Source organism: Sabethes cyaneus, chromosome 3 (genome assembly GCF_943734655.1).
Source record: "Sabethes cyaneus chromosome 3, idSabCyanKW18_F2, whole genome shotgun sequence".
Taxonomy (NCBI): Eukaryota; Metazoa; Arthropoda; class Insecta; order Diptera; family Culicidae; genus Sabethes; species Sabethes cyaneus.
Genome location: NC_071355.1, coordinates 25,851,875 through 26,071,816, shown reverse-complemented (window position 1 = coordinate 26,071,816; position 219,942 = coordinate 25,851,875). Strand labels below are relative to the sequence as shown.

The 219,942-nt window shown below is 40.9% G+C and overlaps 4 protein-coding genes and 1 long non-coding RNA gene across 11 annotated transcripts; 3 read left to right on the top strand and 2 right to left on the bottom strand.

Annotated features, from left to right (window-relative positions):
• The first annotated feature begins 29,562 nt into the window (after positions 1-29,562).
• LOC128742935 (uncharacterized) lies at positions 29,563-30,454 on the top strand. Its single transcript, XR_008412276.1, has 2 exons — positions 29,563-30,182; positions 30,265-30,454. It is a non-coding gene; the product is annotated as an uncharacterized LOC128742935 (long non-coding RNA).
• A 14,551-nt stretch (positions 30,455-45,005) lies between these two features.
• LOC128743828 (chymotrypsin inhibitor Ani s 6-like) lies at positions 45,006-45,442 on the bottom strand. Its single transcript, XM_053840507.1, has 2 exons — positions 45,291-45,442; positions 45,006-45,222 (listed from the first exon to the last, which is right to left on the bottom strand). The coding sequence occupies exons 1-2, from the start codon at positions 45,409-45,411 to the stop codon at positions 45,047-45,049; spliced, it is 297 nt and encodes a 98-aa protein (XP_053696482.1). The 5' UTR covers positions 45,412-45,442; the 3' UTR covers positions 45,006-45,046.
• Positions 45,443-51,338: 5,896 nt separating this feature from the next.
• On the top strand, positions 51,339-184,557 carry LOC128744287 (phospholipid-transporting ATPase ID). Of its 7 annotated transcripts, none has more exons than XM_053841153.1 (22): positions 51,339-51,558; positions 118,677-119,610; positions 161,284-161,342; positions 161,412-161,624; positions 161,696-162,232; positions 168,529-168,612; positions 168,671-168,805; positions 168,865-169,113; positions 169,621-170,202; positions 170,814-170,980; positions 171,045-171,168; positions 171,228-171,401; positions 171,465-171,741; positions 171,804-171,956; positions 172,023-172,206; positions 177,195-177,484; positions 177,543-177,766; positions 177,821-178,046; positions 178,104-178,207; positions 178,268-178,516; positions 178,583-178,702; positions 178,863-184,557. In XM_053841153.1, the coding sequence occupies exons 2-22, from the start codon at positions 119,568-119,570 to the stop codon at positions 179,265-179,267; spliced, it is 4,599 nt and encodes a 1,532-aa protein (XP_053697128.1). In that variant the 5' UTR covers positions 51,339-51,558; positions 118,677-119,567; the 3' UTR covers positions 179,268-184,557. The 7 variants fall into 7 exon arrangements, with proteins under 7 accessions (XP_053697128.1, XP_053697127.1, XP_053697125.1 ...); XM_053841152.1 differs by lacking the exon at positions 51,339-51,558 and adding an exon at positions 85,440-85,941; XM_053841150.1 differs by lacking the exons at positions 51,339-51,558; positions 118,677-119,610 and adding exons at positions 137,292-137,806; positions 159,606-159,937.
• LOC128739404 (mutS protein homolog 5-like) lies at positions 61,830-64,238 on the top strand. Its single transcript, XM_053834888.1, has 2 exons — positions 61,830-63,985; positions 64,049-64,238. The coding sequence occupies exons 1-2, from the start codon at positions 61,830-61,832 to the stop codon at positions 64,236-64,238; spliced, it is 2,346 nt and encodes a 781-aa protein (XP_053690863.1).
• A 7,431-nt stretch (positions 184,558-191,988) lies between the features above and the next one.
• Positions 191,989-212,299, bottom strand: LOC128741138 (septin-1). The gene is made up of 4 exons (XM_053836738.1): positions 211,773-212,299; positions 193,947-194,398; positions 193,517-193,882; positions 191,989-193,456 (listed from the first exon to the last, which is right to left on the bottom strand). The coding sequence occupies exons 1-4, from the start codon at positions 211,794-211,796 to the stop codon at positions 193,222-193,224; spliced, it is 1,077 nt and encodes a 358-aa protein (XP_053692713.1). The 5' UTR covers positions 211,797-212,299; the 3' UTR covers positions 191,989-193,221.
• Positions 212,300-219,942: the final 7,643 nt, after the last annotated feature.

The window sequence follows — 219,942 nt, the reverse complement described above, 5'->3', positions numbered from 1 at the left end:
ATTAATATCGCGCAGATATCCGTTCCCGGTATTCCCGATCTGCCCAGGCGGATTGAAATTTTATTCCACACGAAAAGTGATCACCGCACAGCATGAAGCTGCTTCAACGCCAGGGCAAGAAAACTTTATCCTCAATCCACTTTAATCCTCTTTTGAGGTTCGCTTCAAATCCAAAACTATTTTCAATAAGTTAAAAGCTTTGATTAACTCCACCCCTGCCAGCAACGGCGCCAAAGCAATGCACTGTGACTGCTCGGAGAAACTTTTCGCATTTACAGACGCATGGAATCACATTTTCTCCGATTCGTCTCCAACAACGTCGAACCCCCTTTGCCGAACACTTTCACAGCAAAAGTTTTCCTCCCGAATCATAAAGCATTTCTCAACTTTAACCAAACGTACGACAAAAGTCACGCTGCTCCTCCCACTCGCAGCACCGCAATGTACAACATCAGACTGGAATGTTGTCCGATCGGTGGTATAGTAGGTAGGTACCTATGCCCGGCCAGAGAACTTATGAGCACAGCAGAAACCGTACAAACTTTTCAATCGCACGAGTTCCACGAAAAGACTCGCGTGAAACCACAGGAATCGGAATAATAGGTTCGGTGCTCTTTGGTGCGCTCTATTGTAGAGCGTCATGATTTGGCAAATGGCAGCGCAAGTTTCCGGCAGCAAAATGGGATCGTTTTAGATATACGGTTTGTGACAGTGTGAAAAGGTTATTGCTTTGATTCTGGAAAAATCGGAACATGTTAATGTGACACCCGGAGAAGAAAAGGACTGAAAAAAGCAAACCGTTGTGAAATGGTAAAAGAAAATTGTGAAAAATCATTTACCGGATATTTCACTACAGAAGAATAATCAGCATCTGGTTGAGCTACTGATTAACTGCATTATTTGCCTAAATCAATCGAAGAGAAGGCCTTCTGAAGGCATTCTCCTTTAGAATTCCAGTGAAGTAATGATTTATATTAGTAGCGATATAACTTCCTCTAGTTATAATTTTGATGGGCACATTCGCGTTTCTAGGCGGTTTTCACAGAATGTACCGTAACTTTCCATAAACCTCCAAAATTGGCGCGTAGCCGGATAAATTTCCAAATTAATTGATGGTGGATCGTACAGGGTTATAAATACGTCTCTTCCACTGACAAAGTTTGCGGCATTATCAGGACGATTCTCACAAGATATCCCTCGATGGTCAATAAATCTACAAAATACGGAAACAAACCCAGTAGTCAATACATCATAACAAATCTTTAAATACTTTACTTTCGAGGAAAATCACACAAATATACAATTCTAGAATGAATTATGTTCAGTCCAATGGATTTGTGCTCAGGGTTGCGGCTAGGAAAGCTATCGTGCCATTTAAAAAATCGTTAATGAGGTTATCTGGCGCTTCGCAGGTGTTGAGGATATTATTCTGAGCTTCGCAAGCAACTTTGATGTTGTTACTAGAAATTTTGGAGGAACGACCGCAATCTCATTAGACTAAAAATGGAGAAATAAGAATTCACATTAATTTTTTTTCAAATTTCTGGTCAGCATCCTCTTCCCCGCTGGGTAATGGGCAAGTATGGTTGACTGTATGCTTGAACACCTGACGCCAATTTCGACGTAACTAGATTATTTGTAAGACTCTTGGCGAAAGCAGGCAGCTGGGTGAGATAATGTTTCCTATATCATTCTCAATGGCGCAGAAACATTTTTTGAGTTTTCTGGAAAAAGCACCGAAGTAAAAATGGAAATTTCACTGTACTCCTTTATTAGCAGTTTTGGACTTAAAAGCCATCGTAGGCGTATAATAAAACCCAAATTGTTGCACGGCAGCGGTCTCGAGAGCAGTACTGCGGTGAATTGTACTAGCAGTATGACATAGTGTTGAACACTTTCGCGATTTTGAGCGATTTTTACCAAAACACTCTGCGGCTTCCCATTGACCTCCAAAATTTAGTGCGGATAGCAGGTAGATGCATTTCCACAATATTTCTCGAAACGTTTACCTAAATTCCTGCCGTGTTAGGAACAATCGGAGATGCTGTTTGATAGCGAAGCTTTCCTGATAACAACGCAAATAACTAAGTCTCAATCTGACTCTGAGTGTAAGTCTGACCTTAACTCCACCCATGAGATTTTGCACAATCTCAAAATCAATAAGTTTTGCATATTTACCCATACTTTCTCCATTTCTTGAACAGTTTGGACTACTTTAGGATGTTTATTTGGCCGCTGATGGTACCGGTCGTTATGTACTTTCTTACCTACTTTAGCAGCCGAGAACCGGGGTGACCCTTACCGTATCAAGAATTCCTCTCCATAGTACTCGGTCCTGGGCTACTCGTCGCCAATTCGTTGCGCGTTTCGACACACGCAAGTCGGCTTCAACCTGGTCGAGCCATCTAGCACGTTGGGCCCTTCTATTCCTGGTGCCGGTGGAGTTCTTGAAAAGCACGGATTTCCCTGCGCAGTCGCCCAGTATCCTTGCGACGTGGCCGGCCCACCGTAGTCTCCCAACTTTCGCCAGGTGTACGATGGGAATCTCTCCAAGCAGTGCCTGTAGCTTGTGATTCATACGTCTCCGCCACTCTCCGTTTTATGTTTGTTCTCCGACAAAAATAGTCCGCAACACCTTTCGTTCAAATATGGCTAGTGCACGTATGTCCTCCGTAAGCAAAGTTACTGTCTCAAGTCCGTGGAGGACAATCGGTCTGATTAGCGTTTTGTACATCGTCAGCTTTGTGCGGCGGCGCTTGCTGCCAGATCGAAGTATCAGGCGGAGGGAAAAGTAGGTTCGATTTCCAGCTTTAATACGTCGTTGGATCTCCTTACTCGTATTATTGTCGGCGGTGACCAGAGATCCCAGATATACGAACTGATCAACCACTTCCAGTTCATCACCAACAATAGTCACTGTCCGTGGGAGGCAAATGTTTCTCTCCCTGGAGCCTCATCGTACCATATATTTGGTTTTCGACGCATTGATTTGTAACCCAATCCTCTTAGCCTCCTACTTTAGTCGTAGATTCCCTCCGTCGTTCCAATGGAACGGGGATTGAAACGGGGATTAGAACGGGAATTGGAACGGGGAACGGGGATTGGAACGGGGATTGGAACGGGGATTGGAACGGGAATAAGAAAGGGAATTGGAACGGGGAACGGGGATTGGAACGGGGATTGGAACGGGGATTGGAACGGGGATTGGAACGGGGATTAGAACGGGGATTGAAACGGGGATTGAAACGGGGAACGGGGATTGAAACGGGGACTGGAACGGGGATTGGAACGGGGATTGAAACAAGGATTGAAACGGGGATTGAAACGGGGAACGGGGATTGGAATGGGGATTGGAACGGGGATTGGAAGGGATTGGAACGGGGATTGGAACGGGGATTGGAACGGGGATTGGAACGGGGATTGAAACGGGGATTGGAACGGGGATTGGAACGGGGATTGGAACGGGGAACGGGGATTGGAACGGGGATTGGAACGGGGATTGGAACGGGGATTGAAACGGGGATTGGAACGGGGATTGGAACGGGGATTGGAACGGGGATTGGAACGGGGATTGGAACGGGGAACGGGGATTGGAACGGGGATTGGAACGGGAATTGGAACGGGGATTGAAACGGGGATTGGAACGGGGATTGGAACGGGGATTAGAACGGGAATTGGAACGGGGATTGGAACGGGGATTGGAACGTGGATTGAAACGGGGATTGGAACGGGGATTGGAACGAGGATTGGAACGGGGATTGGAAAGAGGATTGGAACGGGGATCGAAACGGGGATTGGAACGGGGATTGGAACGGAGATTGAAACGGGGATTGGAACGGGGATTGGAACGGGGATTGGAACGGGGATTGAAACGGGGATTGGAACGGGGATTGAAACGGGGATTGGAACGGGGATTGGAACGGGGATTGGAACGGGGATTGGAACGAGGATTGAAACGGGGATTGGAACGGGAATTGGAACGGGGATTGGAACGGGGATTGGAACGGGGATTGAAACGGGGATTGGAACGGGGATTGAAACGGGGATTGGAAAGGGGATTGGAACGGGGATTGGAACGGGGATTGGAACGGGGATTGGAAAGGGGATTGGAACGGGGATTGGAACGGGGATTGGAACGGGGATTGGAACGGGGATTGGAACGGGGATTGAAACGGGGATTGAAACGGGGATTGAAACGGGGATTGGAACGGGGATTGGAACGGGGATTGGAACGGAGATTGAAACGGGGATTGGAACGGGGATTGGAACGGGGATTGGAACGGGGATTGGAACGGGGATTAGAACGGGAATTGGAACGGGGATTGAAACGGGGATTGGAACGGGGATTGGAACGGGGATTAGAACGGGAATTGGAACGGGGATTGAAACGGGGATTGGAAAGGGGATTGGAACGGGGATTGGAACGGGGATTTGAACGGGGATTGAAACGGGGATTGGAACGGGGATTGAAACGGGGATTGGAACGGGGATTGGAACGGGGATTGGAACGGGGATTGAAACGGGGATTGGAACGGGGATTGGAACGGGGATTGGAACGGGGATTGGAACGAGGATTGAAACGGGGATTGGAACGGGAATTGGAACGGGGATTGGAACGGGGATTGGAACGGGGATTGAAACGGGGATTGGAACGGGGATTGAAACGGGGATTGGAAAGGGGATTGGAACGGGGATTGGAACGGGGATTGGAACGGGGATTGGAAAGAGGATTGGAACGGGGATTGGAACGGAGATTGAAACGGGGATTGAAACGGGGATTGGAACGGGGATTGGAACGGGGATTGGAACGGGGATTGGAACGGGGATTGGAACGAGGATTGGAACGGGGATTGAAACGGGGATTGGAACGGGGATTGGAACGGGGATTGGAACGGGGATTGGAACGGAGATTGAAACGGGGATTGGAACGGGGATTGAAACGGGGATTGGAACGGGGATTGGAACGGGGATTGGAACGGGGATTAGAACGGGAATTGGAACGGGGATTGAAACGGGGATTGGAACGGGGATTGAAACGGGGATTGGAACGGGGATTGGAACGGGGATTGGAACGGGGATTGGAACGGGGATTGGAACGGGGATTGGAACGGGGATTGAAACGGGGATTGGAACGGGGATTGGAACGGGGATTGGAACGGGGATTGGAACGGAGATTGAAACGGGGATTGGAACGGGGATTGGAACGGGGATTGGAACGGGGATTGGAACGGGGATTAGAACGGGAATTGGAACGGGGATTGAAACGGGGATTGGAACGGGGATTGGAACGGGGATTAGAACGGGAATTGGAACGGGGATTGAAACGGGGATTGGAACGGGGATTGGAACGGGGATTGGAACGGATATTAGAACGGGAATTGGAACGGGGATTGGAACGGGGATTGGAACGGAGATTGAAACGGGGATTGGAACGGGGATTGGAACTGGGATTGGAACGGGGATTGGAACGGGGATTGGAACGGGGATTGGAACGGGGATTGGAACGGGGATTGAAACGGGGATTGGAACGGGGATTGAAACGGGGATTGGAACGGGGATTGGAACGGGGATTGGAACGGGGATTGAAACGGGGATTGGAACGGGAATTGGAACGGGGATTGGAACGGGGATTGGAACGGGGATTAGAACGGGAATTGGAACGGGGATTGAAACGGGGATTGGAACAGGGATTGGAACGGGGATTAGAACGGGAATTGGAACGGGGATTGAAACGGGGATTGGAACGGGGATTGGAACGGGGATTGGAACGGATATTAGAACGGGAATTGGAACGGGGATTGGAACGGGGATTGGAACGGAGATTGAAACGGGGATTGGAACGGGGATTGGAACGGGGATTGGAACGGGGATTGGAACGGGGATTGGAACGGGGATTGGAACGGGGATTGAAACGGGGATTGGAACGGGGATTGGAACGGGGATTGGAACGGGGATTGGAACGGGGATTGGAACGGGGATTGAAACGGGGATTGAAACGGGGAACGGGGATTGAAACGGGGATTGGAACGGGGATTGGAACGGGGATTGGAACGGGGATTGGAACGGGGATTGGAACGGGGATTGGAACGGGGATTGAAACGGGGATTGAAACGGGGAACGGGGATTGAAACGGGGATTGGAACGGGGATTGGAACGGGGATTGGAACGGGGATTGAAACGGGGATTGGAACGGGGATTGTAACCGGGATTGAAACGGGGATTGGAACGGGGATTGAAACGGGGATTGGAACGGGGATTGGAACGGGGATTGAAACGTGGATTGGAACGGGGATTGAAACGGGGATTGAAACGGGGATTGGAACGGGGATTGAAACGGGGATTGGAACGGGGATTGGAACGGGGATTGGAACGGATATTAGAACGGGAATTGGAACGGGGATTGGAACGGGGATTGGAACGGGGATTGGAACGGGGATTGGAACGGGGATTGGAACGGGGATTGAAACGGGGATTGGAACGGGGATTGAAACGGGGATTGGAACGGAGATTGGAACGGGGATTGGAACGGGGATTGGAACGGGGATTGGAACGGGGATTGGAACGGGGATTGGAACGGGGATTGAAACGGGGAACGGGGATTGAAACGGGGATTGGAACGGGGATTGGAACGGGGATTGGAACGGGGATTGGAACGGGAATTGGAACGGGGATTGGAACGGGGATTGGAACGGGGATTGGAACGGGGATTGAAACGGGGATTGGAACGGGGATTGAAACGGGAATTGGAACGGGGATTGAAACGGGGATTGGAACGGGGATTAGAACGGGAATTGGAACGGGGATTGAAACGGGGATTGGAACGGGGATTGGAACGGGGATTGGAACGGGGATTGAAACGGGGATTGGAACGGGGATTGAAACGGGGATTGGAACGGGGATTGGAACGGGGATTGGAACGGGGATTGGAACGGGGATTGAAACGGGGATTGGAACGGGGATTGAAACGGGAATTGGAACGGGGATTGAAACGGGGATTGGAACGGGGATTAGAACGGGAATTGGAACGGGGATTGAAACGGGGATTGGAACGGGGATTGGAACGGGGATTGGAACGGGGATTGAAACGGGGATTGGAACGGGGATTGGAACGGGGATTGGAACGGGGATTGGAACGGAGATTGAAACGGGGATTGGAACGGGGATTGGAACTGGGATTGGAACGGGGATTGAAACGGGGATTGGAACGGGGATTGAAACGGGGATTAGAACGGGGATTGGAACGGGGATTGGAACGGGGATTGGAACGGGGATTGGAACGGGGATTAGAACGGGAATTGGAACGGGGATTGAAACGGGGATTGGAACGGGGATTGGAACGGGGATTGGAACGGGGATTGAAACGGGGATTGGAACGGGGATTGGAACGGGGATTGGAACGGGGATTGGAACGGAGATTGAAACGGGGATTGGAACGGGGATTGGAACTGGGATTGGAACGGGGATTGAAACGGGGATTGGAACGGGGATTGAAACGGGGATTGGAACGGGGATTGGAACGGGGATTGGAACGGGGATTGAAACGGGGATTGGAACGGGGATTGGAACGGGGATTGGAACGGGGATTGGAACGGGGATTGAAACGGGGATTGAAACGGGGAACGGGGATTGAAACGGGGATTGGAACGGGGATTGGAACGGGGATTGGAACGGGGATTGGAACGGGGATTGGAACGGGGATTAGAACGGGAATTGGAACGGGGATTGAAACGGGGATTGGAACGGGGATTGGAACGGGGATTAGAACGGGGATTGGAACGGGGATTGGAACGGGGATTGGAACGGGGATTGGAACGGGGATTGGAAAGAGGAATGGAAGGGGGATTGGAACGTGGATTGAAACGGGGATTGGAACGGGGATTGGAACGAGGATTGGAACGGGGATTGGAAAGAGGATTGGAACGGGGATTGAAACGGGGATTGGAACGGGGATTGGAACGGAGATTGAAACGGGGATTGGAACGAGGATTGGAACGGGGATTGGAACGGGGATTGAAACGGGGATTGGAACGGGGATTGAAACGGGGATTGGAACGGGGATTGGAACGGGGATTGGAACGGGGATTGGAACGGGGATTGAAACGGGGATTGGAACGGGGATTGGAACGGGGATTGGAACGGGGATTGGAACGGAGATTGAAACGGGGATTGGAACGGGGATTGGAACGGGGATTGGAACGGGGATTGGAACGGGGATTAGAACGGGAATTGGAACGGGGATTGAAACGGGGATTGGAACGGGGATTGGAACGGGGATTATAACGGGAATTGGAACGGGGATTGAAACGGGGATTGGAACGGGGATTGGAACGGGGATTGGAACGGGGATTAGAACGGGAATTGGAACGTGGATTGAAACGGGGATTGGAACGGGGATTGGAACGAGGATTGGAACGGGGATTGGAAAAAGGATTGGAACGGGGATTGAAACGGGGATTGGAACGGGGATTGGAACGGAGATTGAAACGGGGATTGGAACGGGGATTGGAACGGGGATTGGAACGGGGATTGAAACGGGGATTGGAACGGGGATTGAAACGGGGATTGGAACGGGGATTGGAACGGGGATTGGAACGGGGATTGGAACGGGGATTGAAACGGGGATTGGAACGGGGATTGGAACGGGGATTGGAACGGGGATTGGAACGGAGATTGAAACGGGGATTGGAACGGGGATTGGAACGGGGATTGGAACGGGGATTGAAACGGGGATTGGAACGGGGATTGAAACGGGGATTGGAACGGGGATTGAAACGGGGATTGGAACGGGGATTGGAACGGGGATTGGAACGGGGATTGAAACGGGGATTGGAACGGGAATTGGAACGGGGATTGGAACGGGGATTGGAACGTGGATTGGAACGGGGATTGAAACGGGGATTGAAACGGGGATTGGAACGGGGATTGGAACGGGGATTGGAACGGGGATTGGAACGGGGATTGGAACGGGGATTGGAACGGGGTTTGGAACGGGGATTGAAACGGGGATTGGAACGGGGATTGAAACGGGGATTGGAACGGGGATTGAAACGGGGATTGGAACGGGGATTGAAACGGGGATTGGAACGGGGATTGAAACGGGGATTGGAACGGGGATTGGAACGGGGATTGGAACGGGGATTGAAACGGGGATTGGAACGGGAATTGGAACGGGGATTGGAACGGGGATTGGAACGTGGATTGGAACGGGGATTGGAACGGGGATTGGAACGGGGATTGGAACGGGGATTGGAACGGGGATTGGAACGGGGATTGGAACGGGGATTGGAACGGGGATTGGAACGGGGTTTGGAACGGGGATTGAAACGGGGATTGGAACGGGGATTGGAAAGAGGATTGGAACGGGGATTGGAACGGGGATTGAAACGGGGTTTGGAACGGGGATTGAAACGGGGATTGGAACGGGGATTGGAAAGAGGATTGGAACGGGGATTGGAACGGGGATTGAAACGGGGATTGAAACGGGGATTGGAACGGGGATTGGAACGGGGATTGGAACGGGGATTGGAACGGGGATTGGAACGGGGATTGAAACGGGGATTGGAACGGGGATTGGAACGGGGATTGGAACGGGGATTGGAACGGGGATTGGAACGGGGATTGAAACGGGGATTGGAACGGGGATTGGAACGGGGATTGGAACGGGGATTGAAACGGGGATTGGAACGGGGATTGGAACGGGGATTGGAACGGGGAACGGGGAACGGGGATTGAAACGGGGTACGGGGATTGGAACGGGGAACGGGGATTGAAACGGGGATTGGAAAGGGGATTGGAACGGGGATTGGAACGGGGATTGGAACGGGGATTAGAACGGGGATTGGAACGGGGATTGGAACGGGGATTAGAACGAGAATTGGAACGGGGCTTGAAACGGGGATTGGAACGGGGATTAGAACGGGGATTGGAACGGGGATTAGAACGGGGATTGGAACGGGGATTGGAAGGGAGATTGAAACGGGGATTGGAACGGGGATTGGAACGGGGATTGGAACGGGGATTAGAACGGGAATTGGAACGGGGATTGAAACGGGGATTGGAACGGGGATTAGAACGGGGATTGGAACGGGGATTAGAACGGGGATTGGAACGGGGATTGAAACGGGGATTGAAACGGGGATTGGAACGGGGATTGGAACGGGGATTGGAACGGGGAACGGGGATTGAAACGGGGATTGGAACGGGGATTGGAACGGGGATTGGAACGGGGATTGGAACGGGGATTAGAACGGGGATTGGAACGGGGATTGAAACGGGGATTGAAACGGGGAACGGGGAACGGGGATTGGAACGGGGATTGGAACGGGGATTGGAACGGGGATTAGAACGGGGATTGGAACGGGGATTGGAACGGGGATTGGAACGGGGAACGGGGAACGGGGATTGAAACGGGGTACGGGGATTGGAACGGGGAACGGGGATTGAAACGGGGATTGGAAAGGGGATTGGAACGGGGATTAGAACGGGAATTGGAACGGGGATTGGAACGGGGATTGGAACGGGGATTGGAACGTGGATTGAAACGGGGATTGGAACGGGGATTGGAACGAGGATTGGAACGGGGATTGGAAAGAGGATTGGAACGGGGATTGAAACGGGGATTGGAACGGGGATTGGAACGGAGATTGAAACGGGGATTGGAACGGGGATTGGAACGGGGATTGGAACGGGGATTGAAACGGGGATTGGAACGGGGATTGAAACGGGGATTGGAACGGGGATTGGAACGGGGATTGGAACGGGGATTGAAACGGGGATTGGAACGGGGATTGGAACGGGGATTGGAACGAGGATTGAAACGGGGATTGGAACGGGAATTGGAACGGGGATTGGAACGGGGATTGGAACGGGGATTGGAACGGGGATTGGAACGGGGATTGGAAAGAGGATTGAAACGGGGATTGGAACGGGGATTGAAACGGGGATTGGAACGGGGATTGGAACGGGGATTGGAACGGGGATTGAAACGGGGATTGGAACGGGGATTGGAACGGGGATTGGAACGAGGATTGAAACGGGGATTGGAACGGGAATTGGAACGGGGATTGGAACGGGGATTGGAACGGGGATTGGAACGGGGATTGGAACGGGGATTGGAACGGGGTTTGGAACGGGGATTGAAACGGGGATTGGAACGGGGATTGGAAAGAGGATTGGAACGGGGATTGGAACGGGGATTGAAACGGGGATTGAAACGGGGATTGGAACGGGGATTGGAACGGGGATTGGAACGGGGATTGGAACGGGGATTGGAACGGGGATTGAAACGGGGATTGAAACGGGGATTGAAACGGGGATTGGAACGGGGATTGGAACGGGGATTGGAACGGAGATTGAAACGGGGATTGGAACGGGGATTGGAACGGGGATTGGAACGGGGATTGGAACGGGGATTAGAACGGGAATTGGAACGGGGCTTGAAACGGGGATTGGAACGGGGATTGGAACGGGGATTGGAACGGGGATTAGAACGGGGATTGGAACGGGGATTGAAACGGGGATTGAAACGGGGATTGGAACGGGGATTGGAACGGGGATTGGAACGGGGAACGGGGAACGGGGATTGAAACGGGGTACGGGGATTGGAACGGGGAACGGGGATTGAAACGGGGATTGGAAAGGGGATTGGAACGGGGATTGGAACGGGGATTGGAACGGGGATTAGAACGGGGATTGGAACGGGGATTGGAACGGGGATTAGAACGAGAATTGGAACGGGGCTTGAAACGGGGATTGGAACGGGGATTAGAACGGGGATTGGAACGGGGATTAGAACGGGGATTGGAACGGGGATTGGAAGGGAGATTGAAACGGGGATTGGAACGGGGATTGGAACGGGGATTGGAACGGGGATTAGAACGGGAATTGGAACGGGGATTGAAACGGGGATTGGAACGGGGATTAGAACGGGGATTGGAACGGGGATTAGAACGGGGATTGGAACGGGGATTGAAACGGGGATTGAAACGGGGATTGGAACGGGGATTGGAACGGGGATTGGAACGGGGAACGGGGATTGAAACGGGGATTGGAACGGGGATTGGAACGGGGATTGGAACGGGGATTGGAACGGGGATTAGAACGGGGATTGGAACGGGGATTGAAACGGGGATTGAAACGGGGAACGGGGAACGGGGATTGGAACGGGGATTGGAACGGGGATTGGAACGGGGATTAGAACGGGGATTGGAACGGGGATTGGAACGGGGATTGGAACGGGGATTAGAACGGGAATTGGAACGGGGATTGAAACGGGGATTGGAACGGGGATTAGAACGGGGATTGGAACGGGGATTAGAACGGGGATTGGAACGGGGATTGAAACGGGGATTGGAACGGGGATTGGAACGGGGATTGGAACGGGGAACGGGGATTGAAACGGGGATTGGAACGGGGATTGGAACGGGGATTGGAACGGGGATTGGAACGGGGATTAGAACGGGGATTGGAACGGGGATTGAAACGGGGATTGAAACGGGGAACGGGGAACGGGGATTGGAACGGGGATTGGAACGGGGATTGGAACGGGGATTAGAACGGGGATTGGAACGGGGATTGGAACGGGGATTGGAACACACGGCCTTGCTAATTAGTAAGCCTAATATAAGTTATTTTAATTATTTTTTTTTCGTTTTAGCTTATGAAGCATCTCTTGCTATATAGTAAATACTTTGGCCAAAACGAGTTTTAATGCTGCACATGGATACCAGAATGAAAAAAATTAAATTAATAATTAGAAGCACTTATCAAAGGACGGACTACTGTTGAGATTGTTCTATTTTTGCCCATATATACCACATTTCATCTTAATATCATATTTTTAAAAGTATTATTATTGATATCATAAACGTGGAAGGCTGGATGATGGAGTGGATTGCCAACCTGAATCCTTAAAATCTGAATATGGCACTTCTCAATTCAAAACAAACAAATCATCACGTGGGTTAAAGCTGGTGCAGCGAAATTGATTATTACATGGAAGGATCCTAATGCTGGAAGGCGTCTCTTATAATCCCGGAATGCGCACAAGTGCTCTGCTTGTGGGTCCGCCCAATCCCTTTTGGCCCTTCTGTAACAGCATTAGTGTGAAATTCATTTGATAATCAAATTTGGATCTACCGTAATTCTACCCACATACATTGGCAAGTCCTTGAAATGATGGTGGCTTTCCCCTACCACTACACTACCACTAGCACGACAAAAGCCTGCCTACAAAATTTCTTTTACTGCCGCCAATGTTTGAATCAGAGAGAGCGAAGGACTACAGGCAACCGACAACCATAAGACTTTGCAAGCTCAACGATCCAAATTACTATTGAAAACTGCTCTCCGAAATTCACAATTGCGCGATTGTCCCGTCTCTGCATAGGAAAATTTTGTTGTCAATATTATGTTTGCAACGAACAAGGCACGAAACTAAGCGAAGCCGAACACTCGTACAAAAACTACGTCAGTACCAACAACCAGAGCTCAAATTAGTGATTTGCCCTGGTCGTGATTAGAATGCATTCGGATTAAGAAGCCCGGGCATCGCGAAACAGCGCCAAATTTTTGTCGATTTTCATGAAGCTGATATGTTGTTATGACAATCAAAAGCGTTGCTAAATCTCACTACACTCAATAGTTTGTTTCACTAAACCTGAAAGTTTAAATCAGGTAACTCTAATGAAGCACTTCTACAAGGTTAAAATAGTCATTATTAATATTAATAATATTTCAATATTGTTAAAATCCTGTTCAAGTTTTGTTGAAGGTTTCACTCAAAGTTATCTTAGTTTGATTATATTCATTTCAATTTATTTTAGTCTTTATTTCGGGTTCCAAATTTTATTGCGTTCATACCGAAAATCTAAAAGGCCTGTTTTAAACAATTACCTCCAAACTGTGGTAAAACAAAAAGCTTCTGTCGATACATCAGTGTATGAAACTCATTTACCAAATAACGAACTCCGCCAGTCAGTATTTTTTAGTTTAGCAACGACACCCACATTTAACCCTCGAAAGCTACATATGCTCCAAAATAATCTCATATCGAGACACACAGCATGAGGTCAATGATTCCTCCCAAAACAGTGCCGATAACACTTAAAAGCAAAAAATATAACCTTAGATCCACGACAAAATCATCGGCGACCACGACTGTACAGTGCATCGAAAGCAATTCCCTCTACCCTTCTCAGGTACATAATCCACTTAATGCTCCGAAATAACAATAAAATTGAAATTGATGGTTGAACGCATTTCGACCTCGATTGCAACCACATCGCTGGCTGTGCTGTGTGCACCAGCTCCGATCAAGCTGCACAAGCTTGTCCCAGACAGGGCAACGTCATACCGCCATAGGGAACGACCCAAAGGACGTCTTCCAATGTACGCTATTAGCACGCGAGATTTTCGCATAGCCTAACGGTCATGAAAAGTTGCATAACAATGTAGTTTCGACTAAAAATCATTCTAACAGTTGCTTCAGATTCGAGTATCTGGCACTTTAGCCCAGCGGCATAAAACCCACCGTACGATGGTGACGGTGAGCCTTCGACGATATTCGGTTTCGGAGAGATTTACTGTAAAATGGTCCGAAAACAAATTACCGCACCGACGACGCATAAAACGATAATGAAAATGGAGCACTCGTTAGAGCTCTGCACCAAGCTTTTTCTTGCGAAACGCAAACAACAACCTACCCCCAAAAAAAACCAGGACCGACAAACGGAAGAAACGACAGACGGGTTGGGGGAAATTCGATTTGCAGTTAGCGTCTGCGACCGAATTAAACTGCCCGAAACAACCAACTGCTCCTTCACGTTCAGGGCGAAGCTGGGCGGCCACCGACCGAGCGACCGACCAACCGACCGTTATCGTTGTGAAGAGCTTTTCGTGAAAGACCTACCGAGGATCGAGAACAGGCTTGTTTTGGCCAGATAAGCTGATAAGAGAGGCAAATTTTACAAATTGCAAACATTTCCGTAGGTGGCCTCAGGTGTCTGTCGGAGGCATAAAGTTTTTGGCAAGGCCGAGGACCGCCGGCGGCGGTCGCATGCGGGGTCAGGATTGAATGACGAAGCCGCGTGTATTGTATTTCGATAATAACTGAAATTTATCTCGATGCTATTTGGGCACCTTCGAACGGCCTTCGGCTACCGGAACGGTACGGAATGTATTTGAATTAATTTTAGGAGGCAATATTCCGCAATCCAAAATTTTCACTGACATAAATTGTTAGTATAGATCAACTAAAGAATGCTTGAAAAGAGAAGGATTTAATCAAAAGCATCAGGCGAAACCTTTGTTTTCAATCACGTGGTAAAACTCATAAAGAACTCTAGTTACTAATTGTTTAATATCGTTAAACAAACATATTGTTGAAACGAAATTCCGTCAACATTAGCTTCATAAACTTTCCCTCTCAATTTTAATATAAAGACTATGCAAAAACCGTCACGCAAATGACACACTCATTTCAGCTGTCGTTGGTACGGATGAGAAAACAAATTAGCATTTTTCCAGCTGCACAAACTTAGTTCCTTGTGAAAGAACCTGACTTTGTTGCCACTCTCGCGAAGGGCAACGCATCTCCTGTGTCAGACCATCACCATCAAACCAACAAGCGCCGCCGCCAGTCGGTGCGTTGCAGGATCCGGATCGAGTTGTCCTTGCCGGGTGTTCCCGCAGAGAACCGCATCACATCAGGGCGAGATGAGGCGGATGCTCATTATATTCAATTAAAAGAAATTTTCCAATTAAATATAATTAATTCATCAGAGTGTCATTTTAGAGCTATTATTCATAATGCTTCCATTCACTGTGGCTTTTCTTAGTCCGCAACCACAACCGTTCGACGCGCGGGTGGATAGCTTCGGTTCACTCGACACTGTTTTTCCTCGATGAAATACGGGCAGGAACGAAAGCGATGCCCTGTTCCACGATGAAAACCAACATCGGCACTCGACTGTACACAGCGCTGCACTCCCGTAACACCCCTACCATTTTTTTTAAAAAACAGGACGATGGAGCTAGAACATCAGCTTCGAAAACAATAAAGTTTGCAACTAGAAAAGCAAGTTGCAGCGCTCTCCCGGCGGTGCATTTCTTGACTCGAATTGTTCGCCACTCGTTTTGTTCGAAAATGCGAAAATAAAAACTTTTCTCTCTTCACTTAGTTTTATATACCTAATTATAATCATTCAGTGAGATTATCATTTAGTTTAAAATAAATTAAACGGCCAAATGTTTTTTTAAGTATAGCTAAACTAACGAACAGCGGATTTTCATTCTCTTCCTCCCAGTTTTAGCTCAATGGCTTGCAGGTCAAACGTCGGTCGTCGTTGGGAAATCATGAGCACTCACGCCAATAACATTATTTTAAACTGCACCGGTATTCGATAACCCAGCACGTGACGAAAATAATACTGAAGGTTGTTCCCCCCTGCTGGTGCTAACAAACGAACAAAAGATTATTATTAAAAATCGATTGCAGCACAGTTTTTTCTTTCACGCATTTGCCATTTCTCAAGGACTTTCACAAATTTTGTTAGTTTGTTGAAAACTGGTCATTTTAATATGCATGTTGTAGAAAGGATAAAGTTTCATTAGCCATTCAACGCTATTTATCGAGTCTTACCTAAGTTATATATGAATTTGGCAATTGGCATTTGGTGTTGGCAATCTTTGTAGTAAGTAAATGATATTCCTGGCTTATCCATCACTATTGAACTTCAAGTCATTCAGTTATTTAGCAGCAGTTAGCAGTGATTTATACAAATACGCACAGTAGTAGAGTAAGGAGGGGTAAAAGTGCGATGCGGGTAAAAGTGCGATTCAATGATTTATCGGTGCAGATTCCGAGTAAATTAACTACATTGGCATGGATGGGTGACTACTTTGACAGCTTGAATCTAACGTAAACTTTGGTTGCTTACGAAGCATAGTTGCTGAGTTATGTGCAGATGTTATTTTAGGGCGGTTTTGATGTAATTTTACACGGCAAATACGATATCAACAGGAGGATATTAATTGTTGAAAATTTGTAGTAGCGTTTTACATCACTCACATATCTGTTTTGAAAATACGGTGAAAAGAATTTACAAAATATTTTTCGCTATTCCGTAATTTAATCTAACCCCATCAAGCGCTTAGCGGGGTAAAAGTGCGATTCACGGACAGGGCAAAAGTGCGATTCATGGACGAGGCAAAAATGTATAGCTAATTGTATACAACTTTAGGCACTATATTACAGATACTAGAAATGGAAGATCTGCAGAAAACTGTGTGCTCTACAGATGTTAGCCGAAGGAAAACAATGTTTTTTCGCTGATGAAACAAAAAACAAACGTTTGGAAAAGTTTCGATCTGACGGAGGCTTCAATACACCAACACAAAATAGAAAAGGTGCAAATTGAAAATATTCCTTACCAAAACATACCGCAGATTGGAAATAATATGGTTTTGTTAGCTATCGCTGTGCTAATTTTGTGGATTCGAGCTTCGCACTTTTACCCCGCTAGTGGGGTAAAAGTGTGAATCGGCACTTGATCAGAAGAAAGAAGAATTTATTTTGCAAAACACTATTACCGCAGATGATTTATAGTTGAATGTAAAGACATTGAGTTACTGCATCACTATAAAATATATTATGTTGTTGTCCTTCTTTATATCTCACGAAAATTGATGCCAACTTCAAACATCGCACTTATGCCCCGCCCTACTCTATAGCTGAATTATTTTCTTAGATTAATATTAACAAAATTATAAGAACAAATTTTAAAAGTTTCGCATTTCATACATACTAGGGATTTTGAATTAGGAGTAAATAATTAGTAATTTGCGATAGTATTTGGTTATGAAATGGGGAAGGCAAATGAGGAGCGTCCAATATAGCTCTAGCCATTCCAAGCCCCTACCTAGCGTCTCCACGTGGCCATACCTGGTAATGCTCTATTGAGTAGCCAAGCTAGGAGGTGCGATGCTGGGTGGTTCCCGGCTGCCTGACTTCAAAACCGAGGTTTTGGACAGACGGCGGAGCCACACGGCCTACCTAATAGGTAAGCCTAATAAATTATTTTAATTATTTTTTCGTTTTAGCTTATGAAGCTTATCTACAGCTATATAGTAAAAACTTATGCCTAAACGAGTTTTAATACTGCACATGGATACCAAAATGAAAAATTAAATTAACTATTAGAAGCACTTATGGAACCCCAAAGGACGCTACTCTATTCCATACGAAGGACTGCTGGTGAGATTGTTCTATTTTTACCTATATACCACATTTCATCTTAATATCATATTATTAACAGTATTATTATTGAAATCATAAATGTGGAAGGCTGGATGATGGAGTGGATTGCCAACCTGAATCCTTAAGGTCTGAAGCAAATATGGCACTTTTCAATTCAAAACAAACAAATCATCACGTGGGTTAAAGTTGGTACAGCGAAATTGATTATTACATGGAAGGATCCTAATGCTGGAAGGCGACTCTTATAATCCCGGAATGCGCACAAGTGTCTCTGCTTGTGGGTCCGCCCAATCCCTTTTGGACCTTCTATAACAGCATTAGTGTGAAATTCATTAGATAATCAAATTTGGATCTACTGTAATTCTACCCACATACATTGGCAAGTCCTTGAAATGATGGTGATTTTCCCCTACTACTACTACTACTACTACTAGTAATTTGCTATAGTACTTCTATCAGTTACTCTCAAACGATTAGCGAGAAGGGAACCATTTACGGCTGTTTCCTTAAGTTAGGAGCGGCGCATAATAGCGTCTAACCTGAAAGGGCCGGCGTATTTCGAAATGGCAGCTACATCTGAGTTGACAGGTCCGTGATGAGAGTGTGTATTGCAGCCTTGGTAAGGCCGAAACTAATACGAGGTTTGCTCAAAAAGTATCGTGAATTTCATATGTTTCACAGGAATTATCTATTTATTCTTGAATATCTATTTTGTCCCCTTCAAAATAAACCTCATCAGACATTATACACTTGTGCTAACGTTTTATCCAATCCTCGAAGCATTTTGAAAAATTATTTTTTGTGATTTTGTTCAGCTCCTCCTTCGATGCTGTCTTTATCTCCTTCGTGGTTATCCTTTAATCGTGGCGTAGCGTCGTCCTTTCAAGGGTCTCTTCAGTTTCGGGAACAAGAAAAAGTCACAGGGGGCTAGGTCTGGGGAATACAGTGGATGACTAAGAGGCATTATTGAAGTGTTGTTTTTGGCCAAAGATTCGCGCACAAGTAATGATGCATGATCAAGGGCATTAACATGGTGCAAAAGCTCTTCATTGCTCACATCTTCTCGACCCTCCGAGAACATTTTGTTCCACCGATAAACATTGCTTCTATCCAAAGTAGCTTCGCCGTATGCAACATTCAACATTCGGAATACGTCCGCGCACAGGCGAAATGGAAGTTAACCTAGGACTGCTCATGGAATGTCCATAGTAATGCCCCAGCAGCACCGGATCTCCAAGCAATCAACCGAGAAATCGGGTTGCTGAAGACCAACAAAGTCGCTAATGAGGACCACCATCCCACCGGTTTATAAATACGGCCAAGAAACGCTGACAGCGGCTCCATACTGGGTTATTTCCAAGATTTGCGAGGAGGAGAAACTAACGGAGAAGAATGGAAGGAGTGTTTTGTCCCATTTACAAAAAGCTGATGAGGTGATTAGCTCGACTATTTCAACTATCGCGGCATAAAGCTGGAAAACACCCGCTTACAATGTACTCTCCCAGATCCTGTTACGCCGACTGTCATCGACAGCACAGGATTTCGCAGGGAATTACCAGGCGGACTTCATAGGGCTCGCGCAACTACGGACCACATTTTTACCATCCGACAGGTCTTGTAGATATGTCAGCAGTACAACGTTGCAACGTGCGCACTCATAACATCTTTATCGATTTCAAAGCAGCATATGATAAAGTCGATACGGCTACGGCTACGGCAGATAACGCACAAATACGATTTTCCCGGATACGGGAATCTCGGGGACACTCTCGAATCTCTTCGAGAGGCGGCGAAGATGATGCCTTATCCTGCATGCTATTCAAGGGGTTCTTGAGGGGCTGATCCAACGAGCGGGCATCAAAACGAGAGGTACGTTTTTAACCAAGGGAAGCCAACTCCTAGGCTTTGCAGACGACTTTGATATTATAGTCAGAACCATTGCGACGGCGCAGGCAATCCACGTCAAACTGAAAGCGGAGTCTAGGAGGATTAGGCATAAAAAATACTGCAGACGACATTTGGCGGAGTACAAACTGAAAGTGGAGAGTGGCGGAGGTAATATGAATCACGAGCTACATGCACTGCTAGGAGAGATTCCCATCGTACATCAGGTGAAAATCGATAGGCTAATCGTCGTCGTCGTCGTCTTCAGCATAGATCGAAGCTGGTTCGCGCTGTTTCAAGCAATCATCTTTATTCAACTTGAACTTGAGCCACTCGTCGCTAATTTCTCAGGCGTTTTAAAGGTCGCAAGTCGCTCCCGACTAGTAGAGCCATCTTGCAATGGATGCCTCTATTGCTGGTGCAATGTTCGTCGATCTGTCGTTCGACGTCCGAGGCACAGGATTGTCTCCTTTCATGTATTTGGCCTTCGATGCATTTATTTTTAGCCCAAATCTCCAAGGCTCTAATTTCAGTCTGGTGTAGATTCGCTCCGCTGTTGCAAAGTTCCTGCCTATGACATCAAAGTCATCTGTGAAGCCTAGGAGTTGGTTACCCTTAGTAAAAATTGTGTCTCTTGTTTCGATGCCCGCTCGTCGGATGACCACCTCAAGACCGATATTGGATAGCATGGAGTGTAAAATCAACTCTCAATCGGTTTCAATTCACGTCGTTTCTCGAAAGGACTCGAGAGTGTTCCCAAGATGCGAACAAAACACATCACTCCAATGTGGCTCTGATCAGTCGTGTCAGTTTGTCCGGAAAACCGTGTTCGTGCTTTATTTGCCATAGCTGGTCTCGATCAATAAAAATGTAATGCGTGAGCACGTCATATTCCCGACATATCTGCAAGATCCGATAACCAAAGACACTTGTAACAATGATGAAGGTTTGACTGAAGTATTAAGTTTACGTTGGCAGAATTTCAACGTAATCTGTCAAATTGCTGTCGAGATGGCATCGGAGCAAGGGTTAATCTGCCAAAAATTCGAACCTCGTCGTCACGGAAAATTCGACTGTGTCCCATAGATCATTATGGTGAAGTCTTGCAAGGAGAAACGGACGAATCAGCAGCAATCAGGTAGTAGCAAAAAACCTAAGGCAACTGACCTAGGGAAAGCCAGGACGATGTTGAGTCTGTTCATGATCCAGCAATGCGACGAGGAAGGCTATAGTTACCATCTAGTTTTTTCCAAGAAAACGATGAAACGTGCCGGCGTCACATTTTCAGAGTCCAAAAGGCATCGAACAGCAGAACACGGTGATCAAACCCCGCACCAGGAAACTATACCGAGAGTGGTTGATGAAACCGAGGTGCTCTGTGATAACCGACGAAACTTACATCAAGGATAATATAACGCGGTCACCCTGGTAGGAGATTATAATAAGAAGGAGATATTCACTGAATTCACACTTATTTTGTTTTGGTAGGTCATCGATGGGTGTTACAAGATGAGCCTGCCGCTCATCACGATGGGAATCATCAACGGCCAAAACAACTGCCTTCTGAAGCGGCTGCAGCCCTTCCCGCAGTCTAACGAAGGCGAAAGAAGATACATTGAAGGAATGATGTAAAAACCAATGGTTAGATTTGTCGTAGTTTATTACCCAAAAATTTGAAGAAAATAATATTTAGATGATCATTTTTGTGTATCTCACTTTTTTCGGGTGGTAGTACAATCTTTCAGTGACACGCACGCATCGACAAACAATCGATCGATCATCAGAGAAACAAACGCGCACATCTGATGAGAGGATTCACTTTGTCCCATAATTGACATAGGGTGTCTCCACTTAGCTATGAATAATAACGACCTGTGGGAGCATAAATTTCGCGGCAGTTCGACACTTGGTTATCTCTAGTACCTACTTTGCAGGTCGCAATAGCTAGAGACACTCAATTAAAGAGACTTACTCTCAGGTTGAGCATAAGTTGATTGATAAGGTACGGCTGAACGAGACCACGCGAAATTTCATCTTTATCGAAACCGAACGAAACCAAAAACCATCGCGAAATGTAGAAGATTTTATGTCCAGGGACCAAACGTCGATTCGAATCACAATCTCGTGGCATACAATATTTGCGCACAAATTTCCTAGGGAATGGGATTGGGATTGGGATTGGGATTGGGATTGGGATTGGGATTGGGATTGGGATTGGGATTGGGATTGGGATTGGGATTGGGATTGGGATTGGGATTGGGATTGGGATTGGGATTGGGATTGGGATTGGGATTGGGATTGGGATTGGGATTGGGATTGGGATTGGGATTGGGATTGGGATTGGGATTGGGATTGGGATTGGGATTGGGATTGGGATTGGGATTGGGATTGGGATTGGGATTGGGATTGGGATTGGGATTGGGATTGGGATTGGGATTGGGATTGGGATTGGGATTGGGATTGGGATTGGGATTGGGATTGGGATTGGGATTGGGATTGGGATTGGGATTGGGATTGGGATTGGGATTGGGATTGGGATTGGGATTGGGATTGGGATTGGGATTGGGATTGGGATTGGGATTGGGATTGGGATTGGGATTGGGATTGGGATTGGGATTGGGATTGGGATTGGGATTGGGATTGGGATTGGGATTGGGATTGGGATTGGGATTGGGATTGGGATTGGGATTGGGATTGGGATTGGGATTGGGATTGGGATTGGGATTGGGATTGGGATTGGGATTGGGATTGGGATTGGGATTGGGATTGGGATTGGGATTGGGATTGGGATTGGGATTGGGATTGGGATTGGGATTGGGATTGGGATTGGGATTGGGATTGGGATTGGGATTGGGATTGGGATTGGGATTGGGATTGGGATTGGGATTGGGATTGGGATTGGGATTGGGATTGGGATTGGGATTGGGATTGGGATTGGGATTGGGATTGGGATTGGGATTGGGATTGGGATTGGGATTGGGATTGGGATTGGGATTGGGATTGGGATTGGGATTGGGATTGGGATTGGGATTGGGATTGGGATTGGGATTGGGATTGGGATTGGGATTGGGATTGGGATTGGGATTGGGATTGGGATTGGGATTGGGATTGGGATTGGGATTGGGATTGGGATTGGGATTGGGATTGGGATTGGGATTGGGATTGGGATTGGGATTGGGATTGGGATTGGGATTGGGATTGGGATTGGGATTGGGATTGGGATTGGGATTGGGATTGGGATTGGGATTGGGATTGGGATTGGGATTGGGATTGGGATTGGGATTGGGATTGGGATTGGGATTGGGATTGGGAATGCAGTATCACGAGTTTTCACAGTCGTCGCTCTCGCTCGTCAATGCAATACGAGCTGTTTATTCCGTTTACTCACGAGGCCCGCAATCTTATCCGCGTGTACAACGGCCTAAGACGGCCTATCCGCGTGTAAAAGTAAAGAAAAGTCTGTAGTCATACATCCAAGTGTGGCGCTCGCGGGCTGTTGATAACTCATAAGTTGTTGGCTTTGTGAGTGGGTTGTGCAGAAAGACGTTACGAGGCTGTGCGCTCACAAGTGTAGTAGAATGTATGCACACATTACCAGCTGCAGCGGTTGTTTGCCGTACGCTTGCGTCCTTGAAGTGAGCTATGCTTCTCGTACTCGCTCGGGTGAAGGTGGGCATCGTGTAATTCTCGCTCAGTTTGCAACATTACTGTGAAGTATAGGACAATTACGGACAATCCCAAATCTTGAAAAGCTCTGTTGATCTTCAATAACCCGATTTCTTGTTTGGCCTCTTAGAGATCAGATACCGGGGCACTACTATCTTCCATGGGTATCCCTAAGCGAACTTCCGTTCCGGTTCCTTCTGTAACTTGGCTATTGAGGTGCTCAGCGAATAACTGCTTCCACCTGTCGTCCATCTCGCGCTCGTTTGCGATCAGGTTTGCCTCCTAATCGATACACAAGTGCAGATTCGGTATCATAGCCCTTACGAGATTGGCTAACAGCTCGAACTGGTTGCTCTAGTTCTTCACGATCACTTCGTTCTCCACAGTATCGTATTCTCACTTATTCCGCACATGGCAATGTTTCTCTTGTTCCTTGTTGGCCCGCATTTTAAAATTCGCGCTTAAGGTGCCGATTTTTAGTTATGAAGGGCCGAAAATCATCATTTTAACCTATTTTTGCATTGAAAAATTGATTAAGTTTGTACCACTGAGATTTGAAGGGAGTTTTTTTCATAATTTCAGAATTCCATAATTTCATTTGTTTTTCGTGTTTTCATGGTTTGACGGCCAGAGAGACACTCATTATACAAACCTCTTTTAGAAAACTGAAATTTTCGGTTTGATATATCCAAAATTTAGAGATGGTATATTTTTGTTCTGGAGAAATGGAGCAATGGAGACGCATGGTGTTTGTTTCCATATGCCATGGAAAAGGATATTTTCGGTAAAGGGGAATTAGAAATTGTAAGTAGAAGTATGTCTATTTCAACTCTAATATTGATAGTCCGGAACTTGTCACACTTATCTAGAAAGCTCTTCAAGCGCCTGTGTTTGTTTACTTGATGCGAGACTAATCTTTCATTTACCTATACAATGTTAATTTTATCAAATTGCAATAACCAAAGTACTCCCAAAGTGCTTCCATAAAATGGCGTTGATTTCAAGAAATTTAAATATAGGTACTGTTTTAGTTCGTAAAAAATCATATCCACAGTTAACCATACCAAGTGTCTTCAGATTAATTCATTATGAAATGAAATTAGCATCATTTGCATACGGATTATGCTGTTGAATTACACAAGATTTCCTCTGCGTAGATTTTCATTATGTATATATTCTTAATCCTTTACGTACCCCAAAACTATTATGATTCCATTTATTCACGTTTTATCTACAAACAAGATTGAAAGAACCGTCGCTAATGTTTCCCAAAGGATTGGAATTGGGATTGGGATTGGGATTGGGATTGGGATGGGGATTGGGATTGGGATTGGGATTGGGATTGGGATTGGGATTGGGATTGGGATTGGGATTGGGATTGGGATTGGGATTGGGATTGGGATTGGGATTGGGATTGGGATTGGGATTGGGATTGGGATTGGGATTGGGATTGGGATTGGGATTGGGATTGGGATTGGGATTGGGATTGGGATTGGGATTGGGATTGGGATTGGGATTGGGATTGGGATTGGGATTGGGATTGGGATTGGGATTGGGATTGGGATTGGGATTGGGATTGGGATTGGGATTGGGATTGGGATTGGGATTGGGATTGGGATTGGGATTGGGATTGGGATTGGGATTGGGATTGGGATTGGGATTGGGATTGGGATTGGGATTGGGATTGGGATTGGGATTGGGATTGGGATTGGGATTGGGATTGGGATTGGGATTGGGATTGGGATTGGGATTGGGATTGGGATTGGGATTGGGATTGGGATTGGGATTGGGATTGGGATTGGGATTGGGATTGGGATTGGGATTGGGATTGGGATTGGGATTGGGATTGGGATTGGGATTGGGATTGGGATTGGGATTGGGATTGGGATTGGGATTGGGATTGGGATTGGGATTGGGATTGGGATTGGGATTGGGATTGGGATTGGGATTGGGATTGGGATTGGGATTGGGATTGGGATTGGGATTGGGATTGGGATTGGGATTGGGATTGGGATTGGGATTGGGATTGGGATTGGGATTGGGATTGGGATTGGGATTGGGATTGGGATTGGGATTGGGATTGGGATTGGGATTGGGATTGGGATTGGGATTGGGATTGGGATTGGGATTGGGATTGGGATTGGGATTGGGATTGGGATTGGGATTGGGATTGGGATTGGGATTGGGATTGGGATTGGGATTGGGACTGGAAGTGAGAGTGGGAGTGGAATGTGGTCTGCTGGTTTGTCATTCCTGCTCAGGAATACCCAAAAATCAACGTTCAAACGTGTCATTTCAATTTCAGCGAATGTAAGCGAATGTGCGGTGGCAGAATGTGATAGTCGAGGTCCCGACATTTGCTAGGTCACATCGCGCTTGGTCACGGTTATTTATAAGTTATTTCATTAAGTTACATGTTCCGACACGAATGCACTAACGAATGTAAAGGGTCGTTAATAAAAAACAACAACAATTAAATTAAATGGACGCAATAGGGCGACATCCATTTAGTACGTCACGCAAATTTTGACCAAAATCATTCCCCCCTCCCCCCCTGGTCACATTTCGTCACACATTTGTGACCCCCCCTGAGAAAGTACGTCACGTCACGACAATCCCCCCCCCCCCATTCACAACAAAAAAATTAAATATTCATTCCACCCTTTTTATTTAAAGCTATCAAATGAATTTCAGCAAATAAAAAATGGAAAATTTTCGAGCTTATAAGTCATCGATTCGCGGATTTTGAAGATGATCTTCAATTGCTGCAATCGGATACGCTTCAGAAGTCGCTGATGTGTCGTCGATTAATGTTTCGCGCATATCCACGCCCTTTACATTCATCCACTCAAATTGGTCTGATCTAGTTGAAAGAACCAGGGCTTCCTGCTGACGTCTTGCAGCAACACGCCTTAGAAGAACTTTCCTGACGGATTTTTTTGTATCGTGTGGTCATTCAACACTACCTTAGATCTAAAATTTAAAAAGAAGAAAACTTAGACATAGTAGAATTAAATTGGATAAGTTTTCTTCTTTTTTAATTTTAGGTTTCGTATTCTACTAAGACGCTCCAAAAACTTCAGACTACCTTAGATGCGAAATTTAATCCGCAAGTGGCTTAAACTCTATCCTTCAGAGAGCTTTTGAGTGAGGGGCAGTATAAATTATACCGAAAAACTTTAAAAGCAGCCGTGGAACTTCCGTATGAGTTTTTGTTCATCGATTGAGTTCAGCACGAATATCAAGGGAAAACATTGTCATGGGTCTCTGGTAGCATCCCGTAACCCTTCAGGAGTTTGTGCGACTGCTATTTGCGGTCGCAAAGATTTTTTAGGCAGGACGGTACTCAAGCAGCTCTTCAGCGGTGTACTGCATATTCTGTAAAGCCTTAATGGAGAGTTCATACTACATAGAATAAATGAGTCCTGTTCACATATACCGTGAACGTACCATATTCTGCGCAGCTCCTAATTCTGCGCATTTTTCTTTATATATGTATTTTTCAACATTGTGCATAACTATGGCCATTGTGTTATTTTTTTATAAATCTTTGTTGAATATTACGCCATTATTCACAAAAGGGCCATAATATTTGACAGCGAAATAAATTAAAGTGAAACTGAAAGTATTTTATATGTCAGAAAACAACGTCGTTAGCGCCAACGCTAAAACTGTCCTTCTAAAAAATTAACAAAATTATGATCGAAATTCTTTGCAATGATCAAATTACCCAGCATAATTAGAAAGAATAATTAGTTTTAGTCATGTTTTAGGCAAAAAGAGTGATTGCATGCCTTGTTTTCGTTGGAAAAATGCGATGCAAAAATGCGCAGATTTAGGCACAGATTTTTTATTCATGTTCCAAATTCTGCGCAGTAATGTATCCTATGAAGAAATCGCGAAAAAATACGCAACTTCTCCCAAATGGCTGAGGTATAGAGGCATAGAAATTCAAGTAGAACCTTTAACTTGCATTGATTGGAATCCTGTGTTACGGCTCGGGGTCCGAACCTACGAACGCCAATTCATGGAACCATGTCTTCTGATTTTTTTTGACAGTCGAACTTCATTGAGCTGTCAGGGAGTGGGGAAGTGGTTTCTATATGAAAACACAATTGTTAATATTAGTCTAAAGTATAATGTTCAGTATAGAGAAAACCCGAATGAACTCGCCCTTCACGTTATCGACAATAAAATATTTAAAATAAGCCAATCCAAATGATAATAATGTTCCTGTGCCACCTGGACAGCACAAGAAGGCCAGATCATGGATTTAATCATGGTAATGGCTAATGTCGGATTTTTGATGTGCTTTCAGCGCATAAAGACATAAACTACATGGTATGAATGTTTATTGTTACTTTTTAGGTGCGCAGAATTAGGAACAAACATGCGCAGAATTAGGAACATGGGTAAGAGAGTGCGCAGAATTAGGCACCGTGGATAAGTTTACAAAACGAAAGATATACTCAATTGTTGGTCGACTTTTAATTCCCATGGTTTTTACCATATATTATAGACCGTAGCACTACATGTTGCTGCTATCAACGTTATCAATTTAACTCTAGAATACTTATAATAGCGGAGGAATCATAAAAATGTCTTAACTGCGCAGAATATGGTACGTTCACGGTATATGTTAAAAAAAAGTGTTCATTCAAAAAATTTAACTATTTGTTTTAGAATCCATCAGTACGTTAATTTTATAGAGGCCTTCAATAGTTGTATTTTAAAATGAAGGCTAAATTATAATTTCCCGAATAAATTTTCCATTTGATTTTTTTCATGTGACGTCACATAACTTCATACCCCCCCTCCCCCCTACGTCACAAATCGTCACGATTAGATCAACCCCCCCTCCCCCCTATAAGCGTGACGTATTTTATGGATGCCCCCTAGGAAAATTCATCAGTTTTTAATTCCTTCATTTTTGTTTTTCAAATGAATAAATTTATAATTGATTAACTTCTGCTAGACAAACCTAACCACTAAAGCGGTAGATTTATTCGGTGAAAAATTAAATAATTCTAGTTTCGCAACTTGGCCTAGGGTCACATCAACCCCAAGGTTAATCAAGGCAAGGTCTCATAACAAACTGAGAGAAGAGTCTCATGAAAAAAATGATTATGCATAAATATCTGTCAACATGGTAGTTGAAAGTTTAAGGTGTACAAAAATAAACAAAGGAACTATTGAAATATTGGCATGGGCAGTCTTCAGAAAACATAGATTTGATATTTTCCGACGTTTCGACACTTTGTTGGTGTCTTTTTCAAATGGGGAATATCATTTACGTCATACCATTTTCTGAAGACTGCCCTTTCCAATATTTCAATAGTTACAAGTGAATCCAGTCGACAAAAAACACAATAAACAAAGGTTTTTAATAAAAATATGGTGATTCTCGAATAAAGACAAACCAAGAAGCTGTAGAGTTAGACAAAACAACAGAAATCATTTTATGTAAATATATCACCTAAATTTACATTGTTTCAAATAACGCAGATCTATGTTAGTGTTGCGCAACAATATGCTTCCCGGGGTCTCCCTAATGGGAAGCAGAAATTGATGACCATCGGAATGCGGCACCATCAATCGCAGGATTCTAGGTACAATGAAATGGTGATGCCGGTCAGCCTTGAAGCAACCAAACAATTCATCCCGATGGACCGACATGCACGAACGTGATGGTGTTGATCACAGTGAATGCAGAATCTGTTTTGATGAATTTATGAATTTATTTGTATGATAATCAGATATGAATATTTATTTCCCTTATCTATTTAACAGTTCAGTAGCTGGCTGGGGCTTGTCCGCAGTACGGTTGGTTCACTTTCTGCAGGCTGCAACCGCCAGCCGGCCCTATATTGTTGACCATTCGAAATAAACTACAATTTCCGGTTTTGCATTATCCGTTCCATTCTGCTGTTGCGACTCCGACTCACATGGGGTTCACGTGCACGTGTGTGTCGCGTCTAAGTTGTTTGTTTGGTCAGAACCTCAAACGTCACCCTTGACTGCCATTACGCAGATCGAGCAACAGTAATTGATGACTATCCTAACAGTGCAAATTTCGCACCGATATTTGGAGACACTCGAATAAACAGAACCCAGATTTAAACAACACCCACAGTAAACAGTCGAACCCGCAATAATCTTGGCGTGTCAAGGGTTTATTTGTGATACGTTTGTTTGTTCTGGAGTCACAGCATCGCCGTCGCCGCACCGCCCGGTTAGGGTATGTGATTCCTGTGTCAGCCTCGCGTGCAATTCGCCAAAGGCGTGCTTCCTTTACCTAACGTTGAAAGCCGGAGCAATGGCAATAGCGAGCCAGGAAACAACAAATGCCAAGGAAAGATTGAAAGGATTTGAATAAGTAAGAAGATGCAAATCTGGACTGATGGACCTAAGACGAACGCTTCACTTGTTTTCTCACTTTCCTTACATTGCTTTTATAGTATAATCTGCAAAGCTGTTGTAACACCATCGTCTCGATCAAACCAGTCAGTCGGGAAAATAGTTTCAGGAAGTTATGAGCTTACCATTCATATCACGTCGCACTGAAGCAAGTGGAGCTACATGGTGTTTTGTGAGCAGATTATACAGTACCGAGGCAGCAATTTAATAAATTTGCTTTAAACTTTAAAACTATAACAGCAATTTATTATTTTATGGCAAAAGGTACTGATTAATGTAGAGCATTTCCGATAAGCCTTTCTCCAGGGTTATTCATTCAAAAACTCACCCTCTACCACCCACATAAAAACATTGGCGCAATACGTAGTCTGAAAATTTTTCAGCATAAAACATGAAACCTTCCACTGTCATATGTCACTTGTATGTTGCCCACTCCAGAAAGAGGTCAGACAAGCCTACATGGGAAGACAACGCCAGCAAAAATCTCGGGGGAAATCATTTTCTCCGCTTATGTCTCTATAATCTATTCATAAAGCGCTCCGGGAACGGGAGGTACTACCCCCCCCCCCCCCCCCACCCCGCATGATGGGTCGCCGACGATGACGATGATGATGTTGACCCCCGATGACTGCTTGATATGGCGGGCGGGGACACACACGTATGCATGACTTTTCGTGGATGAAAGGATACACATCTTCACAGCCTGCGGTCGAGCGATGGTGCTGGCTGGTTTGATAGTGTGGCAGTTCAGGTCAGGCGGGCAGGCCGGCTAGGCTGAAAAGGATTTCGCCTTATCAACTGGTTGCCTTCTGCCACTTTTTCTAATTGCGTGTGCTGTCCCGTGTGATGCGATGGTTCGTTTGACTGAGTGGTTGTGGTCAGTCGCTTTTTTTAACGTTCTCCATAAACACATCGTATGACGAAAGAAAAGTTAGGGAGGGGGAAAGATGAGAGGTGAAACGGTGTCCGGTGTGGCGGCATTCTGGTGAATAACGAATATGCCCTGGGAAATTCCAACCGGCAGTGGGACCTTTTTTCTTGACGATAGAGAAATCACCCGTGCGGAAGGGTTGGCGTTTTATTTGGGTAGACTTTGATTTACCCCAGTTTACGGTTACTGGCTTGGCAACCGGAGAGAAACAATAACATTAAAAATTCATGAGACGTTTTTTTTTCCTGCCGCAATGTCTTTTAGAAAAAAGGACGATGTGTTCATTGGGATAATGTTGAACGTGTGCATTATTATTACGAAATCAATTTGATATATGGCGAAACCAAGCTGCGCCATTAAATTCAACAATTTTTTTGATCGATGTCTCGCTTTATCGCTAACGTGAGATTTAACACTACAAAAACCGAATTATTTTCTGAATATGCGTGTGTCAACGATAAGCTTTATTAATTATTAACAAGATTACATTCATTATACCTAAGCGTCTTAGCAAAAGTTTGTATATGGGTAAAAATTCCATTCCATCATTTACTCATAGTTGATAGTTGTGGTTCGAATAAAAGGGCAAAGAAACATCCGACTTGGATTCTTCCTCTAGGTTGTACACACTGTTGACTGTTATAACTGTTATAATGTAAAATGGAAATTTAAAACTGGAACATTGGTCAGATTTTTTTATGACGAATTATGAAAATTTTCCACGCAATCGTTTAGAATTTTTTTAACAATTGATTCGCATGGAAAAAGATTGTGGTTAAATAAACTTAATTCTATTTTAAGCAGTTCAGTTGTATCGCTTATTGTTTTACCTTGTTATAAGCGACGGGCTGTGCTCATATTCAATTTCATTCTTTCCTGATTCTAGTACAGATGAAATGAACTCAGCATTGCCAACCTGAAACCAACGATTCGAGCGAATCACTTACGTTCACGTTCTTGTTGTTCTCTATATTCATTCTATCTTGACAATATTGAATGAAATCAAATGTGAATCATTCATTCATTTTGAATTGCCGCTAATACCAAATAACATTACAATAAACGTAAACATTGCTCCGAAGTTCATTAATTTCCTTTAGCCAAGTTTAGGTTGATTTTAAAAAGCAGGCAGCTTAAATAAATAAACTTTAAGATCTAAAATATCAATCAAGAGCAAGAAGATTGATAAATGAATTATTTGAAGAGTAGAAAACTAAGAAAGACAAACACTGTCAACAGTTCAGTAGTCATGTCCATGGACTGGCAGATAATAAAATACTACCTGGAGTAAAACTGTATGCGCTGAATACATGCAATAATCGCCTTCATGCAGTACTGTCAATTTTTTCGAGCACTGGCGATGGGTTGACTAGGTGGGGGATCTTCTTGTCAACTTTAAATCTTCAAGCTGTTACCACTGATGGTCGCTACTATTAAGCTTAACTTCTCGTTTTTTACATTCAAATTTGAGGCGCTAGAACTTTTAATTAGCCCGAACGCATTTAGAACACCATGCTGCTTTTTAAGCAGTCCTCAATTTTTCTTGTTTGTTCCAAATTATCACTCAAGGTTGTGACCATAACATCAAATGACGCAAACACTCACATGTCTACTATAATATGCTATGTTAAAATTGACTACTTGACTTTTAGAAATGCTGTACCTAATCAGTGCTCAAAGTATCGAGGTGGCGATTCGCTTCAGTAGCTGAAGAAATCGCCAGTTTTTTTGAAAACAATTTTCTACTCATCATATTCCTCGTCGAAAACACAGTAAATTGTGTTTACTGTGTTTTAGACTTTTAAGTGTTTCAAGATTTTCTCATCAAAAAAATCTAAAAATATGAACAGAACACTGCATTTTAACCACATTAATGTTCAACTGATTAAAATAGGTGACCCCGAATTTATCCGTTCCCTACCCTATTAGATCCTACCTCTAATCGCTGAAACTTAATCGAAGGTTCACCAAATTCAAAATATTCTTCAACGCGGGGGCCTACACTTTTCAATACATGCAGATGCAATCGATTCATTGGAGTTGGTCAGCAGGATTGTACAGCATTTCGCTGAGTACCATTTCACGAGAAAAAAAATAATTTGATGGAAAACTATTAGTAGTACCTAGTAGTAGTAGTTTGTGGGTTGCCTCCAGCATTAGGATCCTTCCATGAGTAAGAATGGAGAACTGACATATTTGCTTCAAACTTTAACGATTCTGGTTGGCAATCTACTCCATCATCCAGCCATCCTATGATATTGATAATTAATAATACTTACTTGCTTGCTCAATTAGCTCCACACCGTACTTTCCTCTGCTGTACGAAGAAGTCGTCTCCATTCCACTCGGTCCATGACCGCAATTCGCCAGCCACGTAGTTTGCGTAGGGTCCGCAGGTCGCCTTCCACTTGATCGATCCATCTTGCTCGCTGCGCGCCCCGCTGTCTCGTTCCAGTCGGATCATTATTGAGAACTTTTTTAACCGGGCTGTCGTCCGACATCCTCACGACGAGCGCAGCCAACCTTTTAAAATATGAACACTGATCCAGTTTTAAATTTAAATGACAAATGACGTGCCCAGCCCATCACAGGCGACCGATTTTTGCGGTGTGAGCGATGGCTGGTTCCCTATGCAGCTGACGCAATTCATGGTTCGTTCGCCTCCTCCAGATGGTGCGCAACACCTTCCGTTCGAAAACACTAAGGGCGCGTTGGTCCTCCACGAGCATATTTTACTTATTGATGACCTTCCTATTGATGATCTATTGATGAGTGATGACCTTCTAACTCTCAATAATCCATTACGGGGCTCAAAATTAAAAATAAATTTGACATTAAAAAATAACACTATCTCTAGCGAATAATCATATTTATACACCAAAATTTGAATATCATCGAGTTACAACCGCTGTGCTGACCACTAACCTTTAGCTGCTAAATGATCAAAGATTTACTTAAAAATCTATAAAAATCGATTGAGATTTGTAGTAAATATAGTTTAGAGTGTACTTGATTTTCAACAATCAGCTAAATATGGTACTAATCCATAGCCATTCCGCCATACCATACCAAACAGAATACGATGAAAATCAATTTTTCGAAACTACTGTTGAATGAAAAATGTGGCAAGCTGTCACGCAAACTTAAGGTTCAAAAAATTCTCCGAAAAGCTGGATTAGGAATGATTAGGATTAGGTACTCTGAAATTTTGGAATCTAGTTATTTGGTCTGTCTACATTCTTACAAAAATAATATTCCATGAAAAAATTCAACTCCATTTTGGGTGTTTTGTCCCATTTTTTCCACTGTGGGCCGTTAAGGACTACCGGTCTAATCAGCGTCTTGTAGATTGTTAACTTCGTGCGGTGGCGAAGTTTGTTCGATCGCAGCGTCCTACGGAGTCGAAAGTAGGCACGATTTCCTGCCATAATGCGTCTTTGTATTTCTCTGCTGGTATCGTGGTCTGCGGTAACCAGTGAGCCCAGATACACGAACTCTTCTACCGCCTCAATTTCATCGCCGTCTAAATGAATCTGGGGAGGGAGGTCAGCATTCACTTCTCTAGAACCTCTTCCTTTCATGTATTTTGTTTTCGATACATTAATGACAAGTCCAATCCGTTTGGCTTCAGCTTTCAGTCCGATGTACGTTTCCGCCATTCTCTCAAAGGTACGTGTATGTCAACGTCGTCAGCGAAACCAAGAAGGTGGACCGACTTCGACGGACGGACGTGGATATCGTGTCACTCGTGTCTATCCCGTGTCTATTATTAATACTATTATTAATTAATAATAATAGTATTAATAATAATACTTTTATTAATATGATATTAAGATGAAATGTGCATGGGCAAAAATAGAACAACCTCACCAACTGTCCTTCGAATAGAATAAAGTTGCGTCCGTTAAGTTTCCATAAGTGCTTACTATAATTAATTTATTTTTTCTTCTAGTATCCATGTACAGCATTGATTAAACTCGTTGTGGCTAAAGTTTTCACTATATATGCTTCATAAGCAGCAATGAAAAAAGTAATTAAAATAACTTATATTAGACTTACCTATTATCAAGGCCTTGTGACTCCGCCGTCTGCTTAAAACCGCTGTTTTGAGATCAGGCAGCCGGGAACCACCCAGCATTGTACATCCTAGCTTGGCTACTCAATAGAGCGTTACCGCGTATGGCCACGAGGAGGCGCTAGGTAGGGGCTTGGGATGGCTAGAGCTATATGTTGGACGCTCCTCATTTGCTTTCCTCATTTCATACCCTATTTGGTGGAAAACTATTAGTACGCAGAAAATACCTTTTTTCGGAAACTAAATTTTCGCACTGAACCATCTAATCAAGCCCGTGGCATTCGATCTGCTCACAAAGAAAGTGTGACCCGCGGTCGCTCGTTCGAACCCAATTAAAGGAAAGTACTAGAGATCAATAGCACTAAGCATACAAATAAAACTGGATAGCAACTTTACCAAAACACGGGTTTTAAAGAAAATAAATGACAAAGACACGAGATTAGCAGTTGAAATGTTTCGCATAAAAGTTGGATGAAATGAGAGAAAAGAGAAAAAATCGATAAATTTACAAAGAGAAAGTGGAAATTGTAATGACACATGCAACGGTCTAATGATCAAACCAAGACAACTGAACGACAGGAAGAAAAAATGATAGCCTAGTTAGATAGATGACTAGGTAGAGAATATACGTGTTACTATAAGTTTGAGCCAACCGAAGAGAATTGTCCAATGTAAATTAAATTGTCCAATAAATGTTATATGTTTTAGGCCTAGTCAATGTCCACGTCAAACACGACATGTTTCAACATGGCATGACTAAAACCCCAAACATAACATGTTTCTCTCAATTTTCTCGAAATAATCAACGAATACAAAATACTAGTTGTAACCTGCGTGCGTCGCCTCGCGTCTAATTGAGAGTGAATCGGTGGTACGCTATGTAACGCTAATGCTATGTAACTGAAAGAGATGCAACTACGTTACTTTTGCATGGCTTGAATGTACCTAATCTGGTATACTCAATTGATATGAATCTTTGCTTAATGTGGGTGATTCTGACCACGGAAACATGGTACCTTAACGGGGGCCTGGATTTGGTTGCAGACATGGCTCTTATATATCGAATCCGTGCCGAATTCAGGAGCCGTCTTCACGTTTGTCGATCTTGGGCTACCGTTCTCCGGTCGCCCCTAATACCGGCGCTCTAACATCGTCAACAGCACTCATCCAACGGGTACGGGGTCTGCTTCGAAATCGTCGTCCTCTGTCGGGTTAAATCGCTTCACGATATCCGCAGCTTTGCATACTTAATATATTTCATGATTAATGTGCCTGCGCCACCAGAAGCCTTGGGACGACGGAGGCTAGAAGGATTCGGTTACAACTCAATGCGTCGAAAACCAAATATATTGAAGGAAGAAGCTCCATAGAAAGCAACGTTTGCCTCCTACGGAAGCCATCCCAAGCAACAATGTGAGTTTTATTATACTCTTATGGCGGTTTTATTGACTAATTTTGGTCTTAAATGCCATCATAAGAGTGCAATAAAACCCAAATTTTTACTTGGGATACGTGCACTTGCCGTATTTGAACGAAAGTTGGCGGAGTTCAAATGGATGGCGGAAAGTGGTGAGGCGTATAAATCATGAGTTGCAGGCACTACTAGGAGAGATTCGCATCGTACACCTTGCGAAAGTTGGGGGATTATGGTGGGTGGACCACATCGCAAGGATACCGGACGACTGTGAATTGAAACCCGTTCTCTTCAAGAACCTCACCGGCACTAAGAATATAGGTGCCTATCGCGCCAGATGGCTTTACCAGGTTGAGATCGTCTAGAGTGTGGCGAGACACTTAAAGAATGGCGCCGAGTAGCTCAGGACCGAGGAGGAATTCTTGATACGGCAAGAGGCACCCCGGCTCTCGGTTGGTAGAAGGAAGAAAAAAGACACGTAAGCCACACTCCTTTGTTTAATATGCCGCCAAGGATTGGCCGCAGCATCTTACGCCCAATAACGCTAAGAGCTCGTCGGTTGCTCTTTCAAAAACCACGCTTCGTGGCCGTGAAGTACCACCGGGTAATTAGCGTCTTGTACGGAGTTGCAGGTTACGGGACCTCAGGTGGCTACGTAATCCGTAGAAGGCCCTGTTGGCAGCTGCTATCCGCCGTTTTACTTCATGGCTCATATTGCATGCGTGTGTATGCAACGACAGCTAATTTCATTTAACTGAATCGTACGCCGCCTTGAAGCCTATAAACAAATGGGAAGTCTGCCACTTTGAATTTCCAGAAATTATCGAGAATTAATCGCAAGGGTAACATCTGGTCCGTTGTGGAGCGTCCCTCTCGAAACCAGTGCGAAGTATTCGCCAACAAAGGTTTCCTGCAACGTCCTTAGTCTGAGAAACAGGATGCGGGAGAGAATTTTTGCTGCATTCGAGTCGGTGGTGCTTTTTGTAAATAGGGCATTTGAGACCTTCCAACAGTCCGTAGTAGTTCCTTCTCAGTCCTTACCTTTAGTATAACCTGATGGATTGCACAATACACCCATTCGCACCTCACTTTCACTTTCCAGCTGGTATGCCGTTTTTCAGCTCTCTCGCTGCTTTTTCAAACTCGTCCAAAGTTGGTCCATCATCCTCAACCGTTATCCTATTTCTGTTGACTGGTCCATCTTGTTCACCGTTCAACAGTTAATCCAAATTTTGTTCCGAACACCTAGTCACCTCCGGTGGTCTTTCGGTAATCACGTTCCCCTCCTTGTCGTTGCTCTTATCGGGAGTGGGCACAATAAATTCACAATACTAATTTTGAATTAACTGCAACTAATATAGCCGTTGGTTATCACATTCGCTAACAGAAAATGCTAACTTTGGGAAACTATCATATTGATTTTAGCCTGCTTAAAAATACACAATATCGAAAACCGACTTTTACATTGCCGAAATTCCAGTTTTATTTTTATTTGCACACAGACGGCTAGAAAATGATCAGATTAAATTTATACATAACATGCATAGGTTTGCAATTTGAGCAGAATTCTTCAACCGGGACTGCGATAAACTTCATCGTATTTTCTTTTAACAGTAAATACGGTCAATCCTTTCGCGTGCACTCTCTAATCACTATTAGCCTCCAAGTTTTATTAGAGTGAATTTCATTATCGTATTATTTTCCGAAGGCAATATTTTTTTACGAATGCCACTTACTTTAAAACCGCAAATGGCACTGCTCTGTCAGCCGACAGCCGATATGAAACTGCATTGCACAATCGTAAAAGGTTAATTTGGTTAGTGCAGAAATATAATTTCTTCCTAGTCTCGGCCGGTAACTTTTGGTGCTATAAAAGTTTCTTTTCATGAATACGATAAATTGTCGATAAAACTCTAATGATCGACATAATAAAAGTTTGTTTTCATTATGCCACTGCATCGTGTTTTATGAATGTGTCACGACTTCATTGGCCATAGCCAAATGAGTTTGTTCGTTTGTGAACGACAATTCTTCTTTGCGGGAAATGCAGACATACCTTTCATTTAATTGCATAGTCAATATAAATATAATAAAACAAGAGAAGGTCCTTTACCGCTTGCTGACCTCATACGTTCCAAATTAAATGCATCCGAAAACCTACTCGATTGCGGAATCAATTTCAAATTATTTACCGATAATGTAAATCGAACAACCTATCACCATTTTAAGTTGTTGCCATCCCATTAGGCTCTTTGAGTCCAAAGGGCACAAGAGCCGCTTGAAACTCCCATGAGTTCCATACTGTGTATACTGCAGGCAGTACAGATGCTGCCGGCCGGTTCCGTGTTGTGGACAGTTCCGAAATGAAGTCCAACGAACGGCTGATATGTATAAACCCGGGTGCGGCGGCGAACGACGCACTCGTTGCTGGATGCTAAATCACGCTAACCGGAGTTCGGTGTCCTCCCTGCAGCAGGGACCATTATCGTGTGTAGGTTGTGGCCAAACCCGAACCCGGCTGACACATTTTCAGACGCTTTCAGAGGTGTCCTGTGGTCAGTAAGGTGTGTCGGACCACCGCACCGCCCGGTAACGCACGCTTCTCGACTGGAAGTAAAGTGATTTTAATTAATTTCATTATCAGAGGATCTGATACTATCTTTCGGGTGGAATACCGAGGGTGAGCTGGGCCATCCATAACCACTTGTTTCGGGAGATGAATAGGTTTCGGATTTAGCGCAAAAACCATGCGACCGGCTAACTGCGAGCGTTCGTCGTGTTGCGCGGGTTTTGCTACGTGTGGTATTAAATTTCAAGAGAATTCAACCGTTGCCGATTGTTGTAGCTACCTATAAGAACCGTGCAATTCCCGGAGCGTTTTCGCTTTTTAATCAACGAACGTTGTTCAGTTTGCACGTGAACTGTGGGTCTCAGTAAAACAGAGCACTATCGACTGGGGTAGTAGAGTTGATCCGTATCTCAATGTGCCGATTCCTACGAGAGAAAATTTCCCTACAGATTTCAATTATTAATTTAGGTTATAAGTGTTATTACCCATTGCATAAAAGTAATGCGCAGTTTGGAAATAATCTTTGCTTCAAAGAAATAAACATCAAAATCTTAAACTAATGTCACGAGTGAACCCCTAGGCACCAATTATGTTACTACGCTCACTTGCATGGCCTTTCGATAGAATCATCCATCCATTTAGAGGTCTGCAACATCGTTCACCATTACGCAACTTGATACAAAGGCATATAGGGCTTCATCATCCTTGCCGCTCTTCTAGGCGTACTCTTGGTTTGTTGCTGAGCTTTCCCATTTGCGGGGTGCTTTGCTGCGACTATACGAATATATGTGCTCAATGATACCTTCAGCGGCAGCATAGAATCTGACAGAGATCCCATCGTGTTGCAGCACCGATGACCGGTTAGCTGGTTGCTCTCTGTCAAGTACATGCTACTGCTTATTGATGGGCTAATTGAAAGCAATCGAAGTTGAAATGTAACGACCCTCTGAAGGGAATTCTAACTGAAACATTGATTTTTGCGGTAACTCTTGACGGATTCTACGCTTGGATTGGAATTCCAATGGTCTTCACGCAGGATGGGTATCATGCAAGAACAATCAGAAAGTTCAAAACTGTAAAATCTTAATTCTGTTTGCCTACCGACGGTTTTATAAATTACATTACTTGCCATTTTTTATAAATGGGAAGCAAGCAAAAAAGATACTTAGATGAGCTTGTCATCAACCGTTCCGTTTACTCATGAACATCCAAACCACTCAAAATCTGAGTTTGTACACTTTAAGGGCATTTTGAGTAGTTTCAACCAATTTTTAGCTAACTCCAACCAATTTACAGGTAAATTCGTTTAAGAATGCACGCTTCGTGATTGGTTGGAAAAGACGCCTTCATAGTTTTAACGTGCTTTTGGAAAAACAGTGACAAAATCTCCCCGTCCCAACAGGTTAAAGATTCTTTGCGACGATTAAACCTAGATTAATTTTGATGTCTGTGCTTGGAAAGTAAGGTAGACCTAATGACAAAATCTCCTTGTCTCAATAATATTTCATAACACCGCGAATGAACGTTGACTAATTAGATGTCTGTGTTAGAGAAGTGTGCCACTAAAATTAATAAAAGTTCCTTGTCCCAACGATTCGCAAATTTTTTAAAGCAAGACGGTTAAACCTAGACCAATTTGATATCTGTGTTGGAAAAGTGCGCCACAGCTGTAGTATTCGGATATAATATAGGGGAAGTCCCCCAGTACCGGATACCTAAGGATTTTGACAAATATAAAAGAGTAGAAGAAGTAATTTCCAATAAAAATAAGGTTCCACGTACTTGCATCGGTAATGAACCATTTTAGAAGCCAAATGAGAAATCGATAAAAATCATTACTTAAAAATTGTGTCTCCCAGTACCGGACACTTGAAAGAAATCAGAAAATAATCCAATTCAGGGCATAAGGTTCTGGAAAATACATGTCAAAATGTTTAAAATCTCTTATTGCTTGCATACTTGTTGACTAAAGATGTTTGAAAAATCAAAAGTTTTTTACGCAATACACCGAAGCCATTCTGTTTTCTTCGAAAAAATTGATCATCGACCTTGATTTTTTTTCATATTTAAGAAAGCCGGTTCGGTAAAAGTGATGTTCTTTCTTCTCAACCTCTTTTTTTGCAAAATCTTGATTTCCTTAAAGGATTTGACTGAACCAAGCAAAACATTTTGCTGTCCGGTATTGAAGGACAGCTTAGTGTCCGGTACTGGGTGACGAGAATTATTGAGTATAATTTATATTTTTTAACGAATTGAATATCGTTGTAGAAAAATGAACTACGGATCTTAGAAAATATTTAATGAAAGATCTCTGGTTCGGGCTCTGGCTCTGGCTCTGGCTCTGGCTCTGGCTCTGGCTCTGGCTCTGGCTCTGGCTCTGGCTCTGGCTCTGGCTCTGGCTCTGGCTCTGGCTCTGGCTCTGGCTCTGGCTCTGGCTCTGGCTCTGGCTCTGGCTCTGGCTCTGGCTCTGGCTCTGGCTCTGGCTCTGGCTCTGGCTCTGGCTCTGGCTCTGGCTCTGGCTCTGGCTCTGGCTCTGGCTCTGGCTCTGGCTCTGGCTCTGGCTCTGGCTCTGGCTCTGGCTCTGGCTCTGGCTCTGGCTCTGGCTCTGGCTCTGGCTCTGGCTCTGGCTCTGGCTCTGGCTCTGGCTCTGGCTCTGGCTCTGGCTCTGGCTCTGGCTCTGGCTCTGGCTCTGGCTCTGGCTCTGGCTCTGGCTCTGGCTCTGGCTCTGGCTCTGGCTCTGGCTCTGGCTCTGGCTCTGGCTCTGGCTCTGGCTCTGGCTCTGGCTCTGGCTCTGGCTCTGGCTCTGGCTCTGGCTCTGGCTCTGGCTCTGGCTCTGGCTCTGGCTCTGGCTCTGGCTCTGGCTCTGGCTCTGGCTCTGGCTCTGGCTCTGGCTCTGGCTCTGGCTCTGGCTCTGGCTCTGGCTCTGGCTCTGGCTCTGGCTCTGGCTCTGGCTCTGGCTCTGGCTCTGGCTCTGGCTCTGGCTCTGGCTCTGGCTCTGGCTCTGGCTCTGGCTCTGGCTCTGGCTCTGGCTCTGGCTCTGGCTCTGGCTCTGGCTCTGGCTCTGGCTCTGGCTCTGGCTCTGGCTCTGGCTCTGGCTCTGGCTCTGGCTCTGGCTCTGGCTCTGGCTCTGGCTCTGGCTCTGGCTCTGGCTCTGGCTCTGGCTCTGGCTCTGGCTCTGGCTCTGGCTCTGGCTCTGGCTCTGGCTCTGGCTCTGGCTCTGGCTCTGGCTCTGGCTCTGGCTCTGGCTCTGGCTCTGGCTCTGGCTCTGGCTCTGGCTCTGGCTCTGGCTCTGGCTCTGGCTCTGGCTCTGGCTCTGGCTCTGGCTCTGGCTCTGGCTCTGGCTCTGGCTCTGGCTCTGGCTCTGGCTCTGGCTCTGGCTCTGGCTCTGGCTCTGGCTCTGGCTCTGGCTCTGGCTCTGGCTCTGGCTCTGGCTCTGGCTCTGGCTCTGGCTCTGGCTCTGGCTCTGGCTCTGGCTCTGGCTCTGGCTCTGGCTCTGGCTCTGGCTCTGGCTCTGGCTCTGGCTCAAAGTCAAAGTCAAAAGTCAAAAGTCGAAAGTCAAAAGTCAAAAGTCAAAAGTCAAAAGTCAAAAGTCAAAAGTCAAAAGTCAAAAGTCAAAAGTCAAAAGTCAAAAGTCAAAAGTCAAAAGTCAAAAGTCAAAAGTTAAAAGTCAAAACTCAAAAGTCAAAAGTCAAAAGTCAAAAGTCAAAAGTCAAAAGTCAAGTGTCAAAAGTCAAAAGTTAAAAGTCAAAAGTCAAAAGTCAAAAATCTAAAGTCTAAAGTCTGAAGAGTAAAGTCTAAAGTCTAAAGTATAAAAAAATAAAAAGTATCTAAAGTATAAAGTCTCAAGTGTAAAGTCTAAAGTCTAAAGTCTAAAGTCTAAAGTCTAAAGTCTAAAGTCTAAAGTCTAAAGTCTAAAGTCAAAAGTCAAAAGTCAAAAGTCAAGTGTCAAAAGTCAAAAGTTAAAAGTCAAAAGTCAAAAGTCAAAAGTCAAAAGTCAAAAATCTAAAGTCTAAAGTCTAAAGTATAAAAAAATAAAAAGTATCTAAAGTATAAAGTCTCAAGTGTAAAGTCTAAAGTCTAAAGTCAAAAGTCAAAAGTCAAAAGTCAAAAGTCAAAAGTCAAAAGTCAAAAGTCAAAAGTCAAAAGTCAAAAGTCAAAAGTCAAAAGTCAAAAGGTAAAGGTCCAAAGTCAAAAGTCAAAAATCAAAAGTCAAGAGTCAAGAGCCTAGAGTCAAAAGTTAAAATTCAAGAGTCAAGAGTCAAGTGTCAAAAGTCAAAAGTTTCATGACAAAAAGCAATAGGTAAAGGAAAAAGTTGAAACAAATTAGACAAAAGTCAAAAGTAAAATATCAAAAGTCAAAAATCCAAAGGTTAACGTGAAAAGTCGAAAGTTGAAAGTCAAAGTCAAAGTGAAAAATCAAGTCGGTAATCAAAAATCAAAAGCCACAAGTCGAAAGTCAAGTCGAAAATCAGAAGTCAAAAAACAAAAGTCAAAAATCAAAAGACAACAGTCAAAAGTCAAATATCAAAAGACAAAAGCAAAAAAATCAAACATAGGCCAAAAAAAATCAAATAAAGTATATTGGCTTTTACAATGAATAGGTATATTTTCGGAACACACATGGTAAAATGGAGCAAGTCGGTGTTAAGCCTAGAAGAGCCCTTCGCAGAGCACATCGTCAAAGCACCGTCGTTAAACAATAGAAAGTTAATTTTAAACTGAATGAATCTAATAAAAGATAATAATTATCTTGGTAAGAACCGGTTTATTATGATCGTTCATGAAAAGAAGCTCATCATGGTAATGACTATCTGTCGTACCTTGGCTCGGGAAGGTGCGAGCGACGATGGGTAACCGCTTCCAGTAGTAGCTGCTGCTGTGACGCTACCATGGCCTATACCTGTGGAAATGGATATCGTTCATATCACAGCCGTGGCACAGGTAGTCATCGCACCAGTTTCACGGTGTCTTCTCAGCAAAGGAAATTACTACTTGATGATTTAAGAAGTACCTACGTGTGTCAACACGGTTACGGGACGGTGGCAGAAGTCCCTTCTCTAAAGTAGTTGATTCGCCATTCGATTGCCAAGCTTGGAATTCTTATCAGTTTTGACGGAAATTATTATAATTGTAAACTTGTTCATAGTTATCACCCAATTTATAAAAAAAATCTATACAATGTGTTGATTATCGGCAACAACATTTCCAAAACCATCAAGTCTTTTACAAACAAAACATGTTTACAGGTTAATCACTTTTGCTGAAGATATCGGGTCAACCTACAATTCTGAGATGCAGTCGTGTAAAATATCCTTAGAATTTTTTGGCTTACAATTACGCCTGTACACTAGTGTTTTTCGGCCACACATTTGGCCAAATCAAATGGTGGACCAGAAAAAACCATCAAGCTCATTGGAGCGGACCTTAAATTTTCAATTTCGATCGCATTTAAATTTTTTCACTGGGTACGAATAGTAACCGAAGTTTAGATAATTCCGTTTAACTTTCCCACCCTACCCGAATTTCAAACCGGTCAATGTTGCAAATTGTGTGTTTGCTATGTGGCTTACTTGCTTTAGCTTTAGCAAAGCTTTAGCTATTGAGTCAGTCTGTGGATGAGCTTGTGGTGTGTGCCGCTTAAATTTACCACCAGTTCCACAACTTTTCGCCAAACAACCTAGCAAACCCCAGATGGCAGGTTACACATTTCTCAGGGCGTTTGTGCGCAGGCTCGGAAAAAAGCTTTACAAAGCTTCATAAGCTCCAATGCGGTTGATCGTAAAACACAAGTCATTCTTTTATTCAACGCTTTTTATTTAGGTATTATCTTCCGGTTAGGGACATTCTTCGATCTTCACACAGTGTGAACCTTCCTTTAAACGAATATATCCTTCCTTACAGACACACTCATCCGGGCAACGGAAGCACTGAATGTCACTGACACGTTTTTCGCAGGTTAACTGCTCGCATTCTGTGCAGCACGCGAACACTTCATTGGTGGGGCACGTTACTGAAAGGAGTAAAAAGAAAATAAAGGAATTTCCTGTTCAATCAACAGAGTTTAAGGTTTAAACTTACTAATTTCCGTCCCGGATGAGCACTTAGTCGCACATGGTGTACCAGCTAGCGAGGTCGCTGAACACGACGTGGCGGCAAGACAAACAAGTGCTAATAGCACCAGCGCCAATAAGTGGTTCATCTTACTCGGGAATAATAACTCGAATGAAACTATAGGGGAATTTCGATTAGTGCAGCGCTATTTATACAGCCCGCGAAGATGCAAAGGAACTGATATGGGAACGAAATTCTAAACAAGTATTTATTACTATAACGAAAGATGAATCACATTAATCATGCATATGTACGTGTGTCAATGCAGAGGTCGTTAAATCGCGAATACGGGATTCCGGCAGGTTTCAATAATAGTGGACTTGAAAGGTGTATTAAAAAGCGATTAAATTGGGCCTTCAGCGGTGTGGTGGATGAAGCGAAGGGTGAAATTTTAGTTGTCAACAATATGAATTTAATGTCACGTTCTCTTCGGATGGACATCATTTATTGCGGCTGGTTACAGGCATTTATCTGTGCATCTAAGAGATTTAACTCAATATTTCTGTGACTGTTTTCTACAACCGCACATACATTACTTAGTCGTGAAAAGATAAAGCATAGAAATTTTTGCGACATAACATTCCAAGCATACTCGAATACCTACAAAGAAAATTAATTTCAAAATTCGCATGCAAAATTGCCACTACCAGTTTATCTGTTTTATTCACCCAATTAATTTCAAGTTCGATCCCGTTAGTGCGACGTACAGGCATCCATTTTCGATGGTTTGCAGCTGGATAGTTTTCCCCCAATTCATATTTAGATATCAAAATCTGGAGTGAATCATCGGATAGTACAGCTTTGTCATCCATTTTTGCGGAGCGAAGAAATAATTTTTTCAGAACTCCACAGCAAGCAACAAATTTCTTTCACAGTGTGCAAATATGTGGCCAGCTCATGGTGAGATCGTTTGTTAATCTAAGGAAGATATAGGGTAAAGAACCGGTTTTAAGCAGTCTAAGCGGGTCACTGATTGTTTTACCTTATTACAAGCGATGGGTTGACTAAGTGGGGGATATCAGCATATCAATCTTCTTGCTATCTTTAGTTCTTCTAGCTGTTACCATTGGAAGACACTATTGTTGTGCTAAACTTTTGATTTTCCGCTTTAAAAGTTGGAGCGGTGGAACTAATTTTGATCAGACCGAACATATTTTCACCCTCAAGGTGCTTTTTTAAGCAATCCTGAAATCTGAATTTTTTTACGTCCCCATAAAAAATCCCTCGAACTATTCCCCCTATTCAGTAAGTTCGCGTTCCTATCCGCGACCTACTAATCGGCATCTGATGCGTAATCGGCATTGCGTATCGGCATAGATGCGTGAAATGCCATCTGTCTAAATTGTTTATCGGGGAATACACTCACCGCACCGTTCGGCAAACGGTATTCGTCGTCTCTTTTATTCTCTAGTGTTCTTATGGGAAACTGCGAGTTTGACGTCTCACTCGCTGTTCATAAGGATGGTGGGAGAACAAAAGAGGTAAACATAGCAGTACAAACGATCCGACTCAGAACAGTGTTGTCAAAGCAAATAACATTGAAACACATCGTTGCTTTATTAAATCACTGAGAAAATCTTCGAAAATTTTTGAAAAAGCTGTCTTTTGTGTTGTTTTTAATAAAGAAAAATTAATTATGAACGTACATTTCTCTTGAAAGTATTGAACCACGTTTTCACCATTGGAGGTTTCAGTTAATTTCAAACCTATAATTCTTATTTCCATAACCGAAACAGTGTCTTGGCAACACGATAGTTTATCAGTTTTGCTGCAGCTGCTGCTACTAGTGAACAGGTTCCGTCAATTCAGAATTTGTTTTCAGTTTTGTTATAAAATAATAAAACTTTCGGCTAGTGACCAAGCCTTATGTAATAGAAAAAAAGAGAGTGAATAATATGGTATGTGACAATTGAGTGCTTGACTTTTAGAGTGTTTGTAATCAGTGCTGAAAAATGTGATGGATTCGTTAGTAGCGAGGTGGCGATTACCTTCAGCAGCTGAAAAATGTACGTTTTTGGACAACAATTTTTAATTCATCAAATTTCTTGTCGGAAACCCAGTAAATTGTGTTTGTGCGAATTAAATGTATGGTTAAGTGATTTGTGAAGATGGTCCTTTCAAAAGATTTTGAAAATATGAATAAAAAAGTGCATTTTCGGCTCATTTATTTTCAACTGATTAAAATAGGTGACACTGCTTAACTCGTTCCTTACCCTATTCCTTGACTTTCTCAATGTCCTCATGCCCTCTCACTTCAATAGGCTCACGTAACGAGACGCGTTTTCTTGGAGAATGTATCAGCCTAAACTTGGTTTTACCTACATTCAAAGACAGATTATTCGTTTCGAAATAGTGTTTTTGTTTTTGACTTGATGATGAATCGTTTCTTATGTGCTGGCTCGGAAAAATACTAAGGTATCATCACGAAGAGTCTAACTTTGTCATGTAAATGCAATCGGGAAAGATCATTTACAAATATAAGGAACATAATCGGACCCATGTTGCTGCCTTGGTGAACACATGTTGATACGTTTGTCGTGGACCTTTGGCATTTTACGAATTCGATCGTATTGCGATCGATTAGAAAAGTAACTATCAATTAGACGGAGCGCTGCACCATACTTATACTCTAAAGAAAGAACAAATTTGTCAGAACCTGAACCGCCAAAATAAAGTGGAACTTGTAAACAAAATTTAAGCAAAGATGATGAGGGGGAAAATGATGAGACGACAGCAAAAATGAAGCATTATTATCCTTGCTCAGGAGTTAGGCAAAATCACACAACGCTTTGAGAAACCTGATTACAATCATCGACGACCGCATTCCAAAAGACCCAAGTACTTTGCTACAAACTACACAAACTGTGTCCATTTATCAAGTAGAGGATTAGCTCCATAGTCTACAACGACCAATTTGCTATTTGCTATGTTACGCGATCTATTTCGTTGCAATAAATTCGCAACGATTATTCCTGTAGATTTCACACTTCGTTGACGTTTTCTTTGTTTAAGGACAGTACTCTGTAGGACAGAGTCTAGGACAGACTTTGTAGGACAGAGTCTAGGACAGACTGTAGGGCAGAGTCTATCAGTAGCTTGCAAAGACTTGGCTAGCTAAAGTAATTCAAACAAGTTTTATTCACGCGCATCTTGTCTTCTACAAGAAATTCATAAATATAGATTACCATATTGCACTCTTTGAAAGAACTTCTTTAGGCATGAAATATTAGTGTTATTAGCGCTAGCGAACAAGGCTGTTTTAACTACACTCGAAATAACAACCAGTTACAAACAGGCGTTTATAAATGTAGTTTCCTCCAATATCATAAGTGATCTAACTCTTTTAAATAAATGTACACCCAGTGGTGGTAAAATCACTAAGCTTGCCGTAGCGACGTCCGGCAACAGACTATCACTATAACAGCCTATCTGCTTGGCGACAGAAACAAAGAGCAATCATACAAAAATAGTTATCGAAGTCCAAATCAAGCACCTATTTATCAATAATACGACCGTTATTATAACGCGCTAATAACACTAATATTTCATGCCTAAAGAAGTTCTTTCAAAGAGTGCAATATGGTAATCTATATTTATGAATTTCTTGTAGAAGACAAGATGCGCGTGAATAAAACTTGTTTGAATTACTTTAGCTAGCCAAGTTTTTGCAAGTTTTTGCTAAGGAGCAGTATAAAAGCTTCAAACAATATTAATATTTAAAATCTCGTCCAATTTTCGAAATAAAATCGAGCTGCCGAGTTGCGTTAGAGATGATTTCCTAGCGATTTAAATTGAAATTTAGATTAGCATCGAGAATAACGCTAAGATAGTTGACATGTTCAACCCTTTTGAGTATTTGACCATCAACTTTTGTATTCTAATGTAATTAGACTAACAATGCGATGAAACGTCATGATCTGTCGCTTTGCAGTACTAACGATCATCCAATTCTTACGGCATCAGTTGACGAAAATATCCAACAGCTTTGGTAGAGTTTTCAATTGATTGAAGTACAATTTCAGACCGTCTGCGTACCGCCTATAAAGTGCTGTTCCAAATCACTTTCCGCCGACTATCACCAATTACGAACAGACTTGAGGGAGCTTATCAAGCCGGCTTCGTCGAAGGTCGGACTACAACGGATCAAATATTTACACTGCGGTAAATCCTCCAGAAGGGCCGTGAATATAGAGTTCCCACGCATCATCTGTTCGTTGACTTCAAAGCCGCATATGATAACATCGACCGGAAAGAGCTATGGAAAATTATGGACGAGAACAGCTTCCCCAGGAGGCACATCAAACTGATTCAATCTACGATGGATGGTACACAGTGCTGTGTTCAGATTTCGGGTGGATTGTCAAATTCATTCGAATCACACAGAGGGCTTCGTCAAGGTGATGGTCTGCATGCCTGCTGTTCAACATAGCGCTACAAGGTGTGATGAACCGACCGGATATCAACACGCGGGGCACAATCTTCAACAAATCTAGTCAATTCGTCTGCTTTGCCGATGACATGGATATTATCGGCAGAACATCTGTGGCGGTGGCTGAACAGTACACCAGACTAAAGCGCGAAACAGAAAAGATTGGGTTAAAGGTAAATACGTCTAAAACAAAGTACATGCTGGCCAGCGGAACCGAGGCCGAACGACGCCGCTTGGGCAGTAGTATATTGATCGACGGCGATGAGTTTGAGGTAGTCAACGAAGTCAAAAGTTCACCCTGTACAAGACGCTTTTTAGACCGGTCGTTCTCTACGGGCATGAAACATGGACAATGCTCGAGGAGGACCTATGAGTACTCGGAGTTTTCGAACGACGAGTGCTAAGAACGATCTTCGGCGGCGTACAGGAGAACGGAGTATGGAGGCGGACGATGAACCATGAACTCGCACAGCTCTATGGCGAACCCAGTATCCAGAAGGTGGCAAAAGCTGGACGGATACGATGGGCAGGGCATGTTCGTGTGTTCGCTTCGAATCCAGTAGGAACAAGACGACCAGGGGCGCAGCGAGCAAGATGGTTAGACCAGGTGGAGCGAGATATGGCGAAGAGTACTCGGTGTCCAAGGAATTGCATAGCGGTAGCCCACTCCCGAGTAAATTGGAGAAACTTTGTTCATCAGGCTTTGTCTTTAACCAATGCCTAGAGGTTCTTCAGCAGACCAGAAATTCTTCACAAGACCTTGTTGTGTAAGACTTATAAGATTACGGCTAAAAGTTGAACTTTCTACTCTTGTTGATTAATATTGTTATTATTATTATTATCTACTTTACCATTATCTAACGATTTTTATAACAATAAATATTGTCAAATTAAACATTAGACTTTCTGCCTAATTTCCGCATATCAGTGAATAATATAAAATTTCACAACATAATTATTCGAAAATTAGGAATAACCCACTCGATATTACACGCAACAAAATTGTTCTGCACTTTTGACCGGAGATTCACCACTGTTCAATAAGCACACAGCTAACAGTGAGTTGTGTTTGTGAACTCACTAGAATGATCGTACTCATTAGCACATATGTATGGATTACCGGACAGCATGGAACATGCTGAACACACAACACCCCGTTTCAACCCTCCAACACCCTGCTGAGTGCTGAGAGAGCGTTGTGGAATGCAATATTCCACCGTCTCACGACTACCAAGCAGGTAGGTACCTAGCACTTTTTTCCACGCTAAGCTAGAAAACGCAATGCAAACGATGTAAACAAAACAAACTATTGGTCATGCGAGGCTGGCTGGAGGTTTGGTTTCGTGGATAATCGTTCCCATGTTCGGTTACTCCGAATGCTGTACGCTTGGATGGTGCGAGATGATGGTGGAAATGGAAGCCTTTACCCTGCAAGAGGTACATACGCTTCAGCAGCGGCGCGCCTGCTCCGATGCAGTGGTAGGTATTGCAAAACATTGTAAAGTTGCTCGGCGTAGATAGGTAAGCATGCGAGAACCGGTGACGAATCTGTCACAATGTTGCTATCAAAACATTTCCCACAAGAATTGCTTGCAGTTTGAAATTTGACACGCTAACGGTTTTACGTTACGACAGAATTCTTCCTGGAAGTGTTGTGACATGGTTACACCAGAACTAACGCGATAAGCATTTTATCACACGAAAGAATTATAGGCAAACGAAAGTGTGCCAGTGTTGTTTTCTATTGTTCTTCGCTAGTGCCTAGTGGAATTCAGGGTTGTTCATCAATAACAAATAACTACCTGAGTAAGTATTATAGCCGTTACTAACTGACATTGCCTGTGTAATCGAAACTGTGAAACGGTATTTTCTCAACTCGCCGTATAAACAATTTCAAAGCCAGTATAGTTACTAACGTTAGATGTTCTGAACCGTGATCAAAGCAATTCCCATGCCCACATTTCGCCCGTTTGTTTTTTGAATGCCGATCGTTTCACTGCACCCGGGCTAGCTAATCCGTATCTAATTTTGGGACTTGACTTTATAATTATTGATAAATATTTATAGCGAAACGTTAAATGTCAATTTCGTTCCAAGTATAAACAAATATGAATGCCCACAGTCATACAAACAGCGAGACGGTTCGGTGGTAGCGTGATTTGGCCGTTCGTATGAATATAGCAAAATACGCGAGTGAATCTGAAACCCTAACCGCAGATGTCTCGCTCGCGGCGGCGTTCGATTAAAATTTAACCTGTCTGTTTACATTAGGCAACGCGGTGTGCACTCTAGCTGCTCGTTGTCTGGTTAGTCAATGAACTTCCAAACTGACGAACGACGGTAGATTGTGTTTACCTTTGACGTCCATTTCATTACCATCCGGGATATTGTGGGGTGATGGAATTTGCACGAGAGATTTGATAACTAGTTTCAATCCATTGGACGAATAATTGGATTTACGCAAACACAAAGGCTTCCGAATCAATGTTTTCATAGATAATAATCAAAATAAGGGATTTGCTATCCGACTAATATTTCCAACCTGGTCTTTGCGGATATTCTTATTTGTATAACTGAGTAAACCTGTTCCAAATTTTCTTTTACCCATTATAATACAAACCAACGTACAGCTAAAATCGAAACTGCTATGTATAACTGATATTATTCTGCGAGCCACTGAAGAACTTTCTTTTGAAACGAAATTACATATAATCATTCTTTGATGAGGTAAACAACATAATTCTTCTACCGACGATTGTTTCCACTTAATGCCAGTGCATGTCAAATATAACTAGATCAATCAGCGAAACAAGAAAGAAAACGAATATTTTTAATGTTTTTGCAATTGCAATTACCCACAGGTTGAGTGAAACTTTTTTTCTGAAAAGTACAATTAAAATATTTTTGATTTAGCATAAAATCATTTTAAAATCGGTACAGTGGTTTAAAAGTTATGAACTTTTAAAGCTTGCTCATGGATGATGATGGTACAAAAGTTAAAATCTACGATCTAAAATCTGTCCAAATATGTCCGGAATGAAGAAAATACCGCTTACCTAAAGCAGGGTGGAAATATTATTGCCAACAAAGAGTTTACATTTGAAAATAATTTTGCCTATAGAAAAAAAATACGGAATCCGAATGACCAAAATAATTTTTTGTCTTCACATTAATTCATTTAGCCAGGATGAATGGTGACATACCGGAAGCAACTACAAACTTTGCACCGCTGTTGCACCAACCTCTCTCACCCAGGAATAACTTGTGTTAAAAACGAAAAACTGCTGGGACGGGATTTGATTAAATTATGTAAAATAGAAATATATTTTATAAATTTTTCTCACCGCATTTTCAAAAGAGATGCTTGAGTAATGTGAAATGCTGCTTCAACTATGTTTATATTGCGTTTGCGTATTACGAAATAAAACATCCAAACCGCACTAATTGAACATTTCCATTTAACCTTGCAATTATGATTCGTAAATAGTAAATGTATATGATGGACTTTAAGCTGTCAAAGCATGTCAAGTCCATATTAATGTTGTCAAATTATGCGGAATCGGCACTGATAAATCCTTGAATCGCACTTTTGCCCCACCTTACTCTATCTCAAAAAAATAAATCTTACATTAACTTTTGTTGTCGTGCAGAACAGGGCCTACTATGTTCTTTTTATGATAATGACAGCAGTATGATTATTTCAAATCATTGTGTGATAAAATAAGCACAATTGAATATGTATTTTGTCTTTTGCTACGAGATTTATGCCTTTTTGACATTAAATGGCCGTTTCTCCAAAACTGTGCCTACGATTTTTCTAAAATTTTGACTGAAGATGGTGGAAAGTAATACAAATCGACTGGTATACTCGGATTTTATGGAGAATTTTTTTTGATAATAACGCTATTTGGAGCACCGTGAGGCTGTTTTAACTACATTCGAAATAACAACCAGTACAAACAGGCGTTTATAAATATGGTTTTCTCCAATATCATAAGTAATCTAACTCTTTTGAATAAATGTACACCCAGTGGTGGTAAAATCACTAAGCTTGCCGTAGCGACGTCCGGCAACAGACTGCCTGTTTTTACCGCACAGACCGAGTAGATAACAGTCTATTTTCTTGGCGGCAGAAACAAAGAGCAATCATACAAAAATAGTTATCGAAGTCCAAATTAAGCACTTATTAATCAATAACGGTTAAAAGCTTTAAACAATATGAATATCTAAAATCTCGTCCAATTTTCGAAATAAAATCGAGCTGTCGAGTTGCGTTAGAGATGATTTCCTAGTGATTTAAATTGAAATTTAGATCAGCAACCTCTCTCACCCAGGAATAACTTGTGTTAAAAACGAAAAACTGCTGGGACAAAAGACTGATCTCGACAATAGGTTACAGGCTAAAGACTGCCAAAAATAAACCGAACTGCGCAAATATACTAAATCGAAGCGTCAATGTGGATTCACTGATATCAGCAAATGAAGCAACAAAAACAGAACCAGATGCGTGCCTTGCCAGAACAAAAGGCCGTAAGATGGCGGATCTGGTTTTATGCAGATAATTTACTTATCGCAAAAATACCGGCCGAGTAGATTAAAAGCTGCGGATGTCCGTGTTACACCACGAGGATTTTTCACAATATAACGGGTGGCAACTAAAATTTTGGAATTTTTTTCTCAAGCTGTCAAAAAAAGACAAAGATACATGAAGTAGATCTGATTTACCGAAATTAAAGATACATTATCCATTGTTGAAAATTAGTGTACATTTGAAGACAGTCCGTAATCGGCTGTTGGGCGAAGCTTTCGTTTGACGTCGAAACAGGAGCAAACAGGAGTACGTCCGTCATGTCAATTTTGCGAATGCACGTCTTGATTCTACCCATCAACTGTTTGCAATTCGTGGCTCTCCTCACCAATAAAAAAGCTAATAAATAAATAAATTCGTGGCTCTCTAGTTATTTTTGTACACCAAGGAACTCAAAATCCCGATAAAATCTTCGATTGGGCGCACAGAGACAGATTTTTCGGGTCGTAGTTTTTGGGTAAAAATGCGTGCATAATTTTGGCTGGTCTTTCACTACCTTGCTTGCGAATAGTTGTTGGGCATCTTAGGATATGGTAAACAGTCGAAGCCGCAACGTATTTGCTTTTTAAATGTTGTACCGTATACTTTTTGCCGAGATTTCTGTTGCAGTTCGTAGAAGTGTACAACGCGCTCCCGAAATGCTTCTTGTTTCGACGCCATTTTTAGCAAAACGGGGCAAGCATAAACAAAACAAAAAATAACAACAGAAAGAGGAGAGAGAGAGAGCTAATACACATATTCTCATTTCTCTCTGAACGCGTTTGTTGTATAAGGGCCGCGGAAAAAATCCAAAATTTTAGTTGCCACCCCCCCACCACCCCCCCCCCCACCCCCGTTATTTCATAGCGATGACGGGACACGTGCCCTTGTCTAGGACACATTCCAGCGTTACGGGACACCATGCCCACCACGCCAATCAGTTCCATTCAACCATATCCCTGGAATTCAACTGGAAAGTAAAGTCCCCTTTAGCCACTAATTTTACAAGCTATTTGTCAAAAGTTTGGTGAAACAACAACCAATTTACACGGTAAAAACCCGATTTAATGCACCTATTGGTGAAAGGAACCTTTGTTATACCATCTCATTTGTCTTTTGAGATGGAATTCGATAGTGGTTTTCATAAATACATATGCATGTGTATGTAATATACTGACAAATTTGTATGATATTGATATCTGAAAGCAATCAAAAAATGTCTTCCTTTTATTTGTTAGTTGTTATTGTTAATAGTGGGGTCGCATTCTGGGGTTTGGTTTAAGTTAGAAACTGGCCGTTTTCCTGGATGTATTCGGAACGTTCCCAGAACGTGTCCGACTGTGCCGAATGTCATCCTGGAAACTTTATATGACGACAAATGAACAACTTTTGCAATTTTGAGTACTTAAAGATGTCACATGGTGTATTTGAGCTCAATTCAGAACTGATCCGGAACATTCCCGGACGTGTTCAGATGTGGCCGATTATGTCTTGAACATTTTATACGACTACCAATGGTCTAGTTTTGCATGACGGGGTTTATTATGATTCAAGGTGCTTCTATGTTCAAGTTTCATATATTCCGGACCTTGTTCCGGACATATCTTCGGAACCGTACATCCGATCCATATTCTATTCAATAGAATTCTTCTAGGCCACAAAACTTTCCGTTTGTTAGTTATTGCAGTCAAATCGGTCCAGGCATTTCCAAAAAGCAGATTGTTATATTTTCACTACTGAGACTGTTATGCATTTATTTGTAACTTGTGACTGACAAGTTTGCTATTTTTTTCAAAATCTTTTGAACAAACATAACATTACTTGTTTGCTTTGCATTTTCAGGAGCCTTTTACCTTCAGAAATGTTGAGCCTTAAGTATTTTTCGGTATATGGTCTCGTTGAGAATTGACCTTGAAACTGTGGGATCACTTGAAGGGAAGTGCAGTGCTGTACAATAATTTAAACGCGCTTTCCTCGAAACCATATGTTTTCAGCGACGGTGTGTGTATCTCAGTATCTAGAGGACCGATTTGGCTGATATTTTTGTTTGACGTGTAAAAATGCATTTTCGCTGCATTTTTAAACAAATCGTTACACTTCACAACCTATAAGAGATAGATAGTTATTATGTACAGCAAAGTTGCTTATATTATTGTGTTCTAGAACTTTTGTGGAGACACTGTACTTTTCTGGACGTATCACCCTAATAGGTGGATTTACGGTCACCCTAATAGTATAAAAAGTTGTGCCATATTTTTTAAATAAACTTTTCCAAAGACACACCGCGCTAGAGCGCATGATCGCGATCTATTTGGTTCATATTAGTAAAGTTTTCTTAAATAATTTCATCAATGTTTCATCAAATAACTTTTGACTGGTAAGGCCAATTGTAATCTAATTTGGCAGAAATGTTCACAGCGTTAAGGCCTCTCGTTTGATACTAAAAAAATTGAAATCTGACTAATTATCTGGTAAAAATCGTTATAAATAATTGTAAATATTATTATGCTGTACACGACACGATTATTCTATGAGGCTATGTTACTTGCCAAATGAGACTAATAGGGAATTAATCGGTTTAGCCATCTCTGAGAAATATTCAACTAATTGAGACCTAGTCAAAACATATTTTTAAGCATAACTTTTGATCTACTTATTCTTTTTTATTGAAAGTTTGCACAGAATGTGGCAGTAAAAAGACCTTTCATTTGATACTAAAATTATTGAAATTTGGTAAGCGGTTCCAGAGATAATCGAGTTTTTAAGTTTTCACATTTTTGCTTATAACTTTTAAACGGAACGTCATATCGAAAAACAATTCAATAGTGATCTACTAGGAAGTGACACCTTTCAAACCGAGAGTAACAGTGTATTCATTGGTTCAGTCATCTTCGAGAAACAGGCGACTAAAAACAGCGTTACACACACCCACCCACACACACACACACACACACACACACACACACACACACACACACACACACACACACACACACACACACACACGCACACACACACACACACACACACACACACACACACACACACACACACACACACACACACACACACACACACACACACACACACACACACACACACACACACACACACACACACACACACACACACACACACACACACACACACACACACACACACACACACACACACACACACACACACACACACACACACACACACACACACACACACACACACACACACACACACACACACACACACACACACACACACACACACACACACACACACACACACACACACACACACACACACACACACACACAGAATTGAACTTGGAAATTTGCTTGAAATTGGACATGGAATTAGACTCTACTCGGCATACAATTTAACGCGAAATTAGGCATATCTTTGGAATAATTTGGATTTCAAATTGAACTAAAGGTGGACTTTAAATTGGACTCTAGATTAAATTCGATGTTGGACTTGAATTTCAATTTCATATTTGCCTTCAAATTAAACAGGAAATAGGAGATAAAATTGAGCTTGAAACTCGATCTTAAAATAGAATAAAGTACACACTTAAAAAAAAGTGCCGAAGTCAGCAAAATTTTGCCGAGATTTGGACAGCCGAGTGTTCGGTAAAAATTTTAGTTTTGCAAATTCGCACTGAGAGGACGCTGCGTTTCAACAGTTAGTGGTTGACGGTGAATGGCGTGGCAGCGGAATATGCCAAAAAGCTTTATCAACGAAACCCAGAACAGCAAGAAGTATGGGAGAAGGCATAAGTAGACAGTGAAGGAACATCCAAACTGCGAACAAATCCAAGCAACTGCTAGAGATGCCAGGCAGGGTGATTTCCATTTGATTTTGCTGTAAATGTCCAAAATTACCACCCTATGACGCGTAGAAGACAGCGTAACAGCTGGTTCAATGCCGAATGCCAGAGAGTGACTAATGAGAAGAACCAGGCCAAAAGTCGCATGCTACGGCTACACGTCAGAACAGAGAAAGGTAAAGAGCGCTAGAGCTACGAACCTACTTCCAGCACTTCCAGACGTTGTTGAATAGAAAGTTAAGGGGGCATAGTACTTTTAACACCATATTTTTTGCCTTATTTCAAATATTTTTTTCTCGATAACGCGAAAAGTAAATCGATTCGGGTTTTTTGCATATTAAACATTGCACTTTATACTAATATTTACAATTTTGTTTGCATATGAGAACCACTTCCCCTCTCCCCTTTGGCTCCTTGAACATGATCATTCGAAAAAAACATAATTTGCGGTACCATGGATTGGCGCTGGGGGGCTTATCCGAATTGAAAAATTCCAAAACGGCATGAAAGTATATTAAATTATCTCGTGTTTGACCCATCCTTTTTTTTAAATTCGAACTCATAACAAAATGGCGGACATTCAAATATAAAAGTAAGGTTTTTAGTCGAAAAAATTGATTTTAAACATTTCTAAAAAATACAAAAATTGTAATATCGATAATAACTAGATAATTTTGTTGGCTTTGGAACAGAAAAAGAATCATGAGAATTGCTTGAGCCGTTCTTGAGATATTTATGGTACCGACTTTCAAAACCTGGTTTCGAGAAAAACGACGTTGAAGTTTTTATTCGCTGTGTAATCGCTCCAGACATGCGCGGTACAAATAGCTGTAACTTTGTTAATTTTTGGAATTCATCGAAATGACTTGAAACACATATGGTCAAAATGTTAATCTTTCGAAATAATCAATAAAAAAAATTTCGATTTTTTTAAATTGAAAAAGTACTATGCCCCCCTAAACACGGATGTCAGCTGTAACCGGAAAAGTTTTGTGGTGAGTGATGGCCTAGCTCTGGAGCCACCAACACCGAAGGAGGTTAAAAAGGCAATCAGAAAACCGGTAAGGCTGTTGGAAAAAAAGCTGAACTTCTATAAGCGGGGAACGAGCAGCTGTACGAAATAATCCACCATTGTCCATCATTAGTGCCTCCCAGTTGGCCTTGAGGTAAGACGCTGGTCTAATAAAGCCAGTCGTCGTATGTTCGAATCTCGGCTGGGAGGGGCTGTAAGAGTCAATAGGATCGTAGCACTGTTCCCGCACTGTCCTGTATTCTAACAGCCGGTTGCGAAGTCTGTCGTATAAAAACAGAAGGTCAAATTTCGATAACGGAATTAGCACCCAGGCTTTGTTTTTTTCCATCATTGATCATTGTCAGGATCTGCGCGGAAGACATTACATTGATCAATTTTTCCCGGATCCTGTTCTGTAGACTGAGACCGTTAGCGGCGTCCTTCCTTTGCGAGTACCAAACTGGTTTTCGTGAGAGTCGCTTCACAACGGATCAGATGTTTAGCTTGCGTCAGTTACTAGACAAGTTCCGAGAGACCACCTGCAGGGTCACCATCTGTTTGTGGACTTTCAAGCAGCGTACGATTCAGTCAAACGAAATGAGTTGTGACAGATAATGCTGGAACAAAGCTATCCAAAGGAAGTTGATTCGTGCAACGCTGGGTGGGTTGAAATCATGCATCAGGATAGCGTGAAGTAAAACAACGAACTGCAGCTGCGAATCGGATTTTCTATGAATTACGTAGCCAGCTAAAGTCTCGTAGTTTTCAAATTCACACAAAACTGGCACTATACAGAACACTAAGCCTCCCGGTGAACCTTTACAGACATGAATCAGGGACACCAAAGGAAACTAATCGACTAGTACTAGAGGTTTCTGAGTGTAAAGTTCTGCAAACAATACGAAAATGGAATATGGCGCCGAACGAATTATAGTGCTCCAGTACTGTTGTTCCAGGGCTACCGTTCACTTGGGAATATGATGAATGGGGTTAGAATTCCCATTTGAGTGTTTTCCAGCAAGTTTTCATTCGGGTTGGCCACGTGAGACCGATCATTTTCATGCTGTAAAATCACTTTTTCGTACTTCCGCTGGTACTTTGGCTGCTTTTCGCGCAACACTCGGCTCAACCGCAGCAATTGAGTTCTATGCCGATGCCGTTAATGCATCAATTTCTCATCGTCCGTCCCGGACGTAATAACGAAAACCCTCCATTTTTGCCTTTTGGCAGTAGCTCCTCGCTTTTATTTAACTCATTCTCCACACATTCCGTCGCTCGGAAATGAATGATTCGACGGGTAATTCCTAATGCCGAAATAAGCTCTTCTTGCAATTGACATGGATCCTCATGAATCAATGCCTCCAATTCAGCGTTCTCAATTTGTGTTTGTGTACCATAAGTCTAACCTTGGTCTTTGCCGTTTTGGATATTGCTGGAGCCGTCTATTAACAAAGAATATGAATAGGTGGTGGTTCAGCACAAACTGTGCAATAACTGTGAACAATCCTCTAGTAAAACCACAGGCTGCAGCACCAGGCTGTGTTGTGTTATCCAGTACCTAATGAAACTCAAATAACTCTGTCTTTGAATAGTTAGTAAATTTTTTAATGCCTGCCAAACTCCCAACTAAATTAGTTATGACAGATTTGATGTATGTAGTAATTCCTCATAAGTGCTTTTCAAGAGGAGCAATAAACGATGTAATGTAAGCTGTGTTAATTTAAATATTTTTATTTAAGCAGCCCCCCATTTCCCCTTAATTACTATATTACAACATACATGTGTTTTAACATTACATCATAGATTACTTTCTCGTACAAGGAAAACATTTTTTCGCGAACCACATGATTCATGCTAAATATGTGTATGAAAAATTGTACACAGTGAATCATCAAAAATCACATCTCAGTCGCGCATTACAATTATTATATAACGCCAGTTGAGCATATTAGATGCCATGTCTGAATGTCACACGAACTCAGTAAAGTGAACGTTTTGCCTTCTGTCGTAATCCAGCCAGCCAGCCCAGCAGCAGTCGCGCCGACGAGGTCAACGAAGGAATAATTTCATGATCTCCCTCGCGTCGCGTGCGCGCGACATGCACTTTGCGCAGATTCATTTTGTTTACGGGATCAGACACGGATACAGTCCGACGATTGCCTATAGTCTAGTGGTGATCTGAAAGTTGTCACGCCACACGTGCCGTTCGACTTCGGTTGTCCACAATGTAAATTCCAATAGATATTTATCTCGCTACTTTAGAACTAGCCTGTCGATGAAACCCTCTTAGGTACGACTCAAAAGACTTTATTGTAACTCGAGCGAAATTGCATGACGAGTGCGGTAAATCGATTCTGTTCACAGCAATCTTGAAACAAGCGCGAAAAAAAAAAATGCGCAACAAGTCACAGTAACACAGCCGACCATTCAGCTGGAAAATCCTTGAAGTTCACGGTCAGCTCGGAACGAACGAGTAAATGCACGCGCCTACCAATTTACCTAAATGACTTAGTTTCGTCGCGTATTTGTTGTAACTCCCCCCATCGCGGGAACCTGTTTGTCATGTCTAGAGCTCATAAATTATGCACGTCTCTTTTTCTCTCTCTCTCACTCTCGTTTGGCCCTCCTCTGGGTCACCTCACTATTATAGGCATTGAATTTTATGCGTGTGCACTATGCACGAACCGGCGGCCGCTGCTGCTGATGCGAACAAAATCCTTTCGCTCTGTTGGAATCAAGGAATCCTGGCTGCTGCCTACTACGACGTTGACCTGCTGGAACTGAGCGCCGTTCAGCAGGCCACAGAACCCCGACCTCAGTACGCTTTAACCAGAAATCTTATCCGACAGTACAATCCACTATTTTATCTCGTATCCGGTTCCAATGTGTTTCTCAACGATGTTCCCGAGTTGTTAGACTTTCCGGTGGGGACTAATTTATTAAATTTTGGAGCAGGCAGAATTGAACCTTGTGAAAAGGCTCGAATATGCAGTTTTGGAACCAAAGCTGTTAAGAGTAGTTACGAGCGAGTACTTGCACTCAGTTTGCCGGGTATGCCAGCTGGGGCTTCGGAATGTGAAAGGAAACTCTTTCTGGAAAGTGTTCTTCCCTTCAAGCAGGATCTGCTAATCCACGCGGTTGCTTGTCTACTCAAGTTGCTGGATCTCAATAAGGAAGATGATGGACCTCTTTTGATGAAGATAACCCTTCTGGCACCCGAATCACAGTTGATGATCGATGACTTAACCTACCAGGCACTGCAGATTTTCAACACTAGGCTGCATCCTTCCGGGTTCAAGAAAAAATTGGAAGAGAGCTCCTGTTCGTTGATCAATTTATTCAACCGGTGCGCGTCGAAGATCGGGAAACAGGAATTGATGGCTGTACTGCAGCAACCTATACGAGACCTGAGCGAGCTAAATCGACGGCTTAATACGGTACAGTGGCTAGTTGAAGTCCGAAATGGAAGAACTGTTGGACAAATGAGAAGTTTTATCGGTAATCTAACGAGAGTTCAAATGTTGTACAGAAAAATCATTAACAAATCGGCAAAAAATGCGGACTGGGCCTCATTCAAAAAGAATGTTCTGTACAGTTATTTGCTTTGCAAGCTTTGTTCGGAAGCAAATGATCCAACACTGCGGGATACTCCCATTGACATACTCTCGAGATTTGTTTCAAATCAAGATAACATTTTGAAACAGCTTCTTTTCACGTTAAACGAAGTTATTGACCTGGAAAGAGGTGAACGGGAAAACAAATTCACCGTTAAACGCGGACTTGATGCGGAATTAGATCGAATGCACAGCATATTTGACGACGCGAAAACGGCAATAGTGGACTCTTCTCGTTTGGACATCGGTAATCTACCGGTTCACGTGAGTGACGTATACGTAACGTATCTGGACAACTACGGTTTCGTGTTTAGCAGCAGTGCAGTGGAAAATCTTCGAGATCCCACGGTTTTCGAACGCTCCCAGATGAACTTATTGCTTCAATCGGATGACACCGTTTACTTCCAGAATGGTCTCTGCCGGGAACTCAACCATAGTCTTAGTAGTCTTCTGTCAGCCATGAGAGAACGCGAGCAAAAATTTCAGGAAAAATTAGTTGACTTTATCGATTGTGCCATACCGGAAGTGTTGAACGTTTTCAAACTAGCAGCCAAGCTTGACGTTCTGCTGGCTTTTGCTTCTGTGGCCGGAAGTTTGGATTATACCCGACCAGTTATTACTGAGCAAAAAATTATTCGAATCAAAACTGGACGGCATCCGCTCGTAGAACAGTTCAAAGTCTACCGCCCTAGTAATAGTGATATAGGAGTTACGGAACAAAATTATGTGACCATTATGGCATCTGAAGAACCACTTGGAAAGACTATTTACCTTAAAGAACTGGCTCTAACTTGCTACCTAGCTCACATTGGATCCTTTGTTCCAGCCGAATCGGCTACCATCGGTCTACTGGACTCAATCTACACCCGCTTGGACTACCCGGAGTCGGTCTTCAGCGGAAAATCTTCCTTTATGGGAGAATTGTTTCAAATGTCCAATATCCTACAGAACGCAACCAGCAGATCGCTGGTATTAATCGATGAATTCGGAAAGGGAACGACCTACTCCGAAGGAAAATCATTACTCATTTCCAGCATAGAACACATCCTGCAAAAGGGCGAACAAGCCCCTCTAACTTTAATTGCAACCCAATTCACCACCATCGCCAATCACCTCGGCGAGAGCCAGTTCCTTCGAACATATGCCACACAGTCCGACGACGACGAACATGACCAGCCAGAGCGGAACAATGAATCTAATTCCACTCCAACCGACAAGTACGTATTGAATCCTGACATTATCCGGGCGCCTATATTCTGCCATGAATTATCTATTTTCAGCTGTCAGCAGTGCTTCACCGCCGTCAGCCAGCGGTTGGCTCTAACGCTAATGAAGAAATTTCTGACCAACAACGAGATCATCGATCCCCGAGCGGTTGTCGAGCTTTACAATTTCTTGCCCCTCACGCAAGCCCCATCATGTGAAGGTCAGGATCTAAGCCGCGAAGAAAGCGGGAAATTGCTTCGATAGGCTACCGATATTCGTTATTTATTGATAATTACAACACGAACAAGTCTACCCTCACTATAAAATTCTTTTTTATCCATACGAGTGCAAGTACATAGTGTGGGACTTTTCGCGAATCAACTCAGCCCCTAATGGGGGACGACTTTGAAAAAGTTTGAACGGCCTCCTCCATGATAATTGTGACCTGCCTTCACCCTGTGATGCCCTATCACGCGAATCGGTGGAAGAAAAATTCTCCGCCGGCGTTCGGTGTTCGACATTCGGTGCTAAGTAAACAGATACTACCTATTGACTTGCCCTCCTATGTGTCCTATCCACCACCCCCCGTGCATCGTCGCGACGTCATCATGTGTCGACCGTCAGGATGTAGCGGACCATGTATCACAATCAATACGGCCTGTCCGGTCGGCACGGGCACTGATTCACATGTTTATAATTGATGAATTATTGATTTTTGTTTTTCAACACATAGCAATGGCGGCCCGCTGACCACCCCATGCACTAGGGTAACTTTCAATTTCGTCCCATGCGAAATGTCCCACCGCAGAGTGATCGAACCTTCAATGTCGACGTGACCCATTACCATCGTTTCATCCATAAATTTTGACTGTGTATCGTTTTTTGTATTTGCAACAAAATCAGACGAGGCCTTGTGTATAGCTGCCCTCACTTATAGGTCATTGTGTATTTTGGTGGGTAAACCAATTTGTCCGACAATATAGAATTAACCAAATATAACTGACTAGTCATCATTTGAACACGAAATCCACAATGACAGCTTTGCTTGCGGCAAAAAAAATAAATCGAGCATACCAAACACCAATTAGGTTTACATGAAATATGTACTACGTTCTAAGTCATGTATTCACGAGCAGTAAAAGCTATTCAAAATTGTTGGCTCAGAATCGTCATAAGGTAAAGTTAGTACCTACACTATTTTACTTTCAAAGGCATCAAGTGATGATCAACAAAATCTTGTCGAATGAATAAAGGAAAAGTCATTCTATTCCGTGCACGTTTAAACTATACATCACTAGGTGCAGATTTTACTAGATGATTAGTACTTATGACATCACACATATGTACATGATACACATATTACACGTAAATCAACCTAGCGTTTAGTTAAGGGAGTAATGCATAAGAGTCAGAAAAGAAGAATATTTTATTTCATAAATGGAAAATAAAAAATCAATTTTAAAATCAATAACCTACCACCGAATATTCTATTTACCTGTCAATTTATAAATTACTAGCTGACCCGACAAACTTCGTATTGCCACAAATTAACCTGTGTTGTACATAAATCATGAATCTCGGATGATTTTTGTCACAATCTCGAGTTTTGCAAGTTTCTGATGTCTGATGAGGTTCTGAGTTACTGATAACCTTCTTATAGTGCTGACAATGCTAATTTACAGCTAATTACCGACACGAAGAATTTAAATACAATTTAAGATGCCAATTTACAACACCTATGCAGTCAAAAAGCTAATCTACAACAACGGGCAGTATAAAATGCCAGATACGCTGATTTTCTGCTTATGTTAATGCTTATTAGTTACCAGGAATGGGTAGTTTAATATACAAATTTGCAATTTTTCCTCACAGTAGAGTAGAAAACAACTCCCCTGTCCCCTTATTGCATAGCCAGAAAGCGGATAGTAATATTCGCCATGATTGTACAACATTTCGTCGAATATCATTTTTGAAAAACCTTAAGCGGAATGTACCATTTCACGAAAAACTTTTTTGTGGAAAGTACCATTTCGCGATCCTCTCCTTACTCGCTGTCGCTCGTTCCAGGAAACCCAGGTAGACCTAGGAAAACAAATAAACCCTGTCACTACTGTCTAAGTGATTTCTGCGGGGAGTTGCCTCTCCGCAGTGGGCGGCGCTTTCGACGGCGGGTCACCGGCAACACTCGCGGACATCTTGTCCTGAATGATCTAGTGTTACTATAGATAGTTTTTGTGGTCTTGTTAATAACTAATGGTTTATGGAAGAGTCTCGAATTTCTCGAGTTCGATTAGTTTTTGAGTTTCGCAAAAATTTCTATTTTCTTGTATGAGAGTCTATATCCCCCTACCACAGGGGTGAGAGGTCTCTAGCTATCATAAAATAAATTCAAAAATCTCCCACATGCCAAATTTGGTTCCATTTACTTGATTAGTTCTCAAGTTATAGGTAAATTTGAATTTCATTTGTATGGGAGCCCCCCCCCCTCCTAAACAGGGGAGGGGTCTTAATTCATCATAGAAAAAATTTCTGCCCCCTAAAAGCCCCACATGCCAAATTTGGTTCCATTTGCTTGATTAGTTCTCGAGATAAGAGGAAATTTGCACTTAATTTGTATGGAAGCCCGCCCTCTTAAAGGGAAGATAGGTCATAACTCGCTTTCTAAAGAGGAGAGGAGTCTCAATTCACCATAGAAAAAAATCTTGCCTCCAAAACCACTTACATGTCAAATTTGGTTCCAATTGATTGATTAATTCGCGAGTTATTAGGAATGTTGTATGGGAGCACCCCCTCCTAAAGTGGGGAGGGGTCCTAATTCACCATAGAAAATATTCTTGCCTACAGAAACACCCACATGCTAAATTTGATTCCATTTGCTTTATTAGTTCTAGAGTTATGAGGAAATTTGTATTTCGTTTGTATGAGAGCCCTCCTCCTAAAAAGGTAAGGGGTCATAATTCATCATAGAAAAAATGGTTGCCTCCAAAAACACCCACATGCCAAATTTGGTTCTATTTGCTTGATTAGTTCTCGAGTTATGAGGAAATTTGTATTTCATTTGTATGGAAGCCCCCTCTTAGTGGGGGGAGGGATCTCTAACCATCATAAGAACCTTCCCTGGCACCAAAAACCCCTACATGCAAATTTTCACTCCGATCGGTTCAGTAGTTTTCGATTCTATAAGGAACATAAGGTAGACAGAAATCCATTTTTATACCGTCATCCGGGGTGAGATTTTGCCAAAAAAGCATATATTTTTGTTCTTTAACTCAGAATACACACAATTTAGGAACTAAGTTGATTTTAAACCTGTCAATGTATACTAAATTGTTCAATTAATAACTACCGTAGAGATGGTTTAGTTACAATGAAACCTAATTTTACTGGAAGTGCATGAACTTTGCCACAATCTCACCCCTTCTAGGGGGTGACATTGTGCCAAAAATATAAAGGTAGGCTAAAAACCTAAACAGTGAACATTAGCATGTTTATAAACAATACACATAAATATCAGTATAAAGTAGTTCACATGGGGCCGTCCATGAACTAAGTGAACTATTAGGGGCAGGGAGTCGGCCAAAAACAACGCATCATACAAAAAGTATGAACGAAAATAACCCGGAGAGGTCTGAAATAACTAAAAATGAGTTCGTAGTCAATGGACAGCATTTATATATTCAATAGCGTTTCTAGGGTTAACCAGGAGGAGATATATGAAAGGGTATATCCTAAGGGGGCATACCTATTTGATCATTTAACAAAAGTAACCAAGAGGCACTTCGTTCGAGAACCCGCGGCCGCAGAACACGTTTCCTATCCCACCCCCCTCCCCCCTCCTTAAAACTGGCAGTTTATACATGGTATAATATATTCGTCTTATATTAGAGTGTTTATTCAAAGTATCTGAAATTTCCAGAGAAAAAGTAAAAATTTGTTTAAATTATTTAGCAGACCTATAATGCTGTTTGCTCCAAAATAGATGATGCAATCTAATCTGTTGAAATATTGTGCTCAATAGTAAAGAATGTGAGTGTGCTGGTGTATACTGACGTATTTTTGTTGTGTATGTGAAATCCACAAAGTGGATCGATCATTATGGCTTGGCACAATCTCACCCCCATGAAGCTCTAAAAGTACAAAGTTTCGAAAAATATTATTTTCGTAATCAAAACTTATCCAACGTATAATAACCTTTCAATACATTGTAGATGATTAGTTTATATACCTTCAAGATAGCAAGTTGATGCGATTTCTTGTTTGGGTTGGTTTATGCGAGACATTTTTTACAAGCGTTATTTCCGAGTATTTTTGAACTTTGAAACCTTGTTTAGGCTAAATAGTTTGCTAATATTAACTGTGTTCCATTCTAAGTTATGAATAAATATATTATGTTCATCATCATTTTGAATTTAGGTCACCAGTTTCTATAGATATAATAAATTTTCACAAATAAACATTTTTCGTTTTTGGCACAATCTCACCCCCGTGGCACAATCTCACCCCGGATGGCGGTAGGCATAGATTTGTATGGGAGCCTCCCCTCTTAGTGGGGGGAGGGGTCTTATGCCATCGAGAGAACCTTCCCTGGCCCAAAAACCCCTACATGCAAATTTTCACGCCGATCCGTTCAGTAGTTTTCGATTCTAAAAGGAACATACGGACAGACAGACCGAAATCCATTTTTATGGGTATAGATAATTTAATCCACTAAAACTAAGATATTGTTCAGCAGTACAATCGAGAAAAAGATTAAATTATGTACAGCTATGACAATGACAAGAGACGACCGCCAAGCACTCGGAATTGATGTTCATAGCAAATGCGCTTGGTACAGGATGACAAATGGCACAGTCAAACATCTTTAGACAAAGTAGAACAGAACAACAATTTGTGTCTAAACTCAAAATTACCAGTGTTGGTGGAGGCTAAAAGTCGCCGCGTCGCACGCTTATATAAGGCTCGTAAAGATAAAGTTTCACCATTCCTCTATGATTCAAAGGTTATGAAATATAGGTGAAAAGTGGGAACTAGGGGCAAAGTGCGATTAAATCCGGTATAATACTAGTTAACAAAATAAAACAAAAAGCGTGAACTCAGTAAGCCGAAGGTGATTTTTCATGTAAAATTGGCTGCTGAATCCGAAAATGAGGTCAGAAAAACTTAAAGTAGGATAGCTTTTGAGTTATGCACTAAAGTAGAAATTTTGCTTAAAGAAAGAAAATACATGTACATAAATGCAAATTTCTCCGGCTTCGGTACACTAATTTTAAATCTCTGTTTTCTCATTCATATTAAAAAGGAGAAAATTTGCTATCGATTAGTTGAACTTCACTTTTCTGTAAGAATAATAGTACTGTAGATATTTAAGAATTTGTTCTCAACAAAACAAAATAGAACTCATTTTTTGAAATAATTTCAACTTTATCAGTCGTTTTAGACATGATTAACGCATTTTAAAAATTTCATTTTATGTGGGTCTTAAAGGCTGATAGAAAACAAAGAAATCAGGGAAGAAAATTGTAGAAGTTATGACCATTTTACTAAAACAGTAATGTTTGCGCATTTGAATATCACGCTCATGCATACACCCTCTTACTTGTCCGCATGCGACAAATACCCCTCTCTCTCATTCATACACACATACAAGATACAATAATTGTGTATTTTCTTATATTTCCTCAACTAACTCAAAAAAAAGTGAGTGATTGAATTCAATAGTAAGAATTGTGAAAATATTAAGAACAGTAAGAAAAATGAGCGTGAACAAGCATGAATTTAAATGTAAAAATAATCCACAGAAACTCTGTTACGCCTGTGGAAACTATGTTTTCACAACCCCGGTTAATTTCACTACTTCATAGCAAACTGCGTTTCGTAGGGTAACCAACTTGATTTGGACCCCTACATGAATTGGACCCTTTCAACATACTTAGCCACATTATTACCTAGCAGCGCAAAATTCGATTATTTTGATATAGTATATTCTTTGGAATCTTTTCTAAGCCTGAATGCTTTTGGATCACTTTAAATTACTTGTATTTAGCTGAAATTTACAATCATAAAGTGTATTGCCATATACCGCTCACAATCCGACGTAGGTGAAGAGGAAACGATGTTTGCAACACATTTTCGATTTGGTTTTAATAGATAAATCCAATGAATTTGTATTGATGAAATCAGTTAGTTTTATTCTGGAAAATGTATTTTATGTGGTTTCGAAGGTTTCTTCTCAAGATTTTAATTTAAAACTACAAAAAAATAGTGTCCAAATTGTATCGTGAAAATTTTCTTACCATCAGATTTTGGACACCCCTGTATTTTGATTTCTGGAAGCAGTTTGTTTACCTTTTAAGATTTAGTGGAAAAGCAAAATTGAATGTACCCGTCTATGCTATTTCTTCGATTAGTGATTGAATTGGTAAGCATTTTAAGTAAAAAAAATATTTATAACAACTTATTATTTAAAATATCTTGTTTATCAGGGAATACATCATGCAAAATATAAGTAATTCATGTAGAGTGGCACACTCGGAGGAATTAATGAGTGCTTGCAGGAAATCATGTACGGTGTGGCAATTAAAACAGCATGTCGCCAGTTCGGTATTCCCAGATCGACGATCAAGTTTCGGCTAAGCAATCAATGCAAAAACCAGTCAAGACCTAGAACTGCTCTAGCACTTGATCATGCTGACGAACTTGAGCTTGTTGAGTGGGTGAAGAAAATGGCTCGGAAGGGATGCCTGTCACTAAATACCGTATCATGAACAAAATGATTCGCAAATCGAGACTGGTAGTGAGCTGCAAATTAGAGCTCTAACTCCCCTGAAAACGTTTCCAGTAATTCAATCGGACGCAGAAGGAAGTATTTCTCGATAGGATTTTCTCGACAAATCCGATACCAAGAATGCAATAATTTGGACTTTGCTTACATTAAATTTTGAATATTATATCCTCCTGCCTGAGGACTATATTAAATCGTATATATAATTTCACGTCCGATATAATCAATAAACATGAAGACTGATAACTGTAATGTTACATGATAAACGGAGGGTATTTTATTTACAGTAATCAAATTTTGCTGAAAAGTCTTCCAAAAAAGCATAATTAAAAAACGGATTTAAACCATATAAAGTCGTGATTGACTTTATTTTTAAATTTACGATCTCATCCCATGATAAATTTCTGATATTAAATGAATTTAAATACTATGTTCCGGATCGTCGTTAGGGGGGCCGATTACCAACGGGACTGGATGTCTTCACACTAAAATAAAACGCTAGATTTATCTTACGGCAACCATCCGCCAACAGCGGTGGTTGCTAGTGCACTGTATTGATTGCTATTTATTATTCGCCTTTTATACACTTGCGGTAAATAGATTTATTACATGGTCAGAATAATAGCCTTTGTGCATCACGTTCAGTTGAACGGACAATAGCGTTTTGTGACTAGCTTCGGCTGGACAATAGACGCTAACTGCGATGGATTACAATGCGGCTTTCTGCCGCAACAAGTCTGCACTATCATCCTGGTTGAATGAATCTTAGGGTGTCCAAAATATATTCGTTGATATTTGCTGTGTCCAAAATACATTTTGGACACTGTCTAAAATAAAGTGAAAGGGTCCAAAAAATGAAAACTACATAGTAAATAAAAATGTCTATAGCACATTTTTATCGACAAATAGATGACCCAACAACACTTTGCCATTTAGGTAAGTTGTTCTAAAAAAGAGTCGTGCATGAATTGCATAACAAAAGAAGGTAATAAATATTTTATTCCAATAAATGTAAAATTACTTCCTCTAGGGGTCCAAATTCGGTTGGTTACCCTATGTGCTTTAAAGTTGATCTTGAGAATCTTGATGAAGGTGTCCAGGTGTCCATTTATAGAGATCATGACAAGCAATTCGGTAAATGTCATACCAATTAAGGCAATGCTTGTTAGTGTTTGGATGTAAAGGGGCTACTGGAGAACCCTATGACCCAGCTGAATGGCGTTTGTTCATAGATAGCATTAAGCAGAGTTTGAAGACTGTATAGGACACCGCCTCTAGTTTCTAAAAACAAAAAGCCCGAAAACAAAAAACAGAAGTTGGCGCTAGTATTGCAGCATGCGCCATATGTGAGAATATGCTTAAAACTATCAATTTTTCCTGTTGACTACATCAGATGTCGTTGCTTGGTAACGCATATTGTACATATTGAAACCAACCCAATTTTGGGCGACAAAAAATTTACTTAGCTTGGCAACAGCACTCTTTCTCTCATCTCAGTTTCGTTTGTGTTTACCGTTAAAGGCGGCATGACCTTTGACATTTGAACGAACAAAGACTTGGTGAATATTGTTTTGGTTTATCGAAATGTCGAAAAAATATTCAGCTCCCGGCTCCTGCACGGTTATAGTTATATAAAGATTATATTATAAACTAAGCATAACAGAGTGACTGTACCACAAATAAAATTAGATTAGGGTTTGTTTTTTAGGCAGGTAAATATAAAATTTTTGAGAAAAGCGTCATCTCTTGAAAAGCAACGCCCAGCTAGCACCAACTCGTATATCAATGTACGAAAACTATCGTAAATATCTCCTAACAAACTCGAAATCGTAACTAAAGCTGGATAAAGTGGGATCAAGTTGATTTTCTGTCGTACATAATGATAATGACTGACATACATACGATTTTCAGCACAAAATCGTAGAGTAGTACGGAGCGCATCGCGCTTAATCGGATATTATCGTATATAAATACTTATATAGTCGTAACGCTCAAAATTATTCGTATTCACGTATATCGCCTCCAAAATAGTACGGATGTGCCAATTTTGCGCATGAAATACGACTTATTTAGCATGTATATCTGTACGTAATGCTGATTTTTACCTTTTTTTTATACATATGAAAATGCTACCTGGGCGGTTCATCTGGTGTCTTATTACTACATCAGGGATACAAATAACCCTCAAAATAAATGCAAAAAATACTAAACATGAGTCAAATGGCTCTATAATAAAATACAGTGAACATAATTGGAAAATTTGCTCTGACCTTAATGTTGGTGCGTGTGTGTTTGAAAGGAAAAGAGAGGAGAGAGAGAGGTGTATTTGTGGCATGTGGATAAGAGAGTAAAAGCTTAAAATAAGGAGATACTGTGGACCCCCGTTCGTTTGAACGATTCCCTTTGCAAACTAACGGGGTTAGTTTTTAGTTTGAACTTATATCTCCGGAAATATTAAGTTTAGAAAGAAACTATTTTCACATTTTCACAGGAAATCATCCAAGGAATTCGAAAAATATATTATTTTTGAGCACCAGTGCTGCCAAAACTTTTTAAACTCAATTTGAAAAATAAATTTACATTTTTCTCTCAATGAAGACAATTTTATCTCAAAACTATCAACTTCATTGTGTTCCGCAGATTTTTTTTTACATAAGAATCACTCATCGCCCCGAGGTATTCTTTGCCGATCCCGAGATATAGCGTTTTAAAGCAAGCAATTCCCCATTTTTATTGTAAAACTAGTAAGAGCAAAATAACTTTTTTGTATGCAGTAATTCTCTACGCAATGTAAAAATACTTTAGCATATCGGAAAAGCATTTATACAGTATATAAAAAGGTTTTGCTTTTCAGTTTCCCGCATGATTAGTTACATTAATTAAGGGAATATTAGTCTCCTAGCAACAATAAACGCAATAAACAATGAAGGTAAAAGCTCATGTCTATCAGCGAGCTGAAAAACATTTTACAAGGCTATGATCAACCCAAGTAGCACACTTTTGTCACTTCTGGTTGCTGCAACCTATTTATGACTGAAATCAGTCATTAATCGGTTACCACAACTAGTTTATAACAACTGTGCTAGTAGGGAAACAACTAACGTATATTTTACGACTTTTTGAAGTAACATTTCCTCATCCAGTGCTATAAATCAAACGAAAAACTGAAAAGCTGGCAACACTGTAAAGAAAAACTTTGCTATATATTGTATAAATGCTTTCCCGACGTGGCAAACTAATTTTACATTGCGTAGAGAATCACTGCTTAAAAAAAGTTATTTTGCTTATAGTTTTACATAAAAAAATGGGGTATTGCTTGATTTAAAATGCTGTATCTTGGGATCGGCAAAGAATACCACGGGGCGATGCGTAATTCTTATGTAAAAAAATCTGCGAAACACGATGAAGTTGAAATTCTTCAGTTAATATTGTCTTCATTGAGAGAAAAATGTAAATTTAGTTTTCAAATTACGATCAAAAATATTTGGCAGCACTGGTGATTGAAAATAATATTTTTTTCGAATTTCTTGGATAATTTGCTTTAAAAATATGAAAATAGTGTCTTTCTAAACCTAATATTTCCAGAGATAGGTATAGGGGAATGTCGTCGTGGTTGGACCACGTTTAGGAATTCTAAGAATAAGGTATATTTCCGGAAAGTTTTGAACTGATTGCTGGAAAAATAAAAAAGTTATAGGCATTTACGTGAAGACAAAAAATGTTGTCATAGTCGGGCCATGTTGTACAGGTTGGGCCACCGCAGAAAATCTAAAACATACGTATTGAAATTCTATATAGAGACATGAAAAGAATGGAAAAGTGAACATCGGCTCATATAGGTACAAATACCCTATTTTCAATTTCATTTTTGCGAAATTTTGGCGATCTTGTAAAATCAATATTGCTACAATCGCCTTTTCCGAAGTGTACAACTACAATGAAAAATACAAAACAACAAAAATCTTGGTTTTTATCGTATTAATTTTGCTTTATTTCATCACATTTTACGTAATTGACATTCTCTAGCGATTATTGCGCTTCTGTGCTTAAAATTATGGTGGCCCAACCATGACCACTCAAGTGACCCGACCTTTACAAATAGCGCTTTTCTAGTATTTCACCTTAGCCTTCCCAAACATCTTACTGGGGGGGATTTTTCTATAGTCCTCGTGTGCACCACAACACACTTCATACATTTTCGAAATTTATCTCGTTAACTGCATTTCATGAAACATTTCTTGACGAAAAGTTCATTGCGCCTGGAAAACTTTTTTTGTAAGATTTAGTCACTAAATTCAGTACGGGTGCTTTGAATACACGATTGAAACTCACAATATTGTGAAAAGTTAGCTATCACAGTAAGAAGTTTTACAATGGTTGTATCATAGATATCATGAGTTACTAAAACTGTAAAATCGTGATGGCCCGACCATAACAGTGGCCCGACAATAACGACAATACCCTAAGCAAAAGAAAATAAGAGGTTTTGACAAAAACGGGTATTTTCCTTAAAAATGGAAATGCTCCCATCAATCGAGGGAATGTCCAATCGGCACCAAATTTTGGATTTTTACTTTCTGACCGAAAACAAACAATCTGGCAAAATTTAGTTCAAATCCGTGAAGGTCGATTACACGGGTACCCATATGAGACCCATATGAGACTTGCGTAATTTCTCATAATCGCGTGGTAAATGACCAACTGGTTAAAACCACATTAAAATAAAAATAAAAAAGTTTCTCATAATTTCTACGAATTTCGCTACCACACACGCATTCAGCTATGATTAAGAAAATACCCAAATTAGCTGGTTTGATGAACCATCCACCAGTCAACAGTGATGTCACCCGACCGTATCTGCTTTCAAAATTGTTGTTTCCAAAACTCAAGCCAGACTGTACAAATATTCTTCGCAAATAGTTGGTAGATTGGTACCTTCGTTCATTCTGAATATACACGTGAAACGAAAAAAAAAAAAAGCGCAACAACTGAAATATATCGAAATATCTGAAACTGAAATAATATCGCTTCAACGTAAGCGTTACAAGTAAAACACAATATCTTTTTAACATATCAATAGATTTTTCATTTCTTGTTCAAAAGATTCTGACCTACCACAGGTTCAATTTTATTGATTAAATTTAAAAATCCCATTCAAATGCCAAATCTTGGATCAACGCAGTTGATAAACAACGAAACATGACTTTTCATTGTCTATCAGCGCCCGGGCGGGTACCCTGGAATCGGTGAAGGTTTCGTGATCGCCCATCCAACACGGCAATAAATCAATTCACGTTGAAAGTTCACGAGTGCTGTGCAGCAAGTTAAAATATTAAATCAACACATGCGGCCGGTCGGTCGGTCGCTTGGTCGGTCGCTCACTCGGTATCGGTGAGCGTAAACCAATACTATTTTCACGGGCACACGCAACTGTCATGTTGTACGTAGCCGGGTGTGGTACCATTTCCCGAGGCCGATTTTATATGCACTGTGTCCTCCCAGTTGTCTACCGTGATCTACAGTCGCGTGCTCCATTTGTTAAACATTCATTACCACCAGTTTTATTCAATTAACATCTATCTACTCCCGCCCGTTGAAAGGTGATGTGATCGAAAAGTCAGAATGTACCATGAAACGTGTGCTGGCCGATTTTGCGTATTTTGATTTTGACTAGTCAAGATGTCGTCACCGCGTGACGGGTGACTGACCCTAGAATTGTTGACTGGACAACAGGAAAGTTGGTTCACAAAGAATGTCGCTTACTTCTTCCAGGTACAATTTACAGAACAATTATCGCTCGTCCAGCCATGAACTAAACGCTAAGAATCGCCTTCTCGAGAAGCAGGAGGAAGGAATTGGACACGATAATTGAAACGACGGCTGCTGTTTATGCTCAACTTTTCAAACATAAGTTTGATGAGAAAATATATTGTTTTCTGGAATAACGTCAATGCTAATACTGTACTTTTCTGAATATACCTATTCTAAGTTCTACCCAGCTTACTCTCGTACTGATTGTTGCCAAATTCCATCTTTGTTGTACTGTTAAATTGCTTAACTATTGCTATTGTCGACCGATTGTAACTTATTAAGAGTTGTCAAGTGGTACCGCTAGAACATGTTTGAGCTTGAAGCATCAACAAGCTTATATAAATTTTACTACATATATTGCTTTTTATTTGCTCCACGTAGCCTACTTGTATATGAAAGCGACTAACGAGTTTATGACAATTTCATTCAAGTATGCATATGCATAGCCATCCCAAGCCCCTACCTAGCGCCTCCACGTGGCCATACCTGGTAATGCTCTATTGAGTAGCCAAGCTAGGAGGTGCGTTGCTGGGTGGTTCCCGGCTGCCTGGTCTCAAAACCGCGGTTTTGGGCAGACGGCGGAGCCACACGGCCTAGCTAATAGGTAAGCCTAATAAGTTATTTTAATTATTTTTTTCGTTTTAGCTTATGAAGCATCTCCTGCTATATAGTAAAAACTGGCCAAAACGAGTTTTAATACTGCACATGGATACCAGAATGAAAAATTAAATTAACTTTTAAAAATTAAAATTAAATAAGAAGCATTTATGGAACCCAAAGGACGCTACTCTATTCCATACGAAGGACTGCTGGTGAGATTGTTCTATTTTTATCATTTATACCACATTTCATCTTAATATCATATCATATATTAACAGTATTATTATTGATATCATAAATGTGGAAGGCTGGATGACGGAGTGGATTGCCAACCTGAATCCTTAAGGTCTGAAGCAAATATGGCACTTCTCAATTCAAAACAAACAAATCATCACGTGGGTTAAAGTTGGTATAGCGAAATTGATTATTACATGGAAGGATCCTAATGCTGGAAGGCGACTCTTATAACCCCGGAATGCGCACAAGTGCCTCTGCTTGTGGGTCCGCCCAATCCCTTTTGGCCCTTCTGTAACAGCATTAGTGTGAAATTCATTTGATAATCAAATTTGGATCTACTGTAATTCTACCCACATACATTGGCAAGTCCTTGAAATGATGGTGGCTTTCCCCTACTACAACTACTACTACTATTTCATTCAAGTATGCATATGTCGGTAAAATTCTTTTCCTCAATTTTTGTGTTTTGTGCCTCTACCAATTGCATACGGTGCTGAATATTTTCTGTTAACGAACCCTACTGGATGAAAATTCCTTGTTTCATTGGCCCCTACGATGACTTTCATGACCAGAATAGTACATAAAAACCGTCATAAGACCGCGATAAAACTTTGATTGTTATTCATAGTTTCTCTAGCACCAGCGAACAGTTTCCTAGCAGTGCAGCATTTGATAGCTTAATTTTCCTGAACCAATTTCCCGTACTAGTAAGGTTAATTCTTGGGTTTGATCCCCCCTTCCCCCGACTAGCAATTTGGGTTTTATCACATTCTTATTGGCCCCAGTTGATCTCGAGGTATGACGCTGGCCTAATAAGCCAGTCATCGAATCTCGGTTGGGAGATGCTGTTAGAGTCAATAGGATCGTAGCAACTGGCACTGCAGTTGTCCTGTACTCTAACAGCTGGCTGCAAAGTCTGTTGTATAAAAACAGAAGGTCAAGTTTCGATAACGGAATGTAGCACCTAGACTTTGCTTTGCACACTCTTATGATGGTTTTTACGACCGAAATTGGTCTTGAAAATCGCAATAAGAGTGCCATAAAATTCATATTGTTACTTGGGCCCTAACGCAAGCGCACAGCCAAACAGCCTGTATTGCTGTGTGCAGACATTCTGCTACCTACACACTCACGAATTCACAGCCTCATATTGTCTTTCTATATAGCATACTCGTGAGAAATCAGCTGCCCGTGATTTTTCATTACTTTTTGGTTTCTTCTTCATCTTCGCCCTCGATTCTACTCACGGGCGGGAGAGCGAACCCTCACGAGTGGTCGGTATCAGTCGCTCGGGCTGTAATGACAAACGAGAGCGACGACCGTAGCTGTTTACTAAATACACACAAAAACTCGTGACAATGCATGAATAAATGAGAACGAGAGTCCGAAAAGGATGCTTATATCGGCGTGTTCGTCTTCGCAACACTAGTCAATACAGAAGCTTGCAACCTTCCGGTTAACATTGGCACACGTCTTTCGTAAATATGATCAACAGTAATGGCCCTAAATTACTACCTTGTGGAACGTCAGAGCGATTGAGAAATTTGCCTGCTTCTATTGAGCCCAATTGTACGCACAGTCAAAGATCAGTCACGTCCGCTTGTCTCGGAAATGCAGGCATCGACGCAACGGCAGCGGCTGAAGAAGATGGTCAAGACTATTTTCCCGGCGAATCGCGACGTGGCGGTGGTGATGGACGACAAGACCTATCTCACCCTGGATGGCAATGACTAGCAGGGCACTTCGTATTTTACTTCCCCCACGAGGTGAAGTTCATTTCACACACCAAGTTCTCCAAGAAGCTGGTGCTGTTGTGGCTGACAATCAGCAAGAAGGGGATGTCAAAGTCGTTCTTCTTTCGCTCCGGAACGCGGCCGTGAACGGGGAAATTTATAGTACGAAGTGCCTGCCGGTAGTTGCGTCGTTCATCAAGAAATACAATAACGGCGAAGACGTGGTCTTCTATCCGGAACTTACGTCGGCCCACTACTCGAAGCGATCGTTGGGAAAGATGGAGCGGCAGAATATCGAAGTCGGCGAACCCGCCCAACGTTCCCCAGCTGCACCTCATCAAGAATTTCTGGGCAAACCTGAGGCGTAAGATCTACTCCAACAAATTTGTCGCGAAAACTAAGGAGGAATTGATAAATAAAACGAAGAAAGAACTCAAAAACATGCCTACACGCATGTTTTCGTCCGCCATAGCAAAAGTTCCGGTTAATTGCCGGAAAGCCGCTCGCAACGGCGTAGAATTTTTTTTGCAAGTAAGCAAATATAATTACCTTCCATGGGAAATTTATCCAACTCAATTAGCTGCTACAAAACTAGCTGTCATAATTTTTTTTATCACCGTCCGAAAAAAGTCCATTTTTTAATGCATATACGTTATTACCAAAATTTTTAGCAACCCAAGAAACATTCATGCGCTGATTAAACATTTTAGCAGCCATTTTTATAAGTTCGCCAATTTCGGCTGAATAAGTATTGTAAAATTGTTTACATAAATTTTATTCAATGTATATTCAACTATGGCTGAATAATAATGGCTGCTAAAATGTTTAATCAGCGCATAAATGTTTCTTGTTTTTTATTAAGATGACAAATCGTTTATTCTGCTAGTATAGCACAATTATTGAGAATATTGACGGGTTGTGGAGAGGTTGAAGATGCGTCGAATCTGCTTGTGACACTATTATGTGAAGCAACTGATTTACAGCGTATTTATTGGCTTCTTAAACACTTATAGAATACAGAGTCCTTTGCTTAAATTTATTCAGCGTCTTTCACCTGTATTCAGAGTTAAATCAGCTGTAACCAATTCAGTAGCAGTTTGTTTCAGCTTCAGCTGTTTGTTGGGAAACAGATTGCAAATTCCTTAGCTGAAGCTCGAACTGTCGTCAACCAAAAACATGTTCCACCGGTGATTGCAGTATTGCCTTGAGGCTCTGGCAGTAATTTATTTTTAGCGGCGAATTGGACTATGCACTATAGAGGTGACACTTGCTGGCGACGAATTGGATGCATGGTACACTGGCACCCAATTAACGGATGAAAGAACCACTTTCAGTTTTTCAAAGTCAGCACGTGTGAAGTCGGTCAACAAACGGTTTACTAAACCGTATTGGAGACGAACATCGTTCTTGCACTAAGAACGGGGGATGCAAAGAGTCAATCGGAATAAGCGATTCAGAAGGTTCGACAAGGTTTTACATCGGTACAGCTTCTTCGTCTGCAAAGCACAGATCAAGTATTCAACGCAACGCCATATTATCAATTAGAGTGTTACTGGCAGAAGTTGAATCCGTAAGTTCTAACTCGGTAAAACCTACAACAGTCGCACATCAGCGCAGGTCCAAAAGATTAAAATCTCCGAAAAGCAAATGCACGTCGTGCACATTGAGTGATTCAGCAACAGAAGAAATAGAACTATTGAGCTTCGCGGCATATCGGGAGGAATGTACACTACACCTCAGCAATGAGAACGCCACCAGACCATGTTCCACCGGTCACTTCCAGATTGTGGTCCTTCCTGTGTATAGTGTAGCTATGACTGAACAGAGTTAATCTCATCATTCAGCTAGGTTTAGTTAAGATTTGTTTTTTATTTGTTTTATTGTTTTACAACCCATCTGACTTAAAGTCTAAATGAACTACACTAATAATAATCTATGACAATTGTATTTTCACCAAACGCTTGAACTTATTCAACGGTTCACCGAATTCAAAATATTCCTCTACTTGGTTGAAAGTTTTTATACACGATGCCACTGGTTCATTGCGGCCAAATTCAGTGCGATGAAATCGGTTAGTCAGTAGTGACGTCGGTCTTAGGGTCCTTTGAGAGGCACGGAAATTTAGAAGCGACAGCAACTTTGGGCAATCAATCTCGCCATTCAGCAGTTTGGTCACAAACAACACCTGTTGTACCTTACGCCGACACTCAAGTGTATCGAGACCAAGCAAACGACAGCGGTCAGGATATGGAGGTAAGTTATCTGGATCACGCCAAGGCAGATTCCGTAGGGCCAATCGTATAAACCTTCTCTGCACTCGTTCAATACGAAGGTTCCAATAGAGCTGGTGCGGTGTCCAAATTAGACAAGCGTTTTCAAGAATCGGACGGACTAACGCGCAATAGAGTGCTTTAAAACAATGCGGATCATTGAAATCTCATCCAATTTTGGCGATAAATCCCAGCTGACGGGTTGCTTTTGAAATTATCATCGCACGATGCCGATCAAACGCCATTTTCGGGTCTAATGTGACACCAAGATCGTTAACGCAATCGACCCTTTTTAATATCTGATCATCAATTCTATAATCGAATACGATCGGCGATTTAATACGATGGAATGTCATTACCTCACATTTAGCAGTGCTGATAGTCAAGTAGTTTGATTTACACCAGTTCACAAATGTGTCCAAAAGTGTCTGAAGACGACGACAATCCTCGATGCAACGAATCGTCAAGTAAATTTTAAGATCATCAGCATATACCAGTCTGCACCCAGTTCCTAGAGCAGAGGCAGCGTCGTTGAAGAATATAATAAACAGAAGTGGACCCAAGTTACTGCCTTGAGGTACACCAGATTTATTTGTAAACGGCGACGATAACTTAGACTCAAGTTTCACTTGCAGGACTCTATTGCACAAATATGAGCGTAGCCAGGTGACAAACTGTTGCAACGCACCCAGACGTAAGACTTTGTCGAGCAGTATTCGATGATTGATGCGGTCGAAGGCCGCTTTTAAATCAGTATAGATCACATCCACTTGTGCCTTACGTTGCATATCGATAATACAATTAGAAGTGAAATCTAGAAGATTTGTAGTCACGGAGCGGCCAGCAATGAAGCCGTGTTGGTCCGAGGAAATGTAGTGTCTGGTACGTTGAATCAATGCGGCACTCACAATTATTTCGAACAATTTCGAGGCAGCAGGCAAATTTGTAATACCACGGTAGTTTCTGACACTTCGGCGATCCCCATTCTTAAAGACCGGAAACATATAAGAATGCTTCCAAATCTCAGGAAATTTCCCTTGCGCAAAAGATTTGTTGAAAATACAACAAAGCGGTACAGCTAAGATTTCGGCGCAACGGCAAAAGACAACGGCAGGAATTCCATCAGGACCAGCACAGTGCGATGTTTTCAATTTCTTGGCGGCAGCAGTTATCATATCCGGAGAAATCTCAAAGATATCGAAATCGATGTAATCGGCTGGGACCTGCAACGTAGCATAATCAGCAGCACTTGAAGGTCCAGGATCGCAAGCAAAAACAGACGAGAAAAACGTAGCAAATAGTTCACATGAATCAGATGCAGTGAATGATTCGGTGTCGTCGAAGTAAACTTCAGAAGGGACCGAGGAACATTTTCGTTTCGAGTTTACAAACGTCCAAAATTTTCTCGGGTTTCTACGTAGGTCAGTTTGAACACCTAAGACGTACGATTTGTAAAGGTTTGCATTTAGCCGCCTATAATCTTCACTGGCCCGTTTAAAGTCGTGTTTTGTTTGAATAGTACGCCACCGACGATGCTTACGCTGGCATTTATTACGCATACGCTTCAAACGACGTAATAACTGTGTGCTCCAAGCAGGAGAGGAAGCGGGTCTCACAAACGGCAAATTATCATTTAGCCATAAGCAAACGGTATCACAAAAGCGCACGGCCATGGTATCAACAGAGTCAGTTTCAAATAATTCGGACCAATCAATATTGCAAAGATATGCAGAAAAGGCGTCGAAATTAATTTTGCGATAATTTAACTCGCGTCTTACAGGAACAACACACTCTTGAACGGCGTCTTGGCATACAGTTGCTGGGAGCGAAACGAGCAGGGGAGGGTGGTGCAAGTCCGGATGAGTTAATGGTACGACGGACCTTTCGACGAGCAGATTGGTATCACTTGTAAACACCAAATCCAGCAGAAGATAATGATGTTACACTCGTTGTCCAGTACCACAACAAAAAAGTCGCCAATGTTTGTTTGTAATCCTCTGCTGTTCTGGTAATAAATGTTGAGGGATACCGGGCGAGTTAGGAGAGATTCGGTGTTTGTACTCGAGCTTGGTGTAGCGGGACCAACTGAGGTATCGGGCAGGTCCCAGTGCAGGTAGGCTGTCGTTCAGTGTGGTAGACTATTGATCGGTAATCTGTCATGAGTCATTGTGACAAGTTGTATTTTGAAACACAAACACAATATTTACATAATCTCCAAGGAGAACAGTTTGGTTTAATTTTCAAAATCAAGCAGAAACTTCGCAATTTCTACTGTCTTGGCTTAATCTATTATTTAGGCCATTGCAAATCCTTTTAAAAGTTTTTGTCACCCCTCCCTTGGAAATTGGCTTGAAAAATCGGGGGGCAAAAAAATAATTTGTAGGATATGAGTTAAATTTTTGTTTAAAAATCAATTGTCAGGTGGCTGTACAGCCTTAAAAAACTTGAAAAATGGGTGTACGAGTTGAGTTAACGCTTCTAGCATGAAATAGAAATGGAAATTCAAACAGCGGAATTTCCGAAAATCGGCCAAAAATATTTTTTTTCGTTTTTGTCTTTTTTCGTAGATTTTTGCATGGAAATTGAGAACTTATATATTAAAAGCAAGAATAGATTTGGTTTTCACGTTTAAACTTAAAATAAAAATGCCTGAAATCCATATTTTTTTGCTCGATTAAAAAATTCTCTTTGTTCCCCCCCCCCCCCCCACCTCCAGTGGCCCACCACCGGAGGGACAAAAACTTTTTAAAATATTTGTAATGGCCTTACTAGAAACTAAATTTTTTATCGAACTGAAAGTGAGCGTTCCACACCAAAATAGTGCACTAGGTGGCTCCGTCATCTATCAAAGACAAGGACAAGGACAAGACATTATGATTCTCAATTCACTTTATATTCACGCGGTTCAACGAGGTTTACGACCTCTTAAATTTTGGTTTGCCGCCGAAACCCTTTCAACGACGTTTCTGTCGTAAACAGGAATTGTGTTTGATTGTTTTTTTTTATCTTGAATTTTTTTTATTCAGTCCACTCAGTGTTTGTTATTCCAGAAATAAACCATTCCATTTCGCATTAACCGAAAAAGATCCAGCTGATAAGCCCAAGCCATTCTACAAAAGAATACCACCTCTATTTCTCTCGCTAGTGCTTTTAATAATTGCTGGGTAAAAATAGTATTAAAATTGTCATTTGAGGAATGAAACAGGGAAAATCTATTTTTTTCCTAAAACCTGCACCAAAATATAACAAACTACTTTAATACATGTATACCACTTTGACTACTGTTTATTTTTATATTATTTTTAGCCAGTTCTAGCTCATTCGGCAGGTGTCAATTTACCATCCTTTGTGAATTCAAAAGTAACGAATGCATCGAGAGCATCTGTTGTCTCCAAATGACAACACAAAACGGGTACACAGAAATAGGTAAAAGAAAAAATTAAAAACTTGGCTTCTTACAACATAGATTTCTGAACTGTTCGAAAGTGCTGAAACTATCTTACGAACCAACGAAACTCAATTTTGTAAATGGACCTATTTACGCACATCAGCAACACCCCTCATGGTCCCAATTTTACAATCGCCGATGACAAACCTTCGACCGCATTAGTCATATCGGAACAAACAACCTCAAGTTGCCGACTCACTCGGGCCTGTAGAAATTCCAGCTCTTAGGTTTTGCTTCACCGGCACTGGGTAACGCATATCAAGTAGGTATGTATGTAGTACCTACTAAACTGTCATCATCACGGTGCGAGGATCGACGACGGTGACCGCGCGCGCGGAACCTTCTCTCTCCCGTTCTCAGGCAGGCTCACCACCACCAGACCAGACCATCACCATACTAGACCAGAGGCGATTCGGTTCACTCGAACTATGTAGTGCACACGGAGGTACTCGCGCGCGACCTCCCCCGTGGCGAAGTTGTGGCGCGGCCTGTTTCTCTCCAGACAGAGCTCATATTTTTGTTTCATTCCGAATGGAGTCGCACGACGTCGTTGTTCCATTCATGCACGCTCTCAGCCGCTGCCAGCTGCCAGTTCGCTGCTGAATGCCGTTCGACGTGGACCGTCGCGAACGCCGTCGCCACACCGCCGCGAAGCAAAAGTCACCGCTCTGCTGGTGACTGTCGGTTTAGTTCTTTTGAGTTCGGTTTCGGTTTCGTTGCTCTCGGTAGCCACCCCTTTTGGGTTACGACATCATCGCCACCAGGAAAATAAAAACCGCGTGCGTTGCTGTTGTACGTACCACCACCCCATCTGCTGCATGCTGCTGCTGCTAAACCGCTGACTTTCGATTCGTTCGACTGGCGTCGTTGATTGTTGCCACCGCATTTCCCGTTCCGGCTAACATCGGAAAGATACGATCACTCATAATAATTACGGTGGTGGCAAAACGATTGTGCATTAATTTTTCGGTGTAAACAAAAACAGCAAAACTGTGTTACTGGGCGAAATGAGTTCAAGTGCGTACGCGGCTGCCACGCATACCCTCTAGCAGCCGCGGAAAACCCGGGCGGGGGAAAACGAAAACAAGTGAGCAAATTTTAAATACCCGCATAGTAAGATACCGGTGTGTGTTTCAGCAGGGCAATTAACGTAATTATGCGATTATCGTGTGAAGTTCGGTGCGCAGAGCCAAGCAGCATTAGGTTAATAGCATAGCTGCTCTGTTGTAGCTCATTTCGGCGAACCCTGAAATGATACTGCCTATTGGTCAAGGTTTTTCGCCTCAAGTTTGAGGTGACGATTCGGTTGGTGGTGATGATTTGATCGATGACGATGACGATGACGATAATAATTTTAATGATGCCGAAACGGGGATTCTCCACCAGGGGCCAGGAAATGATCAAAATTCCGTTCAATCTGCTACATCGACAACGGTTGCAGCAAAACGAAACCGGATTGTAAATTGTGTAATAATTCATTATAGAAGCAAACACCAAGGGTTCAGGGCTGTACTCGTGCGGGGGTACTCTTTCGTTGTGGAGATTGAGTTTATTATGTTGTGTTTTGTGATTGCCTGGAAACGCTCTTCTTTCGGTATAGGAATTCTGAAGTTAGACAGCCGTGGTATTCTAATAATTTCCATATTACGTATTACTACCCTAGGCTTTCAATAGCAATGACTATACATACGGGTATAGCTCTGAATTGTAAAGCTGCTGTAGAACGACGCTCAAAACAATCATCAACCGGCTGCCGACTAGCCTATTTACTTTCAGCGACAGGAGGATGTTTGCATGATTCACGTTTTATACAGCCTTTTCTTACTTCAAGATTAGTTTTGCAATAATTGCGAACGATAAAGATAAACTGTTGCTCTCAGTGACTCTCGTAGGATTTGTGTAGTGCAGGTGGCTCTCTTAACATTTACATCCAGAAACGGGGATGGCTCGATCACTATCGTAGATAATAACTAGTTCTACCAATTTCCTATACATAATTTTTTTCAAATTTTACTTGGCTGAGGTGGTACTGACAAATGAATCAAAATTAAGTCGAATTATTCTAAATTTTGTATTTGGAATGTTTTATTTTTTGTTCACTAATATTCTCGAGTATTGTTGTAGAATAATTGTAAACTTTGTACTTTGAATATAGTCTAGAATATTTGATTGTTTGACGCCTTTTTCATGACTTTTAATAAATTCTGGTTAAGCTCTGGTTAAGGTGTGTGTTGGCTTGCATCTAATTGAAAGTAAATCGCAGGCCATTTTTTGATCTTTTAACACGACTTGTTTGGTGACTTTTTAAAACATTTAGACAACTTTTGACGACTTTTTGAGCTATTTTATCTACTTTTTGACGACCTTTTGATCACATTTCGACGACTTTCCAACGGCATTTTCATGACTTTTTTAGATTTTGACTTTTTAACAATATTTTGACATTTCGAATACATTTTTTTAACGGCATTGATTGGCATTAATGACATTTTAATGTCATTTTGACTTAACGAACTTTCTTTACGACCATGCAACTTTCCGACTTTTCAGCTTTTTAGTTTTTTTTTTGACTTTATGACTGCGAATTTCTGGCTTTCCGACTTCTAAGTTTTCAAATGGTTTTTAGGACTTTGTGACTTTTGGTTTTTTGATTTTAGATTTCTCGTATTTTTTTTTAATTTTTTGACTTTTGCACTTTTTGCTCTTTTGCCTTTTTGTGAATATTTCATTATTTAACTTTATAACTTTCTAGATTTTTGGACTTTTCGGATTTTTGATTTTCTGACATTTTTTTTTACTTTTTGATTTTATGGCGATGTAATGATGACTTTTTGACGATTTTTAACGTCATTCTGACGACCTATTGATGACTTTTAAATGATTTTTTGACGCCATTTTGACTAATTTTAAATGATTTTTTGGAAACTTTTTGACGACTTTTTAAAGGGTTTTCAACGACTTTTTGACAACTCTGACGATCAGTGTAGAACTTTTTGAAAATTTTTGAACCATTTTTTAATGACTGACATTTGACTGATTTATTGACTTCTTGGAAACTTTCCATTGATTTTTGGATAAATTTTTGATGACTTTTCAATGATTTTAGATAATATTTATGGATTTTAACTTTTCGACTCATTGCCTTTTATAACTTTTTACCTTTTTGACTATTTTATAACAACTTTATACTACTCTACTCCTCTCTGTTTTGCTTTACACTGTAGTTTACTCTCCACTCTACAGTAGACATCAATATACTTTCTACAATCTAAACTCTACCCTCTACATTTTACAATCCACAACCTCCAATATACACTCTACACTCTATATTCTACGCTGCACTCTTAAGTGATTCTACTCGTAAACAGGTCGGATTTAGCTAAAGCTAGGTTGAAACTACTTAAAATGCCCTTAAAGTATACAAACTCAGATTTTGAGTAGTTTTTCAACCAAAAAATTGGTAGTAGGAACTTGAAAGTCCGTTATTTATCACAGAGAATAATTCAATTATCGGTAGCAAGTAGCCAAAATTGGTTGAACTTTTTACCCAAAATTTTAGTTTGTACACTTTAAAGGCATTTTGAGTAGTTTCAACCTAGCTTTAGCGAAATCCGACCTATTTACGGGTAGAATCATTTGAGAGTGTTTACACTCTACTCTACTCTACTCTACTCTACTCTACTCTACTCTACTCTACTCTACTCTACTCTACTCTACTCTACTCTACTCTACTCTACTCTACTCTACTCTACTCTACTCTACTCTACTCTACTCTACTCTACTCTACTCTACTCTACTCTACTCTACTCTACTCTACTCTACTCTACTCTACTCTACTCTACTCTACTCTACTCTACTCTACTCTACTCTACTCTACTCTACTCTACTCTACTCTACTCTACTCTACTCTACTCTACTCTACTCTACTCTACTCTACTCTACTCTACTCTACTCTACTCTACTCTACTCTACTCTACTCTACTCTACTCTACTCTACTCTACTCTACTCTACTCTACTCTACTCTACTCTACTCTACTCTACTCTACTCTACTCTACTCTACTCTACTCTACTCTACTCTACTCTACTCTACTCTACTCTACTCTACTCTACTCTACTCTACTCTACTCTACTCTACTCTACTCTACTCTACTCTACTCTACTCTACTCTACTCTACTCTACTCTACTCTACTCTACTCTACTCTACTCTACTCTACTCTACTCTACTCTACTCTACTCTACTCTACTCTACTCTACTCTACTCTACTCTACTCTACTCTACTCTACTCTACTCTACTCTACTCTACTCTACTCTACTCTACTCTACTCTACTCTACTCTACTCTACTCTACTCTACTCTACTCTACTCTACTCTACTCTACTCTACTCTACTCTACTCTACTCTACTCTACTCTACTCTACTCTACTCTACTCTACTCTACTCTACTCTACTCTACTCTACTCTACTCTACTCTACTCTACTCTACTCTACTCTACTCTACTCTACTCTACTCTACTCTACTCTACTCTACTCTACTCTACACTACACTACACTACACTACTCTACTCTACTCTACTCTACTCTACTCTACTCTACTCTACTCTACTCTACTCTACTCTACTCTACTCTACTCTACTCTACTCTACTCTACTCTACTCTACTCTACTCTACTCTACTCTACTCTACTCTACTCTACTCTACTCTACTCTACTCTACTCTACTCTACTCTACTCTACTCTACTCTACTCTACTCTACTCTACTCTCCTCTCCTCTCCTCTACTCCTCCTTTCACTCCTGTTTTCAATTTCACTCCTGTTCTTAAAACAAACATCTCATTTTACGCTGCAAACAAACAAAAAATCCGATATTAGCTCAACAGCGATTCAACGTTATACAAAATTGTAACATCAACAAAAAACGATGCATGCACCCCTCATGAAAGCTTGCCCTTCTGTCAGTTGGCCCAACTAACGAATAACTTTCACTAGTTGGGCCGAGGTGGTGGTCCAACCAGCGAAATACGACTGTACTTTGTCTTTGCTTTTTCGTTTTTCATTATCTTCACTAAAATGAAGAAATTTTCACTGCTCGTTTAGAGCTTTTTTACCCGTATTTTCTGCCTTCCTGCCAGTGAAAATTTTGCTTTTTTTCGCAAGGTAGCGAAAATACCTTTTCGCAGCCTTTTCCGCTTCTTCGCTCCGCTCTTTTTCACCGCTTTTCTACTAATTTTTTACCTCCTTTTTGCTGCCATTTTACTCCCATTTTGCTTCTTTTTCACTGCTTTCGTCGTTTTCCACTATTTTACCATTTCAGCACTGTTTTTATAACTTTTTCTCTACTTTTTCACTGCTCTTTCATAACTTTTTTGCTACTTTTTTGCTAGTCTTACCATTGATTTTTAACTACATTTCTCTACTCTTTCCCTAGTATTTTACTACTTTTTCATAAATTATTTACTAGTTGTTCACAACTTTTTTATTGCTTTTTGATCACTGTTTGTTACTATTACTATTGCTGTACTATTGCTGTGCTGCCCACTGTTACTTACTGCCAGTGGGCCTCGAGATATGACGCCGGTCTAACAAGCCAATCATTGACTAGCTATGTTCGAATATCGTTTAGTGGAGGCGTTAGAGTCGATAAGATCGTAGCACTAGCGCCACAAGTTTTACTGCATTACCATCCTTTTTCACTTCTTTACTTTATTATACTCTTTTATACTATTTTTTCACTACTTCACTGTACTTTACTACTACTTTAATGTGTTTGTTCAGTACTTTGCTGTAGTTTTCAATTACAGCAAACTCTCAGCAAGCACTCCCATCCGCGAGTAAAATCGAGGGCATTAGGTGAAGACGAAAAGACAAAGTAATGCAAATTAGGTATCCCAGTGTGCCGCTAGCCCCACTGGTAGTTGGCTGCTCATGAGTTATTTCCCGCGTGAGCAGTCTATGTAGAAACACACTACGAGGCTGTGCGTTCACGTGTGTGTAGGTAGCAGAATGCCTGCACACAGCAACAGAGGCTGTTTGTCGTACGCTTGCGTCATTGGCGTAAGCCTTTGATGTTATACTTCTCATACTCACTCACGTGAGAGCAAGCATCGTTTTATTGCTATTTAATTATTTTATATTATTTTTAATTTTTTTACTACTTTAATACTTTTTCACTACTTTTCTACTGCTTTTTGTTACTTATTCTCTACTCTTTTACTAATTTTTTACTACTTCTCCGCGTCTTTTTTACAACTTTTTGTACTTCTTTCTAATAACTTTTTTACTCCTTTTTTTTACTTTTTTAATAATTTTTTTACTACTTCTTTTACTTCTTTCTAAAAACTTTTTTACTACCTTTTTTACTTCTTTTTAATAACTTTTTTCTTCGGCCAATTTTTTACTAACTATTTATTACTTTTACACCACTTTTACTAGTTTTGTACTACTAGTCTACTATATTTTTGATATGTTGTTACTGCTTTTTTCATTTTATCCATTTTTTAATTACCTTTTACTGCTTCATATTTCTATCTTACTACTCTTCTACTACTTTTTTACTACTTTACCACCTTTTACTACATTTTACTACTTTTTTAATTACTATACAGGGTGCTAGGTAGCTAAGTGCAGAAATTTCAGGGGTTGATAGAGGATCATATTTAACGAAAAAATGCTTCTACGCATATGGTCAAATCTCAATCGTTACAGAGTTATTGAACATTTTCAGTTTTCGGTTCTGTTTACCTTAAATTAGGTCTGGAGTCTGGTACAAAAACTGTGCTAGTTAGCTCAATTCGGTTACTTTCATTCGAAAGCTGAGAAAATTTTGTACTAAAAATCGCTTTTAAACGTTCTACGTCATGAGATTTAGTAACTTTTTAGAAGCAAAGAGCTTTGAAATAGGTGTTTCTCAAGGCATTTTTAATGAATTTCTCCTAAAAATGTGTGATATAACGGATTGCCGTTATTCATCAGTTTAAAGTTCTGGTACCGTTATACGATACGTTTTTTGACGTAAAACGTCTATCTCTTGTAGTTTCATGCAATTTCACAGACTTCTCGGGTCTCTCTGGGACGTTTCTGAACACGATTGCAGTATTAATATGTATTCTCCGGAAGCACTCGCGGACATTCACCTTTGTTATGGCTTCGCTAATTATGTAGCAACGTCAGCCCAGCAGGAGTATGGTTGTAGATTTTCTGATCGCCGGCTCCCTAATGCAAGTAAGTGAACACAAATCCAGTACTATTCGTTGCTGTTGCACAATTATTTTAATTCAGAGACGTCTATGACAACGCACTGTCGCTTCCGAGAAGGAACGTTGTTTTGAACGAGGCTTCGAGGGAAGCCTCAGCCTTATCAGCAAGTGGCGTCAGCAATTGACCATAAATTTTGCGAATCGTGGGAAATAATTTCAATACAAGCAAAAGGCAAATTGCGGCCCAGTCTCTTGTCACCATGGAGGTGTGGAACGTGCTGAGCCGGGTAAAAAATGCATCCTTTACACACTACAGGTTCAAGAGCTGCTGCCAGCGAATAAACCTAAGCGGCTTGAGTTCTGCAAGATTATGCAAGTAAAAGTGGAGGCAAACTCTCAATTTATGAAAAACATTGTTCTTGTTTTCATACGTAACAGACTGTGTTCATCGCACGCGGTAATCTAGTGTGCTATGCATGATGTATGAATTCTTGCAGTTTTCAGATATTAATTCAACAATCAACACCTAATACGGTACGTTTAAAATGAAATCGCGACGAAACTAAAAGAGATGGGCGTTTTAAGTCAAAAACTAATTGAAGAACGGTACCAGAGCTTTCAATTGGTGAATAACAGCATTCAGTTTTACCACACATTTTTAGGAGAAATTTGATAAAAACACCTTGAGAAACACTTATTTTATAGCTTTTTGCTTCTAAAAAGTTACTAAATCTCATGAAGGTTTAAGACCAGTGTTTAGTACAACATTTTCCCAGCTTTCGGATGAAAGTAACGGAATTGACCTAGCTAGCATAGTTTTTATACCAGAGCTAATTTAAGGCAAAGAAAGCCGAAAACTAAAAATGTTCAATAACTCTGTAACAATTGAAATTTGACCATATCCCGATCAGACAAACATTGCAAAATTATATCAAATCATAATATTTTGTTATGACGGTATTTGTAACATGATTTGCTATAATTTTGGTCTCGTTAGTAGTTAAAATATCAAAAATTCTATCAGAACTTCTTAGCATCAGTAGCAAAAATGTAACAATATTTGTTATGTTTTGAACAAAATTATATCAAAATTTGTTATATTTGTGACAGGATTTGTTATAATTTTGTTAAAATATAACAAAAACTTCTTTGCCTTTATCTGCTACATCGACATTTTGTTTCGGCTAAACTGCCAAAAATAGTACAACTATTTATCAGGAACATTCACAAATAGCACAGAAAAAAACTTTCATACATTTTCAAAAATCGTTCCGGCCTCGACCGGGATTGAACTCACGACACATCGCACAGAACGCAACAGTCTGTGTCAGAACTACTCTTGAATGAAGGGAGATTAAATGCTTATATGATTTAGCCGATAGCTCATTCGGGGTTGTCAGTTTTTGCTTCGAGCTGTCTATAAATAGAAAATAAGCGTTCAATCTAAAACCGATATAAAAAAAAATGAGTTAATGACAGCTAGCGATCAACAATTTTCTAAGCTGCATTTTACTTTAATCAGACTATCATAAATGTTGCAAACAGCCATAGTTATCAGATGATTGCGAACGATTGATAGGTAATAACCATACCGAGCAACAAACTTTGACATATTGATGATGACTTTGATATTATATGATACATGTCTGACTTAACAGATCGAACTAACTAACAAAACTTTGATTTCGAGAAAAACGCGTTCAAATTTTGCTGCTGCTATGTAGTTTAAAGCTATCAATCATTCGAAATCATTTCATATCTTTGGCTGTTTGCAACATTTATGTATTAGAGTAAAATGTAGTTTAGGAAAATCTCAATCGTTTGCTGTCATTAACTTATTTTTTTGAATTTTGCGACATGGTCCGTTCTGATTTAACACCGACCATATAAGAAAATAATGCCATCAAGATTTTTTGCAATGACTCCTATGCTTCAGTGACTACAGTGACTGAATCTTTCTATTATTTATCATGTTAAAGATGTTATTTAAACATTTTTCTTCATATAACATCTTGAATAACTTTTTTCCTTTGGCATTTGTCTCGATAGTTCTACTGGATAATTTCTTAGTTCCCTCAATAGACCGCACCGTACACCACTCACGACTTCAACCCTGCCACTCGGTAGCTTGCCAACCCTCATACAGCCGCGGTAAAACCGCAACAGCCGAGGCAAAATTACCGCACTAAACACAACTGGAATGGGAGTAAGTTTGGCAAAGTTGGAAATCAAATGTTACATAAGAAGACACTACATGCATGCCGACAGGCAGCCTGTGCCAGCTGACTGATCCAACGTGCAGAAGCCACGCCATGATGCAGTTCTTGTGTTGTGTGCGCTGTTCATCGTCATCACCGTCATCGTCGACGCCGTCGTCGTCGTTGTCTTTAGGTTAGAAATGAAATGCACGCGGTTGCAAAGAAACTACAGCCGAATGGTATGGTATGGTCGTATAAAGGCGAGCATGGCGTGCAGCGAATGAAAACGAAAACAAAAAAATGAATAAATAAGGCAAATCATAACCGGTCAGTTTTGGACCTACCATGTTGTGTCCGTCGTAGGTATATCTAATAATTGTGTGGTTGTGCCATATATTTCAAGTGCACAGTGCGCAGGGTGGTCAGGGCCGGGGAGAACGAAGCCGAACGAATGGAGAAACCAGTATTTGAAGTGTGTATGTTTAGTACTACTAGCCTAGCTACCTTTACCTACTTAAACGTGGCTGAACCACTACAACTGTCACCTACCAGGCAGCGTCGCGTCGCGTCGGAGTCATGCCCTTTGCTGTTACTAGCTGAGCTGGGTATTTCCCGCAATCTACTAAACTGAATGGAAACCACGGCTAACACTATCGGATGCCCTTTAAAAACTTCTCCGCTTTTCTGGTGACATATCCCAGTAATGAGGAAGAAATTTAGATATCTTACTGTTCACCGTTTTTGACTCATTAGATGTTAATGCACAATTTCATCTCTCAAGCAACAGTTTGAGTTTTATTTTATTCTTTATTGCGACTTATTTTGGTCAGTTAAACCATTTTAGTATTGGAATAAAATCTTAAATGTTCTAATTACGCAGCAGTTTCAATTTTTCCAATCAATGTTGGCAAACAAATTATCAACGCTCACACACAAAGTGCAATATTGTTCACTGGATCGCTTGCTCCGGTGATTTCCAGTTCTCGAATCAAAATGGTCGTCATAAATCCGGTTAATAGTTGAACTCGAACAACATTCCGCCATCAAGCTAGCGGTCATTTCCTGCTGCGGCTATTATTTTCATTTCCTCGATAGAAATTATGTCGGAACGGAAAAAGGCTCCACTAAATAGGTCATCGGCGACCGTCCGCCTGCTGTGCTGTGCTGTGGGTGTTTGTATGTGTATTCCTAGAAATGTCCTGTCGCGCTTCGTACGTATTTAACATTGAAACTGACTAGACACAGGAGCGGAGCAAAGCACCCGCCCACCCCAACTCTCAACAACTGTTACAACGGATCAATCTGCACCCAGTTCCCGGTACAAACGATAGTAAAATGACATAAATTTTCCATATCAATGACCGACAATGGCGGTTGTGGGCGTAAACAAAACGGTAAAGGATACCATCATCGAAAGGCGTTGGATTTTATCACAGTCGGTCATCTAAAATCGAACCATTTCGGAAGGAGCCGACGTTCGTTCGTCCCTAGAAGCTTCACACTCACAGTCGATGGTAGCTAAATTTCTGTCGCAACTTTCCGACAGTTTCACTTTCACAACAAACGACAACAAAATTACTTGTTGCACTTTAGAAATACTTTGTTCAGTTTTGTCTATTCCATTCATAGCGTTTCTTTGTCGACTACGGTGTTTCTACCTACGTAGTCAGGTTTCAAAAGCCTTCGAAAGAGTTAAGGACACGACCGGCAGATAGTCCTTGTTATTTACTCGATGTCACAAAAATAATTATGAGGGTACATTGCTGCAGAATTGAATAGGAATTTCAATTGAACGTAGGTGCAGAGGCCGGTAAAGTACAGTAACGAAAAGAGTTTGTGTTGAGTTTACAACTAGCGAGAAGTGGAGGAAGCTCCAATTTCACAAATGACAACTAACGCAGTCCATTAGCATATATCTTAACTTTTCATAAGGTAATAAAGCTGCAGGTACTAAACGTTTATCGCCCGTTCATGGTTGTGCGTTAATTGTTTTTTTTTATTGCACTACTAGTGCGCGGCTCTGCGCAATCCTCCCGTGTCTTGTCGTGTCGTATGTGTCATCGAGCCGTGGCCGCAGTTTACCTAGCTGAACAGCAAACAAATGGCACAATTCAGCCAGGCTGATTCATTAAACATATAGCGACTAGCCAGCATTTCTTGAAATATACACAACCTTCGACATGTGGTTTATTTTACACATATTTATGAGAAATGTTTAAAAATAGGTTGCGAACTTTACTTACAATGTAGCCTAAGACCAAACTGAGCTCTCATTGGACTTTGTTTGGATTCTTTGAATTCAGTGGATTCTAAACAAACATTTTTTAAAATAGAAATATGCCTAATGCCCCAGGCAATTAAGTTAAAGCAATTAAGGTAATAAGATAAAATTGAAAAATCTCCAAAAGCAAATAACTAAAACGAAGTCTTACGGTGCGTGATTTGGGTTTTACTAAGCGGTAAAAATCATCTGTAATAAAAGTCTATATTAAAGAGTCTGCTAGGCGAAATGATTCATTAAAGCCATAGAGAAAAAGGATAAAGGGACAAGAGAGGATAGAAGTATACGAGGATCATGATCGAGGCATCACATCACTATGGACTATCTTTTGACACTCTGACACTATTACAAATCTGGTGTACATACTCATACAATTACAATATTAACATAGTACAAATTAGCTGAACTATTCTTTTCTATTCTTGAAACTATCACTTGATAAATCGAAGTCAAATAATTCGAACACATATCAGGGATCACAGTGGTCCAAAAGGGCGAAATGCGAAACTTTTTTCCTAGTGTCTTTTGCTTTTATTTTATCATTTATGGTCTTCAGCACTTTTGTTCGTGTAAATATCCCCCTTAATCTAAAACTGTCAAAAGTTCGTCATTACTATAATGAAAATAAAAAAATAACTTATTTGTGTTAGGAAATATAGTGCAAAGCGGTAAATATTGTAAAATCAAGCAACTTTTCTGAAGAAATTAAACTCCTATCTTCATCGAGTGCTGCACTATAGGGCATATTCTTTAAAACTTTTTTAAAAATTGGTTTTTCGTACTTAGCTTTTGTTAGTTGCATTTTACAAGAAAACAATGTTCTAGGCAATTATCGAAGTTCTCAAAATACACGTTTTTGCAGAAGATCGCAAATCTCTTGGACCTTTACTTATGAAATCAGCGCTTCATCTTAAAGCTTAAGTCGAGTACTATAAATTTTTACGAGTTCCGCTTGTCCCCAACCACCCAAATGAGAGTACGGCAAGCATACGTTTTATGCGTTTCGTGTTCGCGAAAGGCTCGATACACGTCCATTTTTTTGTGTTCGTTGATAGACACATGGTTTCCTCGACAAAGTTATGGTAAATATAAAGGTAAACCACTTTGCTAAAGAAATGATATTTCTATTCCTATCGAGTGCAGAGTTATAGAGCATTTTCCTTGGAAACTCTTTAAAAATTAGTTTTTCATACTTACCTTATGTTGGTTGCATTTTACAGCAATGTATGGTACTAGGCGATTATTGGAGGACTCAAAATACACGTTTTTGCAGAAGATTGCAAATCTCTAGGACATTTCCTTACAAAGTTATCGCTTTTGGCTCGTGAAGTTAAGGAAAAATAAAGCTTAAATAAACGATAACTTTGTAAGGAAAGGTCCTAGAGATTTGCAATCTTTCGCAAAAACATGTGTTTTGAGTCTTTCAATAATCGCCTAGAACCATATGCTCTTGTAAAATGCAACCAACAATCAAGGCTAAATATGTAAAACTTATTTTTAAAGTATTTCCAAGAAAATGCTCTCCAGCTCTGCACTTGATAGAGATAGAAATGTCACTTCTTCAGTAAAATTGTTTATCTTTATATTTTCTATAACTTTGCCGAAGAAACCATGTGTCTATCTACTAACACAAAAAATGGATGTGTATCGAGCCTTTCGCGAACGCGAAACGCATAAAACATATGCTTGCCGTGATCTCATTTGGGTGGTTGGGGACAAGCGGAACTCATAAAAGTGTATAGTACTTGACTTAAGCTTTAACATGAAGCGCTGATTTCATAAATCCGCTTGCCCCATTTTACCCCATGGGCTCGTGAAGCTATGGAAATTTAAAGTTTGAATATGCGATAACTCAGCAAGTAAAGCTCCAAGAGATTTGCGGTCTTCTGCAAAAACGTGTATTTTGAGAGCTTCGATAATTGCCTAGAACATTGTATTCTTGTAAAATGCAACTAACAAAAGCTAAGTATGAAAAACATATTTTTAAAGAAGTTTTAAAGAAATTGCCCTATAGTTCAGCACTCGATAAAGATAGGAATTTAATTTCTTCAGCAAAGTTGCTTGTTTTTACAATATTTACAACTTTGCCGAAGAAACTATGTCTATATTTCCTAACACAAAAAGTATTTTTTTTATTTTCATTATAGTAAGCGATGACTAACTTTTGACAGTTTTCGATTAAGGGGGATATTCATACGAACAAAAAAGCTGAAGACCATAAATGACAAACTGAAAACAAAAGACACTAGGAAAAAAGTTCCACTTTTCGCCCTTTTGGACTACTGTGGGATGGTTCGATTACTTTAGTTCAATTTTGATTCGTTTAACAGTACCGTCTCAGCCGAGCAAAATTTGACAAAGTTGTACCGTTCTGATTCAAACATAGAACAGTCTCAAACTTCGAACACTTCAGAATAAAATGCTCGTTAGTATCGGTAATATGATAAAATATTATGCTTATTATACTCCAACGTATTCGTCAGAATGTCCTCTATCTGGTGAGGCATGACAGTGAACTGTATGACTCCTGGTAAGAAATCAGTAGGCGCTGGAAAATAACAAGAACTCAGATCTTCACTTGGCTCGCTTACTCTTAGCGTTTCGTGCAAATGGTAACTGTTGTTTCGTTTGCATTATTTTACCAATTTTAGAATGTTTACCTTCCAACTACGTGATTATTAGATAAGTGCAAGGTATTTATGTACTAAAGCATAGTTAAAATACAATATTTCATGCATTATTTCAATGATATTAGATAAATTAAAGTGTTCGAAGTTTGAAACACGTTTTGAGGAGTGATTCAAATTTCGAACACCCACGAATAATATCCGGTTTTTACGGATTTTCCTTCGGGAACATGAATTATTTGCATTGTAAAGCCGTACAAAGTTAACTTGCTTTAGATGTGGTACATAGTGATGTCCGAAATTTTCAGTTATTCGATTACCGATTAATCGGTGAGCGTTGTCTGCACTAATCGATTAATTCAACTACTCGTGTCAGTGGTGTTCGATTAAAAATATTCGAATATTTCTTTGGTTAATTCGATTAATCGAACGATTATGAACGATTAACGAGCATTATTCGGGCATTATTCGTACTAATTGAACTATTCGATTAATTCAACTACTCGTGCTGGCAGTATTCGATTAAAAATTATTCGAATATTCCATGTATTATTCGATTAGTTGAATTAATCGAACGATTAACGGACATCACTAGTGGTACATATAGTTTGAAAATATTTGCAAATTACTGCAGAAGTACGAATTGAATTTAATTATTGTGTGAAAAATTTAAATCACACTGTTAGGTGGATTTAAAAAGACAGTGTTTAGAAAAAGGATGTAATTTCACTCATTTAAGTTGAGTGACACTAAAAACATGAATACTTCAAAGTAATACAAGTGTTCGATGTCTGAGACTGAAATATTCGAGCTTTAAATGTCGACCATGAAAGTGTTCGAAGCTTGAAACAAACCTGACCTGTAACTTTTTAGTGTTTTCCATTATAAAATAACATTTTATCCTCATTTTTAAAATTTTCCCAAGAAAATAAATAAATTGTCATGCTATTGAACCATTCATGGGGGTAGAATAAACATGTATTCGATTATTTTACTTTGAGGAAAGTTTCAGCATGGCTTAAGTGTTCGAAAGTTGAATAGGTACATGGGATATTTAAAGAACTTGTTATTATCTGTAATTTTGCTGAATAAAGTTTTGCAGTATCTTTTGTAATTACGGAGCAACAATGCTAGTACCTCATCAGCAACTAAATCAACGTTCATTTAGTCACTAATGAGGTACTAGCATTGTGGCACCATAAATACGAAAGATACAGCAAAACTTTTTTCTGCAAAATTGTAGATAATAACTAGTTCTACAAATGTGCCATACACAATTTTGCCAAATTTTGCTCTGCTGAGACGGTACTGTAGAATGACTCCAAATTGAGTCAAAGTGATGGAACCATCCCTGCACGTTATAAAGACGTCACACATCGCCCTAAGGGATTCATTTTGTTGTTTTGATAATCAGTGCGGTGGAATCACGTGATCTTTAGTTTCTGGAGAGTACATTTACATCGATTTCGAATAGTGTATTTGTAGCAGCTATTTCTCGAGTTAATGGCTTTCCCACGAAAACTACTTGGAAAATAGTTCGCCTCTTTGCCAGGTTGTCGACTCGCAGTAGTCGGCAACAGTCAGCATAAATCCCACCCAGCGTCGCACGAATCAGCGTAACTAATTTCCTCGGAAAACCATATTCTAGCATTATCTACCACAGCTCATTTCATTTGATTGAATCGTACGCTGTCTTAAATTTCACAAACAAATGACGAGTGTGCCACTTGTACTCCCGGAACTTGGCTAGAAGCATCTGATCCATCTTGAAGCGGTCCGGTCACGGAAACCAGCCTGGTCTCAGTCTACAGAATAAGATGCGAGAGAGTACCTTATAGATAGAATGAAGTAAATTAAGGTCTCAACAGTTTTTACACTCGAATCGATGTCCTGTTTGAAAATAGGGCAAATGAAGCCATCCAACTATTCCTCCGCCGTTTTTTGTTCCTCTCAGAGCCGGTGGATTGTTTCAAACAGTTGCTAGTTCACCGCCTTTAAAATTTCCGCCGGAATGTTCAGCAGCCCTGTCGTTTTTCAGTTTACTGATTACCTTCTTAAGCTCCTCCTGTCCTTAGACGGTGGGTTCTTTTTCAGCAGCTCTAGTCTCCACCTTTCTGTGTTCTAACGTGAAGTCGCAGTGAGCATGCGATTCTTGGCCTGGTTCTTCTCATCTGTCACTCTCTGGCATTCGGCATCAAACCACACGTCGTGCCGGTTCGCGAAAAGCAGTTTTTGAAAATAATAACAAAAATAAGCGTTCGATTTCTTGCAAATTGATAAAATTGGTCATTGCTGGTCGCGACGCGAGTAAATATAGTTCATTGATGGCTAATTGAACTATTTCCAAAAATTAGTGGCTGATAGTTTATTTAGTGGTACTTATATTTAGTGGAAGCCTCCCTGTTGGCCTCGAAGTATGACGCTGGCCTAATAAGCCGGTCGTATGTTCGAATCTCGACTGGGAGAGGCTGTTAGAGTCAATAGGATCGTAGCATCTGGCCCTGCAATTGTCCTGCACTCTAACAGCTGGCCGCGAAGTCTGTCGGATAAAAACAGAAGGTCAAATTTCGATAACGGAATGTAGCACCTAGGCTTTGCTTTGCTTTGCTAATAAAATAAAATAATAAAAACGCTAGTACATTTTAAACTTAGCATACGCGATACTCACTCGCTAAAATGTTAGCGGTTAGCTAATTAACGGAGCCCTGCTCTGTCCTATACCCATTGATCCGTCCCGTAATTTCATTTTCATTTTTCGTGGTAAATGGAAGTTCCGGTATACTATCTTACCGGGGTCACGATACCTACATCCCGCTGATGGGCCTGCCATCTTAGGTATAACTGGCGGGACACAGCATTTCATATGCAGTCGCTCGCTCCGAGACAGACGCTGTTTGAGCCGCCCCTTACCAGGGGAACGGGCGCTTAAGTTCGTTCCTCCTAGCTTAGCTGCTCCAGTATATACATGCTTTATGACCTTTTCAAATGTAGGGTTTAAGGCTCCAGCAGTATTATTTGACTCTGCTGAAAGCAGCAATAAATCCAATGATGCTTTTCGCTGTTCAACAGTCACCGGCGTAATTTAATGAAGTTTCAATGTTTGTTGTACATAGCTATAAAGCAAAAGGTTTGCTACATAAAAGAGATAAGTCAGATAAGACTTTGTTAACTTGGGAACGCCCACGACTATGGGCAGAAAAAGTTAAAGTTTTACGGTCAGATCATCCGGATCGACTTGGTTTATAATGATCATAATAAAATAGTAAGATTAAATAATAAATTTTCCGCTGTTACCGAAGTTGTGCAGCACATGCGCGTTAAAATTTATCGTGCACATTGGAACGATAGGTTGCTGAAATTAAGGCGCCGTCAAAATTTCCAAGTTTGTAGAAACTAGTTCTTTAAACAAAATAAATATATTCGAGTAGTCAAGGTAAATTTCTGACAAAATTATTCTATTTCCAATCTATGAAATGTTCCAATATGTTAAATTTAGTCCACAGGTTTTTTAATAACCATCAAAATGAATATTTGCAATCGAAAGCATTCTGAAATGAGCTTGGCAATAAAATAATTTCAAAATTTTCTTACAAACATTCATACTTTTTATAGTTGTTAAAAATTCACTGATAACTAACTGATACTAGCAACATACGACGCGCTGACTTATTGTATAAAATAAACAGATTACCCTCTAATTGCTTCCATAACAGAACAGACATAAAAACTAACATGTTACTTGGTTTTGTAAGTAAACATCAAACCAAAACACATACTGTAAATGTTGTTAATATATAACAAATACAGGGCAATCATCGCCTTCTCCTTAACGAGTTCCAAATCAAGTTCACAGGCGGTTCGTTGAACGAAACGCGCTGTTGCGTGCAATAGCACATTTTCCGTTTCTTGTAGCCCATTCTTATCACTCATTGATCACTGAATGGCGGTAGCTTTGTGTCCTGGTTTCCGCCGTTTGTGGTTCCTAATGTTCGTTTGTATCTAGGAAACAAAAGGACATTGTGCTCTGCAATTATTATTATTGTTCTAGAAGAGCTGTAGAAAAAGTACAGCCTCTCAATACAAACAAGCGCCCTGGTCTTCCAGTGTAATAAGATAATAAACCATTATATGAACTTAAGCAATGATTTTTTGGGAAATTTGAAACATTACGCAAATTTACAAATAACCATGCGTTCGCTTTTTCTAAAGAATCGATGGAGGCGCCTTATTTATTAAGATTGAAGCTGCAAATGACACATTTCAGCGTTACGGGACACCATCCCCACCACGTAAATCAGTTTCTGTTCAACCGAATCCCTGGCATACAATTAGAAGTCTCCCTTAACCACTAATTTTAAAAGGTATTTGCAAAAAAATTTTGAAACAAGAACCATTTACATGGTAAACATGGTTGTTAATTGTGTCCCGTAACGCTGGAATGTGTCAAATGGCGATTATTGCATGATGTATTGGTGTATATATGACAAAAATAAACAACAGATGACAGCAATAACTTTCGAAATAGTGACTAATCACCTGTTTTAAAATATTCGAAAACAAAAACCTGTCGCAATAAATTCGGCCTTGAAAAACATTGTCACAGTTCAAAGGCATTGTTTTATGACACAAGACATACTTTAATACCCAGTCCGCCGAAATACGGCACACGAGCTCCATTCACTACTTTCAAATCGTTTCAGCACAGTTTTTGCAAAAACACAACTCTTGCCGCTGTTCAAATTCGAATGCCAAGGTCGAGCCGCGCTGAAAGTTTCTTGGGACACGTCATTCTATCAGCGCTGACCGGCCGGACTAGCGCAACTGACGATAAATAATAAATTCCATAATACACACGGTGTGGTACCAGCAGTACAGCGCACTAACTACTGCCGGTTCATCCCCTGACAATCCCTGCGCTCCGGAAGGGGCTCGCGTACCGTGTGAAATTCAAATCACTCGCCGAATAAATCCTCGGCCTTTCAATTATTCAAACCCGCAGGAAAGGAGGACTGGCCAGTATGTTTTTTTTCTCTCTCTCTCGGTGAACGACTTGGTGGCAACCTTCAACTTGCAAGCGCTACAATGTGGTCATTTTTCCCACAATTATCCCATTGCTTCTGCGAAGAAAATCAATTGAGCGATCATGTACTAGACCAAACCGCTTTGCACCTACCAATAGGGAAGGTAGGTTGGTGGCAAAAGAAAATTATTCAAAAGGATGTAAATTGATACAAACGAAACTTCCGCACTGGTCCCGAACGAATTGAGCAAAGCGAAAGACTAATCGTGTACTTAGTTAGTTTGATTGCTTTAGTCAAACGTACGCTGGCGAACCAGCTGTCGGGTTTATTATCGCCATAAAATCTGGTCCTTCCTGAACCCTTCCGCTGCCTGATTCGCAGCAAACCAAGGAGCTACCGGTACGGTATGCGACAAAACCTGAAACACTGCTCACCTCCGGATTAAGCTCGAAGAATGGTAATTGAACCGTTTTTACTGTCATTTTCCCGGACCTCTTGAATATTCATAGGAATGAATATTTTATACCTCAACTATCGCTTTCTGTTCCAAGCATGTTGTTTACTTTCGAAAATCTCAGTATGATGATGTGTAGAAAATTGTAACTGGCGGTCGACGTTCATAGTGTTAGAGCATAGAGTTTTTAACTCTATGATTAAAAATCTTGAAGGCGATGTTTGGTGACCATCAAAGATGATCTGCAAAGTACAAAACTTTTTAGCCGCGGTTCAAGATATTCGGGTAAATCTTGCAATAAATAAACAATCTCAGTGAAATAAACAAACCAAACTGGCAAACCACTTCCCAAGAACCACCGCACCACCGAGGCAAACCATTGAGGACCGTTTCGTAATTTCCTTCCGTCTTGCCCAAGCACGCACCGTGCGCCGAAAACAAAGGCACAATCCTGTATGATTCACTAGAACAAAACCGCGAATGAATGGGCTCGCGTGATATTCGCCAATAATGTTTACCCAGCAACATTTTCCGAGTTTGCAAGCCATTAAAGCTTCACATTGCAATCGCAGCCCCGGTAGGCCGCCGTTGGTTGGCCGGCTTTTTCTGTCTCCGTCTCTCTGAATCGCAGCCGTGTGTGGGCACGATATCAAGGAAATGACCACTCCCCTGCCTGCCGGTAAACTGCACAGGATATTCGCCGCCTGGCAAATAACGTATGTTCTAGACCTCATTGCTACCGGTAGGCTAGATTGACGGTCAAATGGCCGTAGCGTGACAATTATTTCCTTGACAGTTCCGGTTTTCGATCGCAGCCGACCAGGAAACGGTTCTCGGCCACCGTCGCAGACCCTAAGCCTAATTCGAAACTGGGGAAACAATAAAAGTGACAAAGTTTGCTGGGCTGCGTTACTCGAACAGACTCGAACGCAATGACGACGACGACGACGCTTCGCTGATTGATTGCTCAATATCCGATAAGCTACTCTATGGCCGATCGCCGATTTCAATCATCCACGTTGACAAACAACCATCAATCGGATTAGGGGCAGCTCGCACGCGGTAGATAAGCGCAAAGCGACAATGAATTTTATCGTTGTTTGGTCTACTAGATAATGGATAATTATTAATTGTCGGTATATTCAAAGGTACATATTCACGTGTTTTATGGTACCTATATTGAAATATTGCCACTGTAAATTGCTGACTTACAATGTTGGAAATGGAAGTTATGACCTCTAGTTTTTGCATTTAAATCCCAATTTAATCCACCTGGCGGTGAAAGGAACCTTTGTTATACCATCTTACTAATTATTTGAAATGGAAATCGACATAGCTTCAGAACATAATTCAACTGATAGTTGGTTCATATTGGTTCGCTATGCTAGTTGGTTCATATTATATAATAATACCTATCATTTTGAATTCAAAATAATGAAACACAGCCGTTCAAAAGTTGATTAAAAGGAAAGTTTGTAAAAACGACTATTTTTGGGCCCATCCGATATCAACAACAAACTTTTAACACACCAAATGAAAAAATGGGGATCTATTGTTTTCTGAAAATGAATAGGTTTACAAAATTTATTCAAAATCGGAGCACTTTTGAATTTTGATAGATACTTTATTCATGAAATATCTGAGCTACTTTTTCAAGTTGTTAGTAACAACTTACTTACTTAGTAAAGTTGTTATTGATTTGAGTACAAGTAACTTTTTGGAGGAATTATCAACTCATGTTTACTTCTATTTAGAAGTAGACTTTTCTAGCGGGACATCAAGTGTCAGGACAGTTAGATTCATAGCGGTAGTTTAGTAATTATTAAAATAGTGAGAGTGGTCGCACTATATGTGAATAACTGTAATTTGTAGAATTGATTTAATCTACGACGTGTTCTCAATAATTTCTATCTCATTTCGATCGTTAACGACCAGTTTGTCAGAGTACAGTTACGGCACTACTCAGTTTCTGCTGTGCTATGTCAAAAAATCTATTCTGAACACAGTTTTCATATGCTCAAAATAAACAAAAAACAAATCGTATGTGGACCTTGTGGTAGAGTAATCCTGGAAAGAGAAAATGGTTGATAAAACTTTATTTCATTATATACTTACCTTTTAACTATTGATGAAATGAATTGTATCCTGTTGCATTTGCACATAGAGAAAAATTAAAAGTAAACAGATGAGCTGTCATGCTCATGTCTCGCAAACTAATTTGCACTTGTATGGGTGTACTCAACCTCGCAATCAAAGTAACCTGTTAGAAGGTATGATCTAATATGATGAAGTGTGAATCGTTGCTTCTTAACACTAAATATACCAGCATTTTAAATATACCTATTTATACCAAAACCAGTCAAAATGACTGGTGGATAAGAAACGGTTGGTGAACGACTGAATAATGTGCAACACAGCCTCATAGTGGTCCTTAGCCTCTTATCCAGCAACTTCTATCTCCACCTCCACCGTGGTAGGGTAACCAACCTGTTTTGGACCTCATCTGCAGTTGTACATAATTTGGACACTTTCATTTGATTTTGCTGTAAGTGTCCAAATTATGTACAGCTACAGATGGGGTCCAAAATAGGTTGATTACCCTACCAACCGGAATACGTGCAATCTTAGCGGAGATGTGGTAACCAACCCTGGTGGTAACTAAGGTCGTATACCAACAGGCAAAGAGGCACTGTCTTGTCTCGTCACTATACGATGGCAGTCCCATCATGAGACTCGGCAGCATAGCCCTAGTAAGGCAAGCTTTTTATATCTAAAATATTACGAAAAATCAAGAAAATTCAACTCGAAACATTTAGCATGGACAGGCGATGAAACAAGGATTTGGAATGGATGCTTCCTACCGGGAACTTAAAACCAAATTTCGTGGATGGCGACAGAATGTTGCTCGTTCAGTTAGAACCGCAAAAGTTCGACATTGTGGCACTACAGGAGATCCGTCGCAAAGGTGGGAAGGTTTGGGGGTTCCGTGGCGCAAAGGCCCAATTTTGCCAGAACGGTGAAGCAACCAACGAGCTGGGAACGGACTTCGTAGTGATGGGCAGAATGCAGGATCGGGAGAGGATATGTGTGTTTAGGATAGCCGCTTCTTCAACTACACCATCATAAACGTGCACCGGTCATACGAAGGTAGACCTGACGACGCGAAAAAAGCGTTCTATGTCCAACTAAAATTGAGCCTAATCGACCATATTCTCGTCGAAGGTCGGGTTTTCTCGTACATCACCAACGTACGCTCCCTACGGGGTACGGATATCGACTCAGATCATTACCTAGTATCAGTACACGTGTGCTCAAAATTATATACCTCACGACAAAGCCACCTCGGTTAAACAATCGATAATTAGACAACCCGGAATGTGATGAGATCTACGCGCATACTATGCGCCTTCCTCTGTGGCCAGGTGCTTCGACCCTCGAAGATAAATGTAGCAGGATACGTTCGGCCATCAGTGAGGCCGCAAAACGCCAGAAGGAGAGCTAGAACCACTATTTCAGGCTAGTGAGATGCGCAAGTTCTATGAGAAGGTGAACCGATCTCGTAAAGGATACATACCGAGGCCTGATATATCTAGGAACGAGCAGGGAAACCTGGCCACAAACGAACGCATAGTGGTTGGTGAGTAGAAGCAGTTCTTTGATAGGGATCTCAATTGCTAATATAGCAAAAAGAAATGGAGCAAAAGTCAACGTATGACTCCGTATGAGAGCCTAAGGGCGTTTCGACTTCCGATCTCAAAGAGATCCGGCGAGAAATCGGTCAGCTGAAGAATAGAACCGCCGAAAAGGACCGACTCTGGACAAAACTCTACAAAAATGGTCAAGAACCATTAGGAACGGCATTTCACTGAATAATTTCATGCTTCGGACTCACCGTTCTCCTGAAATGCTACATTTCTTTATAGAATCTTGCACCAGTCATTTTGACTGGTGCTGGTATAAATGGCAAAAACAAAAATTATATTTGTTACTAATATATATAAAATAACATTAAGTTCATAAAATGTATTCTCTACTTATAGCTACAAAAGTCATAACATCGTTTCCAAAATCAAATGTTAGATGTTGTAGAAATTTCTAATTGAAATTGCACGACCAGTCAAAATGACTGGTCTGGTATATCTAGTGTTAAATACTCGAGAGGTGTGGCCAAGTCCATTTCGTCCTGAGCTAATGCCATTAAAAATAGAAATTGAAACGGTATTGGTAAATTTAAATTCAGGCTGATATCGAAGGGCCGAAACATAAATGGCCGAATTTCAAAACAGTCACAGAAGGCCGAATCACGAAAGGCCGAGTTTTTTCGGAATGCCTAAATAACTATTCAATAAAAAATCCGAATTAATCCACCTAGCGGTGTGACCTAGCCTTTCTACTGCAACAATAATTATTTTTTTATTTTCTCAGGAATATCTATAATTGAGTTGATTATATATTTAAATATCAGTTGCTTAATCTTCAATATCCTTATTTAACAGTAAAATTCTGACCCGACAAACTTCGTGTTCCCCAAATTAAACTGTGTTGTTCATAAATCGTGAATCTCGGATGACCTTCGTCACAATCTCGAGTTTTGCAAGTTTCTGAGGAGTTCATAGGTGGTTTAATATACAAATTTTCCACAGTAAAGTAGAAAACAACTCCCCCATTGCTTAGCCTGATAAAATAAAACGGATAGCATTAAAATATTCGCCATAATTATATAACAATTCGCCGCATACCGTTTTGCGGAACACCACTTCTCGGTTGACCATAACGCGGAACATAGAGTTTCGCGGAATACCATTTCGCAAAAAAACCTTACGCGGAATGTACCATTTCACGGAAAATGTTTTCGTGGAAAGTACCATTTCGCAGGGGTTATTCCCTCCTTACTCGCTGTCGCTCGTTCGGACCCAACTGAAAAAAAGTAATAGAGGTCAGTAGACCTAGAAAAATAAATAAACCTAATTGATAGTTTTTGGTGATCTTGTTTTTGACTAATGTTTTATGGAAGAGTCTAAAATTTCTCGAGTTCGATTAGTTTCCAAGTTACGCAAAAATTTCTGTTTTCTTTGCATGAGAGTCCTTATCCCCCTACCACAGGGGTGAGGCGACTAAAAGTATCATAAAAAATCCTGCCTTCAAAACCCCCTACATGCCAAATTTGGTTCCATTTGGTTGATTAGTTCTCTAGTTATGAGGAAATTTGTACATCTTTCATTTGTATGGGAGCGGCCCCTTTTATAGGGGGGGGAGGGGTCACAGTTTACCTCCTGAAGAGGGGAGAGGTCTCAATGCACCATAGAAAAAGAATTTGCCTCCCAAAACACCCACATGCCAAGTTTAATTTCATTTGCTTGATTAGTTCTAAAGTTATGAGGAAATTTGTTTTTCATATGTATAGGAGCCTAAAGTGTGGAGGGGTCGTAATTCACCATAGAAAAAATTCTTGCCTCCTTAAACCTTCACATGCCAAATTTGGTTCCATTTGTTTGATTAGTTCTCGAGTTATGAAGAAATTTGTATTTCATTTGTACGGTAGCCCCCCCCCCCCTCTTAAAGGGGAGAGGGGTCATAATTCTCCTCCTAAAGAGGGTAGGGGTCTAAATTCACCATAGAAAAAAAAATTGCCTGCAAAACACCCGCATGCTAAATTTGGTTCTATTTGCTTGATTTGTTCTGGAGTTATGAGGAAATTTGTATTTCATTTGTATGGAAGCCCCCCTCTTAAAGGGGAGAGTAGTCATAATTCCCCTTCTAAAGAGGGGAAGGGTCTCAATTTACCATAGAAAAAATTCTTGGCACCAAAAAAACCCACATGCCAAATTTTGTTCCATTTGCTTGATTTTTTCTCGAATTATGCAGAAATTTGTGTTTCATTTGTATGGGAGCCCCCCTCTTAGCGGGGGGAGGGGTCTCTATCCATCATAAGAACCTTCCTTGGCCCCAAAAACCTCTACATGCAAATTTTCACGCCGATTGGTTCAGTAGTTTTCGAATCTATTAGGAACATCCCGACAGACAGACAGACAGAAATCCATTTTTATATATAAGATTTAAGTGATTTAAACTTGTAAACATAAGCCCCCTGCAGAAACCGTTTCTATTTAGGTGCATGCATTTTCCTAGGATTACTGACCAGTAGGGATTATTCCTTAGTTAAGCATGTACCCAACGTTTTTGCAGGTTGAAGGCCGTGAATATTTTCGGCCGAATATGACGTTCGACCATTTGTGTTTCGACCTTTTGTGATTCGGACTTTTGTGATTCGGCCATTAGAAATATTATGCCATTTGTAATTTCGACAATTTGTGTTTCGGCCTTTTGCGATTCGACCATTTGTGTTTCGGCCCTTCGTAGGTAATCCTTAAATTCGATGTTGCAGATTGTAGTTTTGTATTAGGGTTGATGCTCCAGTAATGGAGGGATTATGTCGGTGGATAGTGTGTAAAGACAATTTGAACGCTCAATTTATCAGTTTCCATTTGAACTACATGATGATATGGTGCACCATAATGTTGGTTTTAAATACCTACCAAAATTATTCGATTCTGCTGGTTGATATATCTAAAATATAGCTTTTCCTGACATTAGTATGTGCTCCAAAAGTAGTGGTAATGTTCCTATAATAGTGGAAAATTTGCCTATAATGGTGGAATGTTGTTTACCGCCTTAGCAACGCTTGCAGTAAGCATGGGAGCAGGTGGATAACAGCGTAGGCTTGTTAAAATGCTATAGATTGTTACGAATTTCTTAAGCAATTCCACTTGATTGGTCCGCTGATAAGGAATTTGCAATTTTTGCACCAACATCTTGAATTTTAACTGTGTATCTTAGATAAAACTGTTAACAAATATATATTTAACAATAGAAAACTGAAATTATCTTGAAATTCGCCAAAATTATGATATAATTCGAGTTTCCACAACTACTGGAGCATGTACGCTACAGAGAGACCGCAGCATGTTGAATGAAAGTATAAATCGTTCGATGAACATGTGACTATGTATTGGTGCTGGTTGAGAGTTCGAGCCAAGAAAGTTTAGAGTGGAAAGACATTTTCTTGACGGCAAAGTTCGTCGTACTAGAAAATGCGTACCAATATGGCGGATAAGCTAAGCAAATATTTGTATATTTACTCATGGATGGTACCAAGAGGAGGTAAACCCAAGTAGCACACGTTGTCACAATTGAGTCGCAGCGGCTGATATGCGACAAATTTAAATGTAAAACTTCGGTTACAGTAACCTAAAATATAACAGTTGTGTAACCGAAATAGCGCAACTTATGTAACTAAATCTGGTTGCATTAACAGTTACTCAATAACCAATATGTAACATGTATAGTTACAAAATGGTTACTATTGAAGTTACACATAAACTGTAAATTGACTTTCAATTGGTGGCAAATTAGTTATCTTGTAACTTTTATTGCATAGCGAAAATGTAGCAGGTTTATTATTTCAATCTATGGCTGTCAACGTCAAGCAGTAAATTTAACTGTTGAATATAGAAGAGTGTATAAATTATTATTTCAACACAAATTTTAATGCAGTTTCAAATTTATGGTGAAATGCATGATTCTAGCTTTGAAAAATTCACGCGCTCTTATTTAATATAGCTTTTCGTTACTTACTTCTTTGAAAAATTGATGTTTTGTAAATCAAATATAAAAATTTAAATTTTAATTTTTTGATTTTTTAAATTTATTCTTAGCAATAATGAATTAGTGGAGCATTCACCTAGAAACCATTAAAAATCAAGTTGTTTTCGCTATCACTTCTATCATAGTAAAATTCATAGCCATTTTGCCTTTGGTTCTAACTACTACACTACACCATCGTCCTTGAAGTTTTGTATCGTTTTCGGCATATTGCATGAAATGATTTTAAGCAGCCATTGTTCATTGTTCACATTGTTGATATCGGGAAAAGGTATTTTTTAGTGATTGTTGTGAAAAGAAAGTGTTAATTTAATATCAAAGAATAGTTTCAGTTTGAATAAAACAGTTACCACCAGTGTTAATCATAGAAGGTTACATTTCAGTTACATTCTAGTTGTACGTAACCTTAGCCTTCGACCTGGTTACGGTATCGGTTATACGGTAACCAATATTAAATCTGTTGTAGTCACTTATTTCTCATGTCGTCATTTCTAAGTTACACTGTAACCTATTTTCATTGCCGGTTTCGTTTCGATGTAACTTGATCGTTTTGACGTTTGAGAATAATCATCATTTGTTTACTTAATACCAATGTCTGGGCGGAGAAGATTCCAAGTACCATCAATTAAGTAAATAAACGCATTTACAAGAGCATTTCATAACCCGTGTACCAATTGTTTATCTTTACCATTAGCAATATTCTTCAGGTCTAGTTTTTCCTTAATCCGTTGTGTTTACAAGGAACAGTGAACAAATTGTTGCGAAAATGTTACTAGCCGACTTTTTTTGACTTCGTAACTGCTCGTAACGGAAAATTAACTGTTTTGCGACTAGCAAGTTGATGACAGTTTGGAAAAAGGTTTCATTTGTGTCACTTGATAACTATTTGGTAACTCGTAACTGAAAGGTGACTGTTTTGCGACGACCAAGTTGTTGACAGTTCGAAAAAAAGGTTTCAATTTGGTCATTTGGTAACTACCTGGTAACTTTTTGAGATTTTTGTCACTAGAAAACTAAAAAGTAACTATTTTTAATTTTATGTAACCTAACTCGTTACAAGTATCCTAAATGTAACTGCTGTGCAACCTTTTTGTATTTTTTTATTTTTATGATTAGTTACAAGTGCTACTTGGGAAAGATAGGAGTTGCTGAATAAGAGGCTGAGGAACTTCGTAATGCTTTTGATAAGGTGACAACTTACTTACTTAGCTGGCTTGCTGTCCTAAGACCAAGCCTGATGAACAAAGTTTCTCCAATTTACTAGATTGTGAGCTACCGCTCTCCAATTCATCGGACACCGAGTACTCCGTCAGATCTCGCTCCACATGGTTTAACCATCTTGCTCACCTGCCTCTCGTAGTCTTTTTCCTACCGAATTTGAAGCGAACACCATCTTTGCAGAGTAGCTTTCCGGCCTCCGTGCCCTGCCCAACCTATCCGTCCAGCTTTAGCCACCTTTGGCTGTGCGAGTTCGTCGTTCATCCTCCGCCTCCATACTCCGTTCTCCAGTACGCCATCCTGGGTCGTTCTTAGCACTCGTCGTTCGAAAACTCCGAACACTCGCAGGTCCTCCTCGACCATTGTCCACGTTTTACCGGTCTAATTAGCGTCTTGTTCGACCGCAATTGCTTGTGAAACCCATAGTAAGCACGACTTCCGCTGATAATATGCCTCCGGATATCACGGCTGGGACTAGTATACCAGCCACCGCCACAGATGTTCTGCCGATAGTATCCGTATCATCGGCACAGCAGACGAATTGAACAGATTTGTTGATGAACGTGCCACGCGTGTTGAAATCCGCTCGGTTTATAACACCTTATAGCGCTATGTTGAACAACAGGCATGAGCAACCATCACCTTGACGAAGCCCGCTGTGTGATTCGAATGAACTCGACAATCCACCCAAGATCCGAACACAGCACTGTGTACCATCCATTGTAGATTGAATCAGTTTCGTGAGCTTCCATGGGAGGCTGTTCTCATCCAAGATTTTCCATAGCTTTTTTCGATCCATGGTATCATATGCGGCTTTGAAGTCAGCGAACAAATGGTGCGTGGGAACTTTGTATTCACGACCCTATTGGAGGATATGACGCAGTGTAAATATTTTACCCGCTGTTGATCTTCCTTTAACGAAGTCGGTTAGTAAGTTCCCACAAATTTGTTCGCAATGGATAATAGACGGCGGAAAATGATTTGGGACAGCACTTTACAGGCGGGATTGAGAACGGTGATCGCTCGTTAGTTCTCACAGTCCAACTTGTCGCCCTTCTTGTAGATCGGGCAGAAAACCCCATCTTTCTACTCCTCCGGTAGGTGTTCTGTCTCCCAATTCCTAACAATAAGCCGGTGTAGACCCGATGACTATTGCACTGGTTGAAGTCCTACTTGACTGATCGACATCTAGTGCTATATATATTTCAATATTATTTTCGCTACGGAGACCCAGGCTTTCCTTTGCTAATGATCTCAAGATCTATTTCGAGGCAAACAACGCCATGTTGTTGTGACTGGAGCGCTTTTCAAGATAATGCAATGGAAATATAATGATACTGAACACTGACCAGTGTTCAGTTGTTTCGTGCTGCAGAAAAAAGTTTTTCGATCCTTTTCAATTATCATCTCGGCGGTGAACTGATCAAAAGAGTGTCCTCTATCCCTGCCTTGGGGTCCTTGATTCACAACTCATCTACAAGCAGCACATCAGATACTTTGTTGCTAAAGCGTCCTGCTGTCTTGGCATGATTAAGAGAATGGCGAAAATCTTCGCAGATATATTGTATATTGCTTGAATAATTTGTACTGCGCACTAGGTCCTTCATAGAGGAATATTGCTTGGCGATCTGGAACCCCCAATATCTAAATGGTGTGTCCATAAAGGGCCACCGAAAGGATAAGTGTTCCGTAGAGCGCCAGTTTTGTGCGAATTTGCGAACTACGGAACTTTATCCGGCTACGTAATCCGTTGAAATCCCGATGCTTCAATTCGTTGTTTTACTTCGCGGTTTACATCGTTGCCACATGTCTCGAGCGTACCAAGGTATATGAATTCCTCTATTACTTCATATCACTATTTGACACTATTTGAACTTCCACGTTCCCTGCCAGCAACCATGTACTTCGTTTTGGCGGTATTAATGGGAAAGCTCCATTCTCGCTGCTTCGCACTTAAAAGGCGTATTGCACCTTCCAAGGCAATGTTGAACAGCAAGTTAGAGAGTGTATCCCCTTTGCTTCAGGCCAGCCGACGTTACGAAAGCGGCCGTGGTATCACTCGCTATTCTGACGCATGATTTTTACCCATGTAGCGTAATCTAGTTTCGTCGAAAACCATGTTCCAGAGCTCTTTTCGCTTGACTGAATTGAACGCAGCCTTAAAGTCCACAACAGATGATGAGTCTGTAAGTTATACTGACGGAACTGAGCCGTTGTGAAGCGACCCTCACGAAAACCATTTTGGTATTCGCAGACGTAGGACTCTGCTAACGTTATCAGTCTAATAGAATAGGATGCGAAAAGCCACGTGATAGACAGAATTTAACAATGTAATGTCTCGATAGTTTGGCATATGAGGTCATCCAATCACTTCTCCGGCATTTGTACTTCCTCCCAGATCCAGACAATGATCCGATGGATTGCTTCGTACAGTGACTCGCATCGCGCTTTTTGAAGTTCCCGTGGTTCCTAGCAGGCTTACCGTTTTTCAGTTCATTGATTGTCTTCTTACCCTCCTTCTGTGTTGGTGGCTCCATAGCTTGGTCATCGCTTACAATTCTTACCTTGTTTCTGAGCTGGCCCGGTTCTTCTCATCTGTCACTTTCTGGTATTCGGCATCATACCAGCTGTTGCGCTGTCTTCTACGTATCGTACCTACCACCTCTATCGCAGTTGTTTCAATGGCATCGTGGATGTTAATGTTCAGCGATACGTTGATCAAGCTTTCTGACACATTCCGCTGCCACGCCATCTGCCGGCAACCGCTGAATATTGAAACGTGGGGTCCTCTCAAACAAATTCGACAACCTTGCGCGAATCACACACGATCACGAACGGAGTCGATATTCGGCGGTCCCCGAGAAGTCCGTACATCGATGACATCCGAGAAGACTTCCTTACCGGGGTTATGATACCTACATGTCGCTGATGGGTCTTGCAACTTGCAGCTTGAAGGATGCAGCGTTTCATATTCAGCCGCTCGCTCCGAGTCAGACGCTATATGAGCCACCCGTCACTTGAGGAGCAGGCGCTCAAGTTCGTACCTCCTTGCTAAGCTACTCCAGTATGTATTTGAAGCATTTCCAGGTATGGCTATCGATTGTCATCGTTTGACTTAGATTTTCGAGGAGGCGCTAGACAGGGGCTTGAGAGAGTCAGAGCTATACTTGACGCTCCCCATGTCACACCCTAATAAAATTAATAAGTAGTAGGATTTAATCAAGGTTAAAATAGTTTCAACGTTTCTTCATTCAGTATTTGTACCCGGTTGATCAATTTAACCCTCAATGACAACCATGGAAATTATCTTAGCTTCGACTGGACATATACTAAAATTGGAACGATACAGAGAGACAACCATGAAAACACGAAAAAAACACGGTAACAAACATCGGTTCAAAAAATGCTTCAAAAATATCAAGAAAAGGAACAAAGTAGGAAGCACCCATAATTTGAACAAAATCAGTGCACCTCTGAATTTTGATTGTATTATTTTATGCAATTACTGTATTGCCATAGCTCATTTGGTTTGAAAATAATCAAATTGTGAATTAAAAATGCTGTCATTACACCCAACACTTGTTTATTATTATGGTTACACAGCTGTATGGTTAATTAGTTATGGGGCACTTCATAGCCACGTTTAAGTACTTTGTTAACCTCAAACGGGTTCGTCCACTCGTCTGGTTTCATCATTCGGCTCCTTCTTGCTCGCCATTGTGACCGCTAATAGAGTAAAGACCTAAGCACTTCTGAGTTCGTCAGAATGCGAGAAAAACCGTTCGCTTAAATATGTCGGTTTTCCCAAATAGATATTCAATGGCAAAATCACAGCCTGCGAGGTGTAGTCTCATTCCCGTAGGTTATTTTATACCGGGCCCGAGGAATGATCTGTTTTTCCAATGACCGCTTTATTTATTTCTTATTTCGTGTCATTTTTGTTAGTGAGAGATTCAAACCCTGAAATTCATGATGAATTAATAAGTTCAGATTAGTATTTCAAGGTCTTCAACTAATGTTCACAATGTTTGTGTTAAGGTTTAACAATGTAGCTTCCTATCTCTGAGAAATAACCTAATACCACCTACCAAACCATAACCTATTAGGTGCACATCATTATTAGTTTGTCATTAGGCACAATAACACTAGTCCATCGTTAATGGTGCATAAAAAATACTGAATTACTACTACATGAAAGTATTTCAACCGAACGGTATGGCACACCTCCGCCTTCGAAAAACCCCCCGATAATAATCAACAAGTTATTTTATCATTTAACGACTCCAGTTACTGCGAATGTTTTTTCCATTTTAATGATCTATTCTTGGTGGAAACAGTTCTCGACCACAACGTTTTCCTGTGACAAAGTAGCCTCTTTGATGGCACGTGCTTCGGCTCGCATCGTTTCTCTCGGCTCAAGGTTACACCGGAAGTCTTAACCGTGCATCATTTATTGCCGGTTAGCACCGACTTGCAACAAACCTGTGGTTATTGAAACCCTCTTTGTCAGCTCAAACAAAATTAAAGCATTTAATAATTTAACCGTGTATCTTCCTGTGTTGTACCGACAGAGCGTCGGTTCAGCCTTGCTCCGCTCCATTATTGCCACCAGTCATGCCAGGCCGGCATGCAGCAGCTGTTAAACACCAGCTGATTTTCCCATCCCATACCGCCCCCCCAAAGGAAAGTGACACTCTTAGTGGGGTCAACCTCTATGTCTCTACGTTTTTAAACGCTTCGGGCACACCTTTCCTGCGAGTACTTACCAACTACAGAGTGGGTGGAATTTTTGTGGATAATTTCTACTTTACTGAATTTAATTCAGAAAAATGTCAATTGGAATTACTAAAACTATTGATTAAAAGCGAAAAACAATTTTACTTAGTTGAGTGATCATTCAAAACCAAATGATGGCAGGATATGCCAAAAACTTCGGTCTACCGTTTAACAGCTCACATTTACCAGACAATGACCGCCGGCTGCTTCCTTTCTCCGACCGGAGACAATCGTCTTACCACTTAGAACAACCGCACCGTTTCTTCCACGCCCTTCCGATTTCAACTTATCATCCACTAATAACATATGTTACACATGAAGCTTTTTCTGCTAACTATCCAACCAACAATCGCTCTGTTTTACCGTTTTCTGTTTGTTCCATTTGCAGGATTCTCATTCGTCAGTGGGCACTGCTGATGGAAGGGTGTCTGGTGCCACGGTTCGTTCCACCATTTGAACACTGGCTGTGGGTTCCACCGATTAAGTCACGGCCAACCACCTGACAAGAGGATGCTCGTCAATGCAAGGATTTAACCATCGTTTTCGAGTGATTACGTGTGCCCCCCAAGAAGGGGTCGACAGTTCAGATCATTTTATCAATTGGATAGAAAACATCAAGCCACCGCAAAATGTCACCGACAATTGTGATCAATTCATTTGACAACAAGTGATAGAAATGAAGAGGAAGAAAATCATGCTCGTTGCCAAAGTGCATTGCTATTCTAGCATAGTGCGCGTCTAGTTTGTAAGTGTCGTATCCAATGCATCAATTCGAAGAATCTAATGGGGCCTGGTGCTTCGAAAGTGAAACAGGTTCACTTTGTGGTCGCGTGACAAATAGCAATTAAAAGGTGTTTTATAGTTTTTTTTATTGTTTTCTTACAATCATGTTAGTGAAGCATATGAGTGCATCAAAAATTCCACCCTAGGGAACGGTACCCTTTGAAAGTGTTTTAGCAAATGTCCAACCGTGCCTTAACAAGTGTGCAGTGCTGAATAGCGGCTGCTTATAACCAAATTTCGGTTTTATCAGTTATTCCTAGTGTTGTAGTTAGTGTGAAAGTGCTTAAGATAAAAGAAAATCTAATAAAATTGGGGCCAAATTACATCTTCACCCTTAGAGAATAAGTAAAAAAAAATATTCATCGACAAACCAAAAAGTAACCCGGCATCCGGCAGACACCAAAGGATACACTACCTACCTACCGATGAAGAAATAGTCTGCCATAAGTGGAAAACGAACAGCCGCGATCCGTGAGAAACGTTGCCCTTCGGAACCATGACCAATATGGGCAAAAATAATAAAACAGCGGACAAACAACGTAAGTATGAAAACGGAAACTAAATCACTTCCTGTCTGTCGACGTGACTAATTCAGATGCACACACTCACTCACCCACATACATATTTATATGCACGTGCTTCACACTAGCAGAGCGGTATATTGCAATCATCAAAGCTCCTTTCACTTGTGTCCGCCAGTGGGACGTGATTGATTGGTACTATTTCCGGAAGGTCGTCTGATTGATGCCCAAGCTATTGTGCGCTTAATTAACAAATGCTTACGGTTCAACCGATCCGGAACCGTTTCTGTTGTTGCACAATGATTCATTCACTGCATTTAAAAATAGTGTGAAATCTTTTAGTTAATACTCACCGCTGACTACAGAAATTATGGGGGATTTCTGCTCTGAGCGTTGATCTTTCAAATGTTGTACCGAGTAGGAAATGGACTCAATTTTTCAGAAAAAAATATTTAGAAATGTGATTGTTTACGGGTAATAGAGTATCGGAGACTGTAACTATTTAAAATCTTTTCCCAGCCAAGCTGGTTATAAGTGTGCTTGCGGGATACGATAAGTTACCGTATTATTATTGTGCGAAACACGCATCTAAGAAACTGATCCTAGTTCAAATCAGGCTTATTTTGCTTTGTGTGATCTGATAGAGAATCTCAATCTTCAGAGATCGATTTAGTTTTCTTCTCTCTTCTCCGAATAGCGATGAGCATTTTGTCTTTTGCAATGCTCTATCTGCAATGAGCTCAATATTACTGAGCAAATAATTTCAGTCGGTCCGGCTAACGTCGAGCCGACTTAAACAAAAAACTCCATTACATCGGCCCGACATCTGACGGACAAAAGAGTAAACTACACCGCACACACATCGAAAATTTTTGAACGTCAACCTGGGAGCAGCGTCGAAGTTGTTTGCAGCAGAAATAATACTGATAATATCAAACTTCAAATATCCGCATCCTCACCACCACCCTTCGCTCCCCTTTTAGCCCAATAAACCGCTTTAGCTCTGACCCCAGCAAGTGTCAGTTTAATTTTTCTGAACATTTTTTTTTCTGAAAAATATATACCTCATGAGCTGTGCATCGTCTACAAACATTTTTATATGAAAATGTAGAAGAATTGTCTCACTAGTCCAGAAAAAAGCAATGCCTTGGGTTTAAACGTCTTTCTAAGACTCGACCCTTCTTTATCGACAAATCTCACAGCCGGCTATTAGAGTACAGAACAGTTATGGGGCTAGTGCAATAATCTTACTGACTCTATCTATTAGCACCACCTTGCCGAGTTTCGAACTTACGACGACTGGCTCGTTAAACCCAGCATCATACCTCGAAACTAACCAAACGGTGCTAATCCAGGAAAAATATTATCTAAACAAAGTTTTCCACAAAATTTCTTGCGGTGGTCCAGCAAAGAAAAGTTGGATTTTTTTAATAAAGAAATATTTTCAAAACAAATTATTTGTCAATTTCTAATAACTTATTAATAAAAAAATTATGACAAAAATTTTACCTGTCATGATACCTATTTTCAGTGTATTTGAATAGAACTGTTTTCGTCGCACGGTCTTCCGGCATTCCCACGACGTGTCCGGCCCTCCGTAACCTACCTACGATAAGAATCTCTCCAAGCAGCGCATGTAGCTTGTGATTCATACGTCTTCGCCACTCTCCGCTTTTAGTGTGTACTCTGCCAAACATCGTCTGCTGTTCCCTTCGCTCAAACACGGCAAGGGCACGTATGTATTCCGTGAGTAGTTTCAGCTTCGTACGGCGTATTATGCTTCTTGATCGTCGCGTTTTGCGAAGGGTCGATTTCGCGCTTGAATGCGCCGCTGGATCTTCTTACTAGTGTTGTTGTCCGCAGTCACCAGCGATCTCAAATACACGAACTCATCGACCGCTCGTAGTTCATCGCCGTCAACGGTAACCATCCGTGGGTGGCACGCGTTTGTTTCCGTCAAGCCTCTTGCTTTCATATATTTGGTCTTCGACGCCTTTATTTTTAGCCCAATCCTCATAGACTCCGCTTTCATTCTGTCGTGGATTGCCGCCGCCGCCACCGCAAAGTTCCTGACTACGACATCAACGTGATCTGCAAAGTCTAGGAGTTGGTTATTCTTGGTAAAAATCGTGCCTCTCGTTTCGATGCCCGGTCACCGGGCTCCCTCAAGAACGACGTTGAACAGCATACAGGATAAGCTCTGTAACCCTGAGATGCACATGAAATACATCACTCGACCCAATGTAGCTCTGATCAGTTGCGTCAGCTTATCCGGAAAACCGTGTTCGTGCATTATCTGCAATACCTGGTCTCGATCGACTGTATCGTATGCTGCTTTGAAATCAATTAAGATGTGATGCGCGGGCATGTTGTGCTCTCGATATTGCTGCATGATCCGTTGGATGGTAAAAACCTGGTCCGCAGGCTGATTCTTTTCAAATCTTTGCCCTACTAGCACGGTTGATACAAAGTTGTTGCGGTAACCGGAATATGACTAATTTCAGTCATAATTCGGTTGCTTCAACTAAATGGATCTAAAGTGTGCTACTTGGGTCGATGACAGCCGACAGAATCTGTGGGAGTACGTTGTAGTTGGCGTTTACCAGCGTTATACCGCGATATTTACAGCAGTCCATTCGAGCACCCTTTTTTGGTTTACTTTCTCGTAAAACTTACGCGTGTCATTAGCTCGGAATAGCTGTTCTATGGGCGGTCTCTGCATTTTACTCCTCAGGATCATGGTCAACTGGTTCCTTGCTCGTCGGTATTTAACCAAGTTCTCTCTAGTGACAATGCTCAGATAAGTTTTGCAAGCAATTTTCTTTCCCTCCACCGCTTGTCGGTATTCTCCATCAAACTAATCAATTTCTATACTCCGGGGCTCTTCACCTAGTGCCGCGGTCGTGACCTCTCCGATGGTCAAGCATATTCTGCTCCAACCATCTTCGAAGTTTGAGGCACCTAATTCTTCGAAAGAAGGCATCATCCATTTATCCCAATATTTAGTTACCTCCAAACCTATGCACACCTGCTCAAGCCACCACTTTCTCATCCAGCCATTTTTACATCTGTTTTTGTTCCAGAAATTTCCATAATACAAGATAAACAAAGCCTTAATAAGAATAAACAATGCACTGCTTAGAATAAAGTTAGCAGTACACTGTACGGAAATGGTACTTCCGGTTCAGATAAAGCTAGCTAACTATAAAAATAATTTAATGCTCAATTTATGTTCTACAGAAAACATAATTTCGATAACTTGGATGGGCATTTTCCATGAAAAATTGAAAGAAAATGAAAATGTACTGGTAGCTTAAGATAAAGTTTAAGATAAAGTAAAATCGTACTTCCAGTGCAGATAATGCTAGCTAATCTAATCTAAACTAATCTCACACTAACGCAGCCAATTCTTGAAGGCATCCTGGAAAATGACGATTACTTGAATCAATCATTTTTCTTGTCAACGGCCAGGCCAACTGCACAGCATGTACCGCATAGAGAATTACAAAGAATCAAGTGGAACCAGAAAAAATACCTAATTCCATTAAACTCCTTGAAATCAAGGGGAAGGAACAAAGCGTGGACCTCCCGTACCAAACACTTCCCATGTACATAGATAATGATTTACTTACAGTCGTTGGGAGTATCTTTGCTAATAAAGATTAAGTGATACTCCGGACCCTCATGGATGAACTAATGGCATTTACCAGAAGCCCGACTGCAATTGGCCAAGGATATAGCGCCTTATTTCGCTCTCTGAAAATAGATTAGTTTAAAATATTAGTTTAAATCATATAACACTTGAAAATAAAGTCGTGTGGTTTAATGGTTGTCTAAAACTACATATGTAAGGTTAGGAACTGAAAACCGCACGACCCCGCACCTCCTAGCTTGGCTACTCAATTATACAAATTGAAGCATTTCCAGGTATGGCCACGTGGAGGCGCTAGGTAGGGGCTTGGGATGGCTGAGCGGGGCAAAAGTGCGAATACCGCGGGGCAAAAGTTCGAAGCTAGAATCCATGAAATTAGCCCAGCAGTAGCTAACAAAACCATATTATCTTCAATCTGCGTTATGTTTCGGTAAGGAATATTCTCAATTTGCACCTTCTCTATTTTGCGCTGGTGTATTGCAGCCTCCGTTAGATCGAAACTTTTCCAATAGTTTGTTTTTTGTTTCATCAGCGGAAACACATTGTTTTTCTTCGGCCAACATCTGTAGAGCACACAGTTTTCTGCAGATCTTTCATTTCTAGTATCGGTAATATAGTGCCTGAAGTTGTATATAATTAGCTATACATTTTTGCCTCGTCCATGAATCGCACTTTTGCCCCGTCCGTGAATCGAACTTTTACCCCGCTAGGTGCTTGACGGGGTTAGATTAAATTACGGAAAAGCGAAATATATTTTGTAAATTATTTTCACCGTATTTTCAAAACAGATATGTGAGTGATATAAAACGCTGCTACAAATTTTCAACAAGTAATACCTTCTGTTGATATCGTATTAGTCGTATAACGAAAAATTACATCAAACCCGCCCCAAAATAACATTTGCACATAACTCAGAAACTATGCTTCGTAAGCAACCAAAGTTTACGTTAGATTCAAGCTGTCAAAGTAGTCACCCATCCATGCCAATGTAGAAAATTTACTCGGAATCTGCACCGATAAATCATTGAATCGCACTTTTACCCGCATCGCACTTTTACCCCTCCTTACTCTATAAAGACATATTTTTCACGAATTCTTTGGACAAGGAAACTTTCTGTTATTTGGAAACGATCCTCCAGTTCCCCGTCCATAATACTGTGGACAGACGAAATGTTATGAATTATAAAAATATTACAAGCTTGTCTGCCGCCTCCAAGATCTTCGAAATTATCAACAGCACTGCAATACTTGACCGTATCTAGAACTAAATATTCACTACATTTTTTATGAGCCTATTAGTGTAATACGAAAATTAAATGAAATAAAACTTTTTCCACAATTAAATTCCACTAATAATTTTATTCACGACAAACACGTATTTCGCCTACGACTTGCAGGCTTTATTCTACCAATACGGGTTCGTGCTGGTAGATCTGTGCCGAATATTCTAGTCGATTTTACCTTCTTTTGTATCGCGCAATTTATGGAAAAAACATAATTAGGCGCAGTTTACACTGATTTTAAAACTGCGTTCGATCGGATCGACCATCGCATCTTTCGACGAAAGCTCCATCCTCTGGGAGCCTCGCAACAGCTATTATCGCGGCACGGTTCATATTTATGCTCACATACTTGCAAGTTAAATTGGAATCTAGCGTATCATGTATCATCTGTGTTTACCAATTGATTTGAAGATCCCCGAGGAAGTAAGACGGGATTTTTGATATACAACTTATACGTCAGCCGTACTACGGATTTATCTACGCAGACAATCTCAAACCGTGTCTTGTTGTGCATTCCATCAATGATTATCGCCGGTTACAAAGTTTATTTGGCGTCTTTGTGATATAGCAAAATGTATATTATCTGGAACTACAAAAGAATCGAAAGTAACGGGTAGCAACTAAAATTTTGGAATTTATTTCTCAAGCAGTCCATTGTTGAAAAAAAAGAAGGAAACATTTGGAAACGATTCATCCAAAGTAATTCAAAGTCTCCGTTTGTTATCGGAACAGGAGCGTTGTATGGCCGTCATGTCAACTTTTCGTATGCATCTCTTGATTCTACCAATCAACTGTTTGCAATTCGTGGCTCTCCAGTCATTTTTGTACACCAAGGAGCTCAAAATCCCGAAGAAATTTACAATTGCGCGACACTGAAGCAGATTTGTCGGGTTGTGATTTTTGGATACAAATGGGATCGAATGGGTATTTAGGAACAATTGTGTTTTTTGCCACAATGCGATGAAGTTTTATCCGGTCAAACACGCATTGTTCATCTGCATGATGTTTTGAAGAAACGGGAGCAAAATTTTCTTCAAACATTCGTTCTGGTGTACATCTTGATTGATAACCAAACAAAAGGGCTTGAACCATGGCTTAGAAATACCTTTCTCAGAAATGGCAATATACAGCATCACCTTCTGTTCAAACTTATTTTTAAACTTGTATTTTATGTTTGGAGCTGCAGTGGAACTATCCATAAAATAGTATCGATCATTTCCGGGAATGTGCGTCTTTAGAAAAGGGAAGTAATTTTCGTCGTCCAAAACAAAGCATTTTTCGGAATATTTTGTATTAACCAGCGACATTGAAATTTCAACGTCGACATCTGTCTCTCAGTCTATTCCGGGGCTCTTATCTTATTTCGGCACTCTATTCCCAATCTATCAATTTTTTGCAGATGTATTGGTGGGAACAGTTGAACTTTTTTGCAGCATCCCGTTGGCTAACGGAATCCTTGTTGTTGAAGGCACGATAAAAAGAACGAAGTCCTTCTGCATCCATAATTTTGGCTGGTCTTCCACTACCTTGCTTGCGAGTAGCTTTTGGGGATCTTAGGGTATGGTAAATAGTCGAAGCCGCAACATTTTCACTTTTAATACTTTATTCTGAGATTTTTGTGCAACTCGTAGAATTTTATAACGCGCTCGCGAAATGCTTCTTGTTTTGACGCCATTTTGAGCCAAACATGGCAAGTATAAACAAAACAAAAAGTACTGGCAGAACTGGCAGAAAGAGGAGAGATGGACTAACACATGCACACTCACATTTCTCCCTAAGCTGATTTGTTGTTGTGCATAGGTGCCTCGGAAAAATGCCAGAATTCTAGTTGCCGCCCATTACGTCCATCGTTCTACTATTATACCTGAAGCATTCTTGGGTTCAATACTAAAATTGGTTTTTCAGCCATAAATCATTTTTAAACCCAAAAAAGCGCCATTTCCGGTAAGTCAATTTTCATGAGTTTTTGGCAGTTTTGAATCCTCGGGGATTCCTACATCTTCTCTCAAATTTTAGAGTAAGGTTGGTTCCATAAACTCCTTTTAGTTAGGGTTGAAAATATATCAAGAAAATCAGTTTTTTTTTGTTTTCCTTCAATTGTGTTAAAAGCACATGTGGGGTTTCTCAAACAAACGATTCATTTGGTAACTCCATTCATTCTCACAAAAAATGAACTAGTTGAAATTTTCTTCATTCGAGAAGGTATTTAATATATATTTTATCAAATACTACAACCAAACCTCAGCTAAAACTCTGCTAAATAATTATCTATTTTACTTCATGGCATGTTTCACGAACATTTGCAAAGATCACGTGTCTGCAGCGCATATAGGGCGGTCCGACGGCGAAGGTGTGATTTATAACTGTCCAATTTTAAGGACACCTGACATCATTTTCAAATATAACCCGAATGCGCTGGTTTCGCATAAAGTGCGTGTCGGTTCGAAGGCTACCGCTATAATAAAGAACTGCCGCAATTAGGAAATTAGTGAAATAAAACTCAGCGCTTTGATTTAGGCCTGACTAATTCATTTTTAAATACCACAAGAAAGGCGGACAAAGTGACAAATTGACTAAGGTCTTTTTCTGATTTAAACGGTTTTATTAATTTCTCTGATATTGATGTCGACATAGCATGTTTTGTTAGCTTATATTTTTGGCAATATTATCATGAATAACTATTAAATTAAAATCATAATTTTTATTGCCATGATCAACTTCAACAATAATTACTATACGGAGAGAATTTTTAATTGATTTTTTTTGCTTTCCAAATCACCGTAATACCGAATATAATCGTATATAAGGTTGTGTTGGTTTTTTCTCGGTGAATTATTGTCGATTCTTTCTTCACCAAGGAAAATCAGAAAATTTTCGAAATTAATTGATGAAAACCCGAGAGCACAAAATAGAGAATAACAAGAGCAGAGCAAGTTTGTGTGGAGATTGAATTACAAAATATTGCATCCAGCTTACTGGTGTTATCCCGGACCGGAAACATTAAATTTATTATTGCTTTATTGCAACGGTTTATTATAATGAAAAAATCATTAACAACTTCCCATGCACAATACAGCCACCTATTTTCTCTAGCTCCCCATATGGGTAGGTACGGATCATTCCGACCCTTGGAGGAAAACTGTTTATCGAATGAAATTGACCGCGCATCAATAAAACAGCGAACTTAACGACGATTTCATTATTTATCGGCCATATTGCCCATCAACACGCCGTCACGATCCGGATCCGCACCGTTGCTTTCGGCCGGTCAATAAAAAGTCGTAAAACTGTTAATTGGAAACTGATTTTCTTTGACCATCAACCGGACCGAACTGGTAGCGTCGATAAGTGACGTATATGACGTCAACCTGCACGCGCCATTGATGGATACGGAAAACACCGCTGCACCGCTGACGGTTCATTAGGTCGGCCGAAGCGTGAAAATTAACGACCCAGCAATCCAGCGGGACTGATCTCATCGGTGGCGCATCTGTGCGCTGTACGGGCGAGCGTAAGGGCGTACATTCATCAATAACAATTTGTTGCTCGACCAGAGGCAGATCGGAACACTGCCGCCACATACCGGTGACAGCTGCGCTGTCGTAAACTGCATTGAGATTGTGATTGCCGCCGAATCTGTGCTTAAGATTCATCGTACAGTAATTGTCGACTAAAGCGGTGAACTGGGCATTTTACCCTGAATGCCGCCCTTAATAGCACTAGCGTAAAAGATTCTTTGTCGGTCGTAAGTCAATTGGATAGTAATATGAATCACTCAGCTTGAATTGAACGAAGCTACGAATTGATTAGTTTGGCACCTTTGCTTGATGTAAGAGTTCCACTAGAAGATTTACTACTTTTGACACAACTACTTGTATTGTAGCAAACTAGAATGAAAATATAGTGTGGCTCGTTTCATCGTAAATAATCATAAAGGTTTCAATTGGTTACGGAAGACATCTTACTTCAAGTTTCAGTGAAGTTGTTGATCCAATCAAAAATTGGAGAGCTGGATATTTTGGCATGGCGTGTCTTCTGCTTGTTGCCTTCTGCCTTCTGTCTTCTGCCTTCTGCCTTTTGACTTCTACTTTTTTCTTTTTCTTTTCTCTCTGTGTTTTTCTCTTTGCCATTTTTTCTTTACCGTTTTTGCTCCTTGCTTATTTCTCTTTGTTGTTTTTATCTTTCCTTTTTTCTCTGTGTCGTTTTTATCTTTGCTTTCATTCATGATTACCTTATTTGTCCTTTGCTAGTTCTTCTCTTTAACGTTTCTCCTTTTTTTTCCTCTTACGTTTTTCTATTTGCCTTTTTTCTTCTTTGGCTATTTTTTATTTTGTCTTTTTTCGTCCCAACCTTTTTCTTCTCTGCTTTTGTCCTTCTTTGCCATTTTCTCTGTTTTTAGCTCCTTATTCTTTTTTTTTGTTGGTTTACTCCTTCCTTTTTTTGTCTGTGTCATTTTTATCTTTGCTTTCATTTATCAATACCTTATTTTCTTCTTGCTTTTTCTTCTCTTTACCTTTTTTCACTTTGCCTTTCTTCATTGCCTATTTTGCTCTTTATCTTTTTTTCTGACTGCCTGTTTTAGCTATGCCTTTTTGTCTTTCACTTTTGTGTACATATTTTGAGGTAGGACTACGTCTTACGGCAAGTTTTGAGATAGGGAGTCATTCCAAAAAATCGAAAAATGCAAGCGTCACGAAAAATGAAAGGTTTTGAGCGCGAATAGCTCAGCGGTTTTCCGATCGATTTTCAATATTCTTGCATCAATCGATCGGAAAATCTTCTAAGAATTGACCCAAATGAAGAAAAGTATGAATTCTTGATGTTGAACTATTGAAAAATTGAAAATAATGAACCAATGTTGTTTTACCAGAATTCTCGCTTCGTGATTGGTTGTTGGAAATGACGTCATCAAAGTAGAAACGCGTTTTCACGCTTCGACTTATAATTCAATCAATTTTCAATAGATTTCCAAGATATTTACACCAATTGATCGGAAAATCGTTTGAAAATACTATTGATTTTCAAAGCGCGTCATTGAAAAATTGAAATATTTTCATATTTTTGCCTTCCCTCGTCAGTGCTTCCCTAGCACGGATGACAGAAATATATACGATATAAGCTATGGGTTAAGCTTCCTTATAATTGTATTTAATTTACGCCCTATAGAATCCGATCGAAAATTGTTGAGTTTCAGCTGTTGCTGCTTCCCACGGAAAAGCCAACGAAGACATGCAAATTCACCAAGCGAGGTGTTGGAGCTGGAGCACTCGTTTCGCTGCCGTGAAGGAATATCTGGCTACTGAAGTTCTGGAATTGGCAGGAAATATGCTGCTCGCGACAACGAAACGATCAGAATTATCGTCACTTGCAGCTGGCCATCCGCAACAACAAAGAGTTGAACAAGTTGCTGTCCCGTGTCACCACTGCTCAGAGAAGTGTCTTTCCGAACTTCCAAGCTGTTTTGTTGCTGCCCAAGAAGACGGAAAAGAAGGCTTAAATTTCCAACATATCACGTCGACAAAATGTTCTTTTAAGGACAAAACATAATGTCCATGAAGATTTGAGGAATTTTCGCTCACTGATTTGAGTTCTATTTAATTTAGATTGATTCTAATTGTTCACTTCTTATCAAATAATTTTAACCGATCACCTCTCGCGCTTTTGTTCGCTTGTTGCTGGTGATTAAGAAGTTAGTCGCCTCGGAAGGTATCAAAGCAGCCAACAAATATTCCAGCTCCAAGTAAATGTGTTCGGTCAAGCGTCAAAATGAATGAAACCATAGATTTAATAAATGAAAGAGTTTTAGAAACATCTTTTGCATCTTCATATAAGAATTTGTTCGTTCTTCTAAGAACGGTTTTCAGTAATTGATGAAACCTAGGAAACTTGGAACTTAGGGATTTTCGCTCGGTTTTCTTTAGCAACACAATTTTATCCATCACCAATGCTACAGTAATAATACGTAGCGTAATTTTTCTTTGGCAGCAAAAGGCGAACGGCTAACTTTGCTCTTTTGTTCAGTCTGAAATTGAAATGCTTTATTTTATTTAACGTAGATGATAGAATGAAGGACCATGAAAAATAGGTGTGGCCGATTCTTGTCGCTTGCTCTGGTACATAACACATGGTAAGCCGGCGAACAGCATTATTCAAACGCTAGCTGACCTACTGCCAACATCGTTTGCCAGAGCAAACAAAAGTCACGCTCGATTCGTGCACTTTTGCAGTGTGTGTGCAGTGCAGTGTGTTGGAGCTGGAGCACTCGTTTCGCTGCCGTGATGAAATATCTGGCTGCTGAAGTTCTGGAATTGGCAGGAAATATGCTGCACGTGATAACAAAATGACCAGAAGCATCCCACGTTACTTGCAGCTGGCCACTTGGAGTGGTATTTCATCGGGATTCAGGACCATACACGAATGGCTTCGTTAATCGCATAGCTGCTGAAGCTTTCCGGCTGGTCCGTTGCAACAAGTCGTACTTGGTTAGCGGTTATCGGTACTCCAATTTACCGAACAGAGAATTACGTTAAGTGCGTTAGTGCAAGTTTATTGCAAGCTGGAGTTATGATAATCAAACAATCGGTCCTTTCAAGGGCCACACAACGATTGAAAAGTTTATTAAATTTTCTTGCCCAGTTAATACCATAATAACACAGGCAACGAGGGAAAATTTGAATTTTTCGCCATTGTGGACGACCAACAAATGACGGAAATAAGTTTTCTGGTCACGGGCGACATTTTCTGCGACTTCCAAAACGTCTGCAGGTTGTAAATGCTTTATCAGTGTTCTTTTGTAAGCCGCAGAAAAGTTGCGCAAAATTTTCAACTTCTTGAAAACTCACGCCTTCTAAAGAGGGTAGGGGTCTCAATTCACCATAGAAAATATTCTTGTCTCCAAAAACCCCCACATGCCAAGTTTGGTTACATTTGATTGTTTAGTTCTCGAGTTATGCAGAAATTTGTGTTTCATTTGTATGGGAGCCCCCCTCTTAGTGAGGGGAGGGGTCTCTAACCATCATAAGAACCTTCCCCGGCCCCAAAAATCGCTACATGCAAATGTTTACGCCGATCGGTCAAGTTTTCGATTCTATAAGTAATATACGGACAGACAGAAATCCATTTTTATAGATATAGATTTCTAGGAAACTTTACTAAAATTTGATTAAAAAATTTTTTTCTCTTTTCGATAGAAACAAGCAGTGCGTTGCCGACAGGCGCTCCGGCAAGTTTCATAATTAAACCACCACTGAATGTGTTTTTTATTTACTCGTATATGACTACGCGGTCATGACGTAAACTATTTTGGAAAGGGAAGAAGTGTCTGATGCGAAGAATGATACTTCGGATGAACAGAAAAATTTCGATAAATCATTTTCGTAACAGTTAACCGCTCAGTTAGCTTCGAAGTACGATGCTGGTCTAACAATCCAGACGACGTATGTTTGAATATCGGTTTGGGCGGTGCTGCCAGTAGGATCGTTGCACTAGTCCCGTAATTATCCTGTACTCTAATAACCGGCCGTGGAATCTGTCGATAAAGAAGGTTCAAGTCTTAAAGATATTTATAGCCCAAGGTTGTGCTTTGGTTTCTTCGCATCAGATGCTTCCTCCCTTTCCAAATTAGTTTACGTCACGACCGCGCATAGTCATATACGAGTAAAAAACCCGAATTAATCCACCTAGCGGCGTGACCTAGCCTTTCTACTGTCACAATAATCATCATTTAATTTCTCAGGAACATCTATGTATAATTAACTTGACTATATTTTTAAATATCCGTTCCGTATTCCTCAAAATCCTTATTTGCCAGTAAAATTCACAACGTATTGCGTAGAATAATTAAATTTTCTTTCCTTGTGTGCGTAGATACTTGTAACACCTTATTTAGTTTTATAATCGGTCGGCCTAAACTTTCGGGCTTCAGAGCCACATAGGAAACTTGTTTTGAATTGACAATATGAAATATGTGTTCAGAACAGATTTGTTGCTAATTAATTAATACCATGTGTTCAAAAGTTAGCATCTTTGAAAAACAAGAGTTCAGAAAAATTATTATTATACTTCGCCTTTGAAGACAAAGAATATCGACAACAAAATGATTAATCTCAAAATTTTACTATTAGTTTGCTTGGCTTCAATTTTGCAATATATCTGAATTAGAAAAAATAACTGAATAGAGCATTAGATATGAAAAAGAGAAATTGAACTTTTTCTTAGCTGGCGCTCCTTCAGATAATTATTTTTGCATGAAAATCAAAACTTATGCTTTTTTTGAATGTACTTTCATGAAAAGATAGTCATTAGCTTGATCGCATCGTTTTTACAATGTTGGAGGGTTAGGAAAACAAGAGGGTTGCAAAAGCTGCGCCTTAAACATGCTTGAGAATGGGAAATATGATCGATATGATTTTCAGTGTTTGTCATTTTTGATTTATTTGTTGAAACATGATACATGACATAAGACATCTGTCCTTTAAAATGTCATTAACGAAAACAAATCTTACAAAATTACTACCGTGCAACGTTTACTTCCTATTTTTCATATAACATTTCTAAGCTCTATCTATTGATTGAAAAGAGCATCTATTGATGCGCAAAATTTGTTTGAAATTTGTATAAATTTATTTGGAAAAATCAACCCACTAGTATTTTTAATCCTATACACCACTATACCTTCATGCTTAAATTAACTGCTTTTCTTCGCTGTTTGCTTTTCGTGTACAATTGTGAGTAACAGCAAGTGAACAAAATGACAATTGAAATCTGAAATCAAAGAAAAGAAAAAGCTTTTCGATTGAATCCCATTATTTAATATTTATTTGCAACAGATACGTAGTTCGCCTACGACGTGCAGGCTTCAACAGCATCTTATTTCAAAGCGTATACGTATCTGTTGCGAATAAATATTAAATAGTGGGATTTAGTCGGTAAAAGTTTTTTCTTTTCTTTAATTTCAAATTTCGTATTCCACTAAGAGGCTTCAAAAATTTCAGACAATTGATTCAGAAAAGTTAGAAACATATTTTCTTGAATTTCAATGCAAATTTAAAAATTGTAAATTGTCATCCCAAGTAACAATTTGAGTTTTATTACACTCTTATGATGACATTCAAGACCAAAATTGGTCATGAAAACCACCAGAAGAGTACAATCAAACTCACATTGTTGCTTGGGATCACATACACACACATACATACATACATACATACATACATACATACATATATACATACATATATACATACATACATACATACATACATACAAGCATATATACATACATACATACATACATACATACATACATACATACATACATACATACATACATACATACATACATACATACATACATACATACATACATACATACATACATACATACATACATACATACATACATACATACATACATACATACATACATACATACATACATACATACATACATACATACATACATACATACATACATACATACATACATACACACATACATCACACACATTGAATACAATCAACATTTGTTTTGAATTCACACGTTTTAACGGTTTAATATACGGTGCTTAAGTGTTAAAGTTTAAATAACTTTTGAATGAACTGTCCGATTTTAAATAACTCGGTTTCGTTTGATAGATCTCAGTAGTAATTTTCAAATAATAATAAAATGTGTGATGTTTTTCATTGAATTAATGCTTATATGTTACAAAAATATGTTTTAAATACTATTTTTTCACATTTCTTTATGTAACTTTCAAACTACAAGCCCAATCGTCATGAAATTTGGAAGTTAAGGGTTTGCAAGGCTCCTCTTTCATATGCAATCAATTTTGTTCAAATCGGTTAAGGAACCTATGAGATAATGAAGTCCCATATTTTTCATATTTTTATACATAACTTTTGAACTAAAAGTCCGATCAGTATGAAATTCAATAGCGACCAATGGGACACCTAGACCTTTCATTTGACACTAAGAACATTAAAATCGGTCCAGCCATCTCCGAGAAAAGTGAGTGAGATTAAAAGCGTCACATACACACACACACACATACACACACACACACACACATACATACACACACACAGAAAATGCTCAGTTTTCGAAACTGAGTCGAATGGTATATGACATTCGGCCCGCAGGACCTTCTTTCCATTTCCGGTTTTCCAAGTGATTTCTATACCTTTATACTATATATTTATATAGTAGAAAGGCAAAAACACATCCAGTGGTGGTTTAATTACGAAACTTGCCGGAGCGACTGTCGGCAACGCACTGCTTGATTCTATCGAACACAGCACAGATAACAGAAGATCTTTTCGGCGGTAGCAACAAAGAGCAGTCATACAAAAAGAATAACCAGCAGTTTGTGGTGCGTATAGGGGAATGATAGATTTGGGAGAATGAAACAAAACTAGGTATTAGCCCAGTCAGCATTTTCATATGTATAATTAGATTGCAAATAAGAGTTACATACTAATATGTATCCAGCAAAATCGTATTCGACGCGGAAAAGCCGCTTATTCGTACCATTTTGGAGGCTATATACGCACTGAGGAATAATTTTGAGCAATACACTTATAAAGGTGTTTCAATACGATAAGATCCGATTAAGCGCTACCAGCTACATACAGCTATACAACTTTGTGCTGAAAATCGTATGTTTGTCAGCTACTAGCATTATAAACGATAGAATATCAACTTGTGCGCGCTTTATTAGGCTTTATTTACGAATCCGAATTTGTTAAGAGATATTTACGATAATTTTCATACATTGATATACGAGTTGGTGCTGGCTGGGAGACTACCTAATATAACGAGCGATAGCAGTTTAGTGAGTAAAACATTCGGGTACCAACCGAAAGAGCGTGAGTGCGAGCCTCACCTGCCATTGCACAACCCAATATATTTTAGGTCTGTAACGAAATTTTCCAATTCATCCAATTGGTTATTCTACGTATTAGACACTTCCTCCCTTTATAAAATGTTTCGAAAATATTTTTTTAATGTTCGTCAATTCCTAGCTTTTTAGTAATAAAAATTTTACTACAGATTTTGTTTCATTACCGAGCTATACTGAATTAAACTCTTAACCTTCTAAAACAAAAACAAACTATATTCACTCCCAAAAACTTACTAAATAAATCGACTAGCCATCAATGTGTCATTTTTCTTGCAAAATTGCTAAGGTCAGTTGGAAAGTTAAATTTTTTTCTTAGGTTCTGTTTGTTTCAATCGTATGAAGCAAACCAAAACTGCCACGTTTGAAGCAATTTATAGTCTTCTAAAGTAATGTTAGACATTTTACCTGTTTTACTGACTTGTTGTCATCATACCTTAACCTAAATTATCATCGATATTCGGTCGAAGAGTTTAAACCGCAAAAAGTGTTAAAATGACAGTTACTGAATGTAAGATATCTCCCATTATTGCACATAATCACCGCAGCCAGTATAGGTAGATAAGTCTTTGCTATTTGATGCGACAAAAACTGTTTTACCCAAGTCGAAAACCAGTTTATTATCTGATCTAGTTAGCATGTTATTTATATTCGGTGAGCGTCTGCAAAACAATCACACGATTAGAATTCCACTTGAATGCGAATTAATTAGCCGTTCGGTGTTAACTAAATTGATATTTTAAGTGCCGTTAGTGTAAAATAATGGAGCCACATGGGCTGCTACTTCTGTTATCATTTGTGCCACCTGCGTCGAACAAGGGGTAAGTTGCATACCACTTAAAATAGTAACTATTTCATTTCAACGAATTTAAGGCCAACCACCTAATTTCGTTATCAGTCGTCAACACAACGTTACAGGTTATGTAAATGAACTTTCCCTCAATTTGTTGTTTGAATTGTTTTGATGAAAAATTAACTAATTTTAGTGACTTTAACTCAAAATTGGTTTCACTCACGATAGTTCATCTGAGTCGGCAAAGGGAATCTATCTAACGAGTTAAAGATCACCGTAGAAATTTTCAATGGAGACGCACGATGCCGGGTAAACCGTGCGCCAAATAATTTACAGACTGTTAACTAAATACAATCCCAAAAAAAAACTATAAATTATGTAAAGCTCCTCACGACAGCTCGTAAATATTGAATGAAAATTATCTCACTCCTAAAATTGTACTACGGCTGTGTGTCCCGTTCGAGAATCCGTCACGAGTGAGTGCTGCAAACCGCAACTGCATTCAACTCGGAATGATGGATTACCACAACTGATTCAGCATTCTCACCGAGTAAAACGGAACAACCGGCCAGCGAGAGAACGAACGATGATGACTGCGTGTCATGCGCACAACACGATTCCCTCACCGCCAAATAGCCAGTGGATTTCACTTTTAATTCAGTGGAAATAAAATTACTGCCAGTCATCAGTGCAGTGCATTGAAAGTGTGCCTGTATTGGTCATGTTTTGCCTGCGATCGGCAGGCTGAATGTCACTCCACGTGACCGCCTTCTACCACCAGCAGCGCCGAAGTATCAAAACATTGAACCACCGACCATGCACTACCTTCACCCTCTTTACCGGTTAATCCCCGACCGCTCTACCAAGCCAGGCTACCCGGCAACGCTTCGGACCACAACACACATGTTGCTTCGCCGTGGCTCAATATTTTTGTTTTGATTCTTATATCATTCGTTCGAAACAGTTGGCAGCCCTACGTCAGCTACCAACTGTGCCGAAGCAAGCGAATTTCCACCAATACTAACGCCACAGTTTCGAAACACTCTACGGCTAGGCAGTCAGTTTTCTTCTAGCTCGTGCCGCGGTGAAACGTTAACCGAACTGTAGCCTGAACGGTGTGGAATTAACCCTTGAAACTAGAAATGTACAGCCTTGAAATGGAATAGTTTCTAATTAACAACTGGAGCTTAACGCTGGAAGCACCAATAATCCAGTATTTCAACAGCATTATATGTGATTGGTGCTTCAGCAAGAAGAAACAAGTCATTAGTTTTAATCCTAGAATCAAACCGTGAAAAAAACTACTGCAATCACAACAAGCAAAGTGTCGTCCCACCCGCACCGTTCGGCTTCTGCTTCCTGCTGCAGGATAAAGTAGTGCTATGCTATGACTCATCACTTCGACTATAGCAAGAAGAACACTTTCCGCATATTCGCCACGGTCAACTGAAGAAGCAGTGGGCAGATAAACGCCACCCAAAGTGAAAATGATATCGATTCTATGCAAGTCCAAGCCAAAGAAAGAGTACCAAGGAAATTGATGTGCGTGTGAAAAAAACGGTGTCCTCCGAACGAGAGGAACAACAGTGTAATGAAAAAATTGATTTTTGCTGCCACTTTACTGTGCTGTGCTAAAAGCCACCCTCTAAAAAAGGATATCCTGTTGGCTGGTGGCGGCAGTGTGTGCTTCATCCAACGTTCAAGCGCGAAAATGTCAAATGTTGGTGCATCATCTTTCCAGCCAATCTGGATCGGTGTCTTCTAGGTGAACCTAGAAAATTCGCTTTCTTCAGGGCGAAAGTATTCGTGCCACCCACAGTGAGAAATGCCAAAGCAAAAAACAAAAAATAATCAACGCCAACAATAAAACGGCCAACCGACCGAACAAACCACCCACCCGAAAAACCTTGCCGCTGCTGCTGCTGTTTGCCAAGGCTGGAAAACGATACAAAGTGAAACGCCATCGGTTGTCGCAATGAACTTACCGCGGGATTGTCTTGAACGGTGCCAGTGCATATATGTAGGACACTAACTGTAAGCCTGGTTTGGTTGCCTTTTCGGTGTGCCGAATGAAAACGTAAACGGCACCGAAACGGCAGGCAGATGTGATTTGTTTATACATAGAGCCAGCCAGCAAGCAAGCAAGCACAGCAAATGACGAATGTGTTAAATCGATTCGATCGAACAGTTTTGCACCGGCGGATTCGTCCGCCCTGTCAGCTGTCAGGTTGTCGGGCGAACCACAGAGTATATATTATTTGCATAACTGGACCGTCGCTTTTGAAGTATACTTTGTAATGTCGTTTGGAATGATTGTCATACGACATGTTTTGCATTTTCGGAAAATGTTTTTGGCCGATAGAGATTTGCTAATAGCGTAGGCGGAACTAGAGAGACACTAGGGAAGACTAAGTCGCTTCTAATTTCCACATGGAAAATAGACTCCCCTAACTTTTTATTCTAAGTTTCACTGAAAAAACTAGAAACAACTATCATCCTCTATTTAATAAAAACTCGACTACAATTTTTATTTGTGTCGCTTCAATATGATTCCATGCATTAATTTGCATTAAATTTTCTTATGCTGACAATATAAAACGCTCGAACAAAGTGGCAGGGGTTCTGGCTCCCTCTAGAAATACATATGCGCTAGTTTCGCCGACGACATATAGAAAACAATAAACTATAAACACTTCTGAAGCAATAAAAATGCTTCTTGGGCAGGAATGTCTAACGTGCCAAAGTACTAAAACGGCTTTTTATCGGCCGGTAAATTGCACTGAATTGACAAAAAATTTAATAGTTCCGGTGTATTATCTAAAACAATAGTAATTAAACTGTCTAAGCTGCTGACTTTATGCTGTTTTCAGAATAAACAGCAAATGTGAAAAAATGTTTCATAGTAAAAATCAGAAAAGTGCTTTGTACGTAAGCTTTGCTTGATATCGTAATTTATAACTGAGTTAGGAGCCTTACTAAATCTAGTTTCACTCCTAATCACGCAAACTGAGCTCTTCTTATACTATCATCGATTCTGAAACTATCTTTCGTCTAGCGAACAGCCTTACAAAATAATGTTTGCCTTGCCACAAACATTACAATTTATAATTTTTATAATTTAAATAATTTTCAATACGCCGTTTTCCTAGCTAAAGGAGTTGTAATGGAAGAATATGACTTTGTGGAGTTAATTATAACAATTATCCTAAGTATACCTACTTGCCTATCCTGCTTGGCATCCCTTGCTTCTTAAATTTTCTGTCGGAACAATGTCTGATGAGACAACTCTGCAACAATATGCGATGGAAAAAACTACAGAAAAAAGAGGGATTATTATTATTCGGGAACATGATGTGGGAGATATATTCGAGGTTATCGCTCACACCCTTCGGTGAGGGGCGTAAAGTACCCGGGCTCCGACCAGTCGTTGTCGCCCAACTTCAAGTAGTCTGGTCATCATTCATTATGACCAGACGCCGAGCTTCGCCGGAAAGATGTTTTTCACCAGCACGTTCAGCTGTTCCTTCTGGATGTTTACCTGTTGCTCAAACAAGGACAGCATCGACTAAGATTCCACATAAAAATATTTATTTTGGCAAGGTACTTCACCGTGTGGGCAATACCTCCAATCTTCCGGTCCAAGGTGCGTAACGAGGCACATTATGATCGGGCAGCACCGTCGCGTGGCCGGAATCCGGCTACCGTCCGACGCTCTCGCCTTTCTTTACAAGAAAGAGGATGTTGTAAATGCTGGATCAGCTATATCCAGCAGACACAAAGTGCCTCACGATGTCTCACTTCATCGCTCCGGGGAGAAGCTGGCAGTACGAACAAAGCATCGAGCGTAGTTGCTTGACTGTTTTTGCTACGGCTGCTGCAAATCTACTGATAACGCTACTAGTTTTCTTCTGTACACAACAGGTTTGCTACAATTGAAAATCCATAGGTGGATTCACCACCAGGTGGCAGAATAATCGCATGAAAAATCGCTAAAATCAGTTCAGTTTTAGTGCATATATCAATTATTTAGTTTGCCTGATGTCTAAGGAAATGGTTTGTACATCGTAGCTCGTACATCTAGCTCAGTTCAAGGCCGCTAATCTTTAGTTTTGCGGTCACAGCTCTTGCAGGTCTTGTCACCCCGTTCGTTGCCTGCCTCTCGTCCCTATTGGATTACGGATACAAGAACCATTTCTGCAGGAAACCCGGACGAACAAAAAAGATTCGACGAGATGAGGTTCCTCGTATAAAAATCGTTTGGAGGAATGTTGGAGTAGAATCCCACAGAATGCCTTACTTATAGATCCAGTATTCTTTTATGAAAATCCGACAGTTCAAATCCGTGGGGTACCTATACCTCAGTAAGGGAATCGCTTTTACTATGAAATAGGAATCCATGAGATTCTGAAAGTAGGAATCCACGGGCTTCTGAAAGTAGGAATCCTGGTGTGTTAGACAGGGTAGACTAGGTAGACCTAGTCTAACAAGCGTTTTGTGCAAGATGCCCATTGTATGATGGGAGTTCATCGTAGACATGATTCCCACTGATAATACGCCTTTTAACCTCACCACTGCACAGTGGTCCAAACAGCGAAATATGTGATCGTGTGATATTGCGCCGAAACATGAAGTTTTTCGCATGTAGTATCTTTAGGAACATTTCTTGGTATAACAAGCCCCTTCTTGTGAGAGAAATTTTTGGGTGATTAATTCCCTTAAAAGTGAGATATGAAATTTATGTTCTCGTATATTCGAGATACAGATCTGGTACTTTTGACAAAGTTGTAGTAAATATCCATACAAACAACTTTGTCAAAGACACTATATTTGTATCTCTTTATGGAAGTTATCTATGAAGCGTTATTCGTGGACAAACCCTTTAAAACAGTTTTTAAACCCTGATTTATTCTGGTTAATTTTTACGTGTTCATAGTGTTCTAGAAAGTTGTTTATCTTGCTAAAATCAACGTTGCTGTAGAACATTATAATATGTTATTTTCTAATGTTTCGGAGTTTTTGAGCTTTTTTGGTGAAAAATAGTACTTTTTTGAGCTTAAATATTTCCCAATGTGGCAAATGGTGGCAGATCAAACAACTTCTACTTAAATGTACAACAAAAAACTTGTAAAAGTAAGTGCCAATTAACTGTATCTGTTTGTATCTTCAAAAGTTATAGTTGTTTTAAAAATCCATCGCAGTCATGTTTACAGAACAATAAAACTGTACTTCGGATGCAATAAACGCCAATTTGTTTACGTTGACAATCTCTAACAAGTTAAGTTACCAGCAATTTTTCCGCCTATTTTCGAGTCGAAAATGAATATAGACTTAAAATTATTTGACGTAATTAATATGAGAAAAACTTCCAAATAACTAACTTATGCCCATTTTGTTCAATTCCTTCGATTGATGTCGATTGATTTCAAAAGAACACACTCATATGGGTTGGTACCGAATGGTCGAAACACAAATGGTCGAATCACGAATGGCCGAAATCCAAATGGCCGAATTTCAACACAATCAAAAAAGGCCGAGTCATTAAAGACCGAATTTTCTCGAAATGACTAAGTAAGCAGTACGTCATATATAGTTAATTATGTTAAATAAAGGTGTAGGTGAGATGACTCATCATAAAATGTTGTGTTGGAAAAATGCGGAAAGAGAGAGCAATGCAAAATTGCGAAATAGTAGCCAAATGTTTTACTGACTAAACTACTGCCGCACCCTTATATTCGGTGGTCAAATACCTAGTTTTGTTTTTATTCTATCCAATCCCAATTCTATCACTCCACATGCGCACCACACACTCGCCTCGGCGATGCTAAATATTTTTGTATGACTGCTCTTTGCTTCTGCCGCCGAAAAGACTGTTATCTGCTCGGTTAGTACGATAGAAGCAGATAATCTGTTGCCGGACGTCACTGCGGCAAGTTTAGTGATTCTACCACCACTGGGAGTTTTTTTTCTTTTTCTTACTTATATTTACTCTGTACGCGGTCAAGACGAAAACTCTTTTTTTGGAAATTGAGGAAGTGACTGGTGCGAAGAATTTCAATCCAATATTCTATGCTTCGCGTGTACTATCCCAAGTAACACACAAAACAAGTTAGAAAATAATCTTCATGGAAAGTAGTCGTTTAAGAGTACTATAAACGTACTTTGAAAACATGTGTCGTTATTATTAAGGTTTTGAGATGTTTTGTGATAACATGAATTTATTTGACAGCTCATATCAAATGAATAATGTTTGTTTTTGTCAACATGTCAATACCAAGTTTTTATTATGTCTTCATTACTAAATTTAAACTACTGGAAGAACAAGTTGTAGCTTATGCTATAATAACGTTTTAAAATGGTATGAAATAACCTGATACAAACTTCTTTTAATTGTTGTTTCATTAGACCTCAATTTTTTGCGCTTTTCTGGTAATAGAGAAGTTCTGATGTATGTAATGTTATACTATTCTATAACAAGCTGTGTTGCTTGGGATTCTCAATATTGTCAAATAATCTGTCGAAAATATCCATATCATCTGCAATTAAATGACCGGATTTTTTGATTATTGAAAATGGTGCTCGCGCAATTTTGAAAAGTAACCAGAAAAGGACATCTCCTTGTCAAAATCCACTGCGAGATGCGAACGGATCCGACAGACTACCCGAAATTCTCAAACAGCATAATAAGTTTGGTCACCCGGAGAGCCGTTTTCGTTCAAAATTTTACGTACATTCTTGTTGTTCTTGTTGGTTTATGCTATCATACGCGGCTTTAAAATCAATGAACAAGCTATGCGTAGAGATTCGTAATTTGCGGCACTTTTGAAATTAATTAGTTAATTTATCTGCTTCGCATAGACACTGTCAGAAGGGTGTTCCCATTAATTGCTTAACAATATACCAAACTGAGATGTGAAAAGGTTGATTGATTTGGATTGGAAAGTCATGCAAACTACGGGCTTCACCGCCGCGGCAATTGAAAATAAGGGCGGTAATTCTTTATGGGCACGATGCGTGGACAATGCTCGTCGATGACTTGCAAGCGTCATATGCTTAAGACCATCTTTGTTCAATTATGAAAAAATGGCGTATGTCGGTGCACGTAGGGGGAAACAATGAGTGGGGCACTTCGTAAGAATACCGGACAGCAACCCCACAAAAATGGCGTTTGCCGGTTAGTATCGGCACAGAGGTGCGCAGTGAGCAAAGTGGTTAGACCCACCTTCTATGAAGGTTGTTCATTGCATGACTTTTTAGAGGGCGGCCTTGCAAAGCTCACGGCAAACTCTATGAAAACCACTATACGAACATAATAAAACTTGGAATTGTTACTTGGGTACTGTTTCGTTGGAAGACCAACATAGATGTACTACTGTTTAAGGTACCCAGGACTACGAAGAGCTAGGCAGAGCCCAAAAATGTATTTTTAAAGCGGAACGCTTCCCCTGTCAGCGGGTTTAGTTACGAAAACTTCTAGTTGTTTACTCACTCACATTCAGGAATTCGTATTGGCTACATTTTCATCAAAGAAAACTACTACCTGTACAACCTGAACAACTACTGCTCTGAAGAATGACTATGCTAAAGGGTAGATCGGTCAAAAATTTGTAAAACATGACAAACAAATTGCATACCGATCATGTTGATCAAACTCTATTTCTTTTTGAAATTCAATAACTATAAAATGCAGGAAAGTTCTTGAGGTCTCACTTAAAAATTGCGATAACTTCTCATTATTTACTTTTCATCCTATTACATATCACGTGAGTGAGTATAACTTATCAATGATCTGGAGCGAGACGAACCATCACTACCTTCACTTCGCTGACATAGTTTCGCAATGAGTTTATCTCACGTAATCTGCAATATACTTCCCGATCAAATGAAAATATCAAAATAATGACAGCATGAGTTCTACATAACAAGTACTTTGTAACAAAATCTCTCTTGTGTTTTGTTATAAACTTGGTCTCGTTGGTAGTTAAAATAACCAAAGGTGCAATAGCCTAGGTTTTTACCAAGGGCAAGTAAGTAAATGTACTTGTCGTATCCCCGAGGGTCCGGAGTATTAATTAACCTTCACTAGCCAAATACTCCCGACTAAAATCAAAACTTAATCAACTTAATTATTAATCAGAAGCGTTTGGTACGAGGCGTCCCCGTTTCTTCTTCCCCTGTATATACAGAAATGTATCTATGTATGAATAATTTATTCACACAAGATTCATTTCAATGAATCGTCTCTGCGTCAATACTTCACAGTTGGCCTGGCCGATTTAACATTTGCGAAATATCTCGGATGTTTCGCAAACGTCAATACTGACAAGAAAATAATTTGAAAATAATTTTTGATTAGAAATAATTAAAATTATTTCCAGGAATCCTTTATTGTGGCTGTGATGGTATTAATAAGAATAAGAATAAGAAACTTGGTCTCGTTGGTAGTTAAAATAACAAAGGTTGTAACAAATTTGCCCTAGGCATATCACAAATATATCAAATTATAATATAATTTGACCTGGTTTATATCAGATGAGTTAAAAAAATCAGCATTCTGCCCTGCTTTATAATCAAATTATAACAAAGCATGTTATAAGTAACAGAACGAGATAGAATCTTAGTAGAACAATTTGTGTGTCGCAAGTTTTTGTATCACATTTATAACAACGTTTGATAGAAATATCAACTTAAGCTACAATTCTGTGATATTGTTGTTAGAAACATCTGATCGGGTTTTTATTTATTTTACTTATTTTGATTAACCTCAACTCCGCTTAAGAAAAAAGAACAAAGTGCAATCTTAGAGCTTAACTCTTATATTCTAATATTTCAACTAAATTTACATCCTCTGCAATCGGACGTGACTGATAGTAAAAGCTATAGAAAAATCTGAAAATGTCGCACTGTCATTGATAGTCCCCGAATTAAAAACTTTTTAAGCTAATAATATTAATGTCACTATGCAATAATAAAATGTGTTCAGGTACAAGGCCCTTTGTGATAAGTTATTAAAATTATTTATTTTCTGCTACTTTCGTATAGTTTGGAGGATGTCAGCCTTTTCATAAAACGTCACGGCAATTAAAAAAAAATATTTGGGTCATTCTACGCAAAGTGACCGAGAAAAAGTTCAAACGTGTAAACAACCCTCACGAATTTCAACCAAATTTTGCCAGATTGTTTGTTTTAGGTCAGAAAGTAAAAATTTTATATTTGGTGTCAGTTGAACCTGCCTCGATGGGGACACCTCCATTATTAAAGGAAATACCCGTTTTTTTGTTCAAACCCCCTTATTATCTCCTGTTTATATCTTCGGAAATGTTAGGTTTTAAAAGACACTATTTTCACATTTTCATTGTAAATTACTCCAGTGCTGCCAAATATGTTTTAACACGATTTGGAAAATAAGTTTACATTTTTCTTTAATGAGCACAATTTGACCGCATAAATTCCAACTTCATTGTGTCCAAGATTTTTTAACATAGGAATAACTCAGTGCCGCGAGGTGTTCTTTGCAGATCCCGAGATACACCGTTTTAAAGCAAGCAATTCTCGATTTTGACGTAGGACTACGTGTTTGTTTACTATACTGGAACTGGGTAGCACTTTGTGAAAACGAAAATAGAAGTGTAACGTTTGAATGAAATATATCAAATGGTAATAACTACTATACTACTGAACAAAACTGAACAATTTATGTGTTGTTGGATAGATAAAATAACCAGCAATTTTATGGAGGTAATAAGAGAGCAATTTTATGGATGGCATAAGAGCGGGAGCTCCTATACAAATGAAATACAAATTTCCTCATAAATCTAGAACTAATCAACCAAATTTGGCATGTGGGAGCTTTTGGAGGCAGGAATTTTTTCTATGGTGAATTAGGACGTTTGCCTTCTTTAAGAAGGATCCAAATTTGGCATGTGGGGGTTTATGGAGGCATGAATTTATTTTATGATGGTTTGAGACCCCTCACCCCTGTGGTAGGAGGATTAGGACTCTCATACATATAAAACAGATATTTGTGTGAATGTATTCAAATTGATCACGATCACGACAGAAAACAGATATTTTTACTTATATTTTCTGCTAAGTAATAAGCGGTAAGCTATGAAAGTAAACTATTAAAACCTTCTTGGAGCAAGAGACAGTGAATCAATGCCACTAACTTACGTGCCTGTTGCCATTCATGTCAAAAAAGAAGGACATTTATTTACTATTAATTTTCTATCCATCCGACCAAATAGGTCTCCATGGAGCAATGATTGGATGGGGAAAAGCCAACCTGAGGCCATCGTCACGTAGGCATAAAAACCCCATCATCTTTAGAAAAATACATTATTACAATTCACATCACATACCACATATAATAAATAAACATTAATTGTCAAGTGAGTAACTAACTTAAACTAAATACAACAAATCAAGGTCACTTCTAAATACTAGAATTAGAAATCTTTTAGAAAAATTTGTGCGATGGTTCTCCGAATTCATACATGTGCTCCACTAAAGAAATGCGAATGGCACGTCATATTTGCGATTAACGTGCTTTGGCTTTGATGTTATTTGTAACCAATGCACAGTGGTTTGGTTGCTCGGAATCGTGAACTTTTTTAATAACTCTTTCCATAGTGTTTTTTTTAATATGTGGTCTTCGGAAGAATTTCTGTATATCAATAGACGCAACAACTGGTGGTTAGTATTAGTTCGGAACTCAAACACAGGTGGCGCTGCAAAATTTAATTTTCTAATTTGATGATGTAGAGCTATAGTATGTTCTAAAAAGTTTTAGATAATTTTATTATGAAGCTTTTTGCTGAATGCATTATTCCTGTAAGTATCACAGTTTTTGAGATATAAGGTGTCTTTCATGACGGACCCCCAAAAATCGGAGTTTTCACATTTTCAAAACTATGTGATTTAGGGAAAAATAATGTTCTGCAAACATTTGCATCTATTAAAATTACACACTTTCGCAGAAGAAAGTGAGCACGTATCTTCTATACAGAGCGAGTTAATGAACGATTTAGGTAAAAATTAACCATATTTCGTACTGCTATACAGTAAAAAGTTGGTAAAACTGGCGACCGAGATAGAACCAAAGTGAAAGTACATTCAAAACTGATCTTAAAACATGCTAAGTCATTTGTCTCTTTAAGTATCTTCATCATTTAATTTAATTTAATTTAATGTTTACTGTGATTGATATTGCTAGATGAGGCAATGTAACTTCAAGAAGGCGTAAAATATACGTATTGTTTGATCGTCGCATTGTAAAATGTTTTTAAGCTAAATTTCATTCCAATCAAAAATGATCGAGACAAACCGTTTGGTCAGTTGAGCTGGAACTGCTCGTATTTCTGTCAGGTTAAAAGTAGATATACCTACCTAATGATCTTTTATCTCGCTGGCTCATCATGACTTGTATTAGATACAACCAGATAAGACAAGAAAAATGGCTTGATGCGGAAGGCATTCATCCAGTTTCATTAATGAGTACATTTGTGTTCCGTTACTAAAAGCTACCGACCAGATCTGGGCTATCTCAAGAGGAATGTTGACAAAGATGATAGTGAGAATATGTTATCAATTTCCCCTATTTTTATTATCTTTTTAATCTTTTAAATCAAACAAAGCAAGTCCAGTTCTGTTATTATCTCTTAATATATGTGTTTCATAATATGTACATACTGGATTGATGAACTTATTAAGATTATAATCTTAGTAATTATTAAAGCACTTAACAGTGAACTACTATCGCGTGATCTTATTGTTCACAAATGCTCACACATAACATAGTAGTATTTAGATGGCGACTAAGAAATTAGTCAGGATTCCCGAAATACAGAAATTATTGTCTACCAAACGGGTGCAGTAGTTTACTATTACCATACTGTAAATAAAATTTTAGTAACGTGATCACCAACGAAAAATTCTCCTGATCACCTCTCCAGGCTTGACTGAAGGCAGAAAACAAGTTTTCGCACATTACCGCTAATTGAACCGAATAGAGATGCATCGATCGAAGAAATAATTTGTTGACAATCTCATGCCTATTGAAGTGTAAAAATTAAATTGATTCCACGTTTCAGTCCTAGTGCTCGCCGTTCGGTGCTGTGATGCAGTACGAAAGCGGAGGCACACGCCACCGTGTCGCTGCTGCCGGTCCGCTCGATTAATTTACTTCCAGCCAAAGCAAGCTCTAATATTGAGTTATAAATAGTGGCAGCAAATTTAGCAACCGTCCCACACTCACCGATGAGCTCTAATGTGCTAAAATGCTGAACGCACGGAGTGGGTGAGCAGCCAGCGCCCCAACCGCATGTCCACTGAGTCTGTATAGAAGCATGGGAGCACATCCATGCTCGTTACTCCCCCATTGTCGTTGAATGAAGTAATGAGACTATTAGACAGAGTTGCCAAATTGGTATCCAAGATACAACTATTGGAAGTACGCCAATGGCAGTGTTTATATCATTTATCAAATGAAATCTGAACCTGATATCGATTGTCGCAACTAACGTGGCAACCATGTCCGTAAAATCGGTATAGACAAGCATGGATGGATGGCAATACAACAAATTGCTTACTTAGTATCGGTTCGTGCTTCAAATTGCAACCGCATCAGCAACATTGTGGCACACATAGATAGGTACTGCTAGACATTTAAATAGATGAAACAATGAACCGGCGTCGGTGACACCATCAATTAAATGCACATATCTTCTCTCATTCCTAACAAAGCTGGAGAACAAAAGAAGCACTGATGGTCTCCACCATCAACGAGGGGTGCATCTCCTCCCCTTTTGTCACCTCGAATTTCTCGCATTGTGTCCAGAAGACTACCTCGACAGTACTCGGTGAAGTGTGAAATTAAATCGAGCACATCTTCACTCCGGCATATGTAACCTAAATTGTTGCTTTCGAAACCGTTGTTGGTAAAAATACTAGCAAACATATTTTGCAAAAATATTTTTTTCCGTGTACGCTTCAACTGACATATTGCTGAATTGCGAAACCACTTGGATGGTTCTCGAGAAAATTGCACTTCCCTCGTAAGTATGATAGTTGCACTAATGATTCCTCGACCTGTAAATGCAAGCTTCATCATATTTGTAGCCAGCCAGTGCCAGCGTCAAGGTTAGAGAAGTCGTAAAGTAAGCTTTTGTTGGAGACAATTTCTAGGAACGTGTTTTTCAGTCAGGTCGAAATCTAAGTATTTTACCCTGTATCAATTCAAAATCTCCAACAGTGAATGTATACTGTTTTCACATAGTACTATAGCTTTTCAAATAAGGCTTGGTTTACAATAATAGTAATTTGAATGAAAGAGTAAAGTCGCACTTCTAGGAAAATTGAAATAAAAATATTAGCAATTTTACGTCGAACCAAGTATAGTATCTACTGCTAGCTTTATAAATAGCATGTACTTTCGGGTAAGCATACGTCTGCAACAAACTATTTTTGCCTAGACAAAATTGCCTGACTGTCTGACGTTCTGTTATTTATAAACTCAAAAACTATTGAATCAATAATAGTGCAAACTCCCGGAAAATCTCAGCTCCCTGGCAGTGCGCGAGACGTGAGACATGAGTAAAATAAATTATGGCATTCAGCTGGAAAATATTGATACAAATTTCTTTACACAATTACACTCAAAAAACCAACAAAACCAAGTATTATTTATATTTCTGTCAGGAAATTGTTATTGAACTAACAAAAATGGTTACCTGTAAATGATCCCGCGCTCTGTGTTCAATTCGAGTATGAACAATCCTGGTCCTCCAGAAGGTGCGAGAAAAAAAACAACAAACACAAAAGTTTGTTGGCAAACGCGAACGTTGGAAACCAATTTCCAATCGGAAAAGTTATACGCTCCGTAACCTTCCGCTCGGGAGTTTATCGCAAAAATGAAAAGTAGGTATATTTACCACTCAATTCACATTTCGACGCGCTAAAAGCGAAAGCAGGATAGCGGGAAAGTTTTTATTCTGATTTACACTTCTGCAATGCTTTCCGGTTGCTTCTATATGCAAAAAAAAGAAAACTTCATTCGAACAGTTTTGCTCGCTTAAAAGGTTCGATAATTTGAGCTAAGTACTGTTTTGGTCTTTTCCCCCCATGTTTTGTTATTCTTGTGAGTGCACAACAAGTTGCGTTCAAGTAGTTTTTTTTCACAATGAACTCACATCTATGACCTTGAGAACAAAGTTAAATTTAGGTTTTGTAAAATAATGTTTTTATGGGCAGTAAGTAAGGGTTAAATATTTTGGAAAAATTTAATTTTAACCACCCAGTTAGCTTCGAGGTACAATACTGGTCTAACCAACCGGTCGTCGTATCTTCGAGTCTCGGTTAGGCGGGGCTGCTAGATAAAGTCAGTAGAATTGTTACACTAGCCCCGTAATTGTCCTGCATTCTAATAGCCGGCTGCGAAGGACCTCACTTTTATTTGCATTTATAAAATGAGAATAGTAACCTTTTAAAAGGTAATCTTCTCGTTTTGTACGAACTATTAGTGTTGTGTCCCGTTCACTAAATGCAGAATTACCGGTTCTTATGTTAGCATGAAAAAAGTTTTTGTAAACAAAACTGATTCACATTTTTTCAAAAAGTGAGAAAGTATCTGGTATGAAGATTGATAAAATTTGATGAACTGGAAAAAGTTTTTATTACTGTTTTATTGCTTTAAACTACTCCCGCACCCTTATATTAGGTAGTCTAATATTTAATTTTGTTCTTATTCTCCCAATTCTATCATTCCACACACGCACCATATACTTGACGATATTATTTTTTGTATGATTGCTCTTTGGTTCTGTCGCCGAGATAGATAGACTCTTCAGACACGATCAGTGCGATAGGATACAAGCAAAGCAGGACGTTGCCGATGTTTCCACGGCAAGTCTCGTATTAAATCCACCACCGGGTGTGTTTTTTCTTTCTTATTTACTTGTATACGACTCTACGCGATCATGACGCAAACTATTTTGGAAGGACGATGAGACCAAAAATACAGGAAATACAGTAGCTCGGTGCAAATATTTCCTGCGCATGTGGTCAAATCTGAATCGTAACTTACTTACTTACTTACCTAATAGGCCTAACGTCTTACGACAAAGCCTGCGCGGTATAATTTCTCCATCTATTTCTGTCCATGGCAGCTGGTCTCCAGTTCCGCGGGCACCCAGTGCTCGCCAGATCTCGCACCACCTGGGCTTTCCACCTTGCTCGCTGTGCCCCTCTTCGTCTTATTCCTACCGGATTTGATGCGAAAACCATTTTCACAGCAGCTTTAACCACTTTCTGAATACTTCGTTCGCCGTAGAGACACGCTAGCTCGTGGTTCATTCTTCGCCTCCATACACCGTTCTGTTGCACTCCGCCAAAGATGGTTCTCAGCACCCGCCGTTCGAAAACTCCGAGTGCTTGTAGGTCCTCTTCTAGCAGTGTCCACGTTTCGTGCCCGTAGAGGACAACCGGTCTAATTAGCGTTTTGTACGGGGGCTCAGATTGTTCGACCGCAAGTGTTTGTGGAGTCCGTAGTAGGCCCGACTTCCGCTGATAATACGTCTTTTAATCTCACGGCTGGTTGTTGTCCTCTGTTCACAGTAAGCCAAGGTATTCGAACTCGTTGACTACCTCGAACTCATCCCCGTTGATTACCATGGTACTGCCCAAGCCGGCCCTGTCGCGCTCAGTCTTGCCCGCCTGCATATACTACGTTTTAGACGTATTTATCTTCAAGCCAATCTTCTCTACCTCGCGTTTTGTCTGGTGTACTGATCTTGGACCGCCTCAAATGTTCTGCCAACAGCATCCACGTCGTCAGCAAAGCAAATAAATTGACTGGATTTATTGAAAATCGTACCCCGCATTTCGATCGCCGCTCGCCTTATAACACCTTCAAGCGCAATGTTGAATAGTAGGCAGGAAAGACCATCTCCTTGTCGAAGTCCCCTGCGCGATTCGAATGGGTCCGATAATCCACCCGAAATTCTCACACAGCATTTGATCCCATCCATCGTCGCCATGATAAGTCTAGTAAGCTTGACTGAAGTTTTTGGAGCGTCTTAGCAGAATACGAAACCTAAAAATAAAAAATAAGAAAACTTATCCAATTTAATTCTACTATGTGTATTTTATTCACGACAGATACGTATTTCGCCTACGACTTGCAGGCTTCCTCAGTGCAGTGCAGTGCAGTTCGAAAACAGACACTTTTTGTTTTCAGGCTAGTAAGCTTACCCGAAAAGCCGTTTTCGTCCAAAATTTTCCATAGCTCTTGTTGGTTTACGCTATCATCATCAGCCGCTGGATTAACTTCCCTTATCGATGGGGGTGGCACATCTTCGTCGCTTGCTGCACCAATGTGGTCACTTCCTCCGCTATCATGGTCTTCCACCTGCACGCCATTCAGGTGTTCATCGTAGTGCTGTTTCCACCTTACAATCACCGCACGGTCGTCAGTCAAGAGTCAAGATACCTCCATCTAAAGATCTAAAGATCTCTGTACATTTCGGCCCGCGGCACGAAGCCTTTGCGAGATCCGTTGAGTCTCTGATAGAACCTCCGTGTGTCGTGAAAGCGGTACAGCTGTTCGAGTTCTTCGTACTCCTTCTCCTCTTGGTGGCGCTTCTTATCCTTGAAGAGTCGGTTTTGCTGCCTTCGCTTCTGTTTGTATCGCTCCACATTCTGACGGGTGGCTCTACACAGCATTTGTACCCGTGCTGCGTTCTTCTCAGCCAATATCTGCTTGCATTCTTCGTCAAACCATTCGTTACGTCGATTCGGTGCCACACGGTCTAGGACGTTCTTCGCTACGCTGTTACACCCAACAGTCCTCAAGAGGGGCTTCATCCAGCTCACCCTCTTCCGGCAGCGCGGTTTCGAGAGATAACGCGTAGTTTTCGGCGACCTCCGGTTGCTTCAGTCGCGCTAGATTATACCGTGGCGGGCGCGGAATCGTATGTTGATCACAACCGATTTGCTTCGACAACGATCGCTGGATGACAACGAAAGTCCCAATGGAACCCGCTGATTCGAAAACAACTGCTGTAGGATGCTAAGAGCCCCGGCGGCATCCCTTTCTTCATCAACGAACCGGGAGAGTACCGATGATGTTCCCAGTCCCAACTGTAACGACCAACAGTAAAAGACTGAGAGTCCCAACAGCGCTTCATAGCATAGAACGGTTGCTGGAGGACGTTGAGAGTCTAGGAGGAACAACCTGCTTCAATGACGTCCGCTAGAGGAGGTCGAGGGTCTCAGAGGCGACCACTACTTCAATGATGTCTGGTCAAGAACGGCGAGAGTTCCTTTGGTGCTCTTAACTGCATCGACCGACCGCAAAAGGCCTTTAGAGTCCCGACAGGGTTTCGTAGCATATGAATGACCGCTGGATGGATACCAACGAGAGTCCCAGCGGCTCCCCTACTTCGATAACGGCCACAGTGGAGGAGAATGTTGAAAAGCAAATTCGATAGCCCGTCATCTTGCTTCACACCATCTAATGTCACAAATGAGTCCGATGTTTCACCCGCTATCCTAATGCTTGATTGGAACCATTAACAATAGAACGGTTCAGCCTTATCAGTTTTGTTGGAAAACCATGTTCGAGCATAATTTGCCACAGCTCATTGCGTTTAACTGAACCGTACGCCGCCTTAAAGTCTATAAGCAAATGGTGAGTCTGCAAGTTGAATTCCCGGAATTTATCGAGGATTTGTCGCAAGGTGAACATTTGGTCCGTCTTGGAGCGTCTCTCTCGAATACCGCACAGGTATTCGCCAACAAAGATTTCCTGCAACGGCATCAGTCTGAGAAACAGCATACGGGAGAGAAGTTTGTATGCAGTATTGAGGAAATTAATGCCTCGGTGATTCTTGCATTCGAGTCAATGGCCTTTTTTGTAAATAGGGAACATGAGATCTTCTAAGTAGTCCGTAGGAATTTCCTCCTCAGTCTATACCTTTTAGTATAACCTGATGGATTGCGCTCGTTCTTTCAATAGTTCGCTCCCGACTTTCAAAAGTTCAGCAGGGATGTCATCCTTTCCAGCTGCTTTGCCATTTTTCAGCAATCTCGCTGCTTTTATAACCTCGTCCAAAGTTAGTGGATCCACAGCTTGTCCATCAACTTCGGTCGTTGTCCTATTTCTGTTGAACGATCCATCTTGTTAACCATTCAACAATGTATCGAAATGTTGTTCCCAACGCCTAGCAACCTACTTCATCCATTGCTCATCAAACCAGATTTGTTGGATTATATTTGCAAATTTCTAATTGCTGTTTTATTCAACATGATACGTAACAAAGAAAAGGTAAAGAAGAATGCTTTTTTCGGTTATCCAGCAGCAAAACTATTGTAAACATCTCTGAACGTTTGCCTCAATAATGCCACAGTATTTAGTTAAATAGAGAGAAAATACCGTCCTGTATCGTAAACGAATAACTTGAACCCCAATTAACGTATTATCAGTATGAGAAAAGTTTAATAACACGTCCAGGTGGACAAAAAAGGATTTTAGAAATGCTTGTTGCGTAATCAAATCATCCTTTTCCAAACCATATCATTTTCTTTTTGAACTGTTACTTAAACGTTCCGGATATTCACAATGTACCATGCGCCTCCATTAAGTCAAATGCCCATACAAATTTCAAGTTAAGCTTTCTCAAAAAAGTTCCATAGGCTACACCTATACGAGCAGTGCTGTGAAGTTCTAGATCGACAGGACTATAAACTATAAACTATAAAACTATAAACTATAAGATTAGGCGGGTGATATATGAAAAACAAAAAAATCTACAACTCTTAAAAATGGTCTCGAACTTGCAACTGTTGACCGATTTGGCTGAAATTTTGACCAGGGCTTCAGGATTGAATAAAAAGCAAGTGGTGTTGAGCCGAGGAATGAAGGTCATTTCTAAGGTCACTTTAAGGACCCCTAAAGTGAATAAAATTTCAGTTTTTTAGTTGAATTTTATATTTAACTAGCTGACCCGACAAACTTCGTATTGCCACAAATTAACCTGTGTTGTACATAAATCATGAATCTCGGATGAGCTTTGTCACAATCTCGAGTTTTGCAAGCCCCCCAGTGGGCGGCGCTTCCGACGGCGGGTCACCGGCAACACTCGCGACCGTCTCGTCCTGAATGATCTAGTGTTACTATAGATAGTTTTTGTGGTCTTGTATTGACTAATGTTTTATGGAAGAGTCTCGAATTTCTCGAGTTCGATTAGTTTTTGAGTTTCGCAAAAATTTGCTTGATTAGTTCTCAAGTTATAAGGAAATTTGAATTTCATTTGTTTGGGAGCTCCCCTCTTAAAAGGGGGAGGGGTCGTAATTCACCATAGAAAAAATTTCTGCCATTAAAAAAATACCCAAATGCCAAATTTGGTTCCATTTGATTGATTAGTTCTCGAGATAAGAGGAAATTTGCATTTCATTTGTATGGAAGCCCACCCTCTTAAAGGGGAGATGGGCCATAACTCGCTTTCTAAAGAAGAGAGGGGTCTCAATTCACTATAGAAAAAAATCTTGCGTCCAAAACCACTTACATGTCAAATTTCGTTCCATTTGCTTGATTAGTTCTCGAGTTATGAGGAAATTTGTTTTCATTTGTATTGGAGCTCCCCCCCTCTTAAAGTGGGGAAATCCATAGAAAATATACCATAGAAAATATTCTTGCCTACAAAAACACCTACATGATAAATTTGATTCCATTTTCTTGATTAGTTCTCGAATTATGAGGAAATTTGTATTTCATTTGTGTAGAAGCACCCCCTCTTAAAGTTGGGAGGGGCCTAATTCACCATAGAAAATATTTTTGCCTCCAGAAACCTCCACATGCCAAATTTGGTTCCATTTGCTTGATTAATTCTCGAGTTATGAGAAAATTTGCATTTCATTTGTATAGGAGCCCCCCTTCCTAAAGTGGGAAGGGGTCCCAATTCATCATAGAAAAAAATTTTGTCTCCAAAAACACCCACGTGCCAAATTTTGTTCCATTTGCTCGATTAGTTCTCGAGTTATGAGGAAATTTGTATTTCGTTTGTATAGGAGCCCCCCCTCTTAAAGTGGGGAGGGGTCCTTATTCTCCGTAGAAAATATTCTTGCCCTCGAAAACTTTCACATGCCAAATTTTGTTCCATTTGCTTGATTAGTTCTTCAGTTATGAGGAAATTTGTATTTCATGTGTATAGGATCCCCCCTCCTAAAACGGGGTGGGGTCCCTATTCATCATAGAAAAAATTTGTGTCTCCAAAAACACCCACATGTCAAATTTGGTTCCATTTGCTTAATTACTTCTCGAGTTATGAGGAACATTGTGTTTCTTTGGTACAGGAGCCCCCCTTTTTAAAGTGGGGAGGGATCCTAATTTACTATAGAAAATATTCTTGCCCTCGAAAACCTTCACATGCCATATTTGGTTCCATTTGCTTGATTAGTTCTCGAGTTATGAGGACAAATTTCCTGGAAGCCCCCCTTTTAAAGAGGAGAGGAGTTATAATTCCCCTTATAAAGAGGGGAGGGGTCTCAATTTACCATAGAATAAATTCTTGTCACCGAAAACACCCACATGCCAAATTTTGTTCTATTTGCTTGATTAGTTGTCGAGTTATGCAGAAATTTGTGTTTCATTTGTATGGGAGCCCCCCCTCTTAGTGGGGGGAGGGGTTTCTAACCATCACTAAAACCTTTCCTGGCCCCAAAAAACCTCTACATGCATATTTTCATGCCGATTGGTTCAGTAGTTTTCGATTCTATAAGGAACATACGGACAGACAGACAGACAGACAGACAGACAGACAGACAGACAGACAGAAATCCTTCTTTATAGGTATAGATTGAAAAAATCTCGTCTACCCGATCAAATGAAAATAACAAATTTATAACAAGATGAGTTCAAAATAACAAGTTTTTTATAACAAAATCTCCTTTGCGTTTTGTTATAAACTTGGTCTCGTAAGTAGTTAAAATAACAAAAATTGTAACAAAATCCACTCTAGACATATAACATTTCTATCAAAATATGATATAATTTGATCAAGTTTGTTTCAAGATGAGTTACAAAAACCAGCATTCTGTCCTGCTTTGTAACTAAAATGTAACAAACCGTGTTATAAGTAGCAGAAAGAGATAGATTCTTTGTAAAAAATTTCATGTATCGTAAGTTTTCCTATCACATTTATAACACACTTTGCTAGAAATATCAGGTGGAGCTACAATTCTGTAATATTTTTGTTAGAATCATCTGATCGGGTAACGTTTGTAGAACCATCGTGAATGTGTACATTTTCAGAAAGCTTATCCTTTAAGCTTTCCAAAAATACTTAAAATTACTTGGAAAATGATTGCGTTACTCATGATAGTATGTAGACATGTAGCCAAAAAGTAATTTTTGCAATAACTTGAAATTTTGAAGGTGTTAGAAAGATGTCAAATGTGTTTTTGTGATGTACAACGTACACTAGGTCACTTGCAAAGCATATTAAAAAAATATATTTTTTGTCACACCGTGTTATTAGTGTGTGCAGCCGATTTGGAGACAAAAAGAGAAACGAAAAAATACGTCATCTTATACTTCCAGTCAGTTTGCAGTTTGGATTTTCCGATAAAACGCAAAGCGGTAGAACGACTGTTGGCTTTTCTTGAGAGGCCGCATGAATTATAAGACGGCAGCAGCGAAAGCAGCAGCAGATTGACTGGATTCAAAGAACAATCAAATGATCGTTCAAAAAGCGCAAGTTGAATGCGGAAAGCGTACGCATTCACGCAGTCACATTCATCTTGCGATCCCTTGACAATGTAGACTCGAGCACTGAGGTCAAATACTTTCATTACTGCAAGAATATTAAAAATAATCATTTTGTCGTATTTTTATAGTATGAGGCCCAAGGAAACCCCTATTTTTATATCTTTTATAATCCAAAATTCAAAAACGGCATAGTTTTTGTTTTTGAAACACATTTTTTTTAAATTAAGTTTCTATAAGACGCACGTGTTTTTCCATAACTTCAAGGGGATGTTTTTGACACATGAATGGACCCATTAAAATAAAAAAAGAGGAAAAACTGAAAAAGAATTAAACGGTTACATTCAATTTATGGCACCAGATTGATTTATTTATGGAACCAGATTGATTTATTCCAACTTGCGTACAACATCTTTTTATACTTACTTCTTTTTGTCTATTCCTCCCCTTTGGCCAGATCTTGGAAGAATACGACCAAATCTCGAAAGAATACGGTCAGATTTTGAAAGAATATGTGAGTTATCAGGCATTAATAACAAAGCTTAATTTGGAAAAACTAACTTTACATACTCCTAGATTTTATCTAGACCTAGATCATCTGGTGCATAGCACCTGAACCTCATAAAACGTTACATTAAATTTCAATCAGAATATTGAAAACGTGCCTTAGAATGCCCTGCCCTAAGCAATATACACTTTTTTGCTATGTTTTACTCGAAATTGAGTATACGGCCAAAGCCAAGGTCGCGATAAAAAGTACACAAAACGACAGCAAAAAAAACTTCAACAGCGCAGAGCCAGCGCTCGAGTAATAATTTTGAAATTATGCTATAAAAGAAACTAACGAAAAGTTTAACGTATCTACCTAGATGATTTCGAACAAATCATTTTATCGCCCTTCTGAGAAACTGCGGAAATTATATTAAAGCTAATCTTCCTTTCCTGCTGTCGTAAATTCTCCTCTAAAATAACCGTTGCATTCCAAAAAATAATTTCCCAGGAATTCAGTCAACCAAACTGTGCACCGCTTAATATACGTCTATGATACATCTCTTTCAATCGCCCGGCAGAAAAAAATCACTGCACATTCACGCTAAGTTGAAATCAGTGTCGATTGACAACAGTTAAGTGCCGTGCCGATGCCGGCTAGGCGTCGTCTGGGCGGGAAAGTGGTCCTGATAAGTTTGTATGCTGATACCAGTACCAGTGTCGGCAGAGTAGAAACCAAGGACGCCAAAATTAGTGACTCCCGCGCGCCACCCCATCCTTTTCATGGCGGAAAGCGGAAGCACACAGAGAAAACGGGAGAAAGAAAAATATAATTTCAGCATACTAGTGCTCAACCGTTAAGTTGTTCGAGGGAGTGGGAAATGTGCTGATCTTATGCTGCTGGCACTACGCCGACATTCCACGGGATGGTAGAAAATATAATAAAGATAATTAAAAAATTGCTTTCATCGTACTCATTTCCCCCTATAGAGATAGAGACAGAGGTCGGAATCGCGATGCGGTGGTTTGCTGTTCTGGTGTGGTGTGTCGGTCGGTCGGTCGGTCGGTCAGGCTGTTGATCGATCGGTTATTGATCATTAATTAAGTTTTCATTTTCTTCGAATGTGCAAAAAACACACAGCGTAGTGACGGTAAAGCGGGCCAAATGAAGAGCAGTGCAGTGTTATAGTGAATCTCGAGGGAAAATGCCCATCTCGAATGCAACCACGGATTCGGTGGAACTGGAAATTCTCGAAATACGCCAGGACAGCAGTGATGACGATGACGAGCTGGACGCAGCATCCAAGGGAATTCCGCGGCCCTGCTCGCCTCCGAAGCGAAAACGTTTCCGTAGGAACAGAACCAGCAGGCGGAAGTCCAACTCGCAAAGCTGCGGCAGCCTGTACAATCTGTCGTCAATTCGTCCTCTTTACCCACCTCGTTCGGAGCCGAACGTCAACTTTTATGCCAGCGGTGAGAACGAGGGCATGATAGATATCAACTTCCATGTAGATGATAGCTCCAATACCCTCGACGACGCTCCCGTGCTGGAGAGCTGCGAGAGTATCGGTGGAATGCAAGCACGTAGCGGTCGGGGCAGTTCCGGCGGGACAGGAACCTGCTCCTACCAGGGCCGGCACGGTCCCGACACCGGTAGCGGAGGTGGCGGTGGTGGTTTCTACGGTGGTAACGGTTCGATCGGGGCCGACAGTGGTAGTGGCTACATTCAGTACGGTTTTAAGGCCTCGATCGTGACGGTGCTGGAAAAGCTTGGCATGTGGAACAATGCCAAGGTGACCAACAAAGGTCAAATCCACAAAAGCGACACCAAGTCGTCGTTTGACCGTGGACAATCGTACATATCGAACGGAGCGGGCCGGTTGCGGTCGATTTTTGCGGGTAAACCGCCGGTTGTGCTTGGTGTGCTTGTGATCGCTTCCGTTTTCTCTTTCTTTTGTTTTTGAAGTTTCCTGCATGTAGCTGTTAATTTACGAAAATGTATGTTTTGGTTTTATCTTCGATTGACTGGTCAAAACAAAATTTGAATCAAATCTAAAATTATGACATCCCAACGGACCAACCCGAAACATATACTTTCTAATTTACTTTAGAATGTAAACCGATGCGAAAATGCTGCTCGACTCTCTACTTATTCAATGTTCTGTCGCAGTAAAGAGAAGAAAAAATGATTTTTTTAATTATAATTTATCGATTCTTTATTCCACACTTTTTAGAATACTGTTTAAATACACACAAATATGATAAAAATGTAAATTTTAGTTAGTTGTTAAAAACCTTCTAGCAGAATTAGAAACGCATTCAAAAATTCGCCAACCAATCAATCAATAGTGCCTGCTCAGCGCCGTACGGAATTCCCAATCGGGTCGACAATAAACCCACACTGTGCAATATCCTGGCTTGATTGTAGATTCATTTCGCTTTACTTCATCTGACACCACGGCAACATCCATCACGGTAATCGGTTTTATCGATTTGCACCGCCACTTCAGGGGCCAACAAGGACTAATCACATTTCACCCAGCAGCCATCCGTTTGTGTGCAGCATTTGCTGTTTTTTCTCGCTTATTCACCTTTCCTTGTGCTTGCCTGCTAGTATTATACATGTATGGAAATCCAATTGAGTTGCAGAGGCAATCGTCCGCATGATAATCTACATGTGTGATGACAGTATCGATATCCATACATTTTTTACAGTAGTTAAAGTTAAAACGCAATACCATAATTATAATTAACTGATCACTGTTTGCCTCCCACATTTACCCATTGACTAATGGAAAAAATAATTTATTTATTTGCAGAAAATGAACGTAGAATACGAGCCAACGATAGAGAGTATAACACACAGTTTAAATATGCAGTAAGTAAATCACCGAATATGAAACAAACAAACGAGCTCTAATGTTGGCCATTTCTTTCCAAATCACAGAACAACTACATCAAAACGTCCAAATATAGCATTTTAACATTTCTGCCTTTGAATCTGCTGGAGCAGTTCCAACGTCTTGCCAATTTTTATTTTTTATGCCTGCTGATCCTGCAGCTGATACCGGCCATCTCGTCGCTAACGCCGGTCACGACGGCCATCCCACTGATCGGCGTACTAATGCTGACGGCCATCAAGGATGCCTACGATGACTTTGTATGTGTTGCCCCCTGCAAACCAACTTAAACCCCCTTACACACTGATGATTTGACTTGTTTTCCTTCCAGCAACGGCATATGTCCGACTCACAGGTTAACAATCGCCGCTCGAAAACCCTGCGCCACGGGAAGCTGGTGGACGAGCGGTGGTCGGGCGTGCAGGTCGGCGATATCATCCGCATGGACAACGATCAGTTTGTCGCGGCGGACATCCTGCTGCTGTCGTCGAGCGAACCGAACGGTCTCTGCTTCATCGAAACGGCCGAGCTGGACGGGGAGACGAATCTCAAGTGCAAACAGTGCCTCGTGGAGACGGCCGTCATGGGCAACCAGGAGGACCTGCTGTGGAAGTTCAACGGGGAGATCGTGTGCGAACCACCGAACAACCTGCTGAACAAGTTCGACGGTATCCTAAGCTGGAAGAACCAACGGTATCCGCTGGACAACGACAAGATCCTGCTGAGGGGTTGCATCATCCGCAACACGCAGTGGTGCTACGGCGTGGTGATCTTCGCCGGCAAGGACACCAAGCTGATGCAGAACTCGGGCAAAACCGTGTTCAAGCGGACGACCATTGATAGGCTATTAAATTTTATAATCATAGGGGTAAGTTTGAAGTTTACTATATTGATGATTCATTGTTATTTTTGCGGTGGGACAAAAGGCTAGGGCTGAGTACTTTCCACCAGCAGTATCAACAAGGAAGGGAGTGAAAACTAACACGATATCAGCATATTTATGATCTCATTTGCCTACTATGTTTGCACTGTTGAGTGCACCTAATGATGCAGGAAGTGGAAAACGATTTAGTCATCACCAATGCACTCTACTGTGAAAAAAACCAACAGTTTACTCGGTTGACAGTACATTTTGTTCCCGTAGGAGTTGCTCTATTTACTTTGTAATTACCATATAAGCACATATTCTTGGAAACTGCCAACGCATGGAATAATACGAAACCACCCGGAGACAGATGATTGATAATATATTTATGTAAATTTCGGACTATAAATATCTATATTGTAAATGCTGTAAATGCTGCTGAAAAGCCCAGATTCAAATAACATCCAAAAACGTACATTTCTTAATTTTTGGGATAATATTCTTTTTAAATTGAGCCTACACATCGCAATGGAGATACATGGTATTTTTAAACTACAAAGAAAACACATATTTCCGGAAAGTAAATGAACATTTCTAGTTTTTCTTTGCCGAAAACGCAAAAAGCTTCGACCGCTAGTGACTATTCCTCAAGACTTCAACCAGGTTGGGAAGCCCTCAGAGCGGCTCATGGGCAGGACGAATTGCCGAAAATAAAGTGATTCGGTGGTAGAGTTTCTGCCCATGTCTAAGGCATTTCCGTTTTTAATCTTTCTGCTCTTGCTAACTTCTTCTGAGAGAATTCCGTCTGCTAATAGAACTTCGCCGGTGCGTAAGCGTCCATGGTCTTCACTTTTTGCACCATACGTTTCCTCGCGCCACCCGTATGGAGCGCGGACAATGGGTTGAACGACCACACAACGTTCAGGCACGTCTGTGAACGTTACAACACAGTCGCCTGCCGTATTAGCAACCGACCAACGAATTTGGTGCCAGTAGTTCGTATGAATAAGAGAGTTTGCTTTACTTCTTCCACAAGCTTTACACGTGAAAGGCAAAGCACACTATTTCATTCATAAGATCTATTTACGGAGGAGATCTCATTGGATAGAGAGATTGCACGGCTTGGGTAATCAGGCACCAAAAGCAAGCCGATTATAACCCGCAGAAATTCTTGCTTGGCATAATAGAACGAACTACAAACCTAAGAAACGTGCTTCAAATGACCATCCTGTCAACTAGTTCTTCCGCTCTATTCCGCTTCACATCTTGTCCTACCCTAAGGACACTACTCACTTCTATAATTTCTTACATTTGTTTTTTGCTCGAATCTCGGCTGGACGGTGCTTCTGGAATCAGTAGATTCGTCGGTCGTCATCGTGGATCGTCAGTTGATCGTCAGTAGGATAATTGTGTACTCTAATAACCGACCGCAAAGTCTGTGTCGATAAAGAAGAGTTAAGTCTTTAGGAGGCTTATACCCAAAGCTTTGCTTTTTTACATTCTTTTATTGTAAGGACTATCGCTATAAAAAATTTAAGTAAAAATGATCACGTGCCAGGAGCTTCAGCCCTTCCCTCGACTTGTGGAATCCCAAACTCAACGCCAAATGTGGATGTCTTGTCAGTGGACTGTTTTTCTTGATGCCGCTTGTCGTAATCGGTTCATCTCGATTTCGCACAGCAGACGTCTTTATTTAAGTGTTTCCGCGCAGGTTTTCGAATGTTCCGACGTGTAAAATAGGTACTACAGACAGTCGTACTTCAGACTGCGACAATGTTTAGTAATTTAAGGTCATTATCGTTTATGGTAGAGTGCACGATGGAGTCATTTGTCCCTGATATCTCGAGTTCTCCCAATCAAAATGCTGGACTACTCGCTGCTCGTGACTTTGCTGGGGCCGTCCAGTTGGCCATTTGGCCATAAAGCCATTTGGTATAATCATAAGGCACCATCTATATATAGGGGAGTGTCGTCGTGGTTGGGCCACGTTTTGGAGTTCGCCCGTAACTTTCGTTTCAAAAGGAATTTTGGAAATCTAAATACATCATTGCAAAGGTCTAAGAATAAGGTATATTTCTGGAAAGTTTTGAACTGATTGCTTGAAAAATAAAAAAGTTATAGGCATTTACGTGAAGACAAAAAATGTTGTCATAGTCGGGCCATGTTGTACAGGTTGGGCCACCGCAGAAAATCTAAGACATACGTATTAAAATTCTATATAGAGACATGAAAAGAATGAATTCCGTGAACAACGGCTTATATAGGTACAAATACCCTATTTTTAATCGTATTTTTGCGAAATTTTGGCGATCTTGTAAAATCAACATTGATACAATCGCCTTTTCGAAAGTGTACAACTACAATGAAAAAAACAACAAAAATCTAGGTTTTTATCGTATTAATTTTGCTTTATTTCATCACATTTTACGTGACTGACATTCTTTAGCGATTATTGCGCTTCTGCGCTTAAAATTATGGCGGCCCAACCATGACTACTCAAGTGGTCCGACCTTTACAAATAGCGCTTTTTAGTATTTCATCTTAGCCTTCCCAAACACCTTACTGGAGGTGATTTTTCTGTAGTCTTCGTGTGCAGCACAGCACACTTCATACATTTCTAAAATTTATCTCGATAATTGCCTTTCATGAATCATTTTTTGAACAAAAGTTCATTGCGCCTGGAAAACTTGTTTTGTAAGATTTAGTCACTGAATTCAGTACGGGTGTTTTGAATACACGATTGAAACTCACAATATTATGAAAAGTTAGCTATCACAGAAAAAGTTTTACAATGGTTGTATCATAGATATCATGAGTTACTAAAACTGGAAAATCGTGATGGCCCGACCATAACAGTGGCCCGACGATAACGACAATACCCTATATAAAAATGAGCGTGAGTATGTGTGTATGTTCCACCATAACTCCAGAACGCCTTGACCGATCTCCACCAAACTAAGCACACATGTACCTTGACATAAGAGAATCTGCACTGGGGGTTGACAAAAGCGGGGGGGTCGTAACAGGGGGGAGACTATAACTGCGAAACACCTGAACGGTTCTTCATCAAACTTGGCACACATGTTCTTTGGCATAAGGGAGTCAGAACTCAGGTGGTTGACAAAAGAGGGGGGGGGTCATAACATGGGGGGAGGCTCATAACAGGGAGGAGGCCATAACTCCGAAATGCTTGGACAATTCTTCATCAAACTTTGCACAAATGTTCCTTGACATTAGGGAATCAGCACTAGGAAGTTGACAAAAGGAAATCCCTAAGAAATAAGTAAAAAGGTGTAGCGTTTCTCTTGCATTTAAACTGATTGCAGTTGTGCAACTGACTTTGACAAAAGATGGAAGTTCCACCGAGGAGGAATATATGGTAAATAAGCTTTTGTTTCGTCTCCATTATAGGGATTTCCAAAGAGCAAACCGATGCATATTTAGCTACGTGACAGAAGGAGGAGCTGACTGGGAAGGAACTGATATGTAGGGGGACGAGGATGTTCCGCCATAGCTCCGGAACTTTTTGACTGTTCTTCATCGCTGTTTGTCAAACATATGTTTTTGGCATGATTCTTTTCTGCAGGGTTGACAAAAGAGAAAGACGGTCTCTTACAAGGGGAGATAAAGGTTCAAATGGGTAAAGGGGTGCGTTTCTCTTGCATTTGGAACGATAGCAGCTATACAAGTTGTTTTACTTCTGAAAAGGGGAATAGGGTGGCCATTAAAAAGGAGGAGGTTCAAAAACGTAAAAACGGCTTTGTGTCGATTTACAGGGATTACCGAGAAGAAGATAGATTTACATGTGGTTGGGGGAAAGCGTGAGAGGAACTGACAAAGGGAGTAGACATATTCAAATGAAAAAAGGATTTTGTTTCTTGCATTATGAGAGTTTTCGTTACAAAAACAGATGTACAAGTGACTGAGTGACAAAGGGGCCCCGAGTGAGATCGGAAATCAGCTAGTTTGGTATAATTCCTTAACATCATTTTTTGACTAAATGGTGGTTTTACTAAACGATTCAGGGCGAGATGGCTGCAGATCGCGATTGTTTTCCGGTGATTCACCGTCGAGAATGTCGGCGGCGTTCGTTTCACTAGATTTACAACATCAGACTAAACCAACAATTACGCCAAACGACCTTTACGCTAAAAACCGTTATGTAAAATAGAATCATGTCAAATGTTGTTGACAAATATAGGGCCATCAGGATAATCCCGCCGTGCGTAGGTGTCACAATCCAATTTATATTTTTCGGCTAAGTATTAATCGCAGGATTTTAACCAAGTATTCCTCGAACAGTTTCTTGTGACGTCCATGCTTCATGCATATTTTACGCATTGAAAAAATAGACTTACTTCAGGTGGTGATAAAAAACTACAAAAGTTGCTTTAAAGGAACAAATTTTCCTTGAATTCTACGTTTGAGCCTGTACAGAAAAAAAGTGACAGTGTTGTCGAGTAACTACGCTCGATACTGTGTTCGTGCCACCAACTCCACCCTGGAGCTTGGTATGGGAGATATATTTGACGTCATCGCTTATCTTCTTGGCGGGGTTGTTAGTCGTTGCCGTCCAGCGTCAAGAACGACTCGTCATCCGATATAACGACGCTACGTTGCGCTTCGCCGGAAAGCCTTTTTTCGTCAGCACTTTTTTCGTCAGAATGAGCAGCTGCGCATTCTGGGTGATTGCCTGCCTAACCGGTCTCAACTAACACTTTCATATAAAAATATTCGTTTTGTCCATTACACAGTAGGGTAATGTCGTTACCCGGCGACGGGGCACTGTTATGGACGGCCCGTCACGATTTAACTGTTTTAGTAATTCGTGCTATCTATGTAAAAAAAATTTACTGTGACCACTAACTTCACAATATTGTGAGTTTCAATCGTGTATTTAAAACACGGCACTGAGTTGACTGACGTTTCCCAAGCTCAGTGAACTTTTCTATAAAAAATGATTCATAAAATGCAATTATGGAGAGAAATACGGAAAATTCATTAAGCTTGTTGTGCTCCATATGAAGACCATAGAAAAATCCCACCCACGAACACGAAGTGCCCCACGATGTTCTATTTCTTCGGCTCCGGGATTGAGCTGACAGTATGAACAAAGCATCGAGCGTAATTGCTCGACCGTTTTCACCATGGCTGCCACAAAGCAACTGATAACACAGTCAATTTTTTTCTGAACATGCTTAATAAACATAGGATTTAGGTAAAATTTATTTGTTTAAATTATCTTTTGTATATTTTTTTTCATCGCATTTAATGTATACGTTCCAGAGCCATTGCACTATGGGCAAAAACAAGCCAAAAAACGGACGCAATTAAGATACGGCTTGCAGGCTGACATAAGTGATCCTAGGTAAAATTTTCCGGAGAATCGCGTGATAACCACCTCTTTTCTGTTTGTCTTCGGGAACTGCCCCATCTTGCTCATTTTCCCCTATTTTTAACATTTTTTACCCTTATTCGACTGGTGTAGTCCATGGCTTTGAGAAAACAAATAATAATTTTGTGTAATGAAGTCAAAAGCCTTGCTTGGTATAGTCCAATAAGTGTTAAAAAAAGCGTTAAAAATAGGGGAAAATAAGTAAAATAGGGCCAAACAGGAAAATGGTTGGCATCACGTGATTCTCCGGAAATTTTTCCATAAGATCACTTATATTTTATCAGCCTGCCAAATGGTCGTTGTGTTAAATAATCCCTTATGATTATGCCAAACAGCATTACACCAAATGACTTTATGTCAAATGGGTGATAACCTGGGCGAGTTTGTTGCAGGGCATGAGAAAATCCAAACCATAGCATATCATGTGACGTGACGTGTCTCGTCATTATTACATATCATGGGCACTGACCCAGCCAAAAACAGAAGGCATGTTTTTAAAGGCTTCCAGAAGCATGTTTGACCTAGCAAAATCAGCTTATCGTACGATGGTGGATGTATTTGTATGCAATTGCTGCACTCATCACAAAAATACCGTCCGATTAGATTAAAAACTGCGGACTGCCATGTTACACCATAAGGATTTTTTTACATTATCTTTCATATAGAAGACTCAACAAGTGCCCTCCAGTTTGTGCACCTCAGTGAACTGTGAAAACTGAAAACAAATCCAATAAATATGATCTCTAGTATGACCAAGAAAAACCCGTAATCTGTGCTTGCTGAATTTTGCTTTCCAACAGTTTCTCGTTACCAACAACGCAGTGAATTTAATGCAATTTCCACACAAATGAATTTATAATACATTGTTTTCTAACACTTTTCGCATTTCATTTTCCCATTTCAGATAGTATTTTTTCTGTTATCCATCTGCGGATTCTGTACGATAGCGTCCGCAATTTGGGAAGCGATAGTAGGTTATAAATTTCAAGTGAGTAAAACGAAATTACGATCTTATCGCACCGCTAGCAATCCTTACATTGTTCCAGATTTATCTGCCATGGGAAAACATAATTCCAAAGGATTACCTGCAGGGTGCAACCATCATTGGATGTCTAGTCTTTTTTTCCTATGCAATTGTACTGAATACAGTGGTGCCAATTTCTTTATACGTTTCGGTGGAGGTAAGTTAGATTTTAAATTTTTGGTGAATAAATGAAATAATCCGCCACTTACTCGGCAGGTGATACGATTCGCGCAGTCCTTTCTAATCAACTGGGACGAGAAGATGTACTACGATAAGACGAAAACGCACGCCAAGGCGCGTACCACAACTCTGAACGAGGAGCTCGGCCAGATACAGTACATTTTCTCGGACAAAACAGGAACGCTCACGCAAAACATTATGACATTCAACAAGTGCAGCATAGCCGGTCGGGCCTACGGGGATGTTATCGATCTGAGGACCGGCGAAACCGTCGAAGTGTCCGAGGTAAGTTTCCAGGTTTGCACTTGTTCATTGTGCCGAAAAGTGGACCCAAACGGCACCCAAAACGACAAATATTCTTGCGTAATCTTTCTCACTTCATTTGTGTTCGTCAATTTACGTATACGAGTGCTTTGAACGTCATACACACTAATTAAATGAAAAACATTTTGAGTCTGTTTTCTGAATTTTAAACTTTATTTAACAAAAGTTTTACTCGTGTTTGCTGTGAAATTTTAATTAGAATGCTATTCGGTTAGGAATGCACATTTTGTTTTATTTCCCGATCGGACTGAAAAAGTCTTTCAGCACTATTTGGTGATTCTATTTTGAAACGCAAGAATGAGTGTATTTTGAGAAGTAAACCTGTGTACAAACGATTGTACTCTCAGCAACACTTTACCGTAAATAATTTGATCCTATTTTTCTTTTACAAACAATCAAACAAACAATCTTTGGTTGCAACAACTATTCTTCGCCACCTCCTAAAATCCTCGTCCGCATGCTTCGTAGCCTTCATTCGACAGCAGTAACACATCCATTTTACTAAACGCTGAAAAGTCATCTGGTCGCGGCACACCTCAACCGAACTCAGCCCAATACAACACCACCACCAGCACCCTGTCCTCCACCGGTAGTACGATAACGCTCAAAGCCACATCAAACTGTAACTATCACCAACTACCAACCGAACAACAGCAACAACAACAACAACAACAAAACCAACTACCCAAACAGCAGAAACAAAATTTCGTTAATTTCACACTGGACAGTAACAGCCACAGGCCCGATTCCACTACACCCCGAAAGTCCCACTCTTCACTTCATGTCAGATTCAGTCAGCACAAAGATAGCGAAGAAAGCAAAATATCGCCCACCACTGCAGCAGCTCGGGCTCGGGCGAACCCATCCGACGACGACGCTAGGCGTCACTTTAGTCCTGATGCCAATGCCGTCGCCGCTGCCGCCGTTGTCGTGCAGAATCCCCAGGGGGACACTGCTGATAATGCTACAACGACCTCAACAACGACGACGATCTCGACGACCACTGAGCCACCACCCAGTGGGTGTAACACCGATGCGCAAGGAGTGCATGTATGCATGAGTTTGTCTTTGATATTATTTTTCCTTTTTTATTTCATTACTCTGTGTGTTGTGGTTAAAGCTCTGAACAATTTAAGTTGTTTTTCTTTTTTTTTCTCGCTCTTAAATTCTGGTGAAAACAAGCTATTGACATGGTGGCACTTTTGTTACTCTTTTTGCATGATTGATTCTACCGTACTTTTTTGTGGCTCCGTTGAAGGTTCATTTATGGAGGCGCGTGGTTGGTTGTACACTATTTCTTTTTTAATCTACGGGAAACAACTGATTTGCTTCTAGAATAACGGATTTTTAAATTTTAGGCATAAGTTTGGTGTTTTTCGATGCTTTATGAGTTCTTTTCAAATTCTTCTAAATTTTCTTCTTTCACTTGTATTTCCTCTAAACTTATAACTATCGTAATTGCAATGAATAAACTTCTCAAAGTATATATCAAATTCGAGCATAAGATTATTTTGCTGGTAACATCCGTATTAAATAAGATTGGTGTCAATTTTCTCAGGTTTCGAACACGCTTTCAATGTGTCTTATGTTCCTCGATGGGCGGAAAGTTTATTTTTTTCTTTTTTTCTCAATTTTTCTCTACGAAAAATTCTTCGAACCAGGTCACCGAACCGGTGGATTTCTCCTTCAACCCGGAGTACGAGGCGGACTTCCGGTGGTACGATCAGGGTCTGCTCGATGCGGTACGGGCAGAGGAGGAGCACGCGCATAGCTTTTTTCGGCTGCTGGCTCTTTGTCATACAGTGATGCCAGAGGAGAAAAACGGAAGGTAAACGTCGAATAAATAAAACCAATTTCGGCTCAGTTTAGAATGAGAAATTTTTCGCTCACAGGTTAGAGTATCAAGCACAAAGTCCAGACGAATCGGCACTCGTTTCGGCTGCAAGGAATTTCGGGTTCGTATTTCGATCCAGAGCACCTAATAGTATAACAATCGAAGTGATGGGAAAAACAGAGGTACGATCACCATTTTCACGAATTTTCAACCATCCACTAATTTCACTTTTTATTTTCAGGAGTATGAGCTGTTAAGTATTTTAGATTTTAATAACGTTAGGAAGCGAATGTCGGTAATATTGCGGCGCAACAATAGCATAATATTGTATTGCAAGGGAGCCGACAGTGTGATATACGATAGGTTAGGAAATAATCAGCAGGACCTGAAAGCGAAAACGCAGGAGCATTTAAACGTAAGTAACTATTGAAATATTTCAACAAACAGTCACTTACTGCTCAAACCCATTTCCCCTCAGAAATTTGCTGGCGAAGGGCTTCGCACGCTAGTGCTGGCGGAACGACGACTGACGAAGGAATTTTTCGATTCCTGGCTCCTGCGGCAAAGGGAGGCCGCGCTGTCGCTGGACGGCCGGGACGACAAGCTGAGTGCGATCTACGACGAAATCGAGTGCGAAATGCAACTGATCGGGGTGACGGCCATAGAGGACAAGCTGCAGGACGGCGTACCGCAGACGATCGCGAATCTGCAAATGGCCGGCATCAAAATCTGGGTGCTGACCGGGGACAAACAGGGTTTGTGTTTGATCGATTTAAGCCGAACCCTCTGTGGGATAACAGTTAGCATTTCATTTTAGAAACTGCCATCAACATTGGCTACTCCTGTCAGCTGCTCACGGATGATATGGTGGACGTGTTCATAATCGACGGACTAACAAAGGCGGAAGTTGAACAACAGCTGCGAAAGTACATGGAATCGCTCCGCATTGTAAACACCTATCATCCAACTTGTAAGTTTTTCCCGCATTGTTTCTTCTGGAAAAGAAAATGCCCCCTAACTTGAACTCATATTTCAGCGCTGCCGAAACCTTCGTTCAATCAGAGTAGCGGCTTGACGGCGAACGGGGGCAACAGCGGCAGCTCGGGTCCGATGATCGAAATCCAGAACTCGTCGCCACCGTCGGTGTCGGTGGTAACTTTTAGGTGGGATAATAGACATAAATATACAAGTATAGGAGGAAGCGAGGAGGCATCGGACAGGTACAGATAAAAAGTTAGATTTAGTTTTGGCGGCTGAATTCTCTTCCAAATGCTAGCGGCCCCTGCTATATAAAAAAAAACCGGAACCTTCCGGACCGTTCTAGACCGTTGCCGCTATGCCGTTCTGACTGTCACTAGATTTTGGCTTCGGGATCCTTGTGTCTAGCTCCAAAGATGCACTGTCATTTTCATTATCTTTCTTTCTGTTCTTCATTTGAACATTTTCACATGTTTACGTAAATTACAATTTTTCAGTTTATTTGTTTGAGTATTGGTATAACAAGAATTGTAGAATTCTATGCTAGTTTTCATTCATTATTTCATTATTTTTGAGTCACCAAACTGCTTATTACCGTGGTTCAGTGTAGGTATTTCCATCTTCTTTCCGTAGTGTTTTTTACTTCTTTTCAACCAATCCTGCTCTTTAGGAAATGCGCAATCTGTTTACATCTGCCTTTTGATAAGAGGCATCATTACGCACCATAACCCAGTACCTTTTCCTTTAACTTGCCATGGCAAGAAGCTTCGCTGTTTGGTAAAAATGCAGAATTCAGTATGAAGGTAAGAATTTCGAGGGGCCTGAGAATAAGGCCATGCTAAAGTGATTTAAAATCGAATGTCCTGATTCTACTAAGATTCGAAGCCACGACCACTCGTTTGTCGAAGCAAACTCATGTAACCTTGCGACTGCAGTGCCTCTTAACGCAGACAGAAAGGTGCCAAAGTGAATAAATCAATCGATCACTTTTCAAAATATTTGTCAAAAGTATCTTAATCAGGTTCGTTGAAAAACATGTTTAATAATTCATTTCGGTTGACTGAATCATACTGAATCATTTCGGTTGACTGAATCACACGCTGTCTTAAAGCTCATAAATATATAAGAGACCGCACGTCTATGATATTTGAAAACTGCCAACTATCAATCAGAATGTGCTCAATCCATGGGCAGGCGTCTCTATTCAGGTGTTTCCAGATGTATTTTCGAATGTTCCGACGTGCAAAATAGGTACTAGATATAACCGTACCTCAGGTTGCGGCAATGTTTACACCACGATACCACAATCTAAGGTCATTATCGTTTGTGGTAGAGTGCAGGCTGGAGGTATTTATGTCCTTGCTTTTCTCGTTGCGTTCTCGCAATGAAAAGCCTGGTTTGCTGCCCTACTAGCACGGTTGTTACAAAGTGGTTCTGGTAACCGAATTATGACCAATTTCAGTCGTAATTCGGTTGCTTCAACTAAAGACCGGTGACCCGCCGTCGTAAACGCAGGCTGCTGCAGGCAGGCAGCCCACCCTCGCAGAAATTACACCTGCTTGGTTTATTTGTTTTACTAGATTCACAGCACTTGACTAAATTATCAATTATGTCTAAAAGTTATTGTGTCAAACGACCTTCTTGCTAAAGGAGCTTTATGCCAAAAGACCGTTCTGCCAAATAGAATAATGCCAAATGGTGATATGTCAAAAAGGTGGTAGCATACAGTGTATAGCTCTGTCATGCGTATGCGCCACAATCGGATTTCTATTTTACCGCTTAAAGTATTGTTCGCAGGATTTTCGCGCTCAAAAACTCCAAGTATTCGACGATCCGCTTCTTGAGACGTTCATGCTTTATACCCGCCCGTAATATATGCATTCAAAAAATGGATCTAACTAAATCCAATGGTGATGAAAAATCTATAAAAGATGGGCTAGACCTGCCTCATGCTTGATCTTGACCTTTGTAGTAAGGGGAGACGTAAATCCACAGATCCTCGAAGGAGAAGTGAATCGAATCCGGTTATAATTGGCTCCAATCCGCGGACATCCCAGCTTGGCTAAAGAGGAACGTTACACATACTTGTTAAGCGTTGCTTCAATGGCCTCTCTTTTCCGTTCAGGTCTTTGATCCCCTGAGGTACCAAAAACACTTTTGTTTCATTTTTGTCTTCTAACGTCCCCTCCATCGTTTGCAAAAACTACCGCTATAGAAAATTACAAAATATGATTTAATGGATTCAATTTTCCTTGAATTATACGTTTTTAAAACCTGTACAGAAAAAAAGTTGACAACGTTAGAATCAAGTGACTACGCTCAATGCTTTGTTCGTATTGCCAGCTCCACCCCGGAGCTTGGTATCGGGGATATATTTGAGGTTATCGCTTACCTCTCTGGCAGGGGACGTAATGTTCCCGACCCTCTGCTGTCTTTGCTGTTCTGTGTCAAGTAGTGGTCGTTGTCATCCATTATGACTATGACGTCACACTTCGCCGGAAAGACTTTTTTCACCAGTACTTTTAGTCGCTCCTTGTGGGCGATTGACGGCTACCTCAGGCACGGCTGGCCTCGTCCGACGCATCCACATAAAAATATCCATTTTCAGTCCAAAACACTGTCTTTCCGATTGGCTTATATCCGGCGAACACGAAGCCCCAACAAACACCGACGCTGAATTAAAATGCTACTGATTTGTTCACAGCTGATTTAACTCTGAATACAGGTGGTAGACGCTGAATAAATTGAAGTAAAGGCCTCTGTATTCTCTAAGTGATTAAGCAGCCAACGAATGCGCTGTAAATCGGCTGCTTCACATAATACTGTCACAAGCAGATTGGTTGCATCTTCAACCTCTCCACAACCCGTCAATATTCTCAATAATTGTGCTATACTAGCTGAATAAACGATTTGTCATCTTAATAAACAGCCCTCCCACGAAACATTTATGCGCTGATTAAGTATTTTAGCATCCATTATTATTCAGCCATAACTGAATCGAATAATATTTTTAGAACGAGAAATAGTTTTTCAATGCTTTTTCAGTCGCTTAATCAACGTCTCATCAACCTTTATGCAGCCAAAAAATAATCTATTTTTAAATTTCAAAAATGGAACGCGTCAAATTTATTTTGCTTGGGCGTCCTAAGCAATATTTTAAATTTCGAATAACTATACGGCATATACGAATTCAATATGCAAGCTAATTAAAAATGCAAGTCGTCATCTTTCGGGAATTGAACCATCTTCTAAAATTAAAAACTTTCCAATTAAATTCTGCTATTTAAATTTATTCGTGACAGATTTGTATTTTGTCTACGACATGCAGGCTTCATCAGGGTCTGTTTTCGAACAATCTTGTACAGTGGATCGCCTTAAACCAACCCGTAAACAGCAAGCGCAATTGCTGTTTACGAGTTGGTTTGAGGCGATCCAAGCTGCATAAAGTAAGCACTCAAATGGTGTTTGACCAAGCGATGTTTAAGCTACTTTAAGTTTCTCCAAACCCGCTTTCCTCCAAAGCTGATAAACAAGCTTAATAGCGGATTTTTCTGCTAAACAATCCGCTTCTAAACAGCCATAAATATAGAACCGTTTTACGGTTGCTTAAAGCTGACGCTTTCATTAGGCTCACAGCTTTCAAACTTCTTTAAAACAGTTTAAGGGTGTTAAAGTGGCTTCACAAACTAATACTAAGCTTTCATTCGGTTCACAGCACACATACTGTCAGACCATAGAGTTTCGCAATTGGACTGGCAGCAAAAATATGTCAGTTATCGATATTATCGACTGCTTCAAGTGTAAAGATATTTTCACTATCTGTTCTGCAGATGCAGATGGGGCGGATCATACGATGAGTGCTTATGGATCAGAAGATGGCGATTCAATTCCCGAAAGATGACGACACGCAATTTTAATTAGCTTGCATATACGAATTCAAGTTATTCAAAATTTAAAACATAGCATACGATGCCATAGCAAAATAACTATGACGCGTTCTATTCTTTTTTAAATTTAAAAATAGATCATTTTTTGGCTGCATAAAGGTTGATAAGACATTGATTAAGCGACTGAAAAAGTATTGCAAAACTATTTCTCGTTCTAAAAAAAGAATTGACAGCATTGCGCAAATTGGTTATTTAAAAACACGCAAAAGCCTCTATTAAGCTCCATTGCAGCTTTGAAAGCATCTACCCAAGTAACAATTCCAGGCTGATCAAACGTTTTTTAGCTGAATTTATTCAACGTGTGGCTGAACTATGGTTTAGTATTAGAAATAAAAACCTTTTTTCAGCTCTTAAACGTCTAAGTCAAGCTTCGGGCTTGCTGCTTTGAAGCTGTAATGTAGCTTAATAGCGGCTTTTGCGTGTTTTTAAATAACCAATTTGCGCAAAGCTGGAAACAAGGCGCACAGAGGCGATATAACGGCTTAACAAGTGTTTTTCCGCCTCGAATAAAATAGGTTGAATAAATTCTCAAATTTCGGCTGAATAAATATTATACAGTTGTTTACATAAATTTTATTCGATGCATATTCAGTTATGGCTGAATAATTATGGCTGTTAAAAAGCTTATTCAGCGCATAAATGTCTCTTGGGAAAGTTTACAAAAATGCTAGAAACTGTACTTTGGCGAAACACTAATTAGTAATTAGAAATTGTGTTCCTGCAAGTTGATAACGCTTCGTCAATAGGTGATTTATGTATAACACAAATCAAAAATTTAAAAAAACGCTTGGCTCATTTGTGACTTCTACGGGGTAGGGATTTGAACACGGGTTCTCGGGATCAGAGGCGTGAATGCTAACCACTACACCGGTATTGACCCCACGTTTTTTTTTTTTATTTTTATTCTTAAAATTTAGAACATTTTTTCGTTTTCTTTCACATCAACCATTATCATTCACATAGAGAACAACTAACTGTTTATGGATTAACTAAGTTTTCAAAATTTCCAAAGTAGCTTTGAACTAATAAAACCCGGGAACTTTATAAAACTGCAGTCGCTAGTTTAGCTAGTAGCTCTCTCCAAACGAATCAGTTGGAACTGCCAACCCCTTCCTCATATACCCGTAAGTTGTACCATTAAATGTGATAAATTTTCTGTTCTCTTTCGGTGTACTGACTTTCTGTGAATTTTTTCAAAATCAATTCTCTTTATTTGTGTAAAACCCGAACCGTCTTTCAAATTTCCACATTAACCGGTGCCGTGTGCTTGCTTTCCATTGTAGCGTTAACTGTAGCAACTACTCGGACACGGTGGGGAAACCGGACTCGTCGATCACCGAGCTGGACGAGGGTTCCGGCGTTGCGCTAGTCATCAACGGCCACTCGCTGGAGCACTGTCTAACGAGCGAGCTGGAATCGAAGTTCCTAGAGATTGCCTCGCACTGTCGGGCCGTCATCTGCTGTCGGGTTACGCCCCTGCAGAAGGCGATGGTAGTCGAGCTGATTAAGAGGGCGAAAAATGCCGTCACGCTGGCCATCGGCGATGGGGCCAACGATGTTTCGATGATTAAAGGTAGGTCCCATGAGCTTAACCAAAGGGCAATTGATTGTTATTCGGGGGACTTTTACAGCGGCTCACATAGGAGTGGGTATTTCCGGTCAGGAAGGAATGCAAGCCGTGCTGGCAAGCGATTATTCGATAGCTCAGTTCAAGTTCCTGGAACGATTGCTGCTGGTGCACGGACGGTGGTCCTACTATCGGATGTGCAAATTTTTGCGCTATTTTTTCTACAAAAACTTTGCTTTCACATTGTGCCATTTTTGGTATGCATTTTTCTGCGGCTTCAGTGCACAAGTAAGTTCGATTGGACTTTCAATGTTGCAAGTGTTAAAATTATCTATTTCACAGACCGTGTTCGATCCAATGTTCATATCTGTCTACAACCTGTTCTACACGTCGTTACCGGTGCTAGCTTTAGGTATTTTCGAACAGGACGTGTCGGATAAAAACAGTGTCGAATATCCGAAACTCTACACACCGGGGATCACCAATGCCTTATTCAACACGACGGAATTCATCCGCAGTGTGCTGCATGGGATCTTTAGCTCACTGATACTGTTTCTTATACCTTACGGTGAGGATTGTGCGGTAGTTGTTTTTCAATTGTAGACTTAATCATAATTACTTTTAGGTACCTACAAGGATGGTATCTCGCCCGATGGTTACGTACTTAATGACCACATGCTCCTGGGATCTGTTGTAGCTACAATCTTGATCCTGGATAACACTGCCCAAGTGAGTAACATTACATTTGATACTTCCTGACTAGTTTCTAAATGGTTACAAATCCTACAGATCGCTTTAGACACATCCTACTGGACCGTCTTCAATCACATAATGATCTGGGGTAGCTTGTTGTGGTACTTATTCCTGGATTATTTCTACAACTACGTGATAGGCGGTCCGTACGTGGGATCACTGACACAAGCCATGAAGGAGGCGACCTTTTGGTTCACCACCGTGCTAACAGTTATCGTGTTAATGGTACCGGTGCTAGCTTCCCGCTTCTACTTTGTCGATGTATTCCCTAGCTTGTCTGATAAGGTACAATTATTATTAGGCTTTATTATAAAATTTTCTTTGACGACGTTTATTCTCTTCCCTGAACAGATTCGTGTCAAACAACGGCTGGCGCAGCTGCGATCCCGACAAAGTAACGATGTCCTACGGACACCGTCAGCCAGACGTGCAAGAAGATCACTTCGATCCGGTTACGCATTTGCTCATCAGGTTCGTGATATCCCAAATAACAGTTTTATTGCACCCTTATTGCAGTTTGTTGACCAATTTTGGTCAGTAAAACTGTAATAGGAGTGTAATAAAACCAATAGAGCTAGTTTAATTAATTTTTCATCAAGCATAATCTATCCATAACGTTACAACTTTTCAGGAGGGCTTCGGTCGGCTCATCACCTCCGGTAAGATTATGCGCAAACTGCCGCAAGACTTTGCCTTCCCGCTTGGTTTGGGCAGTAAAAAGCAGCAACAGCTGCAGCAGCAGCAGCAACAACAACAACAACAACAGCAGCAGCAACAGCAGACGATTGCAGCCGGGGCGGATGGAGGCGTTGTTAGTATTAAAATAAGCAACGCAACCGGAGCTAACAATGCCAATAACAACAGTAGTAGTAACAATAACAACACAAACAACGCGAACAGTACGGCAGTTATCAGCGGCAACGGTACGGTCAACAACAACAATAGCGGCAGTCAGATTACGAATCTGCCCGGAAGTTCCAACAGTGATTACAGCCCTCGGGCGCCCTGCCAGGATTTGGATACAATTAATCTGTAGTCGTCCGTACGAGTTTTTGTTCTTCTATTAGGAGGAAAACCCAGAACTCGGTCGTGCGTATTTGTGGAACCGTATGTGATTTTTGACAAAAGTTACCTGCTTGAGTTAGGATCTATCTTAGTTAATTATACCTAGTACGTGTAGGCAAACCGGTGCAGTTCCTGAGTTGAATCAATTCTGGAAACAATCACCAAATAATAGAGAAACACCGTTGAACGTTTTATTGAATCAGTTTAATTTTTGGTGTACGAAAAATTACTGCTAATCTATTTGGCCAAAACACTTTTTAAAACAACCGGTCCGGCTCAGGGTGAGGTGATTTGATCGGAATATTATGCATGCGGGTACTGCTTCTGGATGTAGATTTGTTGGGTATTTGTTGGATGGAATTGAGTATCAGTTCGATTTAACCTGTAAATCGCGGTATAATAATATTTCTGTCGTAAGTAAAAATTTCATTTAACATTTTCAACAGAATATCAAACATTTGAGGCAGAATTGGTAAATTCTACTGCGTGGTCCTGAGTCCGGAAGTCGTCTACACTCGCTCTTGGGCTACAAATCTCGAATCGCGCCGAATACCTGCTGCTCGAACATCCTCATCGACAGCGCACAGTCAACGAGACTTCGCTGCCTCGAAGTCGACGGTTTCTTTCGGGCTCCCTTCGGATCATTGTTCCATCTGACACTCTCGCTAGCTGGCCTTGCAGCATGCTGTGCATAACTCACATGAAAACATAATCAATCATCTTTATGCGTCTGATACAACTCGATAGTAGTAGCGTTCCGGTTCTCAGCACCCGATCTCGAAAGATGCGGATGTCACACCACGACAAATCCTTCAGAAAAGCCGAAAAAATAACGTATCCATATATCATATTTTCGTCGATTTCAAGGCAGCATACGATAAAGTCGAGCGGAAACAGATGGCAAATAATGCACGATAACGGATTTCCGGATAAACTGGCCTGGCAGACCAAAGCTACTCTACATCTTGTGACGTGCTACGTACGTATTACTGGAACACTCCTGAATTTATTCGGATCGCACAGAGGGTTGTAGCAAAGGGATAGACTGTCCTGTATGTCATTTAACATCGTATTTAAGAGTATGATTCCACGAGCTAGCTCCAACTTCAATGTTATTACTAGACACCTTGCAACGGCGGAGGTAATCTACGCCAGATTAAAAGCAAACATTAGAAGAGTTTGGCGTTTCGAGTAAGAAGCATACGCCGCCGATCGCACCGGATAATGTACAAAACGCTAATCAGATCGGTTGTTTTCTACAGACTTGAGACTATAACAATGCTTACGGAATACAGACGTGCACTTGCCATATTCGACCTAAAGATGTTGCGGAGTATACATGGATAGCGGAGAGCGGCGTAAGCATACGAACCACGAGTTGCCGCAACTCTGGCGAAAATCTGGAAGTTACGGTTGGCTATCCACGTCGCAAGGATGAAGGACGGCTGTACAGCGAAATCTGCTCTCTTCAAGTTGGGTTCTAACGAACATACTTGCTTGAGCATTTTCGTTAGAACTTCATCTTATATTCCCACGCCCTGGGACTGCAACCCAGCTGCTGATGCCGCATTACTCGCGAGTGCCGTCACTGTCGACGACGTAAGGTAAAGAAAAAAAGAAGCGAAAAATCTGTGTACATACATCTTAATGTGCCGCAAGCCAATGCCAACAGCTCGTGAGCGGGCTGTGCAGGAGGACGCCACGAGACTGTGTTGTTGTCGGTCGCTTTCATTAGTGGAGTAAGCGTTAGATGCTATACTTCTCACACTCGCGTAAGAGTTGGCATCGTTGGTCTTTCGCTCGATTTGCAATATTGGACACCAGAAACGACCCAACGTGCTAGGTGAATCGACCGGTTTAGAGCAGACTTATGAATGTGGAGAAGCTCTGGAAATTGGCGACGAGTAGCAGAGGAGCCAGTGGATTTAAAATGAGTTCTTGGTATGACACGACCGCACGAGCCACCCCGGGTCTAAGCTGCTACAGGCGGTGATCTCTCCCATTAACTCTCAGCTCATGGGCTAGCATCACCGCCAAAACGCTCAAAAACACCTAGAGCTCGCCGTTCATTCTCCTTTAATATTCAGTCAATTGACGTCTTGTAAACAGGCTTCTTCCATAATCATACAAAGAACCTCATTTTCCAGGGTTTTACTGCTTAGCGTAAGAGAGGCAATAATTTGCTCGTGCTCTCTCCTCGAGAGAGCTTCTCCTCCTCTCCTCTCCTCCTTATAACCTGCTGTATTATGAGAATCAAGTCACAGGTCACAGGTTCCCCTTAAAACTTTCACGCAACAACTCCATTGATACTGACAAAACCTGAATAACAACGAATTAAAATCTACCGTGTCACATCACTGACCTCGCAAAATGAGCCCCCTGTAGCGCATTAACACCCGATGGGTAACCATTCTTTCTGCCAGTATAAGGTGCTTCATTTTAGCATCTATTTGGAGTTTATTACGAGTCCAATTCTCGCCGCTTCTTAACAGGCCTTCCACTGCTCTACTGAAGCTCGATGTGGAGCTATCAAGAGTGACACGTATCAACCTAATCAGTTTAGCTCAATCAAAATCCGCCATTGGTCATTTCGCTTTACCGAATCGTACGCTGTCTTGAAGTCCGTAAATATATGGTACGCTTGAAGGTTGAATTCTCAAAATTTGTTATCGTTCATCTTGAAAAACACATTGGTATTCGTCAGCAAAGACTTCCTGTAACGATCTCGGTAGAGCAAGACATGGGAGAAAATTGGGCCCTTTCCGAAGAGTTTAAGCATTTCATACTATATATCTCTTCGTTTACCACAAATCCCGAAGAAAATAACAGTGATTCAAAAGTTTTCTTCTCGTTGATCATCAGCCACAGAAGGACCTTCTGCGGAAACTTGGTGAGGGACATATATTTCCCGTCATCGTTTTCCTCTTTGGAGGGGGACGTAAAGTATCCGGTCCCCTGCCAGTCGTTGCCGTTTAGCGTCAAATAGGTCTCGTCATCCATTATGACCACGACGTCGCACTTCACCGGAAAGATGTTTTTACCAGTACGGCAGCACCTTTAGCTGCTCCTTCTGGGTAGTTGCCGGTTGCTCAGGCACGACCGATCTCGACTGTCGCTTCCACATAAAATCGTTCATTTTGACCAGAAAATTCTAAACTGTTCGTCCGATGTTTCCAACATCCCGGCCCAAAGCGGAGAACGATGAGGCCATCCGTACTCTCGGTCTTCCTATTCAGCTTCTGCTGCACTTTGCGGTCACAAGAAATCGTTCTCCAGAAGAAAGACCATGTTGTAAATTCCAGAACTGGTATGTCCGGCGAACACGACGTGCTTCACGATATCCAACTTCTTCGCTCCAGAGTGGACCTGCCAGTACGAACAAAGCATCGAGCGTAGTTGCTTGACTGTTTCCGCCATAACTGCTACAAATCAACTGATAATACTGTCATGTATTTTCTGTACACAACAGGCTCTGCCACCACTCCTAATCAAATGGAATCTCATTGGCTGTGTTCTGATGACTGAATTTTCGCTTTATTAACAGAACGTTTGGGGACTTGACGATTTTTTGACGGTAATTTAAAGGAACTTCGAAGTTAATGTGCTGACTGAAATCAACTAATAAATCTCATGAAATTTAAATTGATTTAAATCTCACTCGTATTTTAAATGCAACCTGCGAAATGTTAGATAAACTCAATTTACTTAGCACATCTAAATAAGAACGCGAACCCTGACACCCTTCATCCTGGGGCAGGCATGCAAACTCCGATCCAGCCAAAGACCTTTCACTGAGCCTACAACAAAAGCATTTGAAATCATCCTTTCCAAACGTAACGTAAAATACGGACCACAAAGTGGTCCATAAACTCGTACCACTGTTGTCACGTCATATCGTTTCATTACAGAAAGTAAAAAAAGTAACAAACTATATGTAGCTGTTATATCCTTGTATCGAAAGTATATTGTTAAACCAACACACAATTTTAACGAAATGTGACTTAAACTCTAAAGCTATAGGTTCTGGCATCAAAATTCCGTTGATCCGGATGTTGAACGCGCGTGTCTATAGGCAAGACACTAAAGCAAAAAAAAAAACAAACAAACTAAGCTAAACTTACTGATAACAAAACAAACAAATAATATACTATGAAACTTAGCGATTAAGCAAAAACTTTGCCTTCATCCTCTGCGAGTCTCTCTGAACCAAACTGCATCAAGATGCCGTCAGTCGGTCGATCGGTCGAACGATCGATCGATCGTTCGCACAGCAAAACGGAAACAAACTATGTAACATGAAAGAGTAACAATAATAGTTTATAATAAATTATATTCTCTTACTGTAGTGCATACCTAGCTAAACTAAGGTAAGGCAAGTAAAAAAACACCGGTACCGGTTAGGCCTCTAGCCCCCCTCTCAGTTTCATCCATAGAGCACTTCATCGATCGACGCACACCGATTTAAATACAGATCAACCAAAACAATGCCTAATCTCCATTAACCGTTTGAGGGGGGGCTAGAGGACGTGGCTCCGAAGCGGTTTCGGTCCTATATATACAACCTTTTGTCATTTGGTCGAAAGCTGAAGATGTATCTGGAGGTCAACAACCTTACACTACATAAATTAGTAAACTTACGTATGTGATCACACCGTAATTCTGTTAGAACTCAGTGTAAATATTGGCTAAGCTAGGCAGGAACAGCTCTATGTATATGGACAAGCGAAACAATTGCAATTGTAGGCTAGCATGTTTTCAGCGAGGAAGGGGAGGGGTAAATGTTCATATTCGTATGGAACAGTTGAAGCTTTAACGCGAGAATTTAGAGTGCGTCGAGTAGGAGAACCAAGTTGCCTTTTTGATTTAATCAACCGTGTTGATGATAATTTTCCTATTTCAGTTACCAATTTTTTAGAATAATTAAGTACAGGTCTGGCTTGGAGCAATTATCGAAGAAGAAGAATGCGTTTATTGTTATGTGGAAAAAATTCTAGTGATACATGATAAGTATTGTTTAACGTGTTAAGTTTAACTATTTTTTTAATGTGAAACGAAAGGAACTGGGACAGTTCGATCCATTTGTTCAGGTTGGGACCATGTACGTCCAATAAAAAAAACAATCATAAACAAATTTTAGGTAAACTGAACAGAAAACCGAATCATTTTGCATTCCTGTCAGAAATCAACGAGAAAAAAGAGGCGCAACAGTTGCATGAGCCAGCGAGCCTTTGATTTGATTGAATAAAAGTTCGAAGTTGAGCGTTGCCAAACTACGTTTACTCTTAGACGTTTGTTAATAAAACATTCCGAATCAATTTCAAAAGGCATGGTCTTACGTTGCTCTGTATTACTCTTGAAGTATTTGGAAGGTAAATCCTAAACCAGGATCCAGAAGAAGACCTCGCTACTCTACGACACCAGCAAGCAGAATTCCGTCGATGATATCATAACACTTCGCACCATATTGGAGCAGATCAACGAATTCCATGACTACTGCTGGAATTCGAAGACTTTGAAAAAAGCGTTTGACCGAATCAACCATGAAAACATCTGGGGCGCACTTAGGTACAGAGGAGTTCCAGGTAAGCTAGTCCATTTTATCGAGGCTCAGTACGAGGCGTTGGTCGTGCAAGGTTTTCAATCATGCCTTTCAATATCTTGGTAGCCAGACGAACGTCTGATGGTGGTACCGAGACTGATATAGGCACACGGATCAGGAAGGCCAGAGGTACCTTTGCAGGTCTGAGACATGTTTGGCGCTCAAACCGCATAACTCTACATACGAGAACCCGAATTTTCAACTCAAACGATAAATCCATACTGCTGTACACTTGTGAAACGAGTTGCGTTGCGGAGACAACGCAAAAGCTGCGAGTATTTAGTAATCCCTGCCTGTGACTGGATTTACAACGAGAAACTCAATCGTCGATGTCATCAACGGCCGATAGCAACTTAAATTGGAGAACGTAGGAGGAAGTGTTTCGGACACACATTCAAAAAAGGAGCGAACGGGATCTCCAGAGAAGCACTCGACCTAGATCTACAAATACAACGAAAAAGAGCAGACCCAGAGGCTTATCGTTACGGAACTAAGCCAACGACATCCTGGCTATTGACGATAGCGATTGGCGGCTATCCTGGCGACAGGTGAAAACCATGGTGGGTAACCGTCGGCAGTGGACGTCCCAGATTTCATCCCTTTGTTCTGCCGAATTGGTGGACATGGACCAATACATAAGGTACTTACAATACTCGAGGATAGATCTTCGAGCATGACTCGATATTTTGATATATTTGTGAAATATTCCTGGAAATGGAAGCTTAAAATCTGGTACAATCAGAATTGATAGTGTTGGCCAGAATGGTCAGGATCGCATGATGGACTAGAAGGTAATCGACGAATGGTTGTTTTTGCTGACAATAAACAGCGTCACGTGCATTGCCCGCACGTAGGTAGGATCGACGAGAAGAAAGCATTGTACGTGCAGTTGAAGGCAGAGTACGGCAGCTGTTAGCCACGGGATTGCAAGTTCGTCATCGGGGATATGAAAATGATGATTAGAAATACTTTTCACCCCACAAAGAAAACCACAAAGCCGCCTCGAGATCACCCAATCAACGTACATTGACCAAATCGATGACCGGTTTTTCCCGAACATCACCAACATACGCTCCCTCCCTACGGTCTGCAGATATCGATTCGGATCATTAGTTAGTTACAGTACATATGCGCTAAAAACTATCTGCGGTATACACCTCGCCACAAAACCGTCCTTCTCGCTTAAACATTCGGCACTTAGACAATCCGCAAACTGCAGAGAACTACGCGCGCTTGCTGAATGAGGCTCTCCTCCCACTACCCAGTAAACCATTTGGTTTGTATATCTCGATTGCAACTGAGGTAAACGAAATCATATCTGAACGAAAAAGTTATATTTCACGCCATATAAGCACATATATGTACCAAAGTGGAGGCGATATACGTGCGAAAATTTTGACAACTATTTGTAATTCTATTTTGCGCAGTTTTTATAACACGCAACTTAATACATCTGAATATATGATTAAGATATAATCAAATATTGCAATTGTCTATCCTGCTTTATAATTCACAGTCATGAATTGTATATGAAGACACGCACGACTGCAAAACAACTTATTGTTCACTTCGATTTGACATACTCTAATCATTATACAATTCCAATGTGAAATTGACACGAAAACGATTTAATGTGAACTTTCTATTACGATTTTGTGCTATCTGGGTACGGAGCTACATGGTTCGACCCTCGAAGACAGATGAAGCAGGATACGTTTAGCCGTCAATGAAGCCGCAACCGCGGTATGAAATGGTTGGTTTGACGGGGATTGCCAGCAAGCGATAGAGAGGAAAACAGAAGCTTGGATCTAAATATTGCAAAGAGGGAGGATTTAACCAAGTATCGACGATCGCGGAACAAGTTGGCCACGATTCTGAGGAAGAAAGAGAACGAAGATCGTGAAGAGCTAGAACAACTATTCCGGGCTAATAACTGTGAGCCTATGAGCTAGAACAACTATTTCGAGCTTATCTATGAGAAGGTAAACACACACACACTAGAATACTCACCAAAGTTTGATATGTGGAGGGACGTGGGGGGAAACCTAGACACAAACGAGCGATCATCATCTCAATGGCGATATGACAGAAGGAGGCGGAACGAAAGTTAACGTGGCAGTGCCCAAAAACTACAATAACTCTCGATATCCAAGAGATCCGACGAGAAATCGGACAGCAGAGTACTAATAGAGCCACTGGAGATCACATAAAGGGTGTCCCACATCAAATTGCACCACGGAAGAAATGCTGTAGAAAATTATCCACTGGGTATTTTCTCTTGAAAATTTGAGTAGAAGTAGTTTAGAGTGTATTGTGGCGTCACCCGAAAAGTAACGTCGCGAATTTATTTTGCGCAAGCACCTTGAAAATCCTCAATTCTTTCATGAATGATGAGACTTACGTCAAGGCGGACTTCCGGCAGCTTCCGAGGCTACTGTACTTCACCGCCCAGTACCAGTTTGATGTTCCGGAGGAAGTGAGAATGCAGAAACGTTCATAGTTTGCCAAGAAATACATGATTTGGCCAAGAAATACATCATGTGGCAAACGGAGTGCGCCGTTCGTGACTACCGGGACTGCAAACGGGCAGATCTACCTCTAGGAGTGTTTACAGAAGCATCTGCCATCTCTGGCGAAGCAATACGAGGGTCCTACGATCTTTCTAGCCGGATCTACCTTCGTGCCAATTATCAAAGGATGTATTTGACTGATACGAAGCACGACACCTTTGCGGGATCCTTTCAGTTTCTGGTAGAACTTTCGTGTTTCCTGAGAACGACTGCAGCCGCTCCAACTCTGCATATACCTGCTCTACCAGGTAGCGCTTTTTCTCCCGGAAGATTTGGTTTCGCCGCATCTTCTTCTGTTTGTCTTTCCACGTTTTAACGTGTGGCACTACGTACCTTACCCGCCCGCGCAGCGTTCTCCTCATCCATCACTCTCCTACATTCATCGTCAAACCAATCGTTCCGCTGATTCCGTGCCACATACTAGATGGAGCTTTTCACTACAATGCTGATGGCTGCTTTGAGGATGTTCCAACAGTTTTCGAGAGGGGATTCTTCCAGGTCGTGCTCTTCCGGCAGCGAAGCTTCCAGTGAGTGCGCGTAATTTGCGGCAACGTCTGGCTACGTCAGCCGCCCGAAATCTAACCGAGGCTATTGGCATTGGTACTAAATGTTGTTCAAAACGGAGAGTTTTGGGAGTATCTTAACCATCAATAGTCTGACACTGACTGGGACCACTTAACGTTAGCACTTCGATATGATCTGACGTTGGTATTGTCTGAGAAGTGCCGACAGTCGATCTGTGATTCTGTCTAATTTGGTGACCTCCAGATGTAATCGTGTAGGAGTCTATGCTGGAACAAGGTACCAAGTAAGCCCCGTTCATCGAAGTAGCAAAGTCGATAAGATTTAGGCCCAATTCATTGGTCAGCTGGTGTGCGCTGAGCCCTCCAATCACCGGTTTGTATTATTCCTCCTGGCCGACCTGAGCATTCAAATTGCCGATGACGATCTTAATATCATGTTTTGAGCAGCGGTATGAGCGTAGAATTCTTCCCTGTAGTCATCGGCACTTCTAAAGTGATGTTAAAGAACCGGCTCTGGATTCTCAACATGCACATTCGAGGATTGATTTGCCACCACCCAAGCACCCGTTTTCGAATCTCGCCCATCACTATGACGTCCATCTCTGAACGTACGTACGTACACTTTTGAAAGCACGAAAAGGACTGCTTTCAAATTTTCGGATTTATTGAATATCGGTAAGGTTCAAAGGCCCCATTAACGCTATTGCACAGCAGTTGTAGCCTATACAACTGGAATATCAGCGGGTCCAGGGTAACAACTTCGTTTCGTTTTTTTAATAACTAGCAGAAGGTATGGAAGACCCCTGGCGGAAAGGCCCAGTTTTACCAAAGCGGTGGCACTACCGACGAACTGGGAACGGGCTTTGTAGTGTTAGGCGGAATGCAGGATCGCGTGATAGATTGGAAGACGATCAACGAGAGAATGTGTGTATTGAGGATTAAGAGCCGTTTCTTCAATTATAGCATCCATAACGTGCACTGCCTGCACGAAGGTAGACACGACGATGAGAAAGAAGCGTTCTACGCGAGGCTGGAGGTAACGTACGAAAGGTGCTCGTCACGGGACATCAAGACCGTCATCGGGGATATGAACGCCCAGGTCGGTAGGGAAGAAATGTATAGACCGGTGGTCACATGACCAACGTACAATTAACCAAATTGACCACGTTCTCATAGCGAGCCGATTTTTCTCTAACATCACGAACGTACGCTCCCGACGGGGTGCGGATAATTATCCAGACCATTACCTAGTGGCAGTACATGTGCGCTCAAAGCTGTCCACCGTATACCGGACACGTCAAAGCCGCCCTCCTCGGCTGAACATCAGGCAGCTAGATAACCCGCAAGCGGCCGAGAACTACGCACGAGTACTGAATAAGGTGCAGAATACGCTCGGACATCGGAGAGCCCGCGGTATTAGGTATTGAGCCTCGGAGTACTCAAAATGATTGGTTTGATGGGGAATGCCAACAAGCGGTGGAGGTGAAAAACTGCTTGGAAAAATTGGAAGTATTGCCACTAGAGAGAACCTGGCCAAATACCGACGAGCCAGGAAGCAGTTGGCCACGATCCTGAGGAGGAAAAAGCGCCAAAAGGAGGAAAGAGACCGTGAAGACTTAGAACAACTATTCCGAGCTAATGACACGCGCAAGTTTTATGAGAAGGTCAACCAAATTCGGAAGGGCTACACACCGAAACCTGACATGTGTAGGGACGAGGGAGGGAATCTAATCACAAACGAGCGCGAGGTGGTCGACAGATGGAAGCAGTTCTTCAATGAACACCTCAATGGCGAAGTCGCAGAAGGAGGCGGAACGGAAATTAACCGGAAAAGGAGCGCCCATGAAAGATAGTAATGTCCTAGCACCTAATCTCCAAGAAGTCAAACGAGAAATCAGGTTGCTGAAGACCAATAAAGCCGCTGGGAAGGACCGCCTACCGGCAGAGCTTTATAAACATGGCGGGGAAACGCTAGCAAAGGCTCTACACTGGGTTATTTCGAGGATTTGGGAGGAGGAAAAGCTACCGGAGGAACGGATGGAAGGAGTAGTTTGTCCCATCTACAAAAAGGGTGATCGGCTAGACTGCTGCAACTATTGCGGTATTACGCAGGTAAACGCCACCTACAAGGTACGTAACAGGTCCCAGATCCTGTTACGCCGGTTGCCACCGATAGCACAAGGTTTCGTATGGAATTATCAAGCGGGTTTTCCCGGACCAAATTTTTACTATCCGACAGATATTGCAGAAATTTCGGGAGTACAACATGCATCACATCTTTATTAGTTTCAAAGCAGCATACGATACAGTCGATCGAGACAAGCTATGGCAGATAATGCACGAACTCGGTTTTCCGGACAAACTGACGCGACTGATCAGAGTTACATTGGATCGAGCGATGTGTTTCGTACACATCTCTGGGACACACTCGAGTGCCTTCGAGACGCGGCGACGGTTGAGACAAGGTGACGGTTTATCCTGCATGCTGTTCAACATCGCTCTTGAGGGGGTGATCCGACGAGCGGGCATCGAAACGAGAGGCACGATTTTTACCAAGGGCAGCCAAGGCTTTGCAGATGACTTTGATATCGTAGCCAGGAACTTTGCGACGGCGGAGGCAATCTACGCTAGACTGAAAGCGGAGTCTAGGAGAATTGGGTTAAAAATAAATGCGTCGAAGACCAAATACATGAAAGGAAGAGGCCCAAAGAAAACAAACGCGCGTCTCCCACGGACGGTAACCGTTGACGGCGACGAACTAGAAGTGGAAGAGGAGTTCGTGTATTTGGAATCGCTGGTAACCGCGGACAACAACACTAGTAAGAAGATCCAGCGGCTCTTCCAAGCGGGAAATCGGGCCTACTTTACCCTTCGTAAAACGCTACTATCAGGAAACATACGCCGCCGCACCAAGCTAACTATGTACAAAACCCTTATTAGACCGGTAGTTCTTTATGGACTTGAAGCCGTGACGCTGCTCACGGAAGACATACGCGTCCTTGCCGTGTTCGAGCGGAAAGTGCTGCGGTCGATATTTGGCGAAGTACAAACTGAAAGCGGAGAGTGGCGGAGGTGTATGAATCACGAGAGGCACTGCTTGGGGAGACTCCCATCGTACATCTAGCGAAAGTTAGCAGACTACGGTGGGCCGGATACGTCGTAAGGATGCCAGACGACAGTGCGACGAAAATAGTCCTCTTCAACAACTCCGCCGACACCAGGAACAGAAGGGGCCCAACGCGCACGATGGCTCGACCAGGTCGAAAGCGATTTGCGACTTCTGAGACGACTAGGAAATTGGCGACGAGTGGCCCAAGACCGAGTTGAATGGAGACGAGTGCTTGAAACAGCACGAGCCACCCCGGCTCTATGCTGAAGAAGAAGAGTGTCACTGGTTAAGTTATTGTTGAAATCCTAACGACCGGTCGAGTGCCTTCATTAATCGGAGCTATCGCTGTTATCAGAGCCAAAATCTATTGGTCGAAAGAGTAAAGCACTGGTACCTTGACAAGTATCGGGAGTACTCGAAGACCTGAAATAGAAATGAAAGGGTACGATGGTTCCAAAGGCCGATTTAATAGTTCTCTGTTTGTTGCGGTTCTGAAGAACTCACGTCTGTTATCCAATCTATAGTGCATGATGTCTTTATCAAAGCTCTCTTAGGCATCTTTGGAACACTGTCCGGTCAGAACTAGAAAGGAAGATATTCACATATATTCTGTATTTCGAACGGAGTAACGGAACCGTTACTGGAAGGTGTTCCATTTAGCCCTGTAATCGAGACGCATTGTTCCCAATTTTGGAAGAAAACGCATTTGTAACATTTCTAGGGTAGTATTGTTCATGCTGTATTACAAACTTTTTCGTCCACCGTAGTCGTATGCAACAGTCTGGAGGTGGATGTTAGGTACACCATGTGTTCACCTTGCAGTCAACAGTTCTTCAGGCTTCTTCAAACAGGCTCACACACGAAACCGACCGCTTTTAAATTGATCGTTATTATAAACCTATAATTCGTTGAGTAGTAAAATAGTTACAATAAAGATTAAACCAAATATATATACTGTTTCTCTCTTCTGAACGTCGGTTCGTATCTACCGGCAACGCGCTGTCGCCTCTGGCTTATCTGTTAGAATCTTATGCGTAGTAATATAATTCCTTGGCTGATAATAAACAGTGCAAACGAGTCGAACCAAAAAACGGAAACGCATTCGAGTAATTTCGCTTAAGTACCACTAACAACTAATGATGAAATATTTACCGTGAAAAGTTTGCAGGTTTTTTTTTGTTTATACGCACGATATACGGTGAATCTGAATAGCGCGGATAAAGCCTGTTCCAAAAAATGCTGCTTAGTTTACGCTACTCCTACAATATTATTACTCTTTAGGTTCGACAAAAAAGCTATCGAAAAATAAAAACTCCACTTTCTCTAATTATTATTGCTCTGACGGTGTAATGTACGCTAACCGAAACATGACGATAGAAACGTAAAAGATTGACACACACACAATGCAGACGCGTGTGCGATAAACTGAGGTCTCAGAATAATTAGTATTAGGTTTCCTTACTCTGACTTGTCGTTCGATTGCCTGATATCCTCTCAGTGTCTATCACTAAAGGCAGAGATTCTACTTTGTTTTGTTCGGGTTTGATATCCGGGGGGAACTAATTTTCGGCATGGCACTCAGAACTTGACTAAATAGTTGTTTGTTAGCTTTTCAAGCTGCTGCCAAATTTTAAATTTGAAAAGATATGAGATTGTTGATAGGATGATGAGTTTGCTGCGCTTGCGGCCAGCCAGCGGTGTGATTTTTTTGTACTAGTAATATTCTTTTCTTACAGTGCACATTAGTTTGAATGGAAAATTTGTGTTTTGTTTTATTCACCTACTATTAATATATGAACGGCATTGAAGTATAGTAGCAGTAACTTTGTGACATGCTTCATGTTTTTCGTTAAAATGACAATCAATTGCAAAAAATGGTAATCTGCTGCTGCCGCGGTTTGTATTTTGTGCACCCGTAGAATCGCGCCATCGTGCGGTAGCTGTTTTTGGGTTCGCAGGTGAGTATCATGGTGGTGTTGATGATTCGCTTCTATGTAGTAGGTATGATAGGACTACAGTAAAAATCACGAACTCTTTATTTTTACCAGCCTGCCAGTGCCAAACTTCTCATCGAACTAGATTAAAATTTCATGCATCCATTGTCACTTTGCCCGTAGTAAATCTTATTTCTGAGCCTGAATTTTAGCCTGCATCTGGGCTAGCTTCTCCTGCATGCGTCGAATTTCCTCTTCCTTTTCCCGTAAAATTCGATCTTTATCCGACTGTATCTCTCCTGTGCCATTCTCGTCCTTGATGATGGGGGTAACGTTTTTGCGCACTGATTTTGCTAATCGCTCCGAACGGTAGTTCTCATAGTGTACCTCCTGCGTTACTTCCTGCAGATCTTGCATGTGAGTGCTGTGAAAGGGAAAAGTTCTTTAATATTCCACAAAGTTGATAATAATTTGAAATTCTTACATTAACATTGTTCGAAGTTTGATGAAGTCGCAATGTTCCGGATTTTCGACTTCCACTACACCCCATGGATATAATCGGCCCCGCACTTTGCGTCCTTTCACCTCTAGCAGTGTGGTCGAACCACACACGGCAAACGGTACCGCTTCCTTCAGCTGTCGGACTTGTTCCTTGTAGTCTTCGTCTTCGTCACTATCACAATCTGGCAGTGGATAGATTTTGATCCCATTGTCTTCGATTTCCTGCAGAATTCGGCACTTTAGGCGCTGGATTTCCTTCTTGGTCAGTACATCTGCCTTCGCAATTACAGGGACGATATTCACTTTGCAATGAAGCTTCTTCATGAATTCAATATCGAGCGGTTTCAAGCTGCAACAGAGAAGTTAACATTAACACAAACTATGCCACTAGTCGCGCACGCACAGAATCTTACCCATGACCAAACGGTGAAATAAAGTAAAAACAGCAGTGTATCCTGTTGTCAACGATGTTTCTTCGGTTGAGACCGCTCTCGTCCCGCAGAAAACGTTCGTACTGCTCGTCGATGTACTCAAGAATGGCACTAAAACTGTCGCTATTATCGATAGCATCTCCGAATCCCGGTGTGTCCACAACCGTCAGCCGTAGCTTAACGCCGCGTTCCTCAATCTCGACGGTGGATGCATCCAACTTCACCGTCTGGTGCTGTTTCTCCACCGCATCGGGGACCACGCGTTCCGGGTAAAGATCGCTCAGAAACAGACTGTTGACGAGAGTTGATTTTCCGAGTCCGGATTCGCCAACCACCATCAGCGTGAACTCGAAACCCTTTTTGACGGATTTCCGATGCACCTGATTCGGGAGGTTGGCAAAACCCACGTAACCCGGCGTTTCTACGTTGGAAAACTGCAATAATCGGGAGAAAAAACAGTAAACAAATCAGTTACCTCATCTAAACATCACTCAGTAAGTAAAATTTAGCGCACCAGTGTGCTGCAAAACTTTTGGAGGTCCCTCATATCGTCAAAAATCGCCAACAGCACCTTCTAATAAGAAATTCGTGACTACGCGTGCGATCAGCTTAGTTTAGCTGCAACGAATCGCTTTCGATGCAACTATTATTGCATGCACACACCTGTGCTCGCTCAAGAAATCATTAACTGATACTAAATCGTACGGTTTAGCTAACGGGTCGGGTACGACGATAAAGCGGCAAAGTGAAATTTGCCGATGCGATGGTGAAACGTAAACCGTAGGTACTGTTTTGTACCTTTAAAGGCAGGCGTGCGGGCAGGCGTACGACCGAACTCATTAGACCTAAATTTAAAAGCGTCGAAAAGTCGATGCCCCAAACCAGCAGCAGCAACCAACCAACAACCGCGGTGGCCGGTTCACAACTTACGGCGCGGTCGACGAGTTGCAACTATGCATACCAAATCAAACCGGGCGGGTTTCTCTTTTGTAACAGCAGATCGCTGCTCCCCCGACGACGCCGCGCCAGTTGCGATAAAGAAATGGGAGAAAAGTGGTGCGAGGGTCAGGGTTTTGCATTGCATTGCGGATCGATGGTCAAATGCTTGCTGTTCGTAACACTTTTTTTACTGGCCCACATTTAATTGCCATGTTCATAAAATTAATCAAAATGCCAGTTTTGACCGATTTGAAGTCAAAACGATGCTTAACTAATGCTTTAATGAATTTAGAGCCGACATAACAAATCAAAATATTTATGAACTAATGAAATTTATAGATTCCATTTACAATCAAGTGTGTCGATATGAAGCAAATTTTTGTTCTTACATTACCAAGAAATGATATCTTGTCAATATTGGAAATATGTGGGCAGGCTGACTTATCAAATGTAGCTTGTTAACAAATATAGATCGAACCGATATAGAACTAATGGATGATTGAAGCAAATGAATCATACTCCATATTGGTATAATTCGTAGAAATGTGCACCGATCTAAGGCAGTCATTTAGTTATAGATTAGATACGAAGAGATTTGCTGCTGGTCAATAGAAAATCCTCATTTTACCCCGTCTTCATCTACATATCATCATCGTCAATCCCGCTATGGGTTTAAAAGAGCACATCGATTTTGGCGTTGCAACGATAGGTTTATATATACACACCATTTCCGGTTTTTTTAATGTGGTCCAAAACTGTATCTTCAATTTCTATCTAGTGTACTAAGAAGTGACTTGTGAAATTTGTTCAGTAACGTATGATTTTTGCTTGTTGGACTACCATAATTCCATGAAATTTTCTATCACGTATATAGTATGTAATAAACTTATGAATGAAAAAAATATTTTAGAAAAAAAATCGAAGTCTTCATTTTCACAACTTCAAAGTAAATTTTTCCGTTTTCTCGCACATCGCTTATTTCAAACATTCATTACTCTTAAACCGAGGATCGTAGAACAAAAATTTTTGGATGAAAACGCAGCAATTTTTTTCATTGTTTCTTTAGAGTTCGAGTCGAGTTTCGAGTTTAGAGAGAGACGACAAATAAAAAAGAAACCCTTATTCAATTAAAGAATCGCAAACAACAAAGGTTAGACTAATCTCAAGATTTTAGTCTTGACCTTGGAATGAGGTCATACATATATTAATATTTTTTTTTTGAAACGATGGTTCTACAATTGATGAAGGGACGGTAGGGGAAGAAATGAAAATTTTGGTGAAGGAGGGGGAAGAGCGGAAAGGAAGGGGGGGGGGGTATTGGTAGCTATGCTTGACAAGTAGTCATTTTGACTCCTACCTTTTGTCCAATGCTGGAAGGTGCATGAGTCGAACCAAGCTGTAATCTGAGATTATAACCGGATTCGAACCCACAACACCCTCCAGGGCATGTGGTTCGCTGGTACTTGTACCTTTGAACCATAGAGGCGCTGGACAAAAGGAGACCGCAAAATCCACTTCTCAAGGATAGCTACGCGTGTTGGTTGTGTTATCGACACATATTGTGCCGCTTCCTGCATCAATTGCAGATTACCACCGAGCGAGAAGTTTTAATCTAACTACTATTTACTTTCAGGACGACGACACTGTGCCGGTCCTTACGACTTGCAAGGTACTGCACGTGACGCTGTTCGTCCGTCAGCGTATGTTAGCCGCGTTTCTCGGCGCGGGTTTTCGAGGGAAGGCCCCGTTCCTATGTAATAGACTAATCTCAAGATTTTAGTCTTGACCTTGGAATGAGGTCATACATATATTAATATTTTTTTTTTGAAACGATGGTTCTACAATTGATGAAGGGACGGTAGGGGAAGAAATGAAAATTTTGGTGAAGGAGGGGGAAGAGCGGAAAGGAAGGGGGGGGGGGGGGGGTATTGGTAGCTATGCTTGACAAGTAGTCATTTTGACTCCTACCTTTTGTCCAATGCTGGAAGGTGCATGAGTCGAACCAAGCTGTAATCTGAGATTATAACCGGATTCGTAGCTATCCTTGAGAAGTGGATTTTGCGGTCTCCTTTTGTCCAGCGCCTCTATGGTTCAAAGGTACAAGTACCAGCGAACCACATGCCCTGGAGGGTGTTGTGGGTTCGAATCCGGTTATAATCTCAGATTACAGCTTGGTTCGACTCATGCACCTTCCAGCATTGGACAAAAGGTAGGAGTCAAAATGACTACTTGTCAAGCATAGCTACCAATACCCCCCCCCCCCTTCCTTTCCGCTCTTCCCCCTCCTTCACCAAAATTTTCATTTCTTCCCCTACCGTCCCTTCATCAATTGTAGAACCATCGTTTCAAAAAAAAAATATTAATATATGTATGACCTCATTCCAAGGTCAAGACTAAAATCTTGAGATTAGTCTATTACATAGGAACGGGGCCTTCCCTCGAAAACCCGCGCCGAGAAACGCGGCTAACATACGCTGACGGACGAACAGCGTCACGTGCAGTACCTTGCAAGTCGTAAGGACCGGCACAGTGTCGTCGTCCTGAAAGTAAATAGTAGTTAGATTAAAACTTCTCGCTCGGTGGTAATCTGCAATTGATGCAGGAAGCGGCACAATATGTGTCGATAACACAACCAACACGCGTAGCTATCCTTGAGAAGTGGATTTTGCGGTCTCCTTTTGTCCAGCGCCTCTATGGTTCAAAGGTACAAGTACCAGCGAACCACATGCCCTGGAGGGTGTTGTGGGTTCGAATCCGGTTATAATCTCAGATTACAGCTTGGTTCGACTCATGCACCTTCCAGCATTGGACAAAAGGTAGGAGTCAAAATGACTACTTGTCAAGCATAGCTACCAATACCCCCCCCCTTCCTTTCCGCTCTTCCCCCTCCTTCACCAAAATTTTCATTTCTTCCCCTACCGTCCCTTCATCAATTGTAGAACCATCGTTTCAAAAAAAAAAATATTAATATATGTATGACCTCATTCCAAGGTCAAGACTAAAATCTTGAGATTAGTCTATTACATAGGAACGGGGCCTTCCCTCGAAAACCCGCGCCGAGAAACGCGGCTAACATACGCTGACGGACGAACAGCGTCACGTGCAGTACCTTGCAAGTCGTAAGGACCGGCACAGTGTCGTCGTCCTGAAAGTAAATAGTAGTTAGATTAAAACTTCTCGCTCGGTGGTAATCTGCAATTGATGCAGGAAGCGGCACAATATGTGTCGATAACACAACCAACACGCGTAGCTATCCTTGAGAAGTGGATTTTGCGGTCTCCTTTTGTCCAGCGCCTCTATGGTTCAAAGGTACAAGTACCAGCGAACCACATGCCCTGGAGGGTGTTGTGGGTTCGAATCCGGTTATAATCTCAGATTACAGCTTGGTTCGACTCATGCACCTTCCAGCATTGGACAAAAGGTAGGAGTCAAAATGACTACTTGTCAAGCATAGCTACCAATACCCCCCCCCTTCCTTTCCGCTCTTCCCCCTCCTTCACCAAAATTTTCATTTCTTCCCCTACCGTCCCTTCATCAATTGTAGAACCATCGTTTCAAAAAAAAAATAACAAAGGTTATTTGTACATTGATTCAATTCATTCTTCGTGCTGATCTAAAAATGACCGCCAACTATACAAAAAAAAACCTTGGACTCAAATGTCTTTTTAAGACTTTTTTTACGAGTAGGGATATCGGCTGAGCACCTTAGAAGATACGGTACTATCAGACACCTGAGAAGGCAACTCAGGGAGTGGAGTTTGGTATCCCGACCCCCTAATGGGGCGTGAGGATCCGGACCCACTAAAACCCTACTCGAGTCGCCAGCCTCTATCCCCCCTGGCACCTCCTTATCGGTATTACTTCAGGGAGGGGCTATTAGATTACTGGACTGTGGTAGTTAGGCTATTTATTCGCCGTTGATCGGCTCTCCAGCGGTTTTGTAGCTCGAGTGCAATCTGGGTAGCAGCCGCATTGACCGCTCCCCAGACGTCCGAGCTGGAACACATCCTGTGAACTAAGTTATCCGGAGTAGTGTCCTGTCCGCTCACTACCATCATGCCCTAACAGAATCTGTTTCAGGTGGAAGTTGACTTCGCCGTGGCGCCTGTTGACCCACCCGGATAGTTCCGGGATAACTCGATGTGTCCTCCGACCTTTTGTGGATTTAGACCATGCCCGCTGCCATGTGGTCATCGAGGCCGATCTTGTGGTACTCTGTAAGCCTCTAGTTCCACGTTGGTTGAAGCATAGTACGTCCTCGCTGATGATGATGACAATAGGCATCATACCCGCTAAGACGCAGATTACGTCATGCGAAACGCTGCGATACGCACTCGCCACTCTCAAGCACATGAGACGACAGGTGCTTTCCAGTTTGGCAAGATAGATTTTGGTACCTAGCACCGATGACCACACCAGCCCGCCATACCTGAGTATGGACTGGACCACGTTGGCTAATAGCCTTCGCTTGCTGCCATATATCGCACAGCTATTAGACATCATACGAGATAAAGCCCAAAAAAATCTGTGGAAGCCTTCTTGCAGGCATAGTCGACGTGGCTCCCGAACTTGAGCTTGTCGTCGACCATGACTCCCAGAAGTTTCTCCCAGGAGGAGAAGGAAGCCTTTAAAGACTACTTGATCCTTTTTTATCGACAGACTTCTTTAGCGTAGAGGACAATTGTCGACCAACATTTGAAAAGGGCGAATAAGCCAAATGTCAATCAGAACGAGGCTGCTCCAACAAAAAATAACTCTCGCTCGATCTGTTTGACGTTTGACTTATTCGCCCTTTTCTAATGTTGGTCCACAATTACAGGGCTAATGCGTGGATCCTACTGACTCTATCTTAAAGCACCGTTTAGCAGAGATTTGAACATACGACTGGTTTGTTAGACCAGTTGATTTTAGAATCTTAGCTTTAGATTAGGACACTCTGGCCCCCAGGGGTAGTCCCAAGACGGCGGGAAAAGCATTTCGACGGTGCGACAAACGGGGAAGAGGTGCCAGTCCCAACGTTAGGCAAAGTTGAAGAGGCCAGAGCTTATTAAAATGGGTCTAGAAAAGCTGTTCACTTGCCTACACCGGCTAATTGTTAGAATTTGTTATACATAACACGGATGGATGGTCAACAATGGATCAAACATTTACACTGCGGTATATCCTCCAAAAAGGTCGTGAATACAGAACTTCCATTCACCGCTTGTTCGTTGGCTTCAAAGGTGCATATGATACCATCGATCGAAAAGAGCTGGGAACAACCATGGACGAAAACGGCTTCCTCAGGAAACAATAATGCCAAGCAAACTGATGCAGTTTATTTCAACCTGACAGCAGCCTTCGATAACGTCAGATCAAGCACGAAATCGCGTTAGTAAAATTGGGAGAGTTAGGCTTCTGCGGCAGAGCTATCAGCTGGTTGATCATCAGCTAACAGTGAAAATCAGTGATAAGGATAACTACGCAGGGGAATTTGCTACTCTGTCTGGGATTCCTCAAGTAGCCACCTCAGACCATTGATTTTTCTTATATAGGGTGAATTTTTCTAGGCCCCTATACGCAATAACAAACAAACTCAGAGAGAAATGAGAGTATGTATGTGTTAGCTCTCTCTCTCCTCTTTTGATCAATATTTTTTGTTTTGTTTGTTTCCCAGTTTTGCTTAAAATGGCGTTCGAACAAGAATCATTTCAAAAGTTGTACACTTCTACGAACTGCCACAAAAATCTCGGTAAAACGTATACCGTACAACATTTAAAAAGCGAATATGTTGCAGCTTCGACTGTTTAACATGTCCTAAGATGCCCAACAACTATTCGCATGCAAAGTAGCGGAAGACCAGCCGAAATTATGGATGCAGAAGAACATCGTTCTGTTTCTCATGCCTTCAACAACAAGCCCTCCGGGTTGGCTATCAATTAAGATGAACACCAAATGTTTGAAGAAAATTTTGACCCCGTTTCTACAAAAACGTCGTGCAGATGGACAATACGTGTTTTAGTCGGATCATCGCATTACGCCAAAAAAAAACACAATCGTTGCTGAATACCCATTCGATCCCATTTGTTCCCAAAAACCACGGCCTGACAAACCTGCCTCAGTGCGCCCAATCGAATATTTCTTCAGGATTTTAAGTTTCTTGGTGTACAAACATAACTGGAGAGCCACGAATTTCAAACAGTTGTTTGGTAGAACCAAGAGATTCATTCGCAAAGTTGACATGACGGCCGTACAACGACGCTCCTGTTCCGACATCAAACGAAAGCTTCGCCGAACAGCCGATTGCGGACCGTTTTCAAATGAACACTAATTTTTTTCCAACAATGGTCAATGTATCTTTAATTTCGGTAAATCAGATCTTCTTCAAGTATCTTTGTCTTTTTTTGACAGCTTGAGAAAAAATTCCAAAATTTTAGTTGTCACTCGTTATATCAGGGGGTGATAGAGGATCACATTTGACGAAAAAAAATTCTTGAACGCACATGGTCAAATCTCAATCGTTACATTTTCAGTTTTCGGTTCGGTTTGCTTTAAATTAGCACTAGTACAAAAAGTATGCTAGCTAGATCGATTTTGTTGTTTCATTCGAAACCTGAGAAAATTTTATATTAAAATTATCCTAAAACAAACCTCCTACTGCATGAATTTATGAACTTAGAAAACTTTTCAGAAGCAAAAAGCTGCAAAATAAGTGTTTTTCAAGATTCTATCATCAAATTTCGTCTAAAAAGGCGTGACAAAGTAGATTGAGGTATGAAATGGGGAAGGCAACTACTAGGCAAAAGCGCCCAATATAGCTCTAGCCATCCCATGCCCGTACCTAGCCCCCTCAGGTGGCCATTCCTGGATATACTTCAATTTGTATAATTTAGTAGCCAAGCTAGGAGGTACGAGGTCGTGTGGTTTTCAGTTCCTAACCTTACAACTGTAGTTTCAGGCAACCATTAGGGAATTAGGGAACCACACGACTTTATTTTCCTATATTATTTAAATCAATATCATTTTGGTAGACTAATACAATTTCAGAGAGCGAAATAAGGCGCCTTGAATATCCTTGACCAATTGCAGCCTGATTTTTGGTCTAAATGCATTAGTGCATATACGAGGGTCCGAAATATCACTTAACATTTATTAGCAAAGATACTTCTAACATTTGTAAATAAACCATAATCTATATGGGAGGCGTGTGGTTCGGAAGGTTAACAACCTACGCAACGACCTTTAGCATAAAAACATGGACTCGAATCGAAAAATATACTGACCCTTGCCCAGCAGAGCAAGCTGGGTCAACTTGCAAAGGAAGCTGACCGCCTGAAACTTGAAATCCTGGGGCTGAGCGAGGTCCACTGGCTGGTTACTGGCGAACACAAGACATCAAGGTAGGTCTTGCTCTACTCTGGCATACGAGGTGATAATGCTACTCGAGAAAGAGGAGTTGGATTCCTACTGAGCCCACCTAGAAACCTTACAGCAAGTCAGTGCTATGCGCCAACAAATGCTGCCGACCTGCAGAAGAAAGTTTCTACAGCCAGCTGAACAGGGGAAGGGGGACCGGGACATACAAATCCACTTGTGCGACTCCAACGCGAATATTGGCTCCAACAACACGGACCTCGGACCTTTGGTTTTCCTCATCTACTTCAACGATGTCAACTTCCTGCTTAAATGCCCGCGACTCTCTTTTGCCGACGATCTGAAGCTGTATGCTAAAGTAGATAGTCCGTCCGACGCCGCGTTCCTGCAAGAGCAGCTGCTGATTTTTGCAAAATGGTGCACAGACAACCGCATGCTGCTAAATTCCGACAAATGTGAAATAATTACATTCTCAAGGAAATTGAATCCTCTCGTTTTCGACTACATTCTATCAGACGTGCCTCTACGCCGCGAAAATTGTGTTAAGGACTTGGGAATACTGCTTGACTCTAAGCTCGACTTCAAACAGCACATCGCATATATTGTCGATAAGGCCTGCAGGAATCTGGGATTTATCATGCGGATCGCCAAGAACTTCAACGACATCTACTGCCTCAAAGCTCTCTACTGTGCTCTTGTCCGGTCCAACATTGAGTACTGTGCTCCTGTGTGGAGTCCGTACTACCAAAATGGAGTTGACCGAATCGAGTCAGTGCAGCGCCGATTCATACGTTTTGCACTTCGAAGATTGCCCTGGAACGACCCCTTTCAGCTGCCCTGCTATGAACAACGCTGCAGACTCATCGATCTTGACCCGTTGAACACTCGTCGCGACGTGATCAGAGCAATGGCAGTCGCCGACATGCTGACCTCGAGAGTGGAGTGCCCATGTCTACTCGCGAACCTCAACATATACGCCCAAAGTCGTGTTCTACGCAACGGTCCATTTCTGCGTGTACCGCATCGGCGAACCAACTATAGCACATTTAGCACAATCATCGGTCTGCAACGCCATTTCAATCGATTCACACATTGCTTCGACTTAAACGTCAGCCGCGAGGTACTGAAAACTCGTTTCCTGGCACTAGCACGTAGATTCTAGTTTAAGTGTATCAGTAGGGCCAGTAGGCCTGTTGATATTTTTTATGCAAATAAACAAATTATATTGCTTGCAATTTTTTGTTGTAGCAAAAATAAAGTAGAAAAATAAAGTAGAACCTTGAACACGTCATGGGACGCCATGGCCTAGGAGTGGAGCGAAACGAGGAGCTGTTCACAGAATTCTGTAGTATAGGGATGGGAACTATCATTAAAAATCGCTACTGATAACTATCAGTAATTTCAGTACGTTACTGATAACTATCAGTAAATATCAGTAATTTTACTCATCAGGGCATTGAAGTAAAAAATGGAAAATTGTAATATTATAACTGCGTTCTTCATTGTAAGTTTACTTTGTAATTTACCAAGCTAGTTTTATGGAGGCTCGCACAACTACGAACCAGATTTTTACCACCCAGCAAATATGTTGGGAGCACATCATACCTACGCATGACATGAATCAGTCAATCAAGACCAGCAATTGCACTTACTGGATGAACACGGTTTCCAAGATAAACTGACGCTACTGATCAGAGCTATTGGATCGAGTGGTGTGTTTCGTGCACATCTCAGGGACACACCCGTCGAGACACGGCGAGGGTTGAGACAAGGTGACAAGATGACTGATATCATAGCTATGAACCTTGCGATGGTGGAGGCAACCTACGCACAGTGGTCCGAAAATCAAAATAGTTGGCAGAAACCCCATGTTGCAATCCTTGTTTTGGTTGTTCGTTTCTTAGTTTTCTAAAAGCCATAGCCTTCTGAACTTGTTGAATAACATTTAAGCCGGTGAAATCTTTTCAAAAACACGTATGGTTGTGTCTTATAGGTATGTAGCAAACGTTGCATAAATATCGTAAACAATGACATATTTAGTTGAAAGACATCTATTTCAATATTATTGAGAAGGTTACACTAATTTAAAATATTATTGGTTCACCGAGTCTGGCTAGATTATGATAAAAATGAGAACGAATATCTAAACTCTTTCGAATTGACAGTCGTAACTTATGGAACCCGTCGAGTTCCGCTGCCATATTACTTTTAGTGTGCAGGTATACTTGTAAGGAACCGATTAAACCTAAATTTGCCTGCAACTTTCTGCAACTAAGAAAGTAAAGACAAATCTTAGAGAAGATGTACGAATTCATGTAAGCAAATTTGATTTTAACGAATAATCCTTGCAATGGTTTCAATATATGATAGAAGGCATTGATTATTCCAGGATATCGTGGAAATGAAAGGGACAAGCATTAATATAGTTTAATAAACTGATTTTGGAGTATACTTCAAAGAAAGCTTCGTAGGGCAAAACAACAATTTAGTTTGTTTCGGGAATATCGAAACAGAATGACGCGCTTCTAAGGCACATCTGATGCAAAGGCTCATTTCAACAGGATTTACAGGAGACATAGTACTCCCATTACATCTTATTATTGCATTTTAGATGGAAGACCCCTTTACGATAAGGCTATACAAGCTCTAAAACTAATTTTTAATTCAAAAAGTAATCAAAAGTATTCAAAATGTGACACAACAGCGAAACAAATCATGGATCTGTAATTATCGTTCGCTGTATGTTACATTACATTAATGTATGCTCCAGTCCAAATTCGTAACTATTATCAATATTCTAATATTAATTAATCAAGGGCATAGTAGAGGCCGCAAACAAAGCAATTACAAGAAAGTTTTTCTGGTTAATTTTTATTTGTTGTTTCATTAGTCAGACGGATACGTATTTCGCCTACGACTTGCCGGCTTCATCAGTGTCTGTTTTGAATTTGAACTTTATTTGTATTTCTTTATTTGAAAACTTATTTAATAATAAATAGCTTGTCTATAAAACCATTCGGGTGCAATTAGAATGCTGAATCAAATGTACTGGGAAAATCGAATGAGTCGCAGAAATGTGAAAAAATCTTTCAATAAAAAAGTACTTAAGCAATTATTGGATAACAATCCAATAAAATGAAAATGTAATGTTATCCAACCTTTCAGTGCCTTATAAGACAACTGAGAGTTATCAAATCAACTCAACCATTACTGAAAAACTTAACCAATAATTAATATTATATTATGGTAATAACGTGTATTAAAGAGTTAACTTATAATTTAAGGGTTAAGCACTAGTTGAATGATGTCACATAGATCTCCTGAGTATATCAACCAACTTCGCAGAAGTCACTTATCCTCTAGGAGATCTTTTTGACATTTCTGCCAGCTTTTTGGACTTTCGGACCACTGTGCTACGCCAGGTTGAAGGCATTAGTCTAGGAAGATCAGATTAATAATAAATACGTCAAAGATCACATACATGAAAGGAAGAGGCTCTAAGGAACCAAACGCGTGCCTCTCACGGATGGTAACCCTCGACGGCGACGAACTAGAAGTGGTAGATGAACTCGTTTATTTTGGATTACTGGTGACCGTGGACAACATTAGTAAGGCAATCCAGCGGCGCAGTCAAGCGGGAAATCGAGCTTACTTTGCCCTTCGCTATACGCTACGATCAAGACGCATATGCTACCGTACGAAGCTGATAATGCACAATCTTTTATTAGGTCAGTAGTTCTTTATGGACTCGTAAGGTCGCTCACAGAGGATATACGCGCCCTTGCCGTATCCGAACGAAAGGGTACTGCGGATACTTGGCGGAGTTCAAACTGAAAGCGAAGAGTGGTGAAGACGTATTAAACACGAGCTACATGCATTGTTTGGAGAGAATCCCATCGTATATTTGGCGAAAGTCAGTAGGCTACGGTGGGCCAGATGCGTCGTGAGAATGTCGAACGATAGTGCGACGGAAACAGTTGTCTTCAACAACCTTACTGGCATCAGGAACAGGGGCTCAATGTGCAAGATGGCACGATCACGTCGAAAGTGATTTGTGACTTTTGAGACGACTGGAAAATTGGCGACGAGTGGCCAAAGTTCGAGTTAAATGGAGGTGACTGCTTGAATCAGTGCGAGCTACCCCGGGTTTAGGATACTGACGATGACTACAATATATTGTGTCATCCACGTTTATCGTACGCAACTACCGACTAATAAGTTTAATCCAATTAATTTTTCTAACGGGACAACGTGTAACCATATCAGTAAATATCAATAATAGTGAAACCTTACTGATACTTAGTGATATTATTGCTTACTGATAACTATCAGTAGTTAATGATAGTTTTTCCATCCCTAGTGAACCGCTTTCCCTACAGACCAGCACATAAAGTTTCCCGCGACGACCGAACAAAAAACCAAATCGACATGGTTGCGCGTTGCACGTGTCCAACGACGAGACGAGAAAGCTGGGTCAAGGACAGAGCTGGTCAGCTACTGACTGACCATAGAGAACAGACTAAGCGATGGACCTAACATTTTGAGCAACTCTTCCGAGTTTCAATTATCCGAGATCAACAAAACCATCAACTCGGAGGCGCCATCGCTGGATGAATTTAAGCAACCATCAAGAGTATGAAATCCAATAGAGTGCCAGGGATAGACTGAATTTCAATCAAAATGCTCAAAACAGTCCCATCATTGTCAGACCAGATGATGCATCAGCTATTCAGCAATATATGGCAAACCGCAACTTTTCCGGTGGACTGGATAGATGGCATATTGGTCAAAGTCCCTGAAAAGGAGACCTGAGTGAATGCGGTAACTGGCGTGGCAACACGTTGCTCTGTATTACTCTCAAAGTATTCTGTAAGGTAATCCTCAACCGGATCCAGAAGAAGATCGAGTTGCATATCAACGAATTCCAGGACCCTCTTCTGCTGGTTTCGTTGACTTCGAAAAGGCGTTTGACCGACTCAATCACGAAAACATCTAGGCGCACTTAGGCGTAGGCGAGTTCTAGGTAAGCTAACCCATTTCATTGAGGCTCAGTACGAGGCGTTCTCGTGCAAGGTTTTACACGACGGCGGCTTGTCCGACCCCATAAAGGTGACTGCTGGCGTGAGACAGGGCTGCATTTTATCACCGCTTCTGTTTCTCATCGTTATGGATGAGATATTAGTTGGAGCAATTGACAGTAGACCAAATCGAGGATTGCCTTGGATCTTCGACCTAGCCAACAACATTGTCTTACACGCACAACGCCGAAAATTATATGACCTCTCCGAGAGTTCCTAGTCTGCAGCTCTTACAGTCAATGTAGCAAAAATAAGCCTATGGTATTGAACACTGATAATTCCACCATCTTCACAGTAGCGGGACAACGAGTTGAGCAAGTAGACGTCTTTCAATATCCTGGTAGCCAGACAACGTCCGATGGTGGCACCAAGACGGATGCCGACGATGGCACCAAGACGGATCAGGAAGGCCAGGGGTGCCGTAGCAGGTCTGCGAAACATTTGGCGCTCAAAGCAGGTCACTCTTCGTACGAAAATCCGAATCTTTAATTCAAACGTTAAATCAGGACTGCTGTATGCCTGCGAAACGTGGTGCGTCTCAGTGGAGACAACGCGAAAACTGCAGGTATTTATTAATCAGTGCCTGTGACATATCATTCATGTGCGGTGGCCTGATAACTGGATATCCAATGAGGAACTTCATCGTCGATGTCATCAACGGCCGGTGGCAAAAGAAATTCGTGAACGTAGGTGGAAGTGGATCGGACACACCTTGAGGAACGAACGAGATCTCCAGAGAAGTACTCGACTGGAATCCGCAAGGACAGCGTGTAAGAGGCAAACCCAGAGGCTCATGGCGATGCAGCTTAGCCAACGACATCCAGGATGTAGACAAGAAACTGTCCTGGTGAAAGGTAAAAGCCACGGCGGGTGACCGTCAACAGTGGAAATCTCTGATTTCATCTCTATGTTCTGCCGGACCGGCAGACATAGACACGTAAGTAAGTAAAGGATTGCTTTGTATGCACGATTCTGCTCAAACGCCAATTTCAAGTCAAGATCGTTTATAAAATCAACCCTTTTTGAAACCTCAACAGTGGAATACGACAGGCGATTTGATACTATGGAATTGCATTTGGTAAAACTAATCGTCGTACAATTCAATTTGCACCAATTCAAAAATACGTCCGAAACTATTTGACGACATTTGAACAAAACTCAAGTTGGGCTTCCATGAATTTAAAACAGTACTTTTGTGTAAAGTGCAATCTGAAAAGTAAATAATTTGCCAATAAATTTTATATTGATTGAAAGCACTATGACTATTGCGTATTAGGAAGAATAAACCAAAACATTGGTTCGACTGAACCATCAAAAGCAACCAACCAACTTTTTACGTAACTTAAAATGCCGATCACGTATATACCACTCCAAACTTAACGCGGAAACCTTAAGCGATGCGATTCAAAATAGAAAGGACGGACCAAAATAAAACGTCACCTGGTGGTACGAAAAATAGCACCAAAAAATAGCCGTTCGGTTTAACAACCTGGCGGTTGCATGCATTCCCTTCAGTTTATCCGGGTGAAACCGAATCAACCAAACGGTACACGGTGTGCGATCATCATTTCGCATAATGTAATTTTCATTTCACGCGAATCACGAACGGTTTTCATTGCGTGCTGCCTGTACCGAGTGCCGACCAAAATCAAACCTATTCTTCGCGAAATGATATGATGGATTGGACCGCCGCCGAAAGCAACGTAACTAGGCTGGCAGCTTCAAACGATCTTATGCAAGCAATCGCTTTAGGTTTATTTTTTTAAGGGAAACTATGCGCACAAATAAGCACCGTTTTTTAAACTTACTTTTTGGTTTTTACAATGAGGTTTGGTTTTTTTCGGAAACATCCGGAGTTAGATCGTTTACGAAATCAGCAATATGCTCCAACTGGCTAGTCATTCATCATAGCAGAACAAGGGTCTAATTTGGTGCTACACAGTCCGTTTCGAATTGGAACCTACCGTACGAAATGATAAACGTCGGGAAACCAATTCCCGACCGTCTTTGGGAAGCGGCAAGCGTAAATATACGCATAATAAACAAACCGACAGCGTGCTGTGTGCATCATCGTTTAACGAGACGACGTTATAAATGAATGAAAGTGCATTCAGTCGAGCCAGAACAAGGAAAAATAAACGCAAACGGGAAAACAAGTCCACTGATTACGACGGCTGGTAGCCTTTTGTATAAATACAGCAAGAATGCACGCGCTGTTCTAGGAAATCTAGGCGACGCTGTTCTAATTCATGACCGTAAACTAATGTGCCAGCGTGTAGCAAGCAAGAATGTAGAACCTTCCTGCAGCGCATCGCGATAGCTACAATTTAGTCGACGCATCCAAAAACAAAAGTGCAGTCGATGGCACGAGGCCAAGCGCAACGCGGCAATTAATATCAATTTCGCCTTTTATTGACCGTGTGTGCTGTAGCATTTGCGACATACATGCAAACCAGTCAATCGAGGCCATAATCGTGGTTTCGCGCATATTCACACGCGGCTTGCGCCATGATGATGAGCATTTTGGCTTTCGCTACCAGCAAGTACCACCGGGGGAATCCAGCGAGTCTATTGCAACCAGCTGTTTCGCCTATGGGCGCGATTGCTCGATTCCAATCTAGTCGCTGCGAAACTTCGGACTTTGCATGCCGAATGCTGAGAGCTGCATAAAATTAAGTAAACCTAATTTCCTCTATTTAACTAGCATGGAACTCTCGCGAAAAGTACGTTGAACTTTTTTGTTCGGTTTACAGCGGAGACTGTTCGACCATTGCCATATAGTACAACAGTGCTTTGTGCAAAAGCAAAATTGCAAGGCAAAAAATAGGCAGCTCGTGATTAGTTTTGCACTTATAAAACCGAACTGCTATCTAGCTGTTATCACATAGCACAGATAGATAACTGAACTGATGTAACGAACTGATAACTGATAGCGTTGACAAATAGGAACCAACGTTAGAACTGTGACAGTTTTTTTTCTAATTCGTTTATATTGAGTGTTAACTGTTAGATATATCACGGAAGCAGTAAGGGGATATTAAGCTCTGAAACAGTTCATGATATAAAACTCACTAACTTTCATGTGATCAAGTTCTTTAATATGCTTTGTATAGATTTTAATCCCAGCTATTTCATATAAGCTAATTAGCAATAAATGATCAATAGTCTGAAGGTTTTAAAAAACTGTTGGACATACATTTCATACATCACTTTAAAAATAGGGCAACAAAACGTTCACATTTTGTTAATTTTCTTCTTTACGACATGACGTCATAAATCAAATAAATTAGTTTCCAGAAAAGCATTAGTAAACTGAATACCAAAAAATCTGAAGCATTGTATTTTAGATACAACCATATCACTGGCGTAGTACTAAACTAGACAGGGTTTTAAGCTCCGTTTCTTAGAGGTCGGGGTTCTAGTCAACTTTAGGTAACTGGCTTGAAACTGGTTTGCTGTTGATGACTGTTTGCTTTTGCAGTCTGTTTGAATTTTGCTCAAAACATAAATCAATCATTGGATTTGGACGCACAACTCAAAAATATATAAAGAATTGCACGCAATTTATTAATTAATGCAAAGCAGCAAATTAACCGCCCAAAACCTATTTTTCGAAAGACTGTCACTAAATTTTCCTTTGAATATTCCATCAAACCTGTGTTCATACAAGGCATCAGATTTGATGTTTTGAATGAAATCTTGCAGAATATCAATGCAATTGAGCAAAATAAATGGATAGTTACTTACTTTTCTATCACTGTTCACTTTCAGAACATCAAATTAGATCAGGTTCAATTTTTAAACTATGAAATTAGCCTAACTTGGAAACGATTAATCCCTAATACGTTGGGCGGGGAAACTTCGCAACTTTTTTGTCTAAAGTCTGTCGTCAGCACATGCTTCCAAGTAATTGGTTGTATCATTTCTTTTATTCTTCTATTATTGTAGGTGTGATTAGCTAAATAGAATCTTTTTTTCCATGCAAATCAATGCGTAGAAGTTTCTCCGATCGATCAGTGCAAAAATATTGAAAATCAACAAACCGCTGAAAACCTGGGCACCGTTCGTGTATAGATTTTTTGGAATGACACCCCACCTTACCGTAAGACATAGTCCTACGACAAAAGCATAAACACTCATCTGTGGTCAAACTTCATGCGACTCCACATACAGGACTAAGTAGCGGTGACTCATGTTGCAGACACTAGTGCAATGCACTCTCACTCACAATTTGTTCTTGAGCCCCACCCTAAGCGAATACGGACGGATGATGATCTGTGCTTCTTCCGGACAAGCAACCGATTGAATCGCCTCCAACAAGAGCTTGTTTTTCCTCGGCGTTTATTTCAAGTTCAGCCTACCCTTTCCACATCGATCGTTCTTCCCCCTACCAGCGCAACATTACAAATAATCAACGCTTGATACAAAAATAACTTACATTCTTTCCGGAGTCTGCCGACATTTTGTCGTTGCTCGCTATCTTCCGTAGACTTTCCAGCCTTTCAACGATGGCAAGCTGCGATTTTCGCTAGCCGTGACAGCAGAAGCAGTAAATGAGTTAAACACTGTCCCGGTGGCAGATATTGCGTTTGTCAGCAAACCATCAGCGGCGACAGCGGCAGCAACAGCAGCAATAGCAAATTATGTCTCGGCAAAGCAATTGAATCGATTTTTACAACACTCCGCTTTCGCTGGCACAAAACAGCTTTGTTTTGTTTGCTCCAATACCCTATACCTGGCCACGTATTTCGATAGCTAAACAGACAGATTCACGTCGTTTATCGAGTTTACACTAATTACCCGAATCGGATAGATTTAATAAGCAAAAATTATGAATAATAACTGCAGCCGGATCGACCTTTTTTCCTCTTTCTCCGGTTTTCTTTATCTCACCATACACTCTCACACCTCGGATGGAACGAAAAAGCAAAGCAGGCGTACACTACCGCGCACAACAAGAGTGAAGGACGATCAACGTTGGACTGTTTCTGTTGGGGGCTTCGCCGTTCGATGCCAGCACGCGAGGGCGAAAACGGGCGAAACAAAAACCATTTACCATCGTCCAGATACTTTGTACAGTCAACTTTCGCTAATTGCACTAAGCTCTTAGCCCGTTTAGTGAAAGACTTTCGTTAATTGGGCTGAGATGTCAAAACCGAGGGATATATCGATTGTTTTTGTCGAAATCGTCGCAGAAAGGTTTATAAAAATATACACTTATATTAAATACAGAATCAAAGTGGAACCTAATCTTTTCTTTGTTGAAATTTGGTTCTAGATTGTTTAACAAGTAAATAGCTGAATTTCATGCTACAATATTAATATATATTGGCATTTTTAACTGTTTCATCGTGATGCTAAAAATAGGAGGGTCAAGTTCATAAGGGATCGGAAAACGATATGATGCAATTGTGTTTCATTCAATTAATTTTAATATTTTCTATATAAATTATTTTCCACACTTGAATGAACTACATTCAAGAGCCCCTCGGAAGAAAAAATACGCTGTCAGAAATGACGTTTGACTTCGTTTTTGATGGGCTATAGCCCAATTAACGGGAGCCCGATTAAAACGTAGCCCAGTTAAAGATAGCCCAACGAACGAAAGTTGACTGTACTTGGATGAACAGAGCTGCCAGGCGCAAGTTTAACTTTCAGATATTGCGCTCTTCACACTCAATTGGACTGCACAGTTATTAAGTGCAACCTTCAAAACTGTGATGAAAAGTGTGCTACTGATAATATCGCTAGTAATCTTATATCGATAATACCATCAAACTTTATCGTCATGGAAGAATATCGAAAATTGGAGGGTTTAAAGTGAAATCTTCTTCTTGATTTGTTATTATTTTAACATTTTTGTTCTATTTCTTACGTATTTTTGCTTATATTGCCATATTATCGTTATTAAACGATAACAAAACTTTATCAATAATCGTTATAGATTTTGACCGACATTTCCCATCATTACAACTCTCCCATCTGAGCTGACATTGGATTTAGCAGTGGCGCCAGTACCAGTTGTAGGGAAAGCAAATAGTATTTAATTTTTCATTTATTTCATATATGCTGCATATTTATTATTAGTTATGAATTATGCGTGGAATTATGTATTTAGAAACTATTTTTATATTATTCTTTGCGTCGGTAACAACTCTACGTAAGCATTAGAATTTAAATAGAAATCAACCAAGATTCATGGTTTTTTCCCACGTAATTTTGGCAACTTTTCTCACCTACAAAATGTGTGACTGGACAAGTGTGTTCAAAATCCAACTTTCAATGCAAAGAGCAATAAAGTTTTCTAAAAAATTCTCGACATGCAACTGGTAAGAGCAAGGGGTTTCCAACAGCAATGATTAGAACAGTATAATCAATATATATAGAATGCCAGTGTCGCTGCAGTGCGCGTGGTAAATATCACACATGTTCAGATAATGTATTTACATTATACCGTGGACCCCCGTTCGTTTGACCATTTTTAATCTGAACACTTTTTAATTTGAACCCCGTTGGTTTGCACAACGTGCAAATTAAAAATGGTTCAAATGTCATTCTCAACATGACATCATTTGCTTATGCAGACAATGCGCATAAACGCGATTTGTTTGTCCTGATCTAGCGTGTTTAATCTGTTTCACATTGCGTTTTCCCAACGATTATGATAGAAATCCGATCGGAGAATGAAATATTCGCTGCTTCCAACTTCCAACTGAATCAAACCACCAAAACAATAACAAAGAGTAGGGCGACCAGATCACACAAGTTCCAGCATATGTAGAGTTGCCAGTTGTTCAAATTAAAAACTAACCCCGTTAGTTTGCATGAGGAATCGTTCAAACGAACGGGGGTCCACTGTATACATCTTTTTATAAATTTAATACATTTTATATAAGGCGACATCCATTTAGTACGTCCCCCCCTTGTCACATTTCGTCACACATTCGTGACCCTCCCCTGAGAAAGTACGTCACGTCACGGCAACCCCCTCCCCTCCCCATTCACTACAAAAAAATTAAATATTTATTCCAACCTTTTTATTTAAAGCTATCAAATGAATTTCAGCAAATAGAAAAAGGAAAATTTTCGAGCTTATAAGTCGGATTTAGAAGATCGCTGATGTGTCGTCGATTAATGTTTCGCGCATATCCCCGCCCTTTATATCCATCCACTCAAATTCGTCTGACCTAGTTGAAAGAATCAGGACTTCCTGCTGACGTCTTGCAGCAACACGCCTTGGAAGAACTTATCTGACGGATTTTGTCATTTTGTGTATTCATTCAATCGTGCAATCATTCAACACTACGTTAGATGCGAAATTTAATCCGCAAGTGGCATAAACTTTTTTCTTCAGAGAGCTTTTGAGTGAGGGGCAGTATAAATTATACCGAAAACCTTAAAAGCAGCCGTGCAACTTCGGTATCAGTTTATGTTAATCGATTGAGTTCAGCACGAATATCAAGGGAAAACATTGCCATGGGTCTCTGGTAGCATCCGGTAACCCTTCAGGAGTTTGTGCGACTGCTATTTGCGGTTGCAAAAATCTTTTAGGCAGGATGGTACGCAAGCAGCTCTTCAGCGGTGTACTTTTTTTATTTAATTTCATTTGGCCAGCCGCCAGCACAGCTAGAGCTATCCAGCTTTTTACGCGCTATAATGGAGGACGCTATAAATTGTGTTCGTAATACGCGAACAATCTTTTTGACAACTCTGCATACATCAAAACTGGGCACTCTTCTCCTGTACGGCAGTGTTGCTCTTTCTTTCGTTTACGCAACAGAAGGAGAGCAATAGTTTTGTTTACATTTCGCACATTTTTACTCTCCTTCTTTGGCGTAAACGAAAGAAAGAGCACGGTAGTGTTGCAAGAGAAGAGTGCCAGATTTGATGTATGCAGAGTTGTCAAAAAGATTGTTCGCATATCACGAACACAATTTATAGCGGCCACCATTATAGCGCGTAAAAAGCTGGATATGGGCTGTCACAGCGGTGTACTGCATATTCTGTAAAGCCTTAATGGAGAGTTCATACTACATAGAATAAATGAGTCCCCCGCATTGTCAAATACCATACGCCAACGATTTTCCGTATAGTTTTCTAACCATTTGCTGTATAATCATATAACCATATGCAGACTATACCCAGCAATGGTTTTGACTATGTGCCAAATGGTAAACTGAGAAATATTGCTCTTTGCATTGAAAGTTGGATTTTGAACACACTTGTCCAGTCACACATTTTGTAGGTGAGAAAAGTTGCCAAAATTTCGTGGGAAAAAACCATGAATCTTGGTTGATTTCTATTTAAATTCTAATGCTTACGTAGAGTTGTTATCGACGCAAAGAATAATATAAAAATAGTTTCTAAATACATAATTCCACGCATAATTCATAACTTGAATAAATATGCAGCATATATGAAATAAATGAAAAATTAAATACTATTTGCTTTCCCTACAACTGGTACTGGCGCCACTGCTAAATCAAATGTCAGCTCAGATGGGAGAGTTGTAATGATGGGAAATGTCGGTCAAAATCTATAACGATTATTGATAAAGTTTTGTTATCGTTAATAATTAATAACGATAATTTGGCAATATAAGCAAAAATACGTAAGAAATAGAACAAAAATGTTAAAATAATAACAAATCAAGAAGAAGATTTCACTTTAAACCCTCCAATTTTCGATATTCTTCCAGGACGATAAAGTTTGATGGTATTATCGATATAAGATTACTAGCGATATTATCAGTAGCACACTTTTCATCACAGTTTTGAAGGTTGCACTTAATAACTGTGCAGTCCAATTGAGTGTGAAGAGCGCAATAACTATTGTATGAACTAGTCGTTAGGTTTGGTTACCATACAAAAATGCTGATTTTCGCGAACAATTTTTTGGCGATACCATACTTGGTATGGTGGACATATAGTCAGTGAAATTGTACTAAAACTGTTACATATATAGTATTATTATGGTTTTTCGGAAACAAACGATTCACATTGAATGATAGGGCCAATGATAATTATATGGTCTCTAATGGTGTATGTAACATTGCACTAATGGTTCTAGTATGGTTACTGGATTGTACCGGGAACCGTTGGTTTATTATATTTAATGATCTAAATATTGTTATGTAATTAAATGATTCATTTATTTTCTCATGAATAGTACAAACAAAAGTTTTATTTGTGAGGATGCCGGACAACATGCGGCAACCGGTAAAATGTGTTCGCTTCACCAAATAAATTCACGAATAAAGTCCCAACGGGAGATGGCTCGACAAGATTGAAGTGGTCCGTAGTAGGTATCGAAACACCCAGGCGATTGACGACGAATAGCTCAGGACCGAGCTCAGGAAGTGAGGACGAGTTCCTGATACGGCATAAACCTGCACGGATCTAGGCTGTGAAGCAAAAAATGTAGCCAAATTACCTCTTCGCGTGCACATGTTTTGTGAAGCGGGGTGTACTCTGGCCTAGACTCTGCGTCTTTTAGAAAATACCTGTAATAAGAAAAGAAAAACTACATACGATATGAATTTAGAGTGAAAACATATTCATTATGTTTTACCTGCACTTTTTCATATAGTTTATCGAGGAGTTGGGTACGCACAACCAGGGATGCCACATATAATTCTGTGTTTTTTCTTGGAAAAATCTGACAATCTGTACGGCGAGGAAAGATATCTGTGCAAAAATCTGTCCAATGCAAAACAATGAGAGTGAAAGAGATAGAGGCCTTTTATCTGACTATTTCCGTCTCTTTCACTCTCATGTAAAAGCTCAAAAATCTGTTTAATCTGTGTAATTTGGCGAAAATCTGTATTCTATGCATACAGATTCTGTACAGGCGATTTCTTTCGAATATCTGTTAAACACAGAATAATCTGTGCATGTGGCAACCCTGCGCACAACATCTCGCTTCAAAATTGTATAACAAAATGGCTGTTTTGCATTTAATGCACTATACCACAAATAGTAACTATAAAAAGCATAGTCAGCATTTCGTTCTTACTATTTATTTAGTACTAACTATATACAATATCGTACCTGAATGGTTTAACATCCACGACTTCGAATGGTAGCAAATAATATGAAACTATATCACGAACAATCACTATTGGTCATATAGTACATTTATAATACTTACCGTTTTAAGAATAGTTTTTGATTATGCGGGCCTGAGCCCATATATGTGTGATATGTTAAAAAAGTTTTCATTCAAAAAATTTGTTTTAAAATCCATCAGTACGTTTATTTTATAGAAGCCTTCAATAGTCGTATCTTAAAATGATGGCTAAATATAATTTCCCGAATAAATTTTCCATTGGATTTTGTTTCATGTGACGTCATATAATTTCATACCCCCTCCCCCCTAATACGTCACAAATCGTCACGATTAGGTCAACCCCCACTCCTCCTATAAGCGTGACGTACTTTATGGATGCCCCCTAATGTACCCAAGTAACACTTGCAACATGTTTTTTAGAAAAATATTCAGAAAACAGTTGCATTTAAATTATAAATAAGTTTCATGGAAAACAAGATGTTATAAAAATGTTTTATTTCTAACGCCGATGTTTTCAGCCAGAATGACAGGTTAAAGTTGCATTTCGGTTGTAAAGCTAAGTTTTTATTGAACATTGAACAACTGAGTATTCGCGACTACGAAAGTAAAAAAGATTTCTAAGTCTGTTCGCACTCACACGAAACCCCATGCCAAATTGTCAAAACTTACGTGAAAACAAAAGCAATAATACTTCCTTCTCTTTTTTTCTCACACAAAAATAAAACCAATATCAGCAACTTCGTAGTGGCGAATTGCCGGCATTGAACAGCGGCGAAGCGATGACAATGAGTACAGCACAGATCCAGAACTTTGACACATTTTCGCAAAATTGCAATATTTTATTGAGCTTAACTGCTCCAATTTATGAGTATTCTGGGTATTTTTTGAGCGCAATTTAAGTTCTTTCACAAATAAAAATTAACTGTGAATCAGTTGTAAGTTAACGCGAAACAAAATGCATACAGTAAAGTTTTTTATTGGTTTCGAATTTTTCGGTTATCGGTGTGCTCATTTGAACGCAATCTTGTATAAACATGGCCAATGACTGCGCCAAAATATAATGTAATAGATCATTATTTTTGTGTCGTAGAATGATTTTATATATACAAGGGACATATAACATAATTAATATAAAATATCCCACCGGTTTTCAAAGAGATTAGCATGTTTTGTGAGATTGTCAAAAAATGATATTTATTTCGATTCCACTCAACTTTTGCTTATAAAAGTAAATCTTGAGCGCATCAATTTTTCGGAAGTAGCATGGCAAAGTTCACGATAAATTTAAAATTGCACTTTAGTTTGGGTTATTTGAAGGCTACAATGTTGCTTTGAGTGATTAATGAATTACCGAAATATAACTTTAGCCATTTTATCTTGCGAAAAATGTCTATCATTATTTGCTTGTAAATGTAAATATAACTTCAGGGAAATATCAGAAAAAAAATTCCTGTCAACAGCGCGATTAAGCTTTTCAGTTGGTAGTACAAAAACCATGCAACGCATAGGCGTCACTTTGAAATATTTCACAAACATGTTACATTTTAGCTCGTTTCTTGCGCTGTTTCAGTGTTAATCCGGTCGTAATTAAGTATGTGGAAACGAAAGGTTAGCAATTCGATTTGTTTTAAATCCGTTGTCAATTCTTATTTAAAACCAAGTGTGTTACTTGGGTAATGGTATCACATACACAACCATAATTTGTTAATTCATGTCGAAAAATACTATATGTACCTTCACGGTGACCCGAAATCCACCTCTCATGAGTATTTGTCGATTGTTGACAAACAAAGCCCGAATTTGAGAGCCAAATTGCATGCGCGATAGGACTGCTCGATGGACGGTGTGAGGTCTGTCGCGGGGCAGAATAGGACACCACGATTCTTGCCAGGAGAAATCTTGATGGAATTTAGAGTAGGCTAAAAATTAAGGAAAATTAACTTGTAACGAAAATCAATAATATACGGGGTCTTATGTTTTTGGCAGTCGATTGTCGTTCTATAAGTTCGCGTCTTTTACTAAAATGAAAATCTGAAGAACGGCTCCACGGCGGGCGCTTCAAATAAACCGAAAAATAAACAATAAACTGTGGGTGAAGCTAATATTCGCTCAACTTTTCTGAACAATTAACTTTTCAGAGAGATAACTTTTCCGAGCGTCAACTGTATTACAATTTGTGTTATTGATTTTTTTTTGGGCGCACTCATCGGTGCTCACCTTGGCAAACATATACATGAATAATTCAATAATTATTAACCTGGAATATTTATAGAATATTTCACGAACTGCCACGAGACAATGAATATTTACTGATATTGACATGCTGTGAAAATTTCATTCCCGAAAAGCAACTGTTCTGGAATGACCCTTGAAATTGACCGGTAATGGCAAGTATACCCTATACTTGCCGAGAAACGAAACAGTAAAAGTCAAAGTCATAAGCCCCCCGTTTTGGTCGCGTTTACGATGACAGAACAGCAGCTGCGCTGTCAAACCGACGGATATTTCGCCATATTCGCTCGAAATCTTCTTCGTCTCGT

Excerpts from the sequence above, each read along its gene's own strand:
- LOC128743828 (XM_053840507.1), bottom strand. The coding sequence starts at position 45,411 with ATGAACCACTTATTGGCGCTGGTGCTATTAGCACTTGTTTGTCTTGCC. Across the intron at positions 45,223-45,290 it reads CTCATCCGGGACGGAAATTA|TAACGTGCCCCACCAATGAA; the intron begins GTAAGTTTAAAC and ends TACTCCTTTCAG.
- LOC128739404 (XM_053834888.1), top strand. The coding sequence starts at position 61,830 with ATGCACGAACCGGCGGCCGCTGCTGCTGATGCGAACAAAATCCTTTCG. Across the intron at positions 63,986-64,048 it reads AATTCCACTCCAACCGACAA|CTGTCAGCAGTGCTTCACCG; the intron begins GTACGTATTGAA and ends ATCTATTTTCAG.
- LOC128741138 (XM_053836738.1), bottom strand. The coding sequence starts at position 211,796 with ATGTCGGCAGACTCCGGAAAGAAT. Across the intron at positions 193,883-193,946 it reads ATTTCACCGTTTGGTCATGG|CTTGAAACCGCTCGATATTG; the intron begins GTAAGATTCTGT and ends TCTCTGTTGCAG. Across the intron at positions 193,457-193,516 it reads AAACTTCGAACAATGTTAAT|CACTCACATGCAAGATCTGC; the intron begins GTAAGAATTTCA and ends TCCCTTTCACAG.
- LOC128744287 (XM_053841150.1), top strand. The coding sequence starts at position 159,670 with ATGCCCATCTCGAATGCAACCACGGATTCGGTGGAACTGGAAATTCTC. Across the intron at positions 169,114-169,620 it reads AAACCGTCGAAGTGTCCGAG|CCTTCATTCGACAGCAGTAA; the intron begins GTAAGTTTCCAG and ends CATGCTTCGTAG. Across the intron at positions 178,208-178,267 it reads TCCTGGATAACACTGCCCAA|ATCGCTTTAGACACATCCTA; the intron begins GTGAGTAACATT and ends CAAATCCTACAG.